This window comes from Vanellus vanellus (genome assembly GCF_965231255.1).
Source record: "Vanellus vanellus genome assembly, chromosome: 13".
Classification (NCBI taxonomy): Eukaryota; Metazoa; Chordata; class Aves; order Charadriiformes; family Charadriidae; genus Vanellus; species Vanellus vanellus.
In genome coordinates, this window is record NC_138918.1 from 22158743 (window position 1) to 22441032 (window position 282290).

At 47.7% G+C, this 282290-nt stretch overlaps 7 protein-coding genes across 12 annotated transcripts; 3 read left to right on the plus strand and 4 right to left on the minus strand.

Annotated features, from left to right (window-relative positions):
- Positions 1-2107: 2107 nt before the first annotated feature.
- On the plus strand, positions 2108-30679 carry CYSTM1 (cysteine rich transmembrane module containing 1). 3 transcript variants are annotated; one of them, XM_082489783.1, is made up of 3 exons: positions 2108-2218; positions 13450-13697; positions 30187-30679. In XM_082489783.1, exons 2-3 carry the CDS (start codon positions 13469-13471, stop codon positions 30291-30293), a joined length of 336 nt encoding a protein of 111 aa, XP_082345909.1. In that variant the 5' UTR covers positions 2108-2218; positions 13450-13468; the 3' UTR covers positions 30294-30679. The 3 variants fall into 3 exon arrangements, with proteins under 3 accessions (XP_082345909.1, XP_082345910.1, XP_082345911.1); XM_082489784.1 differs by lacking the exon at positions 2108-2218 and adding an exon at positions 2622-2782; XM_082489785.1 differs by lacking the exon at positions 2108-2218 and adding an exon at positions 2979-3059.
- A 3381-nt stretch (positions 30680-34060) lies between these two features.
- PFDN1 (prefoldin subunit 1) lies at positions 34061-67911 on the minus strand. 2 transcript variants are annotated; one of them, XM_082490155.1, is made up of 4 exons: positions 67828-67911; positions 67477-67643; positions 52414-52498; positions 34061-34299 (listed from the first exon to the last, which is right to left on the minus strand). In XM_082490155.1, exons 1-4 carry the CDS (start codon positions 67858-67860, stop codon positions 34216-34218), a joined length of 369 nt encoding a protein of 122 aa, XP_082346281.1. In that variant the 5' UTR covers positions 67861-67911; the 3' UTR covers positions 34061-34215. The 2 variants fall into 2 exon arrangements, with proteins under 2 accessions (XP_082346281.1, XP_082346282.1); XM_082490156.1 differs by having other exon boundaries at positions 67498-67643; positions 67828-67887.
- A 4038-nt stretch (positions 67912-71949) lies between these two features.
- On the minus strand, positions 71950-79156 carry HBEGF (heparin binding EGF like growth factor). The gene is made up of 6 exons (XM_082490090.1): positions 79086-79156; positions 78623-78796; positions 76019-76196; positions 73809-73964; positions 73604-73696; positions 71950-72473 (listed from the first exon to the last, which is right to left on the minus strand). Exons 1-5 carry the CDS (start codon positions 79126-79128, stop codon positions 73624-73626), a joined length of 624 nt encoding a protein of 207 aa, XP_082346216.1. The 5' UTR covers positions 79129-79156; the 3' UTR covers positions 71950-72473; positions 73604-73623.
- A 4121-nt stretch (positions 79157-83277) lies between these two features.
- On the plus strand, positions 83278-97359 carry SLC4A9 (solute carrier family 4 member 9; the record flags this gene model as incomplete). Its single annotated transcript, XM_082490252.1, has 20 exons — positions 83278-83546; positions 85364-85524; positions 86026-86087; positions 86163-86320; positions 88115-88202; positions 88501-88655; positions 89273-89389; positions 89603-89777; positions 90045-90178; positions 90293-90564; positions 90944-90999; positions 91096-91278; positions 91419-91532; positions 92173-92334; positions 92534-92712; positions 92966-93038; positions 95467-95535; positions 96398-96571; positions 96995-97150; positions 97309-97359. The coding sequence occupies 20 exons, from the start codon at positions 83278-83280 to the stop codon at positions 97357-97359; spliced, it is 2808 nt and encodes a 935-aa protein (XP_082346378.1).
- Positions 97360-98304: 945 nt separating this feature from the next.
- ANKHD1 (ankyrin repeat and KH domain containing 1) lies at positions 98305-229042 on the plus strand (the record flags this gene model as incomplete). 3 transcript variants are annotated; one of them, XM_082490157.1, is made up of 38 exons in its annotated part: positions 98473-98763; positions 115414-115567; positions 151457-151613; positions 156159-156306; positions 157216-157363; positions 158343-158576; positions 159758-159852; positions 163937-164174; positions 164399-164590; positions 166014-166123; positions 172882-172941; positions 176669-176756; positions 177378-177505; positions 177672-177815; positions 178495-178597; positions 187862-188605; positions 196561-196706; positions 196848-196959; positions 197806-197951; positions 199424-199566; positions 200366-200579; positions 201796-201971; positions 202611-202773; positions 203931-204026; positions 204325-204441; positions 205820-205994; positions 206341-206794; positions 207232-207309; positions 209449-209595; positions 211070-211180; positions 212752-212901; positions 213199-214814; positions 221053-221307; positions 222632-222807; positions 224493-224657; positions 225123-225169; positions 228490-228663; positions 228821-229042. In XM_082490157.1, exons 1-37 carry the CDS (start codon positions 98488-98490, stop codon positions 228641-228643), a joined length of 7860 nt encoding a protein of 2619 aa, XP_082346283.1. In that variant the 5' UTR covers positions 98473-98487. The 3 variants fall into 3 exon arrangements, with proteins under 3 accessions (XP_082346285.1, XP_082346283.1, XP_082346284.1); XM_082490158.1 differs by lacking the exons at positions 172882-172941; positions 225123-225169 and adding an exon at positions 219769-219948; XM_082490159.1 differs by lacking the exons at positions 166014-166123; positions 176669-176756; positions 177378-177505; ... (23 more) ...; positions 228490-228663; positions 228821-229042 and having other exon boundaries at positions 98305-98763; positions 172882-172958.
- An 843-nt stretch (positions 229043-229885) lies between these two features.
- Positions 229886-231179, minus strand: SRA1 (steroid receptor RNA activator 1). Its single transcript, XM_082489947.1, has 5 exons — positions 231139-231179; positions 230927-231052; positions 230621-230814; positions 230366-230474; positions 229886-230273 (listed from the first exon to the last, which is right to left on the minus strand). The coding sequence occupies exons 1-5, from the start codon at positions 231161-231163 to the stop codon at positions 230080-230082; spliced, it is 648 nt and encodes a 215-aa protein (XP_082346073.1). The 5' UTR covers positions 231164-231179; the 3' UTR covers positions 229886-230079.
- Positions 231180-231350: 171 nt separating this feature from the next.
- On the minus strand, positions 231351-236267 carry APBB3 (amyloid beta precursor protein binding family B member 3; the record flags this gene model as incomplete). The annotated part of the gene is made up of 12 exons (XM_082489976.1): positions 231351-231575; positions 232082-232264; positions 232434-232549; positions 232687-232770; positions 232963-233050; positions 233137-233251; positions 233460-233587; positions 233991-234131; positions 234306-234363; positions 234623-234699; positions 235020-235210; positions 236219-236267. 12 exons carry the CDS (start codon positions 236265-236267, stop codon positions 231351-231353), a joined length of 1455 nt encoding a protein of 484 aa, XP_082346102.1.
- Between the last annotated feature and the right edge of the window lie 46023 nt (positions 236268-282290).

Here is a 282290-nt window from a genome sequence, read left to right on the forward strand (position 1 = left end):
CAGTAAGGTCACATTAGGGAACAGGAGAAAGCAAGGGAGAAAATCACCAGTAAAAAAAAAAGTGCAAAGGGGACTGGTTTAATGGGCGCAAAAGCCAGTCTGTCTTCCAGCATCTCAGACAACATTTTCAAATGATCACATCAGTGTATCTCTGGAGTTTCCTGCCCTCAGATGGTCCTCGCTCAGCAGGAGACCTGTCTCTTCTTGTCCCAGGGGACAGCTGGCTTGTCTTCTCTTTGTAGGAGATAAATACAAATCTGTTGTACAGCATTACAGCCCAGCCTTGTTCCCAGGGTACAGTAAAGATATCTGCACCTAGAAATTAATTTATAATTTCTGTTGGAGGGGTAATAAGTGCAATGAAGCCTGGACTGCATTAATATTTGAAGTATGTGCAAACTGGGTAATAAACAGATTTAAGTATTGAGTGTAATTTTAAGATTTTAATGAAGCCAAGCAATGTTTTTCAAGCTGCTTTCTCAGTTAATGTTTAACAAGACAACAAGCGTGTGCCCATTGGCACTGGAGTAAAGGACCAAGACAAGTTTAATGTTAACCAGCGGAACAATGTAGATTGTGTCTGCTGCACAGTACCTGGCCAGCCAGTATCATTTACAAATGCATATGTAAATAATATCGTAGGGCAAAGCAAGGTGTGCGTGAGGGAACTGGTCTGCAGCTGCCAGGGCAGTGGAGACACAGCCCCTCCTCGCCCCCACATGTGTGGTGCCCTCTGCGCCAGCTCTCCTCTTCCTCACCCCCGTCACACCACAGTCACTTGGGCTCACTGGCGTGGCAGAAAATAATCCAAAAGACTGTTTTGGTTTGTTTTGTTCTGTTATTTTTCTCCCATTTGGGGGAGCAAGCTGCCTCCTGGGAGGCTCTGCCAGATGCCAGCAGGCCAGCGTGGCTGTGGCACGGTGGCTTGGTGATTCACTCCCTGCATCCAGGGAACCGCAGCCTCTGCTGGAGCAGCCAGCTGCCTGGGAAGGGCTCTCTGATGTCTCCCATACCTCCCATCAGCCAGAAGGTTGCATTGAGGAGGCGCTTAGGGTGCTGAGTTCTTCATACAGAGCTGTGGTAGCTACGTATCTTTGCTCCAGCCCAAGCACACAGCATGTCCCCCATTAATTTGAATAATATCTTCCTTGGCTGAGCCTCATTAGGGACCCGGTATTAAACTGGCCTGATTAGCTCTACTAATCAACGAAGGGGACAAGGAAGCTGATTTTGGCACGCGTGGCAGCACAGGAGCGGGATTGTGCCCCTCCGCTCCCCATGGACCACCACCGTTGCCCTAGCCACGGGCGCCACCGCAGCCCCAGCCCCACACACACCCACCAGGCACTGTGTCACTCTGCTGGTGGCCCTCGCTGCTGTCACCACCACCGTGAGTCACCGTCATGTGCCGAGGGCAGGCATGGGAGTTTAACATTTTGACGTGTGTCCCTGACCTATTTTATCAGGGCAAACCCGAGTAATTGCTTTCCCAGTGCCTGTGCTTGGACCTTCTCCCACGCTATCAGCAGAAGGCGTCAAGGTGCCGTGAGGAGACCGAGTCGCTGCCCCACGTGGAATGGGGACAAGGACGGGAGCAACAGCTGGAGCGCCCGGAGCTCCCATCCCAGGCCCCGCTGTGCCCAGGGCGCCCCGAGCCCCGCTGCTGCCGCCCACCGGCCTGTGGCTGCCGCCTGCCCCGCCGACGGCTGAGGCGGGCTGAGGCAGGGCCTCCGCCACCTTGAAGGGACGAGCCCCCTCGCCTCCACCTTGGCCCCGTCTCCCTGCGGCGGCTTTGCGTCTGCTTCTTCTGCTCTCACTCAGCCGCACTCAACGTTTTTTGTTTTAATTCCCCTTTTCAGACCTCCCTTAGGGTAATTTTCGGCAAGCCCCCGCTTCCCGCGGGCAGGTACCCCCTCCCTGCCCCGAGGCCGCCGGGGCGACCAGGGGACAGCACGCGGTGGCCCAGGCGTGTCCCGTCCCCGCCCCTCCCCCTCCGACGGGCAGGCTGCGAGGCCACGCCCCCCGTCGTGGCCACGCCTCCCTCGGGGGCGGGGCGAGGGGCTTGTGACGTGCCCTCTCCCTCCTCGTCAACCTCCCCTCTCCACGCCCGGCTCGGCTCAGCAAGGGGCGGGGCCTCAATCCTCGCGGCCTGACGTCACCGTCCGCTGCGGAGTGCGCAGCAGGTGTTGCCGGCGGCGCGAGACGGGCAGTGCCTGAGGTAGCGGGAGCGGGGGGAGACCCGGGCGGGGGTGGGGGGAGGCGGGAGGGACTGGCAGCCCCCGCGGGTGGGCGCGAGGGGCTGCGTGGGGCCGGCAGCCCCCCCCGGGTGTGCGTGAGGGGCTGTAGGAGCTGGGTGCGGGGCCAGAAGCATCTCACGGGTGTGTGTGGAGGTGTTGAGGGGCCGGCAGCCCCCACAGGTGTATGTAGAGGGGGGGTTGAGAGCTGGGTGTGGGGCCGGGAGCGCCCCACGGGTGTGCGTGGAGGGGATGTGGGGCCGGGAGCCTCCACGGGTGTGCGTGGGAGCTGTGTGCCTGCCGGGGGGCTGCGCAGGCAGGGCCGGTGGTCAGGGGGGGCCCCACGCGGGTGGGGGGGAGCCCGGGTGGTGGGTTGCGGGGCAGGAGTGGGTTGTGGCTGTGGGGCCCTCGCTGTGGGGGATGCGCTGGTGAGGGCTGCCGCTCTGAGGAGGACATCTCGGGGTGAAGAGAGGGACCCATCCCCCCTCAGGGAGGCCAGCTGCGGAGTGGTGGCTCTGGTGGCAGGGGTCCCCAAGGTGTGGGCCCAGGTGAGTGCTGTCCTGGAGCAGGAGGGGGGGGGGGTCACCAGTGAAGCCCCCCCCGGGCAGGCCTGGGCCATGGTGCTGCTGACCTGTGGGTAGGTGTGTCTCTGTCTACTGGCTCTGACAGTGCATTTGTTATCAAATAGTTGCGTTAAACTCTCTCAGGCTTTCATTGCAGGAAGCGAGGTGGCTGTGGGGTTTTCCAGCCCTGCTGCCCTGTGCCTGGGGAGAGCAGCGCCGCTCAGCTGCGGTTGTTTGTGCAATGTAGGGGGAGAAGAGGAAGGCAAGTGTCTGTGCTCAAAGCAGATGGGCATGTTTAATACTAATGGGCTTATTTAGTGTAGAGCAAGAGGCATGCTAGCTCTCTCTAAGTAAAACTAATAACACTGCATTGTGTGTTTAAAAGTCATTATGGTTGTCCTGGATTTCTATTTCATGTTGCTATAGCTGTTGGAGACCTCATTTGGGTAATTAAATGTCATGGTGAAAGAGGAGAATAAGGAAAGGAGAGTATTTGCCTCCTTTCCTCTGCCACACGAATCTGGCAGCCCCTTCCTATAGCAGCGGGGAGACCTGCTGTGTCCAGGGCGGCATCAAGATCTGTCCCAGTCATCCCAGATTTGTGTTTAGCTCTCTTTGAAAGGGGGAAAAAAAAAAAATGTTCTTTTTGCTCTTGGTGCTTTCACCTTTGCTACAAAACCCATGTGAGCCAAAGGTTCAACCTGATTGTCTAAGCAGGGTAAGTCTGGGTGAGGTGGTAAGTGTGAGTGAGTTAAAATAACTGTGCGGAGCAGCTGCCTCCTCCTTTGTGCTGTGGTAAATATAGTGATGAGATACAAGGAAGTGCTGCTGTGCCAGAAAACGGGTATTTTTCTTTCAACTGCATCATTTTTTTGAATAAAAAGACTGACTCTTCCTAGAAACATTGGGTGGTAAGAATACTATTACTGAGTCAGATAGACTGAGGAGGAGGCAGAAAACTCTGAGACTTGATACATTTTAATGATCATATTTCAGTGCTTTTTGGGGACAGTCAGGAATTATTGTGCATGTTGGATAATAATCTCCTGCACTGCACAGAATAGTGTTTTTGCGAAGTACTGAAACTTCTTCAGCACTGGGTCTGCTGCACTCTGCCTCTTATTCATGTACTATAAAGGCTATCTTTGTTAAAATACTGATTTGTCATTCCCCTGACGGTTTGAGAGCAGTAACTGATAATCTGCAGAGGCTGATGGGTGTCCTTGCTGCAGAGGCCAAGGAGGAGAAGAGAATGTCCTGTAAATGAGTGGCTCCAACATGGGTGGAGGGCTGATGTGGGCTGAGCAGACCCTGTGAGGTGGTACCCCAGTCTCAGTTAGAGGAGAGGGCTCTGGTGTTTTGCTGCCATATGTCCCACACAGGTCCATATTACATTTAAATTATCAGCAGCTTTGCTGCTCAGAAAAACAGAGGTGTTCCTGTAAGCACAAGCAGTGATGTTCCTGCTCATAGTGTGGTAGTGAGATGATGGAGAATTACCTGGAGGACAGTGTTTATGGTAAACAGAAGAGCTACCTGTTTTCAGGGTAGTTCTGCGCATGATCAGATGAATATGTTACTTAATTTTTTCTATGAGGGCAGAGCAAGCTTGTGTAACTCTGGATTTTCAACAAAAAGGTCTGTGTTTCTCCTGTTACCTGTTCGTGACTTCCCTGTGGTGCGGCTGTAGGCTTAGTAGGGGGCCATGAAAAGTTGTAGTGGGAGCTGAAGTCTTGAATGAACAGAGTTCGAATGCCTGCCTTTGATATTGATGTTTTCTACTCTCTTGGTTGTGTATTGTGTCTTTCTCAACTTCCTGTTCCTGAGCTGAAACCGTATGGCTTAATGAGTAGAAAATAGCACTCTGTCATTTTTGGGAATAGGGGAGAATAGCAAGAAGCCTGAGTCATTCAAGCAGACGGTCGGTATCACCAGGTCTGGCATCCTTCCAGCTGCAGCTCGGCTTCCCACAAGGCAGCCTGGGAGCCTCCAAGGCAGCTCACTCCGGGATGGGAGATGTTGCCTTCCTCCAGACTTCGGATGAAGTGCTTGTCCTGCTGCCATTGCTGCCACACTGCTTTCTTAGGGAGGGAGCTGTGGTGTGCTTCATTGTCTGCCCACAGCCTGTCAGGGTCGCAGGGGGCTTCAGTGAATGCACCTACTTGGAAACACCTGATGTATTGTATTCCTTACACTACTAAACAAAAGCTACTGTTTCTTTCACTTGCATATCAGGAAGATAGATTTCTACATCAGCATTATAATGCACTGTTGTGGCTTTATTTGGTCTCATGAGCTATTGAGGCCAGTGCCCTGAACTGTAATAGCTTCTCTTCAACCTCTGACAGAGTAAGGCAAAGGTTTTCTTGGTTTCGTGATAACTGGTGGCAGAGGTACTTGCTTGTGCCCTGCAACAAGTAGTCATTAAAAGATTCTTGCATATGCCCTACAGGCAAAGTAAAGCATCGTGTTACCGCTGCATGTAGGGTATGGAAAAGCAGAAAAAGTGAGGAAACATGAGGAAAAAAATCTCTCTCATTTAATTTTCCAGCCTATCACAAAAGTATGATTCTAAGTAACGAGATCTTAGCTGTAGAAAATGCATGTATTTCTGTCTGCATACTTTACTGTGTCTTAGAAGCTGTATGCTGCCCTTCGTTGTGTTTCCTGCTCGAGATGGTAGAAAATCATCATGCGGTCTGGGTAGTATCTTCCACTAAATCTATCAGTACATCAGAGCTGGGGAGGTTATCGTGAAAGACTACTGCTGTTTCATTGCTGGGTTGCCACGAGAACACCATCTGAATAGTCCATATGAATGTATTAATTGTGCTTATTAATTTTCTTGTCAGTCAGGCTGTTTGTTTTGCATTCTTTCTCAGTTGGACCAACAAAGCTTCTTTCTTAAACTAAACCAAGCAAATAATAGTTAAATGTGACAATCGGATGCTTTCATTGATTTTTAGTGTTGGTATTTGTTGTACCTTAAAACTGTCTTAATACAGCCCTTTAAGAACAAAATGTATTTATGTATTTTTAAAAGTATCTGACGTAGCGCATTATACAAAGATTTGAACAAGCCCTCTAGAGCTGATCAGACCCCTGGTTTACCAAGAAGGCAGCATAGACGATGGGACTGGAGAGGTGGGACAGTTTGTAGGGACACGTGTCAGCCTCGCACATCAGGTGCACTCTCCATTTGCACAGACCTGGCAGATTTCAGGCCTCCGGAGGGTTTGTAGGGTACTGGGAGGGGGGAAATACCTGGCTCAGGAACTCAGAAGGTTAAACGGTTGTTCACTCCATGGAGCTGCCTGATCTGTGGAACAGCAGCTGAGTGTTTCTGTGCAGGAAGTGCCTGACAGCCACTCGAGTAAAGGTGAGGAAACGCACATCTTCCTAATGACCTCAGAGTACCCTGGAGACCTCCTAAGGAAATAGGTTTGAACAAAGTAGCATTTTCTAGCTTTTCCTTTGATAGCCCAAAGCTGGGCTTTTCCATTCTGCCTAGACCTGCGCTTTGGGAAGTAAAATGGTTTTGAGCAGCTTTTGTCAGAAAAGGTGGGTGCTGTTCTTGTGCAGTTCTCCTTCAGCTATTACCATAGGCTGATGGTGCTGCCTGGTGAAGTGGGTGGGCAAACCTGGGAGGAGGCTTTTACTGGAAGTGAACCTAGCCAGAAGGGAATATCTTACAATTTATCCTTAACGAACCTTTCGTGCAGTCAGTAAACAGAGCTTGCAAGGAAGCTGGTAAGAAGGAAACATAGAACCAGTGCCATTTAAAAGCTACTTGTACTTTCTTTTTCAAATGGATACTGTTCATATGAAATGTAATTTAAATTCTAGGCTGGTTGCCAGGAGCTGGATTGTTGATGTAAAATGTACTTTCCATTAGAGCACTGTATTGGAAAACTACTTCCTAGTGCTGCAGGCATTGGAAGGGGTGGGTTACATCAGGGTGCCCCGGTTGCCCTTCTCGGGATCTGTGCCTCTCGCCGTGCCGTCCATCCTTCATCTGTGCAAAGGCCAGCTGAATCAATATCTGACATGCCCAAATCATGATTCCTACTGACTAGAGCAGCATATGAGGTGCAGCGCTTGTTCTGCTGTCCTAAAAGCAAACTTCTTCCCCTTAAATTCCTAAAATCTGCTGGTGTGTTTTTTGGGGGAGGGGGAATGGGAGGGGAGATTGTCTAGGTGTTCCAGACTGCTGAACTGCTTTGTATTTTAATTTATTAATCCCCCATTTGTTTTCAGAGGGTTGTTTCTTGCGGTGTTCCCTGTGCAACAGAAGGTCTTTAACCTTGTTGGAGTACCCAGATTAGATTGTCATCTACCCCCACATACACAGCTTTTCATTTAACTGTTTGACTTGCATAGGAGATTGCATTTGAAGGATAGGACTTGCAGACAGCTGTCTGTAGAGATTGGTATTTCTTTGCAGGTGGATTTGCAGCTGTGAACACCTACTGATGTTTTTTCTACGCGTGCTCTTTTCAGTTTTGCCAAGATAACAAGGTGTCATCAGTGCCAACAGGTAGAAGCAGATTCATACTGGTCTCTAGTCACTTTGAAAGCCAGAATTATGCTGACCTCAGAAGACACTTGGGAGTGCCAGCCTTGTAAATGGCCTTTTGGAGGAGGGAGAAGGGTGAAACTGGGTCGTCTTGGCAGGGAGTAAAGGCTCTTTGTTTGGGAACCCCTCACACTAACAAGAGCTTTCCTTCCATCATGTTTTCCCTTGTTCTCTTCATTCTTAGTTGTTTTCCTGCATAGTGTTATTTTCTGACCAAAGTCCTACCTGTTCAGGCCCTCGTGCTGTGCTGCAGGGCTGCTCTTCCAAAGTGAGATGACAGTCAGATGTCTAAGTGAGGCTACTGATTTCTTTTTTCCTAGTTTGGGTGGGGGGGTGGAGGGGAAATCTTTCCCAGTGATTCCTAAACGTAGATGGGATAAAGGTAGATCTCGCTTGATTCTTAATCCACCACATGCTGATCTGTAAAAAGGGGTAAATAGGTGGCACCTTGTGGTTGATGAGACTTTCCCAGGTTGAAACTAAGGCTGTTCTTAGACTTGTGGACGAGTCTGATACCTGGTCAGTGAAATGGTGGAAGAGACTGTGCCTTGGTACTTTGGTGAGCAATGTGTGTGAGAAGGATGCTCCTAGCTGTACATATGCAGTGACAGGCTCTACGTGAGCTATTCCCACTCAGAAGGATCTTGCAATTACAATTAGTGTGGTGCAGCTTGAGCTCTGTGTTTGGCTTGACGTATGGTGAGAACTGTCCTGGGAGTGGGCTAGGAAAGGGACAGAAAGCAGAAGACTGCTGCAGCACTGTGCAGCACACAGCATCATGCAGCCTGCTCGCTCCCTCTCAGACAAAGGATAAAACTAAAGGCACAGCAATGGGTGGCAGGAATGACCAAGGAATAGGACAGGCTTTGTAGAAGCAGAGAGTCCTCAGCTCAGGAGAGATGCCTGGACTAAAAAAAGATAATAAATTCATGAGTGTGCTGGAAGAGGAGGGTCAGGAGCAGTGACCAACTAGTTCTGTAACAACTGCATTGGTATGCTGACCTTGCATGAGGCAGTAAGTTTAAAGCAATCAGAAAGAAATAGGTAATTTCAAAACCTAATGATGCAATTTGTTTCTCTAAGGTGTATTAGTTGCCAAAATGGACAGGTTAAAAAAAAAAAATAAATGTTTGTAGTATATACAAAGCATCATAGTTCTGTACTTGCACCTTTGGCTAAGCCAAAGTCAAAGACAGGTTACAGATGTAGAGGGACTTGTGTTCTCTCATAGCATGGTAGTTCTTATGTATTGATATCTCTGTGTGTCTGTATATATACATGCATATATAGTGCCATGTATTTTCTCTGTATGACATATTCTGTGTGTACTCCTACTTCAGTGATTTCTTTTTCGCAGACCTTATGGGAGGCAGTGCAGCCTTTTGGGGTATGGTAAGCTGCTTGTTTAAAAATAAAACCCTTCTGTTAGGGTAGGGGAAATCATGTTTGCTCAGCAGTGTTGAACAAAGGAGTTGAAGATAACTTAAGGAAACTTAATGATATATTAACAAACTTGCCTCTTAGCAAAAGTACTAATGGGGGGGAGAAGAGGGAGTAGGAACAAGTTTTGTCATTCTCTTCAGGTGGACTAGTAATTTCTCTATTACTAACTGGCAACAAATAGGGCAAATGCTCAGTGACAAACAAGGAAGTCTCTTTGTTTGCTGGGTTTAGTGCTTAATGAAGTTTCACATGGAGTGAGACTGTGCAGGGCTGTACTGGCTCTTCTTGATGGACCTCCTGCAGTGCTGTGAAAAACAAAGGGCTTTACTGATGCATTGGCTTCTTTCTTTTGATCTGTGTCTCCAAGAGGTGCTCATTGGGAAACCCACAGATATGAGCCCTGATGCAAACTCCATAGGAGTTGGTCTTGGTTGCAGCTCACATGGAATTACTAGTTGGGGTGAGAACCCACAGCAAAGTTTGATAATATGTTTGACTAGCAGCCTAAGTATGTCCCTGAAAAGTATCTGCTTCATGATTCAGGGCTCTGCCATGTGAGTAAATAGGGCCAACAAGCATGTAAAATCATGTATGAGCTCACGAGACGGAGGAAAATCTAAATATTGTCACACCCTTCAAAAGGGCAAGTGAGGAAGGGTATATGCGTGGCACTAATAGATAGTGGAAATGGGGGACAAGGAAAAATTCTTCCCGAGAATGTAACTGGGGACAAAGACCCTTGCGAGAAGGTTGACCTTCACAGCTGAGGTGGAGCTGGGAGGGAGTGGACACAAGTAGTACTTACTACCTCTGGAGGACCTGTTTTCCACAATCACCTCCTGGTTTTGCTGAATGCGTTGATAAATTCTTCAGGAGTTTTCTCATTCATCACAGATAAATTTCCAATACAGTTGCTGCTGAAACTGTTCTTGCTAGATGCTTTCTTTTACTTCTTGCGTAATCTCAGTTGTGTTCCTTTACCTTCAACTTCAAGGGGAAAAGTAACTTTTACGCTAATGGAATGTGCCGTCTTAATCTCATTCTTCACTGCCCCATTGTTCTTCTGAGGCCTCTGCCCAGGCATCTGTCTGGCTTTTCGTACACTCTCCAGTTTTCTCCTCAGTCCCTCTCAGACATTAACAGGCAGAAGCTCAGTTACTAGCTCCACTCCAAACCCGCCCCCCCCCCCCTTCAGAAACTGTTTTGACATGGTTAACATGGAGCTGTTAAACAGGCAAAGAGCACTGGTTTTTTTCGTTCTTGTTCCCTGTGCCACTGCTTCCCTGTTTGCTCAAGCCATTATCAGACTAGGATTTTTAACTCCTTTTGTCTGGTTTCTCAGACTTTTCTGCAGAGCTGCTGATGTGCAGTTTTCTTTACTCATCCCCTATGGCTGTTGGTTTTAGCCAGGCTCTCATCTTACCACACTCTTTCAGTGGCTCTACTAGGTACAGCCTTGTACACCTGATAACCACCTCGACCTTTCTGCAGAGATGCTTTTCTGCCCATGCGGTTCCACCAGCAGTTGTACCTGCTCTCTGAAGAGCTTTTGGTATGGTCCCATGCTGGGTGCTTGTACAGAAACCTGACAGCTGTGGGATTGTGGGTAGGCTCCCTGCTGCAGTACGGACAGGAACAGGGAAGGGAGCAAATGGCTGGCCCTGACGGTGGAGGATGGCCCCTGGGGGTCCCAGCACAAGTCCCCATGGCAAGGGAGCAGTGTGGCGGCTGAGTTAGTTATCCGTTACCTGAATTTGAATTCACAGCCAACTGAAGAACTGCAACATCATTTAAGCCTTGCTACAACGCTAAAAAGGCAATGATACTGAATGTAAATAAATGAATTGATGCATGTGAAGGGACAGAAGGGAAGACTGGACTTCACTGAACTTTGCTGGAAAGGATGGGCTGAGCTTAACAGTCCTCTTAACTAGGAAGGCTTTGGAAAATGTGATGAAATGTGACTCTTTGCTGGAGCTTGGCAATGGTCACTAAAGCAAGCTGAGCCCTAGGTGTCCTTAAGAAAAGGATTACGAACAAAAACCCATGATCTGTGGTTTGCTGCCTTTGGATGCCTTGTATGTATATATATACACACACTTATATATATCTCGAGGATGCCAATTTACAGCCTACACCAGACCTGGAGGATCTCAGAGAAAGGGGAGGTGGGTGGAGGGGCTGGCTCCTGCCCGAGAAGCAGACAGTGGGCTGGGGCGCTTTAGCCTGGAAGAGGGGGCTCCCACATGCCTCCTCCCTGGTTTGGTGAATCCCTAAATTCAGTAGGGTGACTGCCAATCCCTACCTCCTTGCAGTCACCATAGTGGGGCAGGAGGCGGTTTCCTGCAAGGCATGCAGCAGAGCTTTAGATCCCTTTGCACTGGAGCAGGCACTGCAGCTGTACGCCAGCTTGGGGAAGCTGAGCAAACGTGGGGGGAGTTCACAGGGGTCTGCTGGTTGCCAGGGCCCTGTCTGGCTTGGGCATCAAATGTGCAACAATATGTAGGTATATGCACGCACTCTCTCTGGCCTTGTTCCTCCCTGGGAACTTGCATTTGGCTGCTATTTTGGGATAGGTTTCTGGGTTAGATGAATATTACTGGCCCATTAGGTCCTAACTCTCTAGTTTGTTGCATTGAAGTGAGTTGTAGGGCTTGCTGCCTGCTTTTCACTGGCTCTCTGAAGGGAGAATTTCCTTACTGCAGACTTGATAGAGGCATTGCAGTGCAGTAGAGTGGTTAAAGAGCCTCAAGTAAAATGTATGTTGTGCTTATCCATTTTAAAATAAGCAATTAAGTGGTCTGGCTGGCCTGGCAATGGAAAAAAAATAAATAAATAAAATTCTTCTCATCCCTGGCATTGGTTAAACAGTTTAAATTCTTGCCAAAGACATTAAGAAATATAATTTGAAAGGTAACAGCACTGCCTTAGCAGTTAACTGGGTTGTGCCTGGCTTGCACAGCAAGAGGAGCATTAGAATGAATTTGGGTGAATGACAACTGCAGGCTGGCGAGGCCTGGGAAGACCCAGCCTGCTGAGACTGAAGGGCTTCTTGGTGTCATCGTGGGAAGAATGTCAGCCCTGTTCCATTGCAGCGTGCCTCTGGGGTCGTTTCAAGTCAGCAGTGCTGTCCTGGGCATCGTGGGCCATCAGACTGGCTATTATTGTGAGAGTGGGATGGGGCTGTGTGCGTGGGAGAGCCCCATGGTGCCTGTGCAGCAGTGAGCATCGTGATAGCAACGTTCAGGCAGGCGTAGCATGTAAATAAGCAGAGAGCCTAGGGATCTTTCCTTGGGGAGGAACAGTCGGTGCTCTCTGAGGTGATGAAATAGCAAGCCGTAAACAAAGCTCACTTCAACACTGTCAGGGACTGCAGCAGCTAAACATAGCCCTAGAGGCTTCACTTGCTCAGTTTCTCCCCGGCAGATGACCGCTCTGGGCTCGCTATAGAGTTACAAAGGTGAAATTCTTTGATCTGTGTCATGCCACAGCTCAGTCTAGATGTGTTAATGGTCTCCTCTGGCCTTAAAATCTGCATGTCCCCAAGAGTGGGTGCATAGTACATCCAGGTCAGTCTATCCCGGCTGCTTGCCCTTTCCAATGCCATCCAAAGAGGATCCTGCTGTCAGCCTCTCCTGCTCTGTGCTGGTAGCAGTGAGCTTCAGCAGAGCCAAATTATGCTCCTGGTATTTCCTGCTGAAGCCTGTGGCGTGTGGGAGGAGGTGTGCGGCAAAGGGTGACCCTTCTGCACCCTGTAATGGTAAAAGGAAATTGTAGAGTACAGCTGCTTCAGTCAGGATGGTTCCTGAACACATGGTATTAAGGACACTTCTGTTTCTCAAACAGGGAGAAGCTTTGGAAACCTAATGTAAGAAATGGTTTGCTTACTCATGCTGCTTAGAGGTTAATTAAAGGTGCATTATTGTGACAGTCTTGTCTTTTGATTGCTGTGCCATGAGTAATACATTAGATAGGTTTTATGAACATCAACTCTCTGAGGTGTCATTAATGTCGCTTTTTGAGCGAGACTGAGCCCGAGGTCCTGATTGCTTAATGATACAGTTGTGCATTACTGGAAGACTATGTGATTTGATGGGTTAAAGTGTCATCAGGAAATTATTCATATACAGTCTTGCTCCAGAGTGCTGGTCTAGATGCTTATAAAAATTAGCAGAAGTGTAATGGACAGTTGTGTTCAGTCTTTCTCCTGTCAAGGCTATCAAACATGTCTGGAATAGACTGCATTTCTGCATGTTTTTCTTTTTAATGTTGACATAAACATGAAGTAATCACTTCTAAATCTCTCTTAAAAACAATTTAATCATGAGTGGAAGCAGAGGATTTTGCTTTGCAGTTGCAAGTGTGTTAAATGTCCTAGGCTGATGCATGACTGGAAAGCAGCAAGTCACGCTGATGCTGAACTCATGTCACTTAAAAGAAATCACTTCAACTCAGTCTCTGCCCCTGTGATAGGGTTAAAAATAAACTCACTGCTTGATCAAGTATTTTGAGGTCTCTGTCTTACACTTAATGTAGGGCCCTCTGGAGGGCAGTCTGAAGGGGGAATTATATAGTCATGGATCAAGCAGACAAAAGCAAACCAGTTCTTCTGTTTGTTTTCCTCCTTCTGCAGGACATATTGTGCATCCCACATGAACTACGAAAATCCTCCACCTTACCCCGGCCCGGGCCCGACTGCCCCTTACCCACCCTATGCACAGCAGCCAGGTGGTCCTCCTGGCCCATACCCAGGCTATCCTCCTGGACCTACTGGGCCGTACCAGCCAGGCCAGCCAGGTTATCAAGGATATCCCCAGTATGGATGGCAAAATGCACCTCCGCCTCCAGGACCAGTGTATGCAGATGGGCCTAAAAACACAGGTATGCCTAGCAGTCATGGTGCAATGTAATTGTGACCCTTTCTAGCTTGCAAATGTGTGAGTACATGTTGACCTTGAAGTAGTATAGTTACCAGTGTCTGGCCCTAGTGGGGCTGGCAGGGGGTGGAGACTTGTTTGAAGTAGCAATTCTGTTTATAGCCTGTTTTCCTGCTTTATTTTGCTGTTACGTCTTTAACAGTTCTCTGGCTGTTGGAAGATGCTGCTGAACATCCATAATGCTGATCCCTCAAGGCACTCCTTATGCTGAGGTTGTTATATGTGCTTTTTGCTGGCTTCAGATTTGCCACAACTGTCATTCTGTCTGTCTTTTGGTTGATAAGTTTCAACCAAAGGCTGCACAGTTAAAGCTTGTAATATTCAAATGTACAGTTCCGACCGAATCAATGTGCATCAGTTTTCTTGATCCCATCAATATCTGTCCAAGTTATCTAATAGCGCCATTGGAATCATTCCTGGGCTTTTGTGTTTTGTTTTGTTTTTTTTCAGAAGCTATTATTGTTCTGTGGAAAAACACAGATTTCTGGCGAAGGGAAAGAGGATGGTATAACTTATCTTGTCAGCTAGCTGGTCCATCTGTGTGCCATGTCCCCTCAGTATGGTCTGCTGGTGTACTCTGGCACCCATAGCTCTCATGGGGCAGTGCTTGGTGCAGGCTTGGATTGTCAGAGGAGGACCAAGAATATGATTAAGGGACCAAAGCATCTTTATATGAGGAGAAGCTGAGAGAGGTGGGACCGTTTGTCCTCAAGAAGAGAAGGCTCAGGGGTAGCCTATCCACGTGTATAAATACCTGATGGGAGGCAATGAAGAAGAGGGAGCTGGACTAGTCTCCCATGTAGAACATCTTTGGTTAGTGCAAGTGTCACTTTGCTGCTATAGCCACGAAAAGGGATATGCTAGCAGAAGCTGAAGGGAGAGTGGGTCTGCTGCTTTGGACAGTATGGCTTTGAGCCAGGTCTGCTGCGTTGGAAGCTTAAAGGATCTCATATTAGACTGGATGAGGGAACTGATTACACAGAACATCCCCTGCTCAGATCAGGTCTCTGCTCTTCTTGCAAACCTGTACACCAGCACAAAGGAGTAGGCTGGGAAATTGGAGAGGACAAGTGGCTAAGTGTTTGAGTGCTTGTTTTACTGAGAGGGCAGGCATAGGCTGCAGGAGGAATGGTTTTGTTGTTAAACCTAAGCTAACACAACTGCAGTTCTGCAGAAGCAGCACCCTAACCCACAAACCAAAGATCTTCTGGTAAGTCCTGTCATTGAACTGCCTTCCTGTAGCCATGTCTGGTCTCTGAACCCACCTTGGGACCCTCAGATTTGCACTGCTTTTGTTGAAGTGGATGTGCAAAAACGTGTGTAAAATGAAGTCAGGGCTATAACTTTGTGTTTGTCTGCAAAAGCTTTTCCTTGGTTCTCCCTCTGTTAAACACCCTTTTTTCCCCCTTGCTGTGTTTTGGCCAGTCTGTCAAACTGGAACCTGATCTTTGTCCTCTGACGCTTTAACAGAAGTCGTCTGAGACAGCTTTCAATGAGGCTTTGTTTAATGTTCACCTCCAGGAGTGTCTAATATAGAATGGATGTCCCTAAAAAAGCTAATTTTTTTAAAATCTGTTATATTAATATACAGATTAATATATATCTATTAATATATATTTATACCTGTTAATATATATCTATATATATAATATATATCTGTTGGTGTGACTGAACCTCTAATATAAAAAAATTGATATCTAAATTTAATCAAGTCATTACAGTGTGCCTAGCTGGTCTGGCATGATTTAATGTGGCTTGTCAGCTCTTGTGGTATTTCCAAGCAGTTATCTGGGAAGAGCTACTGTGTGGATGCTTTGCTTTCAGAGTGAATGTTTTGCTCTCCTAGGTGACTCTGCTTAATCTAATGAATTAAGCTACTCCAAGTAATGCAATCGTATTTCTGAACAAATGTGCGTCCTCATTGAAAACCAGGAAGTTTGCTATATTTTAAATGTTATGCTTTAAGTTATTTTACTGTGTAGGCAAACTGCAAAGTGGGCTTTTATGTTGGGAATTGTAGCCAGTGTGCTAATGTGTAGAGGTAATTATGCATCATATTTTGGTCTTGAGTGGATCATACAGATGGAAATAATTAGTCTTGTTTTCAAAATGTGATGGTAAAATAGCATTTCATGATTATGGTGCTTTTTAATCTAACAATTTGTGGCCTGTCTGGAGTAGCAATGGACATAGCCTGTCCAGTTGGCCCTTGAAGAAAAAAAACTCATGGCTCACTGTCTGGATTAAAAAGAAGGCTGCATCTGAGTTGTAACAGGGAAACAGGATACTGGTTTTGTCACCCACGCTGCAGAAGAGCTCGTGAACCACTGAGCCTTGTTCTAAAGGCTGCTGTTGACGCACTCTTCAGGCTGAGCAGCACTAGCATGAGTTACGCTGCCTGTACATGGTGTGCATGCTGCAGCCATGCTTCTCCCCAGCCACAGCACCTCCTCTGTGTCCTCAGGAGATGGAAGCTGTAAGTTCAGACTGGAGAGTTTCGTCCCTCTTGTTGGGGTCATGCTTGGCAAGGGTAAGTAACACTTAGGCTGGAAAAAGAAAGTTACTACTGTTAAGTGAGCAATGAGTCTGCTAGAAATAGGTGAGAGAGGGAGTATGTTGTCATGTTTTCAATATGACGTTGAATAGGGTGACATTGCTGCTACTGAAAACTTGGTGGAATGAATCTCATGACTGGAATGCCACTATTGGTGGCTACAGGCTGTTCAGAAGGGACAGGTGAGGAAGGAGAGGCAGAGGCGTTGCCCTCTACATCAAGAAATGGATAGAGTGTGAAGAACTGTCTCTGAAGAATAGCCATGAGCAAGTTGAAAGCTTATGAGTAAGAATCATAGACTGAGCCAACAAAGGGAACTTTGTGGTTGGGGTCTACTACAGGCCACCTCATCAAGGGGAGCCTATTGACAAAGCCTTCTTACTCCAGCTACAGGAAGTGTGATGCTTGCAGGCTCTTGTCCTGCTGGGGGACTTCAACCATCCTGACACTCGCTTGAAAAGTAGCACAGCGAGCTGTAGGCAATCCAGGAGACTCCTGGAGCACATGGAGGATAACATCTTAAGCCAGGTAATAGACAGCCGTACCAGAGGGGGTGCGATACTGGACCTGATGGTCACCAATGCAAGTGAGCTAATCGGTGTCATCAATATTGGAGGCAGCCTGGGCTTCAGTGATCATGCAGTGGTGGAGTCCTGAGGGATATGGGTCAGGCAAAGAGTAAAGTCAGAACCCTGAATTTTAGGAAAGCAAATTTCCAGCTCTTCAAGGAGTTAGTCAGTGGGACCCCCTGGGAAACAGTCCTCAGGGACAAGGGAGCAGAACAGAGCTGGCAGATCTTTTAAGGACGCTTTCCGTAGAGCACAAGAGCTCTCAATGCCCAGGTTTAAGAAACGAGGAAAGGAAGGCAAGAGATGGGCGTGGCTGAGTTGAGACCTGCTTGTCAAACTAAAGGGCAAAAAGGAAGTGCACAGGCAGTGGAAGCAGGGACAGGTATCCTGGGAAGAGTGTAAGGATGCTGCCCGATTGTGTAGGGACGGGGTCAGGAAGATCAATGCACATCTGGAGCTGAACTTGGCAAGGGACGCAAAGACTAATAAGAAGGGCTTCTACAGGTATATCAGCCAGAAAAGGAAGGTCAAAGAAAGCATACCCCCCAGATGAACAAGACTAGCAAACTGGTAACAACGGATGAGAAGGCTGAGGTACTCAACAACTTTTTTGCCTGTCTTCACTGTCAGTCTCTCTTTCCACACCTCTCGAGTGGATGGACCAACAAGGCAGGGACTGGGGGAGCAATGTCCCCCACAATGTAAGAGAAGATCAGGGTCGTGACCACTTGAGGAACCTGAACGTACGGAAGTCTATGGGACCTAACGAGATGCATCCCAGAGTCCTGAGGGAATTGGCTGCTGTAGTTGCCAAGCCACTCCCCATGATATTTGAACAGTCATGGCAGTCAAGTGAAGTCCCCAGTGACTGGAGAAAGGGAAACACTGCACCCATTTTTGAAAAGGGTAGAAAGGAGGACCCTAGGAACTACCAACCTGTCAGCCTCTCCTCTGTGCCTGGGAAGATCATGGAACAGATCCCCCTAGAAGCTATGCTGAGGCATGTGGAGGACAGGGAGGTGATCTGAGACAGCATGGCTTCACCAAGGGCAAGTCCTGCCTGACCAGCCTAGTGGCCTTCTACAATGGAGTGACTACATCAGTGGACAAGAGAAGAGCTATGGATGTTATCTGTCTGGATTGCTGTAAGGCCTTTGACATGGTCCCTCACAACTTTTCCCTCTAAATTGGGGAGATACAGATTTGATGGCTGGACTGTTTGGTGGATGAGGAATTGGCTGGATGGTCGCATCCAGAGGGGGGTGGCCCTCTGGTTGGTTCTGGGTGGTTCAATGTCCAGATAGAGGTTGGTGACAAGTGGTATTTCTCAGGGGTCTGTATTGGGACCGGTACTCTTCAATATCTTGATGACCTAGACAGTGCAATCAAGGGCACCCTCAGCAAGTTTGCAAGGTGACACCAAGCTGAGTGGGGCAATTGACACACCTGAGGGATGGGATGCCATCCAGAGAGACCTGGACAAGCTTGAGAAGTGGGCCTGTGTGAACCTCACGAGGTTCAACGAGGCCAAGTGCAGGGTCCTGCACCTGGGTCAGGTCGAGCCCCTGTATCAATACAGGCTGGGGGATGAAGGGGTGGAGAGCAGCCCTGCTGAGAAGGACTTGGGTGTACTGGTGGATGAAAAGCTGGACATGCCCCGGCAATGTGCACTCACAGCCAAGAAAGCCGACGGCATCTTTGGCTGCACTCCCAGCAGTGTGGCCAGCAGGGTGAGGGAGAGGATTCTGCCCCTCTGCTCCGCTCTTATGAGACCCCCCCCTGTAGTGTTGCCTCCAGATCTGGGGCCCCCAATATAAGAAGGACACAGACCTGTTGGAGCGGTCGAGAGGAAGGATACAAAAATGATCTGAAGGCTGGAGCCCCTCTGCTGTGAGGACAGGCTGAGAGAGTTGGGGGTGTTCAGCCTGGAGAAAAGAAGGCTCTGGGGAGACCTTTCAGTACTTCAAGGGGGCCTATGGGAACAATGGGAACAAACTTTTTAGCAGGGCCTGTAGCGATAGGGCAAGGGGTAATGGTTTTAAACTAGAAGGTAGATTTAGACTAGATATTAGGAAGAAATATTTTACAGTGAGGGTGGTGAGACACTGGCCCAGGTTGCACAGAGAGGTGGTTGGATGACTCATCCCTGGAAACATTCTGGGTCAGGTTGGACGGGGCTCTGAGCAACCTGATCTAGGTGAAGATGCCCCTGCTCACTGCAGGGGCCTTGGACTTGATGGCCTTTAAGGGTCCCTTCCAACCCAACCTATTCTAGGATTCTGTGATACCTAAAGGCTTGTTAGAGGAAGGTGCAGTCCAGAACAGCGCCGAACAAGGAGAACAAGTATATTGCCCTCTAAATTATCTGTGTAGGATCAGCTAGACATGACAATGGCCTGAGTTGCAGAAATCAGCTTGCAGTTTATGCATTAAGACTTAGTGGTATTGGCCATATGACTCCCACATATTATAGCACTGTAGAAGAGGAAGACTGCAGCTGATAATGGCAGCTGGTAGTCCTTTGTCCCTTGTCCCAGAGTGGATGGAGTCCAGCGTGTGCAAGCTTGCACTCCCTCAGAGTCACCCTAGCTATCTCAGCAGTGTTGGGTGTGAAATGCCTTCAAGTGTGTGCTTCTTCTCCAGGTGGAGGACCAGCGAGCCAGAGAGGCTAGGACACTTGCTGAGGTGGCACAGAAGACCTCATGGCCATGGGTTTGGTTTTTTTGTTTTTTTGATAGCTGGCTTGGGCTTGCACAGGCTACTGATAGCAAAATCTCCAAAGAAACAACCATTCTTCTATCCTGCATGGGCTAATAGTTGACTTGCCTGTTGTTCATTAGAAGTAAACAACTTGACCTTTACTTTTAGAGCTGATAATTTATATCCTGGGCCTGAGGGATGTTATCCTTAAGAGTATCTGATTCATCTTCCTAGCTCTGTGAACTGACTTGTGCTGATTTCTGTCTGCATCTTCTCTGCTGTAAAAACTGAGGGCTGTCTTCTTGTCTGTCCACATGAAGTCTGTCCAGGAGCGAGTGGCTGGAACGCCGTTGATCTGCCATTTGGTGGCACACAATGCTTTGGGTAGCTAGAAGGAAGTCACCTGCACCAGAACAAAGCTGGGAAATGTGCAGCAGTAGGAGCGAGGTGCCTGCATGGAGCACGGCATAAGGAGCTGGGCCTTCTTGAGCAGCAGGGACTTGCTTAGGAGGAACAAAATATCTCACTTCCCCACCAGTATTTTCATTACAGAATAATTTGGTATCAACTGACATCAGGAAACCACAGTATCTGCTGACTGGTCAGCAGGTACTTTCTCGTCTGTGTAAATTAGAGGTGAAATATAATGATGTTGATAATAGTATGCTTTTAAAAAGAAGTGGAATGAGACAAAGTACAAAGTGACGTACTAATTTTGAAAGCACTAGCTGATGTTAGCAATTTGCCCAGCTTAATTTCTCCCCGCCCCCCCCACCCCACTGATAGATAACAACGTTATGGATGAGGCTATTCCATGCTGTGCCAAAGGGAACCAGGCTCTGTCAGCAGCCTTCCTTCCAACCGAAGGCAAACAAAGCTCAGTATTGCATTTGACCTATTGTAGGCACAGGGTGGAAATCTTATTTCTGGAAGCTGATTACTTGTAGCAAAGCTGGCTGTGATAAGAGTAATAGTCAGGGTGATGCTGCCTGCCTCTTAATGTTTGGCCAGCTGCAAGAACAAACAGGTGACCCTAGATACAGTCACTCCCTTCTGCTAGAGGGGTGGATTTTTCCTCTTTGCAGGTCTCAGTGTGGAAAGGAGGGGATGCTAATCTCTCTGGTTAGGCTCTCTGGTGCCTTTCAGTGGTTACCCTGCTTCTCAAACCATGTTGTGTCGAGCTGAGCCTTCCCCAGGAAGAGTTTATTTGGAGGGCAGCATGTAGCAATTCCAGTAGGCTTTCTCTCTGACCCTTACCAAGCAGTCTCTTGGAGCTTTTAACTGTTACTGTACTTTCAGGACCTTCAACTCCAGACAGCTGGTGTCCTGCCAAAAAAAAATTTGGCATTTGGCAGTTGTCCTCTTCTATGCTTCTCATCCTGTAGTGTGCAGGGAACCTGGGGTTCTCTCTCTCCTAAGATTGCTGTATCATACCTCACTCTGTCCCTGGCTCATGTCAGCTGACTGCGCAAACACAGGGGGCTGTTTACTGGCAAACGGGGCTGTTTACTGGCAAACAGGGCTGTCCTGGGGCTGATGTCTGACCTCACCTCTGCTGCTTTTCACCCCCCAGGAGGGGATAAGCTGAGAAAAGCCTGCTGCAAAGAGAGTAATTTCCAAATTCAGGTCCTGTATCTGTAAACAGCCTCTTTTAGCCAGTTTGTCTGAAACATAAGGCTGGTGCTGTAGTGGACCGAATTAAACGATGCTGCTGTTCTGGACAGTCCTTATCAGCTGGGCACCTAGCCTGGGTGAGAAGCAAATTGTGTAAAGCCTTTTTCCAGCACTATAAGTGCTGCACAGACTGGTACTCAAACCCTGGGGGGACTGCTCAAGGAGGCTCCTTCTGCCCTGAGTAACTGCTCATTGTGGCATGTTTCCTTTGCTTTAAAACTGGACTTTGTCCCTCCTGTCTGTCTCCCAGAACACTCATGTGAGACCCTTGTAAGACTGAGTTTGTGCTGTGTAAATTCCTCCAAGCCAGGACTATCTAGGACTGATGCTGATTTTCAATGAAAACGCTGAGTCAAGCTGAGGAATGTGCTGTTCTTAGCCCTGCAGTTGACTTGGTGGAAAATACCTCCTTGCTTTAACAGTAAATTAAGGTTTCATGGATTAAAAAATATGTTAGAGGAAGTTCTCAAATTCTGTAGTTTTGGGAGATGTCTCTGCATCTGTTGCAGTCTAGAAGAAAATGGAAAGTTCTGAAGTCCTGAATTGCTGTACATTTGAGCTGGGGGGAAGCTGATTTCTTACATGACATGTCTCCTGTATACTTTCTAACCTGTGTGATGGGGTTTATAGTGCTTTGGAGAGCTGGCTGGTACCTGCTGACATCCTGCAGAGGCTTGAGTACTTAGTACATAAGGTATGTTTTTTTTTTTTTTTTTTTCCAATGAGTGCCTGTAGCCCTCCTTTCTAGAGATGTTGAATCCTTCCCGGGCACATCTATACTCCATAAATGCTGGTTAGTACCACTTTCATTATCTCAAAGATCTCCGAATCCCATCCCTGTGTGTTCAGGTGAGGAAACTTGCCTCTTTCCCAGCCCTGAGCTCAGCTGCAAGAAAATTTTCTGCACAGTTTATGATGGGACATAACCCAGTGTGTGAGAGGGGAACAACTTTACCCTTGTGTGAAATGTGGCCAGTGCAGGGTTGGCTCTGGAAAGTGCTCACTTGGCATGGTAATTTCCCTGAAATGTGTTGCCTGTTAGCTCCCGGAAAGCTGAAACATCTCTCCAGGGTGACCTCCTGACTCTTACGAGCTTCTCAGACTAGCAGGAACTGAAAGGCAAGAATTTTACTAACCTGCTGGGTACACTCACACAGCCAGGGAAAAGGGCAGGTCTGATACCAGTGTGAGTAGTTGTAGATCAGTCGCTTCTGCTGGAGTCCAGGCTGGAATCTGGGTCAGGTGAGCAGCAGCTGTCTGGTGGCAGAGGGGATTTGCAGGTGAAAGTACCTGTCCTGACTGGCAGTTTGCTTCCTTGATACTTGATTTTTTGCTCCGGTGTTTCTGGCAGTAGAGCTGTTTGTGTTTGGAGCTGGGGATTGCAAAACTGGCTCTGAGCGTTTTGCAACTTTGGAAGATTTTTGCTTGGAGGTAGGCCATTGTATTTCCATCTGGATCTGACTGGTATCTGTGTCAGGAGTGTGCTAAGGTATTTCCTGAAATCTGAATATAGTGTCAGTAGAGACTGTGCGTACAGTGAAAGCCTCTGGGCAGGAAGGAGTTGGGGGGGCCAGGGAATGTGATGTGACAGGCATGAGGCTGTTAAGCATGAGCAAATATCCCCAGAGAGGAGAAAGAATAATTAAATGCCTTTCTTGCCAGGGGAGTTAGATCTTATCTGTACCTCTTTCCCTGGAGGTCTTGTGGGCAAGGGAGGCCTGGGCAGAGGGGAGCCTTGTTGGCACCTAGTATGAAAGTTTTAGTTGAGGTCCTAGTGTCCCTGTTCCCCAGTCACGTGGTCTCTTCCGCACTCACTCGCTGTGTGGGATTTACTCCAGGACATGTGACTGTCTGGGAGGTCAGGGCTGGGTGTTCCTTCCTCCTTCAGTGCTGGGTCTGCAGACCTAGAGTGCACACTCCAAAGAGTGGCTCAGAAACGCTTGATTTCTAGTCACTCTCACCTCTGCATCCCTTGGTTGCCACTAATGCCCTTGTGCTGTCTTTCCCTTCTCTGGCCTCCATCCTGAATGGAAAGGCTTTCAAAGGACTTGGACAAGAATGTTTTGAAGGTGGAACCAGATGCACAGACTGACTTGACTTAGCAATCTGCTGCAGGCAGTACTTAACCCTGTAAGAAATTATTATTAAAATGGTGTTGTGCAGACTTCTTGCTTGCTGGCTGGATAAGTAAAACCGAAGCTCTTGGTGCAGAAGCAACTTGTGATTAAAAACCACTTTATTCACATGTGGGAAAAGGCTTATTGATCCCTTCTCTGCTGTGTGCTTCCTCCCAGCTGAGAAGACTGTGGTATTAATACTTCTGCTCTGAAGAGTTGTTACTGTGGCAAACAGCCGTTCCGATACCACGGGAAGAGTTTTTGGTCTGCAGTAGCAGTGGTTGGTAAACTGCTTGTAGCTTCTTCCTCTTGTGCGCTCCAGGCCTTGCCTGATAGCGCTGTAAGCAACTTATTTGCATGCAGAGTGGGTCTGCGTGCTGGCACACAGCTGGAGCTAAAGAAGTAAACTTCAGGACTTATTGTTTTTCTCATGCTCCTAGTCCTCTCGCCCCACGAAGAGGTTTTGATTTAGAAGTGGTTTTGTCAGGGTAGGTTAATGGTTGGACTTGATGATCTTAAAGGTCCCTTCCAACCTCAGCAATTCTATGATTCTAAGAGGGAAGAGTCCCCGCAGCTGGCTGGTGCTAGGCTGGGCTGACCTGGGGGTGTTCGCACCTTGCTTCTCCGCAGCCAGCTGACTTCTTGGCTGAGCCTGACCCTTGCCATGCCTGAAGTGAGCTTTTGCTTGCTGTCTGCCTGGATGTCATACCTGAAATACCTAGACAAGGGCCAGGGCCCCTGGTGATGTGCAGTGACCAGGTGACGTGACGTAACATCTCGGAGATCGTCGCTGCCTGCTTTTTGGGGGGGGCTCCCTATGTAGGTAAGTCAGTACCTTAACAGTGATGTCTGTGCCTGGGTCCTGGGACTATCATCATGGTTCTATCATCAAAGCCAGTATCCTTCTACTGCAATCCTTGTAGACCCACTGTGATAAGGAGCGCTACAGTTTAAGGTCACGATTTTAGTTTATATCAAACCAGGTGAAAAGTACCGCTCATGCCTTTCCCTCATGGAGCTAATGATTAACATATCAATTAGGTATGAGAAGAAACAAAATGTGTATGCTTAAGATAAAGCAGGCTGTACATAAAATGAGAAGGTATTGTAGTATTTGTTTTAAAAACAAAGTGGGGGTTATTTGCACTGGATTGTGCAGGCTGGTACTGTGTGATTACAGGGAGTGCTACCATTTTGGGGGTAAGCGTGATTCATTGTGATCTGTGCTCTTTAAGGTTGATTAGAAGATGGGAGGGTCTGCTCTGCTTACACCCTCTTCCATCCTGTTATAGAAAAAGCAATGGAAGCATCAAAACTTGAGCCTAAACCTGAGTGCTGCCTTGCCTTTCTGAGAGAAATCAACCTTGTTTCTCTTCTGTATTGGACCACCAGTCCCAAAGTGCTAATGGACATCTGCTCACAGTGGCAAGGACCCTGGCATGCCATAGGAGATCTTTGGAGTGCCTGACCTTGGACAAAAGAGAGGCACAAAGCAGCTAATGAAGTCCCTACAAAGGCTCGCTTTAGCTTGGAGACATTCGGGCTTCTGAGAAGAAGCATACAAACCCAGCAGTTCCCTTAATTGACATATTTTGGGTTGGGGTTTTGTTGGCAAAGCTATTCCAGTGGAAAAGCTCATCTCTGTTAATGGAAAACTTCTGGTTGGAGTGAGTAGGGAAGATGTTGGGTGGCTTGCATCAGTAATGTGCTGTGCAAGACTTACTTAAGTGGTTTTTATGAGGCTTAAGTAAGGTGCTTAGGGTTTTGTTACACTGTCTCTTACTGTGCTGTTTGCAGGGGATCCTCCACATTTAAAATAGCCTTAATCGTAGGCTGGGAAGAGTGAATAAAGGTGCTACCACACACTCTTGATTTCCTCTGGTACTTCTGTCACTGTGTTTGTGTTAGTGCTTTGAGGCTGATGTTTAGTTGCACAGTGTCCAAAATGAGAGGGTTGATATAGGATGTCTCCACCTTAATGAGAGGCTTGGCTGGGAATAGTTTATCTAGCCTTCCTTTGAACTGTTTTTTACCCTATGCACTTTGGTAGCTGTGAGTGAATAGTTCTGTTCTGCTCTTTTCCTCTCCTGTGTGACCCCCACACCCAACTGGCTGATGAGAAAAGCTTTTTAGCATAATGCTGTATGGCTGTGCTTAAAGTTTCTCTGGCAATTTGTCTGGTGACAGTGGCAAAGCTACACCTTCTGAAGCATTGATTGAAGTGATCATTAAATTCAAACTGTAAGGGAGAGGTGGTCATTTTTATTTAGTGGATACTGCCCAGATGCTCTCGAAGTCTGAAAACTTTGTGGTGACTGTGTTTCCTCTCAGCCTGCAGCAGTGGTTGACACCAGCTCCCATGAGCTGGCAGTGGGAGAGAGCTGTCTTCTGGAGACTCTTGCTCTCTCTGGGAGAGGAACTGCAGTGGAAGGCAGCGACTTCTCAAATGTCTGTTTCAAATGGTCTTCTTTGGGACTTTCCTTGAATGTAGAAGGTGAATGGGTTTGGTAAAGTACTGTAACCCCCTGCGTGGGGAAGAATACAGCTTTTTCTTAGTGTTTCTGCAGGAAGGCGGTTGTGTCACAATGTGCTACTGGTTTAAATGACTTCCAGCTTTTAGCAGAAGAGTGAAAGAACGTGGTCTCCTTCCAGTGCTGTTTCACTGCTTCTAACAGAAAGGCACACCCTTGCCATCACCACCCCATGGTGAGTCCCAGAAAGGTCTTGACATGGCTGCTGTCCCTTGTCCTGCCCCAAACTGTTCATGGGCAGTTGTGCCTATGTGTCAGGCAGTTCAGTGCAGACCTTTCCAGCAGAAGCTGCCAGCAGCAGTGCTGCGCAGGCAGCTGAAGGTGCTGGCTGGCAGGGGAGGAGCGATGCTCGCTGCTGCTGTGACCCACTTGTGCTGAGAGGCAGCATCCGATGGGAGTCAGCTGAGCGGCCGCGCAGTGGAAGTGCTGCTCTCCCACTGCACGGGCCCAAATTTGGAATAGCTATTTTGTTTAATATTTCAGCAAGTGTTTCATAACAGCACTTTATACGTGCTTTGAATATGCTTTGTCAGTATGTCCTCAACACTTGGCTGTAGTTTAAAACTTCTAATGGATTAATCATAAATACTTCAGGCAAACTCTTCTTGTATGCCTGCAGTCATGGACAGCTTGCTATAAATTGCACAGGACAGCATCTATTTCAACTCTGCTTTGGGGTGGGGAAGGTTATACAGACCCATCCTCCAGCAGAGTGCGCAGTTAGACTCAATTTCACTGACTTCTTTGCAAGTCGTCAACTAACCAGCAAAATCCTTTACTGGTTTGCGTGCTATGATGGTGGACTTGTCAATGTCAGCGGATCATTTGATAACTTGTGTCTTCCGCATGCTCCAGCATTGAGGCCAATAGAATCATAGAATTGTCTAGGTTGGAAGGGACCTTTAAGATCATCAAGTGCAACCATCAACCTAACGCTGCCAAAACCACCAGTAGACTATGTCCCTCAGCACCACGTCTACCCATCTTTTAAATGCCTCCAGGGATGGTGATTGCTCCTTCATAGCTTAGCGCTGAGCTACTGGAAAGTAACCTTGCTTTAACTCTAGAAGTAAAAGGCAGAGGTGCTAGAGCTCTTCCCTGGACAATGCCTTTGCTGCAGCTACAGATACAGCTGCCTTCAACCAGGGTGAAGATGGGCTTGAGTGCTGTGGACAAAACCTAGTAACTGCCCTCCATCCCGTGGTTTGCATTGCGGTGACATGGCCTCCGGTCAGCAGACGCCTGCCGGAGGCTGGCCAGAGCAGCTAGGTCTGCCTAGCTGTCTGATGGTGAAGTGCCATCCCTTAGTGCTCAGAGGAGAGGGTGTTGTCAGCCTGAGCGTTCAATTCATTTTAGCTGCTCCAGCAAGGGAGCTGAGGGTATGTGAGGTGTCCCAGAAGCAGTGTAACCTTACACTGTCCACCAGATTTGGGAGTGTCACTCGCTGCAGAGCTTTTTCTGGGGCAGGGAAGGGTGTCAGGTTCCCTTGGGTTTCAGCAAGTCTGAAGCTGCAGGGACTTTGCTCTGGAGCAAGTTCTGTTGTATCTGTTCTTGCTGGTGTTTTCCAGAGGCCAGAGTCACCCTGCTGCCTCCAAACCACCAGGAACCAGTGCTCCCCTGAATGTCCTCCCAGCCCCCTCCTGCTGTGTCTCAAGGCACTGTGGCATGGTGTTGGGTATGGCAATACTGTGGCAGCAGCAGTCCAGCTCTCCATGGCTCTGACGCTGGATAGCTTGAACAGCGCCTGGCAGCCAGTTAGAAACCAGAGCTGCCTTAGGGCTCCAGTGTAGGGAGCTGGTCTGGAAGTTTCCTGAGCAGCTATGGGAGAAGCACCCTTGTCTGTTTGCTCCGAGGGGTGGCAGGAGCCAGCGAGCATCCTCTCCCACCTGAACGTGGGCAGGAGAGCATGGCTGGTACCCAACTCTGGTGAGGAGCTCTTGGCCATCTCTACCTGTTGTGTGTGCACTCTGCCCTGCCGAACAACTGCATGTCATAATCTTAAACAGGAGCACTTGGTATGTGGTTTGCCTTTGCTCATTGTAACAGGGCCTTCTCGGAGGAAACAAATGCACCAAAGAATTAGCTGCTTGTTCAGAGCTCCTGGATCCACCAGGGAGAAAAAGCCCGAAGGTTTTTCCCACCCTGAAACACAGCAGTGCCTCCTCCAGTTCTTGCAAGCTGAACTGGTTCTGCGCAGCTCTGCCCTGCTGCTCTCCTTCCTGAGCATCTCAGTCATATGAATGAGTTTGTAGAAAGGTGTCGTGTGGCACTGGGGCTTGCTTCTTGTTGCCGCTGGGTGTGTCAAGCCAGACAGAAGGGCAGCTCTGTCTGCTGCAGGAGAGAACTCTCATCAGCCAAGGAGGGTAAATGGATCAAACGTCAGGGTGTCCAGCTACTCTCAGCAGTGCTGACAAAGAAAAGGGAAACAGTGTGGGCAGCTCTGCCAAGCCAGCTTCTCCCCTGGAGAGCAGGGCACAGCTCCCTTCTTTCCTGCTGCTGAGCAGTTGATGACCGCTATAGCCCACTGCTCCGGGGACCTGATGACAGCTTGCACTGCATGCAGGTGTACAGCAGCCAGTGGACTTGGGTCACTTCACCAGGGAGAACAGGGAATGAATAGAAAGCTGTTGATGTAATGCTGTATAAGGTCAAACGCTCTCAAGCCTTCATGCTTTTGAATGTGAAGCCTTTGCAAGTCTTCCACGCATGGTTTTGAGCACAAGTTTGGGACAGATTGCCCGTTTGGATAGCATGGCTCTGTGGTCTACCCTGTCAAAGGGATGAAATGGGCTATCTTGGATTGCAGGAGGAGGCCAGGGTGCTGGTCTCACAAGGCACTGACCTTGTTTTGCCCTCCTTGCTGGTGTGGCAGGGCTCCTGGCCTGGGGCACAGCCCTGCCCTGGCCACAGGCTGGGGGGAGGGGGTCGTGCAGCCTCCCCCGCAGCTGGAGCACTGCCCAATGGCCCGCCGGGCCCTGGTCGGTGCGTGGGAGCCAGGTTTCCATCAGGTCCTGGTCTGCTCCTGCCTGGAGGTACCCACTTTGGCTCTGCGGGGACAGGCAGGGCCAGCAGCTCCCGGGGGGGGAGGGGGGGAGGAAGGCAAGCATGTGGCTCCTCTCCTGCTCCAGCACAGCCTGTCACAGCACTGCAGCACGCTGCCACCTCCTTCTGGGGCTGTCTATAGAAGAGATGTGTTTCCAGCCTGCTGTTCCTGGAGCAAGGGCACCACAAGCTGTGGCTGAACACTCACAGGCAGCTGCAAAGCCCTGGGGAGAAGGATGGAGAGCGGTGCCTCGCAGTGGCTCCTCTGGAGCCAGGCTATGCCTGCACAGCAGCTGCCTCTCCTCCCTGTGGTGTTGGCACGGGGGCGGCTGCCTGAGGCTGGGGTACAGACCATACCCAAGGGCAGATGGCTGGGGGGGGTTACTGGGCTATTCCTCTCTCTGCCTTGCCCTGATGGTGGCAGGATTTGGGGTATCATGTAAGCCGGAGCACATCATCCTCCACCTTGAGAGACCTGAAGCAGCAAAGTGGGGAAAAAGGTTTTTCTGGGCACAAAGCAAGCCTGTGGGAGGGCCAGGTAGACACCATGAGTTGCCTCCTGCCCCAGCCTCTGCCTGTCAACACCACGTGCTCAGCCACTCCACTGAAAGCACCAGCTGCCTGCCTGGGTCACACTCCTGTGTGAGGGCACATTTTCTGTGCAAACCACACCAAACAGACCCAAAAATGCTTTAAGGAAGGAAGGTCGCGTGCCTGCCTTCAAACTGCTACAGTTCTGCATGTGATGGCTTGAGCTCAGTGCAGAGGAGGCAGCAGGGCAGGCAGGGAGGCACCAGCGCTCCCAAGGGGGGGGCAGCTCACTTGGAGCAGTCACCTTCCAGCCTGAGCCCGTTTTCTTGCTCAATAACTGTACACAATGTAACAGAAGCCTAGTTCTGGCTGACCTGCAGTGGCTGCTTGTGTTGAGGTCATAATGTTGCGCAGTCCCAGCAGCCTGGGCCTGGCTGCAGAAAGAAGTGCTTCCCCGGGGGACCCTTCCTGCCCGAGGGGACAGTGGGTCCTCACTGGGTGCCGAAATTGTGGCCCGAGGGGCTGTGGCACTCAGCACCGTGGCAGCTCGGCACCTCCCCTCCCACAAGTGCTCACCTGTACACCAGCTTCTCTCCAGCGAGCCTGGAGTGAGCGCTGGGGTGCAGAGGGGCGCTGCGGCTGTGGAGGGATGTGGTTGGGTGCTGCAGATGCTCTGTGCTGCTCTTTGACTGACTGAGCTCTCCTGTCCCTGCAGTGTACGTGGTGGAGGAGCGGCGGAGGGACGACACGGGCGAGAGTGCCTGCCTGACGGCGTGCTGGACGGCGCTCTGCTGCTGCTGCCTGTGGGACATGCTGACCTGACCCCGATGCAGCAGTCTCCCGTACCTCTCACCGAGTGCTATGCAGGCTCCCCACTCCTGTCCTGACTTCTTTCTGTTACTGTAATCAACGCTCTGCTTTGCACAGCCAAGAGTTCCTGTCTGTCAGTCCTAGCGCCTTGTTGGGGTGGGGGGTGCACTCCTTTATTTTAGTAAAGGAAAATTCCCTTTTTAACATTTCTAAGACTTTTGTTGTAACTTTGAAGAATGTGCTAATGGTGTATTTCAGCCAAAGGCATTCTGATGAAATGTATATTTATCAGTTAAAATTTTCCTAGTCCTAGAAATGAAGACATACGCAATAATTAAAGGCAACAGTTGATTTTCTTTGCTAGGTCCCGACTGTTTCAATAAATCTGTCCCATAGAGGGTGTGCTTCCCCCGTCGCTGTCTGTTCTCAGCCTCCTGCCTGTGCTGACTCTGCAGTAGCAATGGTGGACTTGGCTTCAAGCAGCTTTGCTGCAGAAGTTGGTGCCTCAACCCATTGCTGAGCCCTGAGGTGGGGGTGTCTGGCCCTGCTGTTACCAGCATCTGGGGGATTTTCTGCAGCAACCTGGTGCGTAAGCTGTGAGAGCACAGCGAAACCAGCTGCGTTGGAGAGGGTGGAGCACCGATGTTGTCCCTGCTCGGTCCAGTTTTCATCCCTCTGTGTACTCAGGGCTGGATGTGTAGGTCCCATTCTGGGACCAGGGGCCGCTCCAGCAGCTCCTGGGATGGCAGGGAGCTGGGGGAAGCGCGTGCTGAACTGCTGTGGGGGTGTGTGCCCACAGCTGCTGAGGGAGCACTGGTCCTGCTCAGGGGTTTTGAGCAGTGATCCATCATCCCCCCCACTGTAGAGTATGGGCTGCAGGGAGGGGGGGTAAATTAATGAGGAAGAAGAAAGAAGGCCATGGATTAATTTAGTTCTGAGGATTTGTAGCTGCAGCTGTTTCAGGGCATGCCTGGCCAGGAGAGGGATAAAAGGCTTTTGTCTGCAGAAAAGTGGGGAAGCTGCTGCTGGTCACCACAGAGGATAGTGCCCACCCCCCACCCCCCACTCGCTGGTGTTCTCCCTGCCTCAGGAAGCAAAACCCATCCTGGTGGACTGACACACATTGGCGCTGCTTTGGAGTGCCTGAAGATCAATCATCAAGTGCTCTTGTACCCTGTTGAAGCAAGGCTTCAAAAGGTGCTGGGCTTGCCATCCCTCGGTTTAGGTGTGCTGCAGCCAGCCTCCCCGGGACCCAGCAGCAGGTGCCAGGAGCGGGAAGGGTGGCCCAAGCTGAGCTAAATGAGGGTTGTACTTGTCTGGGTCCTACGGCTCTGCTGCCCTGCGCCTGCACAGGCCTGGGTCCAGCAGCCAGGCCTGAAGAAACCAATGTAGGGACAGGGCTTAGCTGCCAACTTGCACAGCAGGGCCACAGCTGCCATGCTGCGAGACTTGCTCAGGCCTCACAAGGCACCTTGCTGGGTTCCTCTGCACCTTTTTGTCCAGGCGTTCCCCCCCCCAACCAGGTGCCCACTGCTTCTGGCATAGCCCGGGTGCTCTGTATGCCTTTGCATGGGTCTGAGAAATGCTGTCTGGGGGCTCCATTCTGGAGCGAGACAATTTGGTTTGGGTTGCTGAGGGTCCCTGGAGCCTTCAAGCCCCCTTGCAGACTGCAGCCCTAAGCTCAGGCTTGTTGCCGGAGGCTCCCTGCCCCGGGAACAGTCACCATCACTTTCCCTGTCACTGTCACCTCCCTGGGTGGCTCGGCAGCCATGAGGGCTCAGCAGGGTGGTCCCTGGCTCACCCCACCTTGGCAGGGGGCCTAAAAGTGGGGTGTTCAGCTGCCCTGCGCCCATGCCCCTGCCTGCCCCCTCCCTCCAGCCCCTTGCCTCAGCGCAGTGGCCAGACCACCCCACCTGCCCTTGGCTGCTCCCCAAAAACCACCTTGCTGGGCACAAGGTGAGCCCCCAGCCCTGTGCAGTCACTGCACAGCCGCAGGCTGGGTCTTGCTCTGCCTCAGGCAGCACAGACCCCTCCAGCAACCTGCTCTTGCTGCCACAGTGCCTGTCCTTGGGGACACAGAGGGGACGCCACATCCATGCTCCACTGGGAAGGGCTGCCGCAGGTGCCTGTCACCCTGCACCATGTGGGGCAGCAGTTCTCTGGGGCTATGCTGGGGGGGGAATCAGGCTTGGGTTGCTGGAGAAGAGGGCTCCCCCTGTCCCCCAGTGAGCCTGTCTCCCATGCCAGGGGGTGACACTCAGCCCAGCCCAGCCCAGTGCAAGGCAGCCCCCGCAGCAGGACCAAAACAGGGGACACCTGGTCCAGGTATGCCCACCCCTGCTGGGTGCTGCCAAGCATGGCAGCTGGCAGATGCCAGCAAGCACCAGAGCTGGGAAACAGCAGACGTGGCAGCTCGTGGCTGGTTGCGGGATGCAGCAGCTCTGCACACCCCCACAGGAGCTCAGTGAGACCCAGCAGGGTAGCCCAAGCAACCCCAGTTGAGCCCCTCCCAGGCCCATCATACGGTCCGTCAGCCCCTCACGAGCCCAGCCACAAGCCTGGTGGAGCACAGGGGCACAATGGCAAGCAGGAACCCAACCCAAGGACACTCGAGGCACAGACACCTTGTCTGGGGCCTTTGCCAGGGCTGTCCCTGGAGTGCCACAACCCCATGCATGGGCTGTGCCCACCCCATGAGTGCCCGGGAGCAGCTCTCCGGGTTCCTTTCTGGAATAAGGGGTTGATGCCGGGGTGGGACATGTAATCGGATGCAGGGAAAAGCTGTTTGGGATTGCACAGGACTTGCTCTGGGATGTTTAGTGGAGGACCCTATGGCGGAGGTGTAGGTGATGTGGAGAGGAGCGAGTGTGGAAAAATAGTGAGGTATGGGGCTGAAAGGACCAGCTGGGTGTTAATGACCAGCTGGTCAGTACACTTGCCCAGCGCCTGATCAGCACGGTCTGTCTGAGCTTAGTAAATTCCTCTTAAACACTGTCCTGGGTGAGGGCTCCCTACTGAGTGTGTGCGCAGGGTATGAGTGAGCTGGGGGATCAGTCCATGGCCCCCGTGTCCATGGAGCAGCGGCTGCAGCCACTGCAGGGGTGCGATTGCCAGTGAAGCTGAAGCAGCTGGTGAGGTGGTGACATGGTCTGGGAGCCTGGGGGGAAGCAGGTGGCAAAGGGCCAGCCCAGAGCATGACAGAGCCCATGTGTCTATGGGGCGAGAGCACATGGGGTCAGCAACGGGACCTGGAAAGTCCTGCCCAGATCCAAGATCCCAAGGAGCTGCTGGCAGGACAGGAGACGTCCCTGAAAGCTCCATTTCAGAAAAGCCCCAAAGCAGGGGCAGGAGGCCAGGCTGGTGCACTGCGAGCATGAAGCACAGGGTGGCACTGGCCCGCCACGAGCTTACTACCGTGCTGGGGCTCTGCCAGGCCCATGTGTTCAAGGAGGGAACTGGGGCCCGTCCCGGCTGAGATGATAGAATAAATGACCGCCTGTAGTGGACCTGGAGGTGCCTCTGCCGGCTGGCCCTGCTCTGCCCAGCCCTGCCAGACTCCCTTTGCCCCCACCGCAGTTCCGCCAGCCCTGTTCCAGCAGAGCAACAGAGTGAGCCTTCCCCGGTGCCCAGAGCTGAGCAGCATGTGGGGGCTTTCAGGAGGGCAAGGGCTATGGCTGCTTTAAAGTGAAAGCAGGATTCCCTCAAGGGCCCTCACCCCACATCCCACCCCCACCTCCTTTCTCCATCAAATCCCCACAGGGAGAGCCGCCATTGTGAGATGCTGGCAGTGGCCACGAGCTCAGGCTTTGCAGCAGTTTTATTGAATGTGCGACAGAATGGCACTCGTGCAACCGGGCGGCGGTGAGCGGCACGCAGGCAGAGCTGCCCCAAACCACCCAGTGGGTGTCACAGGAGGCCGAGGGGAACCACACAGCTACTGCGCCCTTCGGGCCATCAGCATTTCCCGGATGTTGTCTTCTGCTTCCTTCACGCTCCGCTCCAGGTACGACTTCTTCTGCTGCAAGGCAGAAAACCCAGAGAAGAGTTAAGGTCCACTGGCAGCATGTGCCAGGGTGCTGGGGCCAAGAGCTGCCCAGAGCAGAGCTGCAAGCAGCCTGTTGAGGGCACACACAACCCTACGGGGTTCCCCAAGTGGCGAAAGCAGTTATTCATTTCCAGAGGCATCCTGGAAGCATTAATATTTAGCCCGGGCAATGTTTACACACACTTTGAATTTTGTTCCTTCTGAAACCTTCTCCTTGGAGCTGCCAGGGGGCTGCAGCAGCAGCAGGGCTGCAAAAAGGGGGGTTCATTAACAGTAGTAAGGAAGGAAAAGGAAATCAGACCCTGTAACGATTGGAGCCTAGAGAGGAATTAACATGCTGAGGCCTCCTTATGGAGGTGACAGCAAAATCCTTTTGCATTTGGGTAAAAAAGGCTCTTTTTCCCAGCTGGGCCAGTTTTCTAAACCCAGACACTCCTTTCTATCAGAAATTCCCTGGCATCATCACCAAATACGTGTGTTTCCTTAATCATCTTTAATTAGGCTAGGCTTGGCAGGGAAGCAGCCTGAAGCTGTGTATCCCAAGACAGGAATTCAGCATGCAGCGTTTTTTCCTGCTCGTCTGGGTGCTCCTAGGTGACTGGAAAAATTGGTGCTTGGCTCTGACTGTTTTCACTGGGTTTCCAAACAACAGCCACAACAGTCTCCGCTGGAGGCCAGGCTGGCAGAAGGCCTTGCGGTGAGCGCAGGCAGCCCTCACCACTGGAGGCAGACCTCCTTTGGCAGCAGCAGGGACAGCACTGCTCCAAACGCATTTTGTTATGGGCTGGGGGGGGTCCTTGGGGAGGTTCCCCAGAGCTGGGCTTGACCATGGGGAGAGCCCTCGGGGACATATGTGGGGGCTCCACAGGTGGGATCTCCTGCATGCTGGCACAGGGCTTGCTGTCCTCACAAGGTCCTCTTCTCAGCAAAGACTGCTGGGTACTGCTGTGGCACAAGGCTCCCACTACCCCACAGTGGTGACAGCCACACACTGAGCACCTTCCCATAGGCCTGGGGAGCTCCATAAAGCTCGGTCTCTGGGCCAAGCCAATAAATGGCTTGGCCAATAAATAGGCATTGGCAGCATTATTGTTAAATTACAGGAGTCCGGGCTTGGACTAGAGCATCCTGCCATGGGCTCCACTAATCGCCTCCCCAGCCACAGGCAGAGGAGCGCAGTTCGGCATGAATGACCTCCAAAGTCCACCAAACAGCTAAAGGGGGACAGCCGAGGTCCCCGGCACTGGTCAGCCATGGTGCTGGAGGAAAGGTTAAAAACACACGTTGCTCTGGGGTGCTCCCCCAGCTGGCTGGAGCAGAGCAGCACCCATGGGTGCAGGCTGCAACGAAAGCAGGTGCTGTCCTCCATTGAGGAGCACCCTCCTGCTATGGGGGGGGGGAGGGGAGGACAGGCTGGGGAGCTTGTGTGTGAACCCACGTGTGTGGACACGGCCACTGCCAGCTGGCGACAGGCAATAACTGCAATGTTGATGCTCCCCTGACAGCCTCCCCCTGACTCCTGCAAGCCCACGGGGAGCTGGGACCTGTAATGCTGAAGGAAAATTCATTAGCACATGGGACAGTCCTGCTGCCATCACTTCCCACCCGTCCCCTTGCAGCAGACCTGCAGTGACACTTCTGTACACTCAGCGGAAATGCCCGTGCCATGAGGACATCTCTTCCAGCCTCATCTCTAAATACTGAAGGGCTTTTATTTAAACAGTAAAGGTTGTTAGCCACAGCTAGGGCTGTGGGTACGGCAAAGGGCTCCTTGTCCCTCTGACGCCGTCCCCAGGCACGTGGGATCCCTCTTGCTTACAAGAGCTGCTTTTCAGGAAACCACGGGGAGCAGAGGCACAGCGCGGGTTCCTCCTGCCAACGACTCACTGACGCACGAGCAGGACTTTTGCCACCGCTGCGCTGTTCTCACACTGCCCAGAGAGACATTAAGGGATTTCACATCTAAGGAACTGAATCTGAAGGCTGTGAGGGGAGACAGGTCCCAGAAAACCCATGTGGGTCAGAGCTCCACCTCGCTCCACTCACTGGAGGAGAGTGGCATCAGCAGAGCCGACTACTATGCATTCATTTATTACTAAAACAATTTCTTAATGCAATTAAAGTAGGCTATGAAAAAGTTCTGGCTTTCTGTCCTCTCCCCTACCTCTCGTGCCCGTGCCCCAGGCAGCAAGAGACATTTTCAGAGAGGTGCTCTCCAGGGGCAGGCTGGCCCTGGCAGCAACCTCGCTGCTGCTGCACAAGCAGCCAGGAGCTGGCAGGCTGCAAACGATAGCTGTGCTCTCCTGCCACGATGGGATTTCAAACATCCCCTGTTAGGAAGCCATGCTGGGGGCCATTTGGGGCCCACTTCCCCGAGGACGAGGGACCCCAAGCACTAAAGTGGCCTGACGCAGCACAGGAGCATTCATGTGGCCCATGTGGATCCATGGAGCAGGGCTGCATGGCAATGGGACAAGGTTTAATGCCATTTCTTTACTTAAGCATCACCTGCAGTCCCAGGCAGGTGAGGATTCAGGGAATTCCTATTTCCCTCAGTCAGTACCCTCAGTCATGTAGCTTCTGGGGCGAGAGAATCTGGGCTGGTCCTGATCCTTTTATCCTTTCCTCCCAAAAGTAGCCTCCAGGGAGACTCATCCCTGGGCTCAAGCAGCATCCCTCAAGCATCACGGGAAACCCTGCACCTGCAGCTGGGTGGCTGCAAACTTCCCAAGCTTTCCTGCAGGCCAGCAGCGTGGAGCCAGCATGCCAGCTGGCTCCCATCCGACTAACCGCCAGAATCAAGGGGGAGTGAGGAGCAGACAGTCGCTGCATTTTCCAAGCTGCGTGGCAGAAGCGAGGTGTTCCTTCCCAAGGAGCTGTGGCCTGGTTTCTGCTTCGGTAATCACAGGAGAAAGAGAAGTAGCTTGCGTGCAAACCCCTCCTCACCGTGATTACTGGGGTCTAGACAGGAAACTCCGTCTCTGCCTGGTGCGCCTTCCCAGGGAGCAGGGCTGTGAGCAAGCTGGCTGACACACCATGCCTAGTCACACCAGCTCACCCAGAGCCGTCTGACAGCGCAGCGTTTAACTCATTCCGGAGGCCGTGCTCGTCCAGCCAGATCTGCCAGGCTGGTGGTATCTGCTCCCAGTGGGAGGAACACTACCCAAGCCTCCCAAACCCCACCTCCAAGCTTCCCTGAACTCACACGCTTTCACTGCACTCCATGTTGACTTGCAGCCCTAGTTAACCCTATGTCCTCTGACCCCACGTTTTGGGCGAGCCCGTGCCTGCTAGGTTTTAGCTCATCACCCAATTAGCTGCACATAATTTCCGGTGAAGGTGTGTTTGCCGCTCTAAGTGTTAATTCTCTGTTGCCTGTGCCAAGGCAAGTGCAGCTAGCAGCAAATTTCCAGTACAATGCCAGAACTGTACTGCTGGGTTTGGTCCCTCATGAAATCAAAAGCTGATGCTCTCTGCAGCCTCTGATATTACTTCTACACCAGTAGCTCCAGTACTACCAGTCAGGAGCCCAACAGGATGTGGCAGCATGTGGCCCTGACTTCAGAGGCTGCACAACCTACGAGCTGCAGATTCAGAGCTCCTACCCACCACCCACACGAGCAGTGCTGTAAACTGCCCCCACCCACCCAGCAGCTCCTGCAGGGCTCCAGCCAGACACAATGGTTACCCAAAACAGCAAGAGATGCCACTGCTTGAGTCACGGAGCCTCGTGGCAGGACTGAGAAAGGAGACTTGCTTTGGGAAGGTGATGGGGCGAAGGTGACACATGCCACTCGGCTCCCAGAAAAGCCCGAACTGACGGCTTACAAACAGGGCCGTGCTCTGCAGCGAGGCCGGGCAGTGCCATGAGGTGCTGGCGTCTCCCCAGCAGTTACGCAAAGAGCCATGCGAAATAGCCAGGCCATGAAGGAGGAAATGCAGACAGCACAGCAGGAAGAGGCCGGTCTGTCCACCAGTGTCTCTGGCTGGTGTGAGGAGCCAGTTCCTCCTCCTGCTTCACGATTGCCACATCCACTTGCTAGAGATTTATTCACCAGACTGCAAAATACACTTCTGGAGTGTTACTGAAACTTACTGAAGAGGCACAGCTTCTGAATGCCCGCTTGGCCAGGGCAGTGCGTGCACCCCCCACTGGCCTCTGCTGCCCCGTGGCTTTTGGAGGTTTCAGAAACATTGCTTTGTTTCCATGAACCATCCACAGTAACTCCCATGCAGGGAGGAATGACCGGAGGTTGCAGGTCCCATCAGCACGCAAGAAGCCTCTCCACCGCAGAAGTGACAGAGCTGGAGGCCACCTTGAAGGCATGTGGGAAGGCAGCAGGATTTGCAGCTACAGATTTCCAGGCGGGCAGCACACTTCACATGCACTCTGAAATCAAGCCAGCTGCCCTGCCCACCACAGGACAAGCTCTTGCACCCTCAGTTGTTCCTACCACAGGCCACTCACCAGTTCTCATCCAAACCCTTATTTGCAGTGAGAACCCCTCAATCCCCTCCTGCCCTGCTCTGTCCCCACACAAGAAGGGCACTGCCACCTGCACTGGGACACAAGACCAACACGCAGCTACTGCGACAGGCTAGGAAGGTCTTGGCCATGTGCAGAACAGCTGATAGGGTGCAAAACTGCAGAAGATGCCCCCAAAAGCCAGTGCAATCAATGCCTCCCAGCCTGTCGTTTTGCAATTCCTTTAAACTAATCCCGCTGCCAACAACAGTCACCATCCCTAGCCAGGAAGGGCTGCAGCACTTGGGAGCAAGACAAACCACAGCCCTGATGATCTGTCTGAAAAGCAGCCCAAAAGGAAATGTCCTCACCTACATCTGCTTTCTGGAAGTAGGTTTGCCACACTTAATGGCTGCCTGGCACCAAGATGGATGGTGAGAAGAAATGGCCAAGAACTCTTCTTTGGGCAGCAGAGCCAACCCCACCAGCTGGACCTGCCAGCACCTACCAGGAGCTCTGAGGCCCTCCTGCACCTGACCGCAGATGGAGCCACCAAACCTGGCCCTTGATCTCCCCTGCCAGCTCTTGGGAGCCTTCGCCACTTCCAAGCCCTCCTGCAACCTTCCTAAAGCAGGTGCGTGGGGCAAGGGGCTAACCTGCGTGGGGTTTCAGTACAGTTTTGTAGAGTAAAAGCACCGTCTCCCATGTGATAAGACATGTAGCTAAAACAGGACTGGCTGCTCACGCAGCCCCATCCGACAGGCAACGTGTGTCTATCTCCTGATCGGAAGGAGGAAGGGCGGCTGTGCAGCTGACAGCCTGGCAGAAGAGGCCGCATGGCCTGGCAGGGAGGGCACCACCAACCCCAGCCTACAGAGAGGAGGGCAGCCACCTTGCGTGGGACCCCGTAACCCCAGCAAGGATGGTGGGCTGCAGTGCTGCTGCCAACATGCTCCACTCTCAGGCAGCACTGGGCAGCTGCCACCAGCCCCAGTTGCCTCTTCGCTTCACCTGTGTAGGAAGCACAAGCTCTTGGAAGCACCAGCTTGACTGGCCCCAGCCAGAGGCTACATACGGCAGCACCCACAAGCCAACCCTCACTATTCTCGCTGGTGCTTATGGCAAGAGCAACGCCATACTCATCCCTGCCATTATCCTGTATCACGGCTCTACCTTGCATTTCGCTCCCTGTCACAGTCAACACTTACTCCCTGACCTGCCCTGCACTATTTGCTTTTGGCAGCAGCTGCGGAAATACTAGATTTAATGCAAATACAATTCCAGTTCACACCCCAAAGAAGAAAAGGAGTTGTGGTTAATAGAGGTGGCCCGTGGCCTTTTGACACAGCAGGAAATCACCTCCTGCTCAAGCCTCCCACCTCTGTTCCCATTGCATCACGCAGCTAACGAGGCTGGTGCTTCGCTGCAGAAGCACAATGACGCACCCGGACTTTACATTCCTGGCAGATTAAAGAGCCAGCATCCACAGATTCCACAGCAAGAAAAAAAACCTATTAATCAGCTCCTCTCGGACAGGCTTTTGATGATCAAAGCAACATACTTCTCCCAGTGCTGTGATTCAGACGCCTCTGTGTTGAGAGAGAGATGGTCAGCCAGTGGCCAGACCCGCGTGTCTGCGGAGCCTTGTCTAGAGCTGGTAATTCAGCACAGCATCTCACAGCGTGCACACTCAACTCCAAAAGCCAAGACAGCACTTCTGCTCTCAGCAGGAAACCGATACACAGCAGCCACAGTTTATTCATGCTGCATTACGCCTTGTGCTCACAGGTGAATTTCCCGCTTCAAGTAGCGGTTTCTCATTCAACATCTACTCCTTTTGCTCTTCAAATTCCACTTTTCGCTCTTCACCTCAGCATGAGAAAAAGAGCTTCAAAACTCTGACCTGCAAACACAAATATGCTTAAACCCAAACAAAAATGTTTCCATGGAAATTTAAGGATCTGGTATTGGAACATGCCTTCTCATTTCAGCCTTTTTTTAAATTCTTTTTTTTAAACCGTTCTTCTACAAACTTGTTTTACATCCAATTTGTGAGGACGAAACCAGCTGGCAGGTTCCTTCCCAATGAACACCTTCCTCCCCACGGCTTGCAGCACACTTGGCTACCAGCCGCCAGATGCTGGCATCCCACTCTCATGCTTAGAAGGCTTTTGTCGAGGAATGCTGCAGAGTCTTCAGGCATGATGCAGTGCCTCAAATAGGAGCCCTGATACAACTTGTCTTGTGACACTGTCTCAATAAACCTGCTAGCCAAGAGTTTCTGTATCTCCCAAAGTTAACCCAGGTCATTTTTGGCATTCCTCAAGGGCTCTGTGTGCACACTCTTTGGGAAAATGATCAGCGGATCCTGAGATAGAGCTGGGAGCACACACTTGTCTAGGGCAGGATCTTCCCCGAGAAGAAAGCAAGCTGTGCTGCCTGCACGCTGGGGACCAGGCAGCAGCATGAGCTGCTCTCACTTGAGGCCACCGCTGCTGTTAGGGTGGCTGGAATTGTCCATATCCCACCTTGCCGGAGAACAGCAACACCGAGCCGTCATCACACGCACCGCGGGCACGGCAAACATTTTCATCAGCCTGAGATGACGGAAGATGATGTGTGCTCTGTTTAACAGTGTTTCACTTGGAACCCATAAACTGGAAAGAGGTGGACCTGCTCAACAACACCCGGCTGCTTCTGCTGCAGGAGAAACTGAAATAGTGGGCACCAGCAGTGGGGTGGGGTGGGTCTGCTGGCAGTCCTACGCCCTGATGGGTCCACCCAGCACTGGTCCTCACCCAGGGCAACACTGTGGCACATGTACACACTTGGAATTACCACGCTACAGCAACCACCAAATATTTAGATACACTTCAAGACTTTCCAAGCAGAGTTATTGCTCTCAGGAAGTTGCCCAGAGTTTGCTCAACAGTGAGTGAACTGCAATCGGAAGGGAGCCCAGCTGGTTTCTGATGACAGCTGCTGACAGAAGCACGATGACGCCGTTTACCTAAGAGGAGAAATGATGATTCAGATCCCTGGGTTTTCCCTTAGCCATTCTTTCGAGAAGGTAACGGGGACCCTCCGTCACTTCAAAGCCATCTGGATTAGAGTGAAGAAGAGAAGGCATCAAACACATGAGCGCACCTGACACCTCAGGAGGATCTTTAGAAGCCCTTGCTAAAAAACTGCTGGTGCAAGTCCACCTTCAACTGTGAATCTATCCTACCTACAGCACAACCAGCAGGGCTTCCCCCATCGTTATTGTAGCTCCCTGAAACCCTGAGAAACATACCCTGAAAAAGCTAATTTGGAAGAGCACCTGCTGCTTCCCACACTTGGTACCAAGGGAGGCCACCTTCAAGAGAAGGAGGGGCAATGTAACAGGCAAGAAAACCTGCCTGCACAGCAGCATTTCTGTCCCCAAACCCCAGCCCGGCTAGGAACACACTGCACATACCTGTTGTCTTAGCCACAGGATGGCATTTTCAGTAGAGGTGGAGACAGTTGCTCTTGGTGACCTGGAAATGATGGATTATTCCAATGAACTCCTGCACCCTAGCCTGTAACTACAACAAAAGCAAGCTGACTGGGAACCTTTCAGTAGGTGGCAGCAGAAATATATTATCAACCCAGAGGATTCCTTTAGGGATACCCCTTCTCAGCAAAATTACCCATTTAGAGCAGTTTTCAGAGGCACCTTGGTTCAGGTCAGATACTGTACCCTAACGAGACTTGCAACAGCAGAGTCAGGTCAAACACAGAGAGGGACCTGGACAGGCTGGAGAGGTGGGCCCATGCAAAACCCTCATGAAGCTCAACAAGGTCAAGTGCGAGGTCCTGCACCTGGGTCAGGGCAATCCCAAGCACAAATACAGGCTGGGTGAAGGATGGATTGAGAGCAGCCCTAACCTGGGGGTGCTGGTTGATGAGAAGCTCAACATGCCCCAGCAATGTGCACTCACAGCCCAGAAAGCCAACCGTATCCTGGGCTGCATCCCCAGCAGTGTGGCCAGCAGGGTGAGGGAGAGGATTCTGCCCTTCTGCTCTGCTCTGGGGAGACCCCCTTGCAATGCTGCCTCCAGCTCTGGGGTCCCAACATCAGAAGGACATGGACCTGTCGGAGTCAGTCCAGAGGAGGCCACGGAGATGCTCTGAGGGCTGGAGCCCCTCTGCTGGGAGGACAGGCTGAGAGAGTTGGAGTGTTCAGCCTGGAGAAGAGAAGGCTCCAAGGAGACCTTAGAGCCCTTTCTAGTCCCTAAAGGGGCTACAGGAAAGCTGGGGAGGGACTCTTGATCAGGGACTGGAGCGATAGGATGTGGGGGAACAGTTTTAAACTGAAAGAGGGGAGATTTAGACTAGATATTAGGAAGAATTTCTTTACTGTGAGGGTGGTGAGACACTGGCCCAGGTTGCCCAGAGAAGCTGTGGCTGCCCCATCCCTGAATGGTGTTCAAGGCCAGGCTGGACAGGGTTTTGAGGAACCTGGTCTGGTGGAAGGTGTCCATGGCAGGGGTGTTGGAACTAGATGATCTTTAAGGTCCCTTCCAACCCAAACCATTCTATGATAACTTGGGGAGGGGAAACACACAGATTCTGAAAATCCCCACGTTTTGCATTGGCGGAAGTGTCCCTCACCAAACTGCCTCTTGCAAAATATGGTAAGTTCCCTAATTTGGTGCTTTGGTTTCTATGGTCCTGCAGAGCCAGTATGGCTCATCAGAATACCTCCTAGCAATATGACTTTTGCAAAATCATACCACACCTTTCATCTCTTGCAGTCCCAGGCAAACAAGGCCATTTTAGAAGAAAAATTATTTCCATAAATTTCAAAGACTCAACAAATCAGCACGAAAAAGATGATGTAAACTCCCAACTAACTAGCATCGCCCCCAAATTCAGACACCTTTGAACTTGGCTGCCTCACAGGCAGAAAGCGGCCACATCCCCGCTAGGAACACATTTACAGCCAGATGAGAGGAGCGACCTGGGCAGCAGGGCCAGCAGGAAGTCATGACAACCTCCTCACATACCTGGCGAGCAAGGTGTGGCTTTATAAAGCTGACTCAGGGCTGGATCAGGTCTCCTACACGCAGGAGCACGCTTTCCAAATAATCATTTCCTGTTCTCCCCAGGCGAGATGGAGGCAGGACAAAGGGTTATCGGGCACAGATAATCCCCCCCCCCCCCCAGAGCTGCTGGGCACAGAGGACAGCAAGGAGGCCTGGTAACTAAGGCAAGGATAGCGGCACTGGTTTTGTGACTAACTATTACTCAAGCAAGGAGGAATTTGGAAAGGGACCCGCATCCAGCTCGGCTCTTTGCTTTGGATACTTCTGCAGTCATAAGCACAAAGGAGAGCTTTGACAATGAATCAGACCCTGGTTTAAAATGACAAAGACAGACTTATCTACCAACTTTGTATTAAAATGATTTCAGTGTAATCATGAAAGCAGCTTAATGCTAATCAGAGGAAACAAGCAACATTTTCAGACCCAGATGACTAAATGTAGGCTCCTGGATGGACAAAACCATTTAGACGCAGCAGCAGAAGTGGGTTTTTATTAATGCATTTCACTTTCCCCTGAATTACAAAGGAATGTGAGCATACTGGCAAAGTTTGCTTGTAAAGCTTTTTCCATTAGACTTTTTTTTTTAAATCAGAGCAAACCCAAAAACAAATCCTAAAACAAGTTCTGGGATACATTTATTTTGAAAGCATCTCTATAACTAGCTTCTAAAGGATTTAAAAGGAAGCAATCAACACCCACGTTAATTATTCTCCTGCTTTTAAAATCTACAATTATCCACTTAAAAATAAAGGTAGGAACAGTGAAAATAAAAGAGTCATCAAATTCCAGTTCTCCCTTCATGAAGCCTTTGCCCTCTCAGCTAGATTGTGTGCTTACTTTGCAGTTTGCAGTGCAGAGAAGACTAACAAAGAATTACTAATTAAGCAGCTGCTTGCAAAAATCTGAAAGTTTGAAAATTTGTTGCGGTGAACGATTGCTCCAAATGAAAGATCCAGCCTTGGAAATGCATACCCATACACATGTGATGTTATAAATACATGTCATTCCACCAAAATCAGCATAACCCAAACCCACTCTTCACAAAAATGTGGTGAGATGTTGAAGTTTTTATAAGCCATCCCAAGGCTAAACCAGTGGAAGACCCTTTCAGAAAGCTGGGAATCCTCTCTTAAATGTGTTGATTTCTTCTTTGTATGCCTTAAAGATTACAACGTCATGTTTTGCAACCAGTGACTTGTGCACTATTTAACATAGGACAAGCTTCTTACGCAATTTTCAAAGCGGAACATATTCTTATTTGATCTTTATCTAACAAATCTACCACAGGAATCAGAACCAGTATTAAAAAAAATACACCTCCGTTCTTGTGATTACTGAAGAGTATCTGTTCCCTTTTAAAGGTGCTAGCTGCACACAATCAATTTTCATTTATCTGGGATGAGAAGTGATCCGATTCGAATAAAAGAGAAACAGCATAAAATACACGTTAAGTTAGGCTATAAGAATACAATCTTTTTGCTATCCTCATTTTTGACAAATGACAATTAGACAGACTGCAAGGCTTTAAACATAAAGAAATAAGTTAAGTCAACGATTCACCACAGCCTTGAAAGCAAGGAATAAGGCCTGTTACTTATGTTACTATCAGCAGAGTTAGTTTAGGGGACAGAAAGAATTACAGCAGCTTTACCTAAGCCCCAGCTCCTCCAGTATTTACCTTAAATTTGTATGGCCCCAGCCCAATGTCAGAGGGCTTCTCCATAAAGAATCCCAGCTCTGGGGCCCCCAACAGAAGAAGGACACGGACCTGTTGGAGTGGGTCCAGAAGAGGCCACAAAGATGATCCATGGGCTGGAGCCCCTCTGCTGGGAGGACAGGCTGAGTGAGTTGGGGCTGTTCAGCCTGGAGAAGAGAAGGCTCCAAGGAGACCTTAGAGCCCCTTCCAGTCCCTAAAGGGGCTACAGGAGAGCTGGGGAGGGACTTTTGATTGGGGTGAGAGGGAATAAGATGAGGGGGAATGGTTTTAAACCAAAAGAGGGGAGATTTAGATTAGATATTAGAAAGAACATCTTTACTGTGAGGGTGGTGAGACACTGGCCCAGGTTGCCCAGAGAAGCTGTGGCTGCCCCATCTCTGGAGGTGTTCAAGGCCAGGCTGCGCGGGGCTTTGAGGAACCTGGTCCAGTGGAAGGTATGCCCTCCCATCACAGAGTGGTGGAACTAGGTAATCTTTAAGCTCCCTTCCAATCCAAACCATTCTATGACTATGATAAAGAATTATTTTGTTCTGATAGTGTTAGCTCTGTGTCCATTACGCTCTTAATCTTCTCACCATTTTACTATTATAAAGCCTATTTTTTCCTCATTGCTTGGAGCATTTTTCATTTCAAAAATCAGGAACCAGAATGCAGATTCTCATCTCTGTAAGACAGCCAAACCTATGGGGGGGGGGGGGGGGGGGGAGGGGGGAAAGAAAGAAAGAAACAGAAAAAAAGAGCTTTGGCTACTCCCTTCTTCAAAAACAAGCATCTCCGTGGACAGCAGGCCAATGCTGACAGCTCTGCCCATGCAGGCTGTGCTCAGCTCTCCCATGGGGAGTGCCTGTGGATGCTCCCCAGCTGACAGCAAGATTAGGCAGGCAGCTGGACCACCCAGGTCCTCAAAAAGCAAGCTAAGCCTCCGGCTTTGCAGCCTGAAAAGCAGGAGCAAGCCCTCAATGAAGGCACATACTCAGGCCTGGATGACAAGTCCACAGGGTCAAGATGAAAGGATCGTCACCAAGTCCAAATGTCCATGCCCAGAAGGACCTGCCCAGACACCTGCAGCTGCATCAGAGATCCAAAGCCATGCAAGATGAAGGCTATTGCCTGGCCTCATCCTCACAGGGGTCCTGGTGAGGCTCTGCAGCTCACTTCCACAGCAATCTCCATAATTTGTGGAGCTCCCACAGCTTCCTCCTAAAAGGTCCATGCAAGCCCAAATGTTAACCCTACATGTTAAGTTCACTTCCATACTCTACCTGTCCCCACATCAGGTGTCCAGCCTCCCGCTACAGAAAGCGGAGGGAGAAGATCACCTCTAGGAACAGTGACCCTCTGGAAGCATTTATTGTCTTTCTCTTGACTGCAGAGAACATCTGGACTCCTGACTCACAGATGGCCAGGGAGAGTTAATGAAACCCCAAGGTGTTATTCAGGGGCAAGAGAAGAAGGAGATATCACCACTCTGAATTCCCAAACATCAGATACTGTAAAGTTGGGAGGGGAGAAGGGGAAACAAATAGAAAAAAAAAAAAAAACAAAACCACAAACCAAAATCCAACCAACCCCACAACACACCACCTTCCAGAACAAGGAAATTAAGAAAATAAAAATCAATTTACTTCCCAGCAATGCCCCAAACCTGCAAATGATCCATGCCAGAGGAGCTTTGTAGGTATTTGCAAATCATGCTTGCAGCCAAGCCCCCAGGTTGCATGGATGGTTCTGGCTTGGCTCCTGTATGACCAACAGTGACAGAAGCACACCAGCTTCTTAGAGCAGACCAGGCCGTGAAGCCAATGGGGCTGAAACCCAGCCAGGGACTGACCTAGTCTATGCATACACTTACAAATAGGGGGCAGCTTCTGTGACAACGTCTTTAAAATAATGTCCTCGGTACGTGCATGTATGTCAGCAAAGGAATGAGAGAACAGCACACTCATCCAAAGTAAAATCCGCTCCAGGCTAAAGCACAGAGGGCTATTCTTGAGGCTTCCCCTCTCCAAAGCAAACAGGAGCATTCCTTATTTTCCCTTGTTTATTTAAAAAGCCCACCACACATTCCTGGGCACTGGCCTATCCTGAGCCAACCATGGGATGAGAGTTTCTACGCTGCAAATCCTAGGAAGAAATTGGTCTAACTTGAGAACAGCCTAACAATTGCTACTTTCTGATGGTCGCTTAGTGGTCTGCAAAGTGCACCACAAATCTCAAGAGACTTGTTTTCACATCGTTAAAACTACCCTCAGAAATGGCCTCCACGGTGACAGTTTTAGCATAAAAAACGAAGGGCCGTCCAGAGAGCTGCCGCAGGAGCACGTCAGAGGCGTGCGGCCACACCAAGCAGGTCCATCCAAGCCGTACCTGCTCAGAGAACATGAACTCCCAGGCTCCAGCACTCCTCTCAAGCCACACCTCGTTGGCTTAAATCTTTGTTCCCACAGGGTATGAAAATACTGTTGTGGCAACCATCAGAGACGCCCTGGCCAACTCATCCATAAGGGGGGCACCACCATTATGCCTCAGGGCTGCAGCAAAACCATTTTAAAGCTCCTAGAGAAAGAAGATTAGAGAAATGGAAGCCGCAGCATGAGCAAGTTTGCGTCCAGGCAGCACCAAGGAAGAAGTCTGTTGTTACCTCTGATGTCTGGTCACCATAAGCCACTTTTTAACTTTACCAGGAAGGAGCCCTGCAACACCACCTAAGCCTTTAAACATGGAGCACAACAGTGTTTGAGAGCAGGGTGTTCATTTCTCCACCATGAACAAGAGCAAAAAAGTTTTCTGCATGGGACAGGGAAATTGGACATGGCATTTTAGGAATCACATGAAGAATTTCTGAATTAGAAATCAAGCACTTAGGTACAGCTTTCTTGGTTGCCTTTTATACTCCAGGCAGACAGAGAAGAAAACAACCAATCCTTTATCTCTGCAGCAGTGAACCTTCAGTCTCCCATACGCGTGTGAAAGAATTGCCTGGGAAACAAGCACACAATGTTGTGGTCGGATTTTAAAAACAAAATCAAATTCAACCAGAAAGCTGCAGGTTGCTTTTGCCCTTTTCATGAAGGAGCTCAATTCAGTGGCACACAGACAGAGCTGCCCAGCAGAGCCTCCCCCTTATTTGTTATTTTTAGCAATTTAGTCTGACAACGCCTGACAACTAAACATGCTGAATATAGCAGGAGAGAAGGGGACTATCAGATACTATCAGAGAAAACACACAGTGATAATCACTTTCTCCACCCCTAGCGAAGAATCAATTTTCCATGTCTTTATAACATCATAGAGTTTGTTCTTTTTAAAATGCCACATTTAAAAACAGAATCCATCTAGCCCTACAATGGAAACGGATAACATTTCCTGAAACAAAGCATTGTTCCACCCCTCACATATCATGTTTCCTTAAAAACAAGGGAAGAAAAACATTACTTGCTTTTTCTCCTAATACTGCACAAACATTGCTGAGCTAAAAAGAGTCTGTGCTCATCCCTTTAGAATGCTTTCAAAATAGATTTAACACATACCCCTCGTACTGTGAAACACAACAAGAATTTGATAGTATCAGGACTGGAAAAATCCCATCGCCGCTGCTAAGCGGAACGCTTCCCATGCCAGTATGTGAGTGAGCCTATGCCATCAACCTCTGCAAGATTCAAGCAGGTTTCTGTAAGCCTCACTGGCACAGCCTTTAAGCAGACGTGTACTTTGCCAGCAAGCCTGGGCAGTCTATTTGGATTCCAAAGGATTATATACAAGTTGTGAAGTTAAGAATGCTAAATATGTACATATATATATATTCACATTCATACCTTAGCTTTAACAAGAAGGGTAAAGCTACGCTGCTTTTTCCAGAGTAACTGACAGGCTATGCATCTGCCCCTCCTACACATCCATACCCCCTTTGGTGTTTTCAGAACACAGTTCCTCTCATGAAGTACACCCAATGTGTATTCTAGCCAAGCCTTATTTTCACAGCCCTGTACCAAGACAGGTCTGGTTCTCCTTGTTGCTTTGCCATGCAATGAGCAGCAGGGAGGACCAAACCAGCAGTATCACATCAATTTTGTGATGCTGCCTTGAAAAAGGCAATGCACCGCTTCAACAGCAGAGGAACCCAAGAGAGGGGAGTGAAGGAAAGGCAATAATTGCAATCATGCGTTTCAGTGAAGACTATCAGAGGAGGGAGAAAAGAAGCTTTCAAACCAGACACAAAACCGCTCACTGTTTTCAAAGTTCACTCTGACAGTTGTGAATGTCAGAAAACCCAGCTCACACCTCTGAAGCAGGTTAAAGCCCACTTTCATGAATAGTCAGCACGCAGGAGCTCTCCTTGCTATGCAGCTGGACGGATTTACAGAAGACCTCAGCCGTGAACCCAGCCCTCTGCAAACAGCACCAAGCTAGCAGCAAGAGCATGTCTCAAATTCAGGCTTGTATCAAAAACACACATTTCACAATACCTTAAAAATAGCATCATAATAGCAAGGCATAATTGTCTCAAGTTCACACTGCATGAGTAACCAGACCAGCCACACCGTATGGATACTGGAGGATTACTCTGACCAGCTTGATTCAACTACGCAAAGTGAGAAGTGTGATTAAATAATAAGATAGTTAATTAAAATAAAAACCTAAGCTTTAAAATCCTTCCAGTTCTAATAACGGATGGAGAGAAGTTTTAACCTATCTTGGTTTGATATTTATTTTACAATGATGCAGTGGAAGCGCAAGGTCACAAAGTTTCACATTCTTTCCTGCTTCTGTCACGACTTGTTTTCAGGAGAGCGAAATCCCCTACTCCTGTGATAAGTGCTCTCTGACTTGGACTCAAGTGTTTTCCCCCAAAATCTCAGTTTCCAGCAGTTAGTCTAAGAGCTTGTCCTCTTCCATGGGGAATCCCAATCCTGAGGAAAATCTTTTTCACAGAACTGCCAGCCAGCCGGAAGCACAGTAGTTAAAAGACAGACTTGAATGTTCACTTAAAACAAACTGTTGAAAGTTTTGGCAATCTGAGCCCTACTATCCATGGTTAAAAAGAAAAACCAATCCATGCGGCAACCACCTCTCCACTCCCACCACCTTTTGAGACAGTCACTGTTGCTGGGAACTTCAATTCAGTGGCCATAACCAGAGACTCAAGCAACAGGGAGCTACGAAGCAGAAAAACACATCTGCGAAGCAGCCAGTTCTAAGGCTTTGTGTAAGAACAGTTATAATTTGGGGGGAATTCCATCCATTTTGCTGAACTCAGCAACTGAAAAGTTCAGGAGGTAAGATCATTCCCCACCAGCAACAGAAAGAAATCGAGATGCACAGCTGAAGGGCATAGTAGCCAAAAAACTGACCACAGCCCGATGGACCTGACAGTAAGGGACCCAACGGGCAGTTTATAAACAGAGGCTGTCAACCACGCTCCAATCACTTCCCAGTCCAGACGTGCTGCTATGAAGCTTTACAACCCCGGTTGCAGGGATGTCTTTGCGCAAAGCCACTGGCATCTGGGATGGCTCCACTGTAGCCAAGATACACTTTTATCACATAACCATAAAACTGACTGTGCCTTGTCTGCATTAACACCCCCTTAAATATATAGCCTGTCCACAGAATACTTGTTTTCCCTGTGCAGAAAAAGTTCTCATGGCCAGAAACACAAAACCCCTTAGTGCCTGGAGTGTTTTCTGTGCCCAATAACACAACGTATGGTGATGCGCTTGCCCTACAGCTCCCCAGGCACACTGAGTTTTAAGCAGGAAATAAAAAAAATACAAACTGTACTTCTGCTTTAGTGTAAGTAGGAGACAACAGAGACAGAACTACACAGGTCTGGGTAGGTTTTAGCGCTGACTTCCCATTGCTGCTTGTCCCTACTTAGCTGGTCTCCACACTCTCCAAAACACTAACACATGAGATAAGCAGCTTGACACAATTTAGTCTTTGCTTTCTCTGTCATTCCCTGAAACCCAAGGAACAGGGGTTTGTATTAATTATATTTTAGGGGCATTAAGAAAAAAAAAATACACTAATGCCCTTGGAAAAGTACATTTTGAACATCTTCTCAAAAGAACTGTAAGCTGTACACATAGCCACCAGAAGACAGTCAAGATTCACTAGATAACTTGTTTGAACACTGAAGCTTGTGGAGACACTACTTTATATTTCCTAGATATTCTTCTCTGCCGTGAATACTCCAACCAGATAAACATAAGAACACAGAAGTGTTCTGACTACATTGTCAAAACAAAGTCTCATTTCCCCATAGATCTGGTCTTCAACAGCAGCCACAAGTAGATGCCTAGGGCAGAGCGTAAGGACAGGGCAGGCGTGTATGGTACTTCCTCCTCATACTTTCCCAGCCTCCAGACATTTTTAGCTCAGGGACTTCCTGAGCAGGATGCCATTTCTACATATTTGGTAATTCTCAATGGATTTCTCTTCCATGAATTTGTGCAATTGTCCTGAGCCAGTGTAAACTTTTAATATCCACGGCACTGGCAAAGTTTCACATCACCTATTTGCTGCAAATAACCAAGCAAACATCCTTTTTTCCAGTTGTAAACCTTGCTCCTACTAATCTTATCTGAATCCCAAACCCCCAGTTTTCATACCAGGACACAAAGGGAACAGTCAATCTCTACTGGGGTTGTAGATCTAGCAAAGAAACCAAGTGACATGAATTACTTGTAGGTTACTTCTTACAGGCACTATGTTTCACCTAGTTACAATCCTTTGGAATGAATAGTACCAGATAAAAACAAGGGATGTGGCAAACAGCATCTTGTTGACCTTCAGTGTTCTACTTTCATCATCATTACCTATCAAAAACTTACCTCTAATTCCTTAATTTTCTCTTCAGCTATTCTCTGTTTTTCTAAAAGCTGATTATGAATCGCTCCTTTAGACTGAAGAATAAACCTAAAAGTGAAAAAGAAGAGACAAACAACTGTTGGATATCTTTTACATCTGTGGTACACCTAGCTGCACACCAAGTTAAACTACAGTGACCTCTGCAAAGTATTCATCCTCAACCTGCGTGTTCTGGACAGAGGCAGGAGAAATTGCTATGATAGCTCCCACAAACCACCGGGCTGGCCTCAAAGGCTTGCTCACTAATCTCACCCAGGATTTGGGAGGAAGAAAACAGAGGCACACAGATCTCCCTCTATCATTCAGTGTCCTTGAATGATCTGAAAGCAGTTCTTGCACACAGCTAGCAAGGAGAGTCTGTCAGCACATTTCCTTCAAAGGGAACTAAATCAGTTAATGGCATATAGTCAAGGAAGCCTCTTTCAATGGTAAAAGCCATTCACTACCATTTTAGTGCTCACAAGCTAAACAAACCTGCATAACAGAACCAAAGCTTTCTACTGAAAAAGGCTGAGAGAGTTGAGGTTGTTCAGCCTTGAGAAGGCTCCACGGACACCATACTGTGGCCTTTCAATACATAAAAAGGGGCTTATAAGAAAGACAGAGAGAGACTTTTTACTAGGGTGCGTAGTGACAGGACAAGGGGCAATGGCTTTAAACTGCAAGAGGGCAGGGTTAGACTGGACATGGGGAAGAAATGTTTTACTGTGAGGGTGGTGAGACACTGGCCCAGGCTGCCCAGAGAAGCTGTGGCTGCCCCATCCCTGGGGCAAGTTCAAGGCCAGGTTGGACGGGGCTTGGAGCAACCTGGGCTGGTGGGAGGTGTCCCTTGCCCATGGCAGAGGGTTTGGACTGGGTCAACTGTGATGGTTCCTTCCAACCCAAACCATTCTGTGATTTGATGATACAGAGCCAGGTGCTTCCACCAGAAACACAGAGCTACGGTACACCTGCCCTTACTTGAGCTTTCACAGCTCCCATGGCTCAGGGCTTGGCTTTAACACACACCCTCATTGACCTCCAAATTCCCATGCTTTCTACATTCAGAGGGTTTTCCTGTGGGATGGGAAGTGGTCATTTTTAACTGAAATTGAAGCCACTGGTTTCCACTTGTTCTGTTTTTTAATTACCAAAGGGATTTGGTACAGTTACAGCAATCCTGCTCTCCAGCATGCAGAAAGCCTTGCTCAGAAGAGCCTCTGAAGCAGCACCAGCATCCAAAGCAGCTTTCCAGCACGTGGCACTGGCATCTCACAAAGAGGTAAAGGACAACTAAGTTCAAGTGAACTTTAGGAACTCTCCATGGTTGTTTTTCATCCTTCCAGACATCAACGTACAAGTGCAGATTTGCCCCGTCCCTACTTAGAAAGTCCCCCAGGGGATTTAGAAGGAGCCTCCACATGTCATACCAACAAGGTCAAGGTCTCTCTCCAGCACCAACTAGGGTCAATGTCTTCCTGCCAGGTGACAAGAGCTCATGCTTGAACAGTTAAAATGAGCAGCTTTAGACAGGGCAGAATAAGCGTGCATTCCCTGTCTGCTTCAGAAAAATCTGCAATCAGTTGGTAGTGCCATCTCCCATGACAAATGACATCATTACCGTGTTTGCTCAGGGCCTGGTAAACACAAATGCGGATCTGCCACTTGGCTTGAAACCCAGCATACTCTGTATCAGCAACACAATAGCCAAAAGGAAAACTACCTGCCACATGCATTCCTGAAATGCATGGGAGCAGAACTGCGGTTAATTATAACAGGTTTCCAATTAAAACTGTCTTTGGTGCTGCTATTAACTCTGCTTAGCAATCACTTCCTCCTCCTTCTCCCACTTGTACTGCTTCACCTCCACTTTCCTAGAGAAACTTCTGCTATATCTTTTATGTTGCAATTTTCTCAAATTTCTCCTCGTTTCTTCTCAGTCTCAGCTTGTGCATATTACTGGTGTCATATTTGTTCTATATCTGCTCCCGTTCTTTACAGCGCAGCTCACTCATACTCTCTTTATCCCCTCAATCCCCCCTTTTCCCATTAGGTGCCCCAAAATCCACTTTCACACCATGGTAATGTTTTTAGGCCCCAGCACACACCAGCCTGCTGAATAAAATGTGGGTTGTGCTCAGCCTCGTGAAAATCAAGTCCATGACCACCCTTCTAGGAAAGAGAAGTTTACATTGCTATTAGATGCAGAGCCTGGATCCAGCCAGATAGACTACTTTTTAGGACCACCAGCAACCACATCGTTCTGACACTCTTACCTTGAGCCTGCAACACCAGAAGAAACAAACGTTAACCTTCACACAACCACCCTATAGATTTTGGGGTGGAGACTAAAATTTTGCCTTGCTTCTGCAGTAGCTGCTGTTAGTGAAAAATGAGAGCTGCAAGATGCCCTCAGTAAACAAAGCCATCAGTCCTTTCCCATGTCACAGCTTCCCTGAGCCTGTGTGCAAATATGAACGTTTCCTTAATTATTTCCTTTTTCTGTGGGGGCAGCAAAGAAGAACAGAATACCTTCTCATTTGCTTCCCCAAATTGTATAACGAGGTGGATCATTTTGGTTTCACTGATGCTCCTAGACTAAGAAACAAAGTTAAACATCATCAGAGCTTGATCAATTTTCCCCATGCTGCAGCTGGGAAGGTCCCTGCTGGGCTACAGGCACTGAGCAATGCCGACTGGCTAAGACCCGCTATGGACGCTAAAACCGTTGAACAAACAAGTGGCTGACTTCACTTCTATTCTGCAAATGTCAACAGCAGTCATCGGGGAAAATATCCTCCCTCCCACCCTCCTGCAATGCTCTGGCAGATATGCGACAGCAAATTAAAATTGGATAGCCGAAGTTAGCACTGACGAGACTTATGCAGGCAGCTGGACACAAATACAACCACCCCAATTTTATTTGCCATAAAACCGTGGGCTGGAACCTGTGTCCATTCACACGCTGGCTCAAAAGCAGATCAAGTGTGCCGGACTTGGCCAGCAGCATCCTTCAGAAGGTCTTCACCAGTACCACGTTCAAACCACCCATTTTAATTCCCTGCCGCAAGACCATTGAGCCCTCAGCCTAAAGAGCACAGGTGTAAGCTGTCAAAGGCCAGTTTTCTGAAAGTTTAAGCGATAAATCCACACCCACAGTTAACTATTAAAATCTGTGGCTTCACTTCCCAACAAAAGAAGGACTCAAAAAACTCAGTGTTTTAGCTTCTATCTGGGGATACACGTATTATGGAGATCTTGGCCAAAGTTTTTACCTAAGGAAACAATGTTGTTTACAGCAGCACTTGGAAAAAGCAGAAGCTTGTTCTGCTCATTAGGTAAGAGGTGCTGCAGGGCACTTGTAATAAACCAGAGTTTAAACTTAATCTAGATTTCATTCTTCCAATTACCCTATGTAAAACACCAACTTGATGATTTTTTTTTTTTTTTTCTCACCAAGCTGGAGACATTGTCATTCTGCTGCCTGGTTTTAGTTAAATGAGATTAATTTGTTTATTAATTTTTAAGTTCATGTAAGAACCACGGGAGGTTCTCAGGACTTACTTCTTCCCTGAGTGAGTTTGTGAACAAGCCTTTCAAACACACGAACTTCATTCACTGCCCGGAGGTACACCTTTAGCTGACAACTGGGCCCACATTAGAGTCACCGCATCACAGAGCTGAGGAGCCACTTTCTGCTCTGTGACGCAGAGCCTGGCAGATGACATGGCTAACACCAACCCCTTGGCGCAGATCAGCACCAAAGAGCTACCTCCACAGACCGCTCTGCCGGAGTCCATCATAGGAGGCTCCAAGCTCCGAGAGTTTGTATGTTGAACTGGAATGGCTTTTAAGTATTGATAGTCCACAGAAGACAAGCAGCAAACCAAATCCTCTTCCAGATAAGTGAGCTCATTCATATCTGCTTTCTCTTGGTGAAGCGTCACAGCACACACTAATAGATCTGTCAAACATAACACCTGCACTATCAAACATGAAACAATGATTCAGAAAAATGTTCAGCACCACAGAGGCAATTAAAAAGCTTAGTAACAGTCACCTCTTAACAACAGTAAAAAAGTTCCTGTATGAAGTAACACCAGAAATATCTGGGTCAGAATGGACAAGTTCACCACATCTCAGGTGGCCGCCCGTTTCAAAGAAAACGGCTCGTAAAAACAGAGCAGGGTTTGCCCTATTCCTGATACTTAACAATTTTTCCAACATCCACAGATAAAGGTAAAAACTCAAAACTAAACAAAGAAAATCAGAAAAGAAAGCTACAGAGGAATGGGGTCCTTGAGGACAGCAACGTTCAGCCAAACCTAGGCTAGCAGCTCTGTGACAGAGCGAAGTGTTTGCGAAGACTGTACCTACATGCTCCAGTCTCCTGGTGACTGCTGGTTCTCAAGTGCAATACGAGGAACAAAAATAGAGCACAAGGGAACTGAAAGAGAAACCTCACTCTAAATATTCCCACTTGTTTCTATTTTCCTCCCTCTGTTAGCTCCACATCGGGGGTTTTGTTTCCCTAAGGCAGGGAAAGTGGTTTATATACTCTCTCTGAGAATCATTGCTTGTTTCCTTCTGAGGGTATCTCTTACCCCTGCCCAATTATAAATTTCTAGATATGGTGCCCTTTTGTTCAGTGTTTATACAGCACTCCCTTATGCTCTGGTCAAAATGGTCTGCAGGCTCTAGTCAGGCTGGCCAGCAATGCTGTCAACTTCATCATCTGTCTGCTCCTTTGTATCACACATACACACCCACAAAGTGATGTTCGTACAGTGTAACTAATTCCATAACTCAGTCTGTTTGCACCAAAATGTACTGTTTACTTGACTTTAAGACATAATATTAGATACTGAAAGATTCGCCTCTTAATGAATGAGGTTATGGAGATGTTTGTTCAGCACACGCCACTCTTCATTATGACATACAAGTTATTAAAGTTATTAAAGGTGGAGTACCAGTAATGGTCATAGTTAAGGTTTTCCATTAAGAACCCCTATTTTCAAATACTTACAACTGCAGTCAACTTCAAACTTTACATCTGAAGCTTTTGGTGGCAGGCATCTGCCCCAGATGCGAGCACTCTCTCCTCTTCCCATTCTGTTTAGGGAACAGGGTACAGGTGTTTCTCCTGCATGGCTTGCCGGTACAAGAGGCTGTTCGTGTTGAAGTATTAAAACCAGGAGGGAAGGAGCCACACAGCAGGCTCCCTCCTGCCAGTCTGCAAAGCAACTCTTCCCACTTGGGTCCATGGAGATCACTGCAAGAACCCACACAGGGTACCAGGGGAAGCCTTAGCTTTTCCTCTGCCTAATACTGATGTACATCCCCCTGCCTAATTTCAGAGATAGACAATTTTACAGGTAGGGACATTCCAGTACTATTTGGCCAGAATAATGATGAATGACAGATCTAAAAGTCCTTTCAGCCTGGCTCCCAGCTCACACAAAGGGTCATTATAACTTCAGCTTTACAGTTCCCATTGCATTTGGGAAACTCCCTATAAAAACTTAAGATACTGAAAAGAAAACTAACAACTTTGTGCAAAGCCATAACATTATTTTAACATATTTATTGTATTTCTAAAAAAATTCCCATGCTGTGCTATAATACAGCATAGTCATTTACATGGAATATCCTGCTCCTTGAAACCAAGCATTTTCATTAGATAACTCCATGAGAAAAGTTGGGCTAAGCCCAGTCATGCCCTTATCTATTTAAAGACGGTTTTTAATTCTGAACTTGCACTGCTGTTCAGGCTTTGAGCATTCTCAGCAGGAGATTACTGCATTTTAAGTACTGTTCAAAGCCAATGGAAGAGAGGCTTCCAACAAGCTGATCCCAAGCAATCTAGCTTGATTGAACAGGAGCCTGCTGCAGACAATTGCAAGCACCCAGTAGTCCCCTTCCACTCTCCTAGGGTCTGCTTGTGCTTCTGTAAACAATTCTCTATGCAGTTCGTAACAGGCACTGCTTATACCCCAGCAAATTCCAGTTTTAGTCATCCTAGATGAATTATCTAGTTTCAAACAAGACAAGGAAGCAACATTTAAAAAAAGGAAAATCCTGACTAATTATAGTTTGTGCTGCCACCCTTCATGTCTAAGGGTTTTACATTTTTCAGTCCGATTTTGAATTTCCCATTCAACAGATCATATCCCTTAACTAGAGCTTGTTCAGAAACAGATGGAGTTGAAACAGATGAGTTGAAGCTTTTCCTATGTTTGCTTTTATTTTCGTGGCCAGTCGTCTCATTGGGTCACTCTCAATATAGCTAAACCTAGCTATTCCCCCTTCCCCTGCCAAAGCAGCACATACCTTAAATCAAAACAAATCCTGCAGCTTATATTGGGAGGATTATATATGAATACATTCCAGAAGCAGCCATTTATAGTTCACGTGTCATTTTACTACAGCACTGAGAAGTGGATGTGTACCAGGAGCTGTTTGGGAAGGAGACATGGGTTGAAGCATGCTGGCAGCATCTCCGGTGGGCAGCAGAATCTGTGCAAACTCAGCCTGATGGCACTGGAGCATGCACAGCAACCAGGATTAGCGGCACTGGAAGCAGTCCAAACTGAGTCTTATGTAGGCCACAACAAGGGTAACTTTTACTCAGATGAACATTTGTAAGCCATAAACCTATTTACTTTAAGGAGCTAAAGGAAGAGAACAAGAAGTGCCACACTTTGCTTCCTCAAACCTCTGCAGGGACTGGCCCAACACATCCATCCTGCCCTGCTGAGGGCAGTAGGGTTTGTTCTGCACTTCAGGCCATGTTTACATTGAGTTTTCACTTTTTTTTTTTTTGATCTGTCAATAGCTACAGCATATTACATTACCTTAAGCTAAGATAGTAACACAGCTTGCAAACAGCAGTTTCTGCATTGCCAGACACTTAACTAGATGGTAGATTTATACCATTGTTCATGCTTGGTTCTTTAAAAAAAGAAAGCAGGAATATACCTCTAAGTGTGTATTAAATATAGCGCAACCAAAATAAAAACACAGTACCCTGGGCTGCTTTTAAAGAATATCATCAATTCTTTTTGAGGGCGCAATTGACATAAATGGAATTAAAAAAAAAAAAAAAGAAAGCAAGCAAATGCCTCCTCTCTATCACACGGGAATTAATAACATTTGATATTCAAACCATGTTGGGAAAACAGTGCAAACATGACCACAGTTCATGGAGGTGAAATACCCATGTGTATCCTCACTATATGACCATAACACCCATGTGTTTCCTCGCTATAGCCCTGGTTTAGTGGTTTTATCTTCTAATTGTGCTTTAATGTAATTTTCAGTATGTAGCAATGATGACTCGTAGCTTAAGCAAAGGAATCTCAAATGACTACAGCATGCCTTCTAGCAGATGCACTTCAAATAGATTTTCTGCAGTTTAGGTTGTACCACATTTGAAAGTTGCAAGCAGCAGAAAACAGAAACAATTTTTCCAATAATGGGAAGTGAAGATCCATTTCTAAAGTCTCCCATATTTTTAGGAATTCCCCACAAATTCCTAAGGAAGAACATTTTAAAAAAAGAATAAATAAATAAATAATAAAAAACCCAAACACAACATCAAATGAACACACATCTAGAAAAACACAAACAAGCAAACACTGGTGTGAACACCCTGGTCAACCAATCCTAATGAAATTTTTATTTTAAAAAGTTTTTTTTCCTATTGCTAAATCTTCTGTTTCTTCAGAATCTTCATCAGAAAACTGAATTTTGCAGTAGTAAATTAAGTGACATGGAGATACTGCTATATCCTGACAGGCAAACTTATGTTCACCCTTCTCAGCAGCAGCCCTTCGCTAAGAACCTATACAGGACAACTGGCAAAATCAGGATACGTCTCTTTTGAAAAGCAAATCCATCCACAGTTGCAAGGAAGAAAAACTGCTTTGTGCCTTGCCCAGGAAGAAACCTGTGAAATGCTAAGTGAGGAGGAAGACCCCACCATCACCTTGTGGCTGTTAAATAGCACAGCCTTGGCTTCTGCACATTGCAAATCCTGCTACAACAAAGCATCAAAGAAAGCAAGACAGCAAACATCACAGAAGTGGATGGAAAAATAACCAAGTCAAGAGACTTCAAGCTGAACACTAATAAGGAGGTATTTCTGGATGCTAGAGTTAAATTAGCTACCACTATAACAACCACACTGTTGTTTCCTAATCAGTAAGAACAAACTTTTTAGAATCAGCATTTGTGGGCCAAAAAGGCTGGACGTTGTTTTGGAAGATCGTATCTTCTCAGAAAGCCCGATTATTTTTTTTTTTTTAAACTGGCTGAAACATTCTCTTAATTCAGCAAATAGTTTTGGAGAAAACAAAAATAAAAATTCAAGACAACAGTTGTAGCATTCCCGAGTTCAGCACTTTGATTCTTGCGTGTCCGTGTTAAACTTGTGTAAAATAGCGATCTCATCCCACAGGATTGGTCTCCTCATATTTTACTTCAGTGTTTTAATGTAGGGGATGTGAATTAAACCCTCCTTCCTGCAGGCTTTGAACAGGCAGCTAGGTCAAAGGCTGCTCAGTCCTAGATTTCTTGTTTGTATTAAGGTTGTTCCACATAATATTTATATATTATGTCAACATACACATATCAGACCAGAGTCTGACTCTGGGCACCTCCACCCGACAGCTGTGGGCTGAGGGTTGGGTAACTTCTCGCACCCTGCCCCGCTGGCTAGACATCCATTGACACCACGCCTGGAAGGGCATCCCCAAGGAAGAGAAGGGTATGACAGGGACTCTCCCGGTGCTTCTTTGGTCCAGTGATTTGCCCATTCCCCTCTTTGGCCGCAGGAAAGCCAAGTTTAAGTGCCCACACTAAACCAGAGAAACAGCCCTATATTCTGAAAGAAGTGCTCTAGCACTCAGTATTTCCTGAGGGAGTCTAACCCTTGATTCCAACATTTACTCAGGAAATGTGGGAAAAGACTTAAAATACAGTACTTTAAATCCACTAAATATTAAAATATATCAAGTTCCTTGCTGTTTCAGAATATCAAAGTGACATTTTAAGTGCTTGGAGAACTTCAGAAATAAGACAGTCATGTTCTGTATTATTTTTTTTTTTAGTCACTTGGCACAGCAAGCCACAAAAGCAGGAGCAGTTCAAGCTCCCCAAAACATTTAATACTTGTCTAGCATGTACCCAAAGGTACTACTGCAGCAACATACAGGTTGCATTTGCAAGAAACCCCAGATGTCCTCTTTCTGGAGGCAGGGACTAAATGAAGGTGCCTTCCTACACCCCTCACTCCCCACAACGGCTGCCCTGCAAGCACAAGATTTCTTGGAGGCTCTGACATTTATACGACAGCACATTGCCTCTGGATCACAGCAGATCAAACTCTCCCTGCTAGCAACAGCAGTCTGCATCAGTGGTTTGCCTCTGTTCTGACCCTTATCTTCTCAGTTTAGGTTTCATCTCTTTTACATTTACTCAGGTAGCTCCTTCCTCTGTGTTGTCTAGACATGTGGCAGGGAAAACGTTAGGGATAAAGGAAAGTAAAGGAAAGACAAACGGAACAGATTTGTTTGAATGTCATACTCCTAGTCCCAACAGAAAAATGCTCCTAAAGAGGTAAAAGTCTCCAAGCAAGGGATACAAGCATCAAGTGAAAGCCGTATCACTAATCTTCCGTCACAATGCACATGCAGGGGGCAACACTATAACCAACAGGTTTATTTCAAGTAGGGCTAAGTAACACACCTATGGTTTTAAATTAGCTATTTTTTCATTGTAAGACCCTTTTTTCTGCTGCTTATACACTTGACAAACTCTGGCGTATCAGATGTACCTATTCTACACCAATTCTCTGTCTAAAGCTGATTTTTTAAAGAAAGGCAGATGTTTCCTAGAACGGGGCAGACATACATTTTGTATGCAAGCCATAGAAATTTTTTCTTCTCTGAAGTTTCAGTATTGCATGGAGAAAACATGTAGAGCAGCAGGGCAGGAGAGCTATAACTGGACCAAGATATCCAGGAGATTACAAATGAGCAGCTCAGGGCAGCAGGAGTAAGACCAGGAACTAAGTGGGGGAAGGGCAGAGGGGAAGGTGTTTAAGAAATCAGAAGATGTCAAGCTGGAAAAGGAGCCTGTGCCCAAGAGAACAACCTCCCTTTCTGAGCTGGAACAGAACCCAGGAGTCCAGATTCCCAGTATCCCACTATTGTCAGCAGTTAACTGCAAAGCCCACTGACCGGCTGCACTCCTCTCACTCCTGATCAGCCAGGAAGAAGATGACAACCAACTGCTGCCCCATACTTCACTGCCCGAGTCAAAGGTGCCTGTGCAGACTACTACTGCATTACCCCTGCATGCACGGGTTTGATTTTTGCTTTCTGTGACAGCTCTCTAAAAAAACCTAGCAAACTTTCATAGGCCCACTCACAAATAACACTGTGAAGCACATTCTTCAGGCTGCAACAAAAGAAAGTAGTTTAAAATTGAGAAAAACCCGAAATAAAAAACAATTGGCTGATGGAAAACCTTATGGCTTATGAACACGTGTCATGCCTTTGATTCCTCACGCACAATCTCCCAACATCCCTGTCTTGATCAACACACAGCATAGACAGTGGTCAAGTAGCAAGCAGCTGGACACAACAATTTTGTTTTCTTTGCAGTTCAGTGCCTGATTGTACTTACTAGACACACCAGACTTACTGCGGAAAATAAAACCTTCCCTTTTTCAACAGCTAGACAGAGGAGCTTCAAGTTTATAAACTACATGTTGACCAAAGGCTGACAGCAACATGCTTGTCTCTGGGATTCCTTTAAGTATTGCAGCACCTGTCAGCTTCTCAGCAGCTGGGCTTCAGCACCGAACTCGGCCCAGCGCCTTACCCAAGGAGATGGGTGATAGAGAAGCCACTCGGATTTCACAGACCAGCCTATAGTTAGTAACTGAACCATAAAGATTAAGCCTTGCGTGTCCTTCAGTTCTTTGTGAGTTTTTTTGAAACGTGAGCGGGAAGAACCGTACAGCTACCATATTCTGCAGTGATCTGTGCCGGCAGAATCGAACACCAATCTCATACACACAAAAAAAGTAAAAATGCAGCTACTGCAGCTGTATGGAGTGATGTGCGGTAGTGATTGCTGTCTTCAGGGGTTCAGGAAAGAGCTTACAATGATCTATGATGTCTCATTTTCAAAGAAAACTAAAAATCACAGTAAAAGCAGGAATGCATTTAAATCCCAGGAACGATCAAGAACATTTTATCCTCTCTCAGGTTTCACTTGTGTATGGTTCAGCCACCAAAAATCTGAACCATTCTTAAAAAAAATAAGTCAAAATCATATTATTACAGCTGTCCCCATAAAATACTGTACTTGCAAAGTCTTTTACAGGGGCAGCTATAATAATATACTATACTTGCAGAAAACCTTGAACTTAAAGTTGTGCTACAGTATTTACCCGATTTTTACTTTATATTTCATTTTTGCAAGCGTTCTCCCATTTGTTTTAGAAGTAAACTGATGATAAAGCAATATCAAACCAAAACTGACTATCTATTTTGGCACGGCATGAAAAACTGCAGTGGTCTCCTCACTGTGCCTAGCACAAGTGCCAGACATTTTTCTTCTATAAATAAGGATCCTGTCCAGGTTATGGGTTAAAAGAATGTAAAGGGAAAGGTCCAAAATATTCAGACAGAATTCTGAAGCTTAAACTTTCAGCATAGTTCTCAAAGCACTATGATGATATCAGTTCACAAATAGCTTAAGCAGAAGTCCAGCATAGTGGTAGTTGTCTCAGACAACGTAACAGACCTTTCAAAAGAGTATGAAGTAACAGAACTGAAATGTATTTGGCAAGATGCCACCACTCAGATGATATCCCAGCCTCACGGATATGTACAGTACACAGCAATTCATCATCTCATACTATGTGGCACTGACATTTCTTGTGTCAAACCAAAAATAGCTATAGCAAAAGTAAATGGAGCCCTACATGTGGAGGCCAGCAAGGCCTTCGCGTGTCATACACACTACAATATTAAAAAAAAAAAAAAAAGGCCAAGTTGAGGAACGACAAATGGACTTCCACATTTGCCAGTGGTGCAGGGAAAGCTGCTCAGAGAGGAAGGAGGCTCAAGATAGGGGTTCAGAGAACAAAAACCACACAACTGCTTTCCAAGTAGTGCAGAAGTGAGTAACAAACTAGGCAGACTTCCTCCCAGGACGTGGCACATCACCACAGTTCCTCAAGCCTTCAAATTCCACGAAGGCCTGGAGTATCTTATCCTACAGAACTGTATGTACTAGCCCCCTGCACACACCCCAAGCCACTAAAGCTGGAGAAAAAAACAGAGAAACTCCATCCAAAGCCAGATTCTAAGTAGCAGCTTAAATGGGTTAAAGAAGAAAAAAAGAAAAAAGGAAAAAAAATAGTTGCGCACAGGAATAGAAGCGCAAAACTTATTCCAAAGAATAATGCTATTCAAGCAAGCTGTCAGAAGAGTACTGATAATCACAGTTGACAGTGATGCAGACTTCCAGCCTTTCTGGATAACTGAAACCCACTAGAGCTCTAACATTTGCTTGCTAGACTATGCAAAAGAAACTGAGACATCATAAATATCCCTTTGGTGGCTGAACTACCACATCTGTGCAAACCAATTCTGCAATTCCACTTCACAGAAAATGGCTTATATGTCCATAAGAACCATAATGACCACCTCCTTTGGTCTCCAGTGGAACACAAGATGCCAGACTGCCCTTGGATTTTTACTCCTGCTCAAGGGTTGCTTTAGCTTGTTTTGCTAAAAGTACAGATTTCAGCAATAAATTCTCTACTAGGGGTTGGAGTGGGCTCTGGGAAAAGCCTCATATCTTTGCTGCGTGTCCTCCACACTAGGGAGTGACACAGATCATACCAGAGCATTACTGCCAATTGGCAAGGCAGCCTTCAGCCCCACAGCCAGAAGAGTTCACAGAAATACAGTATCAAGCTGACGCAGGAGAAAAAAAAAAAAAAAAGTAAGTAGTATTCAGAAGAAGAGCACTCTCCTAATCTATATTTGCATAGCAACAAGTACCACAAAGCCCATGAAGAGTTCATCTTTTAAATAATATCATAATGCAAATATTTTTCTGATGGCGCCTCTGCCTTCCCTGAGGAGTGAGAGCTGCCTGCCATGCCTAAGCCACCCTGTCTGGTCACAGAAAGGTAAGCAAAAGAAGACCCCCCACAGAAGATTGCCACTCCCACAGGTGCTGCACACAGAGAAAGTGTACATGGTTTAGGACACAAAGAAGGTAAGCATCTCTTACTCCAAAGTGGGAGGTAGAAGCAGAAAGCAGGACAATGCATTTCAGCCAGCACCGAAACACCATCTGCGACCCGCATCTCATTCACAAGCAGGATCACTTTATGATAAAGACAAATACGCTCACATTTTTAAGGTATCTTGAGGGAATTCTCCATATAGGAGAAGTATTCTGTAATTTCAGATTTTAAAAAAGCTTTAAAAAAACTCTGTTGACTCCAGAATTATCTTCTAGTCTTCGTCTGTCTGCTCTGTGACAAAACCAAACAGAAAAAACCCTTATGAGTTGTCTCATGACTACTCCAGACACGAGTGTTTGCTACGCCTACAGCCTGCCCAGCTAAAATCAGTCACCTCTTGCAAAGAAACAAAATCTATCTCCTTTTAAGGTACCAGTCCTTAGCATCCCCACACAAACCTAATATTTAGTTGACCTAAATGGAAAAGTTCATTTATTGGGAGGCAAGAAAGTGACTCTGTCATCCCGAACACCTCCATTAGCCTGGGTACAACATCATCTGAAAACTCGCAGCAAAGGGCGAACTACACACCATTCCTGGCTTCCCAGTCCTGCCACCTTCCTACAACTCAATCTGGAGATTGCATGGTCTGATGGATCAGGGCACTTGTAGTCCGACCTGGTTCACCGCTCGGCCTGGTGACCATCCACTTTGATATGAAGTAGATGAGGTAAACACAGGGTGGGGAAGAGGTTGGTACAATCACCCCTTTTGGCAGCAGTCAGAGCAGATTCAGTGTTTCGCAAAACCACATCCCGAGCTGCGCAAAGTCATCACCGTTACCCAACTCACAAGTGACACAAGAGAGAAATCATAGTACTCTCAAATCAGAAACACAGAAATCTAGTGTGACATTTATCTAGTAAGCATGTGTTTCAGATTTGAAACCACTTTGTATGGTCTCCTATCAGAGGCTGTTAAAGTCAAACAGAAGTGTGTTGTGGAAGTTAATCAAAACATGTTACTTCTGGTTTAATGTGTTTCTTTTGAAAGCCATCCAACACATGGAAGCACATCTTTATGAATGCCCTGGGACTACCCATATGAGCTTTACGCTCACTTCTAAGGGTTTAAAAAAATCCAGGCAACACCCATTAGATCCATTCCCTGGCATGATACTGCAAAGGACATTTCTGTAGAACACTTGTGCAAGCAAAGCCCTGAGCACATGAACTGTGCACACCGGTTTTTCAAGGAGTCTGATGTAAACTACATCAGAAATGACTGAAGCTGGACAGATTTGTAAGAGCATTCTCACAAATGCTGTTTGTCATTAGAATACTGCTCTGATGGTCTAGATTACAAACTTCCAGAGATGCCAGACCATCAGGGCCTAGAGCAGAGCCGGCAAGCAAACCCACACAAAACCATTTGTAACAGTTCTTCTTCAAGGCAGCCAGTAGCTAACCCCAAAAGATAAAACCCAGTAAGTCTTGCTGCATTCCCAGGCAGATTCCTGGAATCAAAAATGAAAGACAATGAGAAAAAGGAAACAAATGAACACATTGAGAGAAAGCTGGCATGTTCTTTGTAAAGGGAAGAGCGTCCTGCCCAGAGCAGCCTAGAGGCCTTTTACCCACGAAGGCTGGGTGGGTCCCCCCTGGGCACAGGGCTGCAATCACTACCCCACTCCACCACAGAAGCCAGGTACGCCCAAGCAGGGAGCCAGACAGCCGCTCTCGCCACCACCGCAGGCTGGGCAGGTACTCACATCCTCCCCACACCCTCGTACATGCGGGTCTCGTCCACCAGCATCATGACCTCCGTGTCGGTGAGGTGGGCATGCTTCTTCGTCTTGCTCAGCTGCTCGATCTGGATGTCGGCCAGCTTCACCTTCTGCTGCGTGTCTATCACCTTGGCCTGCAGCTCGGTGAAGGCCTGAGGGGGAGAGCAGCAGCGATGAGGGGCGGCCCTGACAGGCCGCGACCCGCCGGCCCCGCGCTGCTGAGGCCAGGCGGCGGAGCCCGAACCGGCCCCAGCCTTCAGGGGAGGAAGATACCGGGCAGACACCGCCCGGGACACAGCAGGGGGGACAGACTGCCCGCCGCGGAGGGACTTGTACCTTCTTCAGCTCCAGGTCCACGGGCGCCGCCATCTTGTCTCTGCAGTGCGCCTGCGCGGTGGGAGAGGCGCCGGCACCGCGCCCTGCTGCGCATGCGTGGGGTTGCCGCAACGGGGCGGGAGGCGGTGTGGGCTGCGGGGGCGTTGAGGGGAGGGGTGACGTGCAGTGGGGTCTCCTCGCAGGGGTGGGGGCGCCGGGCCGGGCAGTGGGGTTCATCAGGGCAGTCGGGATGTGCCGTGGGGTCCCCTCGCCGGGGTAGGCTGTGGGAGACGAGGCCTCCCCATCGGGTATCCCTGGCCCGGCCACCTCAGCGTGCGCCTCTGAGGGGGACGCGCCGAGGGGGAAGCCAGGGGAGACCCCAGCGGGCCTGGCCATGCCGCGTGGGCCCGGGTGCAGCTGAGTCCCCTGGGCAGCTCTGAGGTGTCCCCCAAGCCCAGCAGTGCCGGCACATACTCGTCCCCACTCTGCCAGCCGCTCCTCACAATGGCTGCCGCAGACCAGCTGCCCCCGCCTGAGCGGGCAGAGCTCTGCCAGGGCATAGGAGCCCAGCAGCCACCCCTGCCACCCACCAGCACGGGGTCCTGGCTGGCCCCAGGAGAGGGTCCCAGAGCCCCCAGAGGGGGAGTCCCAGGGACAGATCAGAAAGCAGTAAGGGGTGCTAAAAACAGAGCCAGAGGTGTGCTTTGTTAATAATAACACCTGGTGGCCAAACACAGCCTCATCCTCCAGACCCATGGAGATGCTGGGGCTGGGGGTGCTGGACATCTTGGACCCAGTGAAATGCCAAGGGGAGGTGGACATCACAGCACGCTTGCTGGGCAGAGGTCCCGAGCTAGATGGTGGCAGGCCCAGGGGGCCGGTGGGCTCCCTGTGGAGGGGGTAGCAGTGCTGCATCTCCTGCAGGGACGCCTTTCAGCTGCTGGCTACCCCAGCACCCTGCCTCTGCCCATGGTTGGATCCCCTTCACTCCCTCCAGCCCTGGAACTTTCCTTGGAGCTTGCCTAGACAGGCTGGGGTAAAGGGTGAGACCATGATTAGGCCATCAGATGCCTTTTGGGTGAAGGTATCAAAACCTGAAGTGGCCTGCGTGCTGCTCTGCAGCCAGAGGCAGCCGGGGGGAGCCTGCTGCAACGCTGAAATTAAAAACTTAACAGGATCCAACCTTCAGGGACTCTCAACTCTTGTTGCCACCTGCTTCTGCTGCCCTTTTCAGTGCCTTCCCCAGCTCTTCCCAGCTGCCCGCTCACTGGCCCCCTGGCATTGCTACTCACCCAGTGCGGAGCTGGACCTTGGAGACAGTCCCCTCTGCCTGCACCCCCTGCTGTGAGGGCAGCTGCGTGCTGGTGTGGGGCTTTCTGCTCTGTGCCCAATGCCACAGCCGCCTCTGTGCCACCCTCTCTGCAGTGCCAGCAAACCCATGGGAGATGCCTCGCTGTGGCAAAGCCTGTCCTGGGCTTGGGGCTCCGCAGGTGGGTGAGGAGTTGGGAAAAGCCAACAACCCCAGTCAGGAGGAAAATCGGCCAAATGGAGCTGCATGAAGGGCTGCTGCTGCCTGCTTCCGAAGGGAGACGGCAGGGATGCTTCAGCCACGTTTGGGGTGTCTCTTTGGCTGCCTCGTCCCTGCTCCAGTGCACTGCTGCCACCTCCATCCAAACCCTGCCGCACTGTGATGACCAAAGGTGCTTAAGCATGGCTGCCAAGGTGCTGGGGCAGGCAGGGGAGAATTGGTTATTAAATTGACCAATGCAATATATTGCAATTTTTTATTAAAATCCTCATCTGGGATTTTGGGGGTCTCCTAGCTCCAACCCTTGCTCTGAAGAAGACACAGAAGAAGCTGTAGGACTCTCCTCCAGGCACGTGGTCTCTGCCCCCAGTGGGACTGAGTGAGCCCAGGCGGGGGGCTGGGGGACACACTGGGTGATGGTGTTAGTGGCTGGGCACACATTTTGTCATCCATCAACAAGCCAGGCAAAGGCATCAAAGGGATTTGAAGGAAGATGCCAGAGGTAACAGTATGGAGTCAGTGTCAGAGGCAGCAAGTGGGCTTGACATGGTGGCAGTCAGGAAAGGCTGCAGCTGGTGACGTGTTTGTGCTCCTGGGTCTGTGCCCAGATCAGGGTGAAAGGCCAGGCTGCTGAGCTGGGGCTGCCTTCGCCAGGACCCCCACCAGTGCTCAGTTTGGCTGGCTGCCACGGCAGCCCACTTCCGTCCAGGGGGGACAGCAGGGTGGTGGAGACTGCTTTCCTGGCACCCCATTCCTGCAGGCACAGTTAAAGGAACAGCCCAGCCTCCACCGGCAGTGCCTGGGCACCCTGGCCAGGGCAGAGCCCACATGCCCCAGCCAGGCTCTGTGACATCTCCTGATTTGTGGCCACAAGCGCAGCCGGACCTGGGAGCGGAGCTTCCCTGAGGGGTTCATCCCTGCCTTAGCCAGGACGAGAGCATCTGCAGGGCTGTCAGCTTTTCCCAGCCCAGTGGGGCAGAAGGAACCACCCCACAGATCCAGCCAGCTTCCCCCTCCCTACATCTCCAAAATATATTTCCCATCTCTTGGCCTGGTAAATTGCCACCTGTGGGCAGCCCAGTCTGCACTGCTGGCCTGTGGAAAAGCAAAGTGGACCATAACGTGGCCTCACAGGGAAGGAGGAGGACAGAGGGCAGCTGGGCTCTGGGCAGAAGTTCCATCTGTCCATAGAAAAGCCTCCCAGCAGAGCTATTCCCAGTGCCTGCCAGGGTGGTGTGGAGTCCCAGGCATGCAGAGCTGCCCACCATGAAAGGCAGCAGGGCTGGAGTAGGGAGCAGCTCCAGGAAGGGGATCAGCAGCAGCACACAGCAAGGCAGGGACTCAGCCAGGTGACCCAGATAAGCATTATTTGCTTGATAGACATCAAAAAAGGCAAAAGCTTGGAGTCTGTGATTGCACTAGCACTCCCACCGCATTAAGGTTGAGATTTGCACAAAACAGAGCCAGCAATTTGTTTCCCTGGATCTGGACTCAGGCCACTACAGCTGCTGGGGCTTTTAGTCTCCAAGTGATAACACACCAGGGTGCCCATTGTCACCCTCCTTCTTCCCACCCACCGGTAGCCATGTACTTTAGCCCTTCTATCTCAGGAAGTACTGGAAAGCCAAAGTATGGCTGTGTCCCCCATTCCCACACCCCTGGTTTTGCTACCGCAAACCCTACCAGCTGCACAAAAAGGATGAACCTACACATGCACTTCCAAAGCAAGGCCTCCCCCCCGCCCTCAGTGAGCATAAGGTTTATTTCATACTTTACCAGAACTAAATTTTGGCTGAATTGGGCCAAAAAGCTCTGCAGATTACTCACTGCCCAGCTTTCGTGCACATTGTAGAAGCAGGAGTGGAAAGCAGTAGCTTAGCACTTCCCTTTGAAAACTGAAGTCTGACATCTGCTGAAGGGAAAGGGGCTAGAGGAAAGTAGGTTTCCTGCAGAGGAGGAAGCCCTTTCTCTCTTCTTCAAGGCTCTCTAGTAGAGAGCCAGCATCTCACCCTGATCTCAGCTTCCCCTGGGGAAGATCAGGGAAGAGGAAAGAAGCGGTTTGGGGGTTATTTTTACTGCAAAGTCAGGAATTGGTCCTGAACCACCATCTGAAATGATGCTCACTGGAATGACCAGAGCCCCAGAAGCCTGCAGCCACCCCAGGAACTGCTGGGATCCACCGCTTGATTATTTATTTTTTTTTTTTTTTAGCTAAATGCTGGCTTAAACCCAGGAATCAGTCCCATTTGGATAGATCAGTGGCCAGAGCAGCTTCACTTATACCAGAGGCAGCTTTGCTTGATAAGCAGACACCCAAACATCATATCCCTCCCGGGGCATCAGCTAGCAAAGATGCAAACCTCCAAAGAAACACAGATAGGGTTGGCCTGGCTGCAGGCTCCCGCGGGACGGATCCTGCCACCAGCCCCTTGCACCATGCTGCTCTGCCACACCCTAAGGATGGCACAAACCAATCCAGCAGCCCCTGCTGCACACTCAGGATCTCTGCTGCTGTTTGCAATACCCCACTACCAAGGGCATGTTGCTACCTGCAGTCTTCAGAGGTCTGACTCCTTCCCACCTCTGTCATTAATTTAACAACCCAAGCATTTGTAAAAGTGTTATTTATTAGAATATTACATTGCACTTAAAAAATAAGGGAGGTCTGACTCTGTCATCTTGACCTACATGAAGGATGCAAGGCCAGACCTACAATAAATATAAATACTATGTACAGTTTATCTAAAATAAATATATAATTTAAAATGAAAAATATCTTGTTAAATAGCTGTTACCCTCCCACCCCTCCTGCGCCTAAGAAAGCCCCGAGCCTGGTCTCCTCGCCTTTCACAGTTTGTTCCTTGGCATGCACCACAGTGGATGGAGAGCTGCTGGAGAGCCCCTCTGCCGCTGGTTGGCCAGTCACAGCCGCCTGACTGGCAAGTGCCTCTCCCGAGCCCCCTCCGTCCTGGAGTTGGCCACGAAGCTCCCTGCAGTGACACCGTTGCCTGACCAGCCCCAAAGTGGGTGCTGTCCTGCTGTTCCAGTGAGCTCCAGATGCGCTGCGGGCTCCCAGCGATGGCGCTGGCTCCATGGCTCTCGCCTCTTCCAGGAGGTAGAAGTGCATTAGTGCCAACCCCTGCAAGACAGTGACAGGAGAGCTCACAACATGGCCAAGGTGCCCGTCCCACCCATCCCAGCAGGAGAGCCTTCATGGCCACCAGAGCCCCAGTGACAACAGCCACTTGCCACCTTGTGGGGCTGGACCTAGGAGGATGGGAGCCAGGATGCTGGGGGAGCAGTGGCTAAGCATCCCACCCCATGTCCACCATGCTTCCCTTCCAGAGACCATAGCACTTTTTCCTCTGGACACATCCACCCAAAAATCCCCAGGGCAGAGGGGACAGTGATGAAAACCTTGTGCTGAATCCCCTTCCCCAAAATTCAACTCCTGTAAACAGCTAAAAATCCCACCCCCAACACTATTCTGACACCACAGAAATTCTTGGAAGGCATTACTTCATCCTCACAAAGAACAAAGATTTTTTCTTTTTTTGAAAAGAGAAGTAGCTGTAATATGTATGGGCATATCTAACGTCAGGGCTTGGACCAGACCAGAGGAAGTCTGCAAGCTTTCCAGCACCTGGCCACGTGGCTGCCCCTGGGATAGGGCACACCCCACGGCTCAGCCGGAGTAACATCGCATGGGGCTGGCAGCAAGCTCTCCCCATGCCCAGCTGCAACACATTACGTTGGTGCAAGTAATAAGCAGAGTGGGAGTGAAAAGGAAGTTTTTTTTTTTTTTTATATGTGTATAAATAGAGGCAATATCTAAGTAGGGGAAGTGACTCAGAGGGTCAGAGAGGGAGCAGAACAAGTCAGGGAAAGAAAAAAAAAAAAAAAAAAACACCAACAAAAACTAAAAAACCCACCCAACCAAAACCAGAAGCAGCTTCCCCACTGCCAAACATCTCCAAAGCATGATGTGACAGGGCAAAGCAGGGCTTAAGGTTAGAAAGGTGGAGGAGGTGGTAGTGGCCAGGGTGTCAGGGGACAGGGGCTTGAACAGGAAGGGGAGGAAAGAGGGCCATGGCAGCCCAGGCTCTCGGGCCAAATCCAGCAAGCTGCTTCTCCAGGCTCAAACTGCCTTCAGCTCCCACCTGGCTCTGGCACAGCATCCATATAGCAGTCCCAGCCAGCCTGAACAAGCAGAGCCCCCAGGTGCCCACCAGCCCCACTGCTGCCCCAGGACTGCTGCCAGGGACTCACCTCGCCAGCACCCGGCATCCTCAGTGATTCACAGTGATGCCCAGCTTGATTTTCTCTTCGTTTTCTACGTCGTAGACACCTCTCTTGTGACACCTGTGAGGCCAAGCAAAGAGATGCTCAGAGCACGAAGAAGTCCCTGCCACCCTCCCCTGCACATGGTCCTCCCAGGGATGCGGATCCAACAGCTCAGCCCCGTCCCACTCACCTGAGCATCAGCAGAGCTGCGATGATGACGAGACACAGGGAGGACAGGACAACAGCAACGACGGCCAGTGCCGTGGTGTGGTCGTATGCGCTGGGACGGTGCTCCACAGGCAGCGAAAGGCCGTGGCATCTCTCTCCATGATATCCTGGCTGGCATCTGGGCGAGAAGAAAAGTCTTAAAGATTGGTGGTGACCAAGCACAGAAAGTCATTGGGTTCGTGGTGACCAAGCACAGAAGGTCATTGGGTCCCTCACAGTCCCATGGAAAGGACCCACCTCTTTGCTCAGCCTTAGCCAGCACCTGCCTGGTCCCCTTGGTCCCCCTCCCCTGAGCTGGGAGGTCTGGTGTCACCATCACATCCCTGGTACTGGTAAATTAAGTTTCTTCTGCCCCAAGCACTAAGTGAAGACTCCTAGAAAGGCTGAGCTCCCCCCAATAGAAGGCACTGGGGTTTCTTCTCTTCCCAATCATCCCCAGGCTGCCCAGACCACCTCTGGAAGTGGAAAGAGAGCAGAGAGGCAGCTGGACCGGAGCTCAGCGCTTCCCTCAGAGCAGGATGTCCCTGCACACCCTGCCAGCCAGAGAGGTGCCACCTCCCTGCAGACTCAAGAGGTTACTCACATAACAGAAATAACGCTCCCCAGCAGACCTGCAAGGCTGCCAACCCTCCCTGTGAGTCAAAGCACACTGATTCGACCAGATATATATATCTCTATGTATCCACTGCCACTGCCTCTCAAGCTTATCTCCAAGATGGGGGTCTCAGCCCAGCCCTCCTGCCTGGCTCGTAACTGCACCACATGCCAGCGTCAACCTCCCAACCACAAGACGGAGGTGCAGAACCCATTCTGGCAGCATCCTCACCCCACCCCCCAGGGACCAGCCGAAGGTAGCAATGATCCAGGAGACCTTGTGACACGGACAGCCAGCCACCAAGAGCAGCCACAACCAAGTGACACCAATCAACACAAGGCCTTAGTATCAGAGGGGAATGGGGCAGTTGGCTGCTGTTCCTAAAAACCATGATGGCTCTAGGGATATGTTACCCAGGGATGGGCTACCAGGATGGAGAGCCCCAGCTGGCCTCCAGATCTCTCCTGCTTGCCCATGTCCCAGGTCCTCCCCCAGCCCCAGGGATCTGGGAAGGGCAGGAGGCTGGGCAAGGGACACCTGGCCGTTCCAGTCCCAGGCTGAGGGTGCTGCACCCCACATCGTGCTGGGTCACCAGCCCCAGCTGAGCCAGCAGAGATCTCCTCTTGCTGGCAATCCCGAGATCCCTGTGCAAGGGCCCAATTTCACGACAGCTTCCAGGCAGAGAGAAACTAAGCGGTTCAAGGAGCTATGCAGAGCCTGATCCCTGCGGATTGCAGGGTGCCAGATCTTGTGGGCACCATAAGCCAGGGAGCTATTATCTTCCCCAGGCTCTGGGCGCAGGGCTGGGTGGCTCAGAGGATTGGTAGCAAAGAACAAAGCCTCTTATATATCTGCCAGCTCAACCCCTGCCCACGTCAGTGGGGATCAAATATGCACCCCTAGGTATTTCCCATGGTAGCAATGCTGGATCCAGGTGCCCTGGCAGCAGGCAAACGCTTTCCCCTCCGCTTGCCTCATCTAGCCCCTGCTCTCTACCTGCATCCCAAGGGAGTGGGAGAGGTACACAGTCCTGTCCTTTATCAGGGCCAAGGGGCAGCTTGGGCATGGCTTTGGCAGACTGTCACCAAAAGGCGCTACCTCCAGTCTGCCCTGCTGGTGCCATGGCAGAGATGCTCCTCCTGCCTGCACCAGTACATCCCAACAGCCGCAGGAGCCCCAAGCTCTCAGCCAAGGCTGGCAGCAGTGAGGGACAAGGGGGACGCAGGCTTACAGGGTCAGGATGGGGTCTTGCAAACCAAACCTGCAGAAGACCTTGGTGCGAGACCCCAGCCCCTGCTTACCCTCCTCCGAACCTCACTGCTGCAGGTGTCCACACAGCAGCTCAGCCAGAGCTCACTGTACTGGCAAGGGACGCTGGGTCTAAGTCCACAACAGATTGTGGTGGGGGATGGACATTGGTCAAGAAGCACACAGAAGAGGTTAAGGCAGAGCTGTCCCTGCACAGGCAGGGAACACGCACTAAAAATATCTCCTCTGCTCTTCCTCTGCCTGGCTCAGAGAATTGAAGGAACCATGACTAAGGCTCCCCCCGGCACTGGCACACGCCAGCAACTCACATGCAGGAGGGAGCCCCCAGCTCTCGGATGTATTTGCACTCGCCGTGAATACAGAAATCCTTGTATTTCCGCAGGCACGGGTCTCTCTTCTTCCCCAGGCCTTTGCCTTTTCTTCTTTTATTCCCGTTCCCTTTTTTCTTGGGAGTAACCAGGCCTTGAGGCTTTGACAGGAAAGCAACTGGAAAACAATTAGGGAACAAGAAAACAGTGGTCAGATCACCTCCGTGCATCAGAAGGCAGAGCAGCAAACCCCGGGCTGCTGCAGCCAGCTCAGCCCTGGCACTCCCGCAGCCTTTTGTGTGGCGATCTGCCCCCGAGCAGAGGGGGGTTTTTCCATTTGTGGGTTGTTTTTGGTTTTTTTTTTTCAGCTTCTCACAAATATCATGGCCTGTCCAATTCATAAGAACAATTCTCAAGGAAAGAAAGGAATCGGGGGGGAGGGGGAAACAGAGCTTTATGCATCTCAAATGTTGCTATTATATGCACCAGTTTCCACTGAACACAGAAAATTGCTATTTGCCCCTTTACTGGCTTTTATTTCCCTGATGAGTGCAGTCTTTTGTAAGACCCTATTCATGGCTCTGATGGACTCTCCTTCCTGTGGGATGCCTTGCGAACACGGAGCAGGATTAAGAGAGCAAGCCTGGCTTAATTTTTGGTTTTGCAGAGCCAAAGAGATGGCAAGGGTAGCATTCCCATGAATTACAATGGTATGTTTTAATCGCAGTGCAGGGACTGGTGGCTTTTGGTGCAAGGCCACCTCCCTGCTGGGTTGGTGGGAATCAGAGCACTGAGCTCCTTGCCTGGAAATGAACCAAAACCAGCAATGTTGTTGGAATAGTTTTAAGACATGCAGATGCCCACCCCCAAAAAAAAAAAATAAAAATAAAAAAAAAATCAGCCTTCCAGCTTGATCTCGCAAGGTGCCAAGATGCTACAGAGCGTTCACTGCTCAGCTCCCACCAAACCATGGCACTTAATAACTCCAGTGAACCCAGGGAAACATGAACTAAACCCTACACCGTTCAGGGAAGAGAGGGCAGCCAGGTCTAACCTGGCGAGTTGTAACCTGCCTAATTCCTTCTCCACCACTTCCTGATGTACCTGAACCCATCTTCTCCTCCTCCCCAGCGAGTGCCTCTCCTGCTGTGGAACACCAATCGCACACCTAGCAAAGTTATTTTGCTATTTCGACATCCTTCACATTACACCTGGAGAAAACTGATACTCCAGGAAACTCTGCGGCTTGGAGAAACCCCTGGAACCAGGTGAGGCCCCAGGCTCTGCCCCAGGCTGGCAGCAGAGGCTGTCCTCTCCCCTGTGGGTTATCTCCTGACCCCCAAAGCCACTTCCACTGTCACCACCCCCCCTCTCCAGGGCTCTGTCCCTTAGGACAGCCATAGAAGATTTGGAAGATCTTGCTGGTAGGAAAACTGGTCCAGCCCAGGGGGATTCTGACACTCTCCCCCTGCTCAGACACCCTGGGAGCTGCAGCAGAGGAAGGTGCCTTCAACAAAAAAGGCAGATTTTTTTTTGTCCATAGCTCAGCTCAAGGTATAAAGAAAGTGCTCCGAGAGGCTGCACCTTCAGTAACATCAAACATCCCCCATCCCTTCAGTCTGTCCCACAGACGAGGGTCAGCCTGCGCCTGCCAGATCGCTTGCTCTAGGACAGGGTCCCCTTCTTGGGGGGATGCACAGAGGAGCAGGCTGGAACATCTTCCCCGCAACAGGAGGGGTAACACTGTTTCCTGGGGGCTGCCTCCCCTTGGATGCAAGGGGGTCAGCCCGGTTTCATGGGTTTTCTTTTTTTTGGTCACAGTCCCAAGGAAGCGAAGAAAAAACACGGAAAAAAGAGGGGAGGATGATCTGCATGGGCAGAGCACAATCCTCCTGGTGCCAGGTTACTGATCTCAGCATGTCACATGTGCAAGGCACAGGTACAGGTCACCCTCCTCAGCCTGCAATGGGCCCCCCGTCCCACCCCCACGAGAGTCCCCAGGACACTCGCTGGTCCCAGACCAGGGGAAGAGGAGCCAAGCATGAATGCCCAGCGAGCCTAACAGAGCGACAGTGTCCCCAACGCCCCCGTAGCGGGGACTGCCGGCTGACTAACCCTGCCTAGGTATGAGGAGCAGCCGTGTGTAGGCGGTGGGTGAGTCACAGCCATCCCCTCGCCGCCAGTCACCACGACCACCACCTGGAAGGCAGCACTGGCCCAGCGGCCGGGGGCTGCCGTGCGCCCCGAAGGGCTCTGCCTTCCAGCTGGGCAAGGAGCTGGGGGCTCGGGAATCCTTGGGACCCCCATGCCGGGGACTTCGGGGACACCGACAGCCCCCGGCACAAGGCAAGAAGCTGCTAAAGCCCAGTTGCTCCGTGCTAGCGCTCCACGGGCCGACCCCACGCAGGGCTGCTGCCAAGGGCGCTCGGTCCCCGGGGACTGGGGGCTCTCCCGTAGCTCCCCCCGCCCGTCCCGAAGCGGAGCTGGAACTACTGCCGGGGCACCCGCGGAGCTGAGCCGAGCCCAGTCGGGCCCCCCGGCCCGGTCCGACCGCCCCCAGTCCGCCCCGACCCCCACCACCCCCCCGGCCCGGGACCCCCGTACCTCTCGGCAGCTCGCTGAGGTCGTCCCCCGAGGCCGCTCCGCCGCCCTCCTTCTCGGGGCTGCCGCCAAGCAGCGGGGCCGTGGCCGGGACCGGGGCCCCGCCGCCGCCGCCCTTGTGCAGCACCTCGTTGTGTAGCTCGTCCTGGCCCAGCCCGCCCGCCGCCGCCGAGCACACTGCGGGGAAGGGGACGCGGTCAGGCGGGGCGGCCGGAGCCGGCCCGGGACCCCCCACGCGTGACCGAGACAGGGGATGATTTTTCCATTTGCCCCCACCCGTGCCCGGGACCGGGGTCGCGTTGCCCGTGCCCGGGACTGTTCCCGCACCGCCCAGGACCAACCCCCGCCCCAGCTCGCCCCGTGTCCGGGACCCCACACGCGTGTCCGGCGCTAGAGTCGCGTTGCCCAGGACCGGCATCGGTGCTGCGGCGCCTGTGCCGGGGACCCTCCCCACGCGTGTCCGCACCTGCCGCCAGCAACGCGTGGATCAGCACCGCCCGCCCGTCCATGGCCCGGGGTACACGCGTCCCAGCTCCGCTCCGCTCGGCCCCGCACCAGCAGCCGCTCTCCGGCGGCGCGGCCCCGCGGCGGGTAGAAGGCGGCGGGGCGGGGAGGGGCGGGGGGAGGCGGGGCCGCCCCACCATCCCGCCCCCGGGAAGGGCTTCCCCCCTGCCACCGCGGGGCAGGGGGGAACCGGGGGCTGTGGTCGAGGGGGGTCCCGTCCCTCCAGGGCTGCCGAGGATAGGGGATGGGGGAAGGGGGAAGGGGGAAGGGGGAAGGGGGGGTCGTCAGCCACCGCCGCAGCGGTACCCGTCCCCCTTGTCCCCAGCCCGGGGCACCCAGCGCCGTGGGGCTGGGCTGCGTGGTGGTGGGGAGCCCCGGGGAGCTGATTATCCCTTCAGGGCAGCGCTGCAGCTGTGAAGGGGAGGAGACGGCTGAGGGAAAGCAGAAGGGAGACTTTATTGACTGGCCTCGGGCAGGGGAGAAGCGGGGGGACCACGGTGTGCACCCTGGCATGCTGCCACAGGGCATCCGCCGGCTGGTGGGACTAGCGCCAAAGGTGGCCTGGGAGGATTTGGGAGGAGCAGCGCACCCCGCAAGTAGAGTGGCAGGCAAGAGGCAGGACCTCACGGTTCAAGAGCTAAAACATCCTCTTGGCCTCGGTGATGGGGTGGCACCCTGACAGGGGACAGACTTCCAGCCACGTGCCACCATGTACTGGCTGGGGGGGAGGGTGGAGGTGGCAGCCTGAGATGGTGGCAGAGAGCCTTTTTGTCCACAAGCCCACTTTTGTGCCCAGATGGAGAACCTGACTGTTTCGGTCATGGCTTCATCTCGCAACACCCTCACGGTCAGTCACTGTCCTTGTCTCTGCCATCCCAGCCTGTGCCCATTGTGTTTGGGCACTGCCAGTGTTTCTCTGTCCCCTTCAGTGTGCTGGCAACCGCTTGTTGTGTTTGGCCTTGTCCTCAGCCCAGGTGACGGCCCAGAAAACGCTGCAGATGGGTGCATGCACAGCCTTGTCCCAGTTCATGCTCAGGTTAGCTGCGGCCCCTTGCTGGTTCCTCGAGGTCCCAAGCCCCCGGTCCCACTGCCGGTTTGGGTTCAGCCAGTCGTGATTAAATATTCCTGCCATTGTTGTTAGCGTCTCCAAGGAATACCTCCGGATTTGGCAACCCCACCGCTCACGCCCTCCTTCTTGCTCAGACATGACTTTTGCAATTGTTTGCTGGATGTTTTTCCTTCCGCCTCCTCCGGCCATCAGCAGCCTGAAAGACTTTGGCAGCAGAGAGAGGCGGGCCAGTGGTGGCCAGGCCAAGGCTTACGTCTCTGGGGAGCCCCCCCACATGATGGCCCCCAGTAGGTCTCCGTGTGGGGATGGGATTTTCTCCCCTGCCAGTTCCCTGCCAGGTCCCCAAGGCCGGGCGTGCGCGGGCAGTGTTTGCCGGCTGACCTGGCACCTGGGGAGTGGGAGGCATCGGCTCATGTCAGCTGCCAGGGAGGTTGTTGGCACAGAGGGCTGGCAGCAGGCAAGGGGGGGGTGCAGGCTGCAGTTCCTGTCTGCCTCCTGCTGCCTACCTCCCTGCCTCTGCCTCGCTGCCTTCTGCTGCCTGTTCCCCTCTGCCTGACACAGCCTCCCCTGCCTCTGCCTCCACAGCTGCCCCCTGCCCACCCCCTGCAGCCACCCACAGCTCCCTGGCCTACACCCTGCTGCCACCCATGCACCATCCTGTGCCAGGGGCCATGCTGGGGCGGCCCTTACAGGAGGGGGAGGTGGACCCCTGGAAGGTTTGGGTGCCCTGGGACCTTCCTGGATCTCCTCATCCATGGGCCCTGCTGACAGGGGTCTCCCTGTGGTCCCCACCCCCACCCACAACGTGCCGTGACACCCGCCTTGGGCAAACACTGGTATCACAGAGCAAACAGACCGGCGGGCACAGGGAGCGCGGCTGGGGGGGACACGGGGAGCGTGGCTGGGGGGCAAAGGTTGAGGAAGAGGCAGGTGCCAGGATCCAGCGCCGTGGGCAGTGTTGGTCTCCCAGGAGGGTGGCCCTTTAACGGTGTTTGGGGGACAAGAGGATGGGGTGCAGGGCGGGTCACCAAGGCCACCCCCAAGTCCCCAGGCCTCCACACAGGCAAGGGGGCTGGGGTGGGGGGACCCGTGGCAGCCCTGAATCTGGGGGAGGGCAGGCATGGCAGAGACAGGGGACGGCTGGCCAGATAAGCACCCCCACCAAGGTGTGACCCTCGTCACTGTCTGATTCCCCCTCCCCATGCCGTATGACACCCTGTCATGCCATGTGATCCCCCAAACACCACGAGCTCCCCACCACGTGACCAATCCATGGTATGTGAAGCCCCCCATGCTGTGTGACCCCCACACACAACGTGGACCCCCACCATGCTGCAGGACCCTCCCCCATGTGACCCCCCACCGTGGGTATGAATCCCCATCACAGTGTGTGTGTACCCATCGCTCCATGTCACCCCCATAATACTGTGTGAGGCCCCAGACCCTGTGCCCTCCTTGCACCATGCAACTCCCCCTATGCTCTGTGACACCCCCACACCATGCAACCCCCCCAAGCCATGTGACCTCACACACACCGTGTGCCCCCCCTCCAGCCTGCAGGCCCCCCTCCCTCCTGCATCCATGGGGGAATCACACCCCAGTGAAGCAGGATCTGGGCGTTGACCCCATCCCCATCTCCTCCCCAGGCTTCCCCCCCTGCCACCCCCCTGTTCCCACCCCACACCTCTCCCGGAGGCACTGGGGATGTCCAAGGAGACAGGGGTGGCCTAAGCCGAACCTGGTGCCACATGGCTGGGAGATGCCTCAGCACCTGGGGTGCCCTGGCATAGCTTCTTCCCCGCCATGCTGCAGGCTGCTGCCTTCTCCCCTCCTGCCTGTGCTAAAGGGGGGCAGGATGAGGCCAGCCCCATTGGGCAGCTGCTGGTGCTGAAGTGAAGGTGGTTGTGGGGCTGGAAGGAGCCCTGGGAGTCAGCTGTGGGGCAGGGGATGAGGACAGGCACGGGGGAGGTTTGGTTGTACTTTGGGATGGTGGGGTTGATGGGGAAGGCTGTCCCCACTGCCTGCCCCGGGGCCGTGTCCAGCAACTCCTCAGCCTCAGGTCCTGGTCCATCCACCGTGGGGCAGGTACCAGCACCCCAGGGACCGGCACGCGCCCACCTGTGTTCCCACGAAATATGACTTCGGCTGTGGTGGCACCTGGCGCTGTGCTGGGCTGCTCCTGGGGCTGAATCCTGCCTGGGGCCAGTGGGTTCCAGCACAACCCGCCTGTGCGGGCCGGGTGTTTATGTTGCCTGCCGCCGTGTTTGCATTGCACACAACCTGTCTGTTTGTTTGCACGGAGCCAAGGGAGCCAAGCCCGGTGATGGTGGCAGCGGGCATGCCACAGGCAGGGCAAGCACAGGGCGCTGCTCTCTGCTGGCAGCACTGTGCTGGCCGTGACATCTCCCTGTGCCTGGCAGGGTGATGCGGCTGTGCCCTCATCCTTCCTCCCCGCACATGCTGCAACATCCGCTCACCCACCGCAGCCCATGCGGACGCCCTGTGCACACTGGGATGGCCGCAGCCCTGTTGTGCTCCTGGCCCTTGCTGTGAGCCCCGCCACTGGCAGCCCCCTCTTGCCCCACTTTAGATTTCCTCAGCAGTGACACATCCTTCCCCAGCGCATGTCCCCACATCCCCTTTCCTGGGAAAAGCTGCCACAGGGCCATGCCACCCCTCATGCCACGGGCACAGGCACCCTAGCGCAGGCACTGACGCTGACACCGGCTATCTGGGGTTGAGCTTGCCATCTCCTCACCAAAGCCTTGTGGGGTGTGGGAGGGCTTGGGGATACACTGCTCCCCCAAGAGCACCAGTGCAGCTTTGTCCACACGTGTCACTGGAAGGGGGCAGGGGAGTCCCCCGGTCTCTGGCCCAGGTGGGTAGCAGGAGCTGGCCATGCTGAGACCTGCGAGGCTGGCCCCAGTGTTTTGAGATGGTTGTTTTGGACTCAGCTCCCCTGTATTGGTTTGTGGCCAGTTTAAACTGGTTCCCAGCATTTATAAGGTATGGGATGAGTAGGATCCTGTGAGTGCTGGCAGCTCCGGAGGGGAGCCCACGCTTCTGGCTCCTAGTGCTGGTGGCCATGGGAGCCCACATGCCCAGGGTGGCCGGCTCAGCTCTACAGGAGGCAGAGACCCGCTCACAGCCCAGACAAGAGGGGAGCAATCCTGAAGCTCCCTACCAGGCTTTCAGCTGCAGCATCTTCCCCTCCAGCATGGCCCCAGTGGCTGAGCGATCCGGCATTGCCCTGCAGCGGGAAGAGTCGGGGGACGCCACCTGCCCACTGCTCTTCATTCAGCTCAACCAACTTCTCAGCACCCCAGCGGGGCTGGAGTGGAGAGAGACGGCCAGGTAGGCATGCCTGCAATGGCCAAGCTGCCTGGCCATGCTTTGGGAAGGCCAGCCTTTGAAAGCCCAACTCTGACAGAGCCCACGGTATCTCCCAAGGCTGGTGGTTCCTCAGCCTCAGCCCCAAAGCAGGGCTGCTCACTGCCTTCTGACCCCACCAGTGCCCGCTTCTGCCAGCTTAGGGTGACTCGTTTCATGGGAGAGGGTAGAGCGTCGGGCAGGGCACAGGCGGTGACCCTGCATGGGCATCGCGGCCTTGCTTCTGCTCCTGCCTTTGCTGCCTCTCCAAGGCTCCAGCAGCTGCGCTGGGGCTGGGACAATGCTTTGACGCTCCCCAGATCTGGCTGCCTCGCACGCCTCTGGCAGCGACCGGGGGGGATAGGTCAGGGCAGGCTTGGTTGAGGACAATGGGGCCCAACGGAGAGGAGCTGGGGCTGGTGTGGGGCAGGAGCGTAGCTGGGATGTCCCCATGTCCCACACCACCCCTCTGCAGCTCGGCAGGGGCACAGGGACATGGGCTACAGGGGTCCAGAGGCAGCGATGGGTCTGCCCCAGAGATCAGAGGGGTCTAGGAGGGGCGGGCAAAGCCACCGGGCTGTGGCTGTGACAGCTCTCCCCAGCAGCCAGCCCTCTTCTCCCCGGCAGGGCTGCCCATCAGCAGGACCCTGCTCTGCTGGGGCACGCTCTCCCCGTGCAGCATGCTGAGCCACTCCACAGCAGCATGCCCACCCATGGGGACAAAGGGAAGCTCTGTTTGCGCCCAGCATTAAAATATTTGGCATGGCCTGAGCATGGCAAACAGCTCCAGACGCTTCTGTTTGGAATCCAGCAAGCGCTGCTAATGGCAGGGCAACCCCCAGTCCCAGCACAGGCTGGAGACGGGTGGGTTGGGAGCAGCCCTGCAGAGAAGGATTGGGGGATACTGGTGGGTGGCAGACGGGACGTGAGCCGGCACTGTTGCACTCGCAGCCCAGAAAGCCAAGCGTCTCCTGGGCTGCATCACCAGCAGCGTGGCCACCAGGTCGGGGAGGGGGATGCTCCCTCTCTGCTCTGATCTGGGGAGACCCGCCCTGGGCCACTGCCTCCAGCTCAGGGGTCCCCAGCACAAGACGGACATGGACCTGTGAGAGTGGGTCCAGAGGGGGCCACCAAAATGGTCTGAGGGCTGGGACAGCTCTGCCATGGAGAGAGGCTGAGATTTGGGGTTGTTTAGCCTGGAGAAGAGAGGGGTCTCCCCTACAAGGGGAGACCTTGTAGGAAAAGGAAAGATGGATAGACACTTTTTACCTGGGCCTGTAGTGACAGGACAGGGGCAATGGCTTTAAACTGCAAGAGGTCAGGGTGAGACTGGACATAGGGAAGAAATGTTTTACAATGAGGGCGGTGAGCCCCTGGCCCAGGTTGCCCGGAGAAGCTGTGGCTGCCCCATCCCTGGAGATGTTCAAGGTCAGGTTTGACGGGGCTTGGGGCAACCTGGGCTGGTGGGAGGTGCCCCTGCCCAGGGCAGGGGGGTTGGACCGGGTGATCTGTGATTGTTCCTTCCAACCCAAACCATACTGTGATCTCACGGCTGTTGAAATCCCCCTGATCAGGAGATCAGAGTGAGGTGTGGGTCAGCAGGAATGGGGACGTGACTGCTGAGGCTACCCACCTGACTCTGCTCCGCAAGCCCACTGCAGCCCTCTCTGAGCCCCCCAAAGCCCTGCCTGCCTGTGCCAGCCCCATGCCAAGCTCAGAGATTGACCCAAGCTCCAGCTCCTGCTGCCTGGCACAGGGCATGGGACTACCCTGTTGCTGACACCACGCATCTCCCCGGGCAGGTGGATAAAGTTCGAGGAGAAGGTGGAGGATGGTGGGGAACGCTGGAGCGTGCCCCACATCCCAGCCCTCCCCCTGCACAGCCTCTTCCAGCTGAGGACATGCCTGCAGACAGGGACAATGCTCCTGGATTTGGATGCCCTCAGTTTCAAGGAAATAATTGGTACGTGGGGAATGCAAAGGTGCCCTCCTGGGATGGGCTGGTCACCAGAGAGGGACCAGGCCACCAGGAGGCCCCTGTATAAAAGCACTGATGCGTGATAGCTGGGTACCTGGGGCGGCTTTCTGCTACTCCAGCAAAGTGGGCTTTTCCCTGGGCAGCCCTGCACTGGCCAGCGAAACGGGGGGACTCAGGGCTGTCCCCATCTTTATTGCAGACCAGGCGCTTTCTGGGCAGCCCGAGGAAGCAGAGCTGCAGCCCGAGCTGAGTGAACGCCTGGCAGCCCTCCTGCTCTGCCAGCCGCAGCACCAGCCCACCAAATCCCTGCTGCAGCTCCTCGCCGAGCTCAGCCTCTCTCCCTGCTGAGGTAGGCACAGTGCCTGGCCATGGGTGGTGACACGGCTGACCCACCGGCTATCTCTCTGCTGCCACCAGCCTGGGGCAATACCTATGCTGGCCGTTCACTTGCACACGCATTTTGCCGCTTTCTTCCTGTCTTTGCAGGGAAGGCCAAAAGCTGGTCTGAGCCTGGAGCCCAGCTCTCCGAAACGCCTCTTAAGGAGCAGGTAAGGCAGGAAGGAGCTGAGCTGAGAGCAGCTGCTGCATCCCGGCTGCCCAGCGCTACATCTCTTTCCTTTCAGCTGAGAAACCAATTTAAAAAGAAGGTCCCACGGGGGGCCGAAGCAGCCCACATCGCTGTCGGTGAAGTTGAATTCCTGGAGAAGCCCTTCACCGCCTTCATCCGCCTCAGGCGAGGGGTGGTCCTCGGCTCACTGGCTGAAGTCGCTCTCCCCAGCAGGTAAACGGAGCATGGCCCATGGCCCTGCGCCTCCTTTTGTCCTTGTCTCCCCACTCCCTCCTGCACAGAACAAGGCTTTGCTTGGCAAAAGCAAAGGGTATGGCACCAAATGCCATGTGCAGTCCAAGAACCCTGGCTCACTGCTTCCCCTCCTGTTTTTCTCAGCTCCTTAAGGAGCATCCGGGAATAGGCTGAGTGGAGCATCTGTTGGAAAGCCTGGAGGGGACATCCCCTGGTTTATCCCCATCTGGGCTCTGCATTCACTCTCCTACTTAGGAGGGTCTGGATGCTCTCCACTTACTCACTGGGAGCATGGGGACTTGCAGCTGGGAAGGAATGCAGGTTTGCAGGAACCTCTTCCCTTCCTGCTGCCTGCAACACTCTCCTGAGCAGTGGGGTGGCTCTTGCGGCACTGTTGGCGTAGGGGGAAAGGAGCAGGGCAGGAGATATTTCTCCATGGTTGAGGAACGCATCCTCTGAAGCCGTAAGGGGAAATGGTCAGTGTGCTCCTTGAGCTGGGACTTCCTTAGGGAGCATGGGGAGCAAGCAGGCGAGGATCAGGAGGGACATTGCCACCTCCTGGTCACTCTGCCCAGAGCACCCGTCCTCCAGGAGCCGGGTGGAGCAGGACATCCGTCCACCTCCTGCTCTCTCCTTGGTAGGAACTGGGTGGCAAATTCCCAGGGAGCTCGCAGGGGTCTCGAGGGGCTCACGACAATCTTTTGCCCTGTTACTTTCCTCCCCCAAACAGGACAGAAAAGTGAGCTTGTCCCTATCCATCCCTTTGCCTGTGATGCAATGCCCTTTACTGGCCGCCCCAGGCTATCCCGCGGGTGCAGCCACCATCTCGGGGCTATCTCCCACCCAACGCCATCTCTAGGATCTTAAGGTTTTCCCATTGCCTTGATGAAGATGCCTGGGTGAAAGCAATCCCAGGTGGCTACCGTCACCTCCTGACCCCTTGGAGCAGGCTCCAGGAGGCCTCCAGTACACATGTCCCATGTCAGGGATGCAGCAGGTTCTGTTGAGCCACCTTCAGCCCCACTTGTGCTGTCGGAGGAGTTTCCCTACCTCCTCTCTGGAGGTTTGCTTGGAGTACGATCACTGGAACCACTCTGCAGCCTCGGGGTATTGTAACCATTTTTGGCAGTTTTGGAAAGAGTAGAGGCCTTGGTTAAATATTTGGATGGGTTGTCCCTCTGGAGACCTTATTATTTCGCAGCACCCTCTAAGGTGTGGGATTTTAGCCCTATTTCTTCAAGAACTCTAAGCCCTCTTTCCAACCTCCTCCTGTGTCCCTGTAGTCCTATCAAACCCGCTGCCCGTGCAGCTGGCAAGCTCTCCTTCCCAATGCTAGCACTCCTGCATCCTGCCTGCCAGCAACACTCCCATGAGCACAACCCCACAGACAGCTCCAGTCAAGACCTTGACCCCACAGACACCCTCAGCTGAGAGCATGACCCCACAGGCATCCCCAGCCAAGGATGTCTCCTGCTCTGCCCCAAACACCTGTGCCCCATCCCTCCCATCCCAGGTTTCTGCAGACCCCGTGATCCAGCTGGGGTCCTGGTGTCCCATAGTCTCCCATGGGGTTTCCATGCAGCAGGCAGCGGACACATGTCTTGTCTTCTGCCCCCAACTCCCACTTAGGGTGGCTACCCCTTAGGGTGGCAGCAGCTCTCCAAGCCTGCCCAGCTGCCGTTCCCAACATCCCTGCAGCACCATGGTCTCCCCCAGGAGAAGCAGCCTCAACGAGGAGAGGGCTGCTCAGGAGATGTGCTGTCTTGCCCACAGGTTCCTCTTCATTCTGCTGGGTCCCCGAGCGAAAGTGAAAGCCTACCGTGAGGTTGGCAGGGCCATGGCCACGCTGCTGACGGATGAGGTGAGGCTGGTGCAGCATCCATGGGTGGGACAGACCTGGGATGAGGCCGAGGCTGAGGACACCAAGGCTCCTCTCCTCTGCAGGCTGAAACAGGGGAGGTAGAGGATGGGGCGAGCTGGAGGCCTCCCTTGCCCAGGATAAGAAAGCAAAGGTTTGGGGTGGGTCTGTAGGATGTAGGTGCACCCATTGCTCTGAAGTGGGTGGGTGCCTTTCTCAGTGATGGCTGCGGGTTGGGAGGAAGGCTTCGAGTGGCTGAACACGGGGATGTGGTGGCTAAACCGCAGCATCTCCCCAACAGCTCTTCCAAAGGGTTGCCTGGCAGGCTGAGCACCGAGAGGACCTCATCAGAGGAATAGAAGTGTTCCTGGATGAGCTGATCGTGCTCCCTCCTGGGAAATGGGACCCCAATGCCCGAATTCCTCCACCGAGCTGTTTGCTGTCTCTGCACAGGAGGTAGGCTGGAGGGAGGGCACCTGCAGCCTCTGCCAGCCCCTCTGCAAGGTCCCAGGTGGAGACGTTGTGGCTGTGGAGACAGTGACATTGAAATGTCCATCTCCATGAGGATGAAACCACCCAGGAGCCATCCTTTACCAGTGAGGTCCTCCCAGCCAAGCCCCTCTGCAGCTCTGGCCAATGACCACAGCTCTGGTTCCCGCTGCTGTTAGTCCTGCTGTCCCACTTGGCAGGGGATGGCAAAACTGCCCCATGTGCCCTTTCGGCAGGAGCTGCTGGGAACACCAGGTTTCAGTGCTCGGATATGAAACTCATATGCTGAGCAGGACACCTCTGGTTCTGCCCAGCTCCTCTGCCGAAAATGGTCCCACTAGCGCTGGAGCCAGCTTGCTGGAGGAGATCATGGTTGTGTTGGAAGGGACCTTTGAAGATCACCTAGTACAACTGCCCCATCTCTCCTCCTCCTTATCTTTCTCCTCCTCCTCATTATCAGGGGATACATGAGGTCCCCCAGCCCTGCTTGTACCCCTGTCCCCTCTCATAGCATTCCCTAGATGCATCTGGGTCCTGAGGGCTCCAACCTGAAGCCTGTTGTCTCAGGGTCTGGTCTGCCACAGGACCGCCATGCATCCACCAGATCGGCAGTCACATGGCAATGGGGACATGGCAGCAGCTGGGGACAGAGCTGGCTTGGGGCACCTGCGCTCCAGGGAGGAGCTGGAGAGGACAGGCAGGTGGGTTCCTGAAAGGACAAGGGTGGTGGGAAGTGCAGCGGGATGCTGAATTTGGAGCAGGGCGCTGGCTCTCTCCAGCACATGAGGCCACCATGTCCAAACCACTCTGGGCTGGTGTCTCCCGGGGAAGGGACTGTCCCCTGCCTTGTAGCTCTCTCAGGGGGTGAAGGCTGGCCAGGGGGCCTGCTCTGAGATCTTCTTCCACTGCCCCAGGCTTTTCGGGGGGCTGCTGCAAGACATACGGAGGAAGGCGCCATGGTATGGCAGTGACTTCTCTGACGCCCTGCACCCCCAGTGCCTCTCGGCAGTACTCTACATCTACCTGGCGACAGTCACCAATGCCATCACCTTCGGGGGCATGCTGGGGGACGCGACTGCCAACACGCAGGTGAGTGTGGCCATGCACCAACCCCACTAGGCACAGCCTGCAGGTCTCCTGAGTCCCCACCTTCCACTGGTGCCCGGGTAGCTAGTGGTGCCCCCAGGGCATCCTGAGCATCGCCTGAATCCTGCATCCTTCCCCGGCCTCTGTGGTCCACAGGCGCTGAGCCTGCACCCTGTAGTGCAGGGAGGAGTGGGCAGCTGTGGGGGACAGGCCCGGGACTCCTGTCCCCACCATGTGCCTGGCACCTGACACCCCTGCCCTGCATTTCAGGGGGTGCTGGAGAGCTTCCTGGGCACGGCCTTTGCTGGCTCCATCTTCTGCCTCTTTTCCGGCCAACCCCTCACCATCCTGAGCAGCACTGGCCCTGTGCTAGTCTTTGAGCGCCTCCTCTTCTCCTTCAGCCAGTAAGTACCCTGCCAGGGATGGTTCCTCAGGCCACTGTGCCCCGGCCGGGGCACAGACCACCATCACATCAGGTGGGTGTCGTGGTTGAGGCTTTGGGTCACCCTTCCCACCAGAGACCACAGCCTGAACTACCTGGAGTTTCGCCTCTGGATTGGTCTCTGGGTGGCCTTTTTTGGCGTGGTCTTGGTGGCCACTGAGGCCAGCCACCTGGTGCGGTACTTCACCCGCTTCACCGAGGAAGGCTTCTGCGCCCTCATCAGCTTGATATTCATCTACGACTCCCTGAAGAAGATGCTGAGCCTGGCAGACACCTTTCCAATCAACTGGCAGTACCGGCTGGAAAATGTCACCTCCTACAGCTGCATCTGCAACTTGTCCAGCCCTGGTGAGCCCAAGCAGCCCCACTGGGACCCCACCAGCCAGATGGGGGAAGGCACTGGAGGAGGAGGAGGCTGCTCAATTCCATCCTTACCTGCCTGACCACATTGGCACCTTCCTCCACTCCCCTCCCTATTGTCTATCCATCCATCCTTGTCTCCTGGCACTGCCCAGACTCCGGGCTGGGCAGCGCCAGGAGCAAGAAGATCCTTTGTCTGGCTCCTACGCCTCTGGCTCCCATGCCTCTGGCTCCCATGAGGCCCCATCCAGCACCCTGAGCCATTGGGGAGAGTCTGGGAAGCTGTCTTGATGACAGCACGGTCCCATTCTTCCCTGATGGAGAGTCCCCATGGTGCTGACACGCTGACCCTGCTGTCCCCTTGCAGATCACAGCTCCACAGGGAATGACATGCCTCTCCCCTCACCCTTGGCCCCCTGGCAGGTACAGCCCCTCCTCCCAGGTGGGTGGGTGAGGGGCTGGGGTGGACCTGAGGTGGCTGTGCATGACCTCTCCTTGCTGCCTGGTCTATCCTTGCAGCCTCCTGCTGCCCTGGTTGGGCTGAGCAAGACTCAGTGCCTGGATGAAGGCGGGCATCTCCTGGGGACCAGCTGCCAGTATGTGCCCGATGTCACCCTCATCTCCTTCCTGCTCTTTGGGGGCACCTTCCTTTCCTGCACCGCGCTCAAGCACTTTAGGAGCAGCCGCTACTTCCCTGCAGCAGTGAGCATCTTTCAGCCACTCCAGTGGCATGGCCACCCATGCCGGTGGTGTGGGGATGGCTGTGGGTGCTACAACCCAGGGGTGTTCCTGGGGCAGCCCCCCACCTGAGCCAGCGCAGGCTAAGCCCTCTCCATCTGCAGGTGCGGAAGCTAGTGAGCGACTTTGCCATCATCCTGGCCATCCTTGCCTCCTGCGCTGTTGACGCCACCCTGGGCCTGGAGACCCCCAAGCTTCTCGTCCCCAGTGAGCTGAAGGTGCTGGCGGGGTGGGCACAGTGCTGTCAGGGAGTGGGTCTGTGCCACCCACAGTGGCCATCCAGCTGTGCTGCTGCTGTCCTTCCCACCGCTGGGTCCAGCCCTATAGGGATGTGGTCTGTGCCCCAACAAACAAGAAGGGGTTGAACTGCAGCCAATCCCACACTCTGCAAATAACCTGGCTTAGTCCAGGACTAACCACGTCATGGTACAGCTCATGTAGGAGCGAGAGCCACAAGCTCAAGTCTGGGCTTGGGCTCCCCACCCTGGGTGTGGAGTGGGGCTGGCAGCACCTCAGAGCAGCCCGTGCCTGCTGCCACCTCCTTGGGCTTGCCATCATCAATGCCCAATGTCACCTCTTCCAGCCGCTCCCAGGGGCACGTGCCCAGCTTCTGGATTGTGGTGCTCAGGAGCAATCCCCTGGTCCACCACAGTCAGGGTGTCCTCATGGGGGGCTGGTAGATCACACTGCCCAGGAGCATCCCTAGGGTGAGAGAGGATGCTCTTCCTCTCTCCAGGTGGGGCATCCCTGGGTGCCTACAGGGCTCTAGCTTGGGCACCTGGGGCCGGTCCTGTCACCCAGCTGTGCCGCGGACCCCACAGGGGGTGGCAGCTGCAGTGACCCTTCTGCTCTCCGCAGCCCACAAACCCAGCACGGGGCTGGATCGTCTTGCCATTCGGAGCCAACCCATGGTGGGTCTGCTTGGTGTCTGCGGTGCCTGCTGTCCTTGTCACCATCCTCATTTTCATGGACCAGCAGATCACAGCCGTCATCCTTAACCGCAAGGAGTACAAGCTGCAGGTGAGTGGAAGACCGGGGACAGGCAGGACCCAGTCAACGGGGAGGACCCAGGTCTCTGCTGGACCCCATGGGCCAGGGGAGCAGCCAGGGGAGAGCAGCACCACGAACCAGCCAGCAAGGTGGGCAGACCCCACTGAGATCCCTCTGATGCTGCCGGCGAGATAGCTTGTCTCCAGTCCTGCTGCCTTTCCCATTGCAGAAAGGAGCAGGCTTTCACCTGGACCTCCTCTGTGTCTCCCTCCTGATGGTTGTGACCTCTACCACCGGCCTCCCCTGGTATGTCTCGGCCACTGTCATCTCCCTGGCACACATGGAGAGCCTGAGGAAGGAGAGCGCAACCTCGGCCCCAGGCGAGCACCCCGAGTTCCTGGGCATCAGGTACGCAATGAGCCCATACCCTGCTCCAGGGGACCCCCTGCCCATGGCTGTGGAGCCAGGGGACCTGGATATGCCCATGTTGGCCAGCAGACCTGGCTGTGGGGCTGCTTGTGTCTCCCTGGGGATGTCACTGGTCCCGGTGGCCATCAAAGCTGAAAAGAGCAGAGACCCTGGGGGCTGGGAGGGCAAGAGAGGGCTGTGGGCTCCTGAGGGACCCCCATGGCACCCGTGACACCTGCGCTGCCACCTACAGAGAGCAGAGGCTGACCGGCCTGGCTGTCTTCATCCTGATGGGGGTGTCCGTCTTCATGGCACCTGTTCTGAAGGTAGGGAGCCTGGCTGCTGGGTTTGGCCTCTTTTCCAAGGCGGAGGGAGTGTGGGGTGGGTGGCCATATTCTGCAAGGCTAGGGGGTTCCTAACCCTGCCGTCCCTTGTCCCATCGATCCATCTTGGGAAGCCTGGCCAGCAGGTAGGGAGCTGTGCGCTGCATGGGAAGGGGCTGGGCAAAGGGTTTTGCTTGAGCGCCACTGGACAGCCAGCACAACAGCACACTGCTGCCTTGTGTCAGCTGGCCAGCCTCCCTGTGGGCATCAGGGTCCCCCGCAGTCCCCAAACTCACCCCACCACTGCCCTCCACACTGCCACCGGGGGTGCTGAGCCTGGCTCTTACCTGCTGCTGCTGCCACATTAGGCAGAGACCCCCAGTGTACCTTGGCCACATCTGTATTATGTGGGGGCAGGCAGGAGGCCCCTTTTCCTGCACCTCTGTCCTCACCTCTGAGGATGGCCTAGTAAAGTCTGACATGGTCCCCCACAACATTCTTACCTCCATATTGGAAAGATATGGGATTGACGGATGGACTGTTAGATAGATCTGGAATTGGCTGGATGGCCACGTCCAAAGAGTTACAGTCAGCAGATCAATGTCCAAGTGGAAACCAGTGACGAGTGGTGTCCCTCAAGGGTCCCTACTGGGATCAATACCATTTAGTATCTTCATCAATGACAGACATCGGGACTGAGGACACCCTCAGCACATTTGCAGATGACACCAAGCTGAGTGGTGCAGTTCACGCACCTGAGGGATGGGATGTCATCCAGAGGGACCTTGGAGGACATGGACCCTTGTGAACATCATGAGGTTCAACAAGGTCAAGTTCAAGGTCCTGCACCTGGGTGGGTGCAACCCCCAGTCTCTGTACAGACTGGGGGATGGAGGGTTGGAAAGCAGCCCTGCCAAGAAGGTACTGGTGGGTTACAATGGGACATGAGCTAGCAATGTGCGCTGGCAGCCCAGAAAGCCAACAGCATCCTGGGCTGCATCGCCAGTAGTATGGCCAGCAGGGCAAGGGAGGGAATTGTCTGCCCCTGCTCCACTCTGGTGAGAGCCCTCTGGGACACTGCCTTCAGCTCTGGGGCCCCCAGCACAAGACAGACATGGACCTGTGAGAGTGGGATCAGAGGAGGCCACCAAAATGGTCTGAGGGCTGAGACAGCTCTGCCATGGAGAGAGGCTGAGATTTGGGGTTGTTCAGCCTGGAGAAGGCTCCAGGGAGACCTTGTAGCAGCCTTTCAGTGCTTCAAAAGGGCTTATAAGAAAGATGGGGAGAGACTTTTTACCAGGGTCTGTAGTGACAGGAGAAGGGGCAACGGTTTTAAACTGAACAAAGGTAGATTTAGGCTGGACAAGGGAAATAAATGTTTTACGATGATGGCAGTGAGACACTGGCCCAGGTTGCCCAGAGAAGTGGTGGATGCCCCGTCATTGGAAGGGTCCAAGGCCAGGTTGGATGGGGCTTTGAGCAACCTTGTCTAGTGGAAGATGTGCACGCCCATGGCGAGGAGGGTTGGACTGGATGGTCTGTGATGATTTTTTCCAACCCAAACCATTCTGTGATTCTGTGGTGAAGAAACCTGAGAGCAAGCCTGCCTGGTCCTCCCACTCCCTTTGGCAGGAGGTGAGATACAGGCCAGTGTGGGCTGTCAGAGGGCTTTGGGAGCCTCCCCCAGGGCAACTCTTCTTGTGCCCCCAGCCCCAGGATGAGTCTGGCTTGGTCCTTCATGCAAGGTCCCATCTCTCCTTATAATCCCCCGTTCCACACCTGCAGCAGCCCCACAACTAGTTACCTCCCGCCTTGGGCGTGTGGATCAATGCTTCCTCTCAAACGGCCCTTGCGTGATGCTGGGGAGCTGACCCAGCCCCAGGCAGTCCTGTGTCCCTGGTGGAATCCACGGGGAGCTGCAAGTGACCCCCGTCTCCCTCCTTGCCTGCTTGGGCTTGGGAGAAAACCAAACCACGCTGAGCAATATAGAGGGCAGGAGCCAGTTTACGGTTGCAGAGGAGGAGGGAAAAAGGAAAGCAGTGTGCCAGAGAGGCAGGGGCCCCCCTGGCATTTATAGGACATGAGCCATAAGCCATATCTCCAAGTGGCTTGGCGTTGTGTTCTCCATCTCCAGCCTGGACTGCTCCCACCATGTGCTGGAAAACAGGGCAAGGAACTCAGTGCATGTTTCTCCTCTCTGAAGACTGTGATGTCTCTGCACAAGCAGCATAGCCAGGAGCACGTCCGGGCTCTAAAGTCCTTGAAGCCAGAAGATAAGCAAAAAGCCTTGAAATTAAACTGGGCTGTTGGAAATCAAAGCAGCAAATGCTGCGGCCACATATGCAGGCTTTTATATCAGAGAGGATGCTCAGCAAGCACAGCCCCCTCGGGAAATCGCACCCTGCTGACCCCTCACCCCGCTGTTTTGCAGCACATTCCGATGCCGGTGCTGTACGGGGTCTTTCTGCACATGGGAGTGGTGGCGCTGAACAGCATCCAGGTGAGCGGGGCCTGCGCCAGGGGTGCTGGTGGGGGCTGTTTTGGGGATAAAGGGGTTTGCTCGATACCAGCTCTCACTTGTGCAGCAGAGCCTGGATTTTAGCTCTACGTGATGTGCAGCCTGGCACAGGTCTGTCCTCCACCAGGCCCAGGACAAGGAGGGACAGAGGGAAAGGGAGGTGCCTGAGATGGTGAGGAGCAGGAACACCTTCTGCAGTGATAGATCATGTGGTTTGGGAGAAGTGGAGGGACCTGTGTAGAACCCAGACTTGTTCTCAAAGCCACAGGGACATCCTGGGAGCTACAGGCAGAGCTGGGACCTGCCGTTCCTTTGGTCCTGGCATTGCTGCTGATGTGCCAGCTCTGTTCCTCTCCCCAGAAACCCACAGCGGGGAGAAGAATATCCACTCCAGAAATATCTACCCCCTTTTCCTCTAAACAGTACATTTTCCTTGCAATTACCCTGCTCTGGATGGCTGGGAAACCCCTCCCTCTGCCTGGGGAATCCAGAGCTGTACTCTGGCAAAGGAAGCAGCAGTTCTCTTAGTGCAGGGAGGGGAATCAAGGGGTTGTTACCTCTCCGTTAAGCCTTTAAGACCAGCTTGAGTCCTTTCTCGATGTCTGCCTGAAAAGCACCCTCTTCGCCTGAGGCAATGGTGGTACCAGGACCCCTGGTCTTGCAGACAGTCACCCACCCAGGCATCATGCTAGCGGCCAGCACAAGCGGCAGGAGGGCTGAACTGGAAAAACAATGGCGAAGTCCCAACCTGCCAGCTCCAGTCCTAATGGGGAGGTGGGCCAGAGCTGCCTGAAAGCTGGAGGTGTGTAACTCACCTGCCGTACCTGCCGTCCTCTTGCTACAGCTCACAGACCGCGTGCGGCTGCTCCTGATGCCACCCAAGCACCAGCCAGACCTCGCCTACCTCCGCCACGTGCCCCTGCGCCGGGTACACCTCTTCACTGTCATCCAGCTGCTGTGCCTGGCCCTCCTCTGGGTCGTCAAGTCCACCGTGGCCGCTATTATTTTCCCAGTGATGGTACGACATCCCTTGTAATTGGGCAGCGCTGCTTTGGTGCTGGGCTGGGTGCTGCCCATACACACCCTGAGCATCACCAGAGCCCCCGTGCTCACCCTGGGCAAGGGACACAGGCGCTGTCCTGGGGTGGGGGGCGCAGGTGGTGTACGTGGGTGCTCAGACCCCCAGGGCTGGCAGGGTCCCTGCAGGGCCACGATATGGCTTTGCCACCAGCCTTCATCTCCCAGGTTGGGGCCAGCGGGGCCCGTCACTGCTTTGCAGGCATTGTGCAAGTATTGTCCCCTGGGACCATGCCACGCCCGGAGAGGTGACACACCACCTCCCTGGCACTTACTGGGGGGCGCAGAAGGGGTGTGAGAGGGATCCCTTGCCCGCTACCCCAAGCGCTGCCTGATGCTGATCCGCACTTCGCCCTGGCCCCAGCTGCTGGCGCTGGTGGGGATTCGGAAGGGGCTGGAGCGCATCTTCTCCCTACATGACCTGAGCTGGCTGGACAGCCTCCTGCCCACCGCGGACAGGGGGGAGGCCGAGGGGAAGCGGCCCGGGAAGCGGTCGGAGGAGGAAAGCAGCGGCGAGGCGGTAGGCGATGTCACGGCCGCGAGGCTCTTCCACCTGTTTTGGTGCGGGGGCCGAGCCCAGCACCAGCCACGGCTGAGGCGTGGTGGGCCGGAGCTGCCCGGCGGGGGCAGGGGCCGGCAGCGCGGCCAGCCCCGTCCCCCTCTGGCTTCCCCCTCCAGTCGGAGCTGATGCGCCGCCGAGGACCCGAGATCAACATCTCCGTGAACTAGGACGGCAGCTGCCTTGTGGGGCACGACGAGCGGCCGAAGGCGCCGGGGCCGACCCGCCCGCTCCTGCCCCGCTCCGCCCGACGGCCACCAGGCACCGCCTCCCCTCGGCAGGGCCCTCCGCAGACCGGCCAGGCCGAGCCCCGCCGCAGGCAGGCAGGGACGTCTGCCCTCGGTGGGGCTGCTCGAGGCCCCGTCCGGCCTGGCCGGGAGCGCTGCCAGCGGTGGGGCCCCCGCAGCACCCCCGGGCCCCCACCTCGCCCTGCCGCGCTGCCTCCCAGGCCCCGCCCCACGGCGGACCCCGCCGTCGCCCCGTGTCCCGTCACCACCGGGCCTGTGGTGACAACCGCCGCCCCGCCCCGCCCCCGCCCCTCCCGCCGGTGCCCGCGGGCCCGGCCGGCAAGCGCGAACACAGGCCACGTGGCCGCGCCGGTGTCGTCACGGCAGGAGGAGCGGAAAAGGGAGCAGAGTGACGGCGCGCTCAGCCTATGGCGGCCCGCACTCGGGGGGGGGAGAGCGGGACGGGAGGGGGCGAGGCCGTTCGCATCGATAGGCAGCGCCCGGGTCCAATCGGCGCTCGGGACAGGCGGGCGTGTGACGGCCTCTCGCGCTGACGAAGACCTTCAGCAGGGTTCGAAGGGGAGGGGGGCCCAGGGCACGGCAGGAGCCAATCGGGCGGCGCCAGACGCTGTGCCTTATGAGCGATGTGCCTTTCGACCAATCGAAATCCAGGATTCCCGGACCCGCTTTGACCGACAGTCCATTCGCCCTATCGACGCTTGAGGCTCTGGCGAGGCTCACGACTGATGTTCCAGACGACCAATCAGCTCCCGGGAAGTTCAGGAAGCGAGGCCGAGGGAACGGGGCGGGGCGGCGGGCTCTAACCGTCTCGGCGTGCGCTCTCAGGGCAGCATGCTGGGAGCGCGTGACGCAGATCGGAGTGGCGGTCCTTGCGCCCAATAGCGCGCCGCCATCGGCCGAGCGCGCCCAATGGGCGCGGGCGGAGCGGCGGGTGGGCGGTGCGGCGCCCGCGGCCGGGTAGGGTGTGAGAAGTTAGTGGCGCTGCTGCGGTGCCGTGAGGGGACGGAGACGGCTGGGCTCTGCGAGCGGCGGCGGCCCCCGATCAGCGCGATGCTCACGGACGGCACCGCCGCCCCCGTCGGCGACGAGGAGATCGACTCGGTCGCTCCCCGCGCGCCGCCCGCCGCCGAGCCGCCCGCCGCGGCCGGGCCCTCCCCGCTGGGCTTGCGGGCCGTGCGCCTCTTCGGGGAGGCCGGGCCCGGCGGGCCGGGAGGCCCCGGCGCGCCCGCGGCCGGCGAGGCCGCCCTCGACTTCAAGCTGGCGGCCGCCGTGCTGCGGAGTGGGGGCGGCGGCGGCTCCGGCAGCGACGAGGACGAGGTGTCCGAGGTGAGCGATCCCGCCGGCGGGCCCGGCCCTCCCCTCCCTCCGCCGCTTCCTGACAGGCCCGGCCGGCGCCCGCCCTCCTGCTGTCCGCGCCGGGCCCGCCGCCGCCCCGAGCGGGCGCGGGGGTCGCGGGCCGCACCACACCCCCCTCCCCCGCCCCGCGCCGCCGCGCCGCCATGGGCCTGAGCGTCCGCACCGGAGCCGCGGGGGCGGGGTCCCGGCGGCCCCGCACGGTCAGTGTGGCCCAGGGCCTTTTGCTCAGGCCGGGGGGGAGCGAGGGGTGGGTGTCTCGGCAGCGCCGCGACTCCCGGCGAGCCCCGGGAAAGGGGGCCGGGCGCCCCGCTTGCCCCCGCCGCGGGCGGCCAGGGCCTCTGCCCGCCTCTGCCGCTCTGCGTGCGGAGGGTGGGGGAAAGATGTCTCCCGTGGTGCTGCTGCCTCCTGACCTCTAGGAGCCGTTTCCACTTTGAACCAGGTTTGGAGGGGGAGGTGGGATCCTCCACCCAGCCGAGAACAAAGTAAAGCCTGCGGCCCCCGATATTGCTGCCCTGGACTCGGGAGGAAGGATATGGGATTCCCAGACTCTGCTAAATTCCTGAGATAGATACACATGCATGCACACACGCTTTTATGCAATAGAAATATTTCTTACCCAACAAAATGGAAGAGGGTAATGGAGGTGTCTTCCTTTGATCTTTCAAACTTGCGGAGAGTTTTAAGGGAAGGGTGTGGGGGAGGAACTGGAGCCTTATCCCAGCCCAAATGGAGCATTGTTGGGCCTGTAGACTTACATCTAATACTGCTTTCTGTAGCCTAGGGAGAGAAGATAAATGAAGGCTTTTATCTGTTGCTGCTGCCCACTCATCCTACACCAAAGGGTGAATCTTATTTCCTTAGTTGCCTCTTCTAGAAAGAAGACTTGAGATTGCAGCCACCATCATAGCCCTTATGTAGTCTTAGTGGAAAGTGGCTAGCACTTGCAGGCTTGTTGCAGTGCCAGTGTTTTGTACTTCTGTGTGCTTCTGCAGGAAGAAGAAGATGATAGCCAAGGCGATACATAGCATTTGTTCTTCGGGGCCAGGAGTGGGTACTTCGCTATGTGTCCACATTTCTTCTCAAGAAATGAAAGCAGAGGACCTTGCGTTCATCCTCCTGTGTCTAAAATTTTTCCCTTCTATTAATGGTCCTCTGTTGTCCAGCCGTCCTGAAACCCAAACTGACAGGTCTTATCTGAATAAAAAAGTGATTAAACTGATGCAGACCCACATTTGCCCTTTGCCTGTCACCACCTAACCTAAGTTAAAAATTGTGTTAACGGCAGGACGTTTAACTAAACTAAAAATCTAATGATCAAGCAGATGAGTGCTTGCGTGTGAACGTTCCTTGTGTGATTGGTATCCTGAACATATGATGATGTGTTGAAGTACATACCTCTTCTGGGGAGCTGGAAGGCCTACTGTAGATCAAATAGGACACAAGTAATTTATGAGTTCCCGCTCTCTGGGATATCTTTTATGTCACATTTTAATGTGACCAATATGTGACTAATAGCAAGTATTAAGAAAGACAGGCCTTTTATAAATAATGTGTCTGGGAGGTTGGCATTGAGGTTAAAAAAAAAAAGGTTTCCAAACAGCTGTTAAAGTAAAATTACTCATTTGAAAAACCCGGGAGAAACTTTCTTCTTTAAAATATATAATAATAAAAAAAAAAAAAGTTGGAATTAAAATACTTGGAGATTTCCAGAACACACATAGAGGAATTGGGCTAATCTTGAAGCTGAAATTGCCCAGGGAGTTCTTCTGTCTTGTGTTTCTGGTTGTGGAGAGCAATCTGGGGAAGAAGCATGGGTGGGAAGGATGTGCCGCACATTGTGCCATCTTGATAGACTATGGGGTATGGCTGGGGGTACCAAGAGTGATTTTTTTTTTTTTTCTTCAATTTTTTTTTCTTCTGTATGTATGGGAACTAAAAAAGCACCTGTTGTCAATGGTGTTTTTCCTTTTTTTTTTTTAAAAAAAAAGAACAAAACAAAGAAAAGGCAATTAAACTCCTGGGATGGAACATTGCAATTTTTGAACAGCACTGCTTTGAAAACCCAGTGACTGTTTGGACTGTGGCCTTGTGCCATGAGTCACTGATTTGGGTGTATGCCTTCAGCTATTACCAGTGAGTGGAATTAGTGAGAACTAGAAGGGAGAATTGAAATAAATAAAGTGAGCATTTTCCTTGCTGCCTTGATCTGTACCCTTTTCTCCGTTTTTGAAGCCATAAAAATAGTGGTACAATATTCTTTAGGCTCTGCTGTATGTCTGCAGTGGTATTTAGGTTTTGTATCATTGTATTAGTCTAAGTTTGATATGCTAAAATAATTGCATTAGTCAAAGATAGACTAGGTAGATTAGGTAGAAAAGAAAATCATCACGGAAGTGCAAGACAAAGAGTGTAATGAAGTATTTGTCTAGAGAATGAAAAGAGCAATATATTTTAGCTTAGCTTTGCGTTTCTTACATTAGATCTTCAAGTACTTTACAGTGGGAGTACTGTCCCCATTTTACAGGTGAAGACAGTGAAGAGACTGTGCCGCATTTATCCTGCCTTGCAGAACTGGGAGAAAAATCAAAGCTTTCTGGTTCCCTAGCTCAGTGCTGGCTGATGGTAGTCACCAGGCTGCTGATTGAGAAACCAGGGACTGAAGTGGATCCTGTATAAATGAGTTGTGTCAGGTCTGTAAGGTGAAATTTAAATGCAGCTGTGCAGAATATTTTCTAGAATTACCAGTTAAAATTATCACATGCAAATAGAAACAGTTGCAAGCTGAAGCACGCCTTTGGGCATGGAAGGATGAGGCCAGGAGGCTTTATGCTATTTCTGTGTAAAACAGAGGGGAAGCTGTGCTTCTTCTGGGTGTTTGGAGAAACTTTCGCCACTGGTCACAGTCTGGGAGGTGAGGTTGTTTCGACCTCGGTGTAAGTAGTTGCTTGGTTGCCTTCTAAGCTTGATCAGGGTTGGAACACAGCCTGCAACTTGTTTAGAGTGAGATTTTGGTATAATTTTAAGTATATTGCTACCGCTCCTTGTGAATTTTGCTGGCTCTTAAAGTGGTGCCAAGGCATGAGTATTAAACAGCCTCCTCTATGCTAGTTGTGAAGCCTGTAGGTCAAGGTGAAGGCATGCTAGCAGGGTGGTGAGTAATAGTACATGTATGTCCATAGGGTCTTTGGTGGTTGAGGGCTTCTGGCCACAGAGTATGCGGGTTCTTACCAAAACCATTATGGTGGAAAACCGGGCTGTAGAAATAGAGAGTTGAAGCAAATGATAAATATGGTAGTGCTAGTGCTCACAGGATTGTGCGTTTTGCTGATCTGTTATAAATCAAGTAGGAGAAGCCAGCTGTGCTGACAAAAGTACCAGAGCGTCTTGGAGCTCAGTTCTGTAAGTGGCTTTTGGCAGGGAGTGTATAAATGTAGCAAGTCTCTTGTCTTCTGTAATTCAGGGGTTTGGAGGCCTTCAATGGCAACTGGAGCTCACCCACCCCTTGGCTCTGTAGTCAACTCGGCTCTCTGCTTCCCTCTCCAGAGCAGGCTGCCTGCCTCCACCAGCTTGCCTTACTTAAGCCTGTACGTATTGCATAAGCCTCTGGGGATATTTACATAAAGCATAATTAAAAATCAGACATAACCTACCTCCTACAATGAGTAGAATTAATAGTCGAATGGCATGCACTCCAGATCAGTTCAGTACTTGGAGATTTTGTCTGGGGCTTAATCTTTTTTTTCTTTTCTTTTTTTTTTTCTCCCCCACAAATCTGACATCTCGTCATTTTTAAACAGGGTTTGGAATTCAGAGTGAATACTTAGGTAGTTTGTTTTAAATTGGCAATATAGTCTGTTAAAGTCATTGCTATGTTAGTGAACCTTCTTAACATGGCACTGCTTCTTAAATGGTATACGCAATACATCTTTGACTTCTGAGGTTAATTTAATACTTATATATTTTGGTTTTCTGTATTATACTTAAAACAATGCAAATAGCAGCATTTTCTTGACTATCAAAAAAAAATGATGCAAATTCAGGTAGATAATATTAGGCAGAAAAGCCTTTTTTCTGAAAAATATAAGTTTCAGTTTAGCCATTGATGTCTTTCTTATTTTGACTAGCTGTTTCAAAGTTGTGGAAGTAAGCGGTGGAAAGAAATGGAAAGTTTTCTTCAAGAACAATTCACTGATTGGAAAACATTGAGGGATAATGGATTTAGGTTTCCAAAAGTATTGAGTTGATGCTTAAGGATGCAGAGAGCTGGTTAGTAGGGTGTTAGTTCATTCCCAGCCTGATTAGGTGTTTAATTCTTGGAAGAGTCTTGGTAGGTATCTCAGTAACTTTGAAAGTCTGGCCTGTGGTAGCCAGAAACAATCTGTCTAGTTATGGTTAATACTATTCAATAACACTTTTAAGTGAACTGATTTCTAAAGTTTCTTGCAGAACTCTAGTTTCCCTTTGGTGCAGCTTGACCCAGTTGAGTACATGACCTAAAATAAATGTCAGCAACCGTTTTCTAATGATAGGTGTAGAAAGTAAAAATGTGAAATACTACTGTATGATTATATAAATACGTGGTGCAACCCCTTGGAAAGGAGAGATTTACCAAATTTAGCAGAATGTCTGTATTTAGTTTCAAATTTGCACATAGGTTTCACCGCTCAACAAGTTACAGTTGGGGGGGGTGGGAAGGGTTCATCTGAGCATTAATGCAAGGCAAAACTACAGCTGGTGAATCACGAGTGCTTGTGTTCTGATTTAAATTGGGGTTACCCAGCTGCTCCCCTGTGGGTTTGATATTGGGATGCTCTCTTCTCTCCTTTCCTCATCTCAGAGGATCCTGAAATACAGCCGTAAGGACAGTGGGATGATGCTGTTGCAACATTGTCCTGTGCTTAGAGCTCATACCATCCCTGCGACATTCACTTAAAAGAAGGGCAGGTGTGGAGGGAAGGGGAATATAAAGTCACTCCTTTTTCTGAGCACATGTATGGCTGTGCCTTTAAAACGGGGAGCAGTGACTTTACTGAATGGGTGTGCTTGTTGAAGGAGTTCAAAACTCAAAACAGGGGTTCAGACCCTGCAGGTGAGGAGGCAGCATAGCTTTAATCTTAGTAGGTCATTTTGAGTTCTTGTAACATATATGAAGATTCGTTTGAAGTATTAAGCTATTGGTGGGGGTAAAAGGGGCTCTGGGTTTTAAAACAGAGGCAAGTCTGACTTACCTGGGAAAAGGAACCTTTCTTACATTTGTTTCCCACTTAAAACGTCATGAAGCAAGAAAAATAACTTCTACATCTTGTTTCGGGACTATTTGTGGAACTCTGCATCTAGGTTTAGCTCTGAAGTCTCAATCTTCAGTAGGGTACTTTCCTTTTCCTTCTGTGGGTACTTTCTTTCCTAATAGCAGCCCATGTACCATGCAAATACCATCTAAAGTCCTCAAGTAAAGCTTATCTTCCTAATGGGAATGTCTGTATGAGGAATGGGATACTGTAAGCAAAACTTCAGAAATCAGTGATTTGTTCAAGTACTTTTGTAAATTTCGGAAGTTTTTGAAAAGTGCCTGGCCTCAGGGGTTATCTTAAGTAGAAACTTTCTCATTGATACCTCATACGACCCTGGTCTTCTATGATAAACTGAATATTAGTTTAACTTTCAAATAATATAAACACTGTGTTTTTTTTTTTTTTTATTTGGCAGCCTTGTTACTGCAGTCTGTGTTATAAAACCATGCTGCCTCTGAATGAGAGGAAAAAAATGGGTACAGGTGAATTAATATTTGGATTTAAGGGTTCATTTAGTTAGGATGATATGCTTGTCTGAGCTCTAACCTTTTGATATACCTCATTAATAGATAGTTTCTGTATTTTTCTTTTTTCCTGACAACTAGCTCTCTGTTTTTGTTGTGAAGGTGCAAAGGTTTCATCTTGCATATTTTTTGAGGAATGCTGAACAAGTGAAATTTATGGAAATGCATCTTGTCAGAGGATAATGTCTTCCTTTTGCAACTCGTTACTTAAGAGTATTTTCTTAGGTGACATTGGTTATTTGTAAGTTTTATAAAATACTAAAAAAATTTCTCAGTTTTTGCAGTATTGTGCATCTTCTGTTCAAATGCACATAGAAAACAATTTTTGCCATAAAACATATATAAAATAATTGGCCTGTGCTGGATCCTGTTACTTCTTGTTTTTCATGGGATGAGACCACCTGCTCATTATTGCCTTTTGCTTAAGAGGGAGTCATGCAGATTTTTTTCAAACTTCTTTTCACCTTTAGCTCTCCCAGAGCATCCCAGAATCTGAAGGAAAAGTGTCCTAGATTGAGAGGGGTTACTCATGGTTGAGTTACTATGTTGTGTTTGTCAGAATGCTGATGGGATATGAGAAGGAGCATGACTGACTCTTCTGACTAGGGGAGGCTTTGAAAGTTACCTAACTGTACACCCATCTGGCAGGAAAAATTATTCCCTCTTTGTCAAGTAAAAAAATGATGTTTTACTGGCTGATGAACAGTGGGCCAACTGAAAAGCAACTCTGGTTGTTATAACGTTTCATGGGCATTAAATTTCAGCTGGGTCCGTAAGTTACTCTAATTTGCCTTCAGTAAAACATAGAGATTACTAATTAAATAAGATTTTCTTCTAGGAAAATCCCTAACCCTCCTGAACTCTTCCATTTCCAAAATCACAAACAAAAATAATGATGTCACATTGCAGGTAGGTAGTAAATCAGTTGTATTTCAAACCAATGGAAAAGAGGAGATCAGCCTTCAGGGCTTCCAAGTCGTATTCCTCGATCATGGTGGCTTCAGAGCGTCACCTGGTTGGAGCATGTGTTCATCCACACAGCGTGACAAGGTAGCCAGGGGAAAAGGGAATCTATGAAGTGGACGCTTAACATTTAGGATTTGTTAGGGTAAACTCAGTACCTTATGTAAATGTACATGTTTTCACTGTTTATCTAAAACAGTTACATTTTAAAGCCCTTTTAGTGCTACATCTTGAGTACCACTAGTGGATGGTATTCTAGGTAGGGATCTCTGGTGTGTTACTCACTATGGTAGTTTCTATTAAATGGCTAACTGATGGATCAGTAGTTACATTATGGTTTCTGCTGGTTTTGCAGTAGTAGAACATGCAGGAACCTGTTTATACAGGCCTTGAAAGAATCGCTACCACTAGCCTCAGCTCTGAGAAAGCAGAAAGCCCAGTATGATTTTCAGTTTGGTATAAGCCTCTAGATAGCTTAATTAGTCACTTAAAAAGTTGAGACCCCTCTTTGTCTGAAATATGTAGGTTGGCCTGGGAACAGATTATTGAATTACTAGACTGGGCTACATTCATTAGATCCGCTCGTATGATCTGTGTCCCTTTGAATTGATAAGATCTTAAAAGGTCATTCCCGAGAAGGTGGCTTAGAATACTTGCCATCTTGGATGGGTGTGAGCTTTTACATCAGCAAACAAATGTATTTGTTCATCTTCTGTTTTGAAGTTTCCTTCACTCTGTTTTAAAGCCTGGGATTTAATACTTGAGCAAGGATCCCACCCTGAAAGCCCTGGCTAAATTGATGCAACAATCCTGTTTTATATTCTAATAAATCAGCATGTAGAGTTACACCTGCTGTTTCTTGTTCTGAAGTGAGGGAAGAAGAGGGGCCTTCTGCAGTATTATTAGATAGAAAAAACAGGGCGCAGGAGGGAATCTTAACGCATGTGGAGAAGATGGAGTGCTGAAACCATGATTCAGAGTGGACTGATACAGAATATGTTAGGAGTTCTTAGTGTAAGTGGTGCTTGTTTTAGTAAGGTTTACTGGTCTTCATTTAATGATTTTCTTCAGTATGAAGACTGTACATGTCAAGAACAGGCACTTGATTTACTGGGATTCATGTGAATTCTGAATATACTTCAGTTGTCAGTTCTGCTTCTGTAAATGGCAGCTCTTGCAGCAAAACATTGTCTTGTACATCAGGAAAACTTAGTCATAATTATTTTTGTTTATCAGACATTGAATATGTGATGGCTGTAGGCTGGTTGTTAACAGTTGGTTCGTTGTTTTTTTTTTTTTTCAGTAGTAACTGAAATGAGTAACACTTTCTTTTCTGCTATAGGTAGAAACTTTTTGATGTTGGCAGCCTCTTATACCAAGAGGACTCAACCTGTGAGTTTTGTGGCTTAGTTTTTTTGAGGGTTAACTGGGGGTGCCGTCATGTCTTGAGCTTATTGCTGTGGAACAGCATTTTAATAAAAAATGAACTGGAGATTTCTTGTTTTGTGGAAGAACCATCAATCAGACAGCTCTGTCCAGAGGCATGTGATATGGTGGTGTTTGTAGTATTCAAAACTACTTAAATTGGCATAAGAATATCTAGTGTCAGTTGATTGCTTAAGAGAGAAATTAGGTAAGTGGTTAAATTTACGTGAACCATTTGACAGATGCTTGCTTATGAATTCCTGCTTATGCGTATAGTATTAGCGCAAGAAAATTGAAAACTCAGGATCAACAATCTCTGGCATGGAAGAGTCATCCTGTAAAACATTCTAATTTACTGTTTTATCTGCATGTTTCAAATACTAGCCATAATTTTGAAAATCAACTAGTTACTTGGGGTGCCAGGCTTGAGATCCTCTGATGGGGCTGGCCTGAGCAGAGAGCAGCTGCCATACCACTGCCAGGCCTCTTGTGTTGCTGCTCGTCTCCCCCGTCCTTCTAGTCGCTTAAGTGAATGCTGAGATCCGTTGGAGTGTGTGCTAACAAGTCGTGAACACACAGCACAGTTTTATACACGGATGTCAGACTTCTGGACCACACTGTGTGTGAGAGGCACTTTCCTTCTCTTCAGTGACAAAGCATAAAGCTGTGTCCATCTTTATTTACATAGTATCTATAGCAGCCCTTGCAAAATGAACCTCTGTTTTGAAGTGAATATATCACAGCACAGATCCTATAGCTGCTTGTTTCATTATCTGATAATTGCTTAATATATATTGGAATAAAGGCTCCCCTTTAGTTAATCCTGCCTCAAGTTAGTCAACCTTGTCACCTTAGTGCACCCCCCCTTTCCGTGCCCCTCTCCCCCTCCAATCTAATTTACAGCTTCCAAAAGTGTTGCTGTAGACTAAGGTAAGGCAGCATGCAGGTACTAACAGCTCCGCAGGGAGCTGAGCTGATCTAATGGCTTGCCATTCCCAGAAGAATGATGTTCCAGCTTATCAGAGCCCTTTGGAAGTTCATAACGTTCAGTGAAGTGGTAGAAAATTATTTGTTACCCTCCCACCCCCTGGAGTTTTCTTCCTTTTTGATGTGCTAAATCAACCCATGAAAGTGTCTGATAGCTGCCTGACTTGTCACAAGATGAGCAGTGACTGGAAATGATGTCTGAAATATGAAATGAAGTGTAGTCTGTGCTTTCGCTGTTGAGGTGGCAATGTCCCCAAGCACCCTGTAACTCCCCTGGGTTGTCAGAATGCTCTGTGATCACAAGATCCATATGGCCAGCACTGGAAGATGATCTCTTGGCGATTCACAGATCTCAGTGGCTTCTGTCTTCTTGGGCTGGAACTTTTTTTTAATTGAAGAAACTGTCTTCAGAAATTACAGTTCAAGCCTAAGAGAGTGGGTATGGTCTTATGTCATTAATTATCTCTGAATTGTTGTTTACATTGATTATATGTTGTTCCTGTGTACTGATTCTGAAGTACTTCCCTGAAACGTTTCTTTCTCTAGCTTTGAAGTGCCAAGAAAGGGCAGTGTACTGAGGTCCGACTGAAAGGTTTTGTGAAAGTACTTGCATTTGTGTGTGGTTTTTCCTCTTCCTTTACACAGTCTCTTGAAACTGAGATAGTAATGCCAGGAAGAAACCTTAAGTAGGTGCAAAAATGTTTGAGTGGCATGGCTGGGTTGGGGGTGGTGGGCAGTGTTGAAAAGTACATCTTAAGGTAAATCAAAGCCAGGCTGTTTGGTGGTGTGAAGAGTCTACAACAGGGGTGTGACAGAAAGCTCCTAAGAGCTTTGTTGGTGACTAAGTCCATCACTTAACTTTCTTCTTGAAATAATGATTTTTTATTTAAATAATTTTAAAGCTGACATTTTTTTGTATGTGGAATTTAAAGGGGTTTGATGTCAAAATTGAAATACAAACTCATTTTTAGTCTTAACTCAGTGTTATGGTATCCGATGTCCTATCACAGAATTTTCAGAGTTGGAAGGGACCTCTAGAGATCATCTAGTTCAAATTCCCTACTAAAGCAGGATTGCCCAGAGCACATTACTCAGGACTGCATCCAGGTGGGTCTTGAAAATCTCCAGAGAAGGGGACTCCACAACCTCCCTGGGCAGCCTATTCCCGTGCTCTGTCACCCGAACCATAAAGAAGTTTTTTCTTGTGTTTGAACGGAACTTCCTGTGTTCCACCTTGTGCCCGTTGCCCCTCATCCTGTCACTGGGAACCACTGAAAAGAGTCTGCTCAAGCCTCCTTCAGCCCACCCTTTAGATACTTATAAGCAATAATAAGGTCTCCCCTCAGCCTTCTCTTCTCCAGGCTAAAGAGTCCCAGCTCTCTCAGCCTTTCCTCATAAGGGAGATGCTCCAAGCCCTTTATCATCTTAGTTGCCCTATGCTGGACTCTCTCCAGCAGTTCCCTGTCCCTCTTGAACTGGGGAGCCCAAAACTGGACACAGTATTCCAGTTGTGGCCTCAGCAGTGCAGAGTAGAGGGGGAGAATGACCTCCCTTGACCCACTGAAGTATTGATCCCTGGGGGACACCACTGGTTACAGGCCTCCAACTTGACACTGGTTCCATTAATCACAACCCTCTGAGCTCACAATCCACCTCGCTGTTGCCTAGCCCGCTCTTCCTCAGCTTCCTAATGAGGATGTTATGGGAGACAGTGTCAAAAGCCTTGCTAAAGTCAAGGTAGATCACATGTGCTCTCCCCTCATCCAGCCATATAACATCATAGAAGGCTATCAGATTGGTCAAGCATGATTTACCCTTGGTAAATCCGTGTTGACCACTTCCAGTAACTTCCTGTTCTTCAATGTGTTTGAAAATGACATCCAGAATGAGTTGTTCCATCACCTTACCAGGGACAGAGGTGAGACTAACCAGCCTGTAGTTCCCTGGGTCCTCCTTCTTGCAGTTTTTGAAGATCAGAGTGATGTCAGCCTTCCTCCAGTCCTCAGGCACCTCTCCTGTTCTCCATGACCTTTGAAAGACGATGGGGAATGGTCTAGCAATAACGTCTGCCAGCTCTCTCAGCACTTGCGGATGCATCCCATCAGGGCCCATGGACTTATGAATGTCCAGCTTGGCCAGGTGGTATCTGACCCGGTCCTCCTCAACTGAGGGAAAATCTTCCTCTCTCCAGACCTTCCCCCTTGCCTCCAGGCTCTGGGATTCATGAGGGACAGCTTTAGCAGTGAAGACTGAAGGAAAGAAGGCATTCAGTAACTTTGCCTTCTCTGTGTCTTCCACCACTAGGGCACCTGTCTCATTCACCAGTGGGCCTATATTTTCCCTAGTGATCCTTTTTCTGTTGATATACTGAAAGAACCTCTCCTTGTTATCTTTAACTGCAGTGGCCAAGCTGAGTTCTCCTTGAGCTTTGGCCCTTCTAATTTTGCCCCTACATAGCTTCACTACCTCTTGGTATGCCTCATAAGTTGCCAACTCCCTTATCCAAAGGATGTAAACTTTCCTTTTGTTCCTGAGGTCCAGCCAAAGCTCTCTGTTTAGCCAGGCTGGTTGTCTTTCACGTCGGCTTGTTTTTTGGGACATGGCGATGGCCTTCTCCTGTGCTTTTAAGAGCACCTGCTTGAAGTATGCCCGGCCTTCCTGGGCACCTTTGCCCTTCAGGACTGCCTCCCAAGGGACACTGTCGACCATGCTCCTAAACAGGCCAAAGTCTGCCCTTTGGAAATCCAAGGTGGCAGTTCTGCTGACTCACTGCCTTGCTTCTCCAAGAATTGAAAACTCTACCATTTCGTGATCACTCTGCCCAAGACAACCTCCAACCTTTACATCCCCCACAAGATCTGCTCTTAACAAACAGTAGGTCCAGTAGGGCACTTCCCCTAGTTGTCTCCCTCACCAGCTGTGTTAGGAAGTTCTCTTCCATGCACTTCAGGAACCTCTGGGACTTTTCCCTCTCTGCTGTGTTACATTTCCAGCAGACATATGGGAAGTTGAAGTCCCCCATGAGAACAATGGCAAGCGATTGCGAGACCTCTGCCAGTCTGCTATCATAGTCCCTAAAACTTTTAGAGCAGGATTACAAGTAGTAATCAGATATTGGCATTCAGTATAATAAAGGACATGACAACAAAAATGGTCAGAGCCTGGGTTTATCAGACAAAACCACAATATCTTCTTAGTGTGATTCTAATACAGTGTTGTACCTCTCGTTAGTTGTGGAATGAAAATAGTTTAAATATACATGATCTATTTCAACATCATGGGCATGAACTTCCAGCCTGATCTGGAGACCTGTATTAGCCTTAAAGAAGCCAAGGTCACTCTGTATGTATTTGGATGTATTTAGAAATATGTCCAAATGGAATTGTTATAGAAATAATTAGGAAGGTTTACCTAACACAAATGGCTACCTGATTTTCTCTTCTATTTGCCTAATAAATAGTTTAGAGTCCCAATCAAGGGCTCGGGTCCTCGTTATTTGTAGACGTTCCACAAGTCCAGAGCAAGCAGTATTGTTACCCCAGGAAAGTGTTTATGGCTCATGGTGTATCTGGAAAATGCAAGTTCAAGGAAATGATTTAATAGCAGCTTTCTCTTTCCTATCAACACTTTTTGTAAGCACAGTCTTCCCAGAGGTACTAGTTTGGCAGAAATAGGAGGAGATGGTAGAAGGAGCTGTCTCTGCTGCTGCCCTTGCTGCAGGAGGAGGAGGAGAGGATGGTGCTGGTACACCTACAACAGGAAGGCTTTCCATTGTCTGTAACCTGTGTCAGTAACAGGCTAAATGACCTACTTTGTGAGTAAGTCCGGACTGTTTTGCGAAAAGGATTTTTTTTGCAGTAGTGCAATGTAGGAAAGATCAGTTTAGCCTTACGTAGTTAGAAACACCTTTCTAATATTATGTCATTGCCCATCTTGCAAGAGTTGCTAATGTTAGTTGTGATGTTAGTGCTTGCAAAGTCGCCTTTACATACCCTTGACCTGAGGTAAACTCTGTCATGGCATTAATGTATAAATACTAATGGACTTGAGTCCAAATTGCTATGAATCTAGCTGGTATGGAGGGAGGAACCAGTGGTGTAACTGGATCTGCAGAGCTGTGAGGCTGCTGCAGTCCTTGGCAGAACTTCAGGAAAGGTCCATCGTTCCTGCAGATGAGTGTGAAACACGAGGGTGTAGTGAAGTCCACTGGTGTTCAGTGCCCTGTCCTCGGGTCCCATGCACCTAGCAGCTTTTTCGGGTTTTGGTTGGGAATTATTCCTAGTTGCAATTGTTTTGGCAGTTAGAATAATGTCTTGAATCCATGTGTTCCTAATGAGCCTTACCAAGTAAGATGCTTATTAACTGCCCAAAGCAGCTCGCAAAATAATCCAAAAATAGCACAGTGACTGGTTACTTTATCACTTTGCTGCAGATCTGATTAGGATAGAGCAGAGTGCCTAAATTTTGCCATATGAGCAGTGTATTAAGTCTTCCAGGAATGCTAACATAAAATGTTTTTGGGTTTTGTTTTTGTTTTTTTTTTTTTTCTTTACAAAGTTTATTTTTTCTTTAAAGTAAAATTTGTTTGATCTTAAAAAAATTAATATGTGATCATCACAGGTCACTTCCATTCACAAAAGACATCTAGTTGATTAGGTAATTACTTCCCCTGCTATTGGTGATAAGGTATCCAACCATTCATCCTGTCTATCCTTGTCTTAGTGTGTGAGAAACTGCATTGATTTATAGCCATGTCAGACATTCTGACTTGAAAATGCATTGAAACCTGTTCTGGGAGACTGGCAGTGGTACAGCTGTTTAAACGTTTTGCATATGGATTTTCGGTATTTTCACACTCAAGTTATATTTGTATTATGGGTATATTATTAAACACTTACTAAAAATCAAAACAATAACTAAAAATTGATGTTCAACAGGCAGAAATAATGTAAGCAGCTGCCTTTTTCTGCTGTGATATAAAACTAAGAAGAAAAGTTCCTTGCAAGTTGTCAGAGCGCTTCTGAATGGTGAATTGATGCTTATTTAGGTTCAAGAGGTGTATTGTTGCAGGTAATGTCCTGCAAATATGGAGAAATGAGCTTGGGATGTGAGCAGTTGGGTAGAAAGTGGCCCAGTATCTTTGGTATCTTTACCAAAGTGTCAAAAAATGAAGTTTTAAAACTTACAGAGGAACAGCTTCTGGAAGGTTGGTGCGAGGCTGCTGTGCTTACCTTTGCTGCAGTGTTGTTGGGCTGTTCCTGAGGCTGAAAGTTAAGGCTTGCCAGAAGCCACCTGGAATGTTTCGGCAACGTTTGCTGTTCCTAAGTGCAGTTGCTTCAGTGGTAGGTAGCATTTTTACCCCCTTTGGTATGTCTTCGAAGGGAGGACTGCTGTTAAATTTAGTGGTGTAATTGAAAAAGAAAAAAAAAAAGTCCATTAGCGTCTAATAAAATTTCTTGTACGTAGCTCTCTGTATGATGAACAATCATACGCACACAGTGGGGTGTTCTGCCAGTCCCCAGGTCACACAAACGTTGTTGCAATAGGAATAATATTTCTAGTCTATTGCTGAGGCGGAGTGCCCTGTGTCGTCTTGGGGGAGAAAATGAAAAAAACAGAAGTACTCCTGTAGGTAGGGGTGTATTTTTCCAGAAGTCAGTTTGGCATCAGAGGTTGTGCCAGCAGGGAGTCCTTAAGCTGGCTAGATGGACATCACCTGGAATTTGAGTTCTGCAGATGGGAATCTTACTGTGAGAATATAGTTTGCTGTGACTTGTAAATGGCTCCTCTTTGTTTGCAGTAAAATTGTGTATCAGTGGTTTAGGTCACTAATTTTCTGCTTGTTGAATGTTCAATTCTTTTTCACTTTGACGATTCTCTTCTTTGAGGACTGACCTAGAAATCTTGCTTCTTTGAGCCCTAAATCATAGCCTGCTGTCTTAGCTGTAATATTTGTGCCTTGGCACACAAGACACGCCACCTGTAAGCTAGCTAATATCACGGATATCCACTGAGTTATGGAACTCGGGTTCTGTGTTCCTAAACCCCCCTCTTTCTGCTTGATGCCTGTTGTATTCCTATGTTAGCACTGCATTTCAACCGGGCACCCAGAGGTTGGCTTGGGTGCCAGGGGATAATGTTACAGAACATTTACATCTCAAAAGAGAAGAAATTAACACAAGTTGCTGCTGAGTAGCAGTGCTCTGTGGTGCTCTGTGTAGTTCTCCACACTCCTGTTAACATTTTTCCCACAATGGGGCACTTCATGAATTTGGAGATGGCCTGATTTGATTTTTTTTTTTTTTTTTTTTTTTTAAAGTATAAACTGCCCCTTTCTTAAGGTGTGGTGGGGTTTTGAGCGATAGGACTGAATATGGTGATAGTCTACTGCTGGCGTGAGAAAGATAGGGGAAGTATTAGGGGAAAATGGAGAAAGGAAGCTGAGATGGGGCATGAAGTGGGAGAGGGCAGCAATGGTTGTATAAGGAGCATGTCTCATTTCTCTGGCGTATTTAAGGCACTGGTAGTGTTGAACAGATATCATCTAATTATGAAATAGTGGTTTTATCTTAAAATATTGCTGAAAATAGAGGAAATTATGTCTGAAATTGGGACAGATTCTGAAATGTAGTTCTGCTCTCATTAGAGTATGAGTCAGGTATCCTCCTTGTTTACTCTGGCAAGCTGTCATAAAACTACAGTGTGTTATGTTGAGTAATTCCATGAGCTTGTATTTGGAGATCATGTGGGCCCCTGGTGGGGCAGCATTATTGCTGCTTAGTTGGAATACCTGCTTGCTTAATTGTTCTACGTATCTGTTCTTGTCTGAAAACATTAATGACTGGGGTAATACTGAGTGCCAGTTTGGAAACAGATGTTTTGGTTTTGAATTTTAGTCAACTATGGTGTTTCTACTTAAAACAAAATCTTTGTGCTACATGGGTTGAAATTACTTTTAAAAGAGAAGGGAAAGGCATCTCGGGAAACCATTCAGTCTCTCCCTGGCTCTCAGATGGGTCCAGCTCTACCAAAGTCATTACTGACAGCTTTTTTTCATAAGGAGGTAGACAGACTTCTAGTGACAAAGATGCTACAGCCTCTTTTGGCAGTTGGTTTGGTGGTTAGCTGTCCAAACATGCATAACATGTTTTCAGTATTTAATCTGACTTGTCCTTGCTGTAGTTTAAGATCTTGTTAATTGTAATTTTTACAAGAAACTGTTTTTCATGTAAAGTTTTTTCTTTTGTGAGTTCACTTACCTTTTCAGTGAGTTGACCAGATGATTTTTACAGGTGTGTCCTATAATCTGTGCAGTTAAAACACGGTTATGATAGTACAGTTAAATTATTTTGCGTTTTTTTTTTCTAATATTTTAGATTTAGTATAAAACTTCAAAAATGGTAAAATTATTTTTCTAACTTGGCAAACAGGTTGAATCATTTATTTTGGACCAAGAAGATCTTGATAACCCAGTACTTAAAACCACGTCGGAGTTATTCTTATCGAGTGCTGCAGAAGGTGCGGACTTGAGAACTGTGGATCCAGAAACACAAGCAAGACTAGAAGCCTTACTGGAAGCAGCAGGTACTTTCTTTGTGTTATGTTTTTCTGAACCTAACTTGCACACAGATCTGGGAACCTGTAAATTTTGACCCCAAGTCTAGAAATTGACCATGATGATGGGGAGCAGAACATGGGAAACGAGCTCATAATTCTTACAGGTGTTGAGGGTTGCTTGGTCACTTTTTCTGTAGATACAAAGTTAGAAAAGTTAATTTGAATTAAATGGTATTTCATTGACCTGACGAGATTGCATGCGTTACCAGAGAGAGGATTAAAGGAGAGAAAATGGAAGGAAGTAGACTTGCTAAAATGTCTTTTTTTTTTTTTTTTTTTTTTCCTGCTGCATCTGTCAATATATATTAATTCATTACTCCAGAAATTTGCAGGTGAAATACTTGTTTCTGTGTTTTGACTCTCACAAAATATTTTTCCATTCTGTAGTTCTGAGGTACGACTGTTGGAAAAATACATATTTTAATGTTCATGTTTCGGAACCAGACTAGATGAATGTAGTGCCACTACATTTATTACTTTTACAGGGAAAGCTTGACTAATTTAAGTCTTTCTAGGGTTGGTGACTCGGGTGTTTGCAATGGATTTGCAAATTATTTGTCGGTTTCAAAATTCCAAGGACAAAAAGATGTAAAAACCCTGCTTTGAAACCAATCCTGTCTGATCACTATGGATGCATACTCAGACTAGTAGTAGTGTGCTGAAATTAGTTTTCAGACCTTAGCTTTGAAAATGCTTAAGAGCTACATGAAATAGCGTTTATTTGGAGGTGTTTAGGTGTAAAGCTATATATGGTCTTAAAGGAGAATTCCATTCAGAGGGAGCAAAGGGGGCAAGGGACTCAAGACTTGGGCTCTCTTTGCATTTGGAATTGGAAAAAAACCCAGTTTACAACATAGCATGGCTTTTGTCAGCAGAAGGTTGCAGCAGCCTAATTAAAGGTGGTCCCCTAAAATGATTCTAACCTGATGTAACTCTTAGGGGCCAAACTTTGCCTCGCAGGGAAGATAGACTGTTTCTGGGATACTTGGACGCTAAGAGATTTTAAATAATCTGATTCCTTTTTAAGCACTTTTAAAATGAAAATCAGTTTCAGTTTATGTCATATACCTGATGACTGGTGTTTCCTAAAACCTACTGCTAGCTTTAGAAATTGTCAGTGGAGATGTCCGATGGCAGTCAGTCTCTGAGGTTACATCTAGGGTTGCAGTGTTCAAAATGATTTCATGGTATTTAACAAACCTAGGAGGTACCATTGCTTCTTTTAGTGCCTGTGAGAATGCTTTCTTTAGATTTTTAAGAGGTACTTGGCCAATTGTCCCCAGGATTAGATGATATATTTTTAATGTGAGGTTTCCATGCTTTGATTCCCCGAGTGCTTGGAGTAGGGATGTAGAAAATGGGCAAAACAGAAGGAATCCGGACAGAGCAAATTCAAAAAAAAAAAAAAAGGAAAAAAAAGAGTGCTTTTGTCTGGGGGTTCCATCTCCCTCTCTAAAAAGAGTGGACAAAATTAGGGCCACTTGATAAATGTGCGAGATCAAAAGACTGAAAAGACTCTTGAGAAAGTCCTGTAGTTAAGCAGTACTTGTCTTTCCCACTGTGAATTTGAACACTAAAAATATCATTAGGTTAACCTAAAGGAGAAACTGAGAAACTGGTAGTTATTAATAAAAGCCATAATTTGAAAGTGAAAAAGAAGCTAGTGTTTCTGGGAGATGCTCTAGTACCTTCACTGGATTTCTCTGGCTGTTTGGTTGAAAATACCCTTTCTAACCTTAAGTGAGCTTCTAGGCTTCCATCATGGCAACAAACAAAGCGGCCTAGTGTTGGAACTTCATATTATTTTGCACTTTGGCAAAAGCAAGTGATTTCTCTTGTTATTTTAGTCCCCATCATTAAGGATAGCTTGCAAAAGTAGGTGGCAGAACTATTGCTCAAACAAGAAGTTTAGCTACAGCCTTGTCTGCTGTGGATTCCAGGGTAGCTTGGCCTTTGCGGTGATGATCCCCTCTCCTGTGGGAGGCTTGGTCTGAACTTACAACCAAGAGGAAAATCAGTCTTGCATTTAGTGTCTCAGGTTTCTTAGGGTTCCTCACATTCAGGGTTCATGGCTGTGTCATTAGGATCTTAATGAGTATGACTTGCAAAACTAGTTTTGCTCATCCTTTGTGAATCCTTTAATGTTCAGATCTCACATGGACATGCTCTTTATTAATTCCAGGAGGTAAGTTCTAGCAACTGCAGCCAGATGGGAAGTTCTTCTTCAAATTACTTATGCAGAAGTGGTTTTCAACCATTGCACTCTAAGATTTGTGGGAGTTTTGTTTTGGTTTTAAGTAGCTGTCTTGATTTGAGAGCCAGTTAGGCCTGCATATGCAAGTGTAGAGGCCAGAGGTTAGTTGAACTGCTTAAAAATGTTTCTGTACATTATATTTACCCATCATAAGAGTACTGGATATTTTTTGCAGTTCAGCTTTTTTATTCTGTTTCCAAGAGGACTTAAAATACTTTGCGGCTTTCGATGCTGAGGGTGACAGCCTTAAGTAGCTCTTCCAGCAAGAGGGTTGTGCCTCACCCCCCCCTTAACATAGGAGCAATTATATGTATGTATACATACTCACACAGACAATGGTTGGATTCCCTGTGTTTACTGTGTCCTCTGAAAACCTGGCTGATTAGCCATAGTTTGGACAACTCTATTTCCTTCTGTAATCTGTTTAGGCAGAGCACAGGCACTTTGTTAATGAACAACTATCTTTAAACAACTGGCAGTGATCATATTATTTCACAAAAAAACTAGTTTTGCATTCTGAAGACCGAGAGACTTCACTGTTCTATGAACGTCATAGAGTTGTGAGTTGTTTTCATCTTCAGAAATTGAAGATAACTTCCCAAAGAACAGGATTCAATTGTTTTAATTTGTCCTAAACAAACCAAGTCTTTCGTATACCTTCCTTCAGTTTGACTCCTAGTGGCAAAGAAGGGATTTATAGGTAAAATAACCTATGGAAAGAGAGCCATACTGTTTGGAGATGTTTCCGGTTTTCAGACTGTAATTAAACAGATTCTTAGTATTCTGACAGTGGATTCATGTTCTGCACTAGAAGCATTCAGCTCCACTGTTAGTTAGGGTACTGTTGATTTCTTAAAATGATATTCCAGCTCTGAACAGTCATAGTTCTGCTGTGGATCTTCAATGAGGTTGCCTATTAAACGTCCATTTTAGGGACAGTACTTGACTGCTGGATGACGAGAGCTCTTCGCTGCTGTGAATGAATTGTTATAGGGTTCAGAGTTCTTGCTCTTCTTGGCAGGTTCCTCCGCGTGTCCCTCAACATGTGTTCTTAAAACAGCAAACTTGCCTTCAAAGAGTTGGGGAAAGTTTGACAGGTTAAAGCCGTTTCATTTTCTGGTCCCGCCTTTTGTAGGCATCAGGAAGGGAAAATGACTTGCTGATGTCATGCAGTCCTGTTTCTGGAGTACAGGTTGTTTCTTAAAGAGGGTAGAGGAAGGTCTTGGTTGAAGCATGTGGTCAAACAAAAATTCCGGATGCCCATTTGGTGTATTTTCCACCCAAAACACGGAATTCCACAGGAGGTTGTAAAACGTCTAAATGTTAATCCCTGCAGATAAATACTCTGTGGTGTTTCAGCATGCTTCTGCTGAGTTTTCTGGGAAATTAGAATGTTACTGATCTGATTTTTAACTCGAGGAAATAGCTTGGGTGCCTGTGTCCTCACCAGCAGATCTTTGAGCATGTTCCTCCTCAATCTGAATGTTGAAGCACTTGGACAATGAAGCATCAAAAAGAAGATGCAGAAGAAAGTGGTAAAGAAACTCTTGGTCTAGCATTGGAGCATTTGGTATTCCTGTTGAGTATCTGCACAGGGAGGAATGTTGTTAGCAGTGAGTTCTTCAGAAGTCCCTCTATTGTTGATAAAGAGGCTTGTGAGGAAAATCAGGGTATTTTGCAGAGGAATCATGGTTTGCTTATTGAAAGAGATGTGAGTAGTCCATCCTTATATTCAAACAGTTGTATACATCCTTCCTTCTTTTCTGTTGAAATACAGGATTAAAGGTGACTAGAGACCTTTGTATAGATGGTTTGGTGTATTTGAGATTCAGAGGGGATTAAATGCAGTGTAAATGGTGAAAGAGAAATCTAGTTTCAATAACAAGTGTCTGTTAATACTGGGTGAATTTCAGTAGTTGATTCAGGCATGAGGGCCTGATACTGCTCTTCAGAAGGCTGGTAGGGTGGGGGCGAGGGGAGGGGCGGGTTACATGTTCTGGAACTGGGGAAGGCAAAAAGTGGAAGTAATTGCCTACTTAGTGGAAATACAGAACACAGGTCAAAATATGAATGGACCCAGATAAAATCTGCCTGCTTTAGGATAAACTGAAAGGACAGAGTAAGATTCAGCAACTGTAAAATTGAATGTTTTCCAGTGTGTGTATGTATCACTCTATACTTACTTTCCAAGCTGTCTACCAAACTTGCTTTTCTTTTTTTGATGTGACCAAACCCATTCATTATTCACTAATAGCAAGGTTTTTTTGGGTTAAAATAAAATAAAGTCAATTATATCTGTTTACTCCAACATTAGAGGGCTTGAAGGTGACAAGACAGACCTGGGATCCAGCACTACTGGAGAGTGAGCTGTGGTCTAAAAGAACATTTCAAAAAGATGCACAGATTGCTTTCATCCTGCATCGCAGAGATCCCTTGGGAAGTGTCAGAGACTGGGCTAGATAAATTCTTTGATCGTGTTGTTTATGATCAATAAGATTCATGTGTGGACCTGGTGTTTCTTTTCTTAGGGCTCATGAGTAAGTAACTTGTGATGGAAATGGAGGTGGGCATCTAATCCATTGGAAACAACCTCTGAGGGCTTACCCAGGCTCCACTTCAAACTGGGGAAGTTGAGGGCTGCAGAAAATGGACGATTCGTGTTTGTCAATTTAATGGCTCCATTAAATGGAATCTGTGCTCATGGAGTGTAACTTACATTTCTAGATCTGTATCGGTATTCTTAAATAGAAAAGAAAAATAGGTTCTTCATTGGGGAGAATCTGAGAGAGTATTGCTGGAATTTGAGAAAAGATGGAACTTTATTGTAAAAATGTAGCAACATCAACTTTGAAGTGTGTTTGGCTACCTTCATCATGGCACCAGTCTTACCCTTAGTGCACCTATTTTGACTCGTAGATATATATTTTTTTTTTTAAACCACAAAAAGCTTTGCACCCTAATTTTATCTGATCTGAAATATTTGGTGTTATATGGATGCAGTATATGGATCAAATAAGAGAAACAGTTTTCATTGAGAAAGTTTGACTAGGATTCATTATGGGCGTTTCTTTAGAGGTACTAAAATCACCACTGTTGTGTTAACTGGAAAACTTTTGCATTTTGAGATACTGGCACAGTACAGTGACTTGCTCATTTTCTTTCTTCACCGTCTAAAGATTCAGAGTGGGAAGGAATATATGGTATGTGAAACGTACAGATGTGTTGTGCTTTTGAGTAAGTTGGATAAACTGTCTGAATTTTGTGCATGTAATTGAATTATTAATACTATATGTCTGTGAGGTTTTGCACGATTTAAATATTTTTTCTAACCTAGTAGGCTTCTGGATTAGAAAAAGTCTAGTCTAATCCTGCTCTTAGTCAAATTAACTTCTGTACTTTGAAAGTGCGTTAAATGTACAAGCTTCATATTTTCTGGCTCTTTTTCAGTTGGATTTTGCTGTGAAGAACCGTTTCATTGTTGTAACACTTAAATTGATGCTTTTAGGTATCAGACAGCTAAGTTATCTTACCGGATCTGAACACTATGCTCTTGGAATTCTTTGGCAAAGTTGATTCCAAGATTTTATCTTTTCTTCAGTGGGGATGGGGAGTGGGAAGAGACGAGAGAAAAAAGTTACAAGTTATAATTTGTGAAGTATTAACATTGGCTGTGGGAATCCATAGTCTCTTAAGTTGTCTGCATATTTATATATATCTATATCTGTCTAGATATATCTCAGAGGTCATTGTTAATCAGCCAATGCTTCGTGACCGTCCCGTAAACAGCTTGTGCAATTCTCCTTTTAACATGATTTTTTCAAAGTCCTGGAGATAGATAGATATCCATCTATTTAATTAACTCTACTTCTCCTTTCTATTTTACTTCTGCCATGTTTTGTTTTTCATGCAAGTTGGATTCTTCTGCAAGATAAAATCCCCTTTGCTCTCCTGTTCCAATATGGGGATGTTCCTGGTTAAAAACTTGTTTCCATTCAGTATTGTTTTCAGGACAGTATTGTTACATCAGTGCTTGGAGTCGCCTCTGCCAAAGAAGGAAAGTAGGGAGGGTTTGGGGAGAAAAGCAGCAGTGCTTTATTGACAGGCCTCTGTAATGCCTGAATTGAGATGGAATTTATGCTGTACCAAGAGGAGATCCTTTTACATGTATGCTTTCTTCATCCATCAAAGTGAAAATAATCGTGGTCAGGCTTTGTGGTGGGGTGCAGAAGCTTGCACTGGGCTTGGTGCTACCGCTGGCCCTGGGCTGGGAGCTGGTACCCCTTCCAGGGTGCAAGGGCTCTGTTGTGGGACAGCTGGTAAGACCTCTGTTTGGTGACAGTACATTGAAGCAGGTTTTGTTTTGGTTGTCTTGAGATTTGTGCGCGAGTTGGCAAATAAAGATCTTGCGTAGCAGTCTTGCAGGTAAGCTGGTTACGTGGGTCTGTGATACTAATCAGGTACAGGAAAAAAATAGAACACTAGCTCAAACCACAGGTTGCTTAAAGCTGATACCTGCTAAAAATTGCTGTTGACCACAGAATATATCTTATTTGAGTGTGGTATAGTATTTTTTCTGTGTTCTTCTGTTTTGTTCATGTGCATGCTTTCTCTCTTGAAACAGATGGCTGCTGGTATGGTTAGTTCTTTGTGATGCCAGCGTAAGAGGGGAGCGTAGATGTTAAACTTGTGAAACGAAGCAGTTACTATGCTCGCAAGTTTGAGTACATCAAAACGTAACTTGTCTCCCTAAGTGCATCAAGATAGTGAGGAAGGAGTGAGGAGGTAGAAAAGCCTGTATCTCTTGCTTGTATCTCTTGCAAGAAGACTCTTAGTAGTTTATTAAAAAAAACTCAATTACACAGACTTGGGTTTTGAGTTTGCATTTTTTATTGTTTTCTGCATTTATCAGTCTTGTAGTTTCCTTAGCACATGATGATAAAACCAGAGTTTAGAATTGTTCAGAACAGAGTTTGACTATAAAGTGAATGCTTCGTAGTGTGCAGAAGATTGGATCTGAATCTCCCCACTCAGGTTTCTTTTTTTTTTTTTGATGTTCTGTAACTTAATGGTGGAGCGTGGTGGCAGTAACTCATGCCAGCCACTTAGCTCCACACTAGCCAGACTGGTAAGTCAGGTTGGTAGTCTGAATGCGAAGCCACCCCTTGTGGGGCTAATTGGAAGTATACTGTGAAATGTAATGTAATTATATTGGAAGCAAGGCTGCTTGCTGCCTGTTTATATAAGAGTTGCTTAAACGATCAAGTTCATGTGCTGTGACGAGTGTCTCAAGACACGTGAGAGGAATTAACTGAGCTTTTATTGGCACACCTACAATACATTGTTCTTCTATCAATTTTATAATGGTATTAAATACTTGAGTTTTTCTAAAGTGTCAGAAACAACAGATTATACTAAGTCATTAATACTTTACAATATATGGTGCCACAGGTGAATCTGTTGCTTTTTTCAATTGGTAACTCACCTTTGATAAAATATTACTATTGTATATTTAGGAAGTAGTTACAATAAACAAATGATAGTATAGTATATGCATAGTGTAAATGATCAAATTCTGCTTATTTCTAGAAAGTCAAGCTAGTTTTCACGGAATCACGGAGTTTCAGAGTTGGAAGGGACCTCAGAGATCATCCAGTCCAACTCCCCTGCCAAAGCAGGATTGCCCAGAGCACATTACTCAGGACTGCATCCAGGCGGGTCTTGAAAATCTCCAGAGAAGGGGACTCACCAGATTAATGAAAAATAAAATGATGTAAAATATACTGCCACTCATCTTTGACTCTACTTACAGAAGCAAGTGTCTTTTTTTGCAATGGGGCATGAGCACCTTCATTGCCTGCTGTAAATTATTTTCTGCCTTTTTAAACACCTTACTTTGAAAGCTGAGAACTTAAATCTCTTGATTTAAAACAAGCTGTAGTACCTGAAGCATCTTGCACAAAAATGGACTTTATATTCTTTGTGAATATGAAGTATTTAAATACTTGAGGATTCAACACATATTAGGAAACTTAAAAAAAATATTATTGCATTGCACAAATTTGTCCTCATGGTATCCATCAAGAAAATATTTGCTGTGGGGAAAAGGCGCAGCGCAGTTCTGTAATGGCTTTTTTCCTTGTGTAGCAAAGCATTATCTCTAAAACAGCAATTACTAACTCCTCATTTAGCCATCACCTTTTCCTCAAATTCTGTACAGCTTCTTAAAAATTTTTGAAAAATAGGGCTGAACAAAATCTCAGTATATCTACTTTTACCACCTCCTCTTCCTTCTGTCCAGGCAAATTCAGCTGTGCTTGTGCCATTCCTGACTGGTGGCTTTAAGAACTGGTTAGACAAACTACCTCTGGAGCTGGAAGCTCCACAGCATGCCAAGCCAACTGCGGTCCTTAGGATGAGAATGTTTTTCCGAGTATTGGTCCTCAGTGTTAAGTGCTGGAGTACGTAACTTGGAGGGCACTAAGCTGCTTTGGAAGAGCTTCAGGAGGGAAGGAAGAAAATTGTTGTGCTAAAGCAATTGGTGTTTTTTTTTCATGGAGTTGCTTTATTCATCATATCCAAGTTCAGTGTTCCCTTTTTCAGTGCAGCCATCCTTAGAACCGACTTAGACTGTTATCTTCCTCAGGTTTCTTTTTTTTAAAGGCTAAATGACGATCAAATCTTTCTTTGTCCTTAACTCATGTTATTTAGACTTTCATCTGCTCTTGTTCTCCTCTGGAGCCTCAGTACGTGATCTCTGTTCTTCAGAGCTTGTTGCCCCAAATTAGTCATATTACTTAAGTTGAGCTCTATTGATGTGTAAAGAGTAGGAGTGTTATTTCATCTGTCCTGCAAGCTGTGCTTTTGTTTATATATCTCAGTTTGTTGTCTGCCTTTTGCAGGAGAAATGTTGGTTTACAAGTTGAATTTGACTTTAAATCTACCAATACTTTTTTGAAGAACTGTTACCTGAACAAATTAAGCTGTATTTGTGCAGTTGATTACTCCTGTGTGCTTATATATTTATTTTTACTGACACTCCTATTTGGATTTGTCCCTTAAAAAAACTTTTTGAATCGGAATTGTTATAAAGGCTAAAATTCTATCTTTGCTTTCAAAGAGTTACATGGCTTTAGAGTAACAGAGGAAGGCCAGAGTTAGCAAGAATATTTGAACCAACCTGGCCTGACTTCCAGTTTGCTGTGCTTTGTATTGCCGAAAACAAGCAATCAGCATGTTTTGGAAATCTCTACAGGGAAAGGAGCATGGAGGAAGATTTAATAATGAAAAGAGGAGAAGCTTGCAATGTGGCTGTGCTTTTGGCTATTAGCCTTCTCCAATAGCGAGCACACCCAGTGCCTGATCTTTCTAAAGTGTAGAGAAAGAGTAAGAGATAGAACAACTTTATTTTAGTCTTTACACAGGTAAAGACCTGGAGAGAAATAATGGAAGAAGTTTGCGTTAGTAAAATCTTAATCGGCTTGACATTCCCATACTCACTATTTGAAACAACGCCATCCAGAGCTGTCCATTGGATTAATGCTTGTTACGGTGTCTCTCTGCATTGTGCTCCAAAGTTCAGTAAAACTTGTGCTCTGTGATGCCACATGTTGGATTCTGTGACCTCTGGACAACGGCTCCAACTGAAGAAGCAGAGCTTCAGAGACACTGAGCGAGGTGAAAGTGCATCTCTTGATGTACTTGTGTCTTCCCTTTTCATTTTTGAACTGCTGCCAAGGATAAAAAGATGCGATGGTAGGAGTCCCCTGGAACTGTTCTTGTAGAGGTGTTTTTTTCAAATGCATTAACAGAGATTGGTGTGTTCTTTCCTCAAGGTGGGTCATAGTAAAAGAAATTCCTTATTTTCTTTCCAAAGACTGTAGCGTCCTGATTTTTGATTGTTTTGTACGCTGTAATCTACTGTGGCATTCCTAGCAATCCTATTTTCAGGATGGTTTGTTATGCAGCATGTATGTAATGACAGGACACTGAAAGGCTGTGGATCTTCTTAGGCAGAGGAGAGATATTAACAGTTTGTCAAATGTTCAGTTTGAAGCATGAATTTATACACTAGTCTGTGCTATACACCATTAGGGTGGTTTTTTTTTTTTTTTTTTTAAAGTAGTGGTGTGCTTGGTCAGGCTCTGAAAATACTCGAGTATTTTGGCTTGCTTTGCCATACATAATAGGTTTAAACTGGGGGCTTAAAGTCCATGGGCTTCTGGTGTAAGTCAATGATGTTACTGGCTCTCAAAGCTTACTCTTAGTTCTTTGCTTGAAAATTTAGAAGTATTTTCAGATTTTTTTTTCCAGATAGTCACTGAGTATTGTGCTGAGCCAGGGCCATTTTCTGATTCAGGAAAGCAATTACAGCGCATTTGGACCCAGTTTCCCACTGAATGCTAGAAATTTGGAGAAAAGAGTTCAAGTGGGATGTTTGCCTATAAATAGCATTCAAAGGTTGTTTGAGTTCTTGCTGCATCTCTGATGCGCATGGGGGTCATATCCTGGTGTTAGTCTCCATAGGGCTATGATACTTTTCTTCCATAAGCCTTAGGTTACTCAAAACCGTAAAGTAATTCCACTTTTTTTTCCCTCCTACCGCCAAGTAGGTGAGAGTGTCTGTAAAGTAACTTGTTTTCAGAGGTCAGAAGCCCTAAAGTAGATGAGATTTAAAATACTTGGCTTAGTTCAAGTGCTAGATGCCAAGAACAGGAATTTTGTACACCTTTTTCAGCATGAATAATTTTTTTTTCTTCTCTTGATGTTTCTCAGGGATATGTGGGGTTATCTTTGCTCCTTACCTTCCCACAGTGGACGCTACCATTTCCATGTTCCTCTTTTCCACGTTTCAGTAGCAATCTTAGCTCTTTGAGGTGTATCTTTCAGATTCTTGGAGGCAAGCAATCGTCAGACTTGAAATAAGAAAATATTATTTTTTCTTCTCTGATAAGGCATGAAAGGAAGAACCAGGAATTAAATTGCCTACTGTTAGCCTCGGTATTTTCCTGTAAAATAATGAAATAAACCTTGTAAATTTTTCCATCTTTGATGGTACGAAGTAAAGAATTTATTTTGAAGATTTCCCTACAGATGTCATGATTTCTGTTTCTGAATCATTTACAAAGTTCCTGCCTTTATAGTTGTATGAGTAAATATTGTAAGCAGTGCAATCTCAACTTAAATAAAATAAATTCCCCAGGGGGGCCTTGGGGGTTTAATAGTACTTTGTATAAGCAACCGGAAACAATCTGATTCTTTTTTCTCTGTCTCTAGCCTGGATGCTTCCTTGAAATACCAGAGTGTCAGAGCTGATGCCCAAAGCTCTGAATTTGGAGCCCAGCTCCTTTGCTTCTTGCTGGGGCGCTCAGTAGATGATACCAGTTCTTGCACATTTGTTTAGCAGGATCCAGTTTAGCGTGCCAGTAGGTCTGCATGCCCTTGCGCTCTGTTTGGCAGGGGGTGAGCCCGTGACTGCCTGGCTGGAGGGGAGATGTGCTGAGTCTGCCATTGGAGCCTGCGTCCGTTTAAAAGCGAAACAAAGCCAGGCAAACAATTCAGCCTGTGGCTGAAGTTTTCCCTTAGCTAATCACAGTAATACTGGCAAGTGGGGTACAACTAGAAGAGCATTTGTTTTAAGTGCGTAAATGTACTTGAATACTTGCTGGTGCTGCCGACCTGGAAAAGACATTGCAGGATTGTCGCAGGAAGAGGTAGTGAGGGAGAAAGAAGGCTGGCAATGAAAAAGGCATCAGCACACAAGTAATTAGCTGTGATTTTGCTGCCATGGCAAATCTTCATGGGTGTGAATTGCTGGCTTTTATCTATGTTAAGGGTGGGGGAAAAAAAAAACAACTAAAAAACCTCCTGACTTGGCAATTGAAAAAAATTCAAAAATGAAGTGATAAGCTCCAATTGAACTGTAATATCCAGTACCTCCCTTTTAATCCTAGAGAACCGCCAAAGCAAATTCATGCCCAGAGTAATGTAGGGGTTTATAAACTAGTGCTCAATCCCATCCTTGTTGTTTATAATTTGGATTAAAGATAGCATTGTGTTTTGAATATTCCTCTCAAATGCAAGACCATACATTTTCTTACAATGAAAAACAAGTTAGAAAGGAGGCCTTATTTGCCATGGGTAAAAGTGCTTCTTTTAATTAAAAAAAAAACAAAAAACAAAAAACAACAAAACAAACAACAAAAAATCCCAAACCAGAACAACCTCCAATGATTTACTGGAGCTGATAGAATTAGCTGTTATTCTGTGACTTTTTAAATAAAAGTACCCGAGTTACTGTCAGATCATCTTGTACAATACTGCGCTAACTAGAAATAGCACATATACTGGGGCAGGGTGACTTTTCTATACGATGCGGGTTTTTTTCCCCCTAAATATTGCAATATAGATGCCTAGGAGACATTAGATCTTTAGAGACTGAGAAAATCTAGCAAAAGAGTAGTGTGTGCTTGCAGAGATCATCCCTGGCTTGACATATGCGTCACGACGGTTGGAGTTACTGGGTTGCAACTGTCCCAGGGTTAGAGCAATTCATTGATGAATAATTGTTTTGTCTGACTCCTGTTGCAGTTCTTACCTAGCAGTCCCCATGGATGTTGGCCAGGGTTGGTTGCTTGTGTTTGTTTTTTTTTATTATTTTCCTGGGCTGGCCTTCTACCTTTGCTCTGAGCTCATAACGAGTAAACAGAACCTTTCTCCTCCTCCAAGGCCAAATTCAAATGTCTGTACTTGCATTTCATGTGTCTTGCAAACCAAAACACAGATAGTTTGAACTCTTTTGTGGGAATCTCTATTGCCACACATCGAAAAGATCTAGTTTAGCTTCATCTCTTTTGCCCTATGCTTTTTCATTTTTAAAAAGAAGCCAAGTTCCTTGAAGAAACAACTTCTTTTTTCCAGCACAAAATCTTGGGGCTGAGGAAGATGCTCCTTTGTTCCTTTCTGTCCTACCTGTCCATCTTGTTGCCTCTTGGATAGGCTAGCTGAGCAGATACTCTGGCCAGCGTGGATGCTGTGGAATCAAAAGATGAGATAAACTGGCGGTTAGATGTCGATTGAATCATACAATCATAGAATGGTTTGGTTTGGAAGGGATCTTAAAGATCATCTAGTTCCAAGCCCTCTGCCATGGGCAGGGACACCTCCCACTAGACCAGGTTGCTCCAAGCCCCGTCCAACCTGGCCTTGAACACCTCCAGGGATGGGGCAGCAACAGCTTCTCTGGGCAATTAGTTCCAGTGCCTCACCACCCTCAAAGTGAAAAATTTCTTCCTAATACCTAATCTAAATCTCCCCTCTTTCAGTTTGAATCCATTCCCCCTTGTCCTATCACTCCATGCCCTTGTAAAAACTCCCTCTCCATCTTTCTTGTAGGCCCCCTTCAGATACTGGAAGGGGCTCTAAGGTCTCCCTGAGCCTTCCCTTCTCCATGCTGAACAACTCCAACTCTCTCAGTCTGTCTTCATAGGAGAGGTGCTCCAGCCCTCTGATCATCTTCAGTTGATTGAAGCCTGGCTGTTAGTGGTAGGTATAGAGTAAGAACTTCAGTTCAGAGGTTCGTATGTGTCGTAGCTTTTAGAGCATACAAAGTAGTTTTTTGCCATGATTGGTTGTAGTATTTCATAGGTGTGGGGAATGGACTCACTAGGCTTTGGACAGAAGCTTAATTTTTCCAAAGATACTTCAAAAACAAACAAAAAAACCTAAAAACAAGGGAAAAGAGAGAATGAGTAAACACTCCAGACCAACCTAGACAAGTTCAGCATTAATGTCTGTTCAGTTCAGAATTGTATTAAAGTTTTGCTTCTCTGCTAGAGGAAATATGAACACTTTCTTATACTTGAATATAATTCTTCAGGCTTTCCATTGAACTGCAAGCCCCCTCCTATTCTCGCCTGAGCTTTAGTTTGCTTTGTCTAAAGCAATTCAGCCATTGAATTTGCTGATCATTGCGACAGAAGTGGCAATTTTTTTGTTTTACTTTTTTACTGCTTTTGTCCTAGTTGTAGCTGCTTCTTTAAAGCACGCAGTAATCCAAGAGGCAGGTATCTCTGCCAGACGCAGCAAGATGGGTGAGAAATCCATCTGCTGATGCTGAAGTACATCTGTAACTGTGACACAGGAGTAATTCATGATGCTTCCATATTAACTACATGTAATATGTATGGGATCAAAGTGCATTTGGTTCAGTGATCAGCACGATTTTCTGCACATACTTGATGAATGTGTTGAAGGTCCTGGTTCCTGTAAGGAATCAGCAGTGCTGAGGATCATATCTGTGAACTTGTCACCTTGTAGTAAAGCAGATGTTTCTCTGCTAGAGATTTAATGGAAACAAAACCTTGAAAAATGGTATGATTGGGTTTCTTTATAAAGATATTTGATTTGGAAACATAAAAATTTGGACATGCTGAACGAGTGGCACAGGGGGAAGTTGTGTGAGGTGGTTGAGGTAGTTCACCGGCTATTTGCTGTCACCATCAGGCAGGAATCTTCTGTTCCTGGCTGCACAGTTTTCTCTCCTCTTGCCAGTTCTGGTGGTGGCTAGAAAAACCCTTTGCAGGTCAAATTCGTCTTGCTGTGCTGGTAGAAAACTCCCTCTTCTTTTCCCAAATGTGAGTGCAGTGGGGTTGATGGGAGTGCCTAGGGAAACCCAGAGAGTGGAGGGGCACCGAGTCTTCCTGGCAGTTGCCAAACGTTCTCTTGGCACACACCAGCTCGTGTTGTTTCAGCTTTAGACAAGGTACCTCCCTTTTCATACAGTGGGAGAAAAGGGATGCCTAGTGAAAGCTTGAAAAAATCAAACCATTAGAGTTATGCTGTAGCAAAATCTGTCCTGGTCAGGAATTTAAGTAAGATGAAGAATATGAAGAGATAGTTATATGGATAACTTATCTGGTATTATTCTTTCCTATTTGAACTCTCATATGGTAACAAAACTTTCTCATAAGGTTAAAACCAGTCTTTTATTTTAGTATTTTAAAATATATGTGTTGTATTCCATATCTGTCAAATATCCATTTTTTTCTTGCGTTCTGAAAACAAAGGAAATGGGTGGATAAGGTTGATGAAATTAGATGGGGAATTAGATGAAATTGTAGAATATTGGGCTTTGCTAGAAACATCTGTAAGGCTGTGTAGGGCTCCTTTTTCATTGCTGAATTTGCTTATGGGGCTTCCAAGCTTTAGTAAAATTGGAAGTTGCTGGCTAATGTTGTGAATTACCTGACTGAGTAACCTGGTTTTGATGTAACATGGGACTAAATTGAAATCTAACGAGGAAACTCTCAAATAAATGTAAATGTTAATGAGTATTGACTAGTTCAGCACAAACATGAGTTCTTGCTTAAGTATAGAAAATTATTGTTCAGATCTTGAGATACCTGAGTGCACTGGTGTAAAAGCAGATTATCCCAAAAAGGAATCTTTGTCATCAAACTGTTACCAAAATAGCAGTAAGAACTAATTGTAGCTGGAGAAGTACTTACTAGTTTTTGATTCTGGAAAAAAAAAAAAAAGACTATTCCTGGTCCAGTTGCTATACTGGAAAGCAGAGAGAAATGTCATTGAGGTTTCAGGCTCCTGTTCTGACAACTGCATTGAAATATATGTAAATGCAAATATAATATTAAGAGTTTGCAGTGTCAAGCAAGTGCAAAATTAGAAGCTGGAAGTAAAGGTAATTGTCTCCAATGGCATGTGTATGTTGTGATGGTCCCCCCCCCCCCCCCCCGACATCCCCTTTTCACGTGTGGATATTGCTCAATTTCCTATTATTTTTAAGAGTAGGGATTTGTGAAGAAAGGGATATTTTGAGGTTAAGACCATGAAATACAAAACAGGGGAATAAAACTATATTTCTGCTTTTGACAGAAAATGCATAGCAGATGATCTGAACATAATTTTTCAGATAGCATTGAAAATGTCACTTTTTGAGTGTGATGGTTTGCTGTCAGGAATCTGATTTGTAGAAATGGAAAACTAGGCTGCTCTAAAAGTCTGTGGGGAACTGTGGTGGTAACACATGAAATATTGTAAAATGTCAGTCAAAAAAAACCCCAACACCAAACTTTCAAGCTGTAGCTCTTCCTGCTGAACGAGTTTTATTTAGCATGTCCAAATATTAATTGAGAAGAATAAAAGTTGCAGCCAGTGAATTCTGTTTGTGCCATGTACATAGTGATACAGGGGAAAAAAAACCCCAAACAGTTCTATAGTGAAAGTTTGTATCAAATGTATATAAAAGGGTAAATTGTTGTGTTCAGCCTAGTTACAACAGGGATGTTAAGGTTATGGTGAGTTTTCAGTGCACTGGAGCTAAGATCAGACTATAATTTTCATATGCAGTGGTGAAGAGTACCAAGGCATGTGCTTGACTGTGAAAAGACTGAAAGCCTCAATGTATTTTTTTTTTTAGTGTTTTAGAAAACAAAGCTAAAATAAACCCTAGCATATCAAATCTCTGCTACTCCCTGCCTGGAACTAATAATGTTGGAATGACGAGTTGAAAAAGGGAGAAGCATTCTGGTTAATGCTTTTCTCAAAAAGAGCCTATAGGCCCTATCTGCACTAAAATGTCTTCGAAATGAGAACTTTCAAAGGACCAAACGCCTTTTTCGGGGAGATCTAGCTAAGCAAAAAATACCATTTAGGGACGGAGGAAGGTAAAACATGAGGTTTTGTTAGTTGTGGTCTAAATAGTTCACCATTACATAATAAAAATGTCTATTCTGGGTCTGTGGTTGTCATCTAGAGATGCTCTTGTCTTTCCCTGGCAGGTTTTCTCCCTAAGGGATTTGGAATTTGCCACCTTACTCTTCTCCTTCCCCAGTCAAACCAAATTTGTGTATTTTTACAAGCCTTTTGCCCTCTTGAGGGCATGTTTCAGATGTGCCAGGATTTTAAATAGCAGCGCTGCTATTAATTGCCTGAATGTTTCATCCTTTGGGTCTGAAGTTAGGCAAGTTTCCTTCACACTGTAATGAATGCTTTTGTTCTGCTGCCGGTGTCAGCTCCTGGTGTCACATTCAGCCAGCAGAACTATTTGCAGGAGAATTCTTTTACTGTGATTTGGAAGATGGCAAAGGCTTACTTGAGGAGTTAAACTGAACCTTTCTGCTGTCACATTGGCACCAAGTGTATTAGCTCTGCTGAGCTTATCATCCTCTGTTTGCTGGCACTGTCCATGGGGAAGACTATTCTTTCTTCTCTACAGGTGCTCTGCTTGGGGAAAGTTTGAAGTTTTTCTGCAGCTGCATGGGATTTCCAGGCACGCAATGGGAGGTACTGGACTGAACAACTGTACAGTGTGGGCTGAGGAAGACCAGCTTGTCTAGAAAGAGCTAGACCTACTGCAGAGACCTTTTGCAGTTATTCTGCATTACGTGGCCACAGTGCTTCTCTGAGACACCTGATGGGCCAAGTGGCCAGGAACAGTTGCTCAAATGCATCCCAAAACTGCCAAATTTAGTTAATGCACGTGGTCCAGCGCTGACGTACCTGAGTAGTAGACATGACTTCCCTGAAGCAGAGGTTACTCTGTGTGTTGTGTGAAGATACTTGAAGCTTTTGCCTGGCTAGAGGTATGGCAGTGCTAATTACAGGGTTTGACTACTGTGGACCAGTCTTTTCATACGGGTTAGTTTACAAAGAAACGCTGTTACTGCTCTGCAAATACATCAGTGTAAAGGACTGATTAGGAAGGCTGCTAGCTTTGGCTGCACATGAGGTGGTGGGGTGATCCCTCTGCATGATTTTTTGCCTGGATGTTTTGTTTGGAGGCGTCCCATGAGTCAGTAACAGCTTAGTCTGTTCTAAATGGTTTCTGGAGTGGGGTTTTCTGACTGTAACAGTGGTGGTCTGCTTGCCCACTATGTCATGTCAGAAAGATGCTTCGTTTACCTTATGGCATGATCTGTTTCCAGGAAGTGCTGAATTTTTATTTTTTTTTCTTTTTTTAAATCTCAGGAAGGTGTTGGGAAAACTTAAAACTTTAAATCTAGTTCTGTATGAAAGACTGTGGTAAGTTTTGCAGTGACGATGTAGCGAGAAGAAGTCCGAGGACAATGAAGAAAGATTTCAGGGCCTTGGGACAACTGGTTAAGGGATCAGGAGTACAAGTCTTGTTCTCTTCTATCCCTCCAGTTGCGGGGAATGATGAGGGGGTAAACAGGAAGAGCCAGCAGGGCAATGACTGGCTCTGAACCTGGTGCTACTGTCAGGGCTTTGGGTTTTTCGTCCACAGCCTGATTTACAGAACACCAGGCCTGCGGTAGCAGATAAAAGAGCCTGTCTTGCAGGGGGGAAAGGGTTCTGGGACTAGAGTTAGTAGGACTCATCGATAGAGATTTAAACTAGATTGGAAGGGGGAAGAGGATGTAACTGGGCTCGCTAGAGAGGTGCCTGGCTGTAGTAGTTCAGCAGTTATGGGACAGAGTGCTTGTATTTTTGAGAATTGGGAGGCCCACCACCCCTCTAGGGCAAAAACTACACACTCATTGGCCTCTCTGAAATGCCTATACACTAATGCGTGCAGCATGGGGAACAAAGGGGAAAAAGGAGTTAGAGATCTGTGTGCGGTCACAGGGCCATGATCTCATTGCAGTTACTGAGACGTGGTGGGATGGCTCACATGACTGGAACTCTGTCATGGAGGGTTATGTTCTCTTTAGGAAAGACAGGCCAGCGAGGCAAGGTGGTGGAGTCGCTCTTTATGTGAGAAAGCAATTGGAATGTATCGAGCTCTCCCTGGGGGTGCGTGAAGAGCAAGTTGAGAGCTTGTGGATAAGGATTAAGGGGCAGGGTAACAGGAGAGACACTGTTGTGGGTGTCTATTACAGACCACATGATCAGGATGGGGAAGTTGATGAGGCCTTCTACAGACAAGTGAGAATTGCCTCACAATCGCAGGCCTTGATTCTGATGGGGGACTTCAATCACAGAATCACGGAGTTTCAGAGTTGGAAGGGACCTCTAGAGATCATCTAGTCCAACTCCCCTGCTAAAGCAGGATTGCCCAGAGCACATTACTCAGGACTGCATCCAGGCGGGTCTTGAAAATCTCCAGAGAAGGGGACTCCACAACCTCCCTGGGCAGCCTGTTCCAGTGCTCTGTCACCCTAACCATAAAGAAGTTTTTCCATATATTTGAATGGAACTTCCTGTGTTCCACCTTGTGCCCGTTGCCCCTCGTCCTGTCACTGGGAACCATTGAAAAGAGCCTGGCTCCATCCTCCTTCAGCCCACCCTTTAGATACTTGTACGCAATAATAAGGTCTCCCCTCAGCCTTCTCTTCTCCAGGCTAAAGAGTCCCAGCTCTCTCAGCCTTTCCTGATAAGGCAGATGCTCCAAGCCCTTAATCATCTTAGTTGCCCTTCGCTGGACTCTCTCCAGCAGTTCCCTGTCCCTCTTGAACTGGGGAGCCCAGAACTGGACACAGTATTCCAGTTGTGGCCTCAGCAGTGCAGAGTAGAGGAGGAGAATGGCCTCCTTTTGACCTACTGGCCACACTCTTCCCTATGCAGCCCAGGATTCCATTGGCCTTTTTGGCAACAAGGGCACATTGCTTGCTCATGGATAATTTACTGTCTATTAGGGACACTCAGACCCTTCTCCTCAGAACTACTTCCCAGCAGGTCTACCCCTAACCTATACTGGTGCCTAGCATTCTTCCTCCCCAGGTGCAGGACCTTGCACTTGGTTTTGTTGAACCTCATTAGGTTCTTCTCTTCCCAGCTCTCTAGCTTGTCTAGGTCACGCTGTATGACAGCACGGCCCTCTGGGGTGTCAGCCACTTCTCCCAGTTTGGTGTCATCAGCGAACTTGCTGAGGATACACTCTGTCCCCTCATCCAGGTCATTAATGAATATATTAAACAAAATTGGACCAAATATTGACTCCTGGGGGACACCACTGGTTACAGGTCTCCAACTAGACTCTGTGCAGCTGATCACAACCCTCTGAGTTCTGTCACACAGCCAACTCTCAATCCACCTCGCTGTCGCCTCATCTAGCCCATACTTCCTCAGCTTCCTAATGAGGATGTTATGGGAGACAGTGTCAAAAGCCTTGCTAAAGTCAAGATAGATGACATCTACGACTCTCCCCTCATCCAGCCAACCAGTTATAACTTCATAGAAAGCTATCAGATTGGTCAAGCATGATTTACCCTTGGTAAATCCGTGTTGACCACTTCCGATAACTTTCTGTTCCTCAACATGTTTGGAGGTGACATCCAGAATGAGTTGTTCCATTACCTTACCAGGGACAGAGGTGAGACTAACCGGTCTGTAGTTCCCTGGGTCCTCCTTCTTGCCGTTTTTGAAGATCGGAGTGATGTCAGCCTTCCTCCAGTCCTCAGGCACCTCTCCTGTTCTCCATGACCTTTGAAAGACGATGGGGAATGGTCTAGCAATAACATCTGCCAGCTCTCTCAGCACTTGCGGATGCATCCCGTCAGGGCCCATGGACTTATGAATGTCCAGCTTGGCCAGGTGGTCTCTGACCCGGTCCTCCTCAACTGAGGGAAAATCTTCCTCTCTCCAGACCTTCCCCCTTGCCTCCAGGCTCTGGGATTCATGAGGGACAGCTTTAGCAGTGAAGACTGAAGGAAAGAAGGCATTCAGTAACTCTGCCTTCTCTGTGTCTTCCACCACTAGGGCACCTGTCTCATTCACCAGTGGGCCTATATTTTCCCTAGTGATCCTTTTTCTATTGATATACTGAAAGAACCTCTCCTTGTTATCTTTAACTGCAGTGGCCAAGCTGAGTTCTCCTTGAGCTTTGGCCCTTCTAATTTTGCCCCTACATAGCTTCACTACCTCTTGGTATGCCTCATAAGTTGCCAACTCCCTTATCCAAAGGATGTAAACTTTCCTTTTGTTCCTGAGGTCCAGCCAAAGCTCTCTGTTTAGCCAGGCTGGTTGTCTTTCACGTCGGCTTGTTTTTTGGGACATGGCGATGGCCTTCTCCTGTGCTTTTAAGAGCACCTGCTTGAAGTATGCCCAGCCTTCCTGGGCACCTTTGCCCTTCAGGACTGCCTCCCAAGGGACACTGTCGACCATGCTCCTAAACAGGCCAAAGTCTGCCCTTTGGAAATCCAAGGTGGCAGTTCTGCTGGCTCCCCGCCTTACTTCATCAAGAATTGAAAGTTCTATCTTTTCATGATCACTCTGCCCAAGACGACCTCCAACCTTTACATCCCCCGCAAGACCTTCTCTGTTAACAAACAGTAGGTCCAGTAGGGCACTTCCCCTAGTTGGTTCCTTCACCAGCTGTGTTAGGAAGTTCTCTTCCATGCACTTCAGGAACCTCCTGGACTGTTCCCTCTCTGCTGTGTGGTATTTCCAGCAGACATGGGAAGGTGAAGTCCCCCACAAGAACAAGGGCAGATGATCGTGAGACCTCTGCAAGCTGCTTATAGAATACTTCATTGGTTTCTACATCCTGATTAGGGGGTTAATAGCAAACTCCCATCACGATGTCTGCCTTGTTGGCCTTCCCCTTGATTCTTATCCATACACACTCAACACTGTCATTCACACTGTTAAGTTCCAGACATTCAAAACTGCCCCTAACATAGAGGGCCACCCCAACATCTCTCCTTCCTTGCCTATCCCTTCTGAAAAGTTGGTAGCCATTGATTACAGCACTCCACTTGTGTGTGTCCTCCCACCACGTTTCTGTGATGGCAACTATATCATAGTTTCCTTGCTGTACAATGGCCTCCAGCTCCTCCTGTTTATTCCCCATGCTGTGTGTGTTAGTGTAGATGCACTTCAGCTGGGCTAATCATCCTGCCACTTTCTTGGGGAGACAAGCCCTAATTCGCACCTGATCATGCTCGGACACTACTGTAGTTACCAAATTATCACTACCCCTCATGTCTTTGCTGTCACACAATTCACCATCCCCCACCATCACTGAGACAGGCTGCAAGACCTTGCTAACACTTTTACCCAGAAGCACTTGTACGCTGCTCCCAGGCTCCAGTTTTGTAATCCTGGTTTCATCCCCGTCCCCCTTCAAACCTAGTTTAAAGCCCTATGAATGAGCCCTGCTAATTCTTGTCCCAGGATCTTTCTTCCCCTTCGGGTTAGGCTTCCCCCACCTGTTGCCAGCGTGCCTGGTTTCCTGTAGATCAGCCCATGATCAAAAAAGCCAAAGTCCTGCTGGATGCACCAGTCTCGGAGCCAGGAGTTAATTTCCTGGCTCCTCCTATTTATCCCCTTGTCAACCCCTGCAAATGGTGGGATAGAGGAGAACACTATTTGTGCTCCTGATCCCTTAACCAGCCGTCCCAGGGCCCTAAAGTCATTCTTCATTGCCCTTAGACTTCTGGTACCTACCTGAAGTATCAGTATTGGGTAGTAATCTGATGTCTTAACTGGGTGAGGGAGTTTTCTCTATATGTCCTTAATTCTGGCCCCAGGGAGGCAGCTGACTTCCCTGTGGGATGGGTCCAGTCTACAGATAGGGCCCTCTGTTCCCCTCAGAAGGGAGTCACCTACTACAATTACCTTCCTTTCTTTCTTTCTTGGTTGAGGAAGTCCTGAGGCGTGGGGGTGAGTGCCCAGCACTGGGCATCTCACTGGATGGATCATCCTCTCCATCCTCAATTGCCTGGTCCTCGATTTCCAAAGCCCCATACCTATTATGCAAGGGCAATTGGGATGGTGAGGGGGGCTGTGAGGGGTTTTGCTTGCGTCTCCGAGGAGTGATCTGACTCCACTCCCCCTTATCCCTTGAGTTCTCTCCTTCTGCCTGGTGGCAGGAGGGAAGGGGATCATCCACTTCCGATGGAGCCTTTTCCTGCTGCCCTTGCCTCAATCTATTTCATTTTCACAGTTTCTAATACTTCTTAACCTTTCTACCTCTTCCTTCAGGTCAACCACCTGATATCTGCTGGGAGAGCCACACAGCTGGGCATGTACAGTCCAGGAGGTTCCTCCAGTGCATTGATGATAACTTTTTGACTCAGGTGGTGGAGGACTCCACAAGAAGTGTACTACTGGACCTAGTACTGACAAAGAGGGACTGGTGGAGGATGTTAAGGTTGGGGGCAGACTGGGCTGCAGTGATCATGAGAAGACAGAGTTCAGGATTAAGCACAGTATGCACAAAACGACAAGTAGGGTTGAAACCTTAGACTTCAGGAGGGCTAACTTTGATTGCTTCAAGGAATTGCTTGGAGAAATCCCATGAGTGAGGGCTCTACAGGGTACGGGGCTCAAGAGAGCTGGCTGATATTTAAACATCACTTCCTCCAAGCTCAGGATCGGTGCATCGGTAAGAGCAAGAAACCAGGCAAGGGGAGCAGGAGGCCTGCATGGCTAAGCAGGGAGCTTCTGAAAAAGCTCAGGTGGAAGAAGGGAGTTTACAGTCTGTGGAAGAAAGGGCTGACCGCTTGGGAAGAGTATGAGAATGCTGTCCAATAGGAAGGGTTTCTTTAAGTATATAGGAGGCAAAAGGAAGACTAGGGAAAATGTGAGCCCGCTGTTGAATGAGACAGGTGCCATGGTAACAGATGATGCAGAGAAGGTGGAGTTGCTGTGTGCCTTCTTTGCTTCTGTCTTAACTGCTCGGACCAGCCCTCAGGAGTCCCAGACTTTGCAAGTAACAGAGAAAGTCTGGAGGAAGGAAGACTTTCCCTTGGTTGAATAAGAACATGTTAGAGAACAATTAAGTAAATGGGATACCCACAAGTCCATGGGGCCTGATGGGATGTACCTGTGAGTACTGAGGCAGCTGGCAGAAGTCATTGCTGGGCTGCTCTCCATCATCTTTGATAGGTCCTGGAGAACAAGTGAGGTGCCTGAGGACTGGAGGATAGCTAATGTCACTCCAGTCTTCAAAAAGGGCAAGAAGGATGACCCGGGAAACTACAGGCCAGTCAGCCTCACCTCCATCCCTGGAAAGATCAGCTTGTTCTGGGTGTCATCTCCAAGCATCTGGATGAAAAGAAGGTTATCAGAAGTAGTCAACAAGGATTCAACGGGAAGTCATGTCTGACTAATCTGATAGCCTGGACAGGCTGGAGAGGTAGGGCTAAGCCAACCTCATGCAGTTCAACAAGGCCAAGTGCAAGGTCCTACATCTGAGTCAGGGCAATCCCAAGCACAAATACAGGCTCGGCGGGGAACGGCTGGAGAGCAGCCCTGAGGAGGACCTGGGGGTGCTGATTGACAAGAAGCTCAACATGAGCCAGCAACGTGCGATCGCAGCCCAGAAGGCCAACCGTATCCTGGGCTGCATCAGAAGAAGGGTGGCCATCAGGTCAAAGGAGGTGATTCCGCCCCTCTACTCCACCCTCGTGAGACCCCACCTGGAGTACTGCATCCAGCCCTGGAGTCCCCAGCAGAAGAAGGACATGGACCTGCTGGAGTGTGTCCAGAGGAGAGCCACGAGGATGATCCGAGGGCTGGAGCACCTCTCCTATGAGGAGAGGCTGAAAGAGTTGGGGATATTCAGCCTGGAGAAGAGAAGGCTCTGGGGAGATCTTATTGTGGCCTTCCAGTCCCTAAAGGGGGCCTACAGGAGAGCTGGGGAAGGACTTTTTACTAGGGCATGTAGCGATAGGAGGAGGGGGAATGGCTTTAAACTGGAAGAGGGCAGGTTCAGATTGAACATTAGGAAGAAGTTTTTCACATTGAGGGTGCAGAGAGGTTGTTGAGGCCTCATCCCTGGAGGTGTTCAAGGCCAGGCTGGATGGGGCTTTGAGTAACCTGGTCTAGCAGGAAGTGTCCCTGCCTATGGGAGGGGGGTTGGAACTCTATGATCTTCAGGGTCCTTTCCAACCTAAACCATTCTATAATTCTATGATAGTGTGACTGGATGGGTGGGTGAGAGGAGGGCAATGGATGTTGTCTACCTTGACTTCGGCAAGTCTTTTGACACTGTCTCCCATGTCATCCTCACAGGCAAGCTTAGGAAGTGTGGGTTAGATGAATGGACAGTGGGGTGCATTGAGAACTGACTGACAGATAGAGCTCAGAGGGTTGTGGTTAGTGGTGCAGAGTCTAGTTGGGGGTCAGTAACAAGTGGTGTTACTCTGCGGTCGGTACTGGGTCCAGTCCTGTTCAATATATTCATCAATGACCTGGATGAAGGGGTAGAGTGTACCATCAGCCAGTTTGCTGATGACACAAAACTGGGAGGGGTGGCTGACATGCTGGAAGGCTGTGATGCCGTACAGCGTGACCCGGACAGGCTGGAGAGTTGGGCAGAGAGAAACCTTATGAAGTTCAACAAGGGCAAGTGTAGGGTACTGAGCCTGGGGAGGAATAACCCCATGCATGAGTACAGGTTGGGGGCTGACCTGCTGGAGAGCAGCTCTGTGGAAAGGGATCTAGGAGTCCTGGTGGATAACAGGATGCCCATGGGCCAGCAATGTGCCCTGGTGGCCAAGAAGGCGAATGGCATTCTGGGGTGCATCAAGAAGAGTGTGGCCAGCAGGTGGAGGGAGGTCATCCTCCCCCTCTACTCTGCCCTGGTGAGGCCACAACTGGAATACTGTGTCCAGTTCTGGGCTCCCCAGTTGAAGAAGGACAGGGTACTGCTGGAAAGAGTCCAGCAGAGGGCTACGAAGATGATTGGAGCATTGGGGATTGGAGCATCTTTGTTATGAGGAAAGACTGGAGGACTTGGGTCTTTTTAGTCTAGATAAAAGAAGATTGTGGGGGTATCTTATTAATGCTTACAAATCCTTAAAGGGAGGGTGTCAGGGGGATGGGAACAGTCTTTTTTCTAGTGGTGCCCAGTGAGAGGACAAGAGGTAACGGGCACAAACTTGAACATAGGAAGTTCCATCTTAATACGAGGAGGAACTTCTTTCCTGTGAGGGTGGCAGAGCACTGGCACAGGCTGCCCAGAGAGGTGGCTCCCACTCTGGAGCCATTCCAAACCCACCTGGACGCTGTCCTGTGCAACCTGCTGTAGGTGCCCCTGCTCTGGCGGGGGGGGTGGACTAAATGATCTCCAGAGGTCCCTTCCAACCCTGACTGTTCTGTGATTCTGTGAAATGAACTTGACCTCTCACTGAAGTCTCTTAGAGTTTGAGATCCCCCCAAAATCTGGCCTTTACAAGTGGGGAGGGAATAGCCAACAGAAGACTTGGAGCTTGTCTGAAGATTTTTATATCTGAACTAGAAGCTGGAATCTTAACTGATGCATGATTTTGGGTTATCATGACTTTGGTGTGGGAAGGGGAGTTAAATATTTATTTATTGCATTTTATCTTAGAAAGAAATTTTGGGGCAGAAGACAAGCTCTGTTTTTGATACATGACATTGGCTTTGTGGTACCCTGAACTGTCACACTTTGATAGGTTTACCACTAAACCCAACAGAAAACAGCCAAGGAACCGAACCTCTGTGGCAACAAGTAAACTAAGGAAACTTCGTTTCCATCTGGGAATGTCATTGAGTTGAAAACTGGTAAATAGAATACAATGAGAAGGGATGTTCTCCTGCCCCGGGTTTTTTATTTGGTTTTATCAGGTGATAAATCATCTGCTGAGGAAGCTGCGGAGCTGACCATGCATACGAGAGGAGTTACCTGCACTGTGAACATCACAGAGCAAGCCAGGGCAGTAGCTGTGGTCTGAAGCTCTGTGGTGGTTGCATGGATCTCGAACTCTGCTTCCCAGGAATGGCACTGCCTTTAGAGAAGTCAATTTTTAATCGGCATGGTAATAAAGAACGATATTAGCCTTCAGAAATGTTATTGGGTGACACTATTTGCGGATTCAAAAAAACTTTGGAATGTGCTGTTATAGAGCCTTTAGAGACCTGTATTTGTTGGAAAGGAAAAGTCTTTTCACTTATGAAATAGATAGTTGTAAGACAAATCACTCGTACCTTATTTTGCCCTAGTAAAAAGGGAACTATGAGGAAGACAAAAATTAGTGCTGTAAACTCAGGGTATATGCCGTTTAGTCAACAGTCCAGCTGTATTTCAGAGAGCATTGTGAATTTTATCAAGAAGTTTAGTAATGGTCAAGTGAGTTACAATTTAAGCACATAGGCAATGTATAGAAGCAATCAGAGCGAGCAGGTATATAATTGTTATTTTTTTCCTGCTGCTGAAGATGGGCTAGGAGACTAGTTTAGTCTGAATGAGGCTTGATCAGGCCTTTGAAAACACGACTGATATGTGTCACCATAATTTTATCTCCTTTGCTTTGCATTCACATCTGTCTTTTGGGAATAACCCTTCCTGTTAAATAGGGATTGAGGTCTCCTATCTTTGAGTTTGAGTATTGTATGGTGCAGAAAGACTGATTTAGGAAGAATCTGGAGCAGGAAGGGGGACCCAACCAATTTAGTTCATGTTCAAAGTAATTATTGGCGTTTAAAGAGATTCATATTATCTATGAAGTTGCGTGCTTGTTAAGCACTAATGAGCAATCCCATACATAATGGCACAGTAATGTGTGTTAACCTGCTCTGCAGTGATTATAAAGGGTATTACCAAGTGGCTTAGATATCTTCTCAAGGATGTGCCAGGCCATAATCAAAGCGTTCTTGGATTGGGATGATAGGGTAAAGTTATAAGCAAGTTTGTTGCAACACGGAAGTATATGGCATTTTAAATGTCAGGAGTGAGAATTCAAAAACTTTGAAAGAGCATTTCTGTTCAAAGTTCGTCTTCTGAATGATGCAAAAGATAAGGTAAAAAAAAAAAATGGTAAAAGAGTATTTGCTACCAATGTATTTATTAAGGGTAGGTGTGTCAGGAGAGGATTTATATGCTATGAAATCAATGTCAAAATACAGTTTTTCTTGAAGCAAAGTAGAATCAGCTGTTTCTGGACAGGTTTTATGTCATTATATGAATAATACTAGCAATGAAACGTAGGCAGGTAAGGCAAAGTGTAGTGTCTGAAATAACGATTTGGGGGTTTTTCGGTTTGTGGGTTTTTGGTGGTGTTTTTTTGTTTTGTTTTTTTTTTTTTGGACACGTGGATGTTCCAGATACACAATCTTTGCAGATTTTGGTGCAACAATTTGTGCATCATCGGATTACAGGCTCCTGAAGGTCTCCCTTCACACACGGTCCTGGGTACTGCATAAGATGTGGTTAGGGTCTGTAAATTTTGTGTGAGTTCTTCAAAGGCTCACTGGAATCATACGGAAATTTAAGGATGGCATGCTTAACTGAATAAAGAAGGCTTTAAACTTTAACTGCTTTAATGAAAAATTTTGTTTTAAAGGCCAAATGGCTTACCCAAAAATCCAAATGGCATAGCTCAGTCTCGTCTCTGACTTAAAACAGTTCTTTTCCTTACACAGCAAGTAAACTTTCCCTTGTAACTCTAATGTTCTTTAGCTTAGTGTGAAGTACAATTTTTTTAACAGCACTTTACCTTCAAGTTTTTAAAAGCATATGAATTTTAGAAAGATGACTACACTAGAATTAATTACTGGTATTTTTATAATTCCTGTATAGAAAGAGCACTACTCAATGTGTGGTTTCGTCCTTGAGGACTTCAGTCTGAGCAATCAGCATACAATAAAACACATCTAAATATTTAAAACTAATTCAAAAAATTGTAAAAATATTATGTCCCTCATTCTGATGTTGTAAATTAGATATCTTGATGCAGAAACAGTGAAACTTTAAAACGGCTATTCCTTTTGATCTGCTTGGCTTTGGACTGTTATTTTACAGGGAAGCATAGAGCTAGCACAATCCACTCTCACTTTAGATGGGCTGAAATAATTTGTGTTGTGTCCTTTTGCAAGATTAAAGCCCGTCTGTCTTTCCATTGCTGTGTTGTCACGTAATCAGTGGGACCCAGCTTTTTTTTTTTTTTTTTTTTGTAGCTGGGGTCTACTGGACAACTGGTGAGACAAAACTGGTCAGCGTTTCTGTGCCCACACCTTCCTCACCGGCAGTAGCTGTGCTGGGAGCACGAGGCGGTGGTTGAAGCCTGCCCTGGAGTGGAGCAGGCACAAGTCTGGCAGTGAGTGTGCTCTTGGCAGCTGTGCTCCCCAATTCCAGTTGCTTCCCTGCCTGGCTGCTGACTTCAGTTACTTGTTCCAGGCAACTAGAATTTTGCAAACCTTGCTTAGGCTTTAAACAGGGGCAGCAGGTTCGAGCTGATTCGGTGTTTTCCTGGGTTTGCCAGAAGATCAATGGGGGTCTCGGTGAGTGTGCTGACAACACTATACTTTGAATTACTGGCTCTGAAAATGATGTAATATGAACCTAGTGTCGGGGATGTCTTGTCATTGTCAGAGAGAAGTGAAGTACACACTTTTTTGTTAGTTACACGGGGAATTAGAAAATCACTTTCTGTTAACATTTACAAAGCGGAACGTTAACAACATCACAGAGAGCAGCAGCCTGATGGCTGATAGAATCTCTACTTGCTTCTGACACTGCTAGAATTTACAGAAAATAGTAGGTGCTAATTTTCTGTGGATGCTGCACTGTTTCTAAGTATCACCGGAAATAAACTTGTAACACATGGATTAAAAGGACATATAAGATCTCTTTTCTTTAGGTTCTCTTCCCTAGGTTCTACGCAGCGTGCCTGAACTGAATTCCTCTCGTGCTGTTAGGGGAACCATACCTGTGTCGACAGTTTGAGTTAAGCTGCCCGAGACCTTACAGAGCAGGTTGTGCTCAGTCCTGCTTGTTGCCTTCTTGTCTTGTGGTAACACCCGTGTGACGTGCTAGAATTAATACTTCTCTGGTAGAGTTACTGCTTCTTGGCACAAGACTATAGCAGTTGCTTTTGACAGTCTAGAACTTCTCAATTTCTCTGAATGGGGATTCCAATAAAGAAACTAAACCAAAGTCCCCTCTCTCCTTCCTGAACCCCTTGTTCGAGGGGCTACTTGTATGCCATGCTGATAAAAGCAGGTTCTTGATATACCATTTAAAAAAAAAAAAAAAAGACAGACACGTTTCTGAGCTACAATTCTCATTTCATTCTTCTTTTGTCCTTTTAAAGCTGTCCACATTTCCATCAAAACCTGCCTTTGGGATGACAAGTAATATAAGACCTTAAGGACGGGATGCTTCTAAGGTTCTGGGACCAGCAGGTGATTCCATGTGAGCTGAAGTTGAGTTAGACTTTGTGACGAACTTGAGATCAGAAATTGGACGTGTCAGCAAGTGAATGGCCTCAAGTGTGTGCTAGAACATAGGGTGTGCTGGAACTGACTGGGAAGGAACATAATCACCACTGAATCTGCAGTTTGTGAGAATTATTGGACGTTACCTCTTATGCTTGGATATGTTGATCTCTTTGGAACAATCTCCTTTGTTCAGAGTGTATGTTGACACCAGTTGTGTGTGGTATGAAGGACTTAACTGTGGGCTTTATACCAGAGTAATGTCTTTTTAAGGTATTTTAAATGGTGATAATTATAAGATACTAGCTACAAACTACACTTAAGTATTTTCTTTATCCTTGATATGAACTTTATCCACTTCGGGAGGGTAGAGCAACCAATGCTTCCATGAGAATGTTCCTTTTCTTGAAATAGAAGGGAAGGGAATGGTTGCTCAAGTGTGGGTATCTGACTTGTTCCTTTACTGCAGTGAACTTGAAACAGATTTGGCCTAGGTTATTTGTGTTGGTTCTTCATCTTCTTCTTTATTCATGGCTTTCAACTTCTGTGTTCGAATTGTGAAAATAGACAGATGTGGTTTTCAGAGAACGTAATCTCTGATTCCTCATGGCAAAATCATACCAGTGCTATAAGGTCCTGCCCTTCTGGGTTTTCCAGACACAAACCTGGTTGTGTTCCAGTTTTCCTGAGGTGATATCTGTATCTTTGACTTGTTAAACTTAGGAAGATCACACTGAGAGGTTACCAGCTCATTTCAGGTTACTCTAAAACTCTAACCTTGGTAGTTACATGGTAAGAACAAGCTGATGAGTCTGAAAGTCAACAAGGAAGCCCATGCTTCAAATCGGAGTGCTGGTTATAGGTGCGTAGGTGTGTATCTGATAAGCAAGCTTTTACCTTGAAAGGTGAGCTTCTTGTTCTAATACACCTCTAATCAACTTCAGGCTAATTTATATAGTTCAATAGTATGGCACTAACATGTGGAACATCTGACATTTTCTGCCACGAAGTTCAATCATGCTGTATGCCATAGTAGTTTTAAGAAAAAAAAAAAACAAAGTCATTTGCTCCAGACTCAACTAGTTATATAGTAGTCAGTTGTCCTGGAGATTTCATCTCAGTTGAACTGTTGAATTGTTCACTTGTTTAAACTGGTGGAAATAACCTTTTCAGATTCAGCCTGAATCTGTGTACCATAGACTTGGTGGTTTGTGGCCCAGTAGAAGGACTAATCTGCTTGCAGATCTTGGAACTCATACCTTTCTCTCTGATTTGGAGATCTACAATCTGTGTGTTGATGTGCTGGATGGGGAGGGGCCAGGTCATCTATTTCCTTCAGGGGAGACTAGAGAATCATAGGATCGTTTTTGGGTTGGAAGTGACCTTTACCTACCTACTTCTCCAGCCTGTCCATGTCCCTCTGGATGGCATCCCTCCCCTCCCTCGTGTCTACCTCGCCAAACAGCTTGGTGTCATCGGCAAACTTGCTGAGGGTGCACTCGACCCCACTGTTTGTGTCGCCGACAAAGATGTTGAACAGTACAGGTCCCAGTACCGACCCCTGAGGAACACCACTGGTCACTGGTCTCCACTTGGACATCGAGCCTTTGACCGTAACTCTTTGAGTGTGACCGTCTAGCCAGTTCTTTATCCGCTGAGTGGTCCATTTGTCAAATCCATGTCTCTTCAATTTAGAGACCAGGATATCGTGTGGGACAGTATCAAACGCTTTGCACAAGTCCAAGGAGATGACATCAGTTGGTCTTCCCTTGTCCACTGCCACTCTAACCCTTTCGCAGAAGGTCACCAAATTTTCAGGCTTGACTTGCCCTTGGTGAAGCCATGCTGGCTGTCACCAATCACCTCCTTGTTTTCGATGTGCGTCAGTAGAGTTTCCAGGAGTATCTGCTCCATGATCTTGCCAGGCACAGGGGTGAGACTGACTGGCCTGTAGTTCCCTGGGTCTTCCTTGTTTCCCTTTTTGAAAATAGGGGTTATGTTTCCCCTTTTCCAGTCGGCAGGAACCTTGCCAGACCACCACAACTTCTCAAATATAATGTCCTTAAATAGTGATTTCCAGGGCTACTATTCTTAGTAGTACTGTAAAGCCTGTGCCTTCTGTGGACCTATCTAATTTGTTTTTTAAATTCATCTTTTTGGCCTTTGTGTGGCAGCTCATGTTCTATGGAAGCACTTCTTTTCAGTTTGCTTATGAACATTTGAGTGGTGAGCTGTAACATACATTGGGAACATCACCATCTTCATATGGTTAATGGCTGTAGGCTGTTCTCAGTAAGACCAGGCTCCAGTGGCTCCTATAGGCTCTTTTCAGACTTACTCTGCAACAGTGATGAGTCCATGAAAAGAAGACGTTACTCAACCTCTGTGGTGGCTTCTGTTTCTGAAAATGTGCCATTTCCCAGCAGGAAGCACAGAATGTCAAACGCTGGGGCTCAGTAATGTGAGAAATTGCCATCATTTGTGTGGAAGGAGGATGAATTCAAGCAAATATGGAGGATGTCTTGAGGATGTTTTCAGTATTTGTTGGACAGGAGGAGACAAGCAGAGATTTAGTCTAGCGCCTCCATGTAGATCAGTGAGATTGCTGCTGTCGCTTTGTGCGCGAGGGGTCTCAAACACCTGGGAGAGTGACACGAGAGCGAATGGTTATGAGCTGAGCACAAACCCACTTCAATTAGAGATTAAAAGGTAAGGTTGGTAAGTCCTGCAGGAGACCACCAGCAGTAATCAAGAAAAGCCGATACTTTGGAGCAGGAGCTCTGCAGTGGTTGAAGTTCGTTTGTCTCTGCTGGACACGCTCTGTGGTGTGACTTCTCTTGCGTCCTGAAATCCCATGTGTGACTGCTTCAACAAGCAAATTTCAGAATGGAGAGAATAGTAAAGCGTAGGTTCTGCTTGTTTAGGTAACCTGTCCGATCTTAGTGATTTGAAAGGATTGAGGTAGCCACTTCAGTTTCAGGTGGCCAGGTCATTTTGTTTGGATGGTGTTGGTTTGTGGTGGTGTTGTTTTTGACTGGACTTTTTATTCCCCAGCTCCCTAGCAGTAGAGCTGTCTACCAGCTCCTTCATGAGACCTTTCTAAGTGGAGGGAAACTGCTGTTATGCTGCTCCTTGCTAGCAAAGTCTACACTTTTTAGCCTTTGCTCAGTGGTCATTTTTCTAAATCCTATAGATTTCTCTAGAGTAGTTTTCCACTTAGCTTACCATGGTGCCCAGCCTTGGTTGCAACAGTCCTACTAGCTGAGGCCTCGGTGCTGAGTTGTGAAGGCTTAATTCCCTTTCTTTCCGTGGGCAGTTCTTTGATGTACACTGCAAGCCAGCATGAGCCAGCACTGCCACCAGAAACAGCTAGTGTAAACATCTGGGTTGTTGTGTGAGCTGTCCTGGGGAACGAGGTCTATGTAAAAATCTCACTTTCGCTGTGTGTTTGGTACTAAATTGGTGCCTAAGTGCAGTTTTGCAGTGACTGTCCCCTCCTGCAACTGTGGAACCGGCACGACTTGCCTTCCCTTCTAAACCAACAGCAAATTCAGTTTACATTAATGTGTGAGGTGTGCGCTGTGGCGTTTGAGGCATGTTCTTTGCAGCCTTGCTATATTTGACAGCTGGGGCGAGAAGGGTTATGGCTTCAACAGTTTGATGATGGAAGGGGGAATGTGGCTGGGGAGCCTCTTCAAGTACGTGGAGTCAGGAGTCCATGGCCCTGTGTTTCTGTGCTCTGGTCGCTCTGTCTTGCGCTAGACAGGCTTCGAAAACCAGATGGGTGTGGTGTGGACAGATTTAGCCGTAATTTCTTATTTTATTGTGGAGTGGGTAATTCATTATGAATTATTTTTCATAGCACCCTGACAATGCTGAAGTGATGCAGAGGTAGGATGTTGGAGCCAGGGAGGTAGTGTGCTTGGATCTGAGCAAGCAGCTCGTCTCAGCCTTCGTAGCCCGTGCTCACTTTCTGTTGGCCAAGTAGCCTTCTGCACCCCATGGGGGGTGTCTGCCTTGCTGACAGGGTAGGAACTCCATCACTTCTGATGCTCTGAGCTAACACTTCCAGTACTGCAGCAGGGATGTAGGGTCACGCAATGGAGTGGGCCTGGCACATGCTGGCCTAAATTGTTTTCAGGGTGGAGAAATCTGGTAAGTATTGATTCTTACATTAATGAGAAGCAAACTGGCTGCTCTCAAACTGGGGCAATATATTGTCTGAAGACAACGTTTGAAACTGTCAAAGTACGATTTCAGTATTTATTCTGTAATAATTACAAGCTGGGTTGTGGTAGATGTGGTGTAAATCAATCTTGCAGATATAAGCGCATACCAAATAGCAGATCTGAGGTGAAAGATGAATTATTTTCAGAGGTTTATATCTAATTTGACCCCGTTTAACAGCTAAGGAATGGAAAAGTTACTGATTCATCGCTGGTGAAGCTAGCTAATCTGGAAACCAGTAACCATTTGCTTTTTGTAACTCATGAAATTGGTTGTTTTGTTTTTGGAGGGGTGTGTACTATTCATCGATGCATTTCTTTACACTGTTTGCACATTTGTATATGCAAATATAAGCCCTGCCTACACTGCAGAGGCAACCGTGCAGTGATGTTTGTGTATGTAAAATAGGCTGTGCTGAACTATATGGAGTACAACTACACAGCTGTGCCATAATTTTATATCAGCTGTGTAAATGAGAGGGATAAATACCTTCTTATAGTGCTGTTCTGTATTTGCCTTCAGCTTTAGTCTTGCAGCAAAGAACCTGTTTTTAAAAAAGAAGCTGTTACAAAAATTGCTTGAGTCTAAGCATTTCTACTGTGTAATGTTAGAGTAGAGGGGGCACTGATTTCAATTATACTTAAAATATTTAAAATTTTGTTTCATAATTTTTGTGCCTGTAGCTAGAGCTGTGCAGTTTGGAGTGATAAATTAGTGGGAATTTAAGGTAATAGGTTTTTAAATTTTTTTTGTACTCTTGAAAAGGGAAAGGTGCATTAGAGCTAAGAGCTAAGTCTACTTCATTTTGGGTGGAGCTGGGTGGGAAAAGGGTAATAACTTTACATTTTAAATTGGAGAATTCTTCATATTCAGAAAATATTAAACCAAGTCTGTGGAATAATACCTGTTTCCCAAACTTCTGTTTCTGGGCTTGATCCCTGGGCTTATCCTTATTCTCCTGAGATTTTTTCCTTTTTTTTTTTTTTTTTTTTTTTTCCCCCCCCTCTTCAAAAGTACGAATTGGGAATTTGGGGGACAGGTAACAAAGCTGCCAGTTGAAAAATAGTTTTCTTACTGCCATGTTGTAGTTAATTATGTTAATGTTCACGTCTTAAGCAAATGTTAACAGTTACTTTTAAGTAGCTGATTTTCTGGCATGTTTGCAAATGATTTTTAACTAATAGTGCATGTGGCTGATATCTAAAACAGTGTCTTTGCATTTCTTTTGTGTGACTTTCATACTAACCTGACTGATGAACGAACATACACTGAAGGAATTGGTAAATTGTCCACTGCCGATGGTAAAGCCTTCGCAGATCCTGAGGTTCTCCGGAGACTGACGTCCTCTGTCAGCTGTGCACTGGATGAAGCTGCTGCTGCATTGACGCGGATGAGAGCAGAGAACAATCACAATGCAGGACAAGTGGACAAGTATGTATCGATCGCTCCCCACCCCCAGTTTCCCAACTATCAACTGTAAGTTTGTATTTTTGATTTCAAATTCGGTTAATTTTATAGTTGGTACTAGGTCCTCTGCTACCAGCAGAAGCAAAGTTATTGAATCAGAAGGTGTAACTACCGTCCCGTTGGATTATTGGCTTCAAAGTGTAAGAGAAAAGTACAAAAAATGTTACTTTCTAACCTGCTGCTCTTTCTCTGTAGTAGACAGTTGATTTCTTTTTCAAAAACTGATTAAATTCTTAGCTGTGATAGCTCTGTAATTACTGCCTCAGCATACTTGGTTGGAAACTAATGATTGTAGTTCATTGTAGAAGTTGGAAGAGAATACCAATACTTACAGGGCAGGTATTTGCCCTGGGATCTTGCTCAGGAACTTAGGGGAAAATGAAACTGTATTATATGATAACTTTTTGTAACTGATAATTAATGAGGATAGCATTTAATTCTCATGATGATAGAACTGAGGATTTGTCCTATGTTGTCAAAAGCTTTCTTCTACATTGGTAATTTCAAACCATCTTTAGGGGGCCTGAAATACTTTCTACTGTGACAAGTGATGCGAATAGTTCTTAAACTGTTGGGATGGTGTGACTGCATATACTGTTGAACTTCAGATCTAAGATAAAAAATTGAAAGTCTTAAGTTTCCTTTTGTATGGATGTCCTCTTGAAGTTCAGATTTGGGATTTGCAAAACAAAGTGCTTACAGTAAGGGCAGTAGTCTTGAGTCATTGCTCAAAATGTAAATACAAAGATAGAACAAATACAGTTTCATTTCCGAACTGAAGCTAGAGAAATTACTTGTGGATCAAAACGTGGGGAGATAAACATATGCTGGGGAAGCATGCTTGAATATAAAACGGAAGCATACAAGAGGTGAAAGCAGGCCAGGTGGCCCACAGGGAATATAGAGACAATGTCCAAGCATATAGAGACGTGATTAGGAAAGCCAGAGCCCACAAGCCAGAGCCCACAGAATCTGGCAAAAGGCATGATAGGCAAACAAGATACGTTAGTGTGAGTATACCAGCTGCAAAAGGAAGATGAGGGAAGGTGTGGGCCTGCCTCAGAATATGGCAGGGAACCTAGTGACGGGGGACACAGAAGAAGAAGAAGAAGAAGAAGAAGAAGAAGAAGAGGTAATGAGTGCTGCCTTTGGCTTGGGCTTTGCTGGTGAGGTTTGCTTCAGGGAATCCCAAGCTCCTGAAATGAGCCGGAAGGTCTGGAACAGGGAGGGCTTGCCCTTGGTTGGTATCAGGTCAGGGAGCATTTAAACAGATTGGACATAGTCCAGCAGACGAGTTTGTGGGGCCTGATAGGATGCACCCATATGTACTGAAGGAGCTGGCTGATGTCACTGCGAGGCCAGTCTCAATTTATTTGAAAGGTCACAGGGAATGAGAAAAGTTCCTGAGGACTGGAAGAAAGCCGATGTCACCCCTGTCCTCAAGAAGGGCAAGAAAGATGATCGAAGGGACTTACAGGCAGGTCAGCCTCACCTCAGTCCCTAAAAAAAGGTGGTGGAGCAAATCTTCCTGGAAGCCATTTCCTAACACAGTAAGTACAAAGTGATGAAGGGAAGTAGTCAGCATGGTTTCACAGAGGGGAGACCAAGCCTGACTCGATAGCCTTCTACCCTGAGATGGCTACATTGGTAGATGAGGGGGAGAGCAGGTGAGAGGGTGCTGTTGATCTTGACTTTAGCGAGTCTTTCACACTGTATCCCACAGCATCCTGTGGGACAAGCTGAAGAAGTACGAACCAGATAGGGGGACAGTGAGGTGGATTGAAGACTGTCCAAAGTACTAGGCTCAGAGTTGTTGGTATCGTTGTTGGTATCACAAAGTCCAGGTGAAGGCAAGTTGCTAGTGATATACTCCAGGGGATGGTATTAGGGCTAGTACTGTTTAACATCTTCCTCAGTGAACCACGTGATGGTCCAGAGTGCATCCTCAGCAAGTTTGCAGATGATACAAAACTGAAAGGAGTGGTTGATAGACCAGATGATTGTGCTGCCATTCAGCGGGACCTTGTCAAGCTGGAGAAAGGGGCCAGCACGAATCTCATGAAATTTAACAAAGGGAAATGCAAAGTCTTGCACCTGGGGAGGAATGTCTCTGTACATCAGTACGGATGGAGAGGGCTGAATGGCTGGAAATCAACTTTGGAGAAAAAGACCTGAGTTCCATGTGGACAACAAGTGGAACATGAGCCAGCAATACACCCTTGGAGCAAAGGTCAACAGCATCCTGTGCTTCATTTGGAAGAGCATCCCAGTGTCTTTCCTGTCACTTTTACAAATTGTCTTGGAAGTACCTCAAAGGGAACCTGAGCAGGGAGCAAACTGGAAGACCTCTTGAGGTGCCTGGGTCAACTAGAATCAACTACTTGTTTTAATAGGTTTTTCCCAGGGTGTATTTGGTTTTTCAGTAGTCGTGTATTATATGAGGTGGCTTAAGGTCATCTAAGGGTGATGGATCTGTTTCAGGATTTGTCTCGCAGGTTATAGTGTTGGGTGGCCCCCATTTCTAAAGGCTAGACTATGTGTGTGCAAAAAGTGCATGCATCCCCACCCTTTCCTCCCAGCTGAAGGTGGGAACCTGAGCCGTAAATGCCAGGTGAGGTGTGGGTTGCAGCAGAGCTGTGTGCCTGACTGCTTGTGCCATGAGCACACAGCCATCCCTTACTGCGTCGCGTCCTAGGAGAACGTGGCAGGTGTGATAGTGTCCTGCAGCCTTTTACTGGGATCCCATTGCTTCAGTACATGGACTTGACTATGCGGCCAAATAATAAACTTTACCAAGATGTCAGTTATTTTGTTAAAATAGGTAGTGATTACAATGCAAATGTAAGCGATCAGATACTGGTCAGGTCAGATCTCAGCTCTTATCTAGCAGCTGCTAGCACAGTTTATTTCATTTTGGGGTATATGGTAAATGAGCCCCTTTTAAAGTAGGGGCTTAACATGGTTCAACCATTGCAGTCTTTGAACAATTGAAAATTGAAACTTGTGTGCTTTCCTGAGGGAACTCTGTGCTCAAATGGATATCTTCTTCACTGTGAGTGAATTTCTTGACTGAACTTCTGTCTTTTACAGAAGAAGAGTAGATGTTTGAGGTTTTTAATGAATCTGAGCATAACTACTTTTTGTTTTAAATAACAAGCTTCCGTATCTTGCAAATAAAATATACTGATAGGAATGCATCACACTCAGTCCACTACTGTTTCTAACAGAATGCTCTTCCTCCCTTCCCCCTCCCACCAGGGCATTAACTATGGTTTGGTTCCCAGTGGCTGAGGGACCATGATTCCTTGCATATATTTTCTAAATAAAATTATATCATCAGTTGGAGAAGTGTAACTGAGTTGGTACTGAGCATGACTTGCTCTGTTTACACTTCTTTTTAGCAGTGCTGTAACAGTTATCTTTGCTGTTAAGACTGGTTTTTTTTTTTTTTTTTTTTACAGAAAAAGATTTAAAGGACAGGTGACTTGGTCTGAAATAAACTGAAGCTCAGCTCAGCTTTCTCAAGATTTGTTTAGTGTACTGTTGTAGGTCTCAGGGGAAATAGCTGTTGTCTGTACTCCAGAGGTTAATGATGGTTAAAGTAGTGATTATAGACTTCTGAGCTTTTAGGTGCCAAGAACTCAGGATTTGTGTTGTCTTTTCCTTCTAATTCTTAGCTTGTAATTACCTCTCATGGCTTTTTTTTTTTAAAGTATGAGTTAGTAGTGTTCCATGTAGGATTTGTGGTAGTGTTGCAGTTTAAAAAATGTGCATTTCAATTGCTTATTTTATCCATCTGAAAACTTCTGTGATATGCTTTTAACAGTGCCTGACAGGAAACATAATAAACTTCTGTAAGGCTCCTCTCTTTTCTTCCTTTAAGATGTCATTTAGTTAAGGTAAGGATTTTTCTTTGAAATGGCTGCTTAAATTAAGAAACTGGTGTTTTCAATTAAAAGAAAAAAGCTTTGGGTTAGTGCAGAGAAGGAGACAGTCCCACTACAGCAGAGACAATGGTCAAGAGTTTGCAGTATTCGGTATTAGTGGTCTCTGTGATATTAGGCTGTTCACTTTTTGGCTCTATCTCTACTAGAAATTTACCTTGATACCTGTCATCAGCAGTTTGTTGTGGTCATAGCCTCTGTGCATCTGGCATTCCACCAAAGTGTGAATAGCATCAGTGAGATTTACTTCTGTATCTTGCAAACACCAGAAACTATGTAGTTTTGAACACTCTTCTCCACATCTAGTATATATGAGAGCTTGTGTGAGTTAGCTCTTGCCTGCATCAGTTGCTAATTTAGACATAAGCCAGGTCTTTTATCTCTGTTTCACTATGGAAATAATGTGTATGCATTTTCTTAAAAAAAAAAGCATAAGGTATCTTTTCTAGTAAGGCTTAGGATTGATGTCATGAGTCTTTACTTAAAGACTTCTTCCTTGCATAGGAAAGCTACCCATCTATTGCAGATTTATTTTGAGCTTGTTCTGTGGTAACTGATTTTCCAGTCGCAGTTTGGCAGAAGCATGCTCAGACGGGGATGTAAATGCTGTCCGGAAGCTGTTGGATGAAGGAAGAAGCGTGAATGAACATACTGAAGAAGGGGAGAGTCTCCTTTGCTTGGCCTGTTCAGCAGGATATTACGAATTGGCACAAGTAAGTAACAAATGTAATTGCAACTAAACCTTTGTGAAGCGTTGTCTAATGGGCTTCTTTGATAGGTAAACATTTTAGCTGTTCTGATTATAACATTTTTTTATAATCTAAACAGAATATCTGTTAATATATTGTGGGATTCCAGTTATTGTTTGTCTTTTTAATGGAAAAGGCCGTCATATATGCCTTTAGGTTTAAGGGACTTGTCTGAGGGATGCATCTTATGTTTTATGATGTATCTACTCTTCTGGCATTGTTCTAGATGTAGTCAAGCTGTTCTGCCAAGAATACATTGCAATAGGATCTAAAATAGCAGCAAAATCAAACACTACAAGTGGTTACCTTCTAAAAACTCATGTCTCAGTCACTCAGCCCTTTTTTAATCACATCTGTATCAACAGTGCATCGATTTGTGTTATTTTTTGGCTTTTATACTTGTGTATCTAAGGGCAGAATTTGTGCTGCTTTGAAGATGTTTAGGTGATAGTTCTCAGAAAGTGGCCAGCTTTATGTTTTGGTGCCAGGCAAGAGTCCAGGGAGAAAACTGTTTACCTGTAAGCTTGGCCTGACGTGTGCTGTGGTCATTAATGAAAGTTTACAGTTTCTCTGCTGTCATTCTGTTCAATGAATTGCCCTGTGACTTTTGAAAATGTCAGTATTGCACTGTAACTTAATGATAATTTTAGCAGATATGAACAACTGTAGGAACCCAGCATTTCCTGAAGCAGAACGCAGTGCAGATAGCAATGATAAATGGTGCTGGGGAGTGCCATTGTGTTTCACCACTGGGGGTACTACTGCAAGGGGACGTCACAGCAGGCTGGGGAATCATTCTCACAAGCCCCGCTGAACTAAAAACGAAATGTTGGTGTTAAAATTTATTCATTAAAGTGAACTTTTTCTCTCTAGGTGCTACTAGCAATGCATGCAAACGTTGAAGATCGAGGGAATAAAGGAGACATAACTCCCTTAATGGCAGCTGCCAGTGGAGGCTATGTAGATATTGTTAAACTTCTCCTTGTTCATTGTGCAGATGTCAACGCGCAGTCTTCAACAGGTAACTGGGAAGCAGGAACACGAGGAATTAGTAAGACTGGCACATAAGGCGTGCAGCTGTTCTGAAGATCTGTGGTTTTATATGACAGTTTCATTCACAAGAAAACATAACAGGAACTATTAAGAATAGTTAACGATCAAATATTAAAGATTGTTTTTAGTATCAACTGTAATGGAAAGCACTGTTCCTGTGAAAACCACTGTGGTGCTAGATGACCAGAAAAATACACAAAGTTTAGTTTTTCTCATCTATATAATCCCAAACTGGTCGAGACCCGTTATTTCAGTCTATTGCTTTTTACCAAAGAGGAGGTACAATTCTTTGAGCATTGAATGTTGTCTGTGTTGCTGATGCTTGACCACAGCTTAACTAACCTTGCTGAGAGTATTAATCTGCAATTGGGTTCTCCTAATATTAAGATAAAATTTGAACAAAGTTTAAATTCTAGAAGTCGTCTGTCTGAACTAGGAAATGTTATTTTTATGGTGATGATGAGCCATATTAAGCAGACCTTACCTTAAAATTTACTGTAGCATTTAAAACATGAGACTTATGTGATTCTGTCACTTACAGTGCCAGAGTTTTAAATTACAAATTTATTTTCAGCCAGGCAGTGAAAGTTTTTCAAGGTGATTACAGGATACAGTCTTAGGCAAAAAAACCCAAACATGCCTCCCCCCCCGCCCAAACTCAACAATGAGTGTAAAAATTACTCATTGATCTTTTGTGTGCTAAAGTAGGAAACATAATAATCAAAGAAAAAATACTTGTTCGTAATACTGGCTTAGTATTAAAACTCTTTCACATTACAGTTGTGTTGGGATTTTATACCCAGCCTGAAATTATTGGCTGGCGTAACATTGCTGTGCTGCTAGTGATGTACTTGGTTTTGTTCAGAGCTGTTAAAACTAATTTCCTTTCCTGTATTAGGAGTTGGGTGATGGAAAGGGCTTTCATGTAAACTTCTTCTTCCCTGCAGGGAACACGGCTCTCACTTACGCTTGTGCTGGGGGCTTTGTTGACATAGTGAAGGTGCTATTGAAAGCTGGTGCTAATATAGAAGACCACAATGAGAATGGGCATACCCCCTTAATGGAAGCAGCCAGTGCAGGTCATGTTGAGGTTGCAAGAGTATTGCTGGAATATGGTGCAGGAATCAACACTCACTCCAACGAGTTCAAAGAAAGTGCACTTACACTTGCATGCTATAAAGGTATTGTCTCTTGCCTCGTTTTGTATTTTTGTTGCAATTGATTTGCTAGGATTTATCTAACTAAGACTTCCAGCCATACTTTGAATAGTTTTCTTAAGAGTTTTGGAATACTGGGTTTTGGTTTTAAACTCGATGTCAGGAAATGCTCATCCATGGTGTAGTGGTAGTAAGCCTGTCTACTTGCGTCCAAATGTGGTGGACATGTATTTGACATGTTGCGGATGAAAACTTGTGACTGGCTGCGTCCAAACTTGTGCTTTGACACACCACCACTCTCCTCTTCCCCCACTACTGCATTCCCTGTTTCATTCAGATTCCCCTCACTAACTATCTGCAAGTTCTGAAAACATCTCTGTTAGTTGATAGGAAAATGTGAAGTTAGAATGAATTTTCCCGGAATACCTGATGGGGTGAAAATCCTATTGTTATTACTGGATACTTTTCCTAAAACTTTAATAGAGTGATGTAATGTAAGGACTTCATTGACTAGAGACGTCCTGTATTATTTTTGGCAAAAGCTGGTTGAACTACCTCGTTTTCCTCTCTGTTTATGTAAAATGAAGTCTTGTCTTGGAGGAGGGTGCTCATTGAGAGGGTAAGTTCTAAAATGACAGAAGCCATAATAGAATTGAAAACAAGTATTGGTAAAGTTCAGTAGAAGCTTATAAAAATAGTGTCAGATAACATAATATGACATAATGCTTGTATCTTAGTTCTCAGAAATATGTCTGTGAATGCTATGATTGAAAAGCTTAAGTTCAGATCTACATGAACCTATCGCTAAAAGGTAATCCCCACCAAGTGTATGCTGCCTTGGAACACTTAAATGTTATGTCAGTATAGAGTTGAATAAGGAATAAGCAGTCTGTTAGATCTTGAAGTCACAAGGAAAAGTTCCTGTTGTATAAACTTGAATGAGAGAGGTCTGTTTCCATCTCATAGTTGAGCAGTATTTTTGGGAAAGACTGTCTAAAGTCTGGCTGTCTGTTTTGCATCGGTATTTTTTGGAGTACTTTAAAAAAAGCAGGTTTGTGAATTAAACTTGTAAAAAAAAAAATAAAATAAATTCTTTAGTTCTCTAAGAAACTATGGATGTCTAAATGATTTCATTGTGTATTGTCTGTACCTCTAAAAGTTTACAATATTAAATATTTATTTATTTTGATCTGTTTCATTTGAAGGCCATTTAGATATGGTTCGTTTTTTGCTTGAAGCTGGAGCTGATCAAGAACATAAAACAGATGAGATGCACACAGCACTAATGGAGGCCTGCATGGTAAATAGCCTTTATTTGTATTGCTCCCTTTTCAATGAGAAGAATAAAAGAGATAATAAAATAAAGTGAGCCTTTGTTAACAAGCTGGTTTGGGTCTGCAAGTGAGCGTGTGTTAGTTTTTATTGTAAGAAAGCCTTTACTGTAGTTACCACAGGTGGCCACCTTCTCAGTCTAATTGGTCATAGGGAAAAATTATTCTAATTTTTGAGTGTGATGTGTTTTTTTTAAATGCTGCCTATGTGAATTGTTAGGGATAACTGATCTGCAGTGCAGTAAAGTAGTAGGTTGAGCCCAAGTCACTGTTTCTTTTGCAGTGTAAGAGTCCACCTTTATCTCTATCAATAAGGTCTCTCAGATCACCACGGTGCAAGCCTCCCGGCAGTGCACTGAGCTGGATGACTAATGCATTACACACGGGTCCTTTCACCACTGCAGGAAGTGTTTTGCATGTAGAGATGGTTTGTTCTCTTCTAGGTTTCTGTAAATGGTGCTCTGAGGTTTTTCTTTTGGGGGGGGGGGAAGCAGTAGGTCAAAAGTAGTTTAGTTCTTAGTTTTTGGGCAACTCATATAATTTCAAAGCAGCCATTGAGGAAAACCTTCCCTTTCCAACAGCTTCATTTAAATAAAAGGTTCTATTGTGTCAAAGCATATCTGCAACCATTTTTGTCCAGACCTTAGGTGACCTTTTATCTATTCTTCAAGCTGGGGAACTTCTTGGAAGAAAGAACGGGGACCTTGTTTTCATAGGAAGCACAGCGAACAGGGGAAAACTTAATTTGCTACCAGTAGCCTATAATCCTTAGAAGCCAGGCTGCAATGTTCCTCCAGTCTTCTGAGAGCTGGAGGATCAAGTGTTCTTTTAGTGCAGTTGTGGGGTGATGATGCAAGTGATCAAGGTCAGATTATAATGTCTCAAGCTGTGCTGAAGTCTTCCAATAGTGAGATGGTAATAGTATCCTTGAATAGTCTTCCCTGTATGAGATCCTGGTGCCAATAAGAAATTCAGAAGGATACAGTTGCAGTGGCTGTCACCTAAAGGAGTTTTCGGCATGGCTGCAAACTAAATGTTTTAATCAGCCTGCTGTTCTGTGGTGGTAAACTCTGAACACTGGGTTGACTTGGAGTCTGTGAAGTGTCTTGCTTGGGCAAGATAAAGTTGTGTGGGTTACCTGCACGTTTGTAGCTCTTGGATGTTTCAGATTAGTTTGCATTACAGGGTATGTATTGACCTTTAAAAGCAACAGAGAGGAAATTGATCCTTTGAAGTCACAACTCCAACTCAAATGATGGAATTCGTTCCTTGTTATCTTTCGGCTGCACCCTTGCAGAAGGGAACCATTCTGCCAAATTATCATGACTTTTCCCAGTCTTCACTGTTTTCCAACTACTGAATGCTGCAAATACAGGAAGCTGAGATATCTGGTCTCTGACCACCAGTTATTTTGTAAGTGTCTCTGAGTTTTAGTATGCTTTGGTCAAGACGGAATGCCACACCTAGGACAATGCCTTTAGTCAGATGAGGTTGTTGGTTTTTAGTCAGCTTCTCTGAGAACAACAGCCTGATTTAATTTACAGAATTGATTGCTGTCAATCTCAGGCTACGTACTGCCTGCTTCATAGTCAGCTTAAGACAATTGTTGACAGGAGTTGCGTGTTTGATATCCCCCTTACCTCCTTGTCTGCTCTGTGTTAGCTGTTTGAGTTACTGGCTGACAATTCTGGTGAGATCAGAATGGGGGACTGGTAGTTTGCTTGAGGGTGCTGTTCTTAGTACATAAAAAGTTCTTTAATTTGGGGAATTAGTGGAATTCTTAGCTTTATAACTTTATAAACCACCCCTAGGTATCACTGCCCTAGCCTAGGCAGCTCTGGCTTGAACCTCGGGCAGAGAGGTCATCTAATGTCAATTTTTTTTTTGCCATTTAGTGTTGCCCAGTTTTATTTAGATTTCCTTCCAAGGACACAACATAAAAACATCTGCTATTTGCCACTGAAATTGCCCCTTTTTACGTCTTCCTCAGGAAGAAGTATTCTTTGGTTCTCTAGCAAAATCTATCAGCATGTGTCGGGGCTAGTTTAAAGAATTAATCCAGCTTAACTGTCAAATTCCAGGAGAACCACTGTGTCAGGACACAGGGCTCTCAATCATCAAAGCTGGGTGTCAGTTTACTCCTGGAAGAACCCCGTGTTTCTTTGGATGGCAAACAGAGTGACCAAGGTGATGCACCTAATGCCTGCGCACCTGCAATACACAAGACAGCAAGTAGTTTTCTTTCCACTGAGAAACACAAAGAGCATGCTTCAAGTCTTATACTTGGAGTTCCCTTTCTATCCTTGTTACCCTGTTCATTGTCCATGCTGAAGAAAGGTCTAGTGTGAAATGTCCCCAGATCAGGTACCCTCAGACCTTCCGTATTTCACTGAGCACTCTCTGTGTGGCTCAAACCTTCCAACTTTGATAGGTGTAGTTTGTAATCTGTTTCAATTTTCCAAGATCTCCACTCCAAATTGTTCCACGCATTCGGGTCCCAGTTTCTGAAGTTATGTGGAAAAAACCATGTGACTGTTTCTTCTTTTGTAAGGCCAAAACTTCTTTATGCTTTCCCCTTTTCAGAGGTATCGTGGCTCTCTGGAAACCACACTTTGGGTGAAACATGGTGTGCTTGTTTTGGCTGGAGTAGAGTTAATTTTCTTCACAGTAGCTGGTATGGGGCTATGTTTTGGATTTGGGCTGCAAACAGTGGTGATAATTCAGGGATGTTTTCATTACTGAGCTGAGCAGGGCTCCCACAGTCTCAAGGCCTTTCTGCTCCTTACCTGCCCCGCCAGCCATGGGCTGGGGGTGCACTAGAAGCTGTGAGGGAACACAGCCGGGACAGCTGTCCCCAACTGACCACAGGGATTTTCCATCTCATATGGCGTCGTACTCAGTATATAAAGCTGGGGAAGAAGAAGGAAGTGGGAGATGTTGGGAGTGATGGCATTTGTCTTTCCAAGGTCACTGTTATGCATGATGGAGCCCTGCCTTCCTGGGATGGCTGAGCACCTGCCTGTGATGGGAAGCAGTGACTGTATTCCTTGTTTTCCCTTGCTTGTGTGCGTGGCTTTTGCTTTACTTATTAAACTGTCTTTGTCTCAACCCATGAGTTTTCTCACTTTTACTCTCCCCCCTCCCATTAGGAGGAATGAGCAAGTGACTGGTGTTGCTGAGTTGCCGGCTGGGGTTAAACTACAACACAGGGGGTTTTGGTACTTGGTCTATTTCAAGTAACTTTGAGGAGTTCAGTGATAGTTTTTTGAAAAGCTGACAGCTGCCTTTACATGCTTTGATTGGTTAGGGCTCAGACTGCTGTGGCAATCTGCATTCTATTCTCTCTATGGCAGATTGCTTCACCCCAAGGCACTTTGGATTCTCCTTTAAGAGTTATTTGAGACTTCCCTTCTCCTGTAACCTACCTCATTGTAACCTGCTTCAGTTTCTCTGTAGGTATCTTTTCCAGGATCTAGAAACTGCCAGTTGGAGCTTTTTTTCTGTAGAAGCCATGAATCAACTACAAAGAAAAACAAAATCTTTTTTTCAGTAATTGTTTTGGGGTTTAGTTGCGGGGTGGGTTTTACTTACGGTACTTGTTTGCTATCTCTGTTACTTTTGTTTCCCAGTTATTTTCCTGGATATTTCCCTCCTCCCCTGGGAAAGAAGGAAAAAAAACAACCACCAAACAACACATATAGAATCATAGAATTTTCTAGGTTGGAAGGGGCCTTGAAGATCCTCAAGTTCAACCATCAACCTAACACTGCCAAAACCACCACTAAACCGTGTCCCTAAGTACCACGTCCACCTATCTTTTAAATACTTCTAGCTCTTTTTCCCTCATGTGTTTAAGCCTAACTTAGATGTAGGCAGAAATCTAAATGTGAGTTTCATCCAGGTATTACCTATGCCTATAAATTGAGCCATCATAAATAAAAAGACCCTATCTTTTTTAGAATAATTTTCAGACCTAGTATGATAGTGATTGCAGCAACAGCATCGAGGGGCTTCCAACTGTTCCTGATTTTTATGTTCATCTTTGTTTTGTAGGATGGACACGTGGAAGTGGCACGTTTGCTTTTAGACAGTGGTGCTCAAGTGAATATGCCTGCAGATTCGTTTGAATCTCCACTCACTCTGGCTGCTTGTGGTGGACATGTGGAGTTAGCAGCTCTTCTGATCGAAAGGGGAGCTAACCTGGAGGAAGTTAATGATGAAGGTTATACTCCTCTCATGGAAGCTGCCCGGGAAGGCCATGAAGAGATGGTAGCCTTGCTGTTGGCACAAGGTGAGATCATTGTTGGTTTCTCGAGCTTTTGTTATGAAGAATGCAGTGTTGACCGTTTGCCATTAGGTATTCTGTGCAAATCCCTCTCATGTAGCGTGTGGCTGTTGCTGTTCGTGGGTGTAACTACAGAGCAAAGCTAAAACACCCAAACTGTGGAGGTGATAAGCATTCACCTTTCTACCCTGTGTCCGGTCAGTTAAAATAACATCTGTTTTGTTTCCTAGGGGCAAATATAAATGCACAGACAGAAGAAACACAGGAAACAGCTCTTACTCTGGCATGTTGTGGAGGGTTTTCTGAAGTAGCTGACTTCCTTATTAAGGCAGGAGCTGATATAGAACTTGGTTGCTCAACACCTTTGATGGAAGCTGCTCAAGAGGGGCATCTTGAACTGGTGAAATACTTGCTGGCAGCAGGTATGTGTACAGTGCAAACGATCTAGCCCACAGATACTATAGACTCGGTGTTCTGTATGATTTAAAAGATACCAGGGCTTGATGGTTGCAGTGTTGTTACAAGAAACTATATTCTCAGATACCTTAGCAGGAAGAAAAAAGCATATATTGCACCTTAATATTGTTTGGTACTGTCTCATGGAGCACTGGATTCTGTTGCATATGTAAAAAATATCATTGTTCATTAGGAACATTGTTTCCAGTTAACTGCATTTAGGACAAAATGTTAATACAGATAATGCTTGTTTTTATATATTGACTAAGCCTGATTATCTGCAGTCAGCCTCCCTGAATAACCAGTACTTTGGGAATTGTGCCCTGGGAAAGTGTGCAGGACCGATTCTGGAATGCGCTGAATTTCTGTGAATGAGTTTTACTATTACACTGTACAGCAGTAAAAATTAAATCTTGCTGGAGTTGGGGGGAAATGTCACTTCAAAGTTTGTCTGTTAGTTTAAAGTTGGTAGAACTAAAGTGTGTTAACAGGGCTTAAAATAGTAAATCAATAAAAAGGAGCTGCATTTTGGAAATCTTCCTTGTTATGGGAGGTGATTTATTTGCTTGCTCTTCCCTAAGAATAAGCATAAAATTGTCTGGATTTGTAATTCTAGAAAGTAACGCTCCCTGCTCATCGAGGGACAGTAACAACTGTGTCTCTCTGTGCAGCGATACCCGCGTGTGACACCCATCACCAGCTCACTTGGAACGCTGCTTGCACTTCGCTTCTGATAATGTAGAAAGTTAATTGAGGAGCCTTGTTTTGGCATCAGGGAGTCTCTAAATATATCTCACACCTTGAAAATAAGAAAATGGCTAATCGCATTGGCATCTTTTTTGAAGAATGATGTATTACATAGCAAGAATGATGCAGAGTTTTCATGAAGGCGGAATATATGAAGCTAGTCAAATTATTTTGAAGTATTTTAAAGTAAATTATTTTAAAGAGCAGGGAAGAAATGAGATTTGTAGAAGTGTATGGTCCTGTTATTGAATTAGTATTAATGCATTTTGTCTGATTTTCCGGGGCATGCAGCTCTCTGTCAAATGGATAGTCTAGACAACTGTCTGGATTCACTTTTATTTGTTGTAACAACTGAAATCTTCTTTGCTGTAGAAGGAATTTAGGAATAAGTGAGCATATAGTTTTAAGTGCTTGGACTGCCAGTCATGCTTTTTCCAAGCCTTGGCTTATCCCCTTTCCTCGGAGTATTTTTACTACGAGCACAATTTTTACCGTGAGAGCCATGCCCTTGGGCTGTGGAAGCTGTTGTCAGTAGGATATAGCTGTTGTCCCAGATAAAGTGCCTTGATTTTTGTGTTTATCTGATGTGAAATAGTTGATAAGGAGATGTCCAATAAGAAAAAACTAATGTTGTGTTTCTAGGAGCTAATGTTCATGCTACCACAGCGACAGGAGATACAGCTTTGACCTATGCCTGTGAAAATGGACACACTGATGTTGCAGACGTGTTGCTTCAAGCTGGTGCTGATTTGGTAAGGCTTCTGCTGCGTCTTGTGGGGAAAGTCCTTTGGTTATACACTCTATGCCAAAGCTTATATGCTTATAGAGCAGGAGGACGATTTCAGCAATTGTGATTTATATATGGGTGTGAAAAGAAGCACGAAAGAAACTTTTTAAAAAGCCTGCATATTTTGTTTGGTCTAAAAAAATAAAAGTTCTTATTAGGTAATCTTTCAGCTGCTAAGTGAAAAGTTTTAGCTATAGCTTATGCTTGTGGCAATTGATTATCTTCATTTCAGTATAATCCATAAGTTTAATTGTTTAGCAGGATATATTTGTGTTGTCTTTATTCATTATGCTGCTGTACTGTTTCCAAACTCTTGTGGATTAGAGTTTACTTGCTCTGCTGCTCTGAATTTAAAATGTTTTAGTATTAGGAGCTACTGCTTCTCTATTTTAGTGTTAGTTTCTGAACACTGTAAGTCTCTCTAACTTTTAAAAACCACAACACAAAGAACCCCCAAACTAAGCGATGCCTTTTAAATGACCAGCATAACATTTTTTTTCCTTTGTTCCAGAACTCTCTTCTTTCTTGTAACTCCTGGTTTTAGCATATTGCTTTCACAGTGTTTATTTTCTGTAATGCATTTAATCACAACTAGGTTGCTTATGTAATTGTCTTGACTTTTCATATTATGTAGCTGGAGCCCTAAAACTGCTTTTTCATCAGCTACAGGGATATAATGTTTGTTTGGCTTTTAAGCAGTAAAAAGCAATTGATATGTTGATCTTCCAAAGGAGTTTAGGAGCCTGGTGTCTAATAAGGCATAAGCAGGGAAGGTTGTTCTTTTGGTTGCGTTTTTGTGCTTTCTCCCACTATTCTGCTTTCTTTTTCCACACACTCTGCTTGTATAGGGTTTTTTTGGTTTGGAGAGGGGATTGGGGTTTTGGTTGGATATTTTAGGGTTTTTTTTTGTTCCTTTTAAATGATAAGAGTGGCAGAACAGTATCATTAAACGTGATAAATCAACATCCTAATGAAGTGACTTAAATTTCAGTCTTAAATGAAGTATTTCATTTTTTTAAGTTTATATTTTCAAATATAAATAAAATATAAATAAATAAATATAAATAAAATAATGCTGTAATTCTGAATTAATAATACTTCTACTCTGCTTTATGAATATACCTTTTTATCAGGCCTTATTAATTCTTTTGCAGTAAAGTTCTGCTTCATGTGTTCTTACCAGGGAGGAAGGTCATGTTAAGGGCGGGGCGGTGTTTTTTTTTTTTTTTTTTTGGCACACTGCTGCACTTTGCTTAAGTCAGTGTTGGGTACCAAACATCAGCCACTTTAGTAGAAGCAGGATAGGTTTTGGGGGTTCTATTGTGTATTTAAAAAAAACAACACTATTGAAGTACTTGGTTATAAGAAGGTATAGTCCATGAAGTAGTGAGGAGCAAAGACTGAAACAAAACCAATTCAAATTGCTGTGCATAAGCTTTTAAAAACGTGCAAGGGTTGCTGATTGAATGTCACTTAAAATTAATAAGTTGTGTCATTTTTATTTTTTCCTCTCTTCAGTAAGGTGAGCAGTGTTCGTGACCTTTTGCATCTAGTTCTGATCAGTATTTTTAGGAAAAATCTCATGCCTTTCTAAAGTTAAGTTTTATTTTACTGCATTTTCTTGTATTGCCAATCCAAATGGGGAGCTGCCAAGAAAAATTATAGCAAGGAAGCAAAGGAAGACTGCACATGAAAGGGAGACCTGCCGTATAAATCTACCAGTTTTGAATTCTGGTTGTAAGTAAATGGGGAAACACCTGCAAAACTGCAGTGATGCTTATGGCAGGTGCCTCAGTTTTGGAGCAGTTGCCTTTCAAACCTCTGTGTTGCTTTCCTTTATTCGAAGTTGTAAGCTGTTTTGAAGCTGCTATCTTTCTAATTGTTCTGAGGAAGGTTTCTGAAGTGTGTTATTGCTAGAGTACGAAAAAGCTTCTTTGGCAGTACCATGGGAGACTATTCTTCTAGATTTCAATTTTCATTAGTAATTTAAATGAGGTTAGATGACTTCATCAAGTTGTCCCAGGAAGTCTGTGGTAGAATAGGGAATTGAATGCAGATCTGGACTTAGACCCCTGGTCGATCTGTCTTCGTTTGTCTAGTTCATTTTGCTCTCCTTCTGGTGTTCAGAAAGTACATCTCCAGTTGGTTTTCCTTCTTTCCTTTTTTGTCCTGAAACTTCAGTCTTCCCTGGGATTGCTTCCACTGATGTTTCATTGTTTTCCAGAAACCTTCTTCATACCTGAGGTTTATATAACAATCACTGAGGAGCTGGACATCTTAGAATCTTAGAATGGGTTGGGTTGGATGGGACCTTAAAGATCATTGAGTTCCAACCCCCATGCCATGGAAAAGGACACCTCCCCCCAGCCCAGGTTGCTCCAAGCCCTGTTCAACCTGGCCTTGAACACCTCCAGGGATGGGGCAGCCACAGCTTCTCTGGGCAACCTGCGCCAGGGGCTCACCACCCTCACAGTGAAAAAATTCTTCCTAATATCTAGTCTAAATCTCCCCTCTTCCAGTTTGAAGCCATTACCCCTTGTCCTGTCACTACATGGCCTTGTAAAAAGACCCTGTCCAGCTTTCTTGTAGGCCTCCTTTAGGTACTGGAAGGGTCTGTAAGGCCTGCCCCGGAGCCTTCTCTTCTCCAGGCTGAATAATCCCAACTCTCTCAGCCTGTCCTCATAGGAGGAGTGCTCCAGCCCTCTCATCATCTTTGTGGCCCTTACCCAGTTGTGGAGGGTCCCATCTTATCCTTTTGTGGAGTGGTCCTTTTTGAGGAAAATACTGACTGTATCTTAGTTAAATACAACAGGGCTGAGGGCTGTTCTCTGATTGCCTGTGCTGAACGCACCTGTGCTGTGCAGCCCTGGGCCTGTCGGGTCGTTGAGCCTGGGGCCGTGCCCCTGTGTCTGTACGCGTGTCAGTGGGTGCGATGCAGCCCAAAGGAGTGATGTTTGCATGGTGCCGTACTGGGATAGTCTGTTGGACACCCCTGGGTTGTGGGATGAGGTCTTGAAGGGGTGCTTGAGGGTTCAGGTCCCCTGAGATAGGTGGAGATTAGCTTGATGGCACATTCTCCAGGATGCCTGTTGGGAACAGTCCATGGTGACCTGCTCCCTGTGGTTCTTGACAGGGCCAGCACAAAGGAATCAGCAGTGCAAGTGGCCAGTGATCTCATGCCTGAGCTTGTCTCCTGCCCCAGTTTCATTTGTCTGTAGAGATGTAGCCTCTGCTGGATTTTGCTGCTGTTTCTTTGTTGTTCTGTTAGCCACCTGCATGTTCTGTTTTGTTTTTTTCCAGACCAGGAAGGCAAGGAGCATAGTTTTTGAGGATTTTTCTTCTCCCTGATTCTAGATTGAGGAATGAAAGTTGATTTTTCTTCCTGAAATGCTCTTGAGTTAAAAGAACAATAAACACTGGCTGTCAAGATCTGTTGTGATCAGTTCTACCATTTCTTCCCAATTCGAGCCTTGATTCCATGACTTGGAAAGCATATAATCTACTTTAAGACCTCAAATCTTTCTTGGCTTCTGTCCTGGTTTCAGCTGGGATAGAGTTAACTTTCTAGAAGCTGCTGTGTTTTGGGATTGGTATGACAATGATGCTGATAGTGCATATTATTTTAGTTGTTGCTGGGTGCTGTTGACATCAGTCAAGAACTTCTTCAGCTTCCCATAGAAGCTGAGAGGGCACATAGACAAAACAAGCTGGTGAAAGGAATTTTCCATACCATAGATGTCATACTCAGTATATAAACAGGGGTTGGCTGATGGGCAGGGATCTGCTATCACTGCTGGAGAAAGGCTGGGCAATCCATCCTCAGGTGGTGAAAGTGACTTGTATTGTATTACTTTATTTTGTGTATCAGGGTTGTTCAGTCTAGAGAAGAGAAGGCTCTGGGGAGACCTTATAGACCCTTCCAGTCCCTAAAGGGGCTACAGGAAAGCTGGGGAGGGACTCTTGATCAGGGACTGGAGCAATAGGACGAGGGGGAACGTTTTTACACTGAAAGAAGGGAGATGTAGATTAGATATTAGGAAGAAATTTTTCACTGTGTGGGCGGTGAGCCCCTGGTGCAGGTTGCCCAGAGAAGCTGTGGCTGCCCCATCCCTGGAGGTGTTCAAGGCCGGGTTGGACGGGGCTGGGAGCACCCTGGGCTGGGGGGGGGTGTCCCTGTCCATGGCAGGGGGGTTGGAACTCAATAATCTTTAAGGTCCCTTCCAACCCGAACTGTTCTATAAGTGATTCTAGTCCCTGGTAGAGTTTTGTCTGAACTGGGAGTGATTATTAGCACCACATCTCAGTACAAAAAGGCTGTTATTCTTGCAAGTAGAAAATGGGAACTCCTGCTTTTCAGGGACTCATCCTCTGGCCTAGATATCAAATATGTAATTCAGTTCAAGAAGCAGTGAAGATCCTGAGAGCTCTGTTAGATTCATTAAGGATTGTGGCTTTACAAGAACCAGGAAACTAAATAAAATGATGGCTGAGATGCACTTTCTTTGGTTTGTGGTTAATTTTTCCTTAAAACTCTGCAGTGGCAAGTTATACTAGAAATGAACAGTGTCAGAGTACATGCTCATCTGTTTCTGTGTGCTGGAGAGCTGCTCAATCATGTATGGTTTTTTGATGAGTTTGTATCTCCTTGTGACTAATTATTTATGAAGTCTGGCTTGTTACCAGTTATTCTGATGCTTTTCTGATGCCCTTCTTTAAGGGATCTGTCTTTTGCATGTCTTTACAGGGACAAAGTTGGCCTGTCAAAATCTGTAGCAAAACTAGCTTGGCAGTCCTACACCTTTCCTTGTTAACGTATGCATTTTGAAATCGGCTTGCTTTTGCCAAGTATATGAATGACTTAATATGAGGCACATCTGAAGACTTCAGCCTGTGATCCCATCTGTGCCTTAGTTGCATTCTAGTTCCTTTATAGCCTGCAGCGCTAGAGACTTTCGGGGCTTAGTCTGAGCTCTTGCCACTGGACCAAACGTAAATTTTACTTGTTTACAAACTTCTTTATGGGGACAAAATACCTACTTTAGATTTTGTGATTAATAGGAGTAAAATCGTGGAGCTTAGAACTCTGAAATATGATTTGATAAAAGCATTTTATGGTATGGTTTAATAGCTTCAGGAAAAAGTAACCGGCACTTCAGCAATAGTTACCTACCTGTGTGCCAAGGATTTGTCTGACCTCAAAGGTGAGAGAAGACTTTTGTTTTTCCTATAAGAGTTCTTGTTTTTCTTTTTTTTTCTTTTTTTTTTCCTTCTTTTGTATGTCTGTGCTAGCAGTTAGCGTCATCTCGAAGCTTGTGTAAGGTAGGACATGCGTGGCGCATGTATGTTCCCACAGCAACTAGGTTAATGACTGTAGAGCTCACAAAGAGTATTGATGATACTGAATGAGAGGTAATATCCTGCTTTTAAGCTGTATATTTTCCTATAAACTAAAAGTCCCTATTTGAATGCCTGTTTCCTTTTAATGTAGAATCAGACCTGGATGAAGTGCTGCACACTGGAGATACCAGTCTCCTTTTTGAAAGTGAGACTGTTCTTGATAAAGTGGTTGCATCTTTGCCTGTTTCAGTGTAGCTGAAAACAAGAGAGATTTTTCTTTTTGGGACAGCAAGAAGATTCCAGCTTTTTCTAGCTAGCAAGTACAAAAAAGAGTTTTAAATTGGGATTTTCTAATCTGGGCTGCCTTGCAACTGTACGTGAGGCTCTGCTGCACAGGAGAGTTGATCTAGTGATGGAGTTTACCCCTCTACTATAAGATGTATGGATGCTTTTATGCTGAATTTGAGAGGTGGAAGAGAACCCCTGAAGGCAGCTTCATCCTTGTGGTGTTCTCATTTTACACTGTCAGGCTCTCCCCAAAGATCTTTATACTTGTTAAAATTCCACGCGTGGCTTTCCTTAAAAGACTAAAACTGGCTACCTGTCATCCACATAACTCCAGTTGCCAAAAAAATAAATAAAATACAGGCATGCTAAACTACCTCTTGATTCTTCCCCTAAGACAAAATATTTTTACAGACACATGTTTTTGTCATTGCAGGCGTCATTGCTTTGCCTTCAGCTGGTAACATCCCTCACACTAATGTGGCTCCTGAATCATAAACTCACATCCCGTTTGATGCAGTGTGCATAAGGCAGCATTTAAACATCCACAAAAGTAGCCAATACTTTATGGATTTGAATGAAACCTTGCTGGAGATAGCTATGTTGTCGGTACAGTGAGGGATCTGAGAAGCTGTCATGTTTTTCCATATTGTTTCTTGAACCATCAGGGGTAGGTTGGCATTTTCAGGTCTTTTTAGACTTGGTCCTCAGGCTTCTACAAATAAAACAAAAGGTTGTAGGGCATGTGAAGCTAATTTTTGTAGTTAACACCTTTTGGATGTTGTGTTGTAGTCTCTGGATGGTGTAAGTACAATGAAATCCTCTCTTTTGCCAGTAGTGAAGAAAAAAAAAATCATCTTGTATTTAACAAGATGCTGTGTATGATCTCTTTGTGAATCTGAATGGCTTGTGGTAGGAGTCTTAACTGACAAGAGCTGCATTGCTTGGTCTTACCTTTGTGCTTGTTTGCCTAATTCCAGCAAAACAGAGTTTTCATCTGGTGGATTTGATCCATTTAAGTTCACATTCCAGGTCTTCATGGCCAAGAACAACATTTATTTGTAGAACAAGAGCCGTGAGTTCTTCTTTTTCCTTCCGCAGGACAAGCAGGAGGACTTAAAGAAGACTATTTTGGAGGGCATAGAGCCGGGCAAGCATCAGGTGAGGTTGGCCTTTGATGCTTGTAAGCTGCAGCCTCAGGATACGTGCTAACAACCACCATGGCTTTAAGGCATTAAATTTATTCAAAAATACAAAGACTCGCTGTGTAGACTAGACATGTCATCTTTGTCCTGCTTTTTCCCTTCTGTTGGGTTTTCTAGAACCCTATTTTTTAAAAAGCAGTATCTCAACCTTCACAAATGCAGCAAGTTATCTCATTGAGTCTATTAGCACAAGTCGCTGTGTTAAACCTGTTCCTACAGGGAACTGGATATGTACTGTCTTCCTACTTCAGGTATTTACTTTAACTGAGTTCTTAGGTGCCTCTGAATTACTGGTTTGCTACATATCTCAGGAAGGTTATCTGGAACAATTAGGTTGGAGACTGCTAGAGTACTGTATCTCTTGATAGGATCCTGAAAATTAGCAAAGTGGCATAGTATTAAGAACTGTATTGTTTGGCTATTGTCTTGCATCAAAAACTTCGACTGTATCATTTTGATTAGAATAACATTTAGATTTCCATTAAATATTCACTGTTGTCATGGATGAGAGAGGCTTGTTAAAGAAGTGAAGAGAGCAGTTGGACCCTCGCATTTACAAAATGCAAATTTAAAAAACATAAGACATTGGAAACAAACTCAAAAAAAAATCCTAGTGAATAATACTTGCCAACCATGAATACTTGTGAACCAAGGAGACCTTATGTAGCTGGTCTTGGAATTGCCTGAAACAGAGAACTCGAAGTCAAGAATGAAAAAATACAAATGAGTGTCATAAGATGCTTCTGATGACACTGCTTTTGCCATGCTCTCTGAAATATCGATTTGTCTAGAAAGGAAATAATTATTACTGACTGGATCCTCATCTCCTTTTTGAGTCCTAGTGGAAAAGGTGTGGGTAATGTAAACTCTTACCTCATATGAGTAATACTCTCCCTTTTTCCTTTCTTCCCATCTGGTACCCAAACCTACAGAAAATTCGTCTTGAGTGCCCTTTCTGTTCAAGCAGAATTAACAGGAGAGCACATCACTCAAGTGTTTAGGGAATGGCTTTTCTAGTCAAAGCCGGCATAGGTGTTCTCCTTTAGACCTCTTTCTGATCACCCTACCTGCAGTATTTCTCAGGATTGTAGCAGTGAAGAGAGACAGAGTACTGTGGTGAGTCCTACAGTGCAGACAGCCGGGGAAATCGTCTTCGGAGATGAGTACTCCTTGCCAGTTTTGTTCTTGCAAAATAAGCATTTGCATGTACTTCATATTAATACAAGGAAGAAACATATTGGGAAGATGATGGTGGATGCTTTTGGACAGCTTTCATGTTCTCTGCCCTGATTTTAATTATCTGCTTCAGCTTAAACAAAAAATTGAAATTTTCGGCCATTCCAGGTAAAAGAAAGGATGTGAGTAGACAGAGGCGCTGCACAGGCTCAGCTTCTTATTTTGGCTTATTCTAGATCTTTTCCCTTAAAGCTTGAGTTCATGCTATCTGCTAGCCTTTATTAGGGCTAAATAGAGTGCTGAAGTCATAGAATTAATTTCATCTTAAAATAAAATATGCATTTCTATATTCCAATGTGAAAAATACCATCAAAATGCAATAACTTTTGCAGATCTACAGCAGGTGGGCACACAAATGGTTTAGTTTGGCTGGACTGATGATGTGTATAGAGCTGCAAGTGTTTGAAGCATATAATAGTTGAGGATCAAGTTCTGCCTGCTTGATGAAGTGACAGTTGGTTAAACTGGGCAGAATAACTGCATTGCATTTAAATGAGGAAGCCTCCTGACATCCGTGCTTAAGATTTCAACAGTGAAGTCTGTTAGGAATAGAGAATATGGCAAATAGTGATATCTTACTGCTAGTAACCTAAACTAAAATAAATTTTGCTTCTTGCCATCTTTGCCGTTTCATCAATGGGGATTTAGAAATGTGTATTGAATTGTTTGGGCAGTAATGTTCTGGTCTTGCTCAGCAAATGAAGTGGTGTTCAGTAGCTCTTTGTATCCATAGCTGCTTTGTGAGTGATTTGCCGGCAGCACCAGGGGTTTTGTTGTGCATAAGGCAAACAGCAGCATCTGGCTTTTTATGATCTATTGGCAGTGGCTAAGGAAGGAAAAACTATGCCAAATACCAGGGTAAACATCAGAGCTCAAGGGCGTGCCACTACTTCTTGCACATCATAGGGCCACATACTAACATAATTAACTCTACGTGTCCTGCAAATATTTCTGACATGCAGACAATCCAAAAGCATGCATATATTTATTGACAGCTAAGCAGTCATTCGCCCTGGGAGTGGAATCTATTTATTAAAAAAAAAGAAAAAAAAAAAAAAAGAAAAAAAAGTGACCAGTAATAAGTCTGTAAGGCTTCCTATCTGCCTGCATGCACTTATTCGTTATACTACCAAGTAAACAAAGAAATCAGAGCGCTAGTTTGGAGTTTAAAGGTGTGTTAAAGTGGTGTACAATCTTCTTATGAAGGCGCAGGAGTGGCGCGTTCCTGATCTTTCCAAAGCACATAGGAAGGGGGTGGTGTAACCCCATTAGGGCAAAGGATTGGTTTGTATTGTCTGCACGGGGTCAGTCTCCAATAGAAGGTCCAGTCAAGAGTAGTCATCTTCAAGTGTATGAACAGAAAGCTGACTAAAGGTGCAGCTTGCAACCAAAGCAAGCCATGTGTCAAAGGACATATGTAGAGTTTTCAGGAATACTTGAAATATGGGGAGGAGTTGATTTGTTCTGTCAAATCTATTTTTTGTCCTTTTCTATTTGTAAATGGCAGTATAATCTTCTGTCAGTGCTAAATGTTAACTTTCACTGTCAGATATACATGCAATTCCAGAAGTAAATAGTGAATTTAAAGCTTGGCTTCCCAGATACTTAATTAAAACCCCCCCCAGTCCCAGTATAATATTGATCAGACTGAATATTCAGAGCACAAATACCAGCACTCCCAGGAAGATGATGTTCTCTCCCCTTGCTGCTGTGGGAGGGAGGGTTGATATGTATTAGTCAGCATTCTTTGTGGTATTGATCATGTCTACATAGCAGGCAAATTTTCTAGCTCTGTAACTTCTCTAATACAGTTGTATTCAACCACATCCTTCCAGTATTCAGAAACATTTGAAAATAGAAAATTGTCATCCGTTCTTTTTTGTTGGTTTGTATCATCCTTTCGTTGTCATTCTGCTTAAATCTCCAATCCTCCTCTTCACATACTTTTTGTGACCCGCAGTCATTTGCCTCGTTTTTATTGCTGATTCTCTTCAGTGTATTTTAAAAATGTTGCCTGCACTTCAGACGCTATTGGGATTTTAAAGGTCTGGCATGCAGCATGTGGCAGCACATCAGTTCATAGCTACTTGTGTACTGATGCTGGGTGATATTTGTGTTAGTCATCCCTTTTTGAGGAGGAAACAAGACGTTACTGTTCTCAAGTGTGCTCTGTGTTTGAACACTAAAATAAAAAGGGGTATGTACGTGGGGAAATTTTCTGGTGTGATAACAGTGTGGATTTGGTCTTAAATCTTTTTGGCAGTGTGATTCATTATTTAAGGTAACGTGAAAATGGATTCTAGCTGGTTTATATTGATTACAGTCAGCTTATAAGATATATTTTCTACTGATACAGGTACTTCTGATCCCATCATGAGATCGTTCAAAACCTAAAACAGTGGTGTAATTGTTGCCAATTTATACATCTTATCTCTTCTTTACAATAGGAACATGAATCTGAAGGTGGGAGAACCCCACTAATGAAGGCTGCGCGAGCGGGTCATTTATGCACTGTGCAATTCCTTATTAGCAAAGGTAAAATACAGTTTAAGTAATTAATTTAAAAACTTAAAGTGCCACTTTACAATTCTGCATGTTTGTGATCCTTCTTCAAAATTAATCTGGCTATGATTTGTCAGCATTTGTCAAACTGTTAAGGGTTTTTTGAATTTCATTTAGTTCATGATACAATGAATCACAAATATTTTGCTAGTTACTCTTCCTACTCTGTTGTATTGATTAATGAATAGATTTGAAGTATGGCAAATATCGTCAGTTTCTTAAGAAAAGCACTCCTTCCTTTAGAAAACATACATCCTCAAGTACTGTCTGAAACAGTAAAAATTGCACCATGTAGTGATACTGATAAGTGCTTAGAATGAAAATGTGCTTTGTACACCACAAGTGTTCCCCTTCTCTTACCACTTACAAGGCCTACCGTTACTGTCATTACTGCCTTGTCTTTATAAGATGAGGACGATGAAGTGTAGAAGCCGTCAGTTACTCAAAATCCCTTGCTTTTACCCTAAAAGTGTGTATGAATTAGGAAGATTAGAAGAGAAAGAGAAAAATTTATTCCAGACAACGCTGTACTTGTTGATACATTCTTTTAAAATGAATTCCCTTGTGTTTGATTCTGAGATCTTCTCTTTATAGGTGCCAACGTTAACAGGGCTACAGCTAATAATGACCACACGGTGGTGTCACTGGCATGTGCAGGAGGCCACCTGGCAGTTGTGGAGCTTCTCCTGGCTCATGGTGCAGATCCTACTCATCGGCTCAAGGTATTCACTTAAAAGTATGCGTTTGTCATAGGTACTGAAAGAGCCATGTAGTTGACTTAAAGGATTAGTAGTTGTGCAATTTTAAATGGTCTAATTCGTATCTTACATGCTACACCAGGTAGCAAAATTCATCTTCTGGCTTTTTATTTCCAAAATCTCATTTCAGGATGGTTCCACAATGCTCATTGAAGCTGCCAAAGGAGGACATACAAATGTTGTTTCTTACTTGCTGGATTACCCAAACAATGTTTTGTCGGTTCCTGCAGCAGACTTGTCTCAGCTTACACCTCCGTCTCAGGATCAGTCTCAGGTAAGGCATAAGGAGTTGATTTTTTTTTTTTTTTTTTTTTAATGTCACCATGAATGTTGCCAAGGAACACTTCCTTAGTAGTTAACTTGTGAAGTTAATTCAGGTGTGAACATACACAGTGGAAAGAATTTTAAAAAGTCTCTGCATTTGAAAATGGTAGCGAGTGAGAGAGTTGATGGTTGTTGTCTGCAGCGTCCTGAAGAATGCGTGAACTTGGTTCCCTTAGATGGGATAGTCCCAAACCTAGTATCTCAACAGAACAGTATTTTCTTGTTTGTGTTCTCTCAGTATTTTGTGTCAACAGTTCTAAACCCTTGTGACAGCACCCCTGATTTTGGTTGTTATATGACAGAAAATACATTGTGTAAATTTAGAATTCTGCAGGCTAGAGAGGTAGGTTTCCAGTGGAGCTAGTTGATTAAAAGCCTAAAGACGTTAACAGTTTTCCAGCCGTCAGAGCCTGGGATTTTGTGAAGAGCGACACAATCAACTTGGACATATTATTCACAATAAAATAGCACGGGACAGGTCCTACCAAGAGATAGTGTAGCATACACAGTTGGGGAAGAGTGGAATGGATGTCTGATGTAGGAATGTATCTTTGTATTAGCACTTCGAGATCTGGTCGATTCCAAAGGATGTTTTTAACCTGCGTGTGTGTCTGTGGCTTTCTTTGAAGGTTCCACGTGTCCCAGTGCATACGCTTGCTATGGTTGTACCTCCCCAGGAACCTGACAGAACCCCTCAAGAGAACTCGCCACCTCTCTTGGGAGTGGTGAAAGGTTAGTATGTGGCCACTCAGAGAATATATGCATTTGGAAACTGGATAGGCTGGGGACAATTTTATTAGAGCTTATGCATAGTATAGTCCACTTCGTCAGTTCCTGAAAACCTCTAATGAAGTGTAATTTTAAAGTATTTTATGTAGCACATAGTTTTTGCTTATTTTCTTGTGTTCTGTAGAATAGCAACACTGAGTATTCTAATTTTATTATGCTTATTCCAATTTATTAGAATTATGCTTATTCTAATTTTTTTCGAAGAAAATGATTGTGGTAACTGCCACAGTGCAGACTGATAAACATTAATAAACTCTAGGTTTGGTGCTAACTTTTGAGTATTGTACATTGGTCGTCTAGAATAGTTGCCACTATTATCCATGAACTTGGTATATCAACTTTTTTCTGTTCCTACAGTAGCAATGCAAACATGTTGGCACTATAAAATGCCAGTGCAGATCTCCTTACAGGAGAATTTTTCTTGTATTAGGAATAGTACTCTTGTAAGTAATCATAACATCAGGGTTTTTGCTTTCACCATGGTTGAACTGAGTGGTTAAAACTATTTGCAGTCATTAAATGGCAAATTTAGCAGTTCGTTTACAGCTATGTGTTCTGTAACAAATTAATGTCTGCTAAGTCAGATCAGAAGGAGAAGCAGATTCTCAAGGGGAAAGTTAGGAACTGCAACTCCTAATGACTTACGGTTTTGGGCAGGGATATTAAATATTAATAGTATCCAAAGCTCTGTTAGCTAGCTTTACTTAATTCCTTTATTCTGGAAGTGTGCAGTGCTTCCTAAAACAAGCAAACAAAAAAAAAAAAAAACAAACCCAGGGGCACAAATAATGAGAGAGAAAATAATTGTGTACCTAATGATGTTTAAGTGTGCAGATGTGACTCTCTCCGTGCATATGTGCCATGTGGGTGACTTCTCAAATGCAGTTATTCTATAATTGTCCTAGGATGTGCAACACTCGATATTTTGTATTTCATAAAAACGAATACCAAACAAATGAAAAGAATATGCAAGTTGTGGTTCAAATAAAACAGCAGAAAGCTATATACCAGCATGTGTGCCCTTACAATTAACTGGGTGTTGTGAGGTGGGTTAGTGTTCTGAAAGTACATTTTGTGATGCATGGGGATCAATGAGAGATTAGTGGATACTGAGCCAGAGTACTAAAGTTATAAGCTTGAAGTCTCATGTTATTTAATCAAATTATGAAAAGCAAATAGTTGATTGCAGTTCAAGAGATAGCTCTCATTATAAAAGACCTTATTGCAAATCTCAGTGTGTACTTTAGGCACGTTTTCAACAGTGGTGGTGGAACTGGCACACATCTATTTTTTTCTCAGTGTTTCAGGACATGCTTCATGCCTGTCAGTGAAACTAATCTGTGATGCCCTGCAAGAGGTGTAGCAGTCTGAAACGTGTCACGGGGCTGATGAAGTACCCCTGAAAACTTTGTGTGCAAAGCTTTTGTGTATCTCAGATCTTTAGAGGAAGAATGGTATTTTTGTGATAAACACTGTGTGATCGCTGCAGTGATACCACTCTGCTACTTTACCTGCCAGAGAGTTGGAGTTCTTTGCTGAACTTCCGTTCTTAACTTGTTATACACACATGGCTTTAATAAACCACACTTTTCATCGTTAGACTTCTTGGGAGACGAGGGGCAAAAGAGGGTGTGAATAAAGGCATGTTCATTATTTCCGTGGTGTGGGGAGGGGGAGAACAGCCTTGATTTCTTACGTAACAAAATTGTTTATCCTGGGGAAGACAAATTTCTTGCCTTCACATTAGAAGTGGCCCCCTGAGTTTTTGTATAAACTCTTAACTGCTTGGAGGAAGGAGAGGAGCACATAGCTGCCTTAACCTCAGCGCAGTCTAGGTTTTAAGGACCTGTATTAGTTTTGCAAGAAATGCAATAGTAATAACTTGTTCCCTGAAGAGTTCTGGGCAAGTTGAGTGTAAAACTAGAATGCACTTGTGTGTTGTTGTTACGATTCAAATATGGTGTGAGTTTTTTTCAAGAGGATTTTATGGTCTAATTTGGAATTACATTGTTCTTCTTTAGTAAAGTAAGAAGGCATATGGAATAGTTGCCATTTGAATAATTAATTTGGCAAAGGTTTAATATCGATGTTTAACAACTGAAGAGAGAAACATTTCAGAGCTGACAGTGGATCTAGAGGGGCTCAGATAAATGTGATACGCGAGGATGGTAACCTCCTAAAGAGCTGAAGAAAAATCAGGTGAAAGAAGCAGCGGAATTAGTTCAGGGGACTGACCAGACCTCAGCTCTTACGTGCTTAGGAAGGATTGCACTGCCTTTAGCACGTGTCTATTGTGTCCATGTAAAAGTGAAATCCCAGTGAAGTTCAGCTCTCTTTGCTTCCGTGGAGGGAGGCAGGAGATCCCACCCTTGGCGTTGTGTACTTGCTGCTGCCCTCGCTCCAACATGGTCACAATTGCTCGGCAGCCAGCGGCAATTCCCATGCAGCAGCGCAACACACAGTCTTGCGGCTGTTAAAAAAACCAGCTGGGCTATTTCTGCAGGCCCAGAGGGTGTCTTCTGCTTTACGCTGAAAGGGGTGTAATGCGCAGCGGCAGTGAGGCAGCTCCAAGTGCCCCTGCGTCTGCTTCCCTGCAGCCAGGGCGTCTCGGTGCCCAGCATGTGGAATGGTCGAAAGGAACGCTGTTGGATTTCTTCAGGAAATCAGCTGGTGGAATAGTGTTGTGGTTGATGATCTTGTCTGGTTTGTAAATGCAAGTTCATGTTTAATAAGAATGGGCTCTGAAAGTCCCAGCTGTGTTTGTGATTCTGCCTCTGTCTTTGGCAGAGCGTGCCTGGTGAGCACTGTGGCGTGAATCCACGGTGTGTTTTTAGAACACTGTGGAAAAAACTTGGCGCGGTTCCCATTTGGGGTGCGTGTGGTTTTAGAATTCCACAAGACCTACTAGACTTAAGTTATTCACGTGAAAGCTACCCACGTCTGCCTTTGATCCCTGGGAAGGAGACCAACAGTTCCCTTAAAGTTGAGTAGGATTTTTGGAATCTGTAAGGTTTTTGAAGTTAGACCTTCAATATATGGTATCCTCTGTGTCCTCATGCTAAATCGAACAGTCTAATGTCTCGGAGAAAGAAAAGAAAAGCAAACTCCACGTAGCTTCAATAGCTACAAGCTCAGTAAATATTATTTACTCCAATATCTGACTTTTATGTCTACTACTGAGTTATATTCTGGCAGAGATCTCATACATTGCGTGATTTAATTGAGATAGGGGCCAGGTTAACAGTAGAACTAGAAAGATTATATTGTTCTCATTGAGGTGAAGGCATTAAAAAAGCAAGCTGATCCTTTTGCTTTTCCATTCTGACTCCTTTCAGACTTCTCTGCTGTACAGTCCAGCTGCCTGGTCGTTGTTTCATGTGTTTCAACATCTGATTAACTCTTGCCTTTTCCTCTGTATTTTCTGCCTGGGTCAGCAGCTGACCCAGTTACCTGGAATGAGTTAGGAAGAGAAAGGTAGCAGTCCATATCTCATGGCTTTCCAACTTCACTCATACTTTCTTACAAGACTTGTTATTCTCTTATATGAATCTTTAGCAATGCAGGCAGATGATTTAAAAACAAGACACCTGTAGGTGCCCAAGAGCACAAGTGTTTAAAAATCTTTTCATGGTGGTTTGTGAAATTTCACTCTTTCGAAGCTTCCACCTGCTTGCCACAGACTAATTTAATTACATCTCAGCAATTTTCCTGTTAGATTCTGTCAAGCCACCAGAGGGAACTTGCGAAGATTAAGATTGGAAAGTAACTCAAATTTTTGAATGTCACAAAATTGAGTTAAGCTTTGCTTGGTTTCAGCCATATAACCATTGCCTGTTGGATATCGTTGCACTTATTCCCTGCAAGTTTTCCATACGAACAGCTACAGGAGCAATTAAAGATTGGCAAAAATACTGCACGGTTTGCAGGAGGAATGTAGTGAAAGTAGAAACTCACCTGCTCATTCAGCCCTCCACAAAACATCCTGTTCTTTACACAGAAGAATTAAGTATGTATTAAAAACAATATAGCAGATGAATTTACTTGGGAAAAGTAGGCTATTTTTTTTGTTGCCCAATTATATAGTATTGTACTTTGCATTTGTGTGTCTGTGGATTGACCAATTGTTTCCCCAGGTTCTTAGAGCTGAGTTTCTTACTGATGTGAATTACAGTTAAACACACAGAATTTTCAGGAAAACTCAATATTGAGTTCATCCTATTCCAGTTGACAGGCTGGTGAATTTTAATTGCAGACTGCAAATTCAACTTCTGAAACTGCAAACTCAACTTCTGAGTGAAATCAGATTTTTCAAAAACCCCTGAAGTGCAGGAATAGTGGACAAGCAATTCTGTTAACAAAGCACAGAGATTTTAGTATGGATAGATTGGATAGATGCTTCCCGACATGTGCCTTTTGTGAAGTGAGGAACAGGTTGAGTTTGAGTTTGTTTTTTTTGTTGGTTGTTTTGTGGGGTATTTTTTGTTTGGGTTTTTTTTTTTTTTTTTTTAAGTTCTAGGTAATGTTGCCTATCACGGTGACGTGGCGATTCATACAGATTTATATACTAGGTATTGGTTCCAGCAGAGAAAATGTATTTGAATGTACAAATGTGTATCACACAGTTAACTTTTTTCTTGCTGTCATTTTTTATGTTGGAAAAGTCTTTTGGAATTTTACTGTTGGGATTTGGGTGCGCTCTTTGGTTTTGGTTGTGTTTTTTTGGTTGTGGTTTTTTTTTTTTTTTCCATTTAACAACTCTAGAAATTAAGGAGCTGTCAACAAGTCCCAGAATTTCAGCTAATAAAAAGTAAAGTAGATTATAACTGTTTCAGGTGGTGGCCAAGATGAAAACCACTAAGCTGAAACGCAAGTTCTGTTGACATAAACTTCCTGAAGAGTATAATGGATTGTAAAAACAAACCTTTGGTCTTTTTAATTTTCTGAAAAGACCTGAAAAACAAAGTAGTGATTTTTCTTAAACTTTTGTTGCTTGCTCTAAAATACAACAAATGTCTGTCCTTGCTAATTGATCAGTTAGTGCTTTTAGGGTAAGATCTGAACGAGGCTTCATTTATGTAAAAAAAAATTATTTATCTATTTTGTGGTTCTTGGACACTTCCTTCTAGGAAAATATCTCAGCCTCAGACTTGCAGAGGACAGCGCAAGCACCTGCCTGTGGTGCTGCTGTCAAGTACAAGGCTGTCACTTGGGTGTTCGCAAATGTAGACAGTACATCAAATAGTCTTTGGGGTCAATACGCTTGTTTTAGGCAGACTTATTTTGGAACAGTAGCGTCTCGCTTGTGCTGCTCTATTCATTGTGAAAGGGCATATAAATTATTTCTTTCTTGTGAGAAGATGACATCTGATGGATTAGAAGTCAGGGCTAGAAGAGCAAGTTCCTTGAGAATCATAAGCATTCAGAATGAAATACGGTATCAGCCTTGTTTACAGGCAGCAACCCGATAAAGAGTGAATGTGGTTTAAGCAAGTTTAAATTAGAAGAGTTTAATTGCTTAGGAGAGCCACCTGAGGACTATCAATATAAAGGTTACTCCTCCAAACCCTTGCTCGCAGTGTTGAGGACCTTTAAATGTTACTTGCAGCCAGAAGGCATTAAAAACTGGTAGTGGTGTCCTCCGTGGACTGGGTGCTCCAGAGACCATTAATGGGGCTCGGGGGAGGCTTATCTGGGGGAACTCACTATTGCAACTCAGGTACCAAAGACATTATCTACAGCGTACGGGAGAAGTACAGGGGGTTTCCGTAGGAGACATTTACCTCATCTCCTGGAGAGAATAAGGAGTCAGACAAATGGATGGGAAGCTGCATTTGTGCAGAGTAGCTCTTAACCCGAGTCGTGTGTGTTGGACAGAAAACTGGTTGAAGACGTGTGCATGTTCTGCAGGAATGGTGGCAAAGGCTGAGTTGGTCAGGTTAGGGACCAGAACCTGTGGGAATGTGGAAATATAAATAAAAGAGCAAATTGGTGCTACCTGCAGTTCACAAAATAAATTGGCAACCGGTCATTTCCTTACTCTGTGGCTTTCCTGGCGTGCCCATAACCACTCTGGGGTTTCTGTCAACTGAACAATTCTTTGTCCTGTAATCATGATTACCTGATGGCAGGTGGTATGTGTGTAGCAACATCTGGATTTCATTGATCCTCAGTCTTTACTCTATACTAAACAAGTCTTTTAAAAGTTGCCAAAACATTTGCTTTAGGGGCTAGATTGACTACTTAATATTGCTAGGTTTAATTTTGTAGTAGGTTGGTTGTGTAGAAGATGGACGCTCCACCAAAAAGATAAATGAACAAAAATAAAAAAAAAAGCTACAGTAACCACGATCTGGCCAATGATTTGATTTTTAAGTCTTACTGTGCTTAGGTGTTTCAAAAGTGAAAGTATAAAGTACTGTCTTGTTCATAATTATTGACTAAAATGGGCACAGTATTTTTCAGGATATCGTAATATAGAAGAGATTTGGATAAACCAGGAAATGGATACTTTGAAATACTTCCAATATTATTATAATACAGTGTTTACATATTCAAAGCTACCAACAGCGTCTTCTCCATCGCTGGGTTGAACTGGCTGTTCCACTGTTCATGTCAAGCTTAGATCTTTCTTCCTACCCCTCGTCATCTTCCAGTATCCCCAAGGTTAGAGGTTGTGCTATTTTCTGGGCACAGAAAAGGTGATCTGTAACCTGAAAAGCGGCCCTGCTAACTAAGTAGGAGTCGGTTAAAGTAAATCTCGGTACCTCTTCTGGAACTTGAGAGCCCAGCTCTTCACTTGCTGGTTTCCCAGCACCTGTCTTCAGAAATTGTCCCAGCTTCCCGTGGTTCTTCCTGGTGGGAACCGCTGTCTGCAGAGCACTGCCCACTGTGAGACCAGTCCAGGCTGCACTTCTGCTCTTTGCTTTCACTTGTGCCTGTAGGAAGGTTTTCCTGTGACAGGCTTGTGTTGTCCCCAGGTGGGACTTCATGGAGAGGGACAATATTGGTATTTTATTATTTGGGGGCTCTTTGAGCTGCAGCTTTTCTTTCCTGCAGAGTGATGGAAACTGTCCAGAGCTGCCAGGTTGTGGGAACGTGTTGCGTTAGGGTGGAAATGATAGATACGGTAACCTTAGAAATGACATTAAACTGAGCAGCACAAAGGGTTCCCATCTTACTCGCGCCCTAAAAGCAGGGTTAGTTTGCAGTTAGGTTACTATAATGTCTGCTACTTCAGCAGGGGAGCAGCTTAGCTTCAAAAGATACCTATTGACTTTTATTAGTTTCTAACAAAGATATAGACAAGCAGTTTTGGTGAGTGCAATTTTTTTTTTTTTCCCCAAGAGTGGTCTGCAAAACTTACATTGTAAGTCACATTTTTTAAAATGAAAGGAGAACCATATAAACCCCAGGTACACTACAAAGGCAAAGAGCCAGCAGTGGATAGGAGGCTTGAGCTAAACATCTGCCAGCCAGCACAAAGCAAGTTATTGCTGATCTTTAGTCACATTCTTTATTGTCTTTGAGAAATTGTCTTGGGACTCACGGTTCAGAGATAAAATAACAGTAGTGGTTGGAAGAGGTATTCAGCTGGAGCTGCTGACCCCTACAAGGCAGCCGTGTAAAGCGTTGCGCGGGAGAAAGGGCTCACACCGAAGGGTGTCTGCAGTATTGGTGGGATGCTGGGCTATTTCCTGGGGTTATTCACGTTTTTGTTGTTTCCCTTAAATTGAGGTATGGTTTGCTTTCACTCCTGAAAGCCTGGTGAAGGCATTCAGCACAGAGTGGATTCACTGCTATTTTAATATTTGTTCTTTCTCTTTATAAGAGAAAATTCTCTTTTAAGAGAAAATTCTTGCATTTGTTTGCTTTTTCAATTAGTCCCTCAAAAAAAAAAAAAAAGATGCCTTTCAGAGTGAGGTGTATATGACTCCTGTTTTGACAGCAAAGCAAAACGAAGTCACTTGTGAATTAGTATTTTGGTGAAGGAAGGCCCAGAGAGAAATTAATTGTGTTTTAGGAAACTTCCGGAGTTGGTGGTTGACCTGGGACTTAGCTCTTGCATCCAGACTTTCACTTAGCTGTGTGATGTTTAGGTAACTTTAAGCCATGGCTCAAACTGTACACAACTGTAATTCCTCTTTTAATGATTAATTGAATGAGTCTGCTTTGTAAATATTCAAATGATTTTTGGTTTTGGTTTGTGTGTTTTTTTTTTTTTGTTTGTTTGTTTGTTTGTTTGTTTTTTTTTAAACCTGCATGCATCACTGTGTGGGTATAGAAAATGAGTATTAGTGCAGGAAATTATTTGATCACACTAAAACCTTTCACATTTTTAATTAATGTTTCTTACGCTGAAGTCATAATTAAAATTTCAGCACTTAATAGATTCCTATTAGCAAGATCTGTCTGGAGGTTTCACAGATGTGGCTTTCAGGAAAGCAGCCTTGGGTTGCTTGAGGGCAGTGAGCGCTCAGAGAAGCGCTGCCCTGGCTTGGTGTTCTGTACTCGGTCTGTGTTGGACATTATTTTGTAAGTTATAATAGCGAGCAGAATTTTTCATTTGTTACTGGAGCGAGGGAAGCAAGCAAGCTGTTAATTGTATCTCAGAACTGTTAAAAAGGTGCTAAAGCTTCAAAATCCCTTTTGTGTCCGTGAAGTCTGCACTGGCAGGATTCTGTTTGTAGTGTAAAGGTGGAATGCTGTAGTGTTTGGAGAAATACTAGTTCAAAATACTGATCTTACTGTAGAGTTAGTCTTCTCTCCAATACAGACTGCTTTTGCTTGTAACCTTGCTGTTGGAAGTTAGCCTCTGGAAACTAGTTTTAGTTTAATTGCTCTGCACGGCAGAACAACTGTGGAACCTCAGTAAATTATTTAAACTGCATTGCTGCTCTGGCTGATTTCTCTTCCCAGATGCATTGTCATGTATGTCAGAAACCATAAAGGTCCCTTATTCCTTAAGATTAAAATAGCTGTGTTCAAAGGGATGTTAGGACCAATATTGCAAATTCCAGCTATGTGCTTTGTCCTTTCTTGTCTTAACATGGAGTGTAGGGTTTACCTTTCTGTGGTTTGCCAGATGTGCAGTGGTGGTTTGTAAAGATTTTTTTTCTTTTTTTTTTTTTTTTTTTTTTTTGGTGGGTGAGAGGGAGGTTTGGGGTATCTTCAGCATGGCATTTTTTCAAACATTTTTCATGTGCTTAGGTGCATCCAAGCAGAAGTCAAGTTCCCTGCAGGTAGCAGATAAGGACCTACTGCCACCTTTTCACCCATACCAGCCTTTGGAATGCATAGTAGAAGAGACTGAAGGCAAGCTGAATGAACTTGGACAGAGAATTAGTGCTATTGAAAAAGCACAACTTAAATCATTGGAATTAATTCAAGGTGAACCTTTAAATAAAGATAAGATTGAAGAACTTAAAAAGAACAGAGAAGAACAAGTACAGAAGAAGAAGAAAATATTGAAGGAGCTACAGAAGGTGGAAAGGCAGTTGCAGATGAAAACCCAACAGCAGTTTACCAAAGAATATTTGGAGACCAAAGGTCAGACAGACACACCACTTCCCCTGCAGCAGCAGTGCCCACTTACAGGGGTCTTCCCAGAAGTGGAAGCAGATAAGGGTCTGCCAGAGGATAACTTTTCAGGGTTACCTCAGGTTGACACAATCTTGTCTAAAGATGACGAGCAACAACAGTCTCCACCACCTGCTGAACAAATAGAGTTTGTCCCTATCCAGCCTTTGCCAGCACCGCAATGTAATTTTTCTGGTAATATAGGTTATAATGGGACAGAGTCTCTTGAACTTCAGAAAGCATTAGGGAATCAGCAGAATGTAGGACAGCAGCAGCAAATTGCTGGGCAGGGGCTCTTAGTTCAAGAACCAGACGGATTAATGGTTGCCACTCCAGCACAGACGCTTACCGACACTCTTGATGACCTAATAGCAGGTGGGTTAAGAAATATACCTATTTTTGCATTAATTTGTGTGCTCAGTTTCCCTCTGTCTCCTTCCCTACAAAAACATCTTGGGGTTTTCCAACTGGGGAATACTTGCTTAAGAATAAAGTTCCTGATTAGTGCTATTAATCCTAACAGTGACTTCCAGTTCTAACATGAGACTCTTAAATATCTTTTTTTCCAAAGTGCAAAACTTCCTGTACTGGAGACCTGTTTTAGCCCCTTTGGCCTCATCTTTTTCTGTGCTTCTTTAAAAAGCCTTATCGTGAGCGATTAGTAGTGCCCATTAGGAAACCTGAAAGCATGACAGTTTTATATCTTCTGTAGAATTTTCTATACAGGCTTATACCTCAGTGACTTTCTTCAGTGTGGTAGCCATCTCTAGAAAAAGCCAAATTATTGTCACTTGTACGGACAAATATGTCCTTCTTGCTGCTCGAGGTGTTCCGACAGTTTAAACACAACCTGGAATCCGCGCACAACTGCTCAGTTCTGTAATGGCTTGTGTTTTCAGAAGACACTCTAACCCCAGGTGTTCTACAGGAATATCTGCTTGTTAGCTATGTGGCAAAAAACGTGTGCTGTTATCTGCATGAAAAGCAAAACTCCAAACATCTTTCCATTTGCTGATAACGGTGTGAAGAGGAATGGAAGTTCCTACACACTGGGTTGTGTGAGTCCCCTTGTGGAAAAAGAGGTATCATTTCGGTTGACTTAATTTCATGGATATGACTGGGAATAATGTTTGCTGCAGGAGGTATGTAGGATATAGCCAGTGTTGTTTGGTCTGTAGGTTGTTTTTTTTTTGTTTTGTTTTGTTTGGTTGTTTTTTTTTTTTAAATTTGGTGGTTTTCAACTTTTCTTTGCACCTTGTGTCTGTCCCTCAGCCCTTATTTTCATGTCTCCCACCCTGCCTCTCTGGTGTCACTGCCCTGTCCTCTAAAGTTCATTTCAGGGTTGTAGAAACCTGTGGTAAGACCTTCTGCCAGCCATTCCTGTGAACTTTTAGAATGATAACTGCACCAAGCTCATGCCAGTCGAGACAACCTGCAACTGTGCAACCTCCCAGGGAAACCACAGTTGGTGGAATAGTGTGGTGTGTCGCACCAGCTCCCTCAGCTGTACAGTGCAATTCAAAGAAACCCTCTTGTATTAGTGAACTGGTCGTAGTCCCCCCAGTTCTGGCATGATGTGCCTCCCTCCATCAATCCACACTGCTATTCAGAGTAGGTAGCCAACACTAAACCAAAAATGCATTTGGATTATTCTGGATTTTTATTACTCAAGCTTTAATACTGGAGTGTGTGAGGAGGGAAATTTGAATGGTTAATGCAAAACGTGATCAACAAGGGCTTAATCTCTGGAGCAGATCCTGTTGGTGATGGTTTAATGTCTCCAGCCCAAGATCATGCGGTGTGTGCCCTTCCACGGCGAGCAGCTGCCTATTGCACCTCTGATATTCAGTGCAGCCAAAATGAAAACCTGCTTCTGTCAGCTGAGTGCGAGAACTGTGCCATTTGGAAAAGATTGCAAACAACCAGAAAAACTTTATCTTAAAAACAATTTTAAAAGCCCCCTTGAATAGACATTGGTTCATTTTCTGCAGCTGTTTACTGGTTTTGCTAAGTAATTAAAGGCATATTTTTGCTAAGAAATGAGATTTACTCATCTCAAAAATTGATACAAAAGCATGCTCTTCTACAAATATTTACAGAAACGCAACTCAAGGAAACTTTAGTTGTCCAGTTCCAGAGGCTTCTGCAAAAATGTATTCATGTTGCTTTATTGAAATATATTTTCTTCTGAAATTCGTAAGTTTGTTTTACACCCCACCCCCCCCACCCCCCCCACCCCCAAGAAATAGTTGGAAGAGAATTAGGTATTTTGCTCACTTTTGAAATCCGGACTGTGGAAAAGAGATTGACCCCTGTGTAAATGATAATCCTGCTGTATCTCAAATTTAATTGCATTTAAAACCAAACTAAATCTATGTACTCATACTCCAAACTCTCTGATCCATATTTAAAATGCACTTGACCTTTTTCCACAAACTTGCCCATTAGTCCTTAATTTTATACAGAAATTTTGAGCCATAGAAACTGTTGCGAGATGTGATTTTTACATGCGTGCTACAGATGCCAGATGTTACAGGGTTGTGCCTGGTGGTTGGGAAGTCTGTCCCCTGGAGGAGTGCCGCTGAAGTGTCCCCCAAGATCATGGTACCATTGGTGGAGCTGCAGTAATGGTGTGGAGTGACTCTTGTTTTTTTACAGAATGGTTTAGGTTGGAAAGGACCTTAAAGACCATCCAGTTCCAATCCCCCTGCCCTGGGCAGGGACACCTCCCACTAGACCAGGTGTCTAAATCTCCCCTCTTCCAGTTTGAAGAGGTATGAACATTTTTATTACTGCTGAGTATTCCAGTTTGTATTGGGTCTGCTTCAGAAGAACAGAAATCTTAAATCGTTTTTTCCCTCTGCACTGAAATACATTTTACTGTTGCTCTCACCAGTGGGCACGTAAGAGGCAGGTTTGTCAAAGACTTAGCTGAGACTAGTGGTAAGAGAGAACTTGCATTTCTGCAAAGCCTCAAATCTTTCTTTTGCTGTCTGACTTAATTGTGACAAAATATATAACTGGAGTATTTAGCTTGCCGGTCTGCTGGCAGAATTTCTCAGCTGCTAGGTGCTGAGATGGTCGATGTCAAGGTGCGAAGGGCTGGAAGTCTCACTGGCAGTCTCACTGGCAGTCAGTGGTAGATGTGTACCTGAGTCCCCTCTTTCATAAAGCTACGCAGAAGTAACTGAGTAACCTTTGGAAAGACAGGTAAAACCTCAAAATGAAGCAGCTCTTTTACTCCAGAACATTTTACATGTAGTGGAGTTGGTTTAGATGTGCTGTCCAGATGACCCAGACAGGCTGGAGAGTTGGGCAGAGAGAAACCTTATGAAGTTCAACAAGGGCAAGTGTAGGGTACTGAGCCTGGGGAGGAATAACCCCATGCATGAGTACAGGTTGGGGGCTGACCTGCTGGAGAGCAGCTCTGTGGAAAGGGATCTAGGAGTCCTGGTGGATAACAGGATGCCCATGGGCCAGCAATGTGCCCTGGTGGCCAAGAAGGCGAATGGCATTCTGGGGTGCATCAAGCAGAGTGTGGCCAGCAGGTGGAGGGAGGTCATCCTCCCCCTCTACTCTGCCCTGGTGACGCTGCATCTGGAGTATTGTGTCCAGTTCTGGGCTCCCCAGTTGAAGAAGGACAGGGTACTGCTGGAGAGGGTGCAGCAGAGGGCTACGAAGATGATTAGGGGATTGGAGCATCTTTGTTATGAGGAAAGACTGGAGGACTTGGGTCTTTTTAGTCTAGATGAAAGAAGACTGAGGGGGTATCTTATTAATGCTTACAAATCCTTAAAGGGAGGGTGTCAGGGGGATGGGAACAGTCTTTTTTCTAGTGGTGCCCAGTGAGAGGACAAGAGGTAACGGGCACAAACTTGAACATAGGAAGTTCCATCTTAATACGAGGAGGAACTTCTTTCCTGTGAGGGTGGCAGAGCACTGGCACAGGCTGCCCAGAGAGGTGGCTCCCACTCTGGAGCCATTCCAAACCCACCTGGACGCTGTCCTGTGCAACTGCTGTAGGTGCCCCTGCTCTGGCGGGGGGTTTGGACTGGGTGAGCTCTAGAAGGCCCTTCCGACCCTGACCATTCTTTTATTCTATGAAGCAAAAATCTTGCAACTAATCCTGTCTTTGAAGATGTGATTTATTACAGTAAAAATTTTAATGTGGTTTACAGGAGTAGTACAGAAGTTGTGCAGTTTAGAGTGGGAAAGCAATAAATTATTTTTGGATCATGTCTTTCAATGGAAGAGGACGTAATGTCATTTTCACTACTAGGTACACATTTGGTTTCTCGAAGCATCTTGCATAGCTGGAATTTCATTTCAGTTCACATTATGCATTTACTGTAGTAGATTTCTTAGTTTGCTATATCTGAATTAAAGTGGTTTTTTTTTTCTGTTTTTAGGTTATTCAAGATGAACTTTTTCTTTGTTGCTGTTTTTTATCTCTAGTTGGAATATTTTTATTCCTGTTTGTTCTACTGGGCTGGTATTTGTAATCAGGAGGTGGCATCTCTGTGTGCTTCTGGCTGACTGTCCTCCTGTGAGCTCCCATTTGTATACTGAAATTCCAGGCGTGTTTTGAGAAACTTTATTAATGGTTATTTGGCTCTGAAGTTCTGGTTGTCGTTGGTTATAGAGCATTGTGGTATTTTAACGTCATGATTTGGAAGGTGACATCTGAGTTACTGTATTTAGGATTGCTGTTTGGAGTAAAACTGGTTACTAGGATAATCCGGAGGGAGAAATGATGCCTCAGGAAATGAGACACAGTTACCAATGTGCAAAAGCCTCTGTGCAGTAATACATTACTGAGCAGCTGTGTGGACAGGCTGAAAGACTGCTCAGTCATGGAAAAGGATTGTTTCCTTTGTCCTGAAAATCCCAGTTCCTTTGAGGAAAGGGGAAGTGAAATCCAAGTCCCGTATTGCTGAACATCCGTGCTCATGGCATGGCAACGGTTAGGCAGATGCAGTTCCAGACTGCAGCTCATCCGGAGCTGCTTTGCTTGAGGTTCTGCCAGTGCCTCCAGAGTCATACTTAGATAAAATACCAAGTTCTTGCTCCCTTTTGTTTTACTTATGGTTCCTGTGATATTTTTTCATAACTTTTTTTCTGTGTCTTTGGAGAGATGTTCTAATCCCATCATCTTTCTGTGTCTTCCACTTCACACAGATTCAAAGAAAGTCCCTTTGGAAAGTTGCAAGCCCATCTTAAATGTGGGGAACCTGAATTTTGTTGTGTGTGGAATAATTCTTTTTTTAATTTAAGTCTTTTAAATATTGAAGTCTCTGGAAACATCCAAAACCTATGTTACAAAATAGGTATTTTGTAAAGATCTGAGTTACACATTGTGAAAATTTATTTTTATTTGTTTTTTTAATCAATGCCTGCCTATCAGTGTGTTTATCGGTACCCTTCCCAGGGAAAAGACAAAATGCCTTTTGAGTAGGAAGCAATCTGCACATTGGAAAGGTTCGCCCCTTGTCTTCTCAGAGGGTGACAGTCATGCATTTTTCTAGTCTGTTAAATCCTGTGGCGCGGCATAGAGATGCTGCAGGTGATCGTTGTGTCCCCGTCCCACCCCCTCAGCCCCTGTTGGTTTTATGCCCTCCACTTAGCCTTTCCCCTTGGAGTCGCGGGAGGCAGCAGCAGAGAGGTTGCTCTCCCGTTGTGTCCTGTCAGTAGGACAACCTTGGCTCACTGGATGGGTTTTGCGGGAGCAGTAGCTGCCCCACCTCCCATGAGGTTGGTAATCCAGAAATGGACTTGGGGAAATACGAGTTAACTCTGATTTCATACATATGTATGCGAAGGGGTGTTGGAACCAGTGCTGCAAGGTCTTCTTTAGTTAAACACCTACACGTTGTTGTGTAATTTAGGCTGAGCTAAATCAGCCCCATGAAACTGGAGGCAGAAGTTCTCAGGTGTGCTTTGCTCCACGCGAATGACGTTGATGCTCCATTGGGCCAGCTTGTCAGCTACACTAAGAAAATAGAAAATTCCACTTTAAAAAATCCTGCAGTGTTGTAAACTCAGTAGTTATTGAGGGGGTGATTAATCAATGGGTGTTGTAGGACTATTTGTTATTAGATTTTTATTTTAAATGAGAGCTTGGGGTATCAGCGCAGGGTTTATCTGCATTTCTACTGCCTTTGGTGTTCTCTCTCACGTTTGACATCGTTGTTACTGTGCACATGAAGTGCTTAGTGCACACTCATATGTTTCAAGCACGTGATAAAAATCTAAAGTATGCAAGAAATACTTGGACATTTCCAGTCGTGGTCACGAAATGTAGAGAACTTGAGGAACCTGTAACAGCAACACTGAATATATTGCATTAAGGACCCTTAACCTGGCGGAAGGGGAGTCCCTCTGCGCACCCTGCTTTGTCAGCGCAGTACAAGCACGTGGTTTTAGCTATGTCTGTAGTTGCAACATCTGAAAGCATTGAGCCAGTGTCTTTCTCGAGGAACCAGTTTGATTTAAAGTAAGTCCTTAACAGGGTGATTTGTTGTATTGTATTTTTGAAAGAGTAATCTTTAGAAATCCAATTACTGTCTTGCACTTCAGTACACTGAGCAAGAAAACAATTGTATTGCGTTAATTAATGCTCATCTGCTGCTATAAGTGGTAATCCATAGTAAGCAGATGAAGTGTGGGAGCTTTTATATTTGAAACTTTTAATACGAACCTGGTTTGCTCGGGAAGGTTGTAACATGAAGTGAAAATGTACTCTGTATTCAGGTGCAATGCTTTGTTGCTTCAATGTGGTAGCCAAATGTTCGGGCTGTTTTTTGCCTGCGTGCCAAGGGGAATACTTTACTTAGAAAAGACACGTGAAAACTGTCACCTCCCATAATTTCAGTGGCAAGCCCCCCCATGTTTCCAGAACCCAGCTGAAGTGACCCATCTAAACCTGCTCCAATCTGTTCCTCCTTTGTGGCGCATATGCAGTCCTGTAGATTGAATTAGTGATATTAGTGGTCATGTTGAGGATTTTTCTAAGACTTTTCCATCTGCACCATTTTCCTGTGAGTAATTGCTGGTGTGTAATCTGTCAATGAAATCGGAAGGTTGAGCTGGGAAAGGTTTGCAAAAATTTCTCCTGAAGTTGTATGCAGATTTGAGTTCATCCGTCATCTTCCCTGACTGCTTGAAACACTTGGACAAAAGCAAAATGCTGCTGCTTATTTCTTACCTGCAGTTGTTAGTGTTTTCCATCAGCTGCGTGTTCCAGGAATGCTACAAAATACTGTGTGTTTTGGAATAATTAAAGCTAACCAGATACTCTGTCTAATGAGGCTGCACAGTGTAGAAATTTGGCAACCCAGCAGTGACAGTACTTGTCAAATCTGACCGCTATATTAGCGTGGCTCGCTGTAGTTACAGTACATCACTATTGCATAGGTTTGTTAGACCTTCCCGACAAGTAATCCCAACTGAGCCTTAGATTGGGCTCCCCTCAGACTCTCCTTTGGTTACAAAGGCAGGCAGAGCTCTTGGCCCCACGATACGTATGGGCAGGGGTATTACTCTGCTTGTTCTGGTAAAGCTTCCTTTCAAACTAGTTAAATAAAATTTGGTTCTCAATTATCATTTTTTTTAAAATTGTTATTTTTTTTTTTTTTTAAAATAAGATAAAGTTGAATTCCTTGTGTCCCTGAGCTGCGCTAGATCTTCAAGATGAAATCTCTTACAGGCTATGGATCAATCAGAATAAATTGTAGGGAGCACAGACAGTTTTTAGGTTTCTTATTTTTGTTGACTGCCCCCTCCTGTCTGCTTCTCTTCCACCCTTCCTGGGTTGCTTTAACTCTGAGACATGATTAAATGGTGTATATTGCTGTCAGTCATCTTGCTTTGAAGACCTCCTCTGGAGACTAGGTGTGCACTAACCTTTATGTGGAAAAAATTCTGAATTCCGGAATGAGACTGTATTTCTGAACGTGAGGTTTGTGTTTTAGTGATAAATCATTTGCCTGCTTAGACTGAGCATTTGATTGAACTCTAACAGTGAAGGTTACAATTTGAAAAGGGTGACTAATAATCTTCATAATTCATACTCGTAATGCGTACAGACTAATTCATAAAATTATTGTCTAACTTTATGCAGTTTGGAGACGATACTTACACTGTTTAACTGCCGGAAAGCTTCTTTGCATAAGACACCAACTTGTTTGGTTTTAGGAACACTTAATTTGTTTCCCCCCCCCCCCCCATTACCGTATTGCTATTAGACCATTGCAATTTTACGGGATTAAATATTTTTCAAATAAAATGTGGTGTTCCTAAGAGCAGATTAATAACACGGTGTTACTTTTCAGCTGTGAATAGCAGAGTGCCCAGTGGCTCCACCAGCTCCTCGCACACTACCGAATCCCCTACACCGGAGCCATGCTCACAGGCAGCCAGCAATGTGCCCTCGCAGTCAGTGCTCCCTATGTATCCTTCAGTTGACATCGATGCACACGTGAGTAATTGCAGTTGGTCTTGTGGGGGTTTGCCAAAAGGAAAAACTTTAATCTAGTACTGTCCTGAAAATGTTAATGTTCTCTTGTAAATGTATTTTTAATTTTTGAATGTCTGCTTCTTTTTCTTCCCAACCACGAAGACTGAAAGTAATCACGACACTGCTCTGACCCTTGCATGTGCGGGAGGTCATGAAGAACTTGTGTCTGTACTGATAGCACGTGGTGCCAATATTGAACACAGAGACAAGAAGGGTAAGTTAAAACCGTAAAACAGTTTGACCATGAACTACAACTTGAAACAGGGACTTTCTAATTGGGAATTGGGATTCTTATCTTCAGAAAATTAACAACGCTTGCAAAAAAGTAGAATTGCATTCTTGCACTTCACGTAGAAATACTGGCCGTAGAAAGCCAATGTTACTGCATGACTTTCTATCTGTATTTTTGAAAGGAAGTGCATCTGAGTCATATCTTAGGCAGATTTGTAAAATGTGAAACACTTTTGTCCTTACGATTCACCCTCTACAAAAGACCTTAGCATTCTAGATAGAGTGTCTAATGGGGGTAAATAGCAAATCTTGGCTGACAAAGCTAATGGGGAGCAGTTGTCTGGTTGTGTGTTGTATTGTTCCCAAAAACAGAGTTCAGCAAAATCTCAAATCTTTTAGAGCTGAGAGAACAAAACCACCGTACCCTTCTCCTTGGAACTCACATTGACCTCTGGAAATAAGCAACATGTGCAGTGCGGATGTGTTCACTAGTTGGAGCTTTATTGAACAGGAGTTAAGTGGAAAGCCATGACTTCTCTAAAGAGATGGGTTGGTTGGAACTTAATCCAAACTGACCAGTGCAAGTAGGGTTTAGATTTCTTTTGAAAAGCCTTTAATTGTATTTGGCTGAAATCAGTACCTAGATGTATCGGGGTCAGAAAAGTGCTAGGAAAGGGCCCGAGATTGTGACCTATACCAGGATACCCTCAGTCTGAGGAAGACATGCCTGATCAACAGAAGTCATCGTGAATTACCCCTTTTGTGCATTTTACTCCCTAAGAATACTTTCGAGGTTCTCGTTGCTTTTAACATGATCTCTTGCTACTAGGTTTTACGCCTTTGATTCTGGCTGCAACTGCTGGGCATGTTGGCGTAGTGGAAATTCTACTAGACAAAGGAGGGGATATAGAAGCACAGTCTGAGCGCACAAAGGATACTCCGCTTTCATTGGCATGCTCTGGTGGACGCCAAGAGGTACAGACATATTTGTCCTCAATGGGTTTGAATTGTGTTTTTTAGATAGATTTTGTACATTGTTTTTTTGTTGATGGTATAATAAATCATCCTTTTCCTGGAAGGCTTTTAACCTAAGTGTAGGTAATTTAAGTCTTTTTTTTCTCTTCCAAGAGGAAAGGGAATTTATTCTGTTCTCCCTTGGCTATCCCAGTTTTGTTAGCTAATGGTTGTTATAACTTGTGGTCTTTCTTCTGTCAATGTGTCCTTGCAAGATAAGTACTTTTGTGAGGGAGGTAGAGATGTTTAATGAATAACTCTATTCACTAAACACTTTCCTTATGCATCCTCCCCACTCTCAAAACTAAAACAGCCGGTGCAGGCACACAAGGCCAAAAACTGGAATTTTGGGTTGGCAGTACATGGTTGTAGTGGTAATGTGCAGGTGAAATGCAGGGCATATTATATTAGTCTTTCAAGATCATTTCTGCTTTTTCTTTTTTTTTATTTTTCCCAAATAAAATTTGTTAAATCCTTCGTACTTCAGTCGTGGGCCTACTAGCTTGGCATGGGGATGGCAAAGGGCTCTATGCCAGATACGGGAGTGGTAAGTTTTGGATTTTGTAAGGATTAAAACAGTTGGCCAAAATTGGAAAGTTTCCACTTTGACTTTTGAATTGCAGATATTTAACAGTAAAGGTGCTGCTCACAAATAAAAAAAAAGATCACTGTGGCCCGTGATAGCATCACTTATTGAACTACTTAAGTCTTTTGTTCTTCCTCTTTATTTTTTTCCCTTATGCCAGAATCTACCTTTTATGTTTCGGGCTTAACAATTTATGAGGCAGCCTTTTTTCTGCCTTATTTGAAAATCACCTAGCCTATATTAGTAGTAAAATGAGGCCCACTGAAGTGCTGAACATCACCAGAAATGTTTTAATTTTTCCCCTTTTTATTTCCCTTAAGCAGCTTGTGATGAAGGAGAGAAGTCCTTCCTCATGCTTGTTCCGTTAAACATCAGTCAGTCTGATTTTTACCATGTGGTTTGTTGGAAAGACAGTATAATACAGATGGTCAAACTTGGCTCAAGTGTCATCTGAATTAAAGTTGTGGGAGTTCCTGAAAGAGCCACTCAAACAGTGTGAGACACTTATGGGAGTGGGATAGATCCCTTGTTTGCAAACTTAAGATTCACAGGAAGAGCTTCACTTTAAAGCCTTGCATTTTTGATTAGGTAAAATTTTCTGGAAGACAAGTGCTGAGCTGCTACAACCCACGCAGATTAGCTGATGTATTAATCAATCGCTAAGTCTGTGCAGCACATATACAAAAGTGAAACGCAAGAGGATAGAGGTTTTTCTGTAGACTCTTATCTGTTGACAATGAAAACTGATAGCATACTGGAAGGTTTGAACACGTGATAACATCCTTTTGCTTCCTAGATAATAGCAAAGGCCACAGTACGTCTGCTAACATGCACGCTGTCTTTTCAGGTTGTTGATTTGCTGTTGGCCCGGGGAGCAAATAAAGAACATAGGAATGTGTCTGATTATACGCCATTAAGCCTTGCTGCATCTGGTGGCTATGTTAATATCATCAAAATTCTTCTTAATGCCGGGGCTGAAATTAATTCAAGGTAATGTGCTGTGTACACCAGATGAACTGCAGTGTAGCACAGATACTCCATTGCTGGCCACCTACTGAGACATAGGTTGGAGTCTTTAGCGCTTTCAGACCTCCTTGCAGCCATTCTACGCTGATATTATCCTTTATGTTCATGTTATTGTAGTGCTTTTAAATTGCCTTTAACTATCACCAACTTTATACCTAAATCTTAAGGGATTGGTATAGTTTGCAACCTTTTTCCTTCCCTTTCCCTTTTTCACCATTCTGGGATCCAGAAGTCAAACTTATTTCCAGTAGAATTGAGTAAAGAAACCAGCCAGAGCACTCGGGGCAGCTTTATGTGTTTGTTTGAAGCCGGCTTTTTCAATAAGAGGAACAAATTTACACAGCTATGTATCTTAAGCCTCCTCTTTACTCATTTTAAGAAAATTTACAGATATTGTTTCACTAGAGAAAGTTAAAACTGCAGCTTGTGCTAGTAGCATGTTTTTTCTGAACGGATCAGATATGCAGCCTTGATTTTTAGTATACATTGTTTAAGACGTGTGTACTTCAGCCATCTGAATGTCTGAAAGCTGAAATGTATTTTCATTGTTTATAAACTGTAATTGTCTATTGCATGTAGTTGTTGTGATGGTTTCTCCTAATCGATTCAAAACTGCTAGTATTTTAGGTCAGTGTCTATATTTGTATGTGTTATGTGTTCCTTTCTGGCTTACAACAAAACATTTTGTTCCTTTTAAATACACTTACATTTCCCAGAGCATTCCTCCGGTTCTGGGAACTGCAGTTTGTTTCTTTCCCTTTAGGACTGGCAGTAAGCTAGGTATTTCTCCCCTGATGCTGGCTGCCATGAATGGCCACGTACCTGCTGTGAAACTGTTGCTTGATATGGGTTCTGATATTAACGCCCAAATTGAGACCAACCGGAATACGGCCCTCACCCTGGCCTGTTTCCAGGGCCGAGCAGAGGTGGTCAGTCTGCTTTTGGACAGGAAGGCCAACGTCGAGCACAGGGCAAAGGTAAGGATGTGAATTGCCTTTCCTTACGACTTATTTCTAACAGGTGATTTTGCAGAGTTGTCAAGTTTCATCAGATTTTCCTGTTAGCTGGAGCCTCTCTGGGCTCAGAGGACTTACTAAATGTTCTGAAATAAGTTGTGTGGGGTTTTTTCTTTCTTTTTTTTTTTTTTAAAAAAAAAAAAAGAAAAAGCATCCATAATGATGAAGCTTTTGCATTAGGGAAAAAGATGACTAGTCCTTCTGAGTTCCTAATGAGCCTCAAATGGACTCTTGTTCTGTAGTACTGAGAAACTTTCTGGGTTTAAGCTTGACGTGATACTCATTAACAGAACATATATACATATTTTTACTTGTGAGTTAAGTCTAGACAGAAAGAGAATAGTGTTGCTTATAGTGATTCTCAGATTTCTTGTCTACAACAGAAGTAGTGCAAACTTTGTAAAGCTTTTACGTTGCTGTCAAACCCGTGGCTTCAGTACTGTGACTTTCTGTGCCTCTGAAATGCTCCACAGGTCCCATCCTTTGGTACTCTGGGACAGCTTTGTGTCTCCTGCCATAAAGCAAGCTTAAAGCTTGTGTAGACAGCCAGACTGATTTCCCCAGCACAAAGGAATTTTTGGTTACTCCTAAGGCTGCTGAAATAATTGCTGTGTCTGTCTACCCCGCCTGCTTCTGGAATGACTGTGGCTGGAGAAAAGGGGATATGGATAAAAGCCAGCTCTCAAATGGTCAGTTGGGCATGTTAGCAGCTGGTATAAGTTTATTTAACAGTTTAGCCTGGCAACTAAGTTGGGCCAGATCAGTCTCAGCGCTAAGGGAGGCTAGAGAAAAGCTACAAAGCCAGTTCCTGAGCATTTTCGTAGAAACACTTGTGTCTTCATTTGAATCTGTTGTAACCCCTATTTTAGAGATCCTGTTAAACTTTGATTTTGCTGTTCAGACAGGTATCTGGTGGTATTTAGTCAACAGTTTGCCTGGGTTTGTATAAATGAAAGCCCAAGAGAATATTTGGGTTTTGGTTTTGTTTTGTTTGGTTTGTTGGTTTTTGGTTTGTTTTGGTTTTTTGTTTGAGAAAGAGACTGCTTGAAATTAGGCTCCTAAACTAAATATAAACAGCTAAATAAAAAATCCGATTTCCCTGTGTAGAAATCATTTATGTCTCACCCAAAGTATATTGTACAAATTTCACACTGTGTAACTCATTCTCTTTGCACAGACTGGTCTCACACCTCTGATGGAAGCAGCTTCAGGAGGATATGCAGAGGTTGGAAGGGTTCTCCTTGATAAAGGAGCGGATGTTAATGCTCCACCTGTGCCTTCCTCAAGAGATACAGCTTTAACAATTGCAGCAGATAAGGGTCACTACAAGTTCTGTGAGCTCCTGATTAATCGGTAAATTATCTCTTACCATTAGCAGCACATTTGTTCCGTAGGTGTATTCCTCTGTAGTGAGGGTGCCCTTATTTACGTTGCCTTGTACATCCGAGAGCAAAGGGAATGGGCAGCTTTGGAAGTAAGATGTATCTGTGCCCTGCTCTCCAGTGTGTTACTGGAGTATCCTGCTACTCCAGTGTTACTTAAACTAAGCAGGCAGCTGGGACGAGAGGTAAGCAAACAGTGTCTGGCTTGGCAGCTCTGTTGGCTGTGTATTAATCCAGCAGTTGCCACATGAGCGTTTCCCCACTGTCCCTTGAGGGGCAAAGCCTGGAAGTAGCTCTTGAGCTCTTCAGGCGTAACCCTATGCACTGCTAAAATCTCCAGGGGCTGCCTAGTCCTGTGGGTAGTTACCACATTAATGACAATTCGCAGGACCCATGGTTGCTAGTGTTCATTTCTGTAAGGGAGGTTTAAATAATCCCTGTGTCACTACGTTGCGACTTAAACAGCAGATTTCAGGGACAGAATTTCCCTAGCCACTAGATATCAGTACTTAAAGTTATATATCCAGTTGTACTCTGGTCTTTCATGATCTTCCTGACTTCCACCTTTACTCATGCCTTGTTTCACTTGATCACACTTGAACTTTTTTAGAGGAGCGCATATTGACGTTCGTAACAAGAAAGGAAACACGCCTCTGTGGTTGGCAGCTAATGGTGGTCACTATGATGTGGTTCAGTTGCTTGTGCAAGCAGGAGCAGATGTGGATGCTGCAGATAATAGGAAAATTACACCTCTCATGTCAGCGTTTCGCAAGGTAGGAGCCCAACTTCATTTTTTGTTTCAATGCTAAATGTTTTCAAAACAGAGTTTCTGATTTGGTCTTTAACCCGAACGCTTGGTTTTGGAAGAATCAAATATAACACAACAAAATTACTGTTTTCATAAAATGCGTGCTTTAGAGTAATCATAATCTGTGTACTTTACACAGATCTAATTTTTGAGAGGTAAACTTCATTTTGTGAACTATGTTAACTTTATTATTTCCAGTTATACACTGTCCAAAAACTTTCACTGTTTGAGATTTGTGTCTTATGATTACCATAATCCCCTCTAAATTTCTGCAGATTGCAGTGCTTGTTTCAGTCCTGCTTTTGAAGTGAACAAAATACCGCTCTGTAATAAGCTGTCCTGATTCCTTTGTGCTTCTCTTGTTCCGTTCTTAATTTGTTGTTGAGCAGGACACTTTGTAGTCAGCTTTTTTGTCACCACCTTTTCTTCTTGGCAGGGAGAACACTGCTTTGTGATGGTTTCATCAATTATGGTGTTGGATGCAAGGACCATAGCTATAGCAGAGGAATTAACAGTAACTGCTTTGCCTTTAACAAAATATCAAATAAGCCTACAGCTTTTTTGACAAACAGCAATACTGAGCACGCCACTGCTGTCCCTCCATTGCTTTCAAATAACTTCAGAGGCAACAGTTGGGTACTTTCTGTGTGGTTGCACGGTGTACCTCATCAGAGAGTGGATCCAGCAGCAGAGGAATGTGTTTGCCAGGATAATATTCAGGTGGCTCAGTTCCCTGATCAGACTTACCTTGTAATTGGACAATCTAAGTTAGCTCCGTGGCGTGAGAGGCTGGAGAGTGAGTTGGGGTGACAGGTGGGATCTACAGAGGGTGGTCTTGGCTGTTACTAAGAACAGAAACAGCTGCCTCTGCCCTTGTGCCTGGTTTGGTCTTTGTATTTTAAAATAAAAAAATTACTTGTGGGAGAGCTTGTCTTTGCCATTGTAACGTGTTGTCAACACTGAGCAAGCACTAACTACCTTTCTTCTCAAACAGCAGCTTACCAGAAATGTTCTTGCTTATTTTTAGTCTGTTGCGTTGGACTAAGAGATGTCAAACTTGTATTTTGATGACAAATGTTGACAATTGTATACAAGAGATTAAAATTTTCTTTGCAATTCTAGGGGCATGTAAAAGTAGTTCAGTTCCTGGTGAAAGAAGTTAACCAGTTTCCTTCGGACATCGAATGCATGCGATACATAGCGACAATAACTGACAAGGTGAGTTTAACTTTGGGAAAAGACGTCGCCCCTTATTTTCAGTAAAAATATGCATGAGAAATTCTTAAGTATTCGAAAACTGAGTGTACGTGTTTGCTCATACATTTGAGTAAACATGTTTGATTTGTGCAAGTCTCCTTTTTAAAACAGAACTTAAAAAAATAAATCAGTGTTTAGAGTCCTGTTGAAATAGTTTGTATTTTTATGAATACAGGGAAGCTAATCTCATGTTCATAGACCAGGTCTCACTCCTCAATTTTAGTTTATTGTGGAGAAGTAAGACAAGTTTGCATTCCAGGACCTGTTGAAAAAGTGTCACCAGTGTGTGGAGACGATTGTGAAAGCGAAAGACCAGCAGGCTGCGGAAGCTAATAAGAATGCAACGATATTGCTGAAGGAGCTAGACCTGGAAAAAGTGAGTAGAGATTTGCTGTTGTGTAGCATAAGGTTTTGAACTATGTATTAATCTATAGGCTGTATTTTTGGGGGCAGTAGTTCTTCATGCTCTGACTGTATGTGCTTTCTTGTCTCTAATCTGAAGGGTGCCTACAAGAAAGCTGGAGAGGGAGTTTTACAAGGGCATGGAGTGATAGGATGAGGGGTAATGGCTTCAAAATGAAAGAGGGGAGATTTAGGTTACATAATAAGAAAAAAATTTTCAGTCTGAGGGTGGTGAGGGACTGGTTGCCCAGAGAAGCTGTGGCTGCCCCATCCCTGGAGGTGTTCAAGGCCAGGTTGGACGGGGCTTGGAGCAACCTGGGCTGGTGGGAGGTGTCCCTGCCCGGGGCAGGGGGGTTGGAACTCGATCTTTAAGGTCCCTTCCAAACCAAACCATTCTGTGATTCTATTATAATATACAAAAAGTAAAGCGTATCTGAAGGTAGCAAGTTAGAACTGACTTCTGCTTCAGCCACTCCGTTGTCCTTAATAGGAAAGCTTGGACGTGGCAATAGTTACCTTGGGTAGTAGCTCTCTTGGATTACTTCAGCGCAGATAATGTGTGAATAATTCAGCCTCGGTGGTGAGATACACGGTATGTTATACATTGTGTAATATGTAGCCTATAAACATTTTATGGACTTCAACTCAGTGTTACAGAGGAGAGCCTACGAGCTGCCTGATGAGCTACACGGAGTTGTGCAGATGGTGGGGAAAATCAACTTCTTCCTCATGGAGAATACTGTGAAGTGTCCCAGAGTAATGCAGACATTCTTAAGCACTTTTTCACGGGCTCTCTTAAAGGAGGCTTTTACAATTTTTGATGAACAAGTTCCATATTAGTTTATTAAATTTCCTAGATTTCTGACTTGTTAAACAACTGTCAGTTGCTGTGCAAAGCTACAGTACAGCATAGTTGACTGATTCCATACATTAAAAAAGAAGTGGTTAAAATGATAGTGTTTTTCTCTGTAAAATACCCTGGAATGTCTTTTTGAGTCAAAGATGTGAACATTGCTGCAAAAATATAAATGAGGTTATTAAATGTTTCTTTTTAGAAAGGACTGAGATGATGAGAGATTTTGCTGGTTTTCCAGTAAAAGTATATTTTTATAACACCTGGTTTTGTTGTTGTTTTGTTGTCATTCCTTAGAAGTTTTGGGACCAACTACTCCTGTTGTTACATAAGGTCTGCTCAGTTTCTGCATAATGTTTTGCTATCTGACAAAAATCATTCTAGTTCATCGTACTCTCTCCTTTCTCCTTCCACCCAGATTTCTAGGGAAGATCTGAATTATAAGTATAGTTTAATCTGTGTGAAAATGTTTAAATATGGATCCTTTTCTCCTACATAGTCAAGAGAGGAGAGCAGAAAACAAGCCCTTGCAGCTAAAAGGGAGAAAAGAAAGGAAAAAAGAAAGAAGAAAAAAGAGGAACAAAAAAGAAAACAGGAAGAAGATGAAGAAAACAAGCCTAAAGAAACTCTGGAATTGCAAGAAGATGACGATGAAGAAGAAAATGATGACGAAGGTAAAGAAAAAGTGTTTCTATGAACAATGTAATTGTGGGAGTGCCTTTTTTTAACCATCTAGGTGTGGGAATCTGCTTGTAATGTGACATTGTTGCATAGCTTCTGCCCTGGTTCTTCCCTCTGCACTCAGAATTCCTGGCAAAATTTTTGCTCACTGTTTTTTTTTTTTTTTTTTCCTTCTTTGTTCCCAAAAGTCTTTCACTCTTGAAAGACTTACGGCTGAATGCAGTGCAAATAGTCTGACAGCTCAGCAAGGAGCAAAACTTCAGCTGTAGTGGCTTCAGTCAGGGCACCGCTTTCTAAATTTTGTGGGTTTTGATTGTATGTCAACTGTTTTTCTTTCAGTGGAGCAAGAAGTTCCTATAGAGCCTCCCAGTGCAACTACTACAACTACAATTGGAATTTCTGCAACTTCAACTACTTTCACAAATGCCTTTGGGAAGAAGAGAGCTAATGTGGTGACTACCCCCAGCACGAATAGAAAAAATAAGAAAAATAAAACGAAAGAGACTCCTCAAAATATGCAGATAATTTTGCCAGATCAGCATATATCTCTAGCACAGCAAAAAGCAGATAAAAATAAAATAAATGGAGAGCCAAGAGGTGGTGGTGCAAGTGGGAATAGTGATTCAGATAACTTGGATAGCACAGATTGCAATAGCGAAAGTAGCAGTGGAGGTAAAAGCCAAGAGTTGAACTTCACAATGGATACGAATTCCTCTGAGCGGCGCTATGCCTCATTGCTTATCCCCTCTCAGGAAGAAAAAACGAGCACCTCGGCTTCAAAAACACCAACGAGGTGAGACTGCTGTATTGCTTTCCTGTTGTTTCATGGGGTTTTACCTATGCCAATGTAAATTTTCTGTAGCTTAAGCTTTACACCAGCTGGTACATTCCCAAAGTCTTGAGAGACTGAGTTTGCTTTATTTGCATAGCTGTTAAATTATACTGTCAAGTTTGAACACAACCTGTTTAAAATGGTAAAGATAAGATTTTTTTGGCATTGCTGGCTAGTTTTTAATACTACTTTAGCAAACAGCCAGTTTTCCCTCTGCGCTGTTTAAGCATCCATCTTGTATTGTCAACTTTATTAAATTTTTAAAGTGAATATGCTGGGAATTTAAAAGGAAGTGCCAGCTTTACTTATAAACTATTTACAGAAGCAGTTTTGTTACCTTTTGATTGTTTTATGGTTTCATCACTAACTCGTTTGAATTGCAATCTCTTTGTCTTAAGGAGGGAAGAAGTTGATGACTCTGAGCATTTTGCCTGCCAGGTTGATGGACAGTTTGATTTAACCTTATCGAGCCAGAGGTGAGAGTCAAAAGAACTCTGTGAAAGTACTGGGGGCATATGAATGGTTTGGAAGATCAGTGAGTTGTCATGGAATGAGCTAATATTTTTTTATAACAGCAGTTTCTGAATAGGTCATTGGTCTGAATCAAAAAGCTTAGATCCTGTCTGAATCTGTAATCTTTGCTTATTTTTATGTGTAAGTAGTATGAGTCTGATCCTCCATCGTTTTCGTGTTTTTTTTTTTTTTTTTTTTTTTTTTTTTGCTGCATTAAGGGAGGGGAGAGGGTACAGAGCACTGATCTGCAGGAACCTGGCTGACTGAGAACCCAGCTTCAATAAGAAGGCAAACATTATGGGTTCAAAAAGGGCAGCGAGCCAGAGGGGTGTTGCCAGACTGAGTCACTTGTCTGGGGGTGGGAAGAGAGTCATAATTTTCGCTTTTTCTCCTCGCTTTTCTTTCCCCTCCTCGCTTTTCTTTCCCCTCCTCGCTTTTCTTTCCCCTCCTCGCTTTTCTTTCCCCTCCTCGCTTTTCTTTCCCCTCCTCGCTTTTCTTTCCCCTCCTCGCTTTTCTTTCCCCTCCTCGCTTTTCTTTCCCCTCCTCGCTTTTCTTTCCCCAGGTTAAAGTTAGGTGCAGAACGAGAGGATTTGTCAGCCCTTGTGGTTGGGGGTGTGTGTTTTGGATTACCCTTAGGAATGTTAGAAATTGGATTTTGTCTTATGTTCTGTTTCATGAACGTAAATTGTTTCTGTCTTGGACCTTTTGTCCAAGGTCTCCTACAAAAGCCTTGGAATCTTGTGCAGTTCACTGCAGCAGGACTAACTAAATGCATGCTTCTCACTCCTTGTTAGAAGCAGGACTTCTGTTAGATAAAGTATACCTAAGAAACAAGACAGTATATAAATATCAAAATGGGGCTAGTATATTTTATTAACTTCTGCAGGTGCTCTTTGGCTCTTGCACCAGGCAGACTTTGTCTGAAAATCATTTCTACATTTGCTCTTTCTGAATTCTTTAGTCATAGACGTGCTGGTGACAAGGCTACTGGGATTGAAACTTAAACTCAGACTTCATAATGATACTTTTCTGAAAACTTACCTAGACGTTTTCAGACAAAGCAGAAAAAAGCTTTTAAAGTCTACTCTGGAATGGACATTCCACAGCGGACTTCATCCTTTTCTTTCATAAGCGTTTTCTTGTTCTCTTTGCCTCAATCTTACAGTTATCTGAGGACAAGTAAAGTTATCCATAGAACTTTCAAATGCCTTGGGCAGGTGTATTATCAGAGAGCTAGAACTTACTAAGGTAAAGCGAGAAAATGCTGCCATTTTAAAAGGTGTATTGTCTAAACGTTGCTTGTCATATAATCAGTACGCTTGGGTTACTTAAATGTGGAGAGATCTCTGAAGTTTGTATCAAGTGTAATATAAACAATCAGTTTGTCTGCAAGAAGGCACAGTGAACAGAAAATGCTGTAAAGAATGGGGAATAAAATGGATGAATAAAAACTTGCATATAGTAGATCGATTAGCCTAACAAGAGATTGCCTCTTCTCTCTCTCTCTTTCTTTTTTTTTTTCTCTCTCAACCAAACTTTGCGTTGTTTGTATCGCTAAGCTGTGATACAAGTAATGATATTTGAGCATCTGCTTCCCGGTTGAGGTCACTGGGACTTAAATACCTAAATATGCTCAAATATTTGACCCTCAGTTGCCCATTCATAAAATGGGTGGGAAGGGGTAGGAGCAATTTCCTGGGAATCTGTAACAAGAAGAGCTGAAAAACAGACATTTTCAAGTACTTAGTGAGGAAGAGACATTATTACCAAAGTAGATTTTCTTAAAAAGCTATTCAAAAAGGAAACATAGTATAGACACATAATCAGGATGTGCCTAAGTGGCTGTGTACTGCCTGATATAAACTTTTAATCTGATGGCTTTAGTGCTTCTGGTATTACTTCGTTCAGTTTAGCACTCCAGTTTTTGGAGGAAGGGTATGGGCAGTGGACTAAAAGGTAAAAACCTACCTATGAAGTCACCCAACAGTTGTTACAGGTAGAAAATAAGAATGAAAACAGCTCATGCTAATAGTTTTATGCTGCAGAAATGTAATGCTGTCATTTTGTTCTGTAATTTGTAATCAGCACATTTTTGTTCCCAGACTTGACGGTGAAGGTCATTCAAATTCTTTGTCAAGTGCTTATAAGCCTGTTTCCCTGCCTTTGACCTCTCCAAATGTAAAGCTGAATCTGACTAGTCCAAAAAGAGGCCAGAAAAGAGAAGAAGGCTGGAAAGAAGTGGTTAGAAGGTAAAGACTTTAATTCTATGTCAAAAAACTGCCTGTAAGCTTTTTAGCTTTTAAGTTATTCTCAAACATAGGATGTCCAGCAAGCTTATTTAATTGTATAATTAATTTATTAAAAAACCTACCCCTTCTCTTACTCTGGCAGTGCTGTGAAAACAAATTGCAGTCCTGTTTTGTAGTAACTCCTCACTAACTTAGTGTCAATATGACATGAACGTTTTATTTGGCACAAGGGGTTTTTTTATCTGTGACTTCAGTGGATGTGGGGATAAGATAAAAGGGGGAGGGAGCAGATGGCAGTGAAAAGCCCCGACAGCTGATGATTGCATGCACATGAACTAAAGGCAGGATGGATGTGAGGAGAGGAGAGGTGGATGATTGCTTCAAGGCTAAAAAAATTCATTGTGCTTTGGGCAGTGACCTTGATCGCTGATTCCATGGAAAAATTTGTCACTTTAAAGTGAGTGCTAGAGATACAATTAGATTTAAAGATTTTCTGTAAAGCAAACTTTCTCTTTCAAAATGTGTTGGGTTTTATTATAAGCCCATTAACACCCCGGTATCTTTTCTGTAACCTTTGTGATGCCTACTTCTTCTAACAAGAAATGATCACCTGGCCTTTCTTTTTTTGTTCCCTTTATCAAAAAGGAATACAGCATGTACATACAAGTGTCAGATGCTTTGGGTGCGCTTAGGCCCTCCTGCTTTTGTGTTCTGCAATAGTAGCGACCAAATACGCTCATTTTAGAGAATTTTAGGCTACATGCCAAGAACGTAAGTGTATGGAGGATTTAATGCATTCAGATTAGTGGAAGCCACAGACCGTTTTTAAGAAAGGTTAAAAAGGAAGTTTTATCTGGAAATTTGAGCGTTTGAACCTTCAGAGACTTGGTTTGGCCTCTGCCTTCTGTTGGGCTTACACATGGGGTTCTCCACTGTGATGTGGCCTTGCTAAATGTATGGTTGCGGACTGCCCGCCACTCGGTGAGTCATGCAGGCATGAAACCATTCGACAGGCAGCTGGCTTTTTCAGGGCTGCGCACAGACCCTGCCAGTGACCCCAGAGCTGCTCTGTCTCTCCTCCTGGGTCTCTTGAGTCTCGTAGGCTCAACTCAACTGCTTGGTTGGGTATTGTCAGCTCTTCTACTGGAGATGGTAGGATTCTGGAGGTGGCATCCAAACCCTGGCCTTCCCTCATCCCTGAGGAATTGGGCCTTGCGTCATAAAGAACGTGTCCATCCATCAAGTGGTGTGGCTATGCCCTGAGTGATGGAAGCATGTCTCTTGCCAAAGAGCTTTTTGGCAACTTTAGAAGTGTATGCAAAATGCCCAGGAGCTGCATGCCTTCCTCTCCTAAAGTCTCTCCTGGTCTCAACAAGAGTTCTCCTCTCCCCGTGAGTAACCACCGCCCAGCCCCACTAGAAAGGGTGCTTATCAAAGCCGTGACGAATGAAAACATCCCTTCTGCCCTTGACAGGCAAGTAGGCAGAGTTTTGAAAGACCCTCCCCCTAGCAACAATCTGCAGCCAACGCCGATTGAGCAATTTCAGCTGCAGAGAGGAGGGCGCTGCTGTTCAGGAGCAAAAAGGTACTGTTTGAGGCTCTTCTCAAGGTAAAAACCATCAAGCTTGGCGGGTAGGGAGGGAAATGGCAGTGGGTGATGGGTGGGCATGGGCCTGGGCACCGGGGTGACCTCTCCTGGAGGAGGAATGCCTCCATGGGTGGTGGTGTGGGGTTCCTAGTGGGCTTGGGGTGGAAGCAGACCGAGGTATGGTTAGGAGCCCTGTGAGTAACGTGGGAGTATCTTAAAAGTTTGGTGGTGATGGAAGCTCTGGTTTCGGGAGGGAGTGACTGGGATGACTAGCTTGAGGGAGGAGCCTTGCGGGATGGAGGGGGGAAGAAAGCTCAACGCATGGAACAGCCCTGGGAGGAGATCTGGGTGCATGCTCTGAGGACTGGTTTCTGAGGATGGGGAGGGCTGTAGCATGCTGCTCTGGCGGAAGAGGGGGCAAGAAAAAACACCGTGGCAAAATGAGGTGATACTTAAGAACATTTCCCTGTATTCAGATGTGTTGAAAATAAAATAGGTTTCCTTTAAGTCCTATTAAGCGAGAAACAATTTCCCGAGGATCAAGTTACTAAAAAGTTGCCAGGACTGGAGTAGCTAGGTGAAGCTGGCAGCCTTTTCAAGGGGTGGTGGGAATCTGTCCAGTGTTCGGAGGCACCTGCACTGTGATCACAGTGGTTTCTGAAACCCCTTTGAATCCTCTCTGGTTGTTCAGTGTTGGAACTATTGCACAGCACTGTCAAGCTTGAAAGTGGTGTATGGGCTTGAGAGGTCCATTCAGCCTTTAGTCTGGGCACAGCAGTGGCCCAGGGAGACCTTGGCTGGGGACTGGATGCAATTGTAGCTGGTGTTCAAAGACATGAACTGTATGCCTGCACTGACCCACCAATACCACATGAATTAGAAAATCTGAAATTGATTTATTTTGCTGAATGCACAGGTTACAGTGTTGTGGCCTGACAGTGAACCTGCTTCTGAAAATCTGTGCTGCCTTCACAGTGGCTTCCAGCAGCTGCTTAAATCACAGAACTGCACAACTTAACCATCTGCCATCCACCATTGTGTAGTGCCACCTATAAACTTTCCTATCTTGAGGTCTGAGAAGTGGATACTAAAAGGGTTGTGAATGCAAGTGGTATTAGAGAGCTGATCACTGGGAAGACATTGGAAAACCCCCTTCTCCCTTGCTATAAACAGTCAAAGCAGCTAGGCCATGGGCTTTTAAATTTGAAGCAGCGCTATTTATGTAAATTTAGGTTGATAAGCTAAGGATTTGTCTCACTTTGAAGGTACACAAGATAAGATAAAATCCAAAAGTGTTTCTGAAGCAGCGTGAGGCACACACATCTGTGTTACAACAGTGGTGGAATAAGTGCTTCTGGAGAATCCTTGTCAGGTACTGAGGATGATGAGTTACTTGAGTGGGGGACTTTTAGAGAGGCTCCAAAGGGTGAAAAAAAATACCAGCAGAAAACCACTTGCTGCCCTGAAACTTGAGAATATTGCTTCAGCCACCTGTCAGACAGCAAGGGATTTTGGTATGCCTTTAAAGTTTGAATACATTTCACAGTTTTGTGATCTTTGTGATATAGGTCAAAGAAATTGTCTGTCCCAGCTTCTGTTGTATCTAGAATAATGGGAAGAGGTGGGTGCAACATCACAGCAATTCAAGATGTCACTGGTGCCCATATTGACGTTGATAAGCAAAAAGATAAGAATGGAGAGAGAATGATCACTATAAGGTACGGTATCTAGAAATTCTTGAGTTAGTCCACAATGTCATTTATTAAGAAGTTAGCTTGCTTTTTAAGACGGCACATATTTAGCTTCTTGTTACTAGAATATGTATACTGCTGCCAAGATATGCTGAAGGTCTGCTTCTTCAAAGATAATCCTTAAGATATGCAAAAGTCAGGAAATAATGTATTGGAGTAAACATGCAATAGACTTACAGATCAGTATAAAAATTGAGGCGACAGAATGTTGCACAAAGTGGGGTTTCCTTTTGCAAAAGATAAATATGTTTGTATTTAATCTAGGGGTGGTACAGAATCAACGCGATACGCAGTGCAACTCATCAATGCCCTTATTCAAGATCCTGCCAAGGAACTGGAAGACTTGATTCCTAAAACTCATATAAGAACACCTGCTTCGAGTACCAAATCAATCCATGCAAACTTTTCATCTGGAGTCAGCACTGCAACTGCTTCAAACAAGAACTCCTTTCCTCTTGGAGCACCACCCCTAGTCACATCGCAGTCATCAACACTATCTACTTTCCAGCCTGCAAACAAATTAAACAAGAATGTCCCAGCGAATGTGCGCTCATCTTTTCCGGTGTCTCTTCCTCTAGCTTATTCTCACCCTCATTTTGCCTTGCTGGCTGCCCAAACTATGCAACAGATCCGACACCCTCGCTTACCTATGGCCCAGTTTGGAGGAACCTTTTCACCTTCACCGAACACTTGGGGACCATTCCCAGTGAGACCAGTTAACCCTGGCAGCACAAACAGCTCTCCAAAGCATAATAGTTCGAGTCGTGTAGGTAGTCAGAATGGAAATATTTTACAGACGGAGTCTCCTGGATTAGCTACTTCTAGTTGTCCCATTACTGTCACTTCTGTAGCTGCTTCCACCCAACCGCTGTGTGTAACCAGCAATCGGACTCCCTCTTCGGTCAGAAAGCAGTTGTTTGCCTGCGTTCCCAAGACGAGTGCTGCAGCAACAGCAATCTCCACTGTGACGAGCACCTGTAACACTCTGCCTTCAGCTTCCTCTGCCCCCACAAACAATGGGCAAGTGCCCGCAGCATTTCTGCCATCTAATGCTCCGCAAACGCAGCATTCTGCACTTAAAGCAGACTCCTTCTCAGCCGTCTCAGCACCCAAAGAGAAGGTGTCAACACCAGACCAACCCGCTGCAAATGCGTGTGCAACATCTTCGGTTGCAAGTAGTTGCAGTATGACAGCTAGCAGCACCTCAGGAGTCACTGAAACTCGCCCGTCAAGCAGCCCTGCACCGCTAAATAATGTCCAAGATGAAATACTGCCAACCAGCATGTCAGAGATCAATCCTTCCATGTCGATGCCTTTTTCATCCAGCTCAGAAACTGCTCCTTTAAGCTTAGCGTCACCCAGGTCAGTTGTTGCAGATAATCAGGACAACAGTAACTTACCTCAAGTAGCTGTACCAGCACCTCGAGTTACTCACAGGATGCAGTCCAGAGGTTCTTTCTATTCAGTGGTACCAAATGCAAACCTCCATCAAGATCCTCAGTCTATTTTTGTTACGAATCAAGTTCCTTTAACACCTTCCCAAGGTCCACCTGCTGCAGTGCAGCTTTCGTCAGCCATGAACGTTATGAACGGTTCTCAGATGCACATTAACCCAGCAAACAAATCATTGCCTCCTACCTTTGGGCCAGCAACGCTTTTCAATCACTTTAGTAGTCTTTTTGATAGCAACCAGGTGCCAGCTAACCAAGGATGGGGAGAGTGTCCACTCTCTACCCGAGCAGCAGCTGACCCATCTTTCACTGTTCAGTCTACCTTTCTGAATAACTCTGTGCTAGGACACGTGGAAAACGTGCATCCTGACAACTCCAAGGCTCCTGGTTTTAGGCCACCTTCCCAGCGGGTTTCGACTAGTCCTGTAGGTAAGTCATTAAGATCATGCATTGGATGGGCTTCTTTCTCCAGCCATTACACTTTGGATCATCTCAAACTGAGAAGTAGTTTACAAGTGACAGAGAATACTCATGTAACAAGGATGGCCTATTTTTTCCCAAGTGCTCTTTAAAATGTTGATGATAACTTTTTTCCTCTTTTCTTCAGCTCTTCTAGGATGTTAGGTGTTGGGAGCATTGCAGACATTGCGTTGCTTGTCCTTTGTAGGACACAGGAATGCTTCCATCTGTTTTTAGAGTTCAGAGTAGCATTGCTTTTAACATTTAGGCTGAAATGGAACATAGGGTCAGGTGATACCAAACCTGAAACTGCAGGGCCAGGACTCTTAGCAGGTTCCAGCTGCAGGAGTGACTGCATGCAGTTGTTCAATAGTTTATCTGAGACTCCAGCTTGACTCGGTGAGGGTAAACTCTCTACTTTTTGTCTCTTGGTATGGCTCTGGGATTTTGATAAGCTTATGTTGTGCTTTGTGAAACTGGTGTGCGTGGTGTGTTTTATTAGGAAGATCCTGTCCTTCTGCTGTTATGTATAGCAGTTCAAGCATATCTGTGTTTATTTGAAAAGGGTCAGGAACACTGACAGTGAGCTCCCTGCCCTTGCTATGCTCTGCCTAAAGGGTTATTATCATCTTCGTGTTCAAACTATGTTGCAGGCAACTGGCTGCACCCATTTGGCTGGAAGGGACCCTCAAGAGATCTAGTCTGTGCCACCCTGTTCTCCCCTTCAGTCTTGCCATAATGGCTTTATGGTGCCTTGAAGCTAGAGAGCCTTGCTTTGAAATTGTCTTTACAGTGTATGTTACATGCTTGGGCTAACGCTTCAGGACTTGAATGCTGGACTGGGAAAAGTCAAGTAGTTTGACTTTCCGACCAAAGGAAAAGGGGGTGTTTTGAAGACGTGGTGGTGAGGAAAGGAGGTTTTCAGCATTTCCATTCCTCTCGGTTGATTTACAAATGTGCAAGACTTCTGAAAACCAGAACACTTCTCTCAGACTAGCTTTACCCACAACATGGGATGTTTGCTATGACTGTAGTTTTCTTAATAGTTTAATTTGGGCTGTATAGCTCTTCAAAGTGAGTGAATACTGAGAGCTCTTGTGTGATGTCCAGTTCCGGTGCAGTAAGCAGAACCAGATGTAACTAAGGCTGTGGAAGATAAAGTAACTGGACCTTGTTTGTCACATAGGCTGCTAATTAAAGAATTGCCAGACTCTCCTCAACAGACTCCAGAAACACTTTACATTGGCTCAGCTTTTTCTCTGCAGTGTTCTAAACTGGAAGTTGGCTGTTGCTGGAATAACCCCTGGGGAAGGAAGCTTATGGCAAAAGGGGATCTGCTGATTTTTCTGATGATAGCATCCCGTGTGTACAAAGATGGCTGACAGGGACTTCTCATAGCAGCAAAAAATTTTACTGTTCCTTTATGCTAAGGTCATCTGTTTGTCATTGGAAAGATTTCTCGATCCTTTATATGTCCTTAAATGACTGTAAGTATTTAAAAAGTAGTCTAAATCTGTTTCTTCCCTGTGTTAGGAAGGTTAGATAGGTATCCAGGGAGATCTCATGGGGTCGACTTGGGGGAGATAAGTGCGAAGTTCTTCTCAACTGAAGCACAGAAAAATTTGGACAGAACACATTTTTTCTGAGTTGGAATTTGATAAAGATATTGCAAACTGAAGAAAAACTACAAATAGGTAGATGTGCTGCTAAAATTCTGCCTGGCAGGAGGTGACTGGTTAGTCAGGTCCTTATTTGATTCATTTAAGGTCATTCTACTTAATGCTCCTTTTGATCGCCTTTGTTTCAGAATCTAAATTGTCTGTCACACAGGGTGAGGGGGATTTGGGGGGGCCTGGGGAGAAGGGGGTGTTTTGAAGGTGTGATAGTGAGGAAAGAAACAGGGACAGTAGGCTGAGGACCTCACTGATGCCTTACCTTGTACCATAAGTGTGGTCCTGTGGTCCGTCCACCCATCTTGTTCACTGGCTCTTCCCGAGGGAACAGACTTCCGAGATGGGTTGAGCTGGGGACTACCTTGGCTGTTTCCATAGGGTTTGGTGGCAGGTTTCGTGAGATTTTGAGAAGGGGAGGGAAGGCCAGTCGTTGCTGGCTTATGCTTTGGCCAAGAGCAGTGCAGTGCACAAGGAGCAGTCTGGACCTTGCCTGGCAACTCAATACACATTTGTGTGATGAGAGGGAGTAGTAATGGCCTTCAAAGCAGGTGGACACCGATCCTCTCATCTCAGCTGTGACTCTGCACCTGACAGAGCAGAGGTTTGTCTTTTGTGCCTGTCTGCACAGTTGGGCTGTGGCAAATTTTTCCACAAATTGACATCTCTTGGTGATCACCTCTAAGCTGATTTGGTGCAGACTTAATATAGTTTGATTGTGCACTAAATCAGCTTTTTCTTAACATGAGTCAGCTCAAGGTGGAGTTTGGGTACTCTGCTTTTCCTATTCGTGGGCAAGCTCAGTTGCAGCTTGGGTTTTCTCTGACTTGCTGATTCCTTTGAGGCACAGATACACGTGCAGATCTCCTCGCTGGCTGTGGACCTGTTCTGGAAATGGCCTTTTGTCTCACTTAAGGCTTTAGATCTCTCTTTCTAGCAGATTGAGGGCAGACGTAGCCCGACCGTTTGGGGAGGTTATGGAGATGACCAAAAGAAGTCTGTTACTTTTTACTTCTAAGAAGGGGTTTGAGACCTTGCTCATGTGCAATTAAAAGGTATCACGAACTTGGAATATGCCATCTTAGGAAGCAGCACATGAGTATGAAGTTGCATGAAATGGCTGGGCTCTGTGTTTTACATGGAGTAGTCAAGCGTTGCAGCAGTTTCTGTAAAGGTGGAGGTAGCCCTTGCAGTAACCACTTTCTTCAGAAGTGCCTGGGGGCTTTGATAAACTGAAATTTGAGCAGAGTTTGTAAGATTGATACACCAGTCTTGAAAGCTGTTACGCTTTCAGAGCACAATAAAGAGTTTGAATTCATGGCCCGAGTAACTGCAGAGTATGGTATTGCAAAAGGTTTTAGTATTACTAAACCTGATTTTGTTGGTAAGTCCATAAATAGGAAGCTCATTACTGAAACGGAGATTCTGTAAGTCATTGTTCATAGAAGCCATTTTTAATATTGAGCAAAGGTTTTTTCATCCACTTTTATGAAAGGCAAGTTAACGATAGAAGGTGTTCTATATAACCTGAAAACTCACTAGTCTGTTTAATTAGTGCTTCTCTGGCCGTCACACCTCCTTCAACCTGTGCAAAATATATAGCAGTGCTGAACTGGTCTCAACTGCACAGTCATTGCACTTTGAAAGCTGCGTAGCCATCCTACCACACCTTCAAAAGACACAGCTGGGCATCTCTCTTCTGCAGAAGAGCTATTTTTGTCATAATCTCTGCCTTATTCTCTGTTTAGGAAACCAGCAGTCTTTCTGGGCAGCAGCTCTGTTACCCCTTCTGTATGGCTTGGGATCTTCGGTGGTTTGTCAGCCAGCTAGAAACATGGTGTGGTGGAATGCGTTACCTCTTTTGAATACCTCTGAGTTGACTTTTGTGGATGGAGAGTCAGATGCATGGATGGCAGATGCGCAGGGAGGGCCCTCAGCTGCAGGTGCCGCAGGCTGCTTACGGCTCGGCTCTGTGCGGGAGGCCAGCCGGCAGCTCTAGGCAAACGCAGGTCAATCAAACTGCCTTTACAGGCAGCCTGCGCGGGCAGTAGCACCCTCCTTGTAGCCATGGGGTCTCGCGCTTTGTGCTGTGACAAAGCCTGATGGGTGGTCCTGCCACACTCAGGTTCCCTCATCTGAGCACTGCATGTTCTGGTGGTGGTGGTGATTTATTTCTCCTTGTCTGTAATGGAGACTTCGGGGTTTTAACCTTTGGGGTGGGGCTAGTGAGAAGAATACCTCCTTCAAACCCAGTGAGTCATTTGTGTCAAGGTGAGCTGGTTGGAACTGGCACTCCTGGAAGCAGTAAATCAGGTTGACTTGGTTGATAGTACTGTTGGGGGGGAAAGACCTGGCTTTTAGGAATGTATCCAGGCGATGAAAGGTGCCCCTCTAGTCTATGGCCGAAGGTATTGCCTGTCACCACTGCTGTTTGCAGGCTACTGTGGTGTGAGTAGGTACAACCTTCAACCTTGCTCTGCAGCAATATAGGCTGGTCCTGGTTGTGGTCATTTTGAAATGTTTAAATGGTTTTGAAACTAGTCTTGTTTAATAGGCCCTTGAAACTAAACCCAAAACTCAGGTGAACATATGGCCATGCCCGTTTCTGCTTTCAGGTAATAACGTGTGATAAAGAGCTTTTACAACATTTTGGAAAGGTACTTAAAAGCTTTGGCTTATTAAAAAAACTGTAACTCCCCCTTGCTAATAATTTTTGTGGGACTTTGAACTTTCTCTTCGTCTCTCCCTTCCTCGCACGCATCCCTGTAGAAAGCAGCCCCCTCACCTGTTGTGCTGTGCCTCGCCAGCCCTGTTTCTCTGGACACAGCATGCTCTGACTGACCTACATGTGACTGTACCTATAGGACAGCAAAAACCATACTCGGCGAACTACTTCCCTGGTGCCGGATTCCCCTGGGACTTTCACAGAGCTCTGTTTGACTTGCGTGGCTTTTTTGTAACTGAAGATCTCTGCCACTCCCAGCTTTCCTCCTTTGCCCTCCCTGCTCAGATCATTTCTTTTCAGTGACCAGTGGCTGTTTTTGTTAAAACGTCAGGCCAAAACAGAGAGCATACAGAAATGCCGTCTGTCGGTTTCAAAGGGAGAATCGTGCACCTGTAAAGTGAACTTGCCATGTGCAGATACCCCTGAAGGTGATGAGATGCTTTAATTATATTTGGAGCACTAGCTCTCTCTGGTGCTTTGAAGCAGGTTCCCAAAGAGAGATATTTAATCAAATTTATGTTTATTTCAGGCTTACCCTCTCTAGATCCATCCAACAGCTCTACAACTTCTTCTTCAGGTCCTTTGACAGGCTTTTCAGCAAACATACAAGGAGCACGGGTTTACCTTCAAGGGCCAGCGCCTGTTGGGACTCCCAGCTTTAACAGACAGCATTTTTCACCACATCCTTGGACAAGCGCAACAAATTCATGTAGGAACTTCATGGGTCTGTCTTAGTTAACTATAAATTCATAGCTTTTGTCTTTAGTAGATTTGTAACTTGAGGGGAAATTACCCAGTGATGCACAAAATGCTTTCCAATTGCTTTTAGCAGCTGTGAGGATGACGTGCAAATCCCAAGCTGTACTATTTTGTGGTTTTTTTTCCCATGTAAAATGCTACTAGTTCTGCTAGCATTACTAAAGGCATATTTGGGCAAAAAACCCAGGCGTCATAGGCTCTGAGAAGAGAGGGCATGAAGCTGTGGGGGAGTGGAGGTGATTATACGCAGCTAAACATTCCCCTCTAAATAGTATGACTGTAATATTAGGTGAAAATGTCATGTTTGCCATGGTTTGAAGTTATACTTGCCTTTTTTTTTTTTTTTTTTTTTTTTTTTTTAAATTGGGATTCTGGAATTATTTCACTTTACTGAAAATGTTCCAAAATCTTTAAGCATCATACGAGGTAACAGTGGGTTTTCCTCCTAACGGGAAGAACATGGAAGTAGCTTTACAGAAAATATGGGTCTTTTTATTCAGAATCTTGAGTAAAGAGGCTTTTCGTGCATGCAACTTCATTGCCACTCTGAGCTTAAGAACCAAAACACTTCAATGAGTGCTCAAAGGAAGTTGGATTGCCCAAGAAGAGTCAGTGACGCTTCTGAAGTTGGTGGGATTTATGCTCTTACGTTACACATGCGGCTTTGGGAAGCTGTCTAATTTCTCTTCTGCTGGAAGTGGTGGATACCAAAACCAGGCTGTTTATTAGATATTTATGGTATTTTGGCTGATGTTTTCACCTCTTCCTTAAACTCTTCCATGTTTCTTATTCTTTCTTGTAATTAATTTGTACTGCTATGTCATGAGAATATCACACAGTTCTGATGGCTGAAAGCATTTGTGTTACAATGTTGATCTTAGAGTTAAACTCTAAACAGAATTTCTGTGAAAGACTTGAATGCTTGCCAAAAAAAAAGCCTTTAAAACCTTTTTATCATTTGCTTTGAGATACCATTGCAGGGATAGAGCGGGTAGCATTATGCTCACTAGCTTGTGCTTTGCGTGTGATTAAGCGAGAGAAATATTCTTTTCAGCAGGTGAATCTCCTATTCCATCAGTTTCCTCAGGATCATCTTCACCCCTGTCAGCTGCTTCTGCACCTTCTAACTTGGGCCAGCCAAAAACGGGTAACGCCAATCAAGATCGAAAGGTACCCCCTCCCATCGGGACAGAAAGGCTTGCTAGGATTCGACAGGGAGGATCTGTCACTCCTACGCCCTTAGGAACCAACTTCACAGCTCCTGTCGGTCACAGCGGTATCTGGTCCTTTGGCGTTAACAGTGTATCTGGTAAGCCTGTTGTACAGCCTGGAGTGGTGTAAAGAAACTTCTAGGGCCTTTTGGAAGCACTACATTTGAAAAGAAAGTTGGGGAGGAGGAATAAAGTTCCACAGTCCGTAACCAACTTTCCTGTAGTACGTCCTGAAGGGAAAACTGGTGTCAGTGGTGCGAGTGCGTTATCAATGAAAGCGATATGGTTTTCACTCCTAATGTGGGTGGTTCCCAGCCAACCTAGATTATCTGTTGGCACGCCCTTGTAAACCCTGAGAACAGTTTAGAAATTTCATATTAAGTCTATTGAATGATACAGAATTTAAAAAGTAAACAACTTCTATCTGTTACGGGAGTCCATTTCCAAGTCTGCCCCTTGGCCTAAAAGGACAACTGCCTCCATCCAAGTTTCTAGCTTGCTTTCCATTAACGTTTTAAAATGTTAGTTGTGGTGCAGCCAATGCATCCAGAAACACATAGTTGTGGATGCTGATTTTTGCATCGATCTCCTCATGACTCTTGAATAGTATGGGGTGACTTTTGTTCCAGGCAGCCCCAGTTTCAAAAGAATGACTTTGAAACAGCTGATGTTTTATGTTCAGTTTCATGATAGTTTGAGGTTCTTGTGGAAAAGAGGAGCCACAGCATTTGAGGTATAAAGTCTTTCCATTGGTAACTTTAAAGACAAATGTTTAATAGTCCTGTGTTTGTTACGTTTTTTCAGTGAAGCCCTCCATACTTTGGTTAACTTAGTGTCTTGGCATTGCTGTGTTTTTTCAAGAAAAGCTTGTATGTGTTCACAGACAGTGCTTGGGGGTTTATTGGACCTTATCTGTTTTGTTGTGGACACCTGAACCTTGCAGTTACTAGTAGTCCTCATTATCTCCACGCTTGTCTGGAGGACCAAGAGGAGCATACGTGCAGACAGCACGTGCCTGGCCAAACTTGCCCGGCCTCACCAGTCACTCTTCTTTCCCTATTTTTGCCCCTGTCATAAGTGTAACTTTTTTCTGTGTTCCTGTGGAACCTGAGAGTAGGTGGGAGCGTGTGCGTGTAGCCAGCCTTATATAGTGCTGCCTGCTGACGCTTCCCTTGGTGCTACAGATCAGACTGTGTGTGTTGGCATTGTCTGTGATGGGTTATCAGCCTAAAAACTGCAGGTATCTTTCCGCTTTACGTAGGCTGCGGAAGGTCTGCCTTTGCTCAGAGTGGAGCCCTAGGTACCTCTGTGGCTGTGTGGTTTTGGGGAGCTTTTGTATGTAGGTGTGTACAGCTGCTGAATACTAATCCAGAGTATCTTCAGTGAATTGTAATCAGCCATTTTCAATCTCCTCCTTTCCAGAAGGTTTGTCAGGTTGGTCTCAGCCTGTCATGGGGAATCATCCAATGCATCAGCAGCTGTCGGACCCGGGCACGTTTTCTCAGCATCAGCCAATGGAGAGAGATGATTCTGGAATAGTGGCTCCCTCGAATATCTTCCACCAACCTATGCCAAATAGTTTTGTGGATTTTTCTAAAGTAAGTTACAGAGGGTTGGATTTAGTCTATAAAATGACGAAGGATTTTGTTTTATCTCCTGTTCTGCCTGTTTATACTGTATGCATGCACCTCTCCTACCGTTGCTTGCCACACCTAGTCCTGAACTTCACAGAATCACAGAATAGTCAGGGTTGGAAGGGACCTCTGGAGATCATCTAGTCCAACCCCCCTGCCAGAGCAGGGTCACCTACAACAGGATGCACAGAACAGCGTCCAGGCGGGTTTTGAACGTCTCCAGAGTGGGAGACTCCACAACCTCTCTGGGCAGCCTGTTCCAGTGCTCCACTACCCTCAAAGTGAAGAATTTCCTCCTCATGTTAAGATGGAACTTCCTATGTTCAAGCTTGTGCCCATTACCCCTCGTCCTATCGATGGGCACCACTTAAAAAAGACTCCTCCCATCCCTCTGGCATCCTCCCTTTAAGTATTTGAAAGCATTAATAAGATCCCCCCTCATTCTTCTTTTCTCTAGACTAAAGAGACCCAAGTTCCTCAGCCTTTCCTCATATGAAAGATGTTCTAATCCCCTAATCATCTTCATAGCCCTTTGCTGGACCCTCTCCAGTAGATCCCTGTCTTTCTTGAACTGGGGAGCCCAGAACTGGACGCAGTACTCCAGATGCGGCCTCACCAGGGCAGAGTAGAGGGGGAGGATGACCTCCCTCGACCTGCTGGCATCCTTTCATCCTAGTACTGACTAGAAAAGGTGCCCAAGTCTGGTGGCGCATTTAAACAAAACCAGAATTTGTAGATTGCACATGTTCTCTTGTCAAGTAGCTGGATGCCTCCATCGCTCTCCAGTGTTTCCTTTCTCGGAGGCTCAGTCTCTCAGAAATGTTTCATAAGGCTTACTCAGCTCTTGAGGCTGGTTAAAGGTTTGCTTAGTGCTTTCAGTACAAATCATGCCCGTGAATACTACGTGCCTTTCTTAAGGAAGCGGCAGGATGAGAGGACTGCTTGTATGTCTGTGCCTTGTGTGTTAATGCTGAAAGTAGCTTGAGGCAGATGGATGTAGCCAAACTGTAGTCAGCTCAGCCACCGCTGGAGGAAAGTCCAGCCCACAGTATGTTTCAGAAGTAGCTGTAGCATGTGCTCTTGGGATCTTCTAAATTGCAGAGCAGCAATTATTCAAACATGGGCAAGAAATCTCATAATAGCAAAAAGCTGCCCTGTAACTTGCTCTTTCTGAACTGGAAGAATATTTTAGATGGCTGTTAGCAACTTACAGAAAATCTTCAACTCGGAGTCTTGTAGGCTCAAGCTGTACACGGGCTTTTCTGAAGTGCAGCCCCTGGCTGCAGCCCTGCATGCACCAAGGTTATCGCGTGCTGCAGAGGGGAGAGGAGGGAGCACCGAAATCGCTGTGTACAGCTCCTGTGGCTGGCATTCTGGGGCCATCTGAAAGCACTGTGCAGAGTCTGCTGCATACTGGTGAGGTGTGATTTCAGGAAAATGGGTAAACTGACCTGAATCTCAAGCTCTGAAGAGTCACCGTGTTCCATACTCAGCCTAAGCGTGCAGTAATGCTCCGTTTCCTCACAGTGCTGAGATATTTGCCGGTAGGTGAACGTTATGTATGGATGTGAACTGCCTCTGTCATCTTGGCAAATGTACTTCACAACCACTGCCGCCTTCACTGACAGTGCTTTCTCTTTTTCCCTCAGGGCCTACCGATTTCCATGTACGGCGGCACTCTAATACCCTCACACCCTCAGCTAGCGGATGGCCCGGGAGGCCCTCTCTTTAACGGGCTCCATACTCCAGATCCTGCCTGGAATCCCATGATCAAGGTTGTCCAGAACTCGACAGAATGTACCGATGCTCAGCAGGTAGCGTGGCTGCCTTTTTCCACCTTTGCTTACCTGGGGCTTTTTATGGTGTTGTGCTTTGTTTTTTGTTTTTCTTCATTTTTGGAGAGGTGGCATCTTTTTCAGTTCTTTGATGCTGGAATTGAGATCATTTGCATGACTTTTCCCCCTACAGTGTGTGTGTGTGTATAAAAAAATATATGGCGCTATCTGTACCAAACCTTTCAGGTAAAATTAGCAGCATTTCAAGACTGCTCAGCTAGGTAATTGACTTTGTCATAAGTGAGAGGGTTTATACCCATACTTGGCATCTTGGCAGGTTGTCAGTCAAACCTTGCCCAGAGCTGAAGAGGGCTCCCAGCCTTTGGACGGTCTGGATGCATTTTACGGGGAAGTCTTAAGCTTGCCCTCTAGTGGTTAAACGCTCTGTTAAAGGAATCTTTATTTGTTTTCATAATAGACTTGTCTTTTTATTTCTTGCTGTAGATTTGGCCTGGCACCTGGGCACCTCACATTGGAAACATGCATCTCAAGTACGTCAACTGATTTAAGGGGGTCTGTCCTTTTTTAGCCTTGTTTGGGAATCTTTATGATCTTGAAGAAGCCTGGGGATTTTTTTATGTGCCTAACTAAGCAATTTCCTGTGGGCTGTAACAATAGAAATTTAATTGCCCATTGTATAAGAAGAAATTGATTTACTTACACAAACTAATTCTGTTGTCCAGTTAGTTTAGCCATTTTGAACTTAAAAATCAGACAAAACTAGTGCTTTTGGCTAAACGCTACAGAATGCTCCTTGTATGCAGCAGAGAACTAGCTGATGACAGGATTTCAACCTTTTAGGGTGGTAAATACATGTATAATTGTTTACATACTTAAAAGGAAAAGCAGAGTAAATTTCATGTCGTATAGTGGCTCTACTTTATGTAGCCTGTATTAATGTGAAATATTTACCTGAATATTCAATAAAAAGCGAACAGTATTTATAGGTTGTGTGTGAGAATTTTGGAGGAGGCCATATGTTGTTGTCACTGGTAGCTGCTGCTGTGGCCAGTGATGCATCTTTTCAGGGTCACGTAATTAGCATGTGGATGCAGTCAGGGTTTGGGGGAGGGTTTTGATCCGCAGTCATCTGCAATATGAGGTCTGTCGAGTCCTTCCCCCAGCTGCTCGTTAGCCTTTTTGTGTGTGTGTGTGTGCGAGAACGTGGTTGTGTGTTGTTTTTTTTTTTTTTTTTTTTTTTTTTTTCTTTTTTTCCTTCTGGATTAGTTCTGTTGCTTCTAGCACTCTTCTGAGGTAGGTTGCCTGAGAGATCAGGTTTTGTTTAGGGACTGGAAATAAGGGCTGAGTTGACAACGTGGCAACTGATGGCATCTTAATTTGCCGAAGGTTAAATAGGTAGCTTGTAGGTAAATGCAGGGTTTCTTCACCTGATTCACTGTGACCAGCTGCTTAGAATCAGATCTTAGGAAAGCAGAGACCACTTCCCACTAGAGAAAAACATAATATATTCAATTTGAAGCTTCTTGTAACCCTTTACATCTGGTGAGAGCTCCTCAAGTCCTTTCTGCGAGGAAGAAGGGGATTTTTGCATACTGCTTAACATGAACGTTCATTCTCTACCGAGGTGCAGAACTTCTCCACTTTCTGCACTTGGACTATGCTTATTTCTGCTTTTGTTCAGTGGCAATGCAGTAATGACACTGAATATTTGGTTCATTCCTCAAGCAGGGAACTGCAGTGCACGTAGTGTCCAATTGAATGGACCACTTTTGGTGGTCTGTCAGAGGAGATGGAGATTTCTCCACCTTTCTCCACGTTCTCCAGACACATCCTTACATGCAGCAGCAGAGGTTCCCCAGGAAAAGCATGAGGAAGGAGTGCTGAAAACCCGAAGTGCACAAGCAATAGCTGAGTACCACAGGCAAATAAACCTCATAAATGCTCCCGGATGATATATGCAGATATTTTTACCAGTATTTGAGGAAGAAATGCAAAAAACATTGAACTGCTGCTGCCCCCCTGATAGTGCAAACGCCAAGGGAGAGATGCTCGTGTTAACAGTAGCTGCATTGAACACAAGTGGTGCGGCAGTGCAATAGGTGTTTGCTCTGGGGGCGAGTTGCAGGGGAGGGGCAGGGTGGTTCCTAAGGCCTTTCCCCATCCCTTTGGGCTCCATGGCTGGCACAGGCACCGCTGCCACCACCTGCTGCCCCATTCGGGGGAGCCACCATCTCCCCATCTTGGAGGGCTACAGCTCCACACTGGGTGGCCCCATCTACTCCACCACGCCAGGGAGTAAGACCCAGCATAGGGGTGGGGTCGTCCCTTAATTGGAACGATGGCCACAGCCACCCCATCCCTGCCTAATTTAGGCAGCTCCTTCCTGAGTGGATCCCTTCCTGGGCTCTCCACCTCGCAGCATGGTCCCTGGGGGCATGGGCGCCTGCTCTGGGCACCAGATCCATGGGGTGGTGGCTTCCCTGGCAGCCCAGAGCTGGAGGGGAAAAGGCAACCCCAAAGCTTTGTAGGAAGATACTGCTGGAAGTCAAGACCATCACTGCCCCATGGTACCAGGGAGAGCAGGCAGAGGCAGTGCCTGGTGCTCACACCGCTGGGGAGCAGGCTGCTGGCAGTGCCGCTGGGCTGGTGGATGCAGTGCTGGTCCTTTGGGAGCAGGTCATGCCCGGGCACAGCTGGCTGGAGCTGGGGGAGGCACAGGCGGGGCTAGTGCAAGAAGTCTGCTCCCACCCAAGTTCACCAGCCTTGGGGGAAGGTACTGGGTGGCACAGCTCCCTCCAGGGGTACCCTGGGCCTGCCCTCTTGCCCCCCTTCCAACTCCTGACCAAAGCCCCTGGTTCAGCTGTCAGGCAGGTCCTTTTCTTTACTGTCTGTCCTCAGGGTAGCATGTGCCCAGTCCCTGAGCTGGGCATGTGTCGGTTGAGCTGCAGGTGCCCACCCTGTGGGTGCTGGCTCCATTGTGTGCCTCTGATAAGCTTATCTGGGGCTGGGGAGCCAGGTCGGGGCTAGCGGGGCTGTGGCTCACCTAATGTGGTTGTGGTGCCGGGAGCTCTGGGCTGGCTGCTGGAGCCTGGCTTGGAACCAGTGCTCAGCCGCAGGGAGAGCTGGGCAGGGGAAGGCAGGCCTGGACCTGGTGCAGGGCAGCAGACGTGGCACGTGGGCTGGCATGACTTTAGGGGTTGCTGGCAGGCACTTGGGCTGTGGGGGGGTGGCATTACATGCCCTGGGGGAGCACTGCCTTGGGGCTGTACACCCAGCAGGCTTGCACATTGGAGGAGGTGTCAGATCAAACCCGGTGCCTTGTCCTTGTGCAGGGCATAAGCAGGGTGGCTCACTGGCTGAGCTGATGGGAACGGGTCCCCGGGTACAACTCCCAGTGGTGCCAATGGGGGGGTACCCAGTGTTTGCTGTTGGATAGCTGCAGGGAACCACCCCCGAGCCAGCCACCTCTGGGCAGGGTGCGCTGGGGACCTGCCTGGCTGTCAGGCTTGTGCCAAGTGCTCCAGGGCTGGCCCTGCCTTGCAGGCAGCACAGGGGCCGCTGCGGCATCAGCTGCCACGGGCCATCCACATCAAGGCAGGACTCCCTGCGCTGTGCCCCAGCAGAGCTCCAGGAGCCTCGAGGGGAGGAACAACGTGGGGAAGAGCTTCTGGGCAGGACGGGTGTCAGAGTCTCCCATGTGGGAAGCCCCACAGTTGCTCCAGAGCCAGCCATGTCCCTGAGCTGTGGCCAAGCACTGGGTCCCATACCCTGCTCCAGGCTCAGGCCGTGGTGCTCGGAGATGGGGGTCGCCAGGGCCCAGCAGTGCCTGACAGCCCCCTGCTTTTGGCAGGTACCCGCATCATCTACGACCGCAAGTTCCTGCTGGAGTGCAAGAATTCACCCGTGGCCAGGACCCCTCCCTGCTGCCTGCCCCAGATCCCCGGTGTCACATCCCTGGCCCAGTCCAGCCTCGTCAAGCTGGAGGAGCTCAAGGAGCGGAATGAGAATGAAGAAGCCATGCCAGGTGAGCAGCCTAGGTGTGCAGCTCCTGCCTATGCACTGCCTGCAACAGCGGGAGATCCCAGCTCAGCCCGTTCTAGCTCCTGCCCCCTTTGCCTGCATGATTCTCCCAAGACAGCCCCATCCTAACCCTGACCCTGTATTCCTCTGTACCCTTGCAGATCAAGACCAGTTTGAGATGGACATCTGAGTTTCCAGCTCCCTGTCTCCAGGCCATGGCTGGGCCTGTTCCTGGGCCTCGTGGAGGTGCTGGCACCGTGACCAGCTGGCTGCAGCCCTCTCTGATGCTGGGGATGGACGTGTGACACCTCAGGCTCTAGCACAACTGGCTGGTGCAATTGCCTAGGAGCTCATGCTTGATCAATAAAACACCATGAAACCCCTGTGCTGACCTGGTGCATCTCTATGTTGCAGCTCTGCTGGGTCCTTGGAGCCCCAGGGAGGTGCGCTAAGAGGAGCCAAGCAGCACCAGGAGCACTTTGAGGGTGTGGAGATCTCTCCCTCCTGCACCAAGACACTGCAGGCTGCAGGTGGTGAATGCAGGACTTCAGAGTCTGCTCCCAGGCGTGGGGTGCAACATGCAGGCTGCCCCAGCTGTGGTGGGGGCAGCTGGTGAAGTGTCTCGCGAGCACAGGAGGGAGCAGCACAGTGCGCTCTGCCGCCTGGTGTCCAGGGTAAATGCCAATGCCTTGGGTTTACCTGACCTGGCAGGCATCACTGGCACCAGGATGTTTCTCCCTGGATCTCCCTGCCCCTGAGGTCACCCATGACAGGCAGCAGCCCTGATGGGAGCACAGCCCCGATGGGGCTATAGCTGCAGCAGAGACCTTGGCTGTGCCAGGGAGCTCTGGGCTGGCAGCGAATCAGCCTCCCCAGCCAGCCTGGAGCTCTGGGGGCTGACTCCTCCTGCAGCAGAGCTGTGCCATGTGCCTGCTGCTGTAGGTCCCACCCACTGCCTAGGCAAGGCCAAAGAGGGGGCCAAGCTTTGCCAACCCGTGCAGCAGGGAAACACATTGCTGCCTATTCCACCTGGGTGACCCTGGGGGCGCCGCCAGGGCCATTCCTTCCCTTCATGTCTTGTGGGCTGGAAACACCCTGCCAGGGCCAGAGCCCCTTGGCCAAGCCTGAAGCAGCCCGTTGGATAGCTGCAGGGAACTCCCGTCTCCTGCCGCTCCTGGGAGAGGACTGGGACCCGTCTGGTGCCAGAACCCCAGGACAGGCTGGGGTCGGGGCAGATTAGTGCTGTTTATTAAACATCATGTAGTCAATCACCACCAAAATGTCACAATGATTAAAATCCCCTTTTCCTAGGTGAGGGCTGGGAGGTGCCCAGACCCCGTTGGGCGATGGGGACTCTTCTCCTGCTGGTGGCCCTGGGCTGGGGCTCCCCTGCTTGCAGTCCGCACCCCTGTCCCTGGCATCAGGGATCGTCCTGGCCAGGCTCGGCCCCAGTGCTACCATCTGTCACCACGGCTGGCTCTGGAACAGGCAGGCTCCTCCTCTCAGCGATCAGGCGCTTGACACCCACCATCCACTGGCTCACCTCGTTAATGTGGTCTACCATGAGTGAGCGGTGGATCTCGTCAGCCGCATCCCAGTGCTGTTGCTGGAGCTCTGCCAGGAAAGGAGGACCCTGTCAGTGGTGTGTGGGGGGGGTCAGCCTCCCTGGGGGTGCCTGATGGCCTTCCACGCCAGCCCCCCCTCACCTTGCACCAGGAGGCTCATCCGCTTCCTCACCGGGGCTGACAGCTTGCCCTGAGCCCAGGCATCCTCCAGCACCATTAGCCGCCGCCCGATGTCGTCGCACACTTGTTTCTGGAAGCAGAGATCAGCTGGAGGGGGCACCTGCCCCGCCGAACACCCACCCCGCTCCCCTCGCCCCACGGGCAGCCCCCGGCTGCTGCCGCCCCTGCGATGCGTGGGGCGGCGGTGGAGAAAGAGGCCGGGGGTCGGGGCCTCACCTGCACGGCGGGACGGCAGGCGGCCAGCGCCTCCCTCAGCGGGGCCAGGACGGCCTGGGCGGGCAGGCCGCACTCCTCCGGCGGGCGGGCGGCGGGACTCGGCCGCGGGGAAGGACCGGCGAGCCCGGGGGGCGGCGGCCCCGCCGCCGGGGGCGGCGGCGGAGCGGAGGCGCTGCCCGGTTCCGGAGGGGCACCTGCGGAGGAGGAGAGGCGCCGGCGCGGAGCCCCGTCAGCCCCGGGGCGGGGGGGGGCTGCGCTGGGCCCCCGTCAGCTCGGGGGGGGGGGGGGGGGTTTGCAGGTGCTGACCTGTGGGGGCCCCCGCGGGCGGGGGGAGCGCCCGGCGGGTGAGGGGGGTCCGCCTGCACCCCCCGGCCTGCGCCTGCAGCCCGTAGGAGAACTGGGGGGGGTCGTTCCAGCCACGCTCCCGGTTCCCTGCGGCAGCAAAGGGCACGGTGAGATCCCGACACCGCACTCCCCCTCCCTCGGCCCAGCCCGGAAATTCACCCGCGCCCCCTCACCCGGCTTCACGTAGAGCTCCGCCATCCCGCCACGTCACGCCCGGCCACGCCCTTTCCGCCCGCTGAGGTGGGGCGGGGCGGGAAGGGGCGGGGCTTCCCGGCGCCCCGCCCCGCCGCGGCCGGGGGCCGGGGTCGGGGCCGGGGGCCGGGGACGGGCCTTCCAGGCCCGTCCACCGACCCCGGCCCCGACCCCGGCCCCCGGCCGCGGCCCGCTATGGCGTGTGGAGGAGGGCTCGCCTGAGGCGGAAGGTCTCCAGGAAGGAGAAGAGGCCTCGCTTGCGGGCACCGGCCCCCGCCGCCCCTCCGCCGCCCCCGCTCGCCTTGGTAGCCCCGCTGGCAGCATCCCCCGAGGCCGCCGGTCCGGCTCGATCCCGGCCTGTCGCAGCCTTGGCATTAGCCCCCGGTGCAGCGGCCACCAGGCACTTCTGGTACTGCACCTGTGGGGGTGGAAGGGACACGGTGTGGCCGCGGGGGTGGGACGTGTGAGGTGGTGGCATGGGGGGTCACACACAACGTAGCTGTGGCCGTGGTGCCGGATGCATTATGGTGTGGCTGCAGGCGTCAAGCATAAGGTGATGTTGCTGTGGGGTTGGACACTACACGCTGTGGGCCACATGCAGCGTGGTGTGGCCATGGGGTGAAGCGCTACATGGCATCACCGTGGCATCGGACCCCACATGGTGTGCCTGTGGGGGCCACACGCAAGACGGCATCACCGTGGGGTGTGACGCAACAGCGCATCACCATGGGGTGGGACACAAACCAACACGGCATGGCTGTGGGTTGGACGCAGCACCCCTCCTGCCCCTGCTGCCCTACCCAGGGCTGGGCTTCCCGCCCCGGCCCCCAGCTTCACCCTCCCCCAGCCCCAGCCCACACCTCCAGGTGTCCCCAGAATGGCTGGGATGCTGGGGGTGTTGAGGGACACCCCCCTCCTGCTCACCATGCAGGCTGCCTGCACTGCCTCCGAGATGGTGCCGGCGTCGGGCTCGCACCAGAAGGCCGTGCACTGGAAGCGTTGCCCCGTGTCCACGATGAGCGCGAAGGTGTGGGCATCCTGGCCCACCCCCAGGAAGGTCACGTACCGCACCTGGCACTCCCAGATGTGCGCTGCCTCCTCGTCCTCCTGCAGGGACCTGGTGGGCCCATCCACCCCTGGCCACACCCTGAGCAGCCCTGCCGCCCCCACCAGGTCCCCTCTGCAGGGAGACTGGGTCCCCCATGAGGGTTGCCTGTCCCACCCCACCGGCAGCAGCATGCCCGATTCAGCTGGAGCCCCCTGTCCCCTTCCCCACCTGCACGGGGTGCACCCTCATGGCCGTGTCGGACACATGGATGAGGGAGGGTGTCCATCGCTCCCGCCCAGGGCCCTTTGTCAGCTTCTCGATAGCCTCGTTCAGCACATCCATCCCTGGGGAGCGGGAGACCCCATCCCATTGGCCCCTGCCCCAGCTGCGGGCATGGTGCAGGCAGGGGACTGTCAGCTGTCCCCATGGCAGGGGGTCCTCGGGTGTCCCCCCTGCCAGTGGTGGGGCCAGCAGTGCTTACCCATGGCCCTGGGCACAGGCAGGCTGCCAATGTACAGCGCCTCGTAGGTCTGCATCGACTGCCTCACCGCTTCCAGGATATCCACTGCCAGCACAGGAGAGATGGGGGGGACACCCAGAGGGACCCCCCCCATATCTGCCCCCATGTCACCCCTGGTCCCCAAGGACCCTGGGGACACAGCCAGGCAGGCCAAAGGGCTCCGACCAGTGGGCATCCCGCTGCCCGAGGGCAGACTATGGGCAGGGAGAGCAGCCAGCAGTCCCGGGGGAATGGTACCTTGCAGTGGCAGGTCTTCGGTGGAGATGGACTTCAACATGGCAGCGTGTGGCGGCCCACTGCTCGCTATGGCTCGCTCAGCCACGATCTGCAAGAGACGGGAGTCCTGGTGCCTCCCCTCACCCCCAAGCCCCCCGGGGCATGCCTACACCCGCCTGGGCCCCTGCATCCCACCTTGGAGCACATCTCGTGCAGGGCCTTGGCAATGCCCTTGGCAGGCACATTGCAGTGAAAGACGTGACACTTGAGGACGCAGGTGTCTTTGTCACTCGCCACAAAGGCAAAGTCCCTGCAAGGCCACAAGCAAGCCAGTGAGACTCTAGCAGAGGCAGTCCCCGCCTCCATCCCCCCTCCCCGGCTGCCCCCCTCTTACCTGTCCCTGCAGCCACAGCAGCAGTCAGGTAGGGAGGAGAGGGGACAGGTTACTGCTGGGGTGCCTTCCCCCCTCAGCAGGCAGAGCTGCCCCCAGCCCCCAGCTCTGCCCTGGCCCCTGGCACCTGCCGTTGTTGCAGCCAACACCCCAGACACGGATGTTGAGGATGGGCTGATGGTGGATGAGGCTGCGGTCAAGGGGGTCCACCAGGCTCATGGTGTCCTTCTTCAGGATCATCACCAGGTCCTGGCCCTGCAGATGGTCAGTGGCTCCCTCAGCCTGGCAGACAGCCTGGGTGTCGCCAGCACCCAGCCCACGTGTAGGGACACCCCCGTCCCCCCAGCCTACTCATCCCCAAGCATGGGGACAGCCCTGCCCTCCCCACTGACCAGATTCCCCAAGTACCATTCCCATGTGTGGGGCAGCCCACCCAGGCACCCCTGCCACTGTTCCCAAAAGACAGCCCTGTCAGACAGCCCACCTGCCCCACACCTGGAACCACCATATGGATGCCCGGTATGGAGAGAGTTGACTGCCACTGGCATTGTTCCTTGTTCCCCCCCAGGCACGGTCCCCATCAGTGGGGACAAGCCAACCTCAGCAGCAGAGGCCCCGGGGTGGGACCCTGCCTGTCAGCACTGTCCCAGGCTCTCACCTCGCGCTGGTTCTCTGCAGAGCCCTGGCCCTTGCTGTTGGAGAGCTGCTGGATGCAGTTGTTGACAGCGATGCTGCTTTTGCCAGGTGCCAGGTCCTCCTCAGGGATCTCCACCCAGCCCAGCGAGCGCACAGCAAAGCACTGAGCAGAGATACATGGGGCTTCAGTACCTGGCCACAATCACCCCTGTCCCTTGCTGTGCCAGAGTGGTCATCCCTGCTCTTGCTCCCATTCCTGTCCCTGCCAGCTGCTGCCTGCCCCCTCCCGTGCCAGCCCCAGCCCACAGTGCTGCGGTGAAGCCCCCGAGTGCGGTACCTTGGAGCCGTGCTCTGCACTGTGCTGTAAGTCATCTCCATGCCAGGGCAGCGAGGTCCTGTGGAGGGACAGGGTGGTGAGGAGGCAGCTCCCACTTAGAAGCATGGAGCTGGTGCACCCAGGGAAGCACCAGGGCACCCTGGCACCAGCAGCTCCCCCCTGCCATGCCACCAGCTGGGAAGCATCCATGGAGGTGACTAGCATGGTCTTGCTGGCTCCATGGTCTGCTGTGGTGGGGGGCACCAAGGCCCAGCACGCAGCAGTGGTCAAGGGTCAATGTTGCCCTACAGGCCAGCAGAGCACATGAGCAGCCCTACCTCCGGGACAGTGAAGCCATGGGGCTGGGAATGGGCCTGTCCTTTGCCGAGTGCTTCGCCACAGTGGCCTGGCAGTCCTGGGTGAGAAGAGGAAAGTTGTGAAGGCAGCAAGGGAGGCTGTGAGGAGGCACCAGGTAGGAGCCCTCCCTTCCAGCACAGCAGCACCTCAGCTTGTGGGCATCCCATGTAGCCAGGATAAAGCCAACATAAGCCATGCTGGAGCCTTTCAAGAGGCTTAACCCTGGTCAGGAATGGGCTGAGCAAGACTTTGGGGTGATAGAGACAGGTCTGCTCCAAGGGGAGACTGGACCAACGATGCCCAGAGGGCCCTTCAGCAGGCTCCTACTAGGGGGATGGGATCCGACACCAGCCCTCCCCCCCCGCCCACATCCCCTACCATTTCCTGGAGTGTCTCCTCTCCATCAGCCTCCGGGTGCCCTCCCAGGCCAGTGGTGTGTGCAGGGTGCTGCCACTGTGTCGTGCCGGTCGGCACATGCCAGTAGTAGGTGCCCAGAGAGTCTCGGATTTTCCTCCAGCCTGGGGGGAGGTCGGGGTCTGTCTCCAGGCTCTGGTCACTCCAGAGGTTGTCTGTGCAGAGGGAGGGTGTGAGGTGGGGGGGTGGGGGGGTGGACGATGGACACACAGACAGACCCCCAGCTGCAGGGTGCCCTGTGAAGTAAGCAGCTTCAGCCAGCAGCAAAAGGGTCCTGCAGTGGCCTCTGGGTGCACGGCTGGGCACATGGCCCAGGAGAGAAGCATGGCGAGGGAAGGCTTGGCATGACACCAGAGAGGCTGCGGTGGAGGCAGACCCCAGGCAAGTGATTCACTGGCACCCGGAGAGATGGGGTGACCCTGGTAGGGGCACAGAGAGCTCAGGCAGCCTGAGCCTGCCAGGGAGGGCTCCCACGCAGGGCCTGGGGCTGCCAGCCCAGAGCTCCCACCACCTGCGCGCACTCCCCAGCCCTCTGCCAACATCCCAGGGTACTTGAGAGTGGCTTCTTCACAGCTTGGCTGGGGAAAGGGGTTGGGGACAGACCCCTGGGGTCTGGGAGGAGGAAAACAGCCTTGGAGGGTTGCAGCTAGGTGGGGCATATTAACCCCCTCCTCCCTGCACCCCCAGTCACGGGGAGGTCACGGACACAAGCCCGTGGTGCAGCACAGCAACGAGCTCCACTCTTTGGAATGCAGTCCGAAATCCGCAGGGCCCGGGCGCTGTGCGGTGCTCTCCCGCTCCGCCTCCCGCGGGACCTCCGACACACAGGGGGGGTGTGAGGGGGTGTGGGGGGTGTGTGTGTGGAGATGGGGGGGGGGGGGGGGGGGGTGTGTGGGTGCCCCACGCGACCTTGGGAGGGGCGGGGAGGAGGCGCGGGCCGGGCCGGGCGCCACCAGCGCAGGCCGCCGCGGGCCCCGTTCAGCACCGCGAACAGCGCCAGGGAGAGGCAGCCGCACCAGCCCCGGCCCCGCACCCCGGCCCCGGCCCCCCCAGCCCCGACCCCTTCAGCCCCGGCCCCGCACCCCAGCCCCGGCCCCGCACCCCGGCGCCGCACCCCGGCCCCGGCCCCTCCAGCCCCGGCTCCGCCCGCCGGCGCGGCTGACCGTCGCAGTTGACGAGGACGATGGCCAGCATGTAGTCCTTGCCCAGCATCGCCCCGGCGCCCGCCCCGGCGCGGTCCCCCCGGCTCGCCGCCTACCCAGGCCCGGACCCAGCGGCAGCTGCGGCTGGAGGGGCGGGGCGGGAGGGGCGGGGCCGGGCGGGGCTGCCCGGGAGCGGGAAGGACAGAGGCGGGGGGGGGGTGGTTGTGAGTCGGGGCCTCGTGGTGCAGGAGGGGACGTGTCCACGGTGTTCAGGAAGGGGAGGGGGTGTTTGGGTGCCCGGCGGGGTTACCGCTGTCCAGAGGGGTGGTGAGGTCCTTCGGGTGTTTTGGTGCACAAAATGGGACACTGGAGTGGGGAAGGGGCATTTTGGGGCAGGAAAGGAGATTTCTGAGTGCAGTAACAGGTCCAGGTCAGCCCCGTGTGCCCTTGGGTTCATTCCCTTTTCCTCCACACACCCTTAGGTTTCCTCCATTCCTCTCCATTTCCCCACAGATCACCCTTATTCATCTCCATCCACAATTCCATGTTCATTCTCTTCCATGCATGCTCAGGTCCTTCCATTTCTCTCTGCCTGTGGTCCAACTTCCTTCAGTAAGTACTGAAGACACCTAAATGTGCATGCTGGTCATCTTCACCTTCTCACCAGAGGCCGAGAGCTTTGCATCTCCAGTTTGAGACTTCTGTTTTCCATGCTGCCCTGAGCTGACAATTCTGGTTGATGCTCAGGACCAGGGAAAGAAGCTCTGGAGACATTTGTTGTACACCTCCGTTCCCCCATGGAGCCCCTCATGTGCTGCCAGGACAAAGACCTTCCAAGCCACAGGTGCCTGATGACATATTCCAAGATGGTTTGCTATCTGTGGCATGTCTGGACAGTCCATCATGGCCTCTTAAACTTTTCTTCTTCAGAGCCAGAAGCTAGTAGTCTTGGATGTAGCCCATGCCCTTTAGAGCCCCTCATGCCACCTCAGCTGCCCTGCTTCTTTCCATGCACAGCTGTCCACAGAGCTTGCAGTTTTTGGAAATGCAAAATAAATTTTTCATGCCTGTTCCCTTGCTTTCAGCCAGACATTGCCTCTTTGCTTGGCCTCATTCATACACTCTGTGGAGTAACATGCCCCTAATTTTGTGAGACACCCTTCTCTTCTACCCGCATTTTAACAATGCTCACATCTGCTGGTCTAAGAAAGGCACCAGCTGCACAATCCAACTTTGTAGTCATTCACAGTAATTTCTATATCTTCTGTTGGCACCTGCTTTTTTGGCTACAAGTAATTTCTGTCCAGAGCTAGTGGGATTTCTGAGACCCCATTCAAGCACAGTGTCCTTGGGACATGTTTTGCCTAACCCAACCCATCCCACCAGAGCAGGAGCAAGGGAGGCTCATGGGTCCTCATGTCTGAGGTGATGGGAGTCAGAGGGGGTTGCAGGCCTTACTTTGACCACAGCTTTGCCCAGACCAAGTGATGCTTCCTCTTTTTCCAGTGCCCGGGAGTAAGCTTGCCCCTAACAGGAACAAGCTTATGGTGACTTGTAACACTGTGGTATCCTCTGCTGCATGTGTCTCCTTGTCCTTAGTTCAACATGCATTTCACTTCCAAAAACCGAGCTTGTCTGATCAGACGGGCGGCAGAAGCCCCAACACAAACTGTTCCCACTCCTCTTCCTGCTCAGCAAAGGCCACCAAAAGGCAACTGTTTCTCCTGACAATGTCATGAAGCTTAAGGGCAATGATGGCCTATAGTGATATAAGATTTATGGTGGGATGCAGAGGGAGGAGAATTTGGGGATAGCACAAAGCAGAACCTAGGGACTGTATGAAATTTCATAAGGGATGTTTAAGGGAATAGATGTAGGAAGGGGAAAGGGAGGGATCAGGGGAGGAACAAGCATGGAAAAACAAAGAAAAGGGAGAAAAGGGTTCAGTGGCATGTAAGCAGTGGTAGGTATACTTGCCTGCCTGAGCATCTTGTGTTTCATCACTGCAGTCTGTCCTATATGCTTATTAAATCGTATTTCCTCTGGTGCAACTGTGCTCCCTGTTCCAAGCCTGTGTTTTTGACCAGCTGGTGAACCTCAGGCTGGACCAGCTGCTCCATAGGACAGGATATCTTGATGCCCAGTAAGGCAAAGCCATGCAGGGTCTGAGGGACCTGAGTGTCTGGGATCAGGCCACCAGAGACCAGTGCTCACAGTCTGTAAGTGTGCATGTACACACCCATGGGTGGTTGGCCATCTCCCAGGTGGACCAGCCAGTGCACAGGACAGGCAAGAAGACCCTGGGCAAAGTTTCCCCAGGTGTCTCTCTGCAGAACCAGAAATGGACCATGCCCTGGTTCCTACAGTTCACCAGACTCAGCTACCTCTAAGGTAAAACCCCTTCAAACCATGGCTTAAACTGATGGTCTGCTGCCGTGTGATGTGTCCTGATTTTTTGAATGCCTGTAGATAAGGCCTGCAATTGGGGTCTCCATTTTAGAAGTCTGTGGTGTGTTACTTGAAATGTCTGGGCTTGGGGTGGGCTGGAGAGTACGATGGCAAGGGTATGATCCTGTCAAATAAGAAATGCATTCCCAAACCGAAACAAAGAAGAGGCAAGTCCTTAGCATTGGAAAAGTATATTTTTGGATTTCAGGGTAGTGGAAAAGAGGGCTGCTGTCTCTGAGGAATCCAAGTGAGTCTGTGAACTGGGGCATTACGCAGCTTATGTACCTCCTTGGGAATATGGCAAATGAGGCCACATGATCAGGATAGCTTTTCCATCATCTTGGGGGGAAATAATACCCTAAGAAACTTTTTATCTTTCATCGCTGGTGATTTTAGTGTCTTGCTGATTTTTTTTTTTTTCAACTCTTCGGGTGCTTCCTTGTATCTTCAATCACAAGGCTGAGACTTGGTGAGGAGCTGTTTCCAGCTGCATGAAGACCCACATGTACAGGGTAGGGACATGGCGGTGATGGAGGGGTGTGCCTGCAGTTCTGTGCCCATGTCGCACAATGCACCCCAGTGCAAGCCTTGCAACAAGCTTCTTGCAGCCCCCACTTCTCACAGGCCACCAAGCAAAACTAGCCTGGCTTGTCAATGGGACTCACCATGCTGGCGGCAGCACTGCATCAACCCCAGCAGTGATTCTGTGCCAGGAGCTGAGACAGGGGGGGCATGGAGAGTGGATCGCTCTGACCCTGCTTCTTCTGGACATCAGCTGATAATGCCTTGGGATCTTGCAAGTGGGAATCTGAAGCAGGACTCGCTCTACTGGATTTTTGCGTGATCTCAGCTCTGCAAAGCTCAGACTCTTCACAGATCCCTTTATTGCCAGTTTCTCTCTGGAATGTTGGTTTATCTCTTCGAGCAGGCATTGGTTAGCTACACTAATACAATACACTACCCTTATACTCCTCAGGGAAACGTGTGAGACATCTAGTAATTCTACAACTCTCATAATTTTCTGGTGTTGGCCCTGAAGCTAGAGATCTGGGTTTCATAGAATCATAGAATGGTTTAGGTTGGAAGGGAACTTGAAGGTCATCTAGTTCCAAACCCCCTGCCATAGCCAGGGACACCTCCCACTAGACCAGGTTGCTCCAAGCCTCGTCCAACCTGGCCTTGAACACCTCCAGGGATGGAGCTTCTGCAACTTCTCTGGGCAACCTGGGCCAGTGCCTTACCACCCTCACAGCGAAAAAATTCTTCCTAATATTTAATCTAAATCTCCCCTCTTCCAGTTTGAAGCCATTCCCCCTCATCCTATCACTTGTAAAAAGTCCCTCTCCAGCTTTCTTGTAGCCCCTTTAGGTACTGGAAGGCCACTATAAGGTCTCCCCAGAGCCTTCTCTTCTCCAGGCTCAACAAACCCAGCTCTCTCAGCCTGTCCTCATAGGAGAGCTGCTCCAGCCCTCTGATCATCTTTGTGGCCTTCCTCTGGACTTGTTCCAACAGGTCCATGTGTTTCCTATGTTGAGGGCTCCAGAGCTGGATGCAGTACTCCAGGTGGGGTCTCCCCAGAGCAGAGTAGAGGGGCAGAATCACCTCCCTTGACCTGCTGGCCACACTTCTGAGGCAGAATGGATGTGGTTGGCTTTCTGGGCTGTGATTGCGCATTGCTGGCTCATGTTGAGCTTCTCCTCAATCAGCACCCCTAAGTCCTTCTCCTCAGGACTGCTCTTGATCCATTCTCCGCCGAGCCTGTGTTTGTGCTTGGGATTGCCCCAACTCAGATGTAGGACCTTGCATCTGGCCTTGTTGAACTTCATGAGGTTGGCATGGGCCGACCTCTCCAGTCAGTCCAGGTCCCTCTGGATGGCATCCCTCCCCTCCAGCATGTCTACCTCACCGCACAGCTTGTTATCATTGGCAGACTTGCTGAGGGTGCACTTGATCCCACTGTCCATGTCATCAACAAAGATATTGAACAGCACGGGTCCCAGTACCAACCCCTGAAGACGACCGCTTGTAACTTGTCTACACTTGGACATGGAGCCATTGACCACAACTCTTTGAGTGCGACCATTCAGCCAATTCCTTAGCCACTGAGTGGTCCATCTGTCGAATCCATGTCTCTCCAGTTTAGAGACCAGGATATCATGTGGGACAGTGTCAAAGGCTTTGCACAAGTCCAGGCAGATGACATCAGTTGCTCTTCCCTTGTCCACTACCGCTGTAACCCCCTCATAGAAGGCCACCAAATTTGTCAGGCATGACTTGCCCTTGGTGAAGCCATGTTGGCTGCTACCAATCACCTCCTCTTTTTCCATGTGCCTTAGCAGGGTTTCCAGGAGGATCTTGCCAGGCACAGAGATGAGACTGACTGGCCTGTAGTTCCTGAGTCTTCCTTTTTTCGCTTTTTGAAAATAGCGGTTATGTTTCCCCTTTTCCAGTCAGCAGGAACCTCACCAGACTGCTACAACTTCTCAAATATGATGGATAGCGGCTTAGCAACTTCGTCTCCTCAGGACCCGCGGATGTATCTCATCAGGTCCCATGGACCTGTGCACCTTCAGGTTCGTTCCTCGGGTAGTTTCGTACTTGATCCTCACCTACAATGGGGGGTTCTTCATTTTCCCAGTCCTTGCCTTTGCCTTCTGCATCATCGGTAGTGTGGCTGCAGTCTTTGCCAGTGAAGACTGGGGCAAAAAAGTCATCGAATACCTCAGCTTTGTCTCTATTCCTGGTGACCAGCTCTTCTGTTTCCTTTTGGAGAGGGCCCACATCTTCCCTAATATTTCTTTTCTCACTGACATACTTATATAAAGATTTTTTGTTTGTCTTGATGTCCCTGGCCAGATTTAATTCAATCTGGGCTTTAGCTTGCCTAACCTGATTCCTGGCTGCTCGAACAATCTCTCTGTATTCCTCCCAGGCCACCCGTCCCTGTTTCCACCCACTATAGGCCTCCTTTTTACTTTTGATCATGTCCAGGAGCTCCTTGTTCATCTATGCAGGCCTCCTGTTTTTTCTGCCTGCCTTCCTCTTTGTAGGGATGCATGGCTCCTGAGCTTGGAGGTAGTGATCCTTGAATATTAAACAACATTCTTGGGCCCTTCTTCCCTCCAGCAATTCATCCCATGGCACCGTACCAAGCAGATTCTTCAAGAGCCCAAAGTCAGATCTCCTAAAATCTAGGGTGGTCAGCTTGCTGCGCACCCTCCTTGCTGCCTCGAGGATCTCAAACTCCACATGGTCACTGCAGCCCAGGCTACCCTTAGGCTTGACACTGTCTACCAGTCCCTCCTTGTTGATAAGGACAAGATCCAGCATAGCTTCTCTCCTCGTTGGCTCCTCTACCACTTGGAGAAGGAAGTTGTCATCAATACAATCCAAGAATCTTCCTGGATTGCCTATGCCCTGCTGTGTTACCCTTCCAACGGATGTCAGGGTCATTGAAGTCACCCATGAGGACCAGTGCCTGCAAACGCGATGCCACCCCTATCTGCCTGTAGCGGGCCTCATCCATTCGGTCTTCCTGGTCAGGTCATCTGTAGCAGACTCCCACTGTAATGTCCCCTGCTACTGATTTCCCTTTAATCCTGATCCATAAGCTCTCAGTAAGCTCTTCATCCATCCCTAGGCCAAGCTCCATGCACTCCAGCTGGTCACTGACATATAGGGCAACACTGCCTCCTTCTTTCCCCTGCCTGACTTTCCTGAAGAGCCTGTAACCTTCCAGGCCAACATGCCAGTCGTAGGAGCCATCCCACCATGTTTCCGTGATGCCAATGAGATCATAGCCTTGGAGGCGTGCACACGTCTCTAGCTTCTCCTGTTTGTTCCCCATGCTACATGTATTTGCATAGAGGCATTTCAGCCATGTCCTTGTTGAGGCTGACTAGGCTGGAGCAGTTGTAGTTCCTTTGCACTGCTCTCCAGGTGGCATTCCTTTGCTGTGTATTAATGATGCCTCCTCATTGGCTCCTGTTACCCCAGGAGCTCCTGGCTCATCTACATATAACTTTAAGTGTGCTGCAGTATAGCCAGCACATCTTGGAGCAAATGGCTGCAGGCCCTCATTAACACCCCAGTCCTCTATCCTTGGTGCATCATCACAAGCAAGCCGATAATACCCTTTTCCCCTGCTGAGTCTAGTTTTAAGCCCTGTTAATGAGCCCTGCTAACTCTTGGGCAAAGACCCTTCTCCCCCTTTGAGTGAGACAAGCCCCACCTGCTGCCAGCAGGCCTGGTGCTTTATAGGCCATTCCATTGTCAAAAACCCCCAAATTTTGGAGCTTACACAAGGCATGGAGCCACGTATTAACAGACTGAGCTCATCTGTTTCTTCCAGTGTCATTGCCCCCAACCAGAAGTAGGGAAGAAAAAAATAACCTGTGCTCCTAGCTGTCCCAAGTTCCTGATATCTCTTTTAATCATCCTCACACTCTGATTTGCACTTTCATTGCCTCTCACATGGAACAGAAGCAGGAGCAGTAATCTGAGGCCCACACCAGACTAGAGACTTTCTTCGTGATGCCCCTAACCCGTGCCCCAGGGAGGCAGCAAACTTCCCTGAGTGGGGTCTGTCCTACATATTGGACCCTCTGTCCCCCTGGTATCTGAGTCACCCACAACTATATAACCCTCCTTTTCTTCCTTGTAGAGGTGGTCATAATACAGGGAGTAGGCCTTTCCGGTCCTGGCAACTCCTCTGGGGCATTTGGACCATCAGTTTCATTGTCCTTTGGCTGATCTGCCATGCCCAGTGCCTCGTACCTGTTGTACAGAGGCACCTGGGGAGGAGAGGTAGGCAAAGAGAGAGTTTGCTTGCCGCTCCTAGTGCAGACTTGTCTCCATTCTCCATTTTCTGGTAGGTCACTGCCTTCAGTGCCTTCAGCCCTGCAGGGTGAGGAGATGAGATCTCTTTGATCTTGTTTTCTGGTGACTGGCCTGGTCCTTTTTTCAGAGACCTCAAAGCATGGGTGCACCAGTCAATTTCTTTCTTGCATGCCCTGATATCCTTTAGTCTTTCAACTTCATCTCTGAGCTCTGCCACCAGGCTGAGCAGATCATCTACCTGCTCACACCTCACACACCTGTCTTCACTACTACCACTTGCTAGCCTTGTGAGGCTGTGGCACTCCCTGCAGCCTGAGATCTTAATGCCTGCATGCTTCCAAGGGAACACTGTCTGTGTTGCTATGTCTATTATTCTGGCAAGTGCTGAGGATGTAGATCTCTTGTTTTGGTTTTGTTTGATTTGTGCTTGAAGAAGAAATAGCAGGGCAGGTGTAATTTTTGGTGCTGGGCTAGAGACCAGAACTCTTTCTTTCTGGTGTGAATAATGAAATCCTGGAGAAGGGGCATAAGATTTCTCCTTGACTTGACTGACAATTTTGTCTTCCTAGGGCAGTTATCAGCTGAATCTCTTCATAACATAAGGGGGATCTCTCAGCTCTTCTCTAAATGAGAGGTAGGAACAAGAGTGGTCTTCCCTTGCTCTCGGTTGTTTCTTGCTGTTCAGATGGGGAGGAAAAAAACACTTGTGTGTATCACTCTTATTCCTTAAATGCATATAGCAGGCCCTAGCTAAGGCTGATTGGAGCCCTCTCTAGCTTCTGCGCCTGTCCTAGGGTGTCTGCACAGCAGCTCTGCAGTGCATGCTCTTCTTCAAGAGGCAAGAGTTGGATTTCCTTTTTAACTGCAGTACCTTTTGATCCAGAGCCAGAGGTTATTATTGTCCCTTCACAGCACTGAGAAACAGGCAATCTGCCTGTTTCTCCCAAGGGTGCAGGCTGTGTGACAAATCCTTTGAGGCTGGCTAGTGTGTGTGTGGGGGTGTTCTGTGTAAACCCAGTAAAGCCAGTCATCTGCTGTAGTAAAGCAGGAGTGAGCGTGCTCCCTGCTAGACCCTTGGGTGGAATCAAACAATAGCAAAAATGGCCCATGCAAACAAGCATTAGAGGGAAAAAGAAAAATCAAGCACCTGACATTTTTCTTGTGGGTAGTTTGTCATTGACATGATTTTCGTAGCATATTTCCACTAATAAGGTGACACTCAGTGAGACTTATTTAGGCTGCTGCTCTCTGCAAGGGATGGATGCTTTCTCTTTTCCTGCTTGGGCTGTGGTCATAGCTTCTCAGTGAATTGCTGGGCCCTTTCTGCTCTCCCTGCCATGTGTAGCCATCCTTAAACACCTTTGGTTGGTCTCTCTTAGATGTTGGGGAGTACAGGACCTCAGCATCTCTGAAGGGTGAGATTCTCAGCAGAAGACTGATGTTCTTGGTGGAAATAAGGTACTATCTTGCCTGCGGTTAGGCGGATAACGACCCTTGAGTTATGACAATGCAAAAAAAAATTGCATTGCCACGGTTGCTTTTGGAGCTGTGTGAAAGTCCCTGTCGATTGACTTCTTCCCTTAGACAACGAAGTACAGCTTCTATGGCAGCTGGGTTGAATCAGCCCTGCTGTCAGCTGCCTAAGGCTGGATAAACAAGGTTGTCTACGGGTGACCCTCGTGTTACTGGTAGAAGGAATAAAAGCATTTTCAGGTCATTATCAGATCCCTTTGAAGACAAGAGGGGAAATGTTTTTCTGCTCTTCGCATTCCTGGTCCCATTCAGGACACAAGGAACAAGGTGATGTGCTCCCAGCAGCATCTGACTGCAGGAAACTTGTGGTGGGGGGAAGAATTCCTGGAGCAGAGCAGATCTGTTCTCAGTGCAGCCAAAATAAATGATGGGCCACTTGTTAGGGGAAACGTATGCTGTAATTGACTGTACAACTCATTATGTTTGCCAGCAGAAGAATCAATACAGCTTGTTGTATGGGGTCTGTCTGGGACGAATTTAATTTTCTTCATAGTGGTTGGTATGGTGCTGCAGTTTAGATTTATAGAATCATAGAATCATAGAATCAGTGAGGTTGGAAGGGACCTTTAAGATCATCAAGTCCAACCATTAACCTACCCTGATAAAAACACCACCACTCCTAAACCATGTCCCTAAGCACCTCATCTACCCTTTTCTTAAACACCTCCATGGATGGTGAATCCACCACCTCTCTGGGCAGCTTATTCCAATGTTTAATAACCCTTTCAGTGAAAAAATGCTTCCTAATATCCAATCTAAACCTGCCCTGACATAACTTGAACCCATTTCCTCTTGTCCTATCACTTGTCGCCAGGGAGAAGAGGTCAGCTCCCATCTCTCTAAAACCTCCTTTCAGGTAGTTGTAGAGGGTGATAAGGTCTCCCCTCAGCCTCCTCTTCTCCAGGCTAAACAACCCCAGATCCCTCAGTCGTTCCTCATAAGGTTTGTCCTCCAGACCCTTCACCAGCTTTGTAGCCCTTCTCTGGACACGCTCCAACACCTCAATGTCCTTCTTGTAGTGAGGGGCCCAAAACTGAACACAGTACTCAAGGTGAGGCCTCACCAGTGCCGAGTACAGGGGGATGATTACTTCCCTAGTCCGGCTCACCACACTATTCCTGAAGCAGGCCAGGATGGTGTTGGCCTTCTTGGCTGCCTGGGCACACTGCTGGCTCATGCTCAGCCGGCTGTCCACCAACACCCCCAGGTCCTTTTCTGCCAGGCAGCTTTCGAGCCACTCCGCCCCCAGTCTGTAGCGCTGCATGGGGTTGTTGTGACCCAAGTGCAGGACCCGACACTTGGCCTTGTTGAACCTCATACCATTGGCCTCAGCCCATCTGTCCAGCCTGTCCAGATCCCTCTGCAGAGCCAATCTACCCTCAAGCAGATCAACATGCCCCCCTAGTTTAGTGTCGTCTGCGAACTTACTGAGGGTGCATTCAATCCCCTCATCCAGATCGTTGATAAAGATATTAAAGAGAACGGGCCCCAGCACCGATCCCTGGGGGACACCACTCGTCACTGGACACCAACTGGATTTAACTCCATTTACCACCACTCTCTGGACACGGCCATCCAGCCAGTTTTTTACCCAACGAAGAGTATACCTGTCCAGGCCATGAGCAGCCAGTTTCTCCAGGAGAATGCTATGGGAAACGGTGTCAAAAGCCTTGCAAAAATCCAGGTAGATAACATCCACAGCTTTTCCCTCGTCCACCAAGTGGGTCACCTTGTCATAGAAGGAGATCAGGTTTGACAGGCATGACCTGCCTTTCACAAACCCATGCTGACTGGGCCTGATCACCCTGTTCTCTTGCATGTGCCGTGTGATGGCGCTGAGGATGGTCTGCTCCATGACCTTCCCAGGCACTGATGTCAGACTGGCTGGCCTGTAGTTCCCTGGATCCTCCTTCCGGCCCTTCTTATGGATGGGCGTCACATTTGCCAACCTCCAGTCAGCTGGGACCTCCCCGGTTATCCAGGACTGTTCATAAATGATGCACAGTGGGCCAGTGAGCACTTCCGCCAGCTCCCTCAGCACCCTTGGATGGATCCCATCCGGCCCCATAGATTTGTGCACCTCCAGGTGCTGAAGCAGGTCCCTCACCATTTCCCTTTGGACTACAGGGGCTTCACTCTGCTCCCCATCCCTGTATTCTAGCTCAGGGGTCGGGGAATTCAAGGAACAACTGGTCCTACTGCTGAAGACTGAGGCAAAGACGGCATTAAGTACCTCAGCCTTTTCCTCATCCTTGGTTACTACGTTACCAGCCCCATCTACTAGAGGACAGATATTATCCTTGGTACTCTTTTTATTGCTAATATATTTATAGAAACTTTTTTTGTTGTCCTTGACAACAGAAGCCAGGTTTAGCTCTAGCTGAGCTTTGGCCCTTCTGATTTTTTCCCTACATCGCTTTACTACCTCTTTGTAATCCTCCTGGGTGGCCTGCCCTTCCTTCCAAAGGCCGTATATCCTCTTTTTTTCCCTAAGCTGCAACACTAGCTCCCTGCTTAGCCAGGCCAGTCTTTTTCCCCGATGGCTTGTCTTACGGCACACGGGGACAGCCTGCTCCTGCGCCTTTAGGACTTCCGTCTTGAAAGACATCCAGGCTTCCTGGGCTCCTATGCCCTGGAGGACTGCCTCCCAGGGGACTTTGTCAACCAGGCTCCTGAAGAGCCCAAAGTCCGCTTTCCGGAAGTCCAAGGTGGCAGTTCTGCTGACCCCCTTCCTTGCTTCTCCCAGAATTGAGAACTCTATCATTTCGTGTTCACTGTTGCCAAGACAGCCTCTGACCATCACATCCCCCACAAGACCTTCCCTGTTTACAAACAACAGATCCAGCAGGGCACCTTCCCTAGTTGGCTCTTTCACTAGTTGTGTTAAGAAGTTATCCCCAGTACCTTCCAGGAACTTTCTAGACTGTTCCCTCCCTGCTGTATTGTATTCCCAGCAGATGTCCGGCAAATTGAAGTCTCCCACGAGGACTAGAGCTCGCGATCTTGAGACTTCTCCCAGCCATTTATAGAATATTTCATCTGCCTCCTCATCCTGGTTGGGCGGTCTATAACAGACTCCTACTACAATATCTGCCTTGTTAGCCCTCCCTCTGATCCTTACCCATAAACACTCAATCTCATTATCACCATCATTTAGTTCAAGACATTCATAACACTCCCTGACATACAGGGCCACCCCCCCGCCTCTCCTCGCTTGCCTATCCTTCCTGAAGAGCCTATAGCCATCCATGGCAGCACTATAGCTATGCGAGTCATCCCACCATGTTTCTGTGATGGCAACTACATCGTAATTACCCTGGTGTACAATGGCTTCCAGCTCCTCCTGTTTGTTGCCCATGCTACGTGCATTAGTGTATAAGCACTTCAGCTGGGCTATTGGTCCTTTCTCCTTTTTACTGGAGGGAGCTGAAGTTCTGCCATCCCCAGACATCTTCCTAAGGAGCCCGGTTACGCCCCCTGTCTTTTCCAAGTCTAGTGCCAGCACCCCACTTTCAGGCTTTTTGCTAGCAACCTTGGATCTATCCCCATCCCCCTTCAAACCTAGTTTAAAGCCCTGTCAACGAGCCCCGCCAACTCCTGCCCTAAGACCCTTTTCCCCCTCTGAGACAGGCTTTTGCCGTCTGCTGCCAGAAGGCCTGGTGTCCTGAAAAGCAGCCCATGATCAAAGAACCCAAAATCCTGCCGAAGACACCAGTCTCTGAGCCAGGCATTGATCAGCTGATATTTCCTGTTAATCTTCCCATCCATCTGTGCAATTGTTGGGATAGAAGCAAACACTACTTGTGCTCCTGATCCCCTAACTAGCCGTCCCAGGGCCCTGAAGTCTCTCTTCATCGCCCTCAGGCTCCTTCCTAGAATTTCATCATTACCTAACTGAAAGATCAATAAAGGGTAGTAGTCAGTAGGCCTGACTAGGCTAGGGAGTTTCCTCCGGATATCCTTAACTCTGGCCCCAGGAAGACAGCAGACCTCCCTACAGATTGGGTCCGGTCTACATATGGGACCGTCCACTCCCTTCAGAATCGAGTCCCCTACTACAAGGACCCGTCTTTCTTTCCTAAATGATGATGTCGTTATATGAGGTGACAAAAACAGTGCTGATAACACAGGGATGTTTTAGTTATGGCTGAGCAGTGCTTGCACAGCATCATGGCTTTTTCTGCTCCTCACACCACCCTATTGGTGAGCAGGCTGGGGCTGCACAAGATGTTGGGAAGGGACACTGCACAACCTCACTACAAGAAACACAGTGAGGCGCTGGAGCGTGTCCAGAGAAGAGCAACGAAGCTGGTGAGGGGTCTGGAGCACGTCTTATGAGGAGCAGCTGAGAGAACTAGCCTGGAGAAAAGGAGGCTGAGGGGAGACCTTATTGCTCTCTACAGCTACCTGAAAGGAGGCTGTAGCAAGGTGGGGGTCCGTCTCTTCTCCCAAGTAGCAAGTGATAGGACGAGGAAATGGCCTCAAGTTCTGCCTGGGGAGGTTTAGATTGGATATTAGGAAAAATTTCTTCACTGAAAGATTTGTCAAAACATTGGAACAGGCTGCCCAGGGAAGTGGTGGAATAGCCATCCCTGGAGGTATTTAAAAGACATGTAAACGTGGTGTTGAGGGACATGGGTTAGTGGTGGGTTTGGCAGTGTTGGGTTAATGGTTGGACTTAATAATCTTAAGGGTCCAACTTCAATGATTCTATGACACAGCCAGGACAGCTGACTCCAACTGACCAAAGGGATGTTCCATACCATATGATGTCATGCTCAGAAACAAAAGCTGGGGAAAGAAGGAGGAAGGGGGGGATGTTTGCAGTTATGGTGTTTGTTTTCCCAAGTCATTGTTATGTGTGGTGAAGCCTTGCTTTCCTGGCAATGGCTGTCTGTCAATGGGGTTGAGCCACCATCCCTGGAGGTATTTAAAAGACGTGTAAGTGTAGTGCTGAGAGACATGGCAGTAACTTGGCAGTACTAGGTTAACAGATGGGCTTGATGATCTTAAAGGTCTCTTCCAACCACAATGATTCTGTGTTTCTATGAATGCCTTATTTTGCTTTGCTTGTGCGAGCAGCTTTTGCTTTGCCTATTACACTCTCTTTATCTCAACCCACAAGTTATCGCACTTTTACCCTTCTGATTCTCTCCCACATCCCACTGAGGGGGAGTGATTGAGTGGCTGGTAATGCTGAGATGCCTACCAGGGTGAAACCAGAACACTCGTCTGTTGGACTTTGTAAATGGTTTTCAAAAGTGAAGCAGGACAGCTTACTTCAGGTATTTCCAAATACCTTATTGAATGTGTTTGGCATTCAAGAGCAGAGGGTTTGGGCACTCTTTTTGTAGTCTTTCAACCTGCCCCAGTGATACACTTCAGATCTTCATTGGGGTAAGCTTGTGAATATCATCATGCTGATGGTGACCACTGCATTTTTTTTATCAGGTGATGAGACAGACTAACAATAGTTTAATAAGTTAATAGCATCATGATTAAAGAGGAAGAGATCAGTGACCTGCTATGCTGCTTGGATGCACACAAGTCTATGGGACCGGATGGGCTACACCCAAGAATGCTGAAAGAGTTGGCAGACATGCTCGCCAAACCGCTTTCCATCATTTACAGGAAATCATGGCTAACTGGGGAGGTCCCAATGGACTGGAGGGTGGCAAATGCAACACCCATCTATAAGAAAGGCAAAAAGGAGGATCCAGGTAACTATAGGCCTGTCAGTCTAACCTCGATACCAGGGAAGGTCATGGAGCAGGTCATCTTGAGTGCCATCAAAACCCACATAATGGGCAACCAGGGGATCAGGCCTAGTCAGCATGGGTTTATGGAAGGCAGGTCCTGCCAGACAAACCTGATCTCCTTCTATGCCAAGATAACCAGAATATTGGACGAGGGAAAGACTGTTGATATTGTATACCTGGACTTTCAAAAAGCATTCGATACTGTCCCCCATACAACTGTCGTGGAAAAACTGGCTTCACTCGGCCTGGATGAGCATATGATCCACTGGATCAAGCACTGGCTGACTGGAAGGTCCCAAAGAGTGGTGCTCAATGGATTTAAATCCAGCTGGCGGCCAGTCACAAGTGGTGTGCCTCAGGGCTCAGTGTTGGGACCATTTCTGTTTAACGTATTTATTGACGATCTCGATAAGGACATAGGGTGTATCATCAGCAAGTTCGCAGATGACACTAAATTAAGCAGGAGTGTTGATTCCCAGGAGGATAGGGAAGCTCTACAGAGGGACTTGGATAGATTGGACCATTGGGCCAACATCAATGGCATGAGTTTCAACAAGGGCAAGTGCCAGGTTCTGCACTTGGGCCACAATAACCCCATGCAGTGCCACAGGCTTGGGGAAGTGTGGCTGGAAAGCTGCCTGGCAGAAAGAGACCTGGGGGTTCTAATTGACAAACGGCTGAATATGAGCCGGCAGTGTGCCCAGGTGGCCAAGAAAGCCAACAGCATCCTGGCTTGTATTAGAAATAGCGTGGCCAGCAGAAGCAGGGAGGTGATTGTGCCCCTGTACTCAGCACTGGTGAGGCCACACCTCGAATATTGTGTCCAGTTTTGGGCACCTCAATACAAGAGGGATATCGAGGTGCTGGAGTGAGTGCAGAGGAGGGCAACAAAGCTGGTGAAGGGCCTAGCAAACAAATCATATGAAGAGCGGTTGAAGGAGCTGGGACTGTTTAGTTTGAGGAGGAGGAGGCTGAGGGGAGACCTCATTCCTCTCTACAACTATTTGAAAGGACACTGTAGAGAGGTTGGTGCTGGTCTCTTCTCACAGGTAATTAATGACAGAACAAGAGGGAATGGCTTCAAGCTCCAACAGGGTAGATTTAGACTGAACATTAGGAAAGAAATTTTCACAGAAAGAGTGGTCGGGCATTGGAATAGACCGCCCAGGGAGGTGGTTGAGTCACCATCCCTGGATGTGTTTAAGAGACGTTTAGATGTGGTGTTGGGGGATATGGTGTAGGGGAGAACTTTGTAGAGTAAGGTAGATGGTTGGACTCGATGATCCCAAGGGTGTCTTCCAACCTAGACAATTTTATGATTCTATGATTCTATAATAAGTTGCTGCATTTACAGACTTTGATTCTCTTTTTTTTCACCTCTCTTATTTCATAATTTTGGAGTTGCTCATTTTCTGACATGCAGATATGGTTTGATCAAACCCATAGGCCTGATGGAAGTGGCTCAGTCCCTGAGAAACCTCTCGTAGTGCATCTGAATCAAGAGAATTCACCGTTAAATGAACATATTGCAAAAGCTGCACATGCACAGGTTAATGCTGGTCCAGAGAATGAGGCTCCCCTTTGGGGGAGGGAAGAAAGAAGTCACACCAAAGAAGGATCTCACTTTCTTGCTGAGAAACAAAGGGACTAGGGGGACCTGACATGAGCGTTTCTCAGGCTGTGATAAGCTTGGAGGTGATGGAGCCATTTCTATGACACCAAACTCAATAGGAATATTACACAGAAGATTAAAAAATATAGAAGAAAATGGATCACAATATAAAACAGGGACACAAGACCCGTATGTGTAGCCAAATGAAGAGGTTTGTTGCGGTATTTTTGTTTGATTTATTTTCTTCTTTTATTTCCTGGCTTAAAAGTGACTTTGTAAAGCTTTTGCTAGAGTGAAAATGTATCTTAAAATTGTACCTGAGAGCTGCCAGTGTGCCTGGGCCATTCTTTGGTGTGGACATAACTGCATTTCTATAGGGGAACTTTGTAGTGGGTGGATGGTGGCAGGAATGGAGGATGAAGAAGACCCTTAGGGGCCCATTATTTACCTGAAAGCTGGGCTTACACATCACTGCTAAAAGTCTTCTTTGGCTGAGCACCATTTAACTGTTTATATCCAGTTAGAGTCTTTCACTGATCTTTTCTACAACGCTGAAGACACACAACTTTTGAAGTTGTCCTCCACTCATCCCTGCAGAGTGGGCTGATTAAACTAGTTCACTGACAAAGTGTATTCTTTTGTGTCCACTTTTACTTTTGTCCCTGATATGGTCTGAGAGACCCATAACAATTTGTTGTCATTTAGACAATCATTCTATCACCTGATGACCCCTCCCCACCTGGGAAAGGGAAATCGGGAAAAACAAGGAAACCCGGGAGCTGAAGTATAAACAGATTTAATAGAATAAGATTAGATAATTAACATTAACAGCACTAAAGAACTGATATTGACCCCGACACTAATACAGAATATGCAAAGATTATACTCAGCCACTTATATCAGTAGGAAGCTGTGCACTCCCAGCAGTGGACAGCAAATGTGGGACACTGCGAGCGCTACGGCTTCAGGAGGAAGGGAAGGGCTCAGGGCTCTGGCACCAGGGCACGAAGTTCTCAGGATGGCAGCCATCACGGGGGAGATAGAGAACTTTGCGGCAAACTTTCTAATTTATAATGAGTGTGACGTTGATGGTATGAAATAATCCTGTTGGCCAGCTCGGGTCAAGTGCCTGGGTCTCGCTCCTCCTCATCCCTGCACCTGGCGAGCTCAAAAACACTGAGACCTTGATACCCATACACCATAGCTGTCTGTAAAGTAAATATTTTCGTGAATTCAGACACTGGAGTCTTCTAAAAGTGCAGTTTTCCCAAGTATTAGAAGAGAACTTGTCCTGTGTCTCTCAAACCAGGACAGTCCCAATTAGGGGTCCGCCCCCCCATTTGTTACTTAAATGAATAGTAACACAGCAGTACTTAATAACGAGTTGTCTGTGATGTTGTGTGGTTATGTGAGGTCTGAAGTTTTTTTTGGACAGGCATTGGAATTTATGGAAAGTTTATTTTGTGGTGCAAAATGTCAAACAGTGCTTCTGAGCTGGGAGCAGCAGCTGTTATTGCAAAGTCACAATTTGGTCATGTGAAGTCTCAGATTTAAAACGAAGCAGATTATCTGCATCAGTTCTCACAAGCTTGTACATGCTATTTGAAAAGCCTTTATCTTTAGAGTTCAGCATTCCTGACCTGGCAAGCAGTCTCAGGACGTCGTTTACCCTCCATAAGCTTATGCTACACAAACCACATACATCTCATTGCAATTAAAATTTGCCTTCAGCTCTTGCTGCAAACACTTTCCCATCTCTCCCTGCAGGTGTCTGTGCTGATGCTTGGGGCCCACGGTGCAGTCAGAGGGGAATGATCAAATCATGTACAGAGTCTCTTTTAATCATGGTTTCTTTTGGCTCTGCATGTGTATCTTCCGGGCTCTAGTAATGGCCACAGGGGTGAAAAAATTCCCATTTATAGTCTCTGCAATGTGGAACTCAATTGCTTGTGAGCAATTCCGGGCTCACAAGCGAGTTGCAGGGTAAGTGCATTTTCTTTGCTTGTGGGTTTCTTAATGTACTTTACCCTTAATGTGGAGGCTTCACTTTTTCCCCTTTGAAGTATTAAGGATCAGGATGAGGAAACCTGTGAAGCCCAGCAGGACTGAGGCAGTCTGTGTGACCTACAGGATGGCTTGCAATTCACCAGGAGCATAAAAAAGTATCATGTGGCTGGGTTGTCTGCTTGTTGCAGAGAGACCTGGGCCAGAGGACTCTTTTGCATTAACCACTGAGGGCAGCAGTGGGAGCTGGGATCGTTTTGCAGTGGTGAAGGAGAAGTGGGTTTGATAGCAGCAAATACAGCCATAGAATCATAGAATCATAGAATCAGTGAGGTTGGAAGGGACCTTTAAGATCATCAAGTCCAACCATTAACCTACCCTGATAAAAACACCACCACTCCTAAACCATGTCCCTAAGCACCTCATCTACCCTTTTCTTAAACACCTCCATGGATGGTGAATCCACCACCTCTCTGGGCAGCTTATTCCAATGTTTAATAACCCTTTCAGTGAAAAAATGCTTCCTGCATGGTCTCTTCTCTTGGTTTCATTTAAGCAAGCATCACTGTGGAAGGATGCGCACATCAGACTGCAATAGAAAATCTCTCCCCATGGCTTACCATTACACATGATGAAACGCGGCTTTCCTGAGTTGGCTGAATGCCTGCCTGCTGATGGGAAGCAGTGAGTGAATTCCTTGTTTTCCTTTGCTTGTGTACACAGCTTTTGCTTTACTTATTAAACTGTTTTTATCTCAATCCCTAAGTTTTCTTACTTTTACCACTCCAATTCTCTCCCCATCCCACTGAGGGGGAAATGAGCAGTTGGTGGTGCTTACTTGCCAGCTGGGGTTAAACCATGACACTTCCATATTTCAGTCAGTCAAAACAGGCTTTAATAGGAGCTGTTTCAGTGTAATTGGTGTACTCGGTTGGTTTGTTTAATGAATTTTTTTCCCTGTAATCATGAGTTTTAGGCCATGGAGGGAGCAACCATTGCTGCATTTCATAAAGGCAAGCCAGATGAGATGATGAGCAGCACACAGAGAGAGCATTTCTCTTCAGGGACATGGCAAGGGTTTCCAAATTCATGAGAGCTCATCAAGATTGCAGTGCTATGAATCCACACTCTCCTCTCATCCTTCCAAAAGAGGGGGTAGAGTGGGGCTGAGGGAAGAGCTCTACTGTTTGCTTCTTTGGTTTGATTTTCAAAACCAATGCCTGCAACCAGACATTACATGCTGGGTGAGCTTATTTGGACCTGACAGAAGAAAAAAACAGCCCAGTTCACAAAAGCAAGGGAGGTTGCTTTTGTCGGTAGGGTGGGCACAGCCTTTGAGAAAAGGCAAACCAGCCAAAAAACATGAAGGGGGAGAAAAATAAACCCAAAGACAATGACAGTTACCCCCCAAAAAGGAGTCAGGTGCCCCTTGCAGGGCGAGTGCTCCAGCCCAGCCATCCTAGTGCCCTCTCCTGAGCCCCTCTGGACTGTCAACATCTCTTCTGTTGGGGCCCCAAGTGGGATGTGGTATCCAGAGGAGGCCTGATGGGTGCAGGGCAGAGGGGATCCCCCTGACCTTGCTGGCCCCCCGCCTGGTGCCCCCGCTGATCACCGACCCCACCAGCCCAGGCAAGAGCTGCACCAGTGCAATGATGAAGTCAGGTCTGGAGAAGACAGTTCAGGGTGAGAAAAAAAAAAGCAGAGCAAAGATCCATAACCATAAAATAAGTTGCAGTTGCTGGAATACAAGAGAAAATAGAAGCAGGATTAGATACTACAGGAAAGGTTGGTAAAACATTGCATTAAATCCTGGAGGAAATGGTAGGTGTTCGTCCCTGTTTTTTAAACAGGTAAAATGGGAGTGTTAAAATGGCTGTGAATACGAGCAAATATGCCTTGCTGCAAAAGGGAATCAATAATGGTCGAATACATTCCTCAGCTTCCTTTGAGACACAATACCGAGGACCACACAGAAGAAGCTTTTCCTGATTTAAAGTAATTTGGACAGGATCAGCACTTAGCACATGACCTACTTCATAAGCATGAGAAGACCAAAGCTGGGAAGGTACGTGGTCTAAGATGTCCTGGAGAAAAGAGAGGTCTGGTGAGACAAGTGTCAATTCAGATCAGACACCAGGAGATGGAGAAGAGAGATGAATTCTGCCTGCTGCCTCACAGGGACATCTGGGAACAGTTGATGGTACATCCGAGTTTGCACAAGAGCAGTAGGGCTTAAAAGAGAAGCCACAATGTGGTCATGGGGAATGTGACCATGGCCCAAAGGCATCAGGTCTGTGAGTACTAGAAGAAAACCAGGGACCAGTGCAGTGAAATCACTGAGAACATTCTGATTTCCAGCGACCGGCTGTTTGCAAAGATGGTACAGGCTGAGTAGATTTTCAACAACTTAACCACCCTCGGGGGATAGATACTCTCCTCCCACCCTACCCAAAGGGAGTGTAGGCATTTTTTAATTGCTGAATTTGTAAAGCCATTAATTTAGCTTTGCTGTATGCCTTTGCTTTCTTAGATTTGTTATAAAAACGTTGAGCAGCTCATATGTGTTAACAGCAAAAGAAGGATCAGAGATAATATTGGAATGTTACTTGATGAGGTCGACCACCTCACAAATACGGATGTAGACAAAGCAGAGACATTTAATGCCTTCTTCACCTCTGTCTTCAGCACCAATGGTGGGCTTTGGAACCTCCAGAGCCCTGTGTTGCAACACCATGACGGGGTGGGTGGTGTGGTGATAAACTCCCAGCTGACTCTGAACTTTGAGACTTGCTGCTCCAGCTGGATGCACATAAATCTATGGGGCCCAATGGGGTTCATCCCAAAGTACTGAAAGAGCTAGCTGATGTCATCACAGGACCTCTCTCCATTATTTTTCAACAGTCTTGGGAGTCTGGAGAGATCCAGACTTTTCTTCCAGGTGCTTTGAGATGACACCCAGAACAAGCTGTTCCATCATCTTTCCAGGGATGGAGGTGAGGCTGACTGGCCTGTAGTTTCCCGGGTCATCCTTCCTGCCCTTTGTGAAGACTGGAGTGACATTGGCTTTCCTACAGTCCTCAGGCACCTCACTTGTTCTCCAGGACCTTTCAAAGATGATGGAGAGTGGCCCAGAAATGACTTCCCCCAGCTCTCTCAGCACTTAAGGGTGCATCCTGTCGGGCCCCATGGACTTGTGGATATCCAGTTTATCTAACTGATCTCTAACTTGTTCATCATCAACCAAGGGAAAGTCTTACTTTCTCCAGACTTTCTCTGTTACCCACAAAGTCTGGGTCTCCCAAGGACTGGTCCGAACAGCGAAGACAGAAGCAAAGAAGGCAATCAGCAACTCTGCCTTCTTTGCATCATCTGTCACCATGGCACCTGTCTCATTCAACAGCGGGCCCACATTTTCCCTAGTTTTCCTTTTGTCTCCTATATACTTAAAGTAACCATTCCTATTGGCCTTGACATCCCTTGCAAGGTTCAATTTCAAGGCTGCCTTGGCTTTCCTTGTTTCCTCCCTGCATACCCTGACAGCATCCATCCTGGCCCCTTTCGTATGAGAACAATGGCTTGATGTTCGGTATTTTTGCAAAAGGAGGCAGCTTTGCGTGCTGCCTCCTTTTGTGTAGGAGTAACGGCTGGATAATGGGTATTTTTGCCCCCGGCCATTGGGAAAATGAAAAGAAAGGTGCTTTTGAGGCTGAAGTCAAGAGGAAAGCCCTGAGCCGCAAGCTTTGTGTGGCGATGAAACTGGTTCCAGGAGACACCGAGGAGAAGGCACAACTTTGTGTGCTGGCCCCTTTGGTGTGGGATCATTTGCTGGATGTTGTGTATTTTTGCCCCGGGCTATTAGGAAATGGAAAAAGTTGGTTTTCAGGCTGAATTCAAGAGGAAAGCCCTGATCTGCAAGCTTTGTGGGGCAATGAAAGTGGTTCCAGGGGACAGCGAGGACAAGGCAGAGCTTTGCGTGCTGCCTCTTTTTGTGTGGGAGCAATGGCTGGACGTTGGGTATTTTTGACCCCGGCCATTGGGAAAATTAGCAAAGTGTTGGTTTTGAGGCTGAATGTGGCACAAGGATTGTGAGGTGATTCGGAAAGAGAAGGGTTAAAGAACAAAACCCCAAGCTCTACACATCTGATAAGCGGAGACCTGCTGGAGCTAGTGGGCCATAAACCTTGGTAAAAGGTTAAGAGGTTGCAGGAAGGCCCAATCAATAGGTCTTGTGAACAATAGGTCTTAGGTGGGGCACGCACCTATGGAGGTGATAACAATGGGCTGTGAAAAGTGCCAGGAAAGCCCCTAACAATGGCCTTCTGAAGTTATCATTAGCCAATTAGAAGTAGTAGGGTTAGTTGTACCTGTTTGAAAGAACCAACCGGAATGTGATGCGATCTCTATATAACCCCTGAAAGTTTTTTGAATGAACGACTTTCTGCTTGCATCAAGCTGTGTCCCGTCTCTCAATTGTGGCAGCTGAAGTCAAGAGGAAAACCCTGAGTCCCAAGGTTTGTGGGGGAATAAAAGCGGTTCCAGGGGACAGCGAGGACAAGGCACAGCTTTGCGTGCTGGCCGATTTGGTGCTGGAGCAATGGCGGGACGTTGGGTAGTTTGGCCCCCAGCCATAGGGAAATGGGAAAAGGTGGTATTGAGGCTGAAGTCAAGAGGAAAGCGCTGAGCCCCAAGTTTTGTGAGGCTATGAAAGCAATTCCAAAGGACAGTGAGGACAAGGCAGATCTCTGTGTGCTGCCTCCTTTTGTGTGGGACCAATGGCTGGACGTTGGGTAGTTCTACCCCCAGCCATTGGGTAATGGAAAAGGTTGGTTTTGAAGCTGAAGTCAAGATGGAAACGCTGAGCCCCAAGTTTTGTGTGGTGCTGAAAGCAGTTCCAGGGGACAGTGAGGACAAGGCACAACTTTACACGCTGTCCCTTTTGGTGTGGGAACACTTGATGGTCGTTTGGTATTTTTGCCCCCGGCCATTGGGAAAATGAAAAAAATTTGGTTTTGAGGCTGAAGTCAAGAGGAAAGCCCTGAGATTAAAGCTTTGTGGGGCAATGAAAGCACTTCCATGGGACAGCAAGAACAAGATAGAGCTTTGCGTGCTGGACCCTTTGGTGTTGGAACAATGGCTGGACGTTAGGTATTTTTGCCCTCGGCCACTGGGAAAATGAAAACCAAGGTGGTTTTAAGGCTCAAGTCAAGAGGAAAGCCCTGAACCCCAAGACACATGGGGAATAAAAACTGTTACAGGGGACAGCGAGGACAAGGGAGAGCTTTGCGTGCTGGGCCATTTGATGTGGGAGATATGGCCGGACGTTGGGTATACTATCCCCTGGCCATTGGGAATATGCAAACAAAGGTGGTTTGAGGCTGAAGTCAAGAGGAAAGTCCTGAGCGACAAAGTTTATGAGCCGATGAAAGCGGTGCAATGGGACAGTGAGGACAAGGCAGAGCTTTGAGTGCTGGCCCCTTTGGTGTGTGAGCAATGGCTGGACATCGGATCTTTTCGCAGCTAGGCACTATGTAGAGTGAAAAAAGGTGGTTTTGAGGATATAGTCTGTAGGTAAGAAGAGAGGGCCACAGTCTGTGGGGCATTTGAAGGGGTTCCAGGAGGCAGTGAGGACCAGCATCACTTTTCCCACCGGCACCTGAGGTGTGGAGAAGTGGCAGGACGTTTGCTCTTTTTACATCGCAGTGCTTCGCAGAGGGAAAGAAAGTGTTTTTGAGGATACATCACGCAGGAAAGAAGAGAGGGCCAAAGTGTGTGGGGCGTTTGAAGGGGTTCCAAGAGGCAGTGAGGACCAGCATCGCTTTTCCCTCCTGGTACCTTTGCTCTGGGAGCAGTGGCTGGACGTATCTCTCTTGCAGCACGAACTATGCAGAGAGAAAAAAAGTGGTTTGAATACACAGTCCGTAGGAAAGAAGAGAGGTCCAAAGTATGGGGGGCATTTGAAGGGATTCCAGGAGGCAGCGAGGACCAAGCATCACGTTTCCCCACTGGCACCTTGGCTGTTGTAACAGCGGATGGACGTATACCTTTTTTGCTCCTGAGGCTGCGGAGAGTGAAAAAAGTTGTTTTTGACAATAGAGTCCGTAGGAAAGAAGAGAGGGCCAAAGTCCGTGGGGCATTCAAAGGGGTTGCAGGATCTAGCAATGACTAGAATCACTTTTCCCCCCGGTACCTCTGCTGTGGGAACAGGAGCTGAATTTTGACTTATTTTCTCCGGAGGATGCGGAGAGTGAAAAAAGGTGGTTTTGAGGTTAGATTCTGTAGGAAAAAAGAGAGGGCCAAAGTGTGTGTGGCATTCAAAGGGGTTCCAGGAGGCAGTTAGGATCGGGATCACTTTTCCCTCTTGGCACCTTTGCTGTGGGAACAAGAGCTGGACTTTTGCCTTTTTTGCTCCAAGGGATGCGCAGAGGAAAGAAGTTGGTTTTAAGGATGGAGTCCGTGGGAAAGAAGAGAGGGCCAAGGCCTGTGGGATATTCGAAGTGGTTACAGGAGGCAGTGAGGATCACCATCACTTTTGCCCCCTGGCACCTTTGCTGTGGCAGCAGGAGCTGGACGTTTTCCCCTTTTGCTCTGGAGGCAGCCAAGACTGAAAAAAAGGTGGTGTTGAGGCTAGATTTCGTAGGAAAGCAGAGAGGGCCAAAGTGTGTGGGGCATTCGTAGAGGTTCCAGGAGGCACTGAAGACCAACATATCTTTTCTTCTCTGGCACGTTTGCTGTGGCAGCAGGAGCTGGACATTTACCTTTTTTTGCTCCGGAGGCTGCGGAGAGTGAAAAATGTAGTTTTGAGGCTAGAGTCCGTAGGAAAGTAAAGAGGGCTAAAGTCCATGGGGCTTTCGAAAAGTTTCCTAGAGGCAGTGAGGACCAGCATCACTATTCCTACAGCACCTTTGCTGCGGAAGCAGGAGCTGGACGTTTACCTTTTTTGACCAGGAGGGGGCCGAGAGTGATAAAAGTTCTTTTTGAGGCTAGATTTGGTGTAAAAGCAGAGAGGACCAAGGTGTGTGTGGCATTGGAAGGGGTTCCAGGAGGCAGTGAGGACCAGCATCACTGTTCTGCCCGGGCACCTTTGCTATGGGAGCAGGAGCTGGACGTTTGCCTTTTTTGCTCCGGAGGCTGCGGAGAGTGAAAAAATTTGATTTTGAGGCTAGAGTCTGCAGGAAAGCAGAGAGGGCCAAATTGTCTGGGGCATTTGAAGGGGTTCCAGGAGGTATTGAGGACCAGCATCACTTTTCCCCGCTGGCACCTTTGCTGTGGCAGCAAAAGCTGGACGTTTGTCTTTATTGCTTCGGAGGCTGCGGAGAGTGAAAAAAGTTGCTGTTGAGGCTAGAGTGCGCAGGAAAGCAGAGAGGGCCAAATTGTCTGGGGCATTTGAAGGGGTTCCAGGAGGCAGTGAGGACCAGCATCACTTTTCCCCGCTGGCACCTTTGCTGTGGCAGCAAAAGCTGGACGTTTGTCTTTTTTTCTCCGGAGGCTGCCGAGAGTGAAAAAAGGTGCTTTTGAGGCTAGAGTGCGCAGGAAAGCAGAGAGGGCCAAATTGTCTGGAGCATTTGAAGGGGTTCCAGGAGGCAGTGAGGACCAGCATCACTTTCCCTCCTGGCACCTTTGCTGTGGATTCAGGAGCTGTACAGTTACCTTTTTTGGTCTGGAGGCTGCCGAGAGTTAAAAAGGAGGTTTTGAGGCTAGAGTCTGCAGGAAAGAAAAGAGGTCCAAGGTGTGTGGGACATTGGAAGAGGTTCCAGGAGGCAGTGAGGACCAGCATCACTGTTTCCCCTGGGCACTTTTGCTGTGTCAGCACGAGCTGGACTTTTGCTTTTTTTGCTCCGGAGGCTGCCGAGAGTGATAAAATGTTGTTTTGAGGGTAGAGTTGGCAGGAAAGCAGAGAGGGCCAAATTCTCTGGGGCATTTGAAGGGGTTGCAGGAGGCAGTGAGGACCAGCATCACTTTTTCCCACTGGCACTATTGCTGTGGCAGCAGGAGATGGACGTTTACCTTTTTTGGTCTGGAGGCCGCTGAGAGTGAAATGGGATGTGCGTGTAACTGGGCTTGCTAGAGAGGCGCCTGGGCATAGTAGCTCAGCAACTGTGGGGCCAAGTGCTAGTACTTTTGAGAATCAGAAGGCCCACCACTCCTGAAGGGCAAAAACTACACACTCATTGGCTTTTCTGAAATGCCTGTACACCAACGCGTGTAGCATGGGGAATAAACAGGAGAAGTTAGAGATCTGTGTGTGGTCACAGGACCATGATGTCATTGCAATTACTGAGACGTGGTGGGATGGCTCACATGACTGGAACACTGTCATGGAGGGCTATGTTCTCTTTAGGAAAGATAGGCTGGAGAGGCGAGGCAGTGGAGTTGCTCTTTATGTGAGAGAGTAACTGGAATGTATTGAGCTCTCCCTGGGAGCAGATGAAGAGCAAGTTGAGAGCTTGTGGGTAAGGATCAAGGGGCAGGGTAATATGAGAGACACTGTTGTGGGTGTCTATTACAGGCCACCTGATCAGGATGGGGTAGTTGATGAGGCCTTCTACAGACAGGTGAAAATCGCCTCACAATCACAGGCCTTGATTCTCATGGGGGACTTCAACTACCCTGATATCTGCTGGGAAGGTCACACAGCTAGGCATGTACAGTCCAGGAGGTTCCTCCAGTGCATTGATGACAACTTTTTGACTCAGGTGGTGGAGAAACCTACAAGGAAAGGTGCTCTACTGAACCTGATACTGACAAACAAAGAGGGACTGGTGGAGGATGTAAAGGTTGGGGGCAGACTGGGCTGCAGTGATCATGAGAAGATAGAATTCAGGATTAAGTGTAGTATAGACAAAATGACAAGTAGAGTTGAAACCTTAAACTTCAGGAGGGCTAACTTTGATCGTTTCAAGGAGTTGCTTGGAGAAATCCCATGGGAGAGGGCTCTAGAGGGTAAGGAAAGAGTCCGCAGGAAAGCAGAGAGGGCCAAATTGTCTGGGGCATTTGATGGGGTTCCAGGAGGCAGTGAGGACCAGCACCACTTTTCCCCGCTGGCACCTTTGCTGTGGCAGCAAAAGCTGGACGTTTGTCTTTTCTAGTCCGGAGGGCGCCGAAAGCGAAAAAGGGTGCTTTTGAGGATAGAGTCCTCAGGAAAGCAGAGAGGGCCAAATTGTTTGGGGCATTTGAACGGGGTTCCAGGAGGCAGTGAGGACCAGCACCACTTTTCCCCGCTGGCACCTTTGCTGTGGCAGCAAAAGCTGGACGTTTGTCTTTTTTGCTCCAAACAGCGCCGAAAGTGAAAAAAGGTGCTTTTGAGGATAGAGTCCGCAGGAAAGCAGAGAGGGCCAAATTGTGTGGTGCATTTGAAGGCGTTCCAGGAGGCAGTGAGGACCAGCACCACTTTTCCCCGCTGGCACCTTTGCTGTGGCAGCAAAAGCTGGACGTTTGTCTTTTTTGCTCCAAACAGCGCCGAAAGCGAAAAAAGGTGCTTTTGAGGATAGAGTCCGCAGGAAAGCAGAGAGGGCCAAATTGTGTGGTGCATTTGATGGGGTTCCAGGAGGCAGTGAGGACCAGCACCACTTTTCCCCGCTGGCACCTTTGCTGTGGCAGCAAAAGCTGGACGTATATCTTTTTTGCTCCAAACAGCGCCGAAAGCGAAAAAAGGTGCTTTTGAGGATAGAGTCCTCAGGAAAGCAGAGAGGGCCAAATTGTCTGGGGCATTTGATGGGGTTCCAGGAGGCAGTGAGGACCAGCACCACTTTTCCCCGCTGGCACCTTTGCTGTGGCAGCAAAATCTGGACGTTTGTCTTTTTTGCTCCAAACAGCGCCGAAAGCGAAAAAAGGTGCTTTTGAGGATAGAGTCCTCAGGAAAGCAGAGAGGGCCAAATTGTTTGGGGCATTTGATGGGGTTCCAGGAGGCAGTGAGGACCAGCACCACTTTTCCCCGCTGGCACCTTTGCTGTGGCAGCAAAAGCTGGATGTTTGTCTTTTTTGCTCCGGAGGGCGCCGAAAGTGAAAAAAGGTGCTTTTGAGGATAGAGTCCGCAGGAAAGCAGAGAGGGCCAAATTGTCTGGGGCATTTGATGGGGTTCCAGGAGGCAGTGAGGACCAGCACCGCTTTTCCCCGCTGGCACCTTTGCTGTGGCAGCAAAAGCTGGACGTTTGTCTTTTTTGCTCCAAACTGCGCCGAAAGCGAAAAAAGGTGCTTTTGAGGACAGAGTCCTCAGGAAAGCAGAGAGGGCCAAATTGTGTGGTGCATTTGATGGGGTTCCAGGAGGCAGTGAGGACCAGCACCACTTTTCCCCGCTGGCACCTTTGCTGTGGCAGCAAAAGCTGGACGTTTGTCTTTTTTGCTCCAAACAGCGCCGAAAGCGAAAAAAGGTGCTTTTGAGGATAGAGTCCTCAGGAAAGCAGAGAGGGCCAAATTGTCTGGGGCATTTGATGGGGTTCCAGGAGGCAGTGAGGACCAGCACCACTTTTCCCCGCTGCCACCTTTGCTGTGGCAGCAAAAGCTGGATGTTTGTCTTTTTTGCTCCGGAGGGCGCCGAAAGCGAAAAAAGGTGCTTTTGAGGATAGAGTCCGCAGGAAAGCAGAGAGGGCCAAATTGTCTGGGGCATTTGATGGGGTTCCAGGAGGCAGTGAGGACCAGCACCACTTTTCCCCGCTGCCACCTTTGCTGTGGCAGCAAAAGCTGGACGTTTGTCTTTTTTGCTCTGGAGGATGCCGAAAGTGAAAAAAGGTGCTTTTGAGGATGGAGTCCGCAGGAAAGCAGAGAGGGCCAAATTGTCTGGGGCATTTGATGGGGTTCCAGGAGGCAGTGAGGACCAGCACCACTTTTCCCCGCTGGCACCTTTGATGTGGCAGCAAAAGCTGGACGTTTGTCTTTTTTGCTCCAAACAGCGCCGAAAGTGAAAAAAGGTGCTTTTGAGGATAGAGTCCGCAGGAAAGCAGAGAGGGCCAAATTGTCTGGGGCATTTGATGGGGTTCCAGGAGGCAGTGAGGACCAGCACCACTTTTCCCTGCTGGCACCTTTGCTGTGGCAGCAAAAGCTGGACGTTTGTCTTTTTTGCTCCAAACAGCGCCGAAAATGAAAAAAGGTGCTTTTGAGGATAGAGTCCGCAGGAAAGCAGAGAGGGCCAAATTGTGTGGTGCATTTGAAGGGGTTCCAGGAGGCAGTGAGGACCAGCACCACTTTTCCCCGCTGGCACCTTTGCTGTGGCAGCAAAAGCTGGACGTTTGTCTTTTTTGCTCCGGAGGGCGCCGAAAGCGAAAAAAGGTGCTTTTGAGGATAGAGACCGCAGGAAAGCAGAGAGGGCCAAATTGTCTGGGGCATTTGATGGGGTTCCAGGAGGCAGTGAGGACCAGCACCACTTTTCCCCGCTGGCACCTTTGCTGTGGCAGCAAAGGCTGGACGTTTGTCTTTTTTGCTCCAAACAGCGCCGAAAGTGAAAAAAGGTGCTTTTGAGGATAGAGTCCTCAGGAAAGCAGAGAGGGCCAAATTGTCTGGGGCATTTGATGGGGTTCCAGGAGGCAGTGAGGACCAGCACCACTTTTCCCCGCTGGCACCTTTGCTGTGGCAGCAAAATCTGGACGTTTGTCTTTTTTCTCCAAACAGCGGCGAAAGTGAAAAAAGGTGCTTTTGAGGATAGAGTCCTCAGGAAAGCAGAGAGGGCCAAATTGTCTGGGGCATTTGATGGGGTTCCAGGAGGCAGTGAGGACCAGCACCACTTTTCCCCGCTGGCACCTTTGCTGTGGCAGCAAAAGCTGGACGTTTGTCTTTTTTGCTCTGGAGGATGCCGAAATTGAAAAAAGGTGCTTATGAGGATGGAGTCCGCAGGAAAGCAGAGAGGGCCAAATTGTCTGGGGCATTTGATGGGGTTCCAGGAGGCAGTGAGGACCAGCACCATTTTTCCCCGCTGCCAACTTTGCTGTGGCAGCAAAAGCTGGACGTTTGTCTTTTTTGCTCCAAACAGCGCCGAAAGCGAAAAAAGGTGCTTTTGAGGATAGAGTCCGCAGGAAAGCAGAGAGGGCCAAATTGTGTGGTGCATTTGATGGGGTTCCAGGAGGCAGTGAGGACCAGCACCACTTTTCCCCGCTGGCACCTTTGCTGTGGCAGCAAAAGCTGGACGTTTGTCTTTTTTCTCCAAACAGCGGCGAAAGTGAAAAAAGGTGCTTTTGAGGATAGAGTCCGCAGGAAAGCAGAGAGGGCCAAATTGTTTGGGGCATTTGATGGGGTTCCAGGAGGCAGTGAGGACCAGCACCACTTTTCCCCGCTGGCACCTTTGCTGTGGCAGCAAAAGCTGGACGTTTGTCTTTTTTGCTCCAAACAGCGGCGAAAGTGAAAAAAGGGGCTTTTGAGGATGGAGTCCGCAGGAAAGCAGAGAGGGCCAAATTGTGTGGTGCATTTGAAGGGGTTCCAGGAGGCAGTGAGGACCAGCACCACTTTTCCCCGCTGGCACCTTTGCTGTGGCAGCAAAGGCTGGACGTTTGTCCTTTTTGCTCCGGAGGGCGCCGAAAGCGAAAAAAGGTGCTTTTGAGGATAGAGACCGCAGGAAAGCAGAGAGGGCCAAATTGTCTGGGGCATTTGATGGGGTTCCAGGAGGCAGTGAGGACCAGCACCACTTTTCCCCGCTGGCACCTTTGCTGTGGCAGCAAAGGCTGGACGTTTGTCTTTTTTGCTCCAAACAGCGCCGAAAGTGAAAAAAGGTGCTTTTGAGGATAGAGTCCTCAGGAAAGCAGAGAGGGCCAAATTGTCTGGGGCATTTGATGGGGTTCCAGGAGGCAGTGAGGACCAGCACCACTTTTCCCCGCTGGCACCTTTGCTGTGGCAGCAAAATCTGGACGTTTGTCTTTTTTCTCCAAACAGCGGCGAAAGTGAAAAAAGGTGCTTTTGAGGATAGAGTCCTCAGGAAAGCAGAGAGGGCCAAATTGTCTGGGGCATTTGATGGGGTTCCAGGAGGCAGTGAGGACCAGCACCACTTTTCCCCGCTGCCACCTTTGCTGTGGCAGCAAAAGCTGGACGTTTGTCTTTTTTGCTCCAAACAGCGCCGAAAGTGAAAAAAGGTGCTTTTGAGGATAGAGTCCGCAGGAAAGCAGAGAGGGCCAAATTGTCTGGGGCATTTGAAGGCGTTCCAGGAGGCAGTGAGGACCAGCACCACTTTTCCCCGCTGGCACCTTTGCTGTGGCAGCAAAAGCTGGACGTTTGTCTTTTTTGCTCCGGAGGGCGCCGAAAGCGAAAAAAGGTGCTTTTGAGGATAGAGTCCGCAGGAAAGCAGAGAGGGCCAAATTGTCTGGGGCATTTGATAGGGTTCTAGGAGGCAGTGAGGACCAGCACCACTTTTCCCTGCTGGCACCTTTGCTGTGGCAGCAAAAGCTGGACGTTTGTCTTTTTTGCTCTGGAGGATGCCGAAAGTGAAAAAAGGTGCTTTTGAGGATGGAGTCCGCAGGAAAGCAGAGAGGGCCATATTGTCTGGGGCATTTGATGGGGTTCCAGGAGGCAGTGAGGACCAGCACCACTTTTCCCCGCTGGCACCTTTGCTGTGGCAGCAAAAGCTGGACGTTTGTCTTTTTTGCTCCGGAGGGCGCCGAAAGCGAAAAAAGGTGCTTTTGAGGATAGAGTCCGCAGGAAAGCAGAGAGGGCCAAATTGTCTGGGGCATTTGATGGGGTTCCAGGAGGCAGTGAGGACCAGCACCACTTTTCCCCGCTGCCACCTTTGCTGTGGCAGCAAAAGCTGGACGTTTGTCTTTTTTGCTCCAAACAGCGGCGAAAGAGATAAAAGGTGCTTTTGAGGATAGAGTCCGCAGGAAAGCAGAGAGGGCCAAATTGTCTGGGGCATTTGATGGGGTTCCAGGAGGCAGTGAGGACCAGCACCACTTTTCCCCGCTGCCACCTTTGCTGTGGCAGCAAAAGCTGGACGTTTGTCTTTTTTGCTCCAAACAGCGGCGAAAGAGAAAAAAGGTGCTTTTGAGTATAGAGTCCGCAGGAAAGCAGAGAGGGCCAAATTGTGTGGTGCATTTGATGGGGTTCCAGGAGGCAGTGAGGACCAGCACCACTTTTCCCCGCTGCCACCTTTGCTGTGGCAGCAAAAGCTGGACGTTTGTCTTTTTTGCTCCAAACAGCGCCGAAAGCGAAAAAAGGTGCTTTTGAGGATAGAGTCCTCAGGAAAGCAGAGAGGGCCAAATTGTCTGGGGCATTTGCTGGGGTTCCAGGAGGCAGTGAGGACCAGCACCACTTTTCCCCGCTGCCACCTTTGCTGTGGCAGCAAAAGCTGGATGTTTGTCTTTTTTGCTCCGGAGGGCGCCGAAAGCGAAAAAAGGTGCTTTTGAGGATAGAGTCCGCAGGAAAGCAGAGAGGGCCAAATTGTCTGGGGCATTTGATGGGGTTCCAGGAGGCAGTGAGGACCAGCACCACTTTTCCCCGCTGCCACCTTTGCTGTGGCAGCAAAAGCTGGACGTTTGTCTTTTTTGCTCTGGAGGATGCCGAAAGTGAAAAAAGGTGCTTTTGAGGATGGAGTCCGCAGGAAAGCAGAGAGGGCCAAATTGTCTGGGGCATTTGATGGGGTTCCAGGAGGCAGTGAGGACCAGCACCACTTTTCCCCGCTGGCACCTTTGATGTGGCAGCAAAAGCTGGACGTTTGTCTTTTTTGCTCCGGAGGGCGCCGAAAGCGAAAAAAGGTGCTTTTGAGGATAGAGTCCTCAGGAAAGCAGAGAGGGCCAAATTGTCTGGGGCATTTGCTGGGGTTCCAGGAGGCAGTGAGGACCAGCACCACTTTTCCCTGCTGGCACCTTTGCTGTGGCAGCAAAAGCTGGACGTTTGTCTTTTCTGCTCCGGAGGGCGCCGAAAGCGAAAAAAGGTGCTTTTGAGGATAGAGTCCGCAGGAAAGCAGAGAGGGCCAAATTGTCTGGGGCATTTGATGGGGTTCCAGGAGGCAGTGAGGACCAGCACCACTTTTCCCCGCTGCCACCTTTGCTGTGGCAGCAAAAGCTGGACGTTTGTCTTTTTTGCTCCAAACAGCGCCGAAAGTGAAAAAAGGTGCTTTTGAGGATAGAGTCCGCAGGAAAGCAGAGAGGGCCAAATTGTCTGGGGCATTTGATGGGGTTCCAGGAGGCAGTGAGGACCAGCACCACTTTTCCCCGCTGCCACCTTTGCTGTGGCAGCAAAAGCTGGATGTTTGTCTTTTTTGCTCCGGAGGGCGCCGAAAGCGAAAAAAGGTGCTTTTGAGGATAGAGTCCGCAGGAAAGCAGAGAGGGCCAAATTGTCTGGGGCATTTGATGGGGTTCCAGGAGGCAGTGAGGACCAGCACCACTTTTCCCCGCTGCCACCTTTGCTGTGGCAGCAAAAGCTGGACGTTTGTCTTTTTTGCTCTGGAGGATGCCGAAAGTGAAAAAAGGTGCTTTTGAGGATGGAGTCCGCAGGAAAGCAGAGAGGGCCAAATTGTCTGGGGCATTTGATGGGGTTCCAGGAGGCAGTGAGGACCAGCACCACTTTTCCCCGCTGGCACCTTTGATGTGGCAGCAAAAGCTGGACGTTTGTCTTTTTTGCTCCGGAGGGCGCCGAAAGCGAAAAAAGGTGCTTTTGAGGATAGAGTCCTCAGGAAAGCAGAGAGGGCCAAATTGTCTGGGGCATTTGCTGGGGTTCCAGGAGGCAGTGAGGACCAGCACCACTTTTCCCTGCTGGCACCTTTGCTGTGGCAGCAAAAGCTGGACGTTTGTCTTTTCTGCTCCGGAGGGCGCCGAAAGCGAAAAAAGGTGCTTTTGAGGATAGAGTCCGCAGGAAAGCAGAGAGGGCCAAATTGTCTGGGGCATTTGATGGGGTTCCAGGAGGCAGTGAGGACCAGCACCACTTTTCCCCGCTGCCACCTTTGCTGTGGCAGCAAAAGCTGGACGTTTGTCTTTTTTGCTCCAAACAGCGCCGAAAGCGAAAAAAGGTGCTTTTGAGGATAGAGTCCTCAGGAAAGCAGAGAGGGCCAAATTGTCTGGGGCATTTGATGGGGTTCCAGGAGGCAGTGAGGACCAGCACCACTTTTCCCCGCTGCCACCTTTGCTGTGGCAGCAAAAGCTGGATGTTTGTCTTTTTTGCTCCGGAGGGCGCCGAAAGCGAAAAAAGGTGCTTTTGAGGATAGAGTCCGCAGGAAAGCAGAGAGGGCCAAATTGTCTGGGGCATTTGATGGGGTTCCAGGAGGCAGTGAGGACCAGCACCACTTTTCCCCGCTGCCACCTTTGCTGTGGCAGCAAAAGCTGGACGTTTGTCTTTTTTGCTCTGGAGGATGCCGAAAGTGAAAAAAGGTGCTTTTGAGGATGGAGTCCGCAGGAAAGCAGAGAGGGCCAAATTGTCTGGGGCATTTGATGGGGTTCCAGGAGGCAGTGAGGACCAGCACCACTTTTCCCCGCTGGCACCTTTGATGTGGCAGCAAAAGCTGGACGTTTGTCTTTTTTGCTCCGGAGGGCGCCGAAAGCGAAAAAAGGTGCTTTTGAGGATAGAGTCCTCAGGAAAGCAGAGAGGGCCAAATTGTCTGGGGCATTTGCTGGGGTTCCAGGAGGCAGTGAGGACCAGCACCACTTTTCCCTGCTGGCACCTTTGCTGTGGCAGCAAAAGCTGGACGTTTGTCTTTTCTGCTCCGGAGGGCGCCGAAAGCGAAAAAAGGTGCTTTTGAGGATAGAGTCCGCAGGAAAGCAGAGAGGGCCAAATTGTGTGGTGCATTTGATGGGGTTCCAGGAGGCAGTGAGGACCAGCACCACTTTTCCCCGCTGCCACCTTTGCTGTGGCAGCAAAAGCTGGACGTTTGTCTTTTTTGCTCCAAACAGCGCCGAAAGTGAAAAAAGGTGCTTTTGAGGATAGAGTCCGCAGGAAAGCAGAGAGGGCCAAATTGTCTGGGGCATTTGATGGGGTTCCAGGAGGCAGTGAGGACCAGCACCACTTTTCCCTGCTGGCACCTTTGCTGTGGCAGCAAAAGCTGGACGTTTGTCTTTTTTGCTCCAAACAGCGCCGAAAATGAAAAAAGGTGCTTTTGAGGATAGAGTCCGCAGGAAAGCAGAGAGGGCCAAATTGTGTGGTGCATTTGAAGGGGTTCCAGGAGGCAGTGAGGACCAGCACCACTTTTCCCCGCTGGCACCTTTGCTGTGGCAGCAAAAGCTGGACGTTTGTCTTTTTTGCTCCGGAGGGCGCCGAAAGCGAAAAAAGGTGCTTTTGAGGATAGAGACCGCAGGAAAGCAGAGAGGGCCAAATTGTCTGGGGCATTTGATGGGGTTCCAGGAGGCAGTGAGGACCAGCACCACTTTTCCCCGCTGGCACCTTTGCTGTGGCAGCAAAGGCTGGACGTTTGTCTTTTTTGCTCCAAACAGCGCCGAAAGTGAAAAAAGGTGCTTTTGAGGATAGAGTCCGCAGGAAAGCAGAGAGGGCCAAATTGTGTGGTGCATTTGAAGGGGTTCCAGGAGGCAGTGAGGACCAGCACCACTTTTCCCCGCTGGCACCTTTGCTGTGGCAGCAAAAGCTGGACGTTTTTCTTTTTTGCTCCAAACAGCGCCGAAAGCGAAAAAAGGTGCTTTTGAGGATAGTGTCCGCAGGAAAGCAGAGAGGGCCAAATTGTGTGGTGCATTTGATGGGGTTCCAGGAGGCAGTGAGGACCAGCACCACTTTTCCCCGCTGGCACCTTTGCTGTGGCAGCAAAAGCTGGACGTATGTCTTTTTTGCTCCAAACAGCGCCGAAAGCGAAAAAAGGTGCTTTTGAGGATAGAGTCCTCAGGAAAGCAGAGAGGGCCAAATTGTCTGGGGCATTTGATGGGGTTCCAGGAGGCAGTGAGGACCAGCACCACTTTTCCCCGCTGGCACCTTTGCTGTGGCAGCAAAATCTGGACGTTTGTCTTTTTTGCTCCAAACAGCGCCGAAAGCGAAAAAAGGTGCTTTTGAGGATAGAGTCCTCAGGAAAGCAGAGAGGGCCAAATTGTCTGGGGCATTTGATGGGGTTCCAGGAGGCAGTGAGGACCAGCACCACTTTTCCCCGCTGGCACCTTTGCTGTGGCAGCAAAAGCTGGACGTTTGTCTTTTTTGCTCTGGAGGATGCCGAAATTGAAAAAAGGTGCTTTTGAGGATAGAGTCCTCAGGAAAGCAGAGAGGGCCAAATTGTCTGGGGCATTTGATGGGGTTCCAGGAGGCAGTGAGGACCAGCACCATTTTTCCCCGCTGCCAACTTTGCTGTGGCAGCAAAAGCTGGACGTTTGTCTTTTTTGCTCCAAACAGCGCCGAAAGCGAAAAAAGGTGCTTTTGAGGATAGAGTCCGCAGGAAAGCAGAGAGGGCCAAATTGTCTGGGGCATTTGATGGGGTTCCAGGAGGCAGTGAGGACCAGCACCACTTTTCCCCGCTGGCACCTTTGCTGTGGCAGCAAAAGCTGGACGTTTGTCTTTTTTCTCCAAACAGCGGCGAAAGTGAAAAAAGGTGCTTTTGAGGATAGAGTCCGCAGGAAAGCAGAGAGGGCCAAATTGTTTGGGGCATTTGATGGGGTTCCAGGAGGCAGTGAGGACCAGCACCACTTTTCCCCGCTGGCACCTTTGCTGTGGCAGCAAAAGCTGGACGTTTGTCTTTTTTGCTCCAAACAGCGGCGAAAGTGAAAAAAGGGGCTTTTGAGGATGGAGTCCGCAGGAAAGCAGAGAGGGCCAAATTGTGTGGTGCATTTGAAGGGGTTCCAGGAGGCAGTGAGGACCAGCACCACTTTTCCCCGCTGGCACCTTTGCTGTGGCAGCAAAGGCTGGACGTTTGTCTTTTTTGCTCCGGAGGGCGCCGAAAGCGAAAAAAGGTGCTTTTGAGGATAGAGACCGCAGGAAAGCAGAGAGGGCCAAATTGTCTGGGGCATTTGATGGGGTTCCAGGAGGCAGTGAGGACCAGCACCACTTTTCCCCGCTGGCACCTTTGCTGTGGCAGCAAAGGCTGGACGTTTGTCTTTTTTGCTCCAAACAGCGCCGAAAGTGAAAAAAGGTGCTTTTGAGGATAGAGTCCTCAGGAAAGCAGAGAGGGCCAAATTGTCTGGGGCATTTGATGGGGTTCCAGGAGGCAGTGAGGACCAGCACCACTTTTCCCCGCTGGCACCTTTGCTGTGGCAGCAAAATCTGGACGTTTGTCTTTTTTCTCCAAACAGCGGCGAAAGTGAAAAAAGGTGCTTTTGAGGATAGAGTCCTCAGGAAAGCAGAGAGGGCCAAATTGTCTGGGGCATTTGATGGGGTTCCAGGAGGCAGTGAGGACCAGCACCACTTTTCCCCGCTGCCACCTTTGCTGTGGCAGCAAAAGCTGGACGTTTGTCTTTTTTGCTCCAAACAGCGCCGAAAGTGAAAAAAGGTGCTTTTGAGGATAGAGTCCGCAGGAAAGCAGAGAGGGCCAAATTGTCTGGGGCATTTGAAGGCGTTCCAGGAGGCAGTGAGGACCAGCACCACTTTTCCCCGCTGGCACCTTTGCTGTGGCAGCAAAAGCTGGACGTTTGTCTTTTTTGCTCCGGAGGGCGCCGAAAGCGAAAAAAGGTGCTTTTGAGGATAGAGTCCGCAGGAAAGCAGAGAGGGCCAAATTGTCTGGGGCATTTGATAGGGTTCTAGGAGGCAGTGAGGACCAGCACCACTTTTCCCTGCTGGCACCTTTGCTGTGGCAGCAAAAGCTGGACGTTTGTCTTTTTTGCTCTGGAGGATGCCGAAAGTGAAAAAAGGTGCTTTTGAGGATGGAGTCCGCAGGAAAGCAGAGAGGGCCATATTGTCTGGGGCATTTGATGGGGTTCCAGGAGGCAGTGAGGACCAGCACCACTTTTCCCCGCTGGCACCTTTGCTGTGGCAGCAAAAGCTGGACGTTTGTCTTTTTTGCTCCGGAGGGCGCCGAAAGCGAAAAAAGGTGCTTTTGAGGATAGAGTCCGCAGGAAAGCAGAGAGGGCCAAATTGTCTGGGGCATTTGATGGGGTTCCAGGAGGCAGTGAGGACCAGCACCACTTTTCCCCGCTGCCACCTTTGCTGTGGCAGCAAAAGCTGGACGTTTGTCTTTTTTGCTCCAAACAGCGGCGAAAGAGATAAAAGGTGCTTTTGAGGATAGAGTCCGCAGGAAAGCAGAGAGGGCCAAATTGTCTGGGGCATTTGATGGGGTTCCAGGAGGCAGTGAGGACCAGCACCACTTTTCCCCGCTGCCACCTTTGCTGTGGCAGCAAAAGCTGGACGTTTGTCTTTTTTGCTCCAAACAGCGGCGAAAGAGAAAAAAGGTGCTTTTGAGTATAGAGTCCGCAGGAAAGCAGAGAGGGCCAAATTGTGTGGTGCATTTGATGGGGTTCCAGGAGGCAGTGAGGACCAGCACCACTTTTCCCCGCTGGCACCTTTGCTGTGGCAGCAAAAGCTGGACGTTTGTCTTTTTTGCTCCAAACAGCGCCGAAAGTGAAAAAAGGTGCTTTTGAGGATAGAGTCCGCAGGAAAGCAGAGAGGGCCAAATTGTGTGGTGCATTTGAAGGGGTTCCAGGAGGCAGTGAGGACCAGCACCACTTTTCCCCGCTGGCACCTTTGCTGTGGCAGCAAAAGCTGGACGTTTGTCTTTTTTGCTCCAAACAGCGCCGAAAGCGAAAAAAGGTGCTTTTGAGGATAGTGTCCGCAGGAAAGCAGAGAGGGCCAAATTGTGTGGTGCATTTGATGGGGTTCCAGGAGGCAGTGAGGACCAGCACCACTTTTCCCCGCTGGCACCTTTGCTGTGGCAGCAAAAGCTGGACGTATGTCTTTTTTGCTCCAAACAGCGCCGAAAGCGAAAAAAGGTGCTTTTGAGGATAGAGTCCTCAGGAAAGCAGAGAGGGCCAAATTGTCTGGGGCATTTGATGGGGTTCCAGGAGGCAGTGAGGACCAGCACCACTTTTCCCCGCTGGCACCTTTGCTGTGGCAGCAAAATCTGGACGTTTGTCTTTTTTGCTCCAAACAGCGCCGAAAGCGAAAAAAGGTGCTTTTGAGGATAGAGTCCTCAGGAAAGCAGAGAGGGCCAAATTGTCTGGGGCATTTGATGGGGTTCCAGGAGGCAGTGAGGACCAGCACCACTTTTCCCCGCTGGCACCTTTGCTGTGGCAGCAAAAGCTGGACGTTTGTCTTTTTTGCTCCGGAGGGCGCCGAAAGCGAAAAAAGGTGCTTTTGAGGATAGAGTCCGCAGGAAAGCAGAGAGGGCCAAATTGTCTGGGGCATTTGATGGGGTTCCAGGAGGCAGTGAGGACCAGCACCACTTTTCCCCGCTGCCACCTTTGCTGTGGCAGCAAAAGCTGGACGTTTGTCTTTTTTGCTCCAAACAGCGGCGAAAGCGATAAAAGATGCTTTTGAGGATGGAGTCCGCAGGAAAGCAGAGAGGGCCATATTGTCTGGGGCATTTGAAGGTGTTCCAGGAGGCAGTGAGGACCAGCACCGCTTTTCCCCGCTGGCACCTTTGCTGTGGCAGCAAAAGCTGGACGTTTGTCTTTTTTGCTCCAAACTGCGCCGAAAGCGAAAAAAGGTGCTTTTGAGGATAGAGTCCTCAGGAAAGCAGAGAGGGCCAAATTGTGTGGTGCATTTGATGGGGTTCCAGGAGGCAGTGAGGACCAGCACCACTTTTCCCCGCTGGCACCTTTGCTGTGGCAGCAAAAGCTGGACGTTTGTCTTTTTTGCTCCAAACAGCGGCGAAAGTGAAAAAAGGTGCTTTTGAGGATAGAGTCCGCAGGAAAGCAGAGAGGGCCAAATATTGTGTTGCATTTGAAGGTGTTCCAGGAGGCAGTGAGGACCAGCACCACTTTTCCCCGCTGGCACCTTTGCTGTGGCAGCAAAACCTGGACGTTTGTCTTTTCTGCTCCAAACAGCGCCGAAAGCGAAAAAAGGTGCTTTTGAGGATAGAGTCCGCAGGAAAGCAGAGAGGGCCAAATTGTCTGGGGCATTTGATGGGGTTCCAGGAGGCAGTGAGGACCAGCACCACTTTTCCCCGCTGGCACCTTTGCTGTGGCAGCAAAATCTGGACGTTTGTCTTTTTTCTCCAAACAGCGGCGAAAGTGAAAAAAAATGCTTTTGAGGATAGAGTCCGCAGGAAAGCAGAGAGGGCCAAATTGTCTGGGGCATTTGATGGGGTTCCAGGAGGCAGTGAGGACCAGCACCACTTTTCCCCGCTGGCACCTTTGCTGTGGCAGCAAAAGCTGGATGTTTGTCTTTTTTGCTCCGGAGGGCGCCGAAAGCGAAAAAAGGTGCTTTTGAGGATAGAGACCGCAGGAAAGCAGAGAGGGCCAAATATTCTGGGGCATTTGATGGGGTTCCAGGAGGCAGTGAGGACCAGCACCACTTTTCCCCGCTGGCACCTTTGCTGTGGCAGCAAAGGCTGGACGTTTGTCTTTTTTGCTCCAAACAGCGCCGATAGTGAAAAAAGGTGCTTTTGAGGATAGAGTCCTCAGGAAAGCAGAGAGGGCCAAATTGTCTGGGGCATTTGATGGGGTTCCAGGAGGCAGTGAGGACCAGCACCACTTTTCCCCGCTGGCACCTTTGCTGTGGCAGCAAAATCTGGACGTTTGTCTTTTTTCTCCAAACAGCGGCGAAAGTGAAAAAAGGTGCTTTTGAGGATAGAGTCCGCAGGAAAGCAGAGAGGGCCATATTGTCTGGGGCATTTGATGGGGTTCCAGGAGGCAGTGAGGACCAGCACCACTTTTCCCCGCTGGCACCTTTGCTGTGGCAGCAAAAGCTGGACGTTTGTCTTTTTTGCTCCGGAGGGCGCCGAAAGCGAAAAAAGGTGCTTTTGAGGATAGAGTCCGCAGGAAAGCAGAGAGGGCCAAATTGTCTGGGGCATTTGATGGGGTTCCAGGAGGAAGTGAGGACCAGCACCACTTTTCCCCGCTGCCACCTTTGCTGTGGCAGCAAAAGCTGGACGTTTGTCTTTTTTGCTCCAAACAGCGCCGAAAGTGAAAAAAGGTGCTTTTGAGGATAGAGTCCGCAGGAAAGCAGAGAGGGCCAAATTGTCTGGGGCATTTGATGGGGTTCCAGGAGGCAGTGAGGACCAGCACCACTTTTCCCCGCTGGCACCTTTGCTGTGGCAGCAAAAGCTGGACGTTTGTCTTTTTTGCTCCAAACAGCGGCGAAAGCGAAAAAAGGTGCTTTTGAGGATAGAGTCCTCAGGAAAGCAGAGAGGGCCAAATTGTGTGGTGAATTTGAAGGCGTTCCAGGAGGCAGTGAGGACCAGCACCACTTTTCCCCGCTGGCACCTTTGCTGTGGCAGCAAAAGCTGGACGTTTGTCTTTTTTGCTCCAAACAGCGCCGAAAGTGAAAAAAGGTGCTTTTGAGGATAGAGTCCGCAGGAAAGCAGAGAGGGCCATATTGTCTGGGGCATTTGAAGGCGTTCCAGGAGGCAGTGAGGACCAGCACCACTTTTCCCCGCTGGCACCTTTGCTGTGGCAGCAAAAGCTGGACGTTTGTCTTTTTTGCTCCAAACAGCGCCGAAAGCGAAAAAAGGTGCTTTTGAGGATAGAGTCCGCAGGAAAGCAGAGAGGGCCAAATTGTCTGGGGCATTTGATGGGGTTCCAGGAGGCAGTGAGGACCAGCACCACTTTTCCCCGCTGGCACCTTTGCTGTGGCAGCAAAAGCTGGACGTATGTCTTTTTTGCTCCAAACAGCGCCGAAAGCGAAAAAAGGTGCTTTTGAGGATAGAGTCCGCAGGAAAGCGGAGAGGGCCAAATTGTCTGGGGCATTTGATGGGGTTCCAGGAGGCAGTGAGGACCAGCACCACTTTTCCCTGCTGGCACCTTTGCTGTGGCAGCAAAATCTAGACGTTTGTCTTTTTTGCTCCAAACAGCGCCGAAAGCGAAAAAAGGTGCTTTTGAGGATAGAGTCCGCAGGAAAGGGCCAAAATTGTCTGTGGCATTTGAAAGGAGTTTCCAGGAGGCAGTGAGAACCTAGCATTACTTTTTCCCCCGCCTGGCACCTTTGCTTGTGGCAGCAAAAAGCTGACGTTTGTATTTTTACCACCGGAGGCTGCCGAAAGCGAAAAAGGTGGCTTTTGAGGATGGAGTCCGCAGGAAAGCAGAGAGGGCCAAATTGTATGTGGCATTGAAGGAGTTCCAGGAGGCAGTGAGACCAGCACTACTTTTCCCCTGCTGGCACCTTTGCTGTGGCAGCAAAAGCTGGACGTTTGTCTTTTTTGCTCCGGAGGGCGCCGAAAGCGAAAAAAGGTGCTTTTGAGGATAGAGTCCGCAGGAAAGCAGAGAGGGCCAAATTGTCTGGGGCATTTGATGGGGTTCCAGGAGGCAGTGAGGACCAGCACCGCTTTTCCCCGCTGGCACCTTTGCTGTGGCAGCAAAAGCTGGACGTTTGTCTTTTTTGCTCCAAACTGCGCCGAAAGCGAAAAAAGGTGCTTTTGAGGATAGAGTCCTCAGGAAAGCAGAGAGGGCCAAATTGTGTGGTGCATTTGATGGGGTTCCAGGAGGCAGTGAGGACCAGCACCACTTTTCCCCGCTGGCACCTTTGCTGTGGCAGCAAAAGCTGGACGTTTGTCTTTTTTGCTCTGGAATATGCGGAAAGTGAAAAAAGGTGCTTTTGAGGATGGAGTCCGCAGGAAAGCAGAGAGGGCCAAATTGTGTGGTGCATTTGATGGGGTTCCAGGAGGCAGTGAGGACCAGCACCACTTTTCCCCGCTGGCACCTTTGATGTGGCAGCAAATGCTGGACGTTTGTCTTTTCTGCTCCGGAGGGCGCCGAAAGCGAAAAAAGGTGCTTTTGAGGATAGAGTCCGCAGGAAAGCAGGGAGGGCCAAATTGTCTGGGGCATTTGATGGGGTTCCAGGAGGCAGTGAGGACCAGCACCACTTTTCCCCGCTGCCACCTTTGCTGTGGCAGCAAAAGCTGGACGTTTGTCTTTTTTGCTCCAAACAGTGCCGAAAGCGAAAAAAGGTGCTTTTGAGGATGGAGTCCGCAGGAAAGCAGAGAGGGCCAAATTGTCTGGGGCATTTGATGGGGTTCCAGGAGGCAGTGAGGACCAGCACCACTTTTCCCCGCTGGCACCTTTGCTGTGGCAGCAAAAGCTGGACGTTTGTCTTTTTTGCTCCGGAGGGCGCCGAAAGCGAAAAAAGGTGCTTTTGAGGATAGAGTCCGCAGGAAAGCAGAGAGGGCCAAATTGTCTGGGGCATTTGATGGGGTTCCAGGAGGCAGTGAGGACCAGCACCACTTTTCCCCGCTGGCACCTTTGCTGTGGCAGCAAAGGCTGGACGTTTGTCTTTTTTGCTCCAAACAGCGCCGAAAGTGAAAAAAGGTGCTTTTGAGGATGGAGTCCGCAGGAAAGCAGAGAGGGCCAAATTGTCTGGGGCATTTGATGGGGTTCCAGGAGGCAGTGAGGACCAGCACCACTTTTCCCCGCTGGCACCTTTGCTGTGGCAGCAAAAGCTGGATGTTTGTCTTTTTTGCTCCGGAGGGCGCCGAAAGCGAAAAAAGGTGCTTTTGAGGATAGAGTCCGCAGGAAAGCAGAGAGGGCCAAATTGTCTGGGGCATTTGATGGGGTTCTAGGAGGCAGTGAGGACCAGCACCACTTTTCCCTGCTGGCACCTTTGCTGTGGCAGCAAAAGCTGGACGTTTGTCTTTTTTGCTCTGGAGGATGCCGAAAGTGAAAAAAGGTGCTTTTGAGGATGGAGTCCGCAGGAAAGCAGAGAGGGCCATATTGTCTGGGGCATTTGATGGGGTTCCAGGAGGCAGTGAGGACCAGCACCACTTTTCCCCGCTGGCACCTTTGCTGTGGCAGCAAAAGCTGGACGTTTGTCTTTTTTGCTCCGGAGGGCGCCGAAAGCGAAAAAAGGTGCTTTTGAGGATAGAGTCCGCAGGAAAGCAGAGAGGGCCAAATTGTCTGGGGCATTTGATGGGGTTCCAGGAGGAAGTGAGGACCAGCACCACTTTTCCCCGCTGCCACCTTTGCTGTGGCAGCAAAAGCTGGACGTTTGTCTTTTTTGCTCCAAACAGCGCCGAAAGTGAAAAAAGGTGCTTTTGAGGATAGAGTCCTCAGGAAAGCAGAGGGGGCCAAATTGTCTTGGGCATTTGATGGGGTTCCAGGAGGCAGTGAGGACCAGCACCACTTTTCCCCGCTGGCACCTTTGCTGTGGCAGCAAAAGCTGGACGTTTGTCTTTTTTGCTACAAACAGCGCCGAAAGCGAAAAAAGGTGCTTTTGAGGATAGAGTCCGCAGGAAAGCAGAGAGGGCCAAATTGTGTGGTGCATTTGATGGGGTTCCAGGAGGCAGTGAGGACCAGCACCACTTTTCCCCGCTGGCACGTTTGCTGTGGCAGCAAAAGCTGGACGTTTGTCTTTTTTGCTCCAAACAGCGGCGAAAGCGAAAAAAGATGCTTTTGAGGATGGAGTCCGCAGGAAAGCAGAGAGGGCCATATTGTCTGGGGCATTTGAAGGTGTTCCAGGAGGCAGTGAGGACCAGCACCACTTTTCCCCGCTGGCACCTTTGCTGTGGCAGCAAAAGCTGGACGTTTGTCTTTTTTGCTCCAAACAGCGCCGAAAGCGAAAAAAGGTGCTTTTGAGGATAGAGTCCGCAGGAAAGCAGAGAGGGCCAAATTGTTTGGGGCATTTGATGGGGTTCCAGGAGGCAGTGAGGACCAGCACCACTTTTCCCCGCTGGCACCTTTGCTGTGGCAGCAAAAGCTGGACGTTTGTCTTTTTTGCTCCGGAGGGCGCCGAAAGCGAAAAAAGGTGCTTTTGAGGATAGAGTCCGCAGGAAAGCAGAGAGGGCCAAATTGTCTGGGGCATTTGATGGGGTTCCAGGAGGCAGTGAGGACCAGCACCACTTTTCCCCGCTGGCACCTTTGCTGTGGCAGCAAAAGCTGGACGTTTGTCTTTTTTGCTCTAAACTGCGCCGAAAGTGAAAAAAGGTGCTTTTGAGGATAGAGTCCTCAGGAAAGCAGAGAGGGCCAAATTGTGTGGTGCATTTGATGGGGTTCCAGGAGGCAGTGAGGACCAGCACCACTTTTCCCCGCTGGCACCTTTGCTGTGGCAGCAAAACCGGACGTTTTTCTTTTTTGCTCCAAACATCGGCGAAAGTGAAAAAAGGTGCTTTTGAGGATAGAGTCCGCAGGAAAGCAGAGAGGGCTAAATTGTGTGGTGCATTTGAAGGCGTTCCAGGAGGCAGTGAGGACCAGCACCACTTTTCCCCGCTGGCACCTTTGCTGTGGCAGCAAAAGCTGGACGTTTGTCTTTTCTGCTCCGGAGGGCGCCGAAAGCGAAAAAAGGTGCTTTTGAGGATAGAGTCCGCAGGAAAGCAGAGAGGGCCAAATTGTCTGGGGCATTTGATGGGGTTCCAGGAGGCAGTGAGGACCAGCACCACTTTTCCCCGCTGGCACCTTTGCTGTGGCAGCAAAAGCTGGACGTTTGTCTTTTTTGCTCGAAACAGCGCCGAAAGCGAAAAAAGGTGCTTTTGAGGATAGAGTCCGCAGGAAAGCAGAGATGGCCAAATTGTCTGGGGCATTTGATGGGGTTCCAGGAGGCAGTGAGGACCAGCACCACTTTTCCCCGCTGGCACCTTTGCTGTGGCAGCAAAAGCTGGACGTTTGTCTTTTTTGCTCCAAACAGCGGCGAAAGTGAAAAAAGGTGCTTTTGAGGATGGAGTCCGCAGGAAAGCAGAGAGGGCCAAATTGTGTGGTGCATTTGAAGGGGTTCCAGGAGGCAGTGAGGACCAGCACCGCTTTTCCCCGCTGGCACCTTTGCTGTGGCAGCAAAAGCTGGACGTTTGTCTTTTTTGCTCCAAACAGCGGCGAAAGCGAAAAAAGGTGCTTTTGAGGATGGAGTCCGCAGGAAAGCAGAGAGGGCCATATTGTCTGAGGCATTTGAAGGTGTTCCAGGAGGCAGTGAGGACCAGCACCGCTTTTCCCCGCTGGCACCTTTGCTGTGGCAGCAAAATCTGGACGTTTGTCTTTTTTGCTCCAAACTGCGCCGAAAGCAAAAA

Excerpts from the sequence above, each read along its gene's own strand:
- HBEGF (XM_082490090.1), bottom strand. The coding sequence starts at position 79,128 with ATGGACGGGCGGGCGGTGCTGATCCACGCGTTGCTGGCGGCAG. Across the intron at positions 73,965-76,018 it reads CTGGGGGCTCCCTCCTGCAT|ATGCCAGCCAGGATATCATG; the intron begins GTGAGTTGCTGG and ends CTTCTCGCCCAG. Across the intron at positions 73,697-73,808 it reads GCAGCTCTGCTGATGCTCAG|GTGTCACAAGAGAGGTGTCT; the intron begins GTGAGTGGGACG and ends TTGGCCTCACAG.
- CYSTM1 (XM_082489783.1), top strand. The coding sequence starts at position 13,469 with ATGAACTACGAAAATCCTCCACCTTACCCCGGCCCGGGCCCGACTGCC. Across the intron at positions 13,698-30,186 it reads AGATGGGCCTAAAAACACAG|TGTACGTGGTGGAGGAGCGG; the intron begins GTATGCCTAGCA and ends CTGTCCCTGCAG.
- PFDN1 (XM_082490155.1), bottom strand. The coding sequence starts at position 67,860 with ATGGCGGCGCCCGTGGACCTGGAGCTGAAGAAG. Across the intron at positions 67,644-67,827 it reads TGGACCTGGAGCTGAAGAAG|GCCTTCACCGAGCTGCAGGC; the intron begins GTACAAGTCCCT and ends TCTCCCCCTCAG. Across the intron at positions 34,300-52,413 it reads AGAAAATTAAGGAATTAGAG|CAGAAGAAGTCGTACCTGGA; the intron begins GTAAGTTTTTGA and ends TCTGCCTTGCAG.
- SRA1 (XM_082489947.1), bottom strand. The coding sequence starts at position 231,163 with ATGGCGGAGCTCTACGTGAAGCCGG. Across the intron at positions 231,053-231,138 it reads GGAGCTCTACGTGAAGCCGG|GGAACCGGGAGCGTGGCTGG; the intron begins GTGAGGGGGCGC and ends TTGCTGCCGCAG. Across the intron at positions 230,274-230,365 it reads GATGAGCCTCCTGGTGCAAG|AGCTCCAGCAACAGCACTGG; the intron begins GTGAGGGGGGGC and ends CTTTCCTGGCAG.